Source organism: Denticeps clupeoides, chromosome 9 (genome assembly GCF_900700375.1).
Source record: "Denticeps clupeoides chromosome 9, fDenClu1.1, whole genome shotgun sequence".
Classification (NCBI taxonomy): Eukaryota; Metazoa; Chordata; class Actinopteri; order Clupeiformes; family Denticipitidae; genus Denticeps; species Denticeps clupeoides.
The window spans coordinates 13,788,828-14,075,409 of record NC_041715.1 but is presented as its reverse complement, the minus strand read 5'-3'; the positions used below and the strand labels follow the sequence as shown (position 1 = coordinate 14,075,409).

Below are 286,582 nucleotides of genomic sequence, written 5' to 3'. Positions count from 1 at the left end.
ATTGTGCATCGGTCTTGTGGGTAGGTTGGACAGGCCACGTCGTATTCGGCAATCAGAGACCACCAGAAGGCGCAGGGGCGTAGGTGCGGTCTAGTGGGGTCTCTGGCGGGGGAGTCTTGGGTTTGGCTGCTGCTCCATGATGCAAATGAATATGCATGTATTGTTTTGTGTCTCTTTAACCAGCAATTTGTAACATGAAGGTGCCTCTGAGGTGCCCCTGAGCAAAGCACCGTCCCCACACACTGCTCCCCGGGTGTAATGCCGACCCTACCTTCAGCACAACATACTACTACCCTCTGCCAATAAAGTGGATATCCTATTGCCAACTTTGTCAACTTTGTGTAAGTGTCTTGCTCAGGGACACAATGGTATTAAGTGGGATTTGAACCTGGGTCTTCTGGTTCATAGGTGAGTGTGTTACCCACAAGGCTACTACAACCCCTCAAGATAGTTGTATGAATGAGTGAGAATGAAACATACCTCCCTTTCCTCTTTTATGTTGTTTGTAATTTTTAGAACTTATATATAATAAAATTCCCAAAACGTACCATTTCTCCTGAGTATGTTGAATATCTGCGTTAAAATCTAGGGTCCCTACACTGATAACGAACAGACCTGCTTTAATTTTACATTAACATTATTATTTAAATTACCATGCGACTTACTCAGTGGATGAGTTGTCAAGCACATGGAATTATTAATAATTTTCTAAAATCATCTCTAGCACCAGGTGACGGTGCCACAGCTGAGCAGAACCTCAGACTGGGCCAGTCCAGAGCTGCAGGGAGAAACGGGAAAAACACCAGCAGAGAAATGCAGGGACAGGGCTTGAACATGCCCCGAAGGGTCCGCGGGTTGGCAGAGGGGTCTGACGATGTCAGGGGTTCGACCAGAGGGTCCGGGGTCCAGTCATGCCCACAGCGCCAGAGCCCTGTGGTTGTCATCGCCCGCCCCAAAACCTCCATCAATGTTTCTGCCTGGGCTACATGGACTGAGTTCTTGGAGGGGGGGCTCTGTCAGCGCTGGGTGCTGCTATTCTTCAAGCCTGTACCAATCAGCCTGACAACAGGGTTCAAATCACAGACTGCTGCCGCTGATTAGACGTCCATGATTAGAGCCCAGTAAAATGTCAGAACCTACAGCAGGGCAACGCTGCTGCATTGATGTGGACACTGTTACTTGCCTTGTGTTGATGCTTCACTTCCTTGCCTCGTGCCACAAGCCTTGGGGGGTCGTTTTTTTTCAGTCAATCCCTTTTCTGTTCCCTTTGACCCTTGTGCTGGTTTACATTTTGTTTAATAAATTCCCTTTTTTTTCCTGATGTCCCACCTCTGCGCTTCGTCCCCCCACCAACCCCCCAGTCATGACAATCTCAGGGACCATATATGGTAAATAAAAATGTTTTGTTCCTCTGAATCCTTGGAAGCCTGTCTTGTTCAATCAGTAAGTTCATTGTAAGCATACAATGATCTTTTCAGAAATGCTTGCAATGAATGGAATTTTGTTAAATTGGTGAGGAGCACCTTCCGCACTAAGACTTGTACAAAATATACATATTATAGATATTATTGTCTAACAATCTCAAATTGATGCAAAAAAACAATGTTTATTATTTTAGAGGCTGTTCAAACTTTTCTAAGGTTTTTGTGACATCTAAGTTCCATCATATACTGATTCATTCATTTTGTAACCTACAACAAATCAATAGACAAATCAAAAAAAATGTCATCCCCATTATTAGGACATGTAACAGTGCCATTTGCTGTTAATATTTAATTAAGATTGTGCAACACTGAACCTAGAACCTAGCTATCTGCAATTCCATTTCATTAACAGCCCAAACCTTGAAAATAGCACGTTGGCGTGCCCTTGTGGACAGAATAAAGCAACAAAGGTTACATATATTATTGTAACTATAATCATACCAACAATTGAGTCTGTTTTGATATGGGGTTATATTTATTGTGTATGTATTTGCATATGTTTTATATTGCCTACCTCTCGTTTGTACGATAGCTCGTTCTGACATTCTGGCTGAGCAATTGTTCTCGTGCCATGTATTCAGTCTTTAATGTGCAATAAGTGAAACGTATGAGGATGTGACTACCTTAGCTTGGAGGGAAATTGAAAGCAAACACCCATTGCTGGTTTTAGAATATATAATTGTAATTTAAATTATCATAAAACCAACAAAAACAGACCATTGATAAGTTGTCATTACTGTGCTGCTACCAATCACATTGTTCTGGCATATGTTTCCAGTCATGAATGACCTGCTTTAAGGATGACCCATCTTAAGATGCAAGGGTGTCACGGCACTGGCACCATGACGGAGACAGAGGACACATGTGCTCAACTTCAAGGACAACAAGGACAATACACTGCAAGGCACAGCACAATACATGCCAACGTAGACAGGGAAACACATTCAATGACAAGGCAGCGACAAAGTGGGAACGAGGTACATTTATCCAATAAGATAAATGCTTCCTTGTTCTAATGTATCAGGAAATGTCTGCTTCTAGTCAGAGTCAAGGTTTTATAGAGAACACACAGAATTTACATTTTCAATCAGACTTTTTGGCAATATATTGCTGCCCTCTGCCTAAAAGGAACTAACACCTAGAACTATGGCGGTTACAAAGAGTACATGGAAATGGCAGTGTAAAATTATTTTTAACCCAGACCAAAAAACACTCAAATAAATTACTGATGAAGAGTAAATCCAGAATGATGCCTGTGATGGTGACTCGTATCTCACTCTGCAGAGGAGAGGGAGAGAAGGAACTTCGGCTCTCTGCCAGGTTTTTCATGTGATGCTGCAAATGACGCCATATGGAACAGCTAGATGCAACTATTCTCAAGACTCACAATCAAGTATAATGTGTCTACGGTACTGCACAGAGGATATATGAACACAAGAACCAAATAACTAGTTGTTTTTGGTGTTAAAGTTATACTGGTTGAGGTCCCATTGTCCATTTAAATTGTATATATTTTATATATTTAGTTATAATGTTTCAGCCAAAAAGTAAGACCCTTCAATAATCAAACCCAAACATATCACGTTTTTTTACAATTTTGTTACAACAATTTAAAAATAGTAGAAGATGTTCATGCTGATCTTCACAAAGTATTTCAGCATTAAAGTTACAACTATCGGTCTGGAGTTGGCACAAAATATCAAGAACCATGAACTGGAGAATTAAAGTGCAACCAATCAATGATATAAGTAGTACCTGAACAGGCTGCTTTAAAGACCCATTTACCCATTTAAAAAAAACAGAAAATTAAAAATGGACCATTCAGTGTGGCGGCCGTGAGGTAATCCGTATTGTGAAGACACGGTACACGTGGTTCTTCTGCACGATTGCTACATGTAGTGTAGTCTGCAGTCAGCCAATGGTAAATGGTTCCGGGATGCTTTGCATTCAAAATAAATCACAGCTCTCCAGGAAATATGAAAAAAAGGACTGGAGTGCTTTGTTTGCTTAATAGGGTTTCAGAGTTGCACGACTGAATTATTAAAATCAGTCAGACTGTGGCATACAAAATGGAACCATATAACTTTTCAGATGCCTCTGCAAGCCGAGGGCAAACAGGCTGCATACAATCACAAATGCAAACATGTTGAATTTAATCCTGGGACAATTTAAGGCATGGAATAAACTTTTTTCAAAAGCAATAATGAAAGCCATTCTTGACTTGTCCTGTTAGGTCAGTTTTTGGTTATATTGAAGAGAAAGCTGAGCAGAAAGACAGAGGTTTTCAGTTTACATTGACAAATATTGTCATGAACAAACAAAGCCTGTGAATTGTGGCTCTTCCCCAGGGGTCGGAAGTTTCCATGACAGTGATGAGGTTGGTTAAGAAGAACTGTCATTGTCCAGTTTGAGAGGTTTTTATAGATGTATTCTACTATCATTCTAACGCCAGATTTCAAGTTGTCATGTGAGTATACTATTTAACACGTGACATTCTATTCAATATATTCCCAAAGGGACTGAATTCTTTGCCACACCCTTGCCACAGATCAGCTGCCCTCTTTCTGAACAGAGACTGACCGACGCCCAGATTAATGGTTGTGGCTAAAGAGTACAGAGAAATTGCAAAGCTGGAGATGTAAAATTTATCATCATAAGATGGGTCATAATAGAAATGAATTCCATTGTTGATTGAAATCCACGCTGAGCAGATGAAGTAGTTGACGCCCTGGACGATCCCTGTGACGGTGACTCTTATCTGACTGCGCAGATGAGGGGAAGAGAAGGAGCTTCTGTTCTCCTCCATGTTCTTCATGTGACGTTGCAGGTAGCACACAGTGGCCCAACTACATGCTACCATGACAACAAGACTCAGGAACAAAGTCACAATTTTGGTAGTGTAACATGAAAATGAGTAAATATTGATTTTCACCCACGTAGAATTTGTTAAAGTATTATTCTCAGTGTTTGTACTGAAGTTTGAATGTGCCCTAAAAAATAAGTAACTACTTGCAACATTTTCACCCAAATAAATTGATCTGTCAGTTACCAACATGAAATAGATAATGGGTTTAATGTTCTTTTTCATCCAAATGAAAAATGATTTCTGGCAAGGAACAATTTGAGTGAAGTAAAAGACGTTTAGCCAGACAGATGATGTCAAGCTGGTTTCTGCAAAGTACATCATCACTGTAAACAGAACAAAACCGAGGACTGACTTGCCTATAAAGATAATGCAAATAGTCAACAGCTGAAGAACCAGTGTAGATCCAACAACTGACGAAACTAGGAATTTCAATGGCTGTTTGTAATTTCCCTGCTGCGGAAAGATCATCCAGAAAGCATAAAATAAGTTACCAGAAAAGCAAAGGATGCATATCGGCACATTCAGTAGAGCAAATATCCACTCATCCATGCTGACGTCTCTTCTGGAAATGTTCTCCCCTGAAACCCTCAATTCAGATCCCATTCAGCTCCCAGTCTGTTGGTGTTTAAGAAGTAGTAACTATGCTCATGTTGTTCATGGCATGAAAACTATGTGAAATGTTCTGTAACGACTTTGCATTAAAAACTTAATGGAAATTCCAACGTGTTGTGTTCCATACTGGTTATGTGCATGGGTCAAGATGACAACATCAATGCTTGACCCTTGATTAACCCATGATCATCCCTGACACTACTGACATTGCTAAGAGGTAAACTGGACAAAGAGCTAATGCACACAAACAATATGCTGATCAGAATAAGAAAATGGGACACCAAGGAACTCTAAGATACAGAAAATGGTGGACAGACAATGACAACGTGGAAGATTTATAGGCACGTTTACTATTGTAGCATGTGAAACAAAAAACAGAGTGCACAGATTTGTGTCTAGGGTCCAGGGCATGGCAGGCAATGGGAAAAACGCTACAGTTAGCAGAGCAGCTGCAATCGTGGCGGGTTACAGGTACTTTCTGAAGGCGCCATGCGAAACGATCAATGCTTAGTTGGGTAACTCAGTAAAATGGCAAGATATATGGACAGACACACCCGGAAGAGAAGTTAACAGCTTGTAGGCTTCACATAGACCTTCTGATGTGGACTTTGAAAGTGGCACCTACTGTTGTTGTGTCTGCGTCATTCTGGGGTCTCACCACAAATACTGTGAAGAGATCTTTTCCGGACATATGGACATAAACAATGGTGACTGAACCTTTAAGCAAAAGAGATAACTGCAACTCTGAAATGAGGGGAAAAAGGATTGGCAGACTGGGCGTTTTACAACCACTGGGCCAGCTGAAGAACTAGGAGGATCATGGTTTCTATTGAACAGCCAACAAGCAGCCAGTCATTGTGACTGTGACATTTCTGGGCAGTTGCCCACCAGGGTACAGTGGAGGTGTGTTCAGTAAAAACGTAATCACTAGTTGCTCCGTTTCTTACAGTAATACACAGAGTAAAAGACGAACCTGTTGTAAAAGTTTCAGTAAAAAAAATGAACCAAACCACTTCAAGTACTAAGTCCTGGACAACAATCAGCCAATAACATAAGAAGTAATTTTATGGGTTGTCTCAAAACCTCTTTTCCTCACTGGATTTCTTCAGGGACTGAATACACCCTGTGCCAAAGATCAGCTGCCCTCCTTCTGAACAGAGACTGACCGACGCCCAGATTAATGGTCGTGGCTAATGAGTACAGACAAATGGCAAAACTGGAGATGTGATAATTGTCATCATAAGATGGGTCATAATAGAAATGAATTCCAGTGTTGATCGAAATCCACGCTGAGCAGATGAAGTAGTTGACGCCCTGGATGATCCCTGTGACGGTGACTCTTATCTGACTGCGCAGATGAGGTGAAGAGAAGGAGCTTCTGTTCTCCTCCATGTTCTTCATGTGACGTTGCAGGTAGCAAACAGTGGCCCAACTACATGCTACCATGACAACAAGACTCAGGAACAAAGTCACGATTTTGGTAGTGTAACATGACAAGATATAATCATCCATTTTGGAACTTTTTGAATAAGTAATATTCTCAGAACTTACACTGGAGTTTAATGCATCCATAAAAACAAAGTAGGCAGGTGCAATATTTTCACTTAGATAAATTAATCTGTCAGTCACCAACATGAAATATATTATAGGTTTGATGTTCTTCTTCGTCCAGTTAAAAATCAAATTTTGGCAATGAACAATTTGAAAGAAGTAAAATACGTTTAGCCAAACAGATGATGTCATGCTGATTTCTGCAAAGTATATCATTGTTAAAAACAGAACAAGATCCAGATATGACGTGCCAGTAAAGCTCGTGCAAATAGTCTCAAGAATCAACAGCTGAAGAAACAGTGTGGATCCGACGACTGATGAAATTAGGAATTTCAATGGTTGTTTGAAAGCCTGATGCCCACGCTTTGGAAACATAATCCAGAAAGCATAAAGGAAGTTAACCGAAGAGCACAAGACACATAGGGGCACATTCACTACAGCGAATGTCCACTCGTCCATGCTGACGTCTCTTCCTGGCTTTTTTTATTCAGTAATCCTTGTGCGTTTCTGATAGAAAGATCTTGAATTGAGATCCGATGCAGCTACTAGTCTTTTAGCATTTAAAGACTGCTCCTAGGGTCATTGTGTTCATGGTATGAAAATTATGTGAAATGTTCTGTAACAACTTTGCATTAAAAAATGAAAATTTATATTCAACATACTCAAACAGACATTGGACAAGATGACAACGTCCACCTTTATAGAGAGATGGCAAGTCAGATGAACAAATAGGTTTACACATAAAACACAAAGAATTGGTTTGAAATGAAGAGACATGCATGTGTATAGTGCAGACTCGTGTCTATGGCACAAACCAAAACAGTACAGGGCATGATAGAGGCTCAGTTCAAAGCACCAGGATTTCTGCAAAAAATCACGCTCCGGACAGAATATTAATAGCTTGCAGGATCCACACAGAGTAAATTTTGTTTGTGAACAACTCTGCACATTAGGAACTGTGTACACTGTACCACGGTGGTATGGTCTCTGTGTGTGTGAGACGCGGCCATAGATAACCAATACTTGGCCAACTTGGCCATAGATAAACCAATAGTGTGTGTGCCCCGCAGTGGGCTGGCACCTCACCCAAGGTGGGTCCCTGTCATGCGCTCCAGCACCCATGCCTAATCCATAGTATGATAAATAATTGGAAGTAAGTGCAAGATTATATTCCAAAACATATAAATTGTTACATATTTCCGTTCTTGTGAAGTAGCAGATGTCAAATGTTCTGGAGAACCGTGGTAGCGTCAGTAGCAGTTTGTCTCACTTTTCCAATTTACTTATGCCAACCAGCCTCAAGTGGCGCGCAATTGGTTACAACACTGAAAACCCAAAATAATTTTGCGCCACAAGTCAGTTGCCCTCTGCAGAAACAGGGACTGTCCAGCACCAGTATTGATAGTGGTTCCAAAGAAGAAGAAGGAAATGACCGTGCACATGATATTTTCAGGCTCCCACAGATCAAGAAAAATGATAAGTAAATTATAGATGACAATCCACAAGGAGCTGATCGCGTACAGGGCACCCTGAATGATTCCGGTGACGGTGACTCTTATCTGACTCCGCAGATGAGGAGAAGAGAATGAGCTTCTGCTCTCCTTCATGTTCTTCATGTGACGCTGAAGGTATCTCACAGTGGCACAGCTAGATGCCACCATCAGCACAAGACTGAAGATCAGGTATAGCGTTTTGACAGCAAATGTGACCTTCCACGTGAATTGCAAATTGTCTGTCTGACTGAGAGTGCTGTTTGTTGAGTTCTTTATTGTTGACATGTATAGAAGACCACCAACAATAGCCTTTTCAGCTGAAAAGACCAGCCGGTCAGTAATGAGGGCACAGCATGTCATCCATCTGATGTTCCTCTTTATCCAAATGAAGAAAGTCCTCTGGAAAGGAACAATGTGTAGACAGTAGTAGACATTTAGCCAAGCAGTTGACGTCATAGTGATTTCCATGAGGTACATCTCTGTTAAACTCAGACATCTTTTAAAAAAGACAAAACTGGATGAAATGTTCATGCACTGGATCAGAATAAAGACGTAAAAAATGAAAGTGCCTTCTACGACAGACAGGAGTAACACTTTCAGTGGTTGCTTGAAGCCCTTTTGTCCTCGCTGTGCAGAAAACAGGCACGCTGCATAAAAAAGGATGATGGAGATGCAGAGGATGGACAAGGGTCCATTGACCAGAGCAAATGTGAAGTCATCCATGGTCCCTCATCCCTGAAGCATAGTTCATCTTCTCATATACTATGTTGTCCTTGTCTTTTATTCCTGTGCTGTTGGGATTGCTTCAGCTTTGTTAGTGTAAATAAACAAATAATGAAAGACAATCTGTACACATGATATCAGCAATGATGACAATGAGTGAGGTTTTGCTTGCTTGCAAATATTCGTAAGCAGATGTATTAGATAATACTCTTTAGCTCTGGCTCAGGTGAATGTCTGAACTTTATTTTCCCGCTTAATCCAAAGAATACATCATAGAACCACAGCATGTCTTAAGCATTTCTTGTTTTTTTCTTCACATTTTTCTCACTCATTCACATTTCATCATGGCTTAGTCCCACAAATAGTGTTTATATTTTATTATCTATATATTCTTTATTATTAACATTGTTTATTAGGACCAGCGTGGCAATCAGGAACACAACATCAACAATACAAAACTCGAATTGCAAATCTGCATGTGCTGCCAAGAGACTTACTGCAACCCTAAAGGAGCTGTATGAAGTACTGGTTGCGTATTAGATCAGCCAACAATCTTCCACCATATGTCTATGAGGTAGACAGAAGCCTTATCTTCTGAAAAAAAATCAAGCAGGCTCAGATAAAATTAGCAAATAACAAAAAAATATGTGAAGTGTCCAAAACAAAAGTATCTTTTCTACCTAATATTTGAACAGGGGCGTGTCAACTTTTTCATATCCACCATATTGGAAGTGTGGGCAAGCACGTTTAAATAGGTCACATTTCACAATCTTTGAAAACACCTATATAATAAATACACAAACATGTTTTCCCTCTAAATGGGCAAAGGTATCAGTGAGATATATTCTCAGTTAGACATATTCATAACTATAACTTTAAAATATAAAGTAGACCATTTTAGATGTCATGCAAACCGTGATGATATGCAAACCCTGTCATGTCTCTGTAACTACTTTGCATGGTCAGTATTATCAATGTAAATCACCACCCAGTGACGCAGCATATTCAGCCATGAGCAATGAGGTTATTACCTGTTAGTAATGTGAAACATGCATATTTTGAATATCAGAAGTATGTATTGTACTTCCAGAAAACGTATCTCTTCTGCTAGTATGTTGCCACATCTAGCAATTAATCATTTACAACAGATGGTTTGAATATGGTCACCAAAATCCTGACAATGCAAAAATAAACCAGTTTCCTTTTTGGTCATTCTGTTGCATAACGTCATGTCAAAATTAGTCAGCAGAGACATAGGCATGATGAAAGTGAAGTGATTGTGTTTACGTTGAAGAAAAGAGACACAGAGTCTGGAAAAAATGAAATATTTTCATTATTATTTTTAAATAAACTTACACGTCTGACTACAACGCCAGTCTACCTTGGAGAAGTCATTCCATTGCAAGGTGGAATTAATACACTTTTCTTAAACTGGACCATTTAAAAATATACTACATCCCATAAAAACAACCGTTAGCACTATCTACTTTATACAGAGTGGACATACAAGAAAAACTTAATGGATTCCCTTCACTGAAGATGCTAGCCCTGACCTTTACTCAGGACATCTAATCCTTCTAAAAATCTAAGATATTCACATTCCATGTTCACTACTGTGCAGCCATCATTGATTTTAAGTCATAATTCAGAAGTCAGGAATTCTAACTTCAGAATACAAATGCAGTTATACGACCCCCAAATGCCCATCACAAAGCCAAAACAAAACGCCTGCAGTGACATCAGAATCATTCTCAGATCATTAGACTAAATGTAAAAAATGAGACTTCTAAGAAAAGCCGTGGAATAACAAAATAATCCACAGTGAAAGTCCACCTTCTGACATACACACAATTACAAATATACATATATGCAGTGGAATAAAACAGCATATTGGCATTTACCCTTCATACCATTCACATGATCATAAATACATGTTACATTTATGGCTTACTGTTTCTGTACTATAATTTAATCTGTGTCAAATGTTTGTAGTGCAAACCTGATTTTGTTCATACTGTCACTTATCCACATTTTCTCACATTTACATGCTTTAAACATCAAGTGGAAACTGTTTAGTGGCCTTTATCCATTTGCAGGAATAATAATCATTTTCATAAGAATAATAATTAAATACTTTCCAGCCTGCGCATTTCACATTCAGTGGCCTTGTTAGTGGTCAACATGATCAAACGCTCTGCTTGCTGTGGGTCTGTCCGTCAGTGGTCATCAGAAGTAATCCCTGCGCCTTGAGTCGTCACTAATGAAGGACAGGTTCCACTGTGCTGGGTAGATGCAGGAGTGCCGGGAGCCAGGCAGGCCTGAGAAAGGGTAGAGTCCATTTCTCTCCAGGTCTGAGTTACGCAGGGCAGGCTGCAGAAAAGAGCATACAATTAACAAGAAAGCAGATACAGAACGACTGCAGGCCATGGTTTTGTGGCAACTGAGGATGTGTTTAATCTGCTTTTGAACATCAGCCTACACAACACTCACGACATTTTCCTATCGTTCTTTTAATGTTACTCTATTATGAATGGATGTGCTGCATTGGAACTGTGGGGGGCACTGTGGCGCTGAACGTACAGAGTAATAGATGTCACTCATTTGCAGGAGGTTCTTAGTGCTGCCGTTCTCCTGCATCTCAATAGTTTCCCGACCCCACTCCATGGACACACGGTTGTTCTTGGGAAAGTCAGCATATGGAGACATCTGAAAATCTCCACTTTTGAAGATGATTTTGCTAATGTCATTCTTGTCTTTTCTGGAAAAAAGTAAATACCAATGTAAAGGCTACAATAAAAATTTTAATGCAATATTAATGTGTAGAGAATATATTTAATCGTACTTAATAATAATGTAAAATCATAAGTAAATATATGCACAAATCTATAAATCCATACCTGCAGCAGGTAACAATAAGGGCAATCAACAGAATCAGCAGCAGGCCTCCTCCAACTGGGGACACCACCAATGCAATGAGCTCATAAACTAGGAATAAACAATTCATAACCAAATCACCATTTACATATAAATAAGAATACAGCCCAAAACAATGCTAAAATGAATTGGAGATACACAACATGGTCAAAAATGGTAAAAAATATATTCCCCTTGATCATACTAATAAACAACATAATATAACAGTAAACTTACAATTCTTACAGTTGAATCCCCCAAATCCAAATGTGCATCTGAGAATGAGGCAATGACATTTTAAATACTTAATAACATAATAAAAATTATTTTAAATAAGTTTATGAAACAGGCTTACCTGACACATGTGCCATTTTCTAGTTTATACCCATCACCACAGTCTGAAAGAAAAATAAAAAAAATCAGGATATTTCAGGATAATTCAGGTTTTAATAATAAAAAAACATGAATAGCTAATCTGTACCCAAGCAGGTCTGGTCATCACTGCTGTGTTTGTAGTACCCTGGTTGACATTTGCAGTACTGGGTCCCACTGAAGTCCGTGCATACCGAGCGGGTCTGATCACACTGGTTAGTCTGGACGTTGCATAGGCTCTCCACTGCGTGCAAGACATTGAGAGAAGAGACACAGAAACAGCACGCTTACAATAGAGCATTTTATTTACGGATGTCTGGATGTTTGATCAGGACGTTTTGGTCATTTTAGTCTTCTAATTCTGATTCTGTACACTCTTAAAGTCCAAAAGATCTGCTGTACAATAAATAAAAAAGAGAATATGACACTTAATGAGCCTTCAGCAGAAACATAAGATGGAGGTGAAAGTCCAAAAAAAAAATTAAAATGAGGGGAGGGAGGAGAGGTGCTGGGCTGTACCACGATAAGAAAGCCTGTGCTCAAGCACCACTCTGCAGTGTGAAGACAGCTGGCTGCAGTTTCTCAAGGACATCTGGATACTGTTGTAGACATCGGCACTGGTCACGTTGGTGGAGATGGAGAACATGTTCACAGCCCTGACATGTAAACCTTCCCTGAAAGCCATTTAAAATATGGATATTTAAAAATATGTGACAGAAAATTAATGACATACGACATTTGCGTATCCAAGAGTAAAAACGCTAAGTGGGTGCTTGGTGAAGAAATACTCACCATTTACCCAGGGTAGATCGCCTGTAATCTCGCAGGATGGAGAGTGTTGTGTTTAACTAAAAAACAGACGAAACCAAAGTCACCCCATTGGTCACTACAAACATGGCTGTTTAGATTAAATAACATATTCAGAACAGTTTCCGGCTTCAGATCAAATTGCTCTCACCAAATGTATGAGCTCTCTGTGGACTTCATGGTGCCCGGAGTTCAGCGGATGAAGAAGGTCCGAGTGTGAGTTGTTGATCGTGAAAGTGCCCAAGAAGGTCTTGACTAAAAAACAAGCTGAAGTCTCAAAGCCATTCGAGGATATGTCACTTAGGTGTCATTTTAATGAGCTATTTCTGAACATGTATGCTTTGAGGAGAGCAGATGGTTTCATGCTGGTTTATATAGTTGGATCAATGCAATTGAGTTAACCCTCTTAATAATTTGCACACCTAGCAGACAGCTTATAATAGTAATTTTGCATATTTTAAGAGTTGGAGTTTGAACATTCTATCAGGGTACAGTATTAAACATATATAATGAGCAATTAAAACAGACCAATATTTTTTTCAGATTAGGTTCCTTACCAAGACTACATGTACGTCCATCCTCCAAGTCCATTCCAATGGGACACTCACAACTGAATGAACCCCTGGTGTTCACACAGGCTGAGCCAGCAGGGCAGGGACTGCTTTTACACTCATTAACATCTGGAGAAAAAAAAATTTACTGTACAACACTGAACCTTTGTGTCCACCACCTTCAAAATGAACAGTGCAGTATAGGGCTCTCTTGATATTACCAATTAAAAAAACGTAGACCACTAATGCATCTGTGCTGCTCAAACATGAGGCAAAGATACAGCAGCAGTTGGAAACTTACACACACTCATCATGGGCATGAATGTCACGATAATGTTCGGCTTTCAGCGATTTCCTTTGAAAAATTAGAATGCTATGAAAAAACTGCTAAATTCATTTTGAATTTTTGAATCCTCCCTCAGCAAGTTGCACTTCCAACTTGTTGGTTTCCTTACACGGACATAGATTTTAAGCAGTTCATCGACAAATGGTGACGGTGGGGATTTGGGAAGGCAATCCAAAGGCTTAATGTTAGCCGCCAAGTTGAAACTTGCATGTCCACGTTTCAACCACCTAGATGTTGATTTGAGGTGATGTTGAAGAGTTGGTCCTCATCTTATATTATTCCATCCACAGTAAACACCATGTTTGCCAGTTGGTAAAGTGTTCTTGAGCTTGAAAGCCTTCTCCAAACATGCCTATTGTCATTGAGGCCACAATCTTTGTCTTGTCTGATTGTGGATTTTTCCTTCAGAAAGCTTATGGCTTGTCCATGCAGGCAGCTGTGCATTTCAGTCAAGCTCGAAGGTGTTGAATTTGGAGTGGGAGGCTTCTCCCGTAGGCCTAACTGTAGAGTGACAGTGGTGTTCCAGGGGTCTCCAGCTCATAGCAGGCTTGGTGGTTCTTGGTTAATTTCCACTCAGCACCGGGTGACACTTCAGGTCTTCTTCCAGACTCCAGGCAAAGTGACAACAAGTAGAACTGTATGTCATCCTGTATGAATAATTGTGGGGATTTTGACAATGTGCACCCTATCATTCATGTTGCCCAACAATTCCACTCCAGCATAAGCACAATTCAAATAAATCGCTGAAAGCCAGAATGTATAATTTGGCTGAGTTTACCCTCGGTGCAGCTGGGCCCAGTCCACGCAGGTAGACAAACGCACTTGTAACCACCTACTGCTTGCATCACACACTGTCCTCCATTTGCACAAGAACGGGGGCCACATGGAAGTCCTGGGGTAAAGAATGGGTCAGAAACAGTATAGACTTTTTAAAATAATAAGGATGATGCATGATTTACAAATATTTTTACTAAATCAATTAAATTCAGTTTCAATACACCAGAAAAACACCATTCATTCATTGTTATGTTTTATTACCAATATAACATCACTGGCTGCATTTAATGGAACAAACGAATCTTGGCATATGGCTCACATCTTACTGGCTTTGTGAACAAGCACACAAGGAAAAGTTGTACAGGAAGTCAGCTGCATGTAACAACTGACTACCTATTCACTCATAACTCACTTTCCATAACCACTTAGTCCTACCCAGGGTTCTCGCAATGCAGGGTTGGGTGCCAGCCCACCACAGAACACACACACACACACCTTTCACTCACGCCTAATTCCCCTAGTGTACATGCCTTTGGACGGCAGGAGGAAACCGGAGAGCCCGGAGACCCCACTATCCCTTTTTGAGGTGAATTTAGTCTCTACCTGTATAAGATCTTAAGTCGTAACCTCTGTAACTAGCTCGATGTGACTGTACCTGGAGTAGGTGTAGATCTAACGTGCCCTTGTGGAGTGGCAGCCAGTGTGGTGCTGCTGCCCTGTGTCTGGATGCTGGGGGTTTGAGTAGAAGAGCTCTTGGTGGAGCTACTCTTGCTATAGGAGGGTGTGGTGGACGGGTGTTGGGTTTTCCGTGGCAGCTCCCCACTGGGCTCCTGATGAAAGGTGGTCACATCTGTTCCAGTCGAGCTGGACGTCTGTCCGGTTCGCGTCGAGGGGAAGCGGTGGGATATGGATGGAGTGCCCTGGGTTGACCTGTGAGTGGCATCGATGGTAACTATGACAGTTTGTTGCTCCACACCGGTGCTGGTCTGTGGGTGGTGAGATGTAGCTGGGACAGGGGTGCTGGTGGGCAGATTGGTGCTGGGAGGGGGAGGTGTAGCAGTGACATGGTGGGGGTCCTTCTCTGTCTGACGTTGAGTCACCACTGTGGACTGCACCTCAGTCTGGTCTGTGCGGTTCTCTGTGGCGGAGACACTTGAAAAAGAGTCGTCAACGTGGGTTATGCTGCTCCTGATTGTGGGAGACACTGTGGTTACCCCATGGTCAACATCTGTCTGCTCATGTGTCGGGAGCCTCACAGTCCCAGTGGAGGGCCGGCTGGATGCCTCGGTGTTGAAAGTGGGTGTGTCCTCCGAGGACATTAAGGGAGACACAGAAGGCACAAAATGGATCTCTGTGAAGGCGTGGCTGGAGTGTGTTACATCCCTGTCCCCTGGGTCATTGCTGGCCTCAGTGACAGATGGTGTGGAATCGTGGGTGCTGTCATGGGAGGATGTTGGGTCACGGCCTTGTGTGACATTAGGCTGCCCTGTCCGGGAGTGGGTCCATGTGGACAAGCGGGGTCCCTCTGTGTCTGTGGATGCCGATACTGAGCTGTTGGTGCGGCTATTTGAGTGAGATGTGACAACTGTTTGGTCGAACCCACTGGCGGTGGCATTGTCACTAGATCCACCTCCCTTAGTGGCCACTGACCCCGCATCCGAGGTAAAGCTCTCTGAACCGGAGTCCCCGGTATAAGAATACGTGCTGTTAATGGTGACCGACAGCAGGCTGCGTTCTCCGGCCCGGCTGACGGTGGAGGAGATGTAGCTGACGTCCCTCTGTGTGGCCAAATGGCGCACGTTGGTGGACGGCTCCGTTACTAAGGCGACGGGAGTTTCCCGGATGGTCCTGGCCTCGGTAAAAGCTTGCCGCTCCTGGGAAGTGCCGGGCCGGGGGTCGGCTACACGGGTGGCTGCCGGACGCTCCCACTCGCTGACAAAGTCAATAGACACAGGAGTGCCGGCGCTCGTCAGCTCGGTGGCTGCGCCGGCATCGAGGCGCACGTTCAGGTGAGTTTCCTGCTCTGGCATTTGGTTTGTGGGCCGGGCTCTGGTTCGGCCCGTGATGGTGTGGAGGCCCCGGACCTCTGATTCGGTGGGCGTGTGGTGCGTCTGGGCAGCAGCTAGGAAGACAACACAAAAGAGAACATCACTTCTCAGTTCTTTGCGCATCGTTTATCAGATCCCCTAAAGTTCATTCATGCTTATTTGTTTACCAGATTGCTTGAGTGAATTAGTTGAAATCCAAAATAGTGGAATTTGAGGGTTGGTCCGAAATCTCAAATGCCACCTGAAGGCATGGTAGTGGCCTAGTGGGTAAGACACTCGCCTGTGAATCAGGAGACCCAGGTTCAAATCCCACTTACTACCATTGTGTCCCTGAGCAAGACACTTAACCCTTAGTGTCTCCAGGGGACTGTCCCCTGTAACTACTGATTGTAAGTCGCTCTGGATAAGGGCATCTGATAAATGCTGTAAATGTAAATGTAAATGTAAGGCGGAGTTCCACTGCGCACCACAAGAGTGTGCTTTGTGATGTGTGTTCGCTGGAAGAGATGATGTGGCGGATGTAGTGACTCTGGGCGGGGAACAATCGGCAGCCCTGCCTGTCTAAACTAACAAAAGCTTGGGCCCTAAAAATGGAGGTAACCTGACATGGCGGGAATAGCAGTTTCCTTCCTAAAGCTGACCTAGCAGAAGCCCGCGTAACAATAACGCAGCAGCCTGCCATCCATACCGCAGTGACAATGTCACAACATTGCACACCAGCAGAACCGTGAACTGCAGGAGGGCGCAGAATGGCACCGATATAAAATGTACAACCCCAAATCAGAAAAAGTTGGGACAGGGTGGAAAACGTGAATTCAAAAATAAAGCAGTAACAAATTTCACAAATTTCCCTTATTTCATTTCAGACAGTCAGATGTTTTTCTTTGGTCAACATCATTTGATTTGTAAATAAATGTCCATTCAGGCTTGCAACACATTCCAAAAGGCAGTTCAGGGGTAGTAAAGACGTATAATAACTAGATAATGATGTGATGTTAACAGGTAAGCAGCATCAGGGAAAGGCCTACGCCTTTAGGGGCAAGGATGGGCAGAGGATCGCCAGTTTCCCACCAAGTGCATGCAAAAATCTTTGAAATGGTGAAGAAAGATGTTTCTCAAAGAGATATAGGAAGAGATTTTGGCAATTCCTCCCTCTACAGCGCATAACAAAGTGAAGAGAATCAGGGAATCTGGAGGAATTACCGTGTGCAAAGGCCAAGGGCTGAATGGCCGTGATCTCCGAGCCCTCAGACGGCACTGCGTTAAAAACCGTCATTCATCAATAAGTGATATAACTGCGTGGGCTCAGGAATGGGCTCACCACTGGGGCAGTGGTGGCCTAGCGGTTAAGGAAGCGGCCCCGTAATCAGAAGATTGCTGGTTCGAATCCCGACCCACTGAGGTGTCACTGAGCAAAGCACCGTCCCCACACACTGCTCCCCGGGCGCCTGCCATGGCTGCCCACTGCTCACTCAGGGTGATGGGTTAAATGTAGAGGACAAATTTCACTGTGTGCACTGTGTGCTGTGCTGCTGTTTATCACATGTGACAATCACTTCACTTATGAATACTACAGGATGTCACTGTCAAGCACTACAGTACGTAGTTACATTAGGAAATGCCGGCTAAAACTGTACTGTGCCAAAAGTAAGCCCTAAATAAATAGTGTCCAGAAGCTTCTCTGGGCTCGGAGGCATCTGGGATTGTGTCCATTGTGCGTTGGAAACGTGTATTGTGGTTTTCACATATTTTTGGGAAGAAATGGACGCCGTGTGCTGCGGACTAAAGATGAAAAGGACCGTCCAGACTGTTACCAGATACAAGTCCAAAAGCCCGGGTCTGTCATGGTACGGGGCTGTGTCAGTGCCTTCGGCAAAGGTAACTTGCACTTCTGCGATGGCACCATCAATGTTGAGAAGTATGTCTGGAGGAACGAATGCTGCCTTCAAGACGACGTCTTGTCCAGGGACGCCCATGCTTATTTCAGAAAGACAATGCCGAACCGCATACTGTGCGCATAACAAAGGCCTGGCTGCGTAAGAAGAGGGTGCGGATGCTCGACCGGCCTGCCTGCATGCAGCCCTGATTTGTCTCCTATAGAGAATGTTTGGCACATTTTGAAACGAAAAATGCGTCCACGAAGTCCCCGTACTGTTGCGCATCCTAAAACGTTGAAGAACGGGACAAACTAACACCTAAAACTAACTTAGTCACTTGATTTCCTCAGTGCCTAAACATTTTTTAAACTTTGTTAACTGTACAAAGTGGTAAGCGCTGTACTGTCCTAACTTTTTTTGGAATGTGTTGCAAGCCCGAATGGCGAGAATGGACCCTTTCTTTTCTTTACTTTACTTTACTTCTTTATTTTACTTGGCAGATGCTTTTATCCAAAGCGACTTACAAGGGAAGACACCAGCCCTTCCCATTCGGTTTCCATAAATTGTGTTACAACGCTAAGAGCCTTGATAAGGCCTAACATATCAGGACAAATCAAATGATGTTAACAAGAAAAAAACACGATTTTTTTTTATGTTCATACTGTCTGTAATAAAATACATTTTGAGGAAAATGTATTACTTGCTTTTTTCTTTTTTTGTAATTCACATTTTTCACCCTGTCCCAACTTTTTCTGATTTGGGGTTGTAGATGTTGTGGCTCCTATCATCACCATTCAGTGAACATTATTACTCATAACAGGTGCAACAAAAAATGAATTGATAATATTGCTTTATGCTTGATGTTACGCGGGTATAATGTTGGTTAGTTAGAAATATTTTTGACTTATTTAGACAGGATTGTGAAACCCACATCATTTCCAAGAAACACCAAAGAGTCTCAGTTTAGAGGAGACCATAGTATGGCACCTTCACACATCCTCAGCCTTTCCTCCACTGTGGTTCCACTGCTGTGTGCTCATTCCAGATGCAACAAGCCAAGAATTTTGGTACAATCACAGAAAAGTAACCCCTGAGAATCAGAAAATTGCAGGCTCTGCAGACATTAAAGTAAAAAAAAAAAATGGATGCCACCCCCCACGTTGTCATAAACCCCATACAGTCACAGGTGAAGAATCTGTAGAATACATAACTAACAAAAATACACACACTTATATAGTTTATTACGAAAAATGAAAGGGAAACCCCCCCACTCGTTAATTCATGTAAAATAAATTATATGAAATGTATCTTATATATTAAATATAATATATAAGAACACGTAGTATGCATAAATATTAAAACTGTAATAAACATGAATATATTGTGTGCTGTATGGTCCCGCCTGCCTGCTTGGAAGTTTTTTCGAGCGCGACTGACGTAATTATAACCTTTTAATAAACTCGCTTCCAGCACGCTGAGGTTCTAGAGCAGGTACCGTTAGTTTTAGGAACAGACGCCCTCCTACCAGAGCCAGGATCGGTGGCCGCGAACTCGGTGGAAGTTCCCGCGGGATAGACGGCGCCCGACTGCCGCGGCGGAGGAGGGACGCGTCCCGCAGCATCCGCGCCCGCGGCCAGGGCGGCGAGCAGCGCCAAAAACACGCGCGGTTCCATGACGAAGAGGACGGGACGGCGGCTGGGAGAGACCTGGTGCGCAGCGCAGGGCCACCATCTGAGAGCGGGTCCTGGGGGGGGAGAACAGAAGCGGTTTCCGTCGCGGTGCCCTCGTGTAGTTTCCGTGCGAGCGGAGGACCGCTGCGCGACCCACGCCCGGGGGCCCGTATCTCGGCGCCGGCTCCGCCCACAGGGACGACGAGCGCCCGCCCCCCGCGCCGGCCCGTTATAACGCGGCCCACGGACCAGTTGAAACAGTCCAGATTAGAGAATAAAATGCGAGTAGCAATAACTACTAATAAAGAAATGACGTAAATATGTATTGCAATCAACAATTTTTGATTTGGAAGACCGTTTTTTATTTATATATATATGTTCCTGTTTTAATTGTATAAAAGTATTTTTACACTACACTCCTGCAGGTGGGTAGCAGATCAGACATGTGAGGCGGTGCCTGTTTGTCCAGCACGTCCCGGAGAATTTGGAGGACAGGTCAACACTTCAGACACTTTGTTGTGCAGTCAGGGAATACTGGGGAGTATGTGGTCAGCAGCGATGTTTAAGTAGGAGGCACATGTAATCATATATCCTACTCACTTCGCTGGTCATAATGTTATGGCTGATCAGTGTATAATAGGGGCAGTGGTTGCCTAGTGGTTAAGGAAGCGGCCCCGTATTCAGAAGGTTGCCAGTTTGAATCCTGAGCCGCCAAGAAGCCACTGAGCAAAGTATCGTCTCCACACACTGCTCCCCGGGCGCCTGTCATGGCTGCCCACTGCTCACAAAGGGTGATTGTTAAATACAGAGGACACATTTCGTTGCGTCACCGTGTGCTGTGTTTCACAATGACAATCACTTCACTTTCACATACCCTGGATAAACACTTTAAATTGCAGGCTATTGTAAGTAATGATAAAATAACAATATCAACCACAACACCTCAGATATTGTGTGGATTTATATTTAATGCCGTTGAGAGAGCCGAATTCATCTGAGTTGAGGATGCACCACTTGATCCGCACTGGTGATGACTGAAGAGCGGTGGTAACGGCCACGGGAGGCAAAGTCGGCATTTTCTTCGGTCAGCTGTCGGGTTTCAACACCAACGGTGGACAAAGACGGTGTCACAACAATCTGGTCCTGAAGATCCCGCTTTCCCCTGAAACAGAGCTCAGGTGAGGCAGCACCTCATGGCACAATGCTGACAGCATGATTCCAGTAGGAACAGAAGTTCCTGACAGCATTTCCTTTTATTGTGATGTCCATTCATCGAAATAATTATGCAGATGGCATTAAGAGCTTCCTGAAAAGCAAGTCTGGTGCTGTTACAGACCTGACGTTCTTCACCAGCAACTTCATCCACTTGAAAAAACTGAAGCGCGCTCCAGTACCTGCAAAGACAACAAGACAAAAAAAATGACAACTACATAAGACAAGGCTGTGGGTGCAGGCTTCGCGGTCCAGGAATAGGAAAAAGTTGGGGAAACTGGCATGGAATAGCTGAGGGATTGCATAGAACAGAAGTGCCGAAGCCACTAGTAAAGAATTCCAAAAATGTCCTACAACAGCTGCAGGGCGGACCGGGCCAAGGACTTTTCAGCGGACTTTATTTAACTGGGATAATGAAGCAAATTGTAATACTGTTATCATCAGTAGAAATTTTGGAAGATACCTGTCGGCAAACCCGGACTGGTCTTTCCAATGTACAGGTAAAGGACAAGAGCAGCAACAATATTCGCCAATGCGTAGATGGGATCGATGATGAACATGATAGTCACAGAGCACAACGCCTGCAAGGACAAAATCCAGTTTCAACATAATTTACAAAAAAAATGAAAAACAAGGGAAAAAAAATGTACTTACACCAATTAAAGCCACCCAGTGGTTGCAAAATTTGGCATAGAATGAATCAGGCATAGGTTTAATTTCTGATCTCTCGGGTTTTGGTTTGTTTTCTGCCTCTGTAAAGGAGAATTTTAGCTAAATTTGTCATTTGATATTCAGGAACATTGTAATAGAACACTCTTAATACACATCCATGTTATATGTGAAACAGAGAACATACATATATATACATATATATATATATATATATATATATCACACACACACACACACAAACACACCATTTCTTTCAAGCTGTTCTCCTGGGGAAGGGTCCAGATCTGATTTCTCCTTATTGTTCAAGTTGTCATCAAGCCTCTCTGGATCAGGTTGACTGGCAGGAAGACCTTTTTGGAGAACGCTTTCAGTTTTCCCTTGCTCGTCTTTTTTCTTATCCACATGGGTGTTGCTATTCAGATCCAAGCCAAAACTGTCCCTCAGCGTTTCCTTGGCAGGCACCTTTGACCTCCTGCCTCTGGCCTTCATGCTTAACGGGGATTTTTCCATTTCAGCACTTCCATTGGTTGGCTGTGGAAATATCTGGTCCATGTCCTTGGTGAACTCCAGCAATGTGCCATTGCTTGTCTTAATGGAGCAGTTGCTTCCATATCCCGGGTGGGTGGTTGCCACGAGAGGCTTTCTCATACTTGGTTTCTTGATCAAAGGTTTCCTCTCTTTGACTTGGAGGTTGTAGCTCATGGCTACGCAAAAATAGGAATAGTCAATGATGCTGTAGGTCAGCATGAAGTTGATGGTGACAATAGGGGCCAGAACATTGACCTGACCAATGAAGATGAAGGCCATTGAAAGCAGACTGGTTAGACAGATTGCTGCCACAGGAGTTTTATTGGGACCTCTCTGTTAGCGGCACAAGGGATAAAGATGATGTTAGCATTTTAAGTATTTTACAGCAATTTGTAGTAAAGCACACAAAAGAGATTAAATAAATAAATAGTACATTTCAAAACGCCCCTAACTTGATGAATGAGCAGTAGGGTATCAGTACATACTGTTGCTAAATAATATTGCTTTATTCAAAATCAGGGTGTGAAAACATAATTAATCTGTTCATGTTAAACATGAATATATATGCTTATAATAAAATATCACAGGGATCATAAGATTGGTTTTTATCCTATTATGCAATAAATGAGTAAAAACTGCCATCTCTTCATTTTTCCATAAATCTCTGGATAAGCATCCAATTAAAACAGTCAAACGTGTTTTTTTTTCCCCTAGACCCTGGAAAAGCCATGTCATTTTGTGCTCTAAAGTATGAAGTTGGGGCTTTTTAATGTCCCCGAGATCCAGGCCTGAACTACTGGCACTCTCTGGCAGGGCTCCAGTCCAACCTGGGCTGGCCCTGTCTTTACTTCCTGCATTTGTTCTGGGGCTTTGATTTGGGGCGAGATGTCTAGAGCCTCATTTCAACCCACCGAGCGGGGTCAGACAGTACAGGGAAAGGGCGTGTTGCTGTTTGAAAGGCACAATTGTTGCACTCCATTCCTTCACATTTTCTATGCTCTGTGCCACTCTATAATTAGAAACTTCTACTTTAACGTCCTGTCTGTTGTCCTAACTGGGAGCGAGAGCAACATCCAATTAAGAAAGCACACAGACCACATTTCATTAATGTCATAAGAAACTGAAAAACAAAATCAACGCTTCCACAACAACAAAAAAAAAAACTAATTAAAATATTAATAGTAAAAAACTTCTGTTTCTGCTCTGTGTATGCATGCAATTTGTTCAGCCTACATAAGGTTTAGTGTAGTGCACAAATGTGTGTGTGTGTGTGTGTGTGTGTGTGTGTGTGTGTGTGTGTGTGTGTGTGTATATATATATATATATATATATATATATATATTCTGTACCCACCCCTTTTCCCAGGAATCCAAAGGAAGGAATAACTCTCTCTTGGGCAATGCACTGAAGGATCCTGGGTGCCCCATACAGGCCGCCCATGCACGAGGCTAGGGAGGAGATATAGAGCCCCAGCAGAAACAGGAAGCCCACCAAGGAGACCTGGGAAAAAAACAAACAGAGAGGGGAAGAGAGTGCAGTGGGCTACACCCAGTTCAGTTCCGCTGAGGCTCAACAAAAGAAAAGAAAAAATCACATTGTTGTTACATTTTGTCAATAAAATATGGAAGAATACACAATAAGTCTTGCATGCTGAATAAAATCTCCTTATGATATGTTTGGTGTGTCTTTCACTTCACCAAAATATTCACTATAAACCTTCACTTCTTGAGTGAAAGCTTAAAGCTACAGGATGACTGAGAGGAGGGCTGCAAGGCTGATGTCGCATTTAACACATTCACAGCAGCTGTACAAACGGTATCTGCAGAACGCATTGTGGACATGGACCAGGTCCAGAACAAATTCCACCCTGAAAGGCTATAAGGCTGAGCTACCCAGCTTCCGAAATTACGGATTTTACGTTGGTTTTACAAAACCTAAATGCCATCTAGACTGAAGGTAATAGAGTCTCATAAATGTTTTATTAAATCAATAATAATTTTTGTAAAAAACAATAAAAGAAAAATAAATGGAGGTTGCCAAACTGTCTCATAAATTTACATGGTGTAAGATTGAATTTATTTCACAAAAAAAGAGACACACAGCAAATATTGGCCTTATTATGAAATTTGTAACCTCAAAAACAAACCCACTATTGCATCTAGGGCTGCAACTAACGATTATTTTAATAATCGATTAATGTCGATAATTTTATTTGATTAATCGTAGAATCTGATAAAACAAAACAAAACAAGAAAAGCATTCAATTCCAACCCTTTATTCAAAAACAGAACCAAAATCTTTAGAAAGTGCACAAACATGTTGCTCCTTGAGCTATTATAATAATAATAAAATAAAATAAAAATGGACTAACACAAAAAAATACACATGTATGCTTTACAGCTGCCAAATATAGACTTCTACACTACACTGCAGATGCACGCACACACACACACACACACACAATGCAAAAAATGCTTTTCTAACTTAGTAGTTTTGTACTGATTTCAGTCCAAATCTCTAAAAAATCTTAAATCAAGATACATTTACTAGACACATGAATTAGCATAAGAAATGATGTCTTGTTTTCTGATAAAACATCTCAAAATTAAGTGATTGTTTAAAACAAGCAAAATTATCTGACAATGGGGTAAGAAAACTAATCTTAATGAGATATAATCTCAAACAGAAGTTTTAAGCATCACTTAATTTTCTCATGCCATTTTTCTTGTCTAGTAATCTTAATTTAAGATTTTTTAGATATTTGGACTGGAAACGAGACAAAAACAGATTGAAAAATGAATGGTCCAAAAAAGGCTAGTGAATAAATACATGTCTTTAGTCTTTTAATGCAAAGTAACTATAGCACCCCTGCTTTACTACTGTTATTAACGCGCTAATGCTAACTTGTCATGCCTGTCAAGCTAGATGGTAAACATTTACATTTAGAGCATTTACCAGACTCCCTTATCCAAAGCGACTTACAATCAGTAGTTACAGGGACAGTCCCCCTGGAGCAACTTAGGGTTAAGTGTCTTGCTCAGGGACACAATAGGCGAGTCGTCCACACGGAGATGCAGAGAACAGTCCGAACGCTGTTTCATCCCCCCTCCACACCTGTAGGTGGCGCTGTAAGTCCCTGTCTAGTTCTCCTCCGCGGCGAGGTAAACACCATTACCAGGGATGTTACGTTCCTCACTTCAAAACGGAACAAAAGTAGGATTCTGTAGCGACTTACCCTGCTGCTGAACTCCCTTCCTCCTCATCAAACACTCCAACATGTTTGCGTTTCAGGTGCTGGATCATTGCCGTGGTGCTCCCGTGCCGTGCCATGTCGCTTTTACATATTTTTGCACAGATTTTTCTGCCTCCACCATGTATCTGTCCTCTACCTGTTTTTTTTTTTTTTTTTGCTCCGCGCTGTCTATGAGGCGCAAAACTCTGCTAGCATCTGTGCGCGAGAGAGACCGAGTGTGTTCACTCCGCTCCGCGCTCAAATAAAGTTTTTTTTAATAATCAAACGTCTCCGCGTCGCGCGACATAACGAATCGATTAGGAAATTCGTTGCCAACTCTTTTAGTAATCGATTTTTATCGATTCAATCGATTCGTTGTTGCAGCCCTAATTGCATCCATCAGCTATTAGTTTCATTTTGTTGGCACCATTGAAAATTAGGTTACATTAAGGAAGTCGCGCTGTTTTCTTAATATGTAAAAAAAAAAAAAAAAGAGACCAGAGCAGTTTACCTTTTCTGCTATTAAAAAGTCACTGTGGAGAGCGTCCCTGGTGCAGGTGGCTCCCAGCAAGAAAGCAAAGACGAGATACAGGAACCACCTGTTAGTTTCCAAATGGGGCAAGATCAAGAGTTCACTATTAATAGACATAAAAATGCAACCCAATCATCTGCCTACAACACAAAAGACCAAAAACATTCCAAATAATTAAAGGTCCCCTATCATAAAAAATTATACGTGTGCTCAGTGAGTGGATGTAAAAATGAGCACAAATATCACACGAGACGCCAAAGATCCAGTTGGTTAATTTGTTTTCTATAAAAACGGCAACACGGGTTTCTGTCTGCGCCAACCATTGTGGTTGGTGAATGTTGTTGATGATGTAATTTCCACGAATGCCCCCTCAACTTCTATCGGCCGCTCTCGTCCTGTCCCTTCTCCCCATTAGTATTTAAAGCTACAGACACCGAAACGGCGCTTTCTGAGGAAATCTCATTGTGGGACTGGCTCAAAGTGGCTGTAATTCTGCACCCAGGCTGAATTTTATAAAGAGACTTCAGGTACAGTATTAGGGGACTAAAAGCAAGAAAAAAACCTTTAAGACTTGTGTAAATCCTTTCAGATTTAAAGTAAGTGAATGATTAATATAGTGTTTAATTTGGATTACTGCCCTCATCACCATCAGCCAAAATCTCAGATAGGCCCATGTTTACTTATTCAGGCATGAATAGGACACCTACGAAGTACAGACAGCAGCCAGGGTTCCCACGGGGATGTTGTGCTCCGGCCTCTGAAGATCAGAGCTCATGTTGAAGCCTGCCATCACACCTACACATCACACAAGACAGGAGAGCCTTCAGAGCATTTCTGGTGGACGTCCACAGTGGCCACAGGTCATTCTTTGTAAATTGGGAGTAGAAATGTTGTTTTCAGATCAACGTGTGATTGTAACAGTAATTATAATAATTACTGCAGGTGGTAAACATTCAAATTCATTTTGAGAGCATATTCAGTTTTAAAAAAGGAGGTCTGAGAGGAACATCAACAACAACACAGGAAGATGGAAACGCCAACTTTTTCCTGCGGAGGCTGACCGAGATGTAAAGTGGGGAAAGCACCAGCAGATCAAATGACTCCTGCCTCCTCAAAAATGGAATAGGCCAGGCATGATAAATTAGACGTTTTCAATTTGTTTTTGGTGTACTCTTCTACAGGCGGGGCAGATCTCCATGAAAGGTCCTTCCGTCTGCAGAGCGTCCAGTCACAGCAAGCCCACTAGTCTGTGATCTGATGTTCAAAGGAGGCATGTGCTTTCAGAGTAGCTTTCAGAGTAGGATATGGCATGGTAGAGACTAGGTAATTGGACAATGACTTACAGCAGAAAATATCAACCATTTGGTCAAAACATGACGAATAAATCTCTGATAAACAAATCAGAACCACCTGAACCATATTGGTCAAAAATAAAGATTCACTGTACATTTCATGTAGATATATGTAGATCGATATTTTTAGACTTACTAGTAAGGTTAACTTTAGCATCAATTAAAAACAGAACTGTTAAGATTAAAGTAAATGCACTTTAACTTAAAATGTTCAAAATCATGCACTTTTAAAATGTAATTCTACGTGCTGCATCACACACATCTCGGAGAATCGCATCACCTGTAGCCGCAGGAAAGAAGACCCCAAACACGGTGAAAAAGGTCTCTCCAGGCGTGTAGTCTGGGAGGGTGTTGTTGTGCAACAGTTCATCGGAATATCCCACAAACCCATGCTCTGAAACGAAAACACACAACGAGCAAGAATGAAATGACGCACAATTACAGGAGAAATCCATTCTTGATTGGGCACAGACAAAACAATACTCTTATTGATAAATATGGATCAAATATCACTCTGTTATTTCTCATTTCTAAAATAAAAAGAAAAAAAAATTATTGTTATTAATAGTGACAAAGCAGCACAATCCGGGCCAGTGATGAACAGTGTGAGCATGAAGGACTGTAATAATTGAAAAACGACCCTTCAGATGTGTCTGCACTCTCGTCCCAGGTCTGTGTAAGATTCTCCTGAACCCAGAAGAAGGCTGGAGGCCGTCACAGTGGTGTGGCCGTCTTTTAGTGGTGTGAAACGTGGCTGCTGACGGGCTGAACTCCAGGACCCTTCCTTGGTCTTGGATTCGGGGTGTCTTTTGCAGGCCAACACTGGCCCTTGCATAACTCTCAGGGGGTGGGAGGGACAGAAGGTCCCAGCCAAGATGCGTGCGAACTCTGGAGGATGGCTCCGGTGCGCGTTGAAGCTCGCCAAGTTCAATAGACCTGCTCTGTGGACTTGTGATGGAGCGGACGCCGGACGGAACCCTGGGCATGTTCGCAGTCAAACAAAACAACCCCTCAAACAGGCGCTGGAGGAACGTTTTACACAAATCGACGAGCGGTCAGACAGCGGAAGACCTGAAGGCCCCTAAGAAATCTCCTGGAGCCTAAATAAATATAGAAACTGAACACACCATCCTCCAGAGTAAGACCATCGTCGCTGTCTTATCAAACTCACGGAGACAGAGCGACCCGGTTCTGGATTACAGCCGGGGGGAAAAAATGCACTGGAGACACAAAAGACACAAAGCACTAATCCAGAGAGAGAAATCTGGGCCCGCCTGCGCACGAGCATGAACCATTTCCCCCTTGGTTATCTTGTGATGGGAAAGAATGTGTTCTCTCGGATTAATGACATGTTTATCCAAAAGGAAGTCGCCACCCTTTCAGAAGCCCTGCCTGCTCCTACCCTTCCAAGTCAGGGCTTTCGGAGAGAGGAGCTGCTTGCAGTCGTACTTGTACTTTCCCGCAGCTCAGACTCTGCTCTAAAACCTGAAAACAGTAACAGTAAATCAGCTATCAATATTATTTGTGCAGATAATATGATGTAATTGCTGTATGTGCAACAGATGAAATGGGGTAATGGTAGGATAAAATCATCCCTGTCTGCACCGTAGTTTAAACATTTCCAAGAGCCATCTGAATCAGGTTGAGAATTTTAATGTGTGCTCTATGCCACTGGGTCTAAGATCTTCTCCTGTCTGCAGAGATTGCAAGCTAGCTTGACAGTTGTTGAGCATTATAAGAGAATCTGTGGGTTGGCAATTTTAAATCATACAAATGTAATATTCTACTGGAAGGTAAACTATTATAATTATGAAAAATATTAACTTGGTCCTAACTTTAGAATGATTGCCAACTACAGCATTATCAGAATATTATTGCTAAATGTTAATTGGCCTTCATAATTATGAGCACAATTAAATACATTTTGTAAGGCTTATGCATCACTGCATATTTTAAAGCAGAACAGTGGGCCTAGAATGCCGTTCTCTACATGATCACTGGACATGTTTTCCACTGAAAATATTTGTTATTAAAAAAGTTCTAATTTTGTCTAACTACAACCGCTTTGATTTATGGTGACACATTAGATTCAAGAGATCTCTATTTATAGGTTCTCCTGATCTGGGGCTTTTGGACCAGGAAGTGGTGTTGTGGAGGCTTTAAGAAAAGGCCTCAGATCTACTTCCTGCCTTCTCTTTTGTCATGGCCCAAAAATGTGGGTGAGTCTGGTTAACACCCTAAACCCAAAGCCATGAGCGCATAACTGAGCTTCCTGCTCAGTCTGAGATGTTTCACAAACGTCAAAAGCGTGTTTACATGCAGTCACATGCTTTCACAAACACAGTGATGTCACACTTCTGAAAAAAAAAGTGATGTGAAAGTGAAAAAGTGAAAGTGAAGTGATTGTCATTGTGAAACACTGCAGCACAGCACACGCTGACACAACGAAATGTGTCCTCTGCTTTTTACCCTCACCCTTGGTGAGCAGTGGGCAGCCATGACAGACACAGTAGAGTAATTTGTGTCGGTAGTTGTAATGCAGCCACCCCAGAACGTGAAGGTTTTGGCTTCTTCAGGAGGAGCATCACCTTCGCGAGTCATGCACTAAAAACCACAGGAAGTACGCACCTCCAGGCGCCATTACACTTTGCAGTGAAAGATGGGGTTTGGTGTGTTAAAGGGTGCACAACACAACACCCCAGACAATACGAAGATAAACTTCTGTGCCTACAATGCTGCACTCATTCCCTCAGTTGTAATTAAGGAGAGCTTTTATTGATTGAAATCAAATTACTGTTGACCTATGCTAGTCAGCTTCTAGAAAGATCATTTCGACTCCCTGTGCTACCCGGCCGGCCCCGACAGTTTGAAGGAGTGCGTTATCACGCGGTAAACACGTCTGCCCCTGGCAGGTAACGCGGCCCCGCGGCGCCCGGTCTGGACCAGGGAGCCCGCTGGCTCCGTCCCAGCGCTGAGATCACTCCAACACAACGCCTCGTAATTGGAAAAACCTGGACGGGCCCTCACCTCGCTTCCCTCTTCTCCCGCGGCGGAGCCAGCTCCTGAAAGAGGGAGGTCATTAAAGCCGGGGTGGGGGGTTAAGTGGGGGTGACAGCGGGGTGGGGAGGGGGGGTCTCGTTACACGGAGAACGCTGCCCACCCCGCTGCAACCACAATTCTGCATGGCGGCTAGCCACAGGGAGGAACGACCCTCATGGAAGTCTTTTGCACAAACCCTGGAAAGGAAGTTGACAATCAGGAGAACAGGAAGTGCTGGGGTCGGCTTCCTGAAGGTGAATATGCGAGTACATTCTGGCCCCGTCTGAAAAATTTGAATCCTTCCTTCAGCTCTAATAACTTTGGAGTAAAACATAACAATTGGGGTGCCGTGTCATGTCTGAAACGTTCCCTTTAACACACACACAGGAACAATTCCAGAGGATCTGGAATAATAATGTTGCCGATACTGAGTTATGTCATCTGAGTGTTTGTTTGAAGAACAATAACATCTATTCTTTATATAATATTAACTATTACATAATATTTTGTGTAAGCTTTTAATATCTACATTTATTCAATAGTAATTCAAAGTAAGAAATACATTGCATCGCTACATTTTCTAAGCACATAGGGCTATACAGTTTTGAAACAATAAGGGTGTTAATAAATGGCAGTGTAAAATAATAAAGTAAAATAAGTGATAAATGGCTAAATGCCACGCCTCTCGCTCTGGCAGTGTACTTTGAGGAATACAATTATAATTATATAACAGGATTTCCTGCAACGAGAGATCATAGTGCCATCTAGACTTTACAGGGATTTTGGTTGATAGTATCCTAGTGGGTAAGACACTCGCCTATGAACCACAAGAGCCAGGTTCAAATCCCACTTACTACCATTGTGTCCCTGAGTGTCTCCAGGGGGGACTGTCCCTATGACTACTGATTGTAAGTCGCTCTGGATAAGGGCATCTGATAAATGCTGTAAATGTAAAAGTTGATGCTCGTTTTTTTTAGATACTAGCGACCTCTACTGGTCAAAAGTGGATCAGTGGATTTGTATTGCACGCATCGTTCAAAAGAAGGAAATGAAGGAACAGGTTTCATTTACAAAACTAATCTTACCTGAGAGGAAGGACAGAAAAGAAAAACATACCACTGTAACATATATCAAAGACATGAGATGTCTCAGCAGTTTCGTTTTACTGCACAAACCTGGATCCAGGTGGGAGAACGTCCCGATGACAAAGTCCAGCGTGGACACAGCCAGCAGGGCCAGAAGCAGCAGCTGGAGCCGGACTATCCACTTAACCCCGGCGAGGTTTATGCCCAAAAGGCCCAGGAGCACGGCGACGGAGATCCCACGCACGGCCCACACGCTCTGCAGGCTCAGAACCTCAGCTATGGACTCTGCAAAACCAGTGATATACATGGCTCCAGCCACACACTGCAAGTTTAACCACAAAAAATGCCACACACGACTTTTACTAAGGTATATAATTATACATGAAGTATAATTATTACAACAATGAGCAACTAATTTTGAAATGTAGTTGGAAAAAGGAAGGATGTAGGTATGAAACATAAGCCTCACCTGCCCGAACACATAAAGCAGGCCCACCGTGCCACCAACTCTGCCCCCCAGCACAGTGGAGATCATGGCATACACTCCACCGCTGCCCACACTGCATCGTTCACAAACGCCGATCCCGGACGTGACGGTCACCAGGGCCACCAGCACGACCAGTGACACCAGAAACATGCCCAGCAGCACCCCTGTATTCCCCTGGTTGACCACGAGAGGACAAACCATGAGGAGAAAAAAAAGAAGAACCATGCAAACAGCACTGTGCCAGTTACTTCCAGAACTTACTACGAGCCACCCGGTCCGAAGGAAGAGCACCACACCAAAAATGTTGATCATGCAGGTGGTGAAAACGCCATCCCAGGTCCCAAACAGCACGGGCTCCCAAACAAAGACGTTCACCTTCCACCACGGCTGGGCGTGGCTCTGAGAGCCCTGCAGGCACACAGAGCAGGACACAGCGTCACCCCACCTCAACATGGCTCATCAGACCACATCATGAACATTTTAGGCCTGTTTAGTCTAGCAAAGTTCAAGAAGCCCCTAGAACACAACGTCCTATGTCCTCCACGAGGACCGCTGAACCTGTGCGTCTTCATGGAAGAGCTCTTGGACGCGAGCGCCGCTGCTGTTACTGCCGAGGGGCGAAGGACTCAGGAGAACGCCACTGTCCTCCTTCGAAGGCCTGGATGGGGTCCAGGCTAATGGCTGGTCGTCCATGGTAACCTGCAGCACCCCTGGAGGAATAAGGGGAGACCTCAAGCTCACACCAAAGTAAATGACTTAAAACAAGCTCTAAACATTGTCCTTTTTTTATCATTTCCCACCAGGGAGAAGACCGCGACATTTCGCATTAATTAATAAAGCCTTCACCGCTTTATTGTTCGAAGGTCGACGGCGATTCACCTCAGTGACGTCACAGCCGACCCGGGCTAGAGGCGTGTACACGCAACGCGGCACCTTCGCATTTCATTTTTAAAAAGAGCTGTGTAAAGATTATTCCGTGGCCACGGACTGGACCAGGGACACGGACGTGACTTCTTGTGTCATCTGGGCTAACACGGGGTACAAATATTTGGAGACGGTCAGCGCTGAGGAGACCCGGATGCTGCGGGTCACGTGTGGGCGCCTGGCGATTACAAGAGCACGTGACCAGGATCCCAATTTAAAAGTCAACTTTAGAGTGTTTAGTTATGATTGAAATGTGTTCGTTAGACGGCAAATTTTATTTTACAAACTTTTTATAACAAGGATCAGATAAAGGAGAAATAAATAAAGCCGGCTATCACAAACATAATGAATAACCCAGACATGACAAAAAAGAACAGTTGTTCAAGTCCAAGGAACAGGATGATTGGACGAGTTGTCCTCTTCACTGAAAGCAAGACATTAATCCCAGATAGCAGATTTTTTTTACATTGAGTTTTTGCATTTGTTATCATGTCAGCCAGCCTTCTGTCAACAGATGGACAAAAAGGCGACTTCCATTCCCTCAAAATGAGTCTTTTGGCAACTATCGTCCAGCCAGAGGGGAAAAAAAGGAGAAAAAAGAAGAAGAGTGGATGATGAGCAGCCGAAAATGGTAAAATCAGCCTGTTACAGGACTTTGCATACCAGCCAAACACTTTTAGACCAGGATCTAGTTAGTCCTGGCCAGAACCAAAAAGAAGTGGGACAACAAGCTCTTACCGTGTGTGTGTATATATATATACTCACACACACACACACACACACACACACACAGTACAGGCCAAAAGTTCAGACACACCTTCTCATTCAATGTGTTTTCTTTATTGTCATGATCATTTACATTCTCACTGAAGGCATCAAAACTATGAATGAACACATGTGGAGTTATGTACTTAACAAAAAAAGGTGAAATAGCTGAAAACATGTTTTATATTCTAGTTTCTTTGCTCTGATTACTGCTTTGTACACTCTTGGCATTCTCTCGATGAGCTTCAAGAGGTCGTCACCTGAAATGGTTCTCCAACAGTCTTGAAGGAGTTCCCAGAGGTGTTTAGCACTTGTTGGCCCCTTTGCCTTCACTCTGCGGTCCAGCTCACCCAAAACCATCTCGACTGGGTTCCGGTCCGGTGACTGTGGAGGCCAGATCTCCACTTTATGTTAAGTACATAACTCCACATGTGTTCATTCATAGTTTTGATGCCTTCAAATATATATATATATATATATATATATATATATATATATATATATATATATATATATATATATATATATATATATATTGCAAATATTGTTTAATATAATTCGGTATTGTCATACATGCAGTGTGCCTGTGGTGTAATTAATTCATACGTCCGTGCGGTGAAAAGGCGAGTCGGGATACCGCGAAGCCCCCCTCTTCCACAGCCGCGCCACCACAACGTTAGAAATATTAAAACCTTCACCTTATCTTCAGGTGAGACAGCCTCTCGTCGCCATTAATCCGGCAGGAAGCGCCGTGGAAGTGTCGGCGTCCGCGCGGTTATCGTTTTTAATGCTACGTGTTTTTAATGTTCACGTCACTGAGTCAATGTTTGTCTTCCCAAGGCGTGTTCCTGCGCCCCGGAGACAAGCCTCTGCGCTGCAAACTTTCATTTTCGACAAATGTCCTTGTTTCTCCATATTTTTATATATATAATAGTTTAAACAACGATTCTGAAATAATGACGTAGTCGAACCCACATCTGCTGATGCAAATACTAATCCAGAGTGAATTTGGCCAGTTTCATTACTTCTTTAATCACTCCAACTGTTTGTACCAATAGAACTGAAGAGAGTTTTATAATTATTCATAAACAAACACAACATTCCGAGAGCTGCTGGTAATGTTCCTCTCTGCGCGCATGTAGATGTTCCATCATTCCAACAGGCGTGTCCAGGTACCAGAGTCCATTTACAACACCAACACTGTCTGGACCGGAATTTTCACCAGTCTTAATGTCTTTTTAATGCACCAAACAACTGTTTCCCCATCCACAAAGCAGACATTTCTAAATGACCATAAACTTTGTTCTTGTATGTTAACTCCAGTCAGGTTCTTAAGCCAGTTAAAATATGTACACACCATCTCACTTTTTAATATGAAATAATATGCTTAGTCTCCATTTGTTGAATAGGCTAGGATTATTAACTAATACATTTCTTACAGAAGGTTCTCGTAATAAGGAGGAATGGAGAAACAAATTGACTCATGATGAGCATGGGTTATGCACAAATATAGCACATTTTCCACATATTCAACATGGATCTGATTATCCGCAATAACATTCAGAGAGCTAAATAAATACATTGCAACAAAAATAAAATCAACACATAATATATATTTTTCCCCATTATATTTGGAAAGACATAGTAACACAGAACAGACAATCCAAAAACCATCCGATATTTCAAATCAAACCAATCTTCACGTTTCATACATAATATTGCATAAATGTAATATTATTCTATTGAAATGAGACAGCTACAATATAATGCGTACCTTACATATAAAAATATAACCAGTGTACAAAACAGTTTAGGGGACATGCACTCCCCTGAAAAGAAGTCACAACCTCTGAATAACATGGGTTACAAAATCATGATGTCCAGCTAAAACGAGATAGTAAATCTCACGTAAAGTTAAAAGATAACATTTCCAAATAGTTTTGCAAATATAACAGAAGGGTTGACACACAAAAAAAACAAAACCTTAAATGTCATTTGAATTTAAGTCTGTACATGATCCATTTCTTCTGGCTAAAGGTCACTTACGGTCAGAATCCACTTTTAACCATTAGAATCCAATGCACCTCAATACACCAAGCACCCTAAACTCGAGCATTTGTAATTATTCTTACAGAGCATTGCAAAATTATCCTTAATTAACATTTTCCCCTTTGAGGTAACATTTAACTCAGCGTACCCTCATTAACAGCAGTGGGGTTCCCACAGATTACAAAATCAAATTTACAAATGATACACTTAGTTTAAAATATAAGAGACAAGTTCAATCCGATACATGTGTGGATGACAAAATGTTGCATTTATTATTGCTGAAGGTTTGGTGGAATTCTTAAGATGCGTTTCATGAGTCCAGAACAGCGACTGTTTATAGCGATGTACAAAAAAGGTCTGCCTCTGGGAAACAGAGCACTTACAAATATCATCCATAATTTAAACACATCTCTACCAAGCTAGCTTCACAGGATCATCCATAAGCTGTTTTTCACAACCACAACAATCTAGTCAATTACTTGGAGAACCCAAAACAGCTGTGTGCACTTCCCCCAGAACAATTTTTAAAAACAAAGATATATATATATATATATATATATATATATATATTTTATATTTCAAAATGTACAAATTATTTACAGCATTGACTAGATTCCAATAAACAAAAACGAAATGAAGGAATGTGTACAGAAATGCAGGCGCAACTCCAATCCAGAACAAAGCCAGTGTAAGTCCCCGATCGTCTGTAGACACTGTTGATTTACCATGGGGATTAACATGATTTGTTGGTTGTATTTTGGCGTTACTTAAAGACCACAGCTGCATTTGCACTGGAAAACCCAATACCCACCCACGCTGAAATGAATGTTTGTGTGCATTTCTTCATTTGAAATCAACCAAATATTAAAAGGTTATGTTAGTAACTGTAAGTATAAGTATTTCCCACAATTTATGATAAGCTCAAATAATTTAAAAACCTGCATGCAGTAAATCATAGTTAACTACAGGCGTATGCACCTGTTACCCTTATAGTTTTATAATATTAAACTACTACATCAAAACAAATGAATACAAGTTTTTGAAGTACGTGATTCAGATTCTTTGCTCACTGAAAGGCCACTGTACAACGACAACGCTGGTGATTTGTAACACAATCGAATAAATCAAAGACAACTGGAAAAACCAAAAGAACATTCAAAAATGTTTTAAAAAGTGCATTAATATACAAGATGTTAGAAGGTGTAAGTACTGAAAGAAAAAAAGTGCTTTAAAAGATTTGTTAGTCACTTTCTCTGGGCCAGACTGGTTTTCAAAATAAATATTGGTAGAGGAGGGAAAAAATAGCTTTAAAACAATAGTTTCGAGTGCAAAAAGTGAGCTGGGTTCAAACCCTTCAATTTCCCAAATTATGAAAACAGCATATTTACAAGGCACTGGAGAGAAACATCTAGCATTTCAGCCAAAGAGGGGCAAAACAACACATAAAACAAATAAAAATTACAAAAAGTCAATTTGATCTAGACTGTGAGAAAATGTATGGTACAGAACCTACAATGTACAATCTCTTTGAGCTTTAAGTCTAATGTGCAAAAATAGCTTTAGATATCCATGTTATAAAACTATACATTTAGGAGTAATGGTCCATTAATTTTGATAAGGAGAGAAAAAAAGGAATCTTAACAACACATTTTCAAGCGACTTAATTAATCTCCAAATCATAAAAAGCCTTTCAAAAACACCCATTGTGTTCTCATTCTGGTTACAATGATATTCATTTGATCAGCAAGACCTGTTGCTTGAAAACCAGTTGATAAGATGCCAAAAATGTCCAAATTATAGGACTATGAAGGGATACAAAGATAGCAACATCTTTTTTGATTCTCCATTGACCACACAAAAAATATGACTGAAAACATGAAAAAAAAAAAGTCTAGATTAATTTACACATAGGGCAGCACTCACTTTTACAAACCCTTCTTACACACAGCAATTCTCCCAAATTTCTGATGACTTACGTGTTGACTTCTAGTCAAGGTATAACATCAAATCTGCAAGTGCAATGTCCCCGCTACAATTATTAAAATCAACAATCTTAATGATTTCTAATGTGGCTTGCTGATTGGATGCTAGGAGTGACCATATATCATAATAATGGCACCCTAGCTCATCTCTGTAAATAGCAGTCCACCGTATGACACAGTTTAAAGTGGAAACATCATGTGACAAGCTGTTGCCTAAACAAAGCTACTTAGAAACAGTCCGACATTTTTCACTTTTTTCTCAGTAATTTTCTACGCCAAAATTGAGAGTTAAGTGTGGTGTAACTGTAACAGCACACTCAAAAGTCATGTTATACCGAGACATTTCACACAGTCTAGCACACTTACTATTGTACTGTCGCTTAAATAACCAAATGCCAAGATTAAGGAGGGCTACTGAAATGCTGCCACATATGAGAATTCCTTAAACCAAATACTAAATATTTCAGCCAAGAATTGAAGCCCATTAACTTGGCTGAAATCGATTAAATCTATGCACTAACGTTATAAAAGTTGATTGCAACAATGATTTAGCAAATGCATGCTAAGGACTACAAAACACTTTATGTACAAGTATACTGTCTCAAAGTTGTTGTGCTATTTTAGAAATAAAAAATTACAGGTGACCAAAGGACAATAAAGCTTTACAGGTTATCATAGAAAGTAATTCCAGTATCTTTTGTTGTTGTTGTTGTGTATTTGCATTTGGCAATACAATAAATCAGGAGGAACATGGTTTGTGGGGGGAAAAAAGGATATCAAGGTTGCAAAATAATGACTTGTTTGGCTATGCCTTTATGCAGACACACATAATTAAATTCAATTTAAAATGGCACAGCCTGCACGTCACTCAAAAAGGTGCAATGTCATTTTGAAATTCTTTTCAATTCCACATACTATTACTTGATTTAAAACAGACCAACAGAAACCTGTTTTATGATAGAACATTTGATGTTCTGAACAAGTAAATATGACGTGTAGCCTATATTGGTACAACACAAAGGTGAGAATATAAAGTGCCGTTCACATGAATGAATGAATGAATGAATGAATGAATGAACGAATAAAAATAATTTAAAATCAGCCAAACGTTTGGCTGTTCGTAGGATCTGGTGAAGAGGTCAGCTGAGTCCTCGTCTCGGTTACACTAACAAGAGAAAATTCAGAGAAGTCTGTTCCTCCATGAGCGCGCAGGTTAGCCGAGCGAGAGCTCTGGAACTGCGAGCGGAAGTTCGGGTCGAACGTAGCTATCTGAAATGTCTGGCCGATCCCCTGAGAATCCGTCTTTTTTGAAACCTGGTCTAGGAAGTCTTCGGTGGGAGACACAGCAGTGGGGCTCGCTTCATCCCCCGAGAAGGAAAAAGAGTGCTGCGAGTCGCCTAGAAGGGCAAAGTGGGGCTTCTCCAGGGCCGACCTCAGAGGGGAGTTCAAGCCCGAGCGAAAGCGGCCGGGGGAGGTGAACTGTTTGTCCGTGGTAAACAGCGGCTGTCCAGACAGGCTGGGGCTGTCGCTCACGTAAGTAAGACTCTGGTGATTCAGATAGCTGTCGTTCTGACTGGTCCTCTCCAAAGCCTGCTGGAGGAACTTGGAGTACTCCTGCAACAGGTTGGACTTCTCCGCCGGGGGTGCCTGGGCACTGGTGACCAGAGGCTCGGCGGGGCTGCTCTCAGACACGTCAGAGGAGTTGATTGATATGCTCGAGGTCACTTCTGTGTCGGCCACGCTGAAAGACATCTCAGGCTGGCCGTTGGCTTTGTTGGAGTAGTGGTCCAGTAGAGTCTGGAGGACCTCGTCAGGAAGAACGTTCTTCTCTTGGCTTGGCTTGATCTCGACGCTCAAGGGCTGGGACTCCAAAATTGTGGCCGGGACAGTGTCATCAATAACGCTGGCCACAGACGCCTGGGCCACAGAGGGCTGTGACGTGATGCTGCCCACATTTAGCGCGTAGTCGCGGCTGTTGTTGGTGGCTGCGAGGTAGCGCTTCTTCTTCAAGAACTGCATGGCATCGTCGTAGTTTGTGCTGCTCGTCGCCGGTTTGGGCTGTCCCCCTTGGAGCGAGTCCACGCTGCCCAAGTCAGAGTTGTTCTCCACATCCATGAGACCCTGTTTATCCACGATCTCAAAGGTATATCTGGTGACTTTGCCCTCTTCAAACGTGGACAACGGGGACAGAGTCGGTGGCTGTTCTAGAGGCTGCTTCCCAACTTTTTTGCTCGGTATCTTCTTCAGAAGCAGTTTTGGGGGACTTGTCTCATCAGAGGAAGTTTCTCCTTCGAGGGTCCTGTTGCCCGGTGATTCAGGGAGCTCAACAGAATACTCTGCCACAACGTACTCGTCTTTAACTCTGGATGGTAAGGTGTATACGGGTAAGCTCTCGTTTTTACTCGATCTTTTCTCCGACTTCTCCTCACCGCTAGCTGGGCTCCCTTGGTCAGCGATGGCCGGGACAAGGAGACACGGTTTGTCTGAGGATTTCTGCCGCTTCTTCTTGGGCAAAGAGCACTCCTTTGAAGTCAGTGAAATGCCCAGGGCCTCAGTGCTCTGCAGATGATCATCTTTAGAAGTCGATTTGTGGGCTTTACGGTCCTTGTTCTCGTGGCACATGCGTCTGTGTTTCAACACTCGATCAGTTCGGGAAAAGTACTGCAGGGAACAGTGAAGAAATAAGAAATCAATAATCAATATTCCAGGCAATATGAACAGCCTTACTATGGACTTTTCATGTTATCAGAATTCCATTTTGTACATTTGTCGTCAACCAGTGTAAAGCAGTACGTATATAACGGGAAAGCGCATCCAAACCTGGTGGCAGTAATCACATTGGTAGGGCTTTTCCCCACTGTGGGTGCGCTTGTGTCTCTCCATGTGGTATTTCTGGATGAATCTCATCCCACATTCATCACAGCGAAAGGGCTTCTCACCTACCAGATGCATTCAGTCAAAGAAAAGGGCTTCATGCAGTAATCCGGTTATTTTGTGACAATGCCTCGCATAAATCTACACAAACACCTTTACTTTTTGGTTTGCACCTAATCAACAACTTCAACTGTTCCTTAAATGAATCCAACATTTTTGCCCTGAAAGATGGCACTGACCTTGATGGAGGCCTAAACTTGGTCAGCAACAATGTTTAGTTAAGTTGCAAAAGGTAAATTCAGGGACCCATGGTTTCTCTGCAGAACATTGCCCAAAGCATCCGCCTCCAACAGCTTGCCGTATGGCATCCTGGTGCCATGTCTTCTAACGCGATGTAAAACAAAAAGCCGATTCACTTGCTGCCTTATATCTACCACAAGATAATGGTCTTCACTTCACCAAACATAATGTTTTAGCTGATGGGCCTATATAATTACATTTGTTGCTATATCCTCCGTGTACTGCCCTGAATACAGATAAGAGTCCTAGCCAACTTGATTTCATTGCTGAAAAGTCCGGAAGGTAGGAGATTAGTGCTAGACACTAAATCAGCCCCCATCTCAGACACAGTCCCTATTCTGGCTGAACACCAGAAACCTGAGTTCATTTCCATCCCTACCTGTGTGAATTTTCTCGTGCCTCTGTAGAAGATACTTTTGAATGAAGCGCATGTCGCATTGGCTGCACTGAAACGGCTTTTCACCTGAAATGAAATGAACACCAATAAATTCACCATGAATTTGAACAGAGATGTCCAGCAGCTCATTAGAACGTCGAGAGCTTTGAGGTTTGGAACAATCCATCTTGCCTGTATGAATAAAAACATGTCTTTGCAGATGGTAGTTGGTTCGGAAGGCTGCATTGCAGTGCACACACACATGGGACTTTGGGCTCTGCAGGCCCAATGAACCATCTTCATTAATGGTGAGAATCTGAGGGGACAGAAAGCGATCTGACCAAGGTAGTACAGCTCCATGCAAAATGAGCCATAAATCAGACAGAACCAACCCAAAGCCACAACTAATGTTTAAATGGCAATGGAACGAGCAGTAAATACCTTTGCAGGAGAACGTTGCTTTCTTTTCTTTTTCTTCTGGCTCTCCGAGAGGTCCCTGTCCTGATTCTTCTCCTTCTTAGTCAGCACGAGTGAGTCAGAGAGCTTAAGCTCCTGCTTAACATTCACCTGAACAACAGAGATTTTGACAGTGGTCACGAAAAGAGACCAAAGAAAACAGTCTTGCCTTTTTTTCGATGCCCATTTGCAATGCTCACAGGAATGTGGCCACGTGTGTATGGGAGCTTATGGGACAGGCGTTGCTGAGAGAACTGCGGTTCCTCCTCTGCATCATTCTTCACCGTCTCCTCGTGAACCATGAGCTCATCGTGTGGGATGAGATCGTGCGTGGCTAGAGTTGACCCGGTCAGGTCCTCCTCTTCATCGTCGTCATCATCATCATCGTCCTCCTCAGCCAACAGAGGATGGTTAGCTAGTGCTCGCTCACCCATTGGCATGTCCTCCAAACCTCCACCTGCGCCTCCCCTTCCATCCGCCCTAGGGCTCCCCAGAACACCCGAGGGGTGGTGCAGGCCCACCTGGCCACTGCACTTCAGCAGCATCCCTTCCAACTTCTCATCGATGTTCATTTTTCAAAGTCGTCTCTGTCATTCAATAAGGGATCAAAGTTGGTTTTACACAATATAACAAAGAATAAAAACTAGCTGATCTAAAAACAAATCTCCCTTTAGAATATCTTTCACAAAACTATTAAAATGCTTCAACTGCACTAAATTTCCTCAACAATATTACATAAACAAATTAAATGTATTGCACCAACTGATGGTAAGTCGCTCTACATGTATATACATGTGAAAGTGAAACTATAGTGCTCGTCATTGTGAAACACGGTGACCCGAGCAGCGCGTGGGGACGGTGCTTTGCTCGGATTCGAACCGGCAACCCTCTGCTTCCTTAACCTCTAGGCCACCACTGCCCCTGTCGCATTGCACTAAAAGCAAAGTAAGCAAACATCTTTTTTTTTTTTTTTAAATACCAACACCAAAGGACAAAAACTATTGTGAATAGGTAATAGAAATAATGATAATAATGCCACTAGAAACTAAACAAAAGAAAAAATTACCAACCAGACAACTGTTGCAATCAAGTAAACAGCAACTCGGAGAAAAACAGGAAAAAAAATTTTTTTTTTTACTAAAACACAGCGGGGCGGACGAGCGTTTAATCTTATTCCCGCGAATTAAAAACTAAAATAATCACACACCGCAGAGTCGGTCCTTACACAACGCCAACATGTAAAGACGAGGCCGGGTACGTGCACCGAGGGCGCCAGGTGCAGCGACCGACGGACGGACGGACGGACGGACGTCTGTCAGCCTTCACCGCGCCGGAACGGCCGCTCGTCGGGTCGCGGGCGGCTCCGGCGGCCGGGGCCGCTCGGACGAGTTCCCACCGAGCCACCGTCCGGCACGTCGCCCCGAGGCCGGCCGCCAGCGCGGGGCGAGAGCGGCTGCGCTACCTGGGTGCGCTCAAGGAAAGGCCCGGCCGGCGTGAAACAACAACCAGTTCCGACCGCCGCGGACCGCGGAACGCCGAGACGTACCGGCGCCCGCTTCTACTGCAGCCGCACCGGCAGGGCGGTCATGGTCTCTGGGCGAAAAGTTTTCCCCCGGCGGCGGCCGCCGACGCTATCCGGCTAGCAGGCGGCTAGCTGCGCTGCGCTCCGCTCCGTCCATCGGAATACGGAGGCGCGGTGCATTGTGGGAGACGTCGCGCGTCGCACCTCCGCGCAGACCCAGGTGAGGACACGTGGGACGACAGGCGACACATCCCACGTTCCAAAACGTCAGGGCGCAGCATGAAGACGCCTCGTTTAATCTTATTTTAAAGTGCTTTGAAGTCGCTGTCACAGCACTTAAAACTGCAGACATTTACAGCATTTATCGGACGCCCTTATATAGGGCGACTTACAATCAGTAGTTACAGGGACAGTTCCCCTGGAGCAACTTAGGGTTAAGTGTCTTGCTCAGGGACACAATGGTAGTAAGTGGGATTTGGCTACTACCACCCAGACGTGCTGTTGTGGTGACAGGAGAAGAGAAGTGTGTGCAGTCAGTGAATTTATCCCTGGCCAATGCTTCAGTGTCCTAAGAGTTTCTATCTAATGGAGACAAGAGTCTCCGTCGAGGAAAAACCATGGCTACATATAAAACAGCACTGATTCAAAAGAAGGTGCAGAGGCTGTGACACCGGGAAGGTGGCATCCAAACATCTAACAATCGCTCAAAAGACACCAACAGGCTTCAGCCAATGTTATATGTAGAATGAAATACCTGGCTTTCAATACCTGGCTCGGTGTCATCAAACAGACCCACTTATCGGTGTTGTAAAACAGTTACAAATCCGTTTTACTCAAACTGTCCTTGGCTGGATACATCTTGCAGTAAATGCTCTACACATATACAAAGTGAAGTGATTGTCACATGTGATACACAGAAGCACAGCACACGGTGCACACATTGAAATTTGTCCTCTGCATTTAACCCATCATCCTGAGTGAGCAGTGGGCAGCCATGACAGGCGCCTGGGGAGCCGTGTGTGGGGACGGTGCTCAGTGGCACCTTGACAGAGATTCGAACCGGCAGCTTCCTTAACCGCTAGGCCACCACTGCCCCATACAGGACATGTTTGTGGTAATCTCATGACCACAGCATTCGCATCTTCAGCCGAGAGGAGTTCATACATTTCCTGGTGTCTCCACTAAAAACATTAAATGTTTCTGAATAGAAAATGACTTGAAGAATAGCACAGAGATAATTGAATTAGTTTGTGTAAGTGTATTCGAACCCACAACTGCTGACGCACTAGATACTGTTCTAGCGTGAATTTTGCCAGTTTTGTCGCTTCTTTAATCTGCTCGACTGTTTTCAGCTGTACCAGAGTAATTGAAAATCCATCATCAACAGACATTTACAACTTCAACAATGTCTAGACGAGAGTCTTCACACATCAGTTATCTTTTTAATGCACCAAACAAGTTTTCAATTAAACATTTTTTTTTAATTGATCCTGAATCGAGCAGGTAGATTACAGAATGATGAACAAATATTAAAAAAATAAATATTAGACCTAATTGCAGATAAACATTATGATATGGTACTAAGTCAATAAGTGACCGTTATGCATGGAAATATTTCAGTGGAAGATTCAGAATTTTGTATGTGCTGTGGACCAAACACCTGAGTGGACATAAAAAGAGCAGCATGATTACTCAAGAAGTTCAGTGAAAAAGTACAAACACAATGGCACACAAGTGAGGCACTAGTTAAATGGTGTCTAGTGACCCTAGGTCTAACCCTAGGTTTCTAGAAAAAAACGAAAAAAAAAAACCAAAAAAACAATTAATAAAGCCGGTTTCGTGAACCCATATCTTGAACGAGTGTGTCAACATTCTGTGATTAATGTGACACTAGCACCAACAAGATGAATGGAGATAAAAATGCTGCATACAGCACTGCTTGCATGACATAAAACTGCAAATGGTTTTATCTTGCAGACGTTGCACAACAGTCAAGTGCATTCAGGATCACAAGATGGCAGCATTTCTTCTCAAAAAGGACTGAGAAAGATGTAGATTGTATGTAAATTGAGGGGTGGACAATAACAAGACATAGCTAGCCCAATAATGTACATAATTTTGAGAATTTTTAGGGGAAATTCATTTAAAATAACAAATAAAAAAAACAATGCATCTCACATGATATATAAATCTTTTGGCAGCCAAAACAAACAGTCAGAGAAAATGTGTAAGTACAAACGATTTATTCGTCACCAATAAAATGCTGTTAACATGAATATAAATCAACCCAGCAATAAGTCATTCAGGCCACATTTGAGTTTCGCATACAGCACTTATGTGAGGAAATTATTATAGCCTTCCTTTCCTGCGTGACCTTCCTGTTCCTTTGGCAGCATTTGTATCAAAACATGACCCACCCACCCTCAGAAATGACACATCTGGCATTCATAGAGCCGGTTGGGTCCAAGGGAATATCCTACCTCAGGTCTAGAAAAAGGCATTAACAATGGTCCTTGTCCATTTCATTGAATCATATAAAATAGATTTTGTGGGTTCCCTGTTGAAAGTGCAAAGAGGATCACTGAAAGTTTAGGCTAATAAAAAAAGCTTTTAGTACTAGATTAGAGATGGAGTGTTCATCATAGAGACCAACATGCTGAGGGGCTACTGTGACCAGGGACTGCACCTCCAATAAATTCATTAAGCTAAACATTCCAGATCTCCAGCATGTGAAAAGTAACCATAACAACACAGGTCAATTAGGTCCTGTTTCGAAAGTTAGTCCCACTTTGTATTTCTTACTGTAGAAAAAAAATTGCTGGTAAAAGGTGTTCATTACAAGAGTTAAACGTCATATTCTCTGAAATATACACAAACAGGAATGATTGAAAGGCAGCAAATGCAATTGAAAAATAAAGACAATGCAAAAAAAAAATAAAAAATTACAAGTATGTAAACTGATGTCCAATTGAAGAATATTTAGCAAAAGAAGGCCTCCATTAACTTTGTTAAACGAAAATCAAGCTCGGCAATTATGGCAACCAAACACAATAAGGCCACAGTCGGCTTAGCAGACAATAAATAGAATGCATTTTCACCGGGAAATTACTTCCTCCTCCTTAGTGCGGTTCTCAATGAAGTTCTTGGTGTAACAATCTGCAATTGTTTCTGCAGATGACAAGTTCACAGTCTTCCCTGTGAGTCGGTTTTCAGTGGCACAGCACTTGTGCAGAGGTCCATGTGCCAGAGTCTTACATCTTATTAAAACACTCTTTAGCATTGGACCACACTTGTATTCCCTAAACAAAGGAGACAAAACAATTTCAAGCACATGAATTGGCTTTTGTTGGTACAATTCTTACTGGTAAATTAGCGATAGGAGAAAGCCCATGACATACCTTCTTACACATACTGATTTGCATGATGGCATAGCTAATCAGAGCCTCCTTCAGGTCATGGTCCTTCTGGTCCTTAAATCTCTCAATGTCACACCAAGCATTATTTACAAATTCGCTGCCAAAAAAAAAGTGGTTTTAGAATTCAAAATCTTACATCTACGATTTAAATTATGGTCGGTTTTGTGCAATCTACGGTTATTACTGTCATTTTGGGTAAGTTTGGCTGTTACAAACGTTTTTCACCATTTACTAAAGCACATAATAATTTAAAATAAATTGTGCAGCTTTGAACTATTTAAAAACACAAAGAAAGCTATTCAGAAGAACTAAATTGTGTCCTTTACTCTGCTGAGAGCTGCAGAACCAGCATGAGGAGATGTCTTTGTGTCTTACTCGCACTCGGAGTTCTTCTCTTTGACTTCCTCCTCGCCCTCCTGAATCTGCTCTTCGAGAACTTTCATCTTGGCCTCCCTTTGCTCTGGGGTCTCCTGGCCAAACAGCTTGCTGGTCATCCCCTTCAGAGAGAAGGTCCGCACTGTCTACATACACAGAGAGTGGCGTCACGATCAATACCCCGCCCCCAAGTAATGTGACACACTCTTCGGTGTAACATCACGATCCTCAGAAAAAGTTTGGACAGCTTTGAGCAGAATGCTTTTTCAGTTTCACTCGTGGGGACCTTTCAGAAGCGAAGTGACCATGCTGTAACATTTCGTTTTATGACGCGCTCGGGTTATCGCCGTCATCACCACCACCACATAAATAAATAAGCAGACCACGCGTGCCTTGCCCGTGGCGGAGCCCCAGGCTGGCCTGGCGAGAGCAGCCACTCACCCAGCAGCATGAGGAAGCAGTTCAGATGACCGACAGGTAACGTGTCTTGGGAACGGATCCAGAAGGAATGAAATATGTAATGCCATGGTTTCTTGCCTCTTGATTAAATTATGAGCCCTGGCAATACTTTGACTCATTAAAAGTATGGTGTGGAAAAGGGAAAGAACTAAAACCTAAAACACCACTGTTTCTAAAGGCTAACCAGACGTAATGTTTTCTCCAGTTTTCTTCCATATTTAGTTAGTGAGACTGAGTAGTCATTATTTTAAACCCTCAAATACTGGAAGACACAAACATAATCGTTTTATTTGTTTATTAAGAATCTTGGGTTGTTTTGAGGAGTAGATATGATCTGAGACCACTGCTGACTCAAGGGAGCAGGTTGAAGACTATTATTTTCCATATTTTCCTTTCTCTAAAATGAACGCTCATTCCTAACTATGAGAGTGCGCCGTGGTGTTGGTGCAGCACCCGTGAAGTGCACCCACCCCTGTGGCCAGCTCCTCCCGCTGCTGTTTCTTACTGCTCAGGTCCTGGGCAGCCATCTCCAGCTCAAATTGTGTCAGCTCGTGCTTTCTACACACGGCCCTGAAACAGAACACATCTAATTAGCAATCACAACTTTGGGGAGTCTTGGAGAGTCACAATGACACAAAGCAAGACACGAGTCCATGTCCAACTGTAGATTTGACAAAATGGCCCTGGAATTCAGTCTGGAATCAATCGCCTCTCCAGAGGAGTCCTGGTTACTTAAAGGCCAGTGAAATCTTGACCATGAGAGCAATGTGGCCTACCAAGTTCCACTGCTTTACAAAACAACATGGCACTCAGCTAGAGCCTGTACGGTCCCAGCAAGATAAAAGCCCAAAGAACCGTAACATACAGTACAGGCCAAAAGTTTGGACACACCTTCTCATTCATTGTGTTTTCTTTATTTTCATGACCATTTACGTTGGTAGATTCTCACTGAAGGCATCAAAGCTATGAATGAACACATGTGGAGTTATGTACTTAACAAAAAGTGGAGACCTGACCTCCACAGTCACCGGACCTGAACCCAATCCAGATGGTTTGGGGTGAACTGGACCGCAAAGTGAAGGCAAAGGGGCCAACAAGTGCTAAACACTTCAAGACTGTTGGAAAACCATTTCAGGTGACGACCTCTTGAAGCTCATCGAGAGAATGCCAAGAGTGTGCAAAGCAGTAATCAGAGCAAAGAAACTAGAATATAAAACATGTTTTCAGTTTTTTTTGTTAAGTACATATCTCCACATATGGCCTGTACTGTATAAATTGAGATGTTTGGGTCGTACACGTACCCCAAACACCACCAGACAAATGGATATGTTAAGGACAAAGAAACCAGTTCTGGGCCTGAAACCACCTACTTTAAGGAGTCCATGTAGAAGAGATATTCCTTCAGCTGATCTGCGTAGTGCTCCTCCTCCTCCAAAATGTCATCTACGGATGCCGCATACCTACAGCATTGAGCAGAATGGACAGTTTCATTTCTCAAAGGCAAGATTTTATCACTGCTATTGTGTGTGTGTGTGTGTGTGTGTATACACATTCTGGCTTGCTTCCATTGGTTTAAGGTTCAGCATTAATTCACAATTTGACAACACTTGACTAAATTTAACAAACACCTACAAACCAGAGTTATGTACTCAACTAGACTATTGTAAGAAATAATAAAGAAATATGTTAATACGGACAGATATGATGTTAAAATAAATACAAATTACAAAATGGGATGGGGTGGTTCAAACTAGAACTGTCCGTCAAATGACTTGACAGCGTTACAAAACACAGCCTTTGAGCAACAGCATTTTAAAAGGTTTTTTAAGGCGAGAGGCACAGCCGAAGCAGCTCTCAGGCAGCAGAACTCAGACTCAATGCCCTCTGACCCTGGGGAAGCGAGCAGCAATCTGGAAAGCATCAGAAAAAGCACTAGGTGGGGCCAGCAAAGCGGGTTGGGGGGGAGCGGTGGAAGCCGGGGACCACCGCACTTATGTTACGACTGCACAGACTGAACTTCACAGGGCGCTCCAGCAATATAAACGCAACCTTCTAGAGATGTTTCAAAACTCAGTTGGCAGCCAAGGCTGTTTGGGGTCCACTGGTTGTTTGCCAACTCATTTTAAACCCGATCCCTCCCTCAGGCATCCATTTTTTGAAGCCTACTTGATATACGAGGTCTTCCGTCTGTAACCAGAGAGCCTTCAACTCATTATGGCCAATGTGTTTTACAGCTCTGAAAATGGGCATATGCTGCTGGGGGTGTGGGCAGATCAGACAACACCTGAATATTTCACTTTTCTCAGCGAAGTCTCCCAGGGTAACAAGAGACGCCAACAAAGAGAGAAATTAACGTCCTGCTGAGAGGGCGAAAAAAAAGTGAAAGTTGTTACCACACAGTCCTTCTGTGATCCTATCAAGGCTGCAAAAATCATGCGGAAATGACTGGTTTCATTTTGGTTTTGTTTTTCGCCAAGATGGTAGAGGAAGACTCAAACTCCAAAAAGTCCCAATCAGCTTGGCGTTTTTGTCCAAACCAAAAAAAAAGTGCAGACTAAACTACAAAATGGGATTTAAAGGGAAACTCACGCATCCATGTGGTGACCAGCACTCTGCAGTCCATCTCCCATCTCTTTCTCAATGGCACTCCACTCACTATATGTGGGGGTTGGGGGGGGGAAACAAAACATGAAGTCTGTTTTAAACCAGCCAACTCTGGCTTTCGACTAAACAAAGTCCTCTAAATTGTGCAGACAGCACATGCAGACAGCAGGCAACTGTGGATTTGCCACTCAATGTAGCATATTACTAAAGAACATTTTGATGATCGACGATCATAGAAATGAGCAATTACAGAATCCAAAGGAAAGTACAAATGAAAACTAATATTGTTGAATTTAAAAAGCCAATACTTCAGTTCCATTAGCCCTTAATCACGGTACAGTAACGCCTGAAAGTGATGCTCTGTGAACGGAACAGAACGTGTTTTAGCCCTGAATGTCCATCACACATGAACGCAGTTGGACAAGTCAAAAAAATTATACTTTAAAATCTGAGAATATAATGAGTGGTGTTAACTAATTACTTTACTCTTAAAGTAGAATTGTGATGGTGTAAAATTCCCTCATCGCCAAAGACTGCCGCTTGCCTGCTGTCTGCATTGGCTTCGCCACCCAGACCCAGAAGAGAAATGTGTACTGGACATCAACTACTTGAATCGCACCTAAAGACTCTTCCGTAGTTCCCATGCACTTTGTAGACTCCGTACAGCCTGTCGGCTACTCTCTAGATGGAGAAGGGAGACCAGGGAGTAAATTATTAGCATGTTTATAAAAAGTCCATGCGTCAGTTGTGTAGATGTGCAGACATCTGATGGGAAGAGTTTAAATAAAAGTCTGAAAATGAAAACGCGTAAAGGGCCTAATGCTAATGCTGTGGGCCAAAGGCTCTGAAGTGCCAAAAGCGTGTGCCGCTTTACAGGCGCAGCGAGGAGCCACGCAGTCCATTTACTGCGCAGAGAGGCAAACATTTGGTGAGGTTTAAAAGCGGCCGCTTTGTTAGTGGGGCGTCCCGAGGAGGCAGCTGAATGTCCTCACCGCTCGCACTCTCAGCAGCTGCGAGATGACAGACTGCAGCTCGTCGCCGTAGTGCTTCATTTCGGCAAACCTCCTGCAGCAAGGAGAGAGGACTCCGATAAAGCACCACGGCACGTTACGTTAAACAAACGCTATTCGTGAAGTATACAGAGCGCCTGGGTGCAAGGGAACAGATGACCTACTTATCGGGGTTCTTCACCCTGAACGTCGCATTTAGGGCTTTCAATCGTGAATCAGCCTGGAAAAAAAACAAGGGCGCAATGAATAAGTTTAGTGTTTGTGAATATTTTTCTTGAACTTCTGAACTTCCACAATTACTGTGAGACAATGATTAAACCAAGATAACTTTCAGCAGGCTAGAAATATGCAGACTTTTTTTTTTTCTCCCCCCACTCCCGTTTTTCTTTAAGACCAGAACAACTTCCTGTATTTTTCAGCTTCCACCCATGCACCATTTTATCTTGAAGTAACAGACACACACACACAAAATATCCCCTATTTTTAAAACCATTTAAACAGACACCACCCGTTTCACTATCGACATGATTAGGGAAGATTACGGAAATCTTTGAAGAGGTTTATGGCGAAAAAAAGTGCTGACAGAATACCTTTGCCTGAAATCCTGTCTCAAACACGATTTCCTTCCAGCCATTTTCCTGTGAGGGGAGGCAGTGAACAGAGGCTCCACATGTCATTGCATCACAAACATGCATTTGTACAAATACTGAACGAAGGGGGAGAAAACTCAGTCATTAAAATAAAACTGAAGTGTACGTTCTATTCTTTGGGTAAATAAAAAGAGATTTAAAAAACTAACTGTGGCATTAAAGGGTGGGGGGGGGGGGGGGGGGCGAGTCTTGGAGACCGAACAGGGGCAATGACCCATGTGAGTAATTGTCGTCCTGGCAAAAGGGACATCCTGTCCACAACCGTGTACAGTGTGTAGAGACTCCAGTTTGTATTTGCCTTGGGTGGGGAAAGGCTAGAGGAAATCTGCTGACTGGGTGTCTGTGGTGGGCAGCCCACCTCCGTGAGGAAGGTGAAGAAGATCTTGTCGTTTGAGAGGGCCGTGTGGGAGGCGACACGGAGGAGAAAGTTCTCCAGGCCGACCCTGCGTCTCTCCACAAAGTCTGGGTCCATGTTGTCTGCAGACAGCTTGTGCCACACAAATTCAGCCTGGGATTCCAAAAAAATTGTTATGAGTGATGCCAACTTCCAGCTTTAGTGTGTGGACGTTATAAGCCGGTTCATCTTACCCGCTTTTCTGGTAAGGGAGGCACAACAACAAATGGGTATGTGACTAATAAATAGTTCCTCAGAATCTCGAACTCGCTGTAGCGCCTCCATAGGGAATCTGGAGTGGGACTGATTCCCTCTGAGACTGTGTCCACGGGCCTTTAAAAAAAAAATAATAATAATAAAGCCACAGATTGAAACAAAGACTAGGATGTCTACATCTTATAGTATTTCATGATGACGTGTTTATTCTGCAATCGGTCAGTCATAAAGATTGATATTACTCAAGAAAAAATTATAATAACTATTTATACTTCTAAAATCAACCCAGGCCTAAGTGGTAAACAGAAGTGGTCACATGAGTACGGTGCTGGGAACTGAAATAAATCTGTAACCCAACACATGTACTTTGAAGCTGGTGAACCAAGTTACAGCTATATTTCATTCAAGTCATAAAACGACAACACTACCAGAGATTAATTTCTTTTCTTTTTTTTAAATCAGGCTGTGCGTTTAATGGGCACTGCATATTCCTCCATTCCCTCTGCTCTAGAGTCTTAAGTAGAAACATTCATGGCGGCCTCGGATAGAATAATCAAGGTGTCAACGTTAATATTCAATGAGTGCAGCTCCAGTAAAACCCCGCGCTGCAGATGCAGGGACTGCTGTTAACATTCCCGTCAGCAAGTGACACAGCAAGACCATATTTCAACAGGGAACCTTCATATCTGGTAAACAGATATGTTTATTCTGGCTTAGCAAAAGGTCCCGTCTCATGTATGTGAAATCTGATATTTTTTTATATATAAAGAAAATTATTCCGCTTTTTAGGCATTGCAACTGAAAAGCATACAAAACTTTATTACTGATATATGAAACAGACACAAACAAAAGCCATGAAGCCTAAATAAAAGTATACTTCACAAAACGGCTAAATGTTTGAATTCTGAAACTTGGCATTTTCACTGATTTTTACAACCCATTAAAAAGCCCCCCGTTTAGTTACAGAAGGGAAACGGGGAGCAGACAGACTAAGAAATAATAGCTCTGGATCCAGTGCACTCTGGGGAGGAAATGAGAGCACATAATGGGCTCTATGCTAATAATCCACACAGGATTCGCAAAAAGGGGAAGAGCAGCCCGAGGGTCGCTGGGGGGCATTGTCCTCTCTACGCCGCGTGACTGTTCCGAGAACCCAACGCGCCGCACTCTCCAATCAAGGCCCCGAGGAAGACAAAGGCAAATTCAAATGAGCCTGCGTGCGTTCGGTGGCACGGCCCAACCTAAACATGTGTTTCCTTTTAAGGGTTAGGACAAGACTCCTTTGTGCTGATCCCTACGAGGTGGCAGTTCATTGCGTTCAACCATCAAAACAGCAAAAATCTACATATTGATATTGAAAGGTCGTCCATCCTTTATGGTGGGATGTGGGTCATCTAAAAGATGGCTCGTCCTGACGCCAGGTCTGATTAAAGTCTTCAGGATGTTGAAAATGTTATCAGATCGGCCTTTAAATATTAAGCAAACACCCAGAGAGAACAGGGAGGGTAGATGTTTTGAGGGAGAGACCTTTTCCTAGATAAAGAGTTTTGCTGCAGGTCTAAAACAGCTGAAAGGAAGCATGTGGCCTTTCCACGACCTCTACATTGTCATGAACATATCTGGAAAATTAAATCCTTTCGCTGATGTGGTTAAGAAACTGAAACCCGAACTTGGGAAACTTACGGAGACAAATATGACTGAGATAAAAGATTAATCTGAACCCCCTCCCCGCCGGGGTTAAATACTTGTCAAGGACTGTTTTATTCAGTGAAGAGGGTGCACATATGGACCTTAAAAAAAATAACTTACTCCTGTTTACAAAGATAACAAGTGATTAGACCCATCAAGTTGACTTTTGTGTAAGACCTCAAATGCCAAGTGCAACAGAAAGACACATCAAACAAAGATACAATTCAATGACATTATCAAATAAAATGACAAAGATCCCTGGAAGCGTGATATTACACTTTGCAAAAAGAAACGTGCACGCACGCAAGTAGCTTGGACTGTGAAACCTGATTTACCGCGTTTCTATGAGGTAAACGGTGTACGTCTCAAGCATGTTGACAGCATTCTTTCCCGTCCTCTTCTCCGCCTCCGCCACATTAATCTCCATCGTCTTCAAAAGCGTGGTCCCCTGCTCCGCCGTCTAGGAAACATGGCAATGCAAACATGATTGTTACTGAGAGGTCTCGGAACAAAATCGTCTGCAGTCACACACTGTAAGTGGGGTTTACGGTCATTCGGCCTAAATTGGCAGGCTGGCGTTGTAGTCCATGTTAACGGGACGCAGCAGACCCGCGGCACGTCACGAGTTCGTCGCGCCTACGTCATCACGGCGCCGGGCAGTGTTGCCATGTCAGCTGAATACACGCGACTTCGGCCCATTTTTTCGTAAACATTATTGATGAGAAGAAAGGGCCACTTTTTCCGTCCTGTGATCGAAGTGGAAAATATCGGTCGCCTTACATCGCGCACTTTTTCAGCATTTTTTCCCCGGCCAATTCGAATTGTCTTTTATGCCGAGTATACGTTTTATCTTCACGAGCAAGATGTTAGCGAGATTTAGCCACGACTGTGTTCTTCTCAGACCTTTAAAAGTGCAGCTTTTATACACTTTATTCTTTTTTTTAAATAAAAACATTCTGAATTGTGAGTCAGCTCGTACAGAGAAACCCCATCAGAGGGGTTATGCGAGTTAAATATCTGCGAGTTCGACTGTTAAAGCACACACGTCACGATCTTTAACTCTTTTTCTTTTCATCTTGACCACGACATGAACTTTCATACTCGGTCCCGTGGTTCTGACAGCAGTCCGTGAAAAATGTCGCTTTCCTGACCTGCTAGCAAGTTCGGCGTCTCACGCAAAGCACAAGTTTGTCGGCGCGAGAGAGCAGTAACGTGTGCGTTTGTCGCCAGTTCGCTGCTTAAAGCGACTCGTCGGCCAGCTAGCCGCGTAGCAGCTGGGCGCGGATCCCAGCTGCGGCCACACAGCAGCCCCGGGGACCGGGGAGGCCTGCCGGGCGCGGACCGACTCGGCACGTCGGGGCCTCGGTCGTCGGACGCACGCCGGCCGCGCTCTTCACCGTGTTTTTCGCGTCGCTCCCCGACTCCCCCGCGGCGAGGTCGCGGTTTCCAGTCACCGCGATGTCGCCGCTCCCCGAGTCCGCCATCGTCGCCGCCGCCGCCGCCGTGGTGCGCATGCGCGCCCCGCACGGCGTCTTTAGTCCGGCCGGCGGTGCGACGCGCTTCGTGCTGTATTGTATTAGCTATATATTAGATAGCACTGATCCGTTTTGTTCATTTGGAGAGGCTTTTCCCCAAAGCACACGCATAAAACCCACGATCTGTATCATCTACATCTATTACTTCTAATTTGCTTTTTATTTTTGTTATTTTACTGACCATTGTCTTGTCTCACCCCTGCCAATCTATGAATATATTGCAATTTAGTGTGTTTCTTACTGTCAACGCAATGGGGCGCTTCTTTTAAAACAATAACAAGTAATAGTACGACCTATATGTTGTGCATTGTGCTGCTACCGTTTTAAAATCGGATATTAATGAAATAAAGTTTCTGGGCGGGCCCCCTCGCACAGCTGGATTAAAAACATCTGGATCCGCCTACACGGAACTTCTGCCAAAAAAAAAAAAAGAAGAAGAAGAGGAGAAAAGAAAGGTCCCGAGTCCAATAAAGTGTCGTTGCCGATCCGAAGCCCCTCGCCCGGTTCGCTACACAGATTATCGACCGTCCGAAAGCCCCGGACCGTGTGTGATCGGACGTTCGCTTTCTGGCGAGACCATGGGGCGCAGGCGCTGGAGCCGCTTCGCGTTAACATCTGTCCTTCTCATATCGCTCTGTGAGTATGAGTGGCTGTTCCTCTATGTCTCCTTCTCTTCTCTTCTCTTTCTTTCTTTCTTTGGATCGACTCGTTGTTTCCCGGACGATGAGAAATGTCAGGAGAAGTATGCGCATTCACACTTGGAGATGGAAAGTTAGTCGAGCTGTTGCCAAGTTTGCCCAACTTAAACGCACATGGGATCTTTCTTTCTGCCTGATGACTCGGTTTAAGGGTCTTAGTATGTTCCTTCACAGAATGTGAATACAAAGTTCTGCCTTTATCGACAGATGTTCCCCGACCTTTATATGATCCGCTAATGACGAGAAATAGAGTATTATATGTATGCTATGCATATGTGATTACCTATCATGTAGGTTAAGTAGTATATAAAGTATAACTACAATTTCAAATGACTTCATAATAATAATTGCCTGGTCACTGTTTGTTGCGTTGCATTATATACCATATAATTATATAATCAGAATATTTGTTGTCGTTGTTTTTTTGTTTTTTTTATGAATGCTCTGCATGCAAATGGTTGCATTGCACTGCAAATCCCACCATAAATACATTCTCATCAAAGTAAACGTCACGTGTAATTATTTGCTGAGTAGTGCTGGAGCAGCGTAAAAAATGCTTACGGTTTTACTGACCGTAGCTGGGTCTGTTTACATCTCTTGTTTATACTAATTCTGTGTCTGTACTTCCTCATGAATTAAAGAGGCTCAACTGAGCCACGGTCGAGGCAGAAACACAAACATTCCCGTTACTTGATATCCTGCAAGATATCATACGCACCAACCAGCGCTCTCTGTTATTTTGAACGGTTGTGGTCTCCTGAGGTTGGAAAAAAAGTAAAAAATTCAGAGATGTTGATTTCTTTCCTGCACGAACGAGGTAGGGCGGGAGCAGGGGAGAAAAGCCCGGCGATGCCCGCGATGAGCGGCCTTGGCCGCTTTGGTGTGCCTTTTTCCCCTGCTGTGCCATCACCATCGCGGCCCACAATGGCGACGCTGTTATGACTCACTGTGTTAAGATGCGGGCCACCCCGCTCCGGTGAGGGCGTGCTGATTGACGCCCGGCAGAGACAGAGCCCCTTGTGTTTGTTGTCTCTGCCTCCCTTGTGAAGATTCCAAGAACTTGGTCTTGGGGAAGGACTGCATGGTACTCGTGGAAAAGAAAGGAGCCGTATGCCCGGGTGTAAATATTACGTTGCATTGTTTGGCGGTCGCAGTGTGTAGGACAATTTCTTTTGTCCTTTGATTCTTTGCGAACTCATCAGCCGATTTCTAGCAGTTGAGGCCGTAGCATGTTAATATTCAGGATCGTGGACAGAACAAACTTCCTCCAGGCCGAGATATTTCATTGCACTGTAATTAACAAGTTTCCTGCTGATATGCTGTGTTGAAAGGACCCTGAAAGATGAGGAGGGTTAACCGGGAGGTTAAAACAAATAAATAGATTTATTTATGGAACTGATAGTTTCTGGGCAGTTAATTCGATTGCAACAGCTCTCTTGCTTTAAATGACATGCTATATATTTTTTAGATATTAAAAAGGTAAAATGGCGCTGTGTTTATCCTCATATTGTCTTACAGCAATGCAGTAAAATTAAGACTCTCAGACAAGAAGATCACACTCGCAGCAGAGTCTCACACAGAGGCCGAGTGTTTTCTTTGGTGAGACACAGAGAACAAGAGCGGGAGAGGGGGGGGGGGGGTAGAAAACGAAATAAAATAAAGTAAATGCAGGCCAACATCTCCGTGCCTCCTGTAAGCATGTGGCTGTCGGATTTCCCAAGAGCACAGAGGGGCTGTGCTCCAAACTTGGCCAGGGAGAATGCTTCTGGCTTCAATTTATTCCTGGAGCAGTCGCCGCTGATTTTAATTACTTTAAAGCTTGCGAAGGGGGCTTTTTTTTTTGCTTATCCAGCCTCCCCCCACCCTCCTTTGTCTTTTTTTTTTTTTTTTTTTTTGGAGTGTGTATATTTTGATGGTTGGCATTGGCCAACATCTGGAAGCATTTGTAAAATATGAGTGGAGCTTCTTTTAATATTTGCTTAGTTTTGCGAGAGCATCTTGCTTTTCGAAGAAGATGGCGCAGACGGCAGAAAAGAAGCAGATCATGTGGTTTTAATCAACAATTAATATTATTGTTGTGATGTGGCAGCACAAGATGCATGGGAAGGAATGTGCCCCCCGCCAATCCTCCTCACCACAGGCGCTCCACCCACCACACACACACACACCCTCCCCGTCCTCACTCCTCTCCACACGCACACACACACACACACACACACAGACATACAAATACATTTATGCTTACACTTTGCCTTCCAAAACCATTTAGGGCTTAATAAAGTCCATATGGAGCGCTGCGCCCAAGAGGCAAACCATAAGCATTATCTTGATTACAGACGTCCATGTGACTTTCAGTCTCTCACGTTACAGTTATTTCCATTATTAGGGTATGATTATTAAATCCGGGTATCATATAATGAAAAAAAAAATGGATTTGTTATATGGAGCTGTAACTATTTTGAAAGAACCTGGAGAAAATAAAACCGCCGCTTGGATTGCGCCGCTACGCTGCCATGTAAACTGAATTTGAATTTACATTTGCATTTGATGTCATGTGCATCTGATTATCATGTATTTACCTGATCTGATTTGTAAAGATGTGCATGTTTGTGCTTTAGTTGCAGGCTCTCCGGCCTTCACTCAGATCTCCTCCAATTTTTGCCGGTGGTGTGACGACTCCAGCCCGTTGTGCGACGGCAATGTCTGTCTAAGCAACTGCAATTTCTCCTCCTTCTGCAACCTGGCCGAGGAGATATGTGTAGCAATATGGTGAGTGTGTTGGTGTTTTTTTTTGTGGTGTGTGTGTATTGCTCAGGCTTCTAGATGTTTAAGAAGACCACACAAGAAGTATAATGAAATGCCATAAATTGAAAAAAAGTGAGATGCAGAGTTTTGAACTGTGAGGCTCAGCGTAGGAGAACCCAGCAGAGCCTCCATAATCCATGCTGTAATAATACAATTTGTTTAAAGGATTTCCACCCTACAGGACCCGTGAGGAACATTTCTGGGAAGTTAATCAAACTGACCTTTGAATGACTGTTTGAAAACAACATAGTGTAGAGTCAGCTAGCTGCCCTGGGAAGAGGTGTAAGCATGTTTCCCCCACAAAAGATGATGTTTCCTTGCAGTTTTGTCATGCAGTCCTCTTGGGTAATGTTCATTGTTTAAGGATTCTTTGGTAAATGGCAAAAACATATAGGTAATATAACATGATGCTATGACACAGTGTTTTAAACATAATGTAGACACACATAGTGTTTTAATAGTTATATCATAGTTATATTACAGACATCGTTATTTCAGGAACATCTTTATAAAATATTTAATAGAGCTGCTTGTTAGTTATCTGTATTTTAAACTTGGGAGGCAGACTGCTCGCCCAGAGCAAATGCTTCTCACGCCCCTTGCATCTATTTTTTCCCAAAATACTTAAATGCACATAATCTGGCAACCCTCAGCACACAATCATCACAAATCACAAAAGCAAACTGGTTGTAATAGACTACTCAAGATCACGTGAACTACCAAACCAAACAAGGGCTTTTAAGAATTCTTGTTGCCAAACTAGTGGGTCTGCCATTCAGAAAGGTCCACAATGTGTTACATCCTACACAGCAGGACAAAATATCCCCCTTAATGGTTGACTGCAATGAAATTGAGATATTTTTGTTAGAGAATGTTGAATTAGAAAAAAAAAACAGCTTTGCTAGATAACGTCCAAATGTTTTGCATAATTTGCATACTACACAATTGGCCTGATTCAACTAAAATTGAATCAGAAATTATTTAAATACCTCAAGGACTGAATTCAGTCAGAGTTGTTCATTAACAACCAAATATTACATCTCAATAACTAAACCAATAACTAACTAACTTACCAGAACACCTGGGATACCACAGCAATTAACCACACAGAACACCATAGAAACCAATTAACGGCACCATAGCAACCACAATGTAATCCTTGGCCAGTCGTGGCAACACCCTCACAGCAGTGTAGAAGCCCTAAAGAACACCATTGCAGCCAACCAGCAAGACCAAATTCAACATTTGCAAACATGGGGAGCCACTGGGGATACCACCTACCAGCCGTTCATAATTTCACCTGTTCACCCCCTGTTCATCTCTTCATTCACTTTTATCGATTTCACAATTAACCCAGCTCACTTGTTCCTTCCCCTTGAACTCTGCTGACCTTAAAATGATTCATTTTCTTATTGCTGTGACTGTTGTTTGCATATCCCCTCCTTCTTCATGTGTATTTCAGGAAGAAGGACAATGTGAGCATGACTGTGCGGACACTTTGCCATCACCCCCAGCAGGTCATCGAGAACATTGTTCTTGGCAACTATTCCTCATCAGAGTGCCTAATGGCACCTCAGGCCGCTGAAGATGGACTCGTCTACGTCTGTGGCTGTGTTGGTTTGCATGACTGCAATGATAAACTTGTTTTTGACAAGGGGGCCAATGGTAAGCAGTTTTAAATCCCATTATTTGACCTTTTTCAATAGTTTTTATTAACCCAGTAGTAGCACCTTTATTTATTGTCTCTGTTCTGTAACCAGGTTTTTCAAAGATTCAAAGTAAAGACGTGATTCCAGTGGTGGTGATCAGCTTGGTCCCTCCTTTTGTGGTGGCGGTCTTTGCCACCATTGCCTTCTACTTTTACCGCACGCGGCAGCCTAGCAAACAGCGCAAGGACTGGGCTCCCAAACGCACTCACTACCAATCCCTGGACCCTGCGGAGGGCCGCTCAGAAGAGGCCAACAGCAGCGGCTACCATGGCAAGCTGTCCTCCAAGACTGATGAAGTCCATTCAGACATGTCTTCTACTCACATCCGGGACCACAAAATCAAGCAGCTGCCCATCCAGCTGGAAGCTCTGGTTGGCAAGGGACGCTTTGCAGAGGTATGGCGGGCGAGGCTCAACCACAGCGAAGGAGGCCAATATGACACCGTAGCTGTGAAGATCTTCCCCGCCATGGAGTTCGCCTCTTGGCAAAACGAGCGAGCCATCTTCTCGGACGCCAACCTGAAGCACGAGAACGTGGTGGAGTTTCTTTCTGCGGAGGAACGTGGGGGTGTCGCTGGACCCCCTCAAAGGCAATACTGGCTCATCATGGCCTACCACAGCATGGGCAACCTGCAGGACTTCCTGGCAAATCACGTGCTGAGCTGGGGTGAGCTGTGTGCCCAGGCTGGCTCCGTGGCAAGGGGCGTTGCCCATTTGCACAGCGATACCACGGACAGCGGTGCTGCTAAGGTGCCCATCGCCCATCGGGATTTGAAGAGCAGCAACATTGTGGTGAAGAACCGATACGAGTGCGCGCTTTGTGACTTTGGGCTGGCTCTGCAGCTGGACCTCTCACTCAGCGTGGACGACTATGCCAACAGTGGACAGGTGAACACTTTAAATACTGGATTCTAAAAATGTTTCAGCTTCAATCACATAAATGCACAATACTGGTAGATGACATCAAATATTTTAGTCACTCTTGAAAATGTCCAATACAATAATGCAGTAATGAAATTATGAATTGGTAAAAGTTGGTACCAATAAATACTGTTAGGTAATACACTTGAATGTTTATGGTAATAATAATAATAATGCATGAAAAATATCTCACATCCACATCATCCCAAAAGAGGAATGCATCAGCGATGAGCAGAGTATATGTGGCTTTTAGGTTGGCACAGCACGCTACATGGCCCCAGAAGTCCTGGAATCTCGAGTTAATCTTGAAGACTTGGAGTCCTTCAAACAAATGGATGTCTATTCTATGGCCTTGGTCCTCTGGGAGATGTCTTCTCGTTGTGATGTCATAGGAGGTAAATGTTGAAGTGCCAAAGTAACACTATGGGCAGGACCCCGTCCTAAAATAGCATCCAGTCTTCCAACTGTGATTGTAAAAATGATTTACCTGGAGCCTGACTGTCGTTTAATTTATTGTGACAGAGGTTAAGAGCTATGAGCCTCCATTCGGCTCTAAAGTGTGTGATCCACCCTGCGTGGACAGCATGAGGGATTTAGTGCTGAGAGACAGAGGCCGGCCGGACATCCCGCCCAGCTGGACCACACACCAGGTAGACCAGCTACGGCACACATAAAGCAAGCTTCTCTGCACTAGCATTCCAGATTGCAGAATGAGCATTAGTACATGTCTGCAAAATCATTGTATTGACCATAGGCTGAAAAATAGAGATAACCTGTGAATTTTAAGATGGTTCAGAGTCTTCTTTACATGACATTTCGTTTAGATAAAGACAATATCTGCAGGAGCTATTAGACATCAAACTACTGATCAGGAACATATTGTTCATTCTTTATATTGCCTAGGGCATGGAGCTGCTGTGTTCCACCATCACGGAGTGCTGGGATCACGACCCAGAGGCCCGTCTGACGGCCCACTGTGTGGTGGAGCGCTTTAACACCCTGACCCAGCCGGAGGACAGCAGCGTCGTCAGCCACATCGCCGAGCAGCACAGCTCATTAGCCACACCCACACCACCCTCCCCGAGTTCAGGGCGTGGCACAGATGCCTCTCTCCCTCCGTCCTCCGTCTCCGAAACGCAAGTGGCGGAGCCCTCAGATCAGCCGACTGAGGTGTAAATAGTTTTTTTTGGAGAGGCCATCAAGACTGCATTATATATTGTTCAACAAGGAGCTGGTCTCCATTGTTTCTTTAGATTTCATTGCTGGTTTCTGAATATGTGTTTTTATTCTTTTTTTTTTTTTTGCTGTCCCAATGAAAGTGAAGGATTGTGTAGTCAAAAATCCACATATTATCCTAAAATATTTCTACTAAATCATTTTTATTACCACATGTAAAACAGAAAGGTCAAAGTCAACGTTCAGAAACTTTTCTTTGGTCAAAACTGTACCTAATCTTCATGAAATATACATTTTATTGGACTATGGTTCCTTCAGTGCAATACAATAGAGGGCCATAAAACTGGAGCTTTTTTTCCCACCAAAACTTGTTTACTACAGTTTCCTCACACAACTCTTTCCATTCCCTGAATCATTTGGGTCGAACAAGGACGTGGTCTTCAGAATACTGAAGCTGGAACAATTTTTAGGGTTTCAGTGGAATTAAACACAGACGTTGCTGAAAATATCTGTCAAAGGATCTGTCAAAGTTAGTGGCCATGAATGCTGTTTCAAAGATGAAAGAAGACCAACGACCATTTTACTGTCTCTCTCAACTTCTGAAACAGCTTAATTACCGCCATTCTTTTGAGTGCCGTGCCCAGTAAATGGATTTTTTTCATCGGTTTGTTTTCCTCCAGGATGAATGACAACACTGTTTAATAATAGCATCTCAGAAATAGCAATTCCAAAATCCTGAAAATGTAACCAAATCAAAGCCTGGCCTACGGAACAGATCACTGGCACCTACCCTGAAATTAAATTAAGGGGTTCTTGTGAGAAAGGGCTGAGGCCATTGAACTGACCCAGATGGACAAATCCACTCAAATTCAATAATACCCACCTACTTTGAAAATCCTCAGACCCTCATCAAAAGTCAAATTCGGCTGTACAGCCAAGTGTGTGTAACCAATCATGACGTAGGACCTGGTTGAGGCGCTCTTTTACTTTATTACCTCACAGGATATTTAGATAATTTAAATCCTGTTAGGCCAATTATATTGTGCAGGTCTGGTCACATTCTTCTCATCCACCACTATTCTACTGTTAAAAGTAACTAGCTTCAATTAAATGGGGGGATAATTTTTGTTTGTTTTAAAGTTCAACATTATATAACTGAAGCTCTTATTTGCTTATAGACGATTGAACATTGCATTTTGGTCATACTGAATTTCTTGATATTGAAACTTATAACCACTGTCAATCCCTTTTTTTTTTTTTTTTTTTTGCTATTTCTTAAATTGTTGCATTGAGCCCTCCAGGATTTGGAGTTTCTACATTAGGCACTATTTTTGATGTGCAGCACTACACACAGAGCATGGGGCTTGTTTACTAGTGTAAGGTTAAAGGCTGTACATAAATAAATTGATAAAACAAGAAACACAAGCTTCAGTGATGTTTTCACATGTGGCGTGTCGATAAATCATTAAAACACTCAGAAATAATTACAGCTAAAAGGTTAAGTTTGTTTCTCTGTTGCAAGATACAGAGAACTACCAAGCCGCTCTTTCTTGTTTAATCTATTTATGTAAATCCTGAGGACGCCCAGTTCGTGTTGAAAGGGAATGATTGTTCACCATTGTGTATGCATTCATGTTTTTTCTAAAACTATACGCTTTGTCATAGTAGAACATAATCGGTCCAAATTCTTGACAAAGTCTTTATAAACATATGCATTTGTTATGACTTTTTCTACGATGTATGTCACAAACTATAGAAATGAGAAATCCTCAATATATAGATTATACATTTTATTATATGGTCAGGATTCCCCATACTACACTGAACCAACAATAAATCAGCAAATCACACATTCTGAGTGACTTTGACAGGGAATGAAGGAGGATCTATGGAAAGAAATCATTTCTTTCTTGGTTTGTTGTTTAATGGGGAATATGGTGGTAGGATTATAGGATTAGGATCGAAGACAACAGTTAAGGCACTTCAAAAGTTTTTTTTTCCCCTCCATCTTTTTAACCCCCCCATAGGTTAATTCCATTCACAGCGTAAACGCATTACAAACTCTCATTGGTTGGGTTGATCAGAGGCCTATTTGTAGCCTCACTCATGCAAGCAGCAGGCTCCATTTCATCAGCTTAAATGATTTGAACTGAGGTAGAATTACACCAGCCAAACGGAGTACATGCACACTAACTTTGGTGACTGTAGAAAAAAAAATTGGATTAAATCTAATAATACTGTGCAACTAAAAACCACAGAGAGTCTGAATACCTAGCATGAAGAACAGATGGTGCTGTTGCGTTCAGCAGAGAAAGAATCATTTAGAATTGTTCCCTCCCATGTGACTGTTCAGTAAGGCTTCACACGCACGACTCAGTCACCTCTTAACTCATTTCAACAGTCTAATCAGCAGAGCACACACAAAAAAACAGGAGCATCGTATGAAATTTCCTTTAATTCCCACCTCCCTGGCATCCGGCAAGGATTTACTTAGTCACCCTCCATCGTTCGATAATCATTTTTTTAATGTATAAACAATAAGAGCTTAAATGTTAAGTAAACCCCAGTCATATGTGTTGACAGCAAACATCCAGAACAATTAATCAGCTCCTTCAAGCACACCTCACTTAAGGCAACTTCAGCGAAAGATATTTCTCTCTGCGTGCTGAGACCCTTCACAAAACTCAAGATCATTCAGTGCATAAGTACACAAAGAGTTTCCAGTCAAGGGTTGGGGGAGAAAAAAAACAAAAAAAAAACGTTGCACTCTACCGAAAGAGGGCATTTCACCAAGGAATGAGTTAATCCAGTCAAAGCACGCAACTGGTGGCGACAAGAGGCCACAGGTCAACTCAGGGACTGGTCTGGGGGGTGGAAGGGGAGGAGCTCTTCGGGGCTGTTTTCCACAGCGGTTGGTGATACACCCAACCCTCACCCTGAGGAAATGAAACGCACATGAAAATCGGTTACCAAAACAACCAAATATATTCAGCAATATCACAGGCGGAACATGCGCGCATACAAACACACACACACACACCAATTCTGTGCTTACTTTGCCCTCAAAATACTTGGTTCTCCAGGGTGTCTCAGTCTCAGCCCGGTGTCTCTCCTCCTTTCTCTGTCTCTCCTCCAGGAAGCGCTTGTGCTCTGTGGCCTTCTCCATGTCTCTCTGCCTGAGAGCCTCAGAAACGTGCTGCCACAGCCGTCTGAAAGCAAAGGAGACGTGGGTCGCACATGGAAGTGGTTCTCAAACTTTTTAGGTTTGTTATGATCACAACACCCTGGAGCCTGACAACTAGTTAATAATTACAAAAGAAACTGGTGATAAGCAGAAGAAAACCCTCATACCACATTGCAGAAAGAAAAGGAGCCACAATGTTTAGCTCAGAGCAACTTTGTGAAATGGTTATGAGGATGTTTATGTATTGTCCACTGTATTAGCACAGCCACTCATGATTGTCATGCATGTCTTAAAACATCAATCCAAAGCCACCACATGAAAGAGTCCCAGCGAAAGATGAAAACTGTATGCCGAGACATGTCACAAATTATTCTTGAAGGTGCACATTTCCACCCCTGCTAGGCTACCAGACGTAATGACAGGGTACATTTAACCCGTAACCACAAGAAATAACCAGTAACCACAAGAAATGCAACACTCAAAAAAAAAAAAGAAAAAAGGCTCCTCAGCTTTGACCTTCCTCTGACTGGAAAAAAAAAAAAACAATGTAGTGCCAATTCGTCGCACATTGAGATTATGAGCTCCAACTAACAATAAGAATCGATAATAAATATAATAACATAAAAACAAACACGAACCTTTGCATCAGCATTGGTATGTGTTATGGTGCAAGATCTGAACTGTTCCTATCTGAAATTCTACAACTGGACCCACCTGGACTCATAGGGTCCTTGCAGCTGATTGGGCCGGACCCGTTTCCTGATGACGGGCAGCTTGGTGACATCCACTACTCGGGTTTCCCCGGTGCCGTAGCAGAACTCCAGCGTGCCGTTCCACTCGCCCTGCACGCGACACACCACTGCATTGCTCAGGCTGTGCTTCACCTCCGCGCTGACTCTGAAGGGGACATGATGGCCTCTGGTGACAGGCTTACATTTGACAGCAAATCCACCATTTCAACTTGGTGGCATCATTATAAGCAAATATACTACAATATCCAAAAGAGTTTAGGTTAGGTTGGAATGAATTCGGTTTCTAGCAAAAAAATTAAAATATATGTTATATGCACTATTAAATATAAAATGTTAGAATTTAAAATATAATGGACATGGATGGCTGCAATAAAAAGGCAGTGGAGCTGACTGCTGAATACCTGTGCAGCTTCCCCCCGTAGAAAGGCTTGGTCTGAAAGGTGATGGCCGCCGAGTAGCCTGTCTTAGCACAGTTGACGTTAACTTTGCCACCCAACTCCACCCAGGGCACCGTGAGAATAGAGCGTGCATAGGCCGAGGGTAAGGTGAAGGTGTACTCTTCACCGTGCTCCAGGAGATGCAGGCAGCCTAAGATCCCAATTAAATAAAAAAAAAAAAAGTTAACACGATAACCGCAAACACACACGCGCAACCAATTAGGCATTCCAGATGTGGAGACGTATTATTATTCAGTAAAACATTTGTAATTAATACGCGTGTTGACATACCCTCGCCAATCATGGACACTCCAATGGACATGCCCATGAACTTGCTCTTGGTCCACACGTGAGTGTTCACACATATCTGCTTCTCCTGGCACTCAACATAGAAGCCTGACACAGGTGGATGATGGGATACCTGTTCCGCTACAAAGCGCAAGTGGTAAAAGTCCGAAGCGTCCGTGTTCTCTGGGGGCCCGGCAATTTTGGGGACACGCCAGGAACAGTGGAAAGTTTCACCAATGATGGGGTTGTAGGGTTTCTTGGCAATGGCTCCTTTGCGTCCTTCGTGGAAGGAGGTAAGGTAGTACTCCACAAAGCGAACCATGCGCTCCACTGGGCTGGCTCCATCAGCCACGGCCAGGAACAGGTCTGGGTGAGACATGAAGTCGGCGTACATCTCCAGCAGAGAGCGCTTCTCCAAGATGAACGTTGGCAGGACCACCTTCACAGACACAGGGCACAAAGGTTAAAATGAGTGAACCAATCCGGATGACCGTAACAATGGCGAACTATTCGTGCGCGGAGACCCTACCCTAGTGAGATCCATGCCGAGCTTAAGCTGAGAAAGGAGGTGCAGAATAACACTACGTTCCTCTTCTACTGCACCCAGTTCTTCTTCCTCATCCGGTGAAGAGTCTTCCAGCTCGTCCTCAACATCAATGTCCTCCTGTTCCTGAAGAACAATGGCCAAACCAACACGTCTCATTAAGGCACCCTGATAAGAGGAGACCCACGCCAGCAAGTGTTTTCCCCTTCGTCTTTCGAATTCTCTCCCTCTCTCTTTCTCTTTGATGCCTTAAAAAGTGTGTGTCCGTTCCAGTATAGTGCTGCGCTTGTAACAGAAGTAAGTGAGATTTGACGATAAGAACGCAAGCTGAGGTGAAGAGATCGACAGATTGGGTTTAATCTCAAAAAACCGCCAAATATTGCTCATGTGCAGCACATTTCAAACAGACACTGATCAATGCAAGAACCTGGGCGGGGTCTATGGGAAGCTACGTGAAAATGGCAGGCCAAGCCATGGAAAAAACAGAAAGGACAAGCCTCTCATCCTACCCCAGCAACGGTACAGGAGTCCATCTCGAGAGGATCTAGGATGGTGCTCTCTTCTTTGCCTTCATCTTTCGTGACGCTGGGCAGCGCAGCGCCATTCTTCAGAATGTCGGGCAGTTTGGGTTCCAGCCACTCGATGGTGGGGCCTGTAGGGCACAGAGAGTCGGGCTCAGAGGTGGTGGGCCCTGCAGGGCACACCGAGTCGGGCTCAGAGGTGGTCATGTCCCCAGAGCCCAACTGCATGCCGCGAGCAGCTCAACGCCTTTGTCGCCACAACAAAAAGAGCCACTGCGGCGTCTCCTGTATCGCGTGATGCACACTGGAAAGCTCACAGCTGCAACCTGATCTTCAGGCTCCGCCCCTCTCTCGGCTGTACAAGCGTCTTATTGGGCCTCTGTGCTATATACTTTTCCTGCCGTTTCACAACAGTTGTGAAAATAGCAGATCATTAGTGTTTGAGTTTAGTCGCAATCGTTGATTAAAACCCTACCGGCGGTCACAAAACCCCGAATGCTGTTTTTAATTAAATTTGCACACTAGGAAAACAGGAAAAGCAGCAAAAAATAAATACAGAAATAAAATGAACTCAATATTTGCCCATGCTTTGACACAAAGTCTGACTATAGAATAAGAAAAGCCCAAATCTGGACTAGTGTAGAAAGTGTAGAAAGCGGTGCACAGTCACAGAGACAGCGGACACCTTAATACATTAGTAAGGGCTCTACTTCCAAGAACCGACAGCGACGCGGCGGTACAATTTGGTGGAGATGTCAACACGGCGCCCTCCCCCGCCCCTCGGCATCTCTGGTTACCCCTGCCGGCCCGTCAGACGGGATCCTGTTCCTCATCCATAATGAAACAATATTCCACTGGCTGGCACGGAGCAGAGGTCACCATCTCTGCAGAAAAGAATGTTGACCCGGGATTAGCGGCCGCGCTAACATTTGAAAATGGCACGCGCAACGGCGGCGGCCGCGGGCCGCGTGCGCCGCGCGCTCCTTCGGCCGGGCTCGGGGGCGAACGCTGCTTATTTAGCTTAGAACCGGATCTTCCCATAATTACAGAGTACAAAACAGGGCGAACTGTGGCTCACGGAGTGTCTGTGCCCGTGTGATTTGAGGTGTTCAATAACTGCAGGATAGTTGATTTACAGCAGGGGTGCATATCCTCTTCCCTCGGGGCCTCCGGTTACATAATTAAACTTTTAATTCCCATCGGCAGAGAAATGTACATAAAAACAACTCCCTCTTCAAGTACAACTGTTCTCACTTTCAGAACAGTGTGGAGTGTGTGGTGCTGTTCAATATGCCCTCGGTGGCCCTTTTATTAGGTACACTAGACACCTTGCAGGATTTCATTCCTTGCTGATATCGGTGAATTCTGACACACTGTAGAGTATCAGTATTGCCATGAACCTATAATAAATGAATGAAAGAAATAAGTGGAATGAGTGAGGCATGTTGTGAGAGGCAAGACTGCGTAAACCCTGTTAGAAGATCTTTAAAACACAAAATACGACCGTAAAATTCTAAGCTTTTGAATACAAACAGAATGTCCACAATGGAACATTATTAATGATTATGCTCAGATGTAACGAGAGCACAGGCAGAAGTGGAAAATGATCACCTTGGTGTTATATATTGGGAAGCGGGGTGCATGACGCTCACCTCCCACTGGAAACCTCTGGCGGGCCACCTGCTGCAGATGAAGGATGTGCAGACAGTCGCTCAGGCAGTTCATTGTAGCCAGGGAGGTGGCCTTCAGCAAAAGCAGGTCCTGGTCAAGAGGAGAAGGCCCTGTGGAGGACGGCAGATCCTCGATGCTGAGAATCAGGTCTCTGTGCTGGCCCTGAGCCTGGCTCATCATCTACAGCGGAAGATGTTGCATTAAAAAAAACTTCTCATGAACACTTTTGGGATAATGCATCCAAAGAAGTGTGACCGAGTCGCTGAGTGGAGAAAAGCTGAGATTCTTTTGTAGAATGAGGACATAAAACATCATGCCGCACCTCACGGGCCTCAAACAGGTGATCGGGTAGCAAGGACCGCTTGCTGGAGTAGGGCGAGGCGGTGCGGTGGAGCTGCGACAGGCTGCGGAAGGATCCGGCATTCTGGCTGATGTGGCGCTGTGAGCCTGGGGAATTGCCGCTGCCCTGAGAAGCCATTGACAGATTGCGCTGCTTCAGAGGCGGGTTGGTCTGTGATTTTAGGATGGGAAGAATTAATGACCGCTCCAACATTGGTGTCTCAGCGCTTAAAGGACAGTCCTTCTCACTACTCTGTCATTCACAGACATATTTCATACATATGAATTTGTATGTATTTCATACATGCTATTAAGTGTATTTTTGCTGCTATTACCTTCTGCTTCTGTCCACTTTCTGCCGTGACAAGTGCAATTTCCCACTTGTGGGACTAATAAAGGTTTATCTTATCTTCTAAATAACAGACTTCAAAAGCAATACAATTCTATTTATTTGAGCATTTACAATGATCAAGAGTGTTATGCAGTTACGCAAGTAAAAATGTCAATATCTGGAGTCTGTTCACTGAAACAGCTCCAAATGAACATGTCTATTTGACTACAGATTGTACAGACATTTGTTTTAGAGAAAATGCATAACCCTGCTTCCATGTCAGACATCAGCACGCTAGCAAGCGTTCAAATGGTCAGCGTTTTCACTTGAACGATCGGAAAAAAACGATCAATCCGGGTCCTGCCTCTGCGGAAACTGTACCTTTCCCATGGCTTCAGTATGATGCTGCGTGCAGATCTGCAGCCTGCTCACCCAGTGCTGACGCTCCTTGGCATCCGTAGCTGAAACGCGCCAAAGAAACACAACATCGTAACAGCAGCGTATACCGCACGTGCGAATGCCTTCAGGATGCAAACGTGCGTGGGCCCTACCTCTCAGCTTGTACTGCTCCCCGCTGATGGCGTTGACCGTAAACGTGTGCGAGTCTTCATCGCTGGGGGAGATGACTGCACCAGCCAAAGGCAGCGTCCCCCTCGGCTTCTGTAGCCGGGACTGCTCGTTCACGAAATATTCCAGGAGCCCCAACTCGTTATTCAGGACAAAGAACCTGCAAAGAGCACAAAGTGTTCAGAACGTTTCCAGACCCAGTTCAGTTTAACAACACGCATATTCAACATTAGACAGCCGAAAGCATTCCTGGGTTGACAAATAGAAATGGGAATGTGTTAAACCCACCGATACTGCCATCCAGTCACCAGGTTGGTATATTTCATCAGGTACCCATCCACATTTTCCATATGATCACTAAAAACCAGAAAACGTACAGTTGTCACAACAACAAATGCCTTTAACAGTTTTAAAATGTCACCAGTGACAGAAGAGACAGGGTCTCACAGTTTCAACCTTTTCGAACGAACTCACCGACTGCGCTGGAGTGACTTCAAATTTATTTACAAAAGAACTTTAAAACGACGCACTTGACCAAAGTGCCGTACACGAACAGAGAGAGACAGCGAATAAAACAATAAAATAATGACATTTACAGCATTTATGAGACCCCCCTTATCCAGAGAGAGATCCAGGGTTAAGTGTCTAGCTCAGGGACACAATGGTAGTAAGCGGGATTTGAACCTGGGACTTCTGCTTCGTAGGCGAGTGTGTTGCCCACTAGGCCACTACCACCCAATGACAACCATAACGAAACCGTAAAACCAACATCTCAGACAGATTTAAAAGCCAAGGACAAAATAAAATGTGCATTTGAGGGAGTTAATGAGCAGGAAGGGATTTGGCCGGCCTGATGTTCGAGGGCGACGGAGAAAGCTCGGTCACCCCCGAGCTTCTTCCTTGTCTCGGGGACAACGACATGTTCTGCTGACCTGAGAGGAGCGCGTGGAGGAGCAGCTCGGACAGATGCTGTGGGGCAAGGCCATGAAGACATCTCAAAATCAGTGCGACAGCGAACCGGGAGCCGATGTGGGGTTTTTTTTGTACCACTTAAAATCCGCGCGGCGGCATTTTGGACCAACCGAAGTCGATCGAGCGACCTCGGGTTATAAGCCCAACACAAAGTGCGTTGCAGTAGTCCAGGCGATTCGTAACGAACGCATGGATCAAAATCTCCAAGTTGTCTTTGAGAGAGAAAGAGTTGTCTCAGTTGGGGAAAAAAAAGCTGGCTCTGACCACTGAGATGGGAAGATCGTGCATCGAACGTCACCCAAATATTTTAACGCTGTCACTCGCTGCCTGACAAGCGGCCTACCGCAGGGACAGAGAGGCGCGAATCTTCGCCTCCTTTTCCCCACTGTGGTCAACTCGAGGTCTTAAGGTCGGAGCCGCAGCGGAGAAGGAGGGCGGCTAACAGTTAGCTTAGCAACGGAGCGCACGTTACCTGTACTGCCAACTTTTCGAGGTTCCCCTCGTAAAGGAGGCCGGAGCCCTGCTCTGGCCGAGGGCGTCCAGCTTCCCGTCGCTCTCGGACGCCCGTATCGCTGTAGCCTCCACCTGCATCGTGGCTCTCCCAGGCGCCCCCGAGATTGGAGCACAGAGATTAGATTAGGCACTGCTAGCTCGCAGCGCTAAAACATCCGACGACCCGGAGTGTAGGTGTCGAGCGTCCAAGGTGCCAACGCAAACATTTATAAAACGTTAAACGGAGTGGCTCTGGGCGGCCGCCGGCAGGAAAATAATCAATATCTCGGTGGCGCATGTATGACAAACTCCAGGACGTGTTTACACGAGATGCAGTAAAAGTCCTCGCTCCACCCAGAGCGGTCGGCCGTAAACAATGTGTCAAAATAAAAGTCTGAAGCGTGAGCGATCATATCAGGCATAAAAACAACGAATGAACACATGTGCAGTTATTTACTTAACAAACAAAGGTGAAATAAATGAAAACATGTTTTGTATTCTAGTTTCTTTGCTCTCTCTTGGCATTCTCTCAATGAGCTTCAAGAGGTCATCACCTGAAATGGTTCTCCAACAGTCTTGAAGGAGTTCCCAGAGGTGTTTAGCACTTGTTGGTCACTTTGCCTTCACTCTGCGGTCCAGCTCACCCCAAACCATCTCGATTGGGTTCAGGTCCGGTGACTGTGGAGGTCAGGTCTCCATTTTTGTTAAGTACATAACTCCACATGTGTTCATTTATAGTTTCGATGCCTTCAGTGAGAATCTACCAACGTAAATGGTCATGAGAATAAAGAAAACACATTGAATGAAAAGGTGTGTCCAAAATTTTGGCCTGTACTGTATGTGATATGCTGGAAAACAAAGTGTGATCCAAGGAGACATCGCTTTGCAAATTACAGTATTACAAGCTGCTTGGTGCCAGATACCACAGAACCTTCAGAGATCAAGTGGAGTCAATGCCTTGATGGATCAGGGCTGTTGTGGTCTGTCAGTTTATATGTCAATTTCACTTGGTTAAATGGTAGCTCTTGTCCACAGCCAGACTTAATGCAAAAGTCATCATGAACATATGACGTATCTTATTAAAGTGTTGCAAATCTACATAAAAATAAGTATGTAGGGTAATTAAATCACATTTCAGATGCAAGTTTGTGTTCACTGCATTTTATTGTAGTACAGCAATTTCTGAGAATAAACTACTTTCAAGAAAATAATGTATTCATAAATTATAATGTGAATTGAGATGAACTATAAATCTGCATAGAACTGGCTTTGGTTCTAAATCATATCTGTTTATCAAATAATTATGTTTGAAACTGAATTACCAGTACAGTTCTACATTAAAATAATAAAAATAATAAAAACAATAATAAAAATAGTATCCTTTGTTCACCTGCAAATCATATATAACATTAAAAGATGTCTTTGGTTTGTAGTGTACAATGAGTGAAAAGAAATTAATGTCTTTCTGGATCATATTATGGGTGCTGATTTCATAACATCTTATAAACATGTGTTTAAAAATTGAGAACACTCTTAGCAAATATTATTAATAAAATTATCTGTTACTTTGCAAAATCAGACATCCTGCAAAAAAAACAAACAAAAAAAAAACTGGTATTAAACTGTTATTAAATCTACACTGAATTCAATATGCTATTCTTCATTAAGAATGCAAAGAGGAATATAATATTAATTTAATTATTGTCTTACATTGTGTAATCTTTTCATATAAAATATATTTCATTATACAGCTCTTAGAAGAATTTCAGTGTTTAAGGTCCATGAAAAAAAAAATCTAAATATTATTCTAATGGCACACTGGTAATATGACCAATCTATGATGCAATGATGGCAGAAAATAGTCATTCTGACTTACAATAATACTGAGTTGTAAAAAATGTAAACATAATAATTGACCATTTTACTGCATACACAATTATCCAACATCGCAAACATTCATAATTACAGTTCATTTCAGAATCCAACAGATACACATTTCACACAGCCAAATTTCATAAATTTCATAACACATTCAAGTAAATCTTGGAAGTTCTGAATAAGAAAAAAAAAAAAAAAAAAAAAAAGAAGATACCAGCATTTCTACCAGCATTTGAAAGATATAGTGTAGACTGCTGAAATATAAATAAATACCTATCCACAACCTCAGAGTTGCACAAATGACTTTGCACAAATCATGAACATACGTTCCGCTACTTCTGAATTGAAAGAAATTACAATATGAGATTGATAATATGATAATATGAGAAAGTAAAACCGCTACATTATATTAGATGGCTAGTTTGTTGCTTGCCTGCTTGCTACTATTTGGCAGTTGTTTAATCTACTTTCAAGGTGGCAACAACATTTTTCTTCCCTTGTATGAGAAAGGAGGTTGAATTCTCAGATTCTTAAATCACCGAATAATGCAGCACTGGCCCACTAGCAACCCCAGATATTTATGATGTCCCCAAAAGCATTTATTAATAAAAAAAAGGAACGCGGACTGGCTGGCGTGCCCTGGGAACGCTGGTTGACACAGATAACATCTATATAATAATAGCAGTAACAAAAGAACTGTAAACAGAACTAGTCCTAGTTGAAGGAACACACACAGAAATGAAAGATGAAAGTTTACGTTTACAGTAAAGTAAAAAAAAAAAAAAAAAGGAAATGTTCTTAAAGCTGAAAATTCCTGGATGTACTGACATCTGGTGCCACAGCTTACTGTCGGACCCGTTTCTAGAATGAGGAGAGTAGCACCCTGACCTGCAACCTGTAAACAACCTTACAACACACAATGTAATACTAATATAGCTGCCATGGCTCCATACGGGCCTGTACTTTAATATTTAGCATCTTGAGGGTTTTAAATAAATAACTTTTCCTGAAATTGAGGAACTGTTCGCTGAACAAAAAAAGCTTTCGCAATCTACACAGACAGAAGACAAGGGTCAATGTAAATAGGAAGCCGGAATTACAGTACAATCAAGAACATAACAATCATTTGTGTAGTTCACTGCAATTTGCCTTAACTTGCAAAGCGAAAGCAACTATGAACCCAACTCAGCAAATTTCTGCATGGAAGAACTTCATTTGAGATGAGTCTCCAAAATACACCACACTGCATCCTTGACAGTAAAAAAGAGATTAGAAATTGTTCATGTTAGTTGAGAGAGAGAGAAAAAAAAAACACTATTATCAATCACCATATTTTGCTATGTATCATATTTGTATAGTGTATTTCCCATATTAGGTTCCTAATTTCCAAATTCATGTGATTATAACACAATATTCATTGTTCCTCAAGATTATAAATTGTAAGCGTCAGTTACCTGGTTAGTATTTCCTGCTAGTATATTACCTAGCGCCACATTGTTAGCTTCCTACTAGCTTCAATTACCTTCTAATTTTTAACAGATTTTTACATTATGAGTCATGTTTTCAAGGTTTATTATACCAATATTCCTTAAACATGTTTTGTTATTAGAAAATGGTAATAAACAAAATGTTATGCTACTATTAATACAAACTCTAACTGTGCTAATGCTATCTAAATGCTCTCCTCTTCTTTGGATTCGTTTACGTCCATTCCAGGTTCACTAAAGGCAAACGGCGGTGGTCACTATCTTTTATTTCTGGGGTCAGGAAAATGTCATCTAGCAAACTTGTGTGCATAGATTTATCAGACACAACAGAGCACATTAACAAAGTAAATAAATAAATAGGTATCGGCCTAATCTGAGATACACTGAAAACCGTTGAGAGATCAATTAAAAAAAAAAAAAAAAAAACGCATCAAAATTTTTTTAAAACCTAGAAAATACATCAGTCATACCAATTCACAGCAAATGCCAAGTCTTACATAAAACATGGCACATCAATCAGCCATCAAAACAAATTTCTACAGCTGCACCAAAGGTCTATATGCAATTACTCATACAGAAGACAGCAGGGTAGCAGGTGCTCACTGTTCCGTGTGCTATAGTTAATGCTACAGGCCAGGGTTGAATTCAGCACCTGCATGTCAGAGCATGTCAGCATTTGCTGCTCTCCAACCCTGAGCCTATGGCTTCTGATCACCTTACAGTATACTGGCACTTGGCTATTAGTAGAGGAGTGCAATCAATGGCTTTTTCCATCCCTCTTTTAGAGGCTTCACTGAGCAGTACCTCCTGCTTCCGTAGAGTAAAGCCACAGAGGGAGGTGATGGACTCTGCGAACCTGAGGAGATTGCAGGTTCTTGCACACGCAGCAGGAAGCAGACTCCTGTGGAGGAAGGCCCATAGTGGAACATGGCCACAGAGGCATCCATTCCCCAAACGGATCAATAGGAGAGATTCCATTCAGTTATACCCACAGAGGATAAACCCAGCCAAGAGTGGAAAGAGATTCAGCAGCAGAAGTGACAGAGTCACCACCAGGCCAGAGGAACTTGAACAGGGGTCTGTGAAACACATGACATATTATCCCAAAATGCCTCTAACCGTTGTTCATGATTTCAAACACTCTTAATTTTCACAACCCTGTAGCCCTCAGTAAGGTAACTCACCGATCGGAGCACTCCTTGTGGTGTTGATTGGAGGAAGCTCATGTGGAAATGGGCAGGTGCTGCAAATGTCGGAGCAGGCGGGACAGACAAGGACCCCGGTGTAGACCCAGTCTAGGACCTGAACGTTGATGTTAAGTAGCTGGCCTTTGTGCAGACATAAGAAGGACTTATCTTGGACCCACACAGTCAGCCCTTGCTCTGAGCAGGAGGCCTGAAGAAATGATCAAGTTGTTGCAAAATAATTAATGAAGCCAATTTAGGACTAATACTAGTCGTAAATTGTGCCGTGGAGGCAGACATGATATGACACCAAACTCTTCCCACTTTGCACATCTGCCAAGAAAAATACCTTGTAGCATCCACTCCCCCAGTCAGGGTAAGTCATCCTTCGGTTGCACTGCTCCATGATAAAGGCTGACTTCTGATACAAGCACACAGAGTCTGGTCCATATCTCTCCGCCCCATAATTCCTCCAGGAATCTGTAGGGAGTTTGACAGTTTGATCAGCATCATCCCTCACGTTTCAGATAAGTGCATGGCTATGTTGCACAAAAGGCTTCTAGCCCTCCCAGGCCAATTGAGAACATAATGAGAACACTCAAATCAGGTTCAAAATAAGTCACAAAAATCTAGTCCCCCTCACATATTTAATTTTGACAGTTACTCCCTGAACCTTGACATCTCTGTGTGGCTGCAGCTCACCTGGCTGGTTCTCCTGAATCCGGCAGTAGGAGTTGCGCTGGTATTTGCCACTCAAGTGCCAGCTGAACTCCTGACTGAATGGGCAGAAGTCAGCGATTTCCACCGCACCTCCATACATGGGCAAATCTTCATTCGATGCCCCACTGATGTGGTCAAAGTACTGTGGATGTTTGGGAATTGAGGGTTACAGACATCTATGATGGCGATTTTGTTCAGTACTGCGAGAAATGACCAAAGCACCTGGTACTCCAGTGGCAGGGCCTGAGGATACTTCTGCAGGTTGCACACAGCCACGGCCAGCTGGTCTTGCCTGCAGGTGAGCTGGAGAGGGGTTCCCCGCACTGACTCACAGTATGGGCTTAAAGTGTGCTTCCTGCCACCAATCACAAGACCATATTTCCACAAAATGCATACCTGGCATTATAGAAAAATGAGGGGGAGAACTTCTTACGCTTGCCGCTGATGGTCCATCCAGAACTTACAGCTCTTCATAACAAAGTCGCAACCCAAACCCTTTCCCCATTCCAGGTTCTCAGCCATGCTATAGTTTGCTATGTACCACCTGAACAATTAAATGATCAAGATCATATTAAACGTCATGCTGCATTTCTGAGAAAATTAATGTTAATGTTACCAAAATATAAGCAGTTATTACCCGGTGTCTTCCATTATGGCTAATGTAATCCTGGAGAAAACTCTGTTCTGTGTGTGAGATCCAGTCATTGCTTCATTCTGTAATATTAAAAAAAAATCCTTTATAATCTTTTGAATTCACAAACCTGCATGCAAAGCTGGTTAGAAATGAAATTTGTACAATATTTGCGTTGTGTATAGATACAAACTGAAAAAAGAATGCTATAGGAGGTGTGCTAACAAAGTAATAAAAACACTAGATATGTGTGAAAGAAAAAAACACACACATGGATAAGAAAATTTTGTGTAGTAATAAGCAATGTTCTAACCTCAAGCAACCTCTTCTCCCAGTGATTCAGCTCAGTGCCCATGCCACCCTGGTTCTCCAGTTCCATCCCTTCAAGTATAGGGCAGTTAAAGTGCCTCCTGGCCTCTGCCTGTAAACACATTTTTGCACATGACACGAGCTGCTCAGCGACTTGATTAATGATTTGCTCATGAAAAATTACATGAGCCTTACCACTACACGAGGGGTCACCAAGAGGTGGACTTCATGACGAACAATCCTCTTGCCACTGATGTCCCACAGCCGCGTAGCTCTTCGTATGACTTTGTCACTCCATTGAAACAAACCTAAACTAAATGGGAATAAAGGAGTATTTTCTTAAAAACCATATTCTATTACAGAAAACTAAAATTAGTTATTAATCTGAATAATTACCTTTCGTTAAACGCTGGCAAGCCACTGGCAAATCGCTGCGTGAGTGGCTTCCCATCACTATCATGATAAAATGCAAAAAGCCCTGCAGAAAAACCCTGCCCAGGAGACACAAATGGATTTTGTCAGCAGCCACTATTTGAGGAGCACTATGCAAACATTTACTGTCTGACACGTACATCTAAATTGCTACTGCACCTACCAGGGCATGTATGATCTCATGTTTGACGGTCGACAGCATACCCTCAAACTCCTGAGGTTGAGTGGAGATCATACTTGGACACAGATTAGCATAGCCAGCAATGGGCCTGTCAAAACACCACAAGATTGCACAGAAATTGCACATCTATCCATCAGTTGATGCATCAGTCATTTCCAATATAAATGCTCTCAGTGTCGTTACCTGTCCAGCTCTGACTCTAGCTGGCAGTAGGCTGCATAGGCCACAATGTTCTCCTTTCCACAGCGCTCTGTAGTCATGCCACTCACGTACAAGACAAAGTCTGCACCCTCCACACCCTCTCCATCTGGGGGGCCAACTGGGCCGCACGACTTCCCTGTCTCACTGCACACTTTGCATTGCTGGCAAAGGCACAAGAGCAGTCGAGTCACATTCAAATCACATGACGAGCCATCAGCACAGGCAATGCAATTCCAAAGATTATGCTTTTGACCGCAGTGTTTTATTAGCTGTTCCCTGCATAAAACTGCAAGCAGTCATATGGCCATCAGCACCAGTAACCTTGTTTGATGACCTTGCTTGCCTCATCTGAAGATCTACTGCAGGTTGATCTCATGTAACTGCTTCACTGATTCAGTATGGAAATATTCAGGCACAATGTATTTATTGCCAAGCAAGAGGCTCATAAAGATGTTCCGCACATGATGTCACTTAGCCAGTTACACAGAACAAGGTGAAGAAAAAGAAAAATGATTATATTTTATATTAGATATTACATTTATATCAATAATAATAGAATTGAAAGCAAATAAGTGTTTTTTTTTTTTGTCATTGTGATACATAGCATAGCACAGCACATGGTGTACACACCAAAATGTTTCATCTGTGCTTAACCAATCACCTTGTGAGCAGTGGGTCTCGTAGCGATACATCCTTAACAAAGTATTAGCTATTTCCTGCTTATGTCGCAAAGTGCGCCTCAAAATGTTAGTGTATCTGTATGTGTGCTCACCTGTGATATGGGTTTGCGATTGACAACGATTCTGCCTGATCAGGCTGAAGATGGCGCAATTTCAATCCATTGCCGATCGATCGGTGCAGCCCTAATTTTTTTATGTAATGTGTGCTGGTTAATCCCTACCTGCAAATGGTGCTCAGGCACAATGACTGGTCCACACTTGGTGGCATCTGCACATGCCCCTTGACAATAACGGTGTGGATCATCTTTCTTCCTCAAATACTGGCTGGTTGCACATTGCCTGATATAGAAACCATAAACTGAGATTGATCAATATCATAACATTAACATAATATCATGTTAGTACCATGATTATAATAACATTATTACAAATTGTCAATTCTCTGTATTTTCTTAAATGTTATTTTGTTAAATATACTAACGTTATGCAGAAATGAATACCTGATATAAAATAAATATTTTCTGCGATTATAAGAATAATGTAACACACCTGCTGAGCAACACTGGACCTGCTTGCCGTCGGACTCTGAATGCTGCCTGGAGATAATCAATAGCTTGTGGAAATAGCTTATCCTTGAAAAGAAAAAAAAAAAAGAACAATGAAAAAGTACTGATATCGAGAGCAGGCATCAATAAGTAGGTCTATTAACACTGCTCAAATAATAAAGGGAACACTTAAACAACTCAATGTAACTCCAACACTTCTGTGAAACCAAACTGTCCACTTAGGAAGCAACACTGAAGATCAATTTCACATGCGTTTGTGTAAATGGAATAGACTACAGGTGGAAATTATAGGTTATTAGCAAGACGTCCACAATAAAGGCGTGGTTCTGCAGGTTGGGACCACAGACCACTTCTCAGTTCCTATGCTTTCTGGCTGATGTTTGTCACTTTTGAATGCTGGTGGTGCTTTCACTCTAGTGGTAGCCTGAGACAACCCACACAAGTGGCTCAGGTAGTGCAGCTCATCCAGGATGGCACATCAATGGGAGCTGTGGCAAGAAAGTTTGCTGTGTCTGTCAGTGTAGTGTCCAGAGCATGGAGACGCTACCAGGAGACATGGAGGAGGTCGTAGGGGCAACAACCAAGCATCAGGACCACTACCTTTGTGCAAGGAGGAACAGGAGGAGCACTGCAAAATGACCTCCAGCAGGCCGCAAATGTGCATGTGTCTGCTCAGAAACAGATTCTTTGAGGGTGGTATGAGGGCCACAGGTGGGGGTTGTCCTTACAGCCCAACACCGTGCAGCACGTTTGACATATGCCAGAGAACACCAAGATTGGCAAATTTGCCACTGGCGCACCGTGTTCTTCACAGATGAAGCAGGTTCAAACTGAGCACATGATTGATGCGACTAGAGACACCATCAAGAATGTTCTGCTGCCTGCAACATCCTCCAGCATGACTTGTTTGGTAGTGGGTCAGTAATGGTATGGGGCGGCATTTCTTTGGTCAGGCCGCACACCCCTCCATGTGCGCGCCAGAGGTGCGTGCCTGACTGCCATTAGGTACCGAGATGAGATCCTCAGACCCTTTGTGAGACAATATGCTGGTGTGGTTGGCCCTGGGTTCCACCTAATGCAAGACAATGCTGGAGCTCATGTGGCTGGAGTGCGTCAGCAGTTCCTGCAATATGAAGACATTGATGCTATGGACTGACCCTCCCGTTCTCCCGGACTGACCCTCCTGAATCCAATTCTGGGACATCATGTCTCTCTTCATCATTCATGTTGCACCACAGACGGTCAAGGAGATGGCAGATGCTTTAGTCCAGGTCTTGGAGGACATCCCTCAGGAGACCATCTGCCACCTCATCAGGAGCATGCCCAGGCATTGTAGGGAGGTCATACAGGCACATGGAGGCCACAGACACTACTGAACCTCAGTTAAATTTGCTTTAATAACATTACATAAAAGTTGGATCAGCCTGTAGTGTGTTTTTCCACATTAATTATAAAATCCCGACCTCCATGGGTTGATAAATTTGATTTCCATCGATAATTTTTGTGATTCATTCAACTATGTAAAGAACAAAGCATTAGGTACTAAAGAACAAAGATTATTTCATTCATTTAGATCAAGGATGTCTTATTGTTGTGTTCCCTTTATTTACTGAGCAGTGTATATGACTAGCAATTCATACAGTATACCTTCACAAGTCTTGCTTTATCGTCTGCCAGCCTATTAGAAGGACGACATGCATATTAATCAGAGACATCCCAGCAATTGCAGTGTAAATGATATTATGGTATATACCCCACTCAGACACTTACTCGTCCACACTGGAATCATAGATTATCTTTATCTTGAGGTGATCATTGGTGCTCCTCTTTGATAATCTTTCAGACTTCAGATGCACTTTATGGATCACCTTGAAGCACAGAAATCATTAACACTAACACGATTAAGACCGTGTTATCGGTCAGACATTGTTGCCAGACCTGCTTAATACAAGCGACGCTGGTGGTATTCTTATTTTTTGTATTGTTTCTTTCATTAATTCCTGCTCTTATTCTTGCTTATAATGTAACAGTTTCGCTGTACGGAGTGCTTTAAATTGAGCTGTTTTCGAGACCCTAATTCGTCCAGACCCACCATTTACCAGATGATCTGGCAACACTGATGACAGCCATTGTCAGCTGTTCAAGAAAAATACCTTCATCTAGATTGCAAACCTGAGGGTGATATGTGATTTAAAGATTTAAACTAGGCCGTCGGTTTATTATGATATGCAATTAACTAGTAATTCTATATATGGACTTTAGTCAGTATGCTGTAAGAGCTGCCATTGGCCGTATTTCCGACAGCCTGTCATCATAAACCAATAATAGTGTCAGCCTTTTGGACCAAAAATGAATGAGTTATACGTACCTCGGATGGCGAGGGGACCTGGTGCCGACACGTATTACAATGAGCGATAAAAAACAACAGCGTGAACGCACAAATCTGAATGACGGACCCGGACTGTTTCCAGCAGCAGAGGCAGCAGCGCAGCCTCGTCGCCATCATACGCGCCTGACGCTGCACCCGGTCAGACCGCACTGCCCACACCCAGCGGCACCTACCCGGTTCATACCTCACCCTCCGCTGCTAAAGGCCGTCGCCGCCCCATTCGGACCGGTAACCCGGTTTGGATCGCGCATGCGTGCGCATGCGTGTTCCGAAGGCCGCCATGGCGCGGCCTACACCTAACCCAGAACCACCGCGCATGCGCGGTCCAAATGGGGCAAACGCGGTGAAAACGAGCGTTCGGGGCCGTAGGGAATATACACTAGATGTCGCATTCTGCCTCTCAGTATGCTCAGGAATCCACGCCTCTCCGTCACCAAAAAAAATATCTAGACTGAAAAGAGGTAGAAATATTTTTACATGAGCTACAAAATAGATTTTTAGGTATAAAAAAGGCCATGTGACAATGCAAGCGGCCTGACCTGAGGCCTGCTGTATGTGAAGCACGGGGAAGTAGACATTACACGGCGCTTGGCATATACTCATAGGCCGCAGCGGCATCTAATAACCAGCTTACAAAATAAAATAAGCTCCTTATTCGAATAGTCAGTACCACCTTAAATACCGCTCAGCAGGCTGCAGTACCCGCGCCGGCAGGGGGTGTAGTTCAGCCAGGCTTACAGCCAGGAAATCTGTTTCAGAGATAAATAACGTTTTTAATCTGTATATGGTGAGGATCTCTGTGCCCACTCAACATCCTGAACTATTAAAAATGGTATCAAGTGTTACCTGTCGCATTGGAACTGTGCATTGTATTGATGAATGGCATTCTTTTACAAAAAAACAACTACAGTTTAAAAGCTCTGGGCCACTGAAAACCCTATTGTTAAGAGTAAAATAGGATGTGTAGAAATAATATCAACTAATATATTTCTGGCCCAGAACATTTTTCACTGTAAAACTGAACTTTTCTCATGTACACATAGATTTATGATGAATATGGACAGTTCAATGTGAAATAAACAGTATTGCGGCTTGCTGGGCATTATTTGAGGTGGAACAGACAATTCGATAATGACAATGAGCTAACCTCAGTGTCGTTGTGTACTGTAAATTCTATCTCAGACATTAACGCGGGACGTGGATATGAGGTCCCGCTGCTGCTGACCTGAAGTCTCCACACCTTTTATAAAGGGGAGGGAGGTGGCCTGCACATTTCATTCATAACACCATCAACCAGAGCTCACTATGTCACAATTCAACTTTCCTGGGTTGTGCGAAATCAAAATATATCTCACAAATGTTCTTTTGTATATACAAACATATTTTTTTATTTTTACGACTCACATTCACTTTTTGGTTTTTCTCTTCTAGGACTATTTATTTGCTTATTTGTACAGTGAACCTTTATATTATATTCGACTTAGCAGAACTTATTCTTATTGCAGAACAAAATTTACTAAAGTGTCTATTAATTTCACTTGTGGTTATCCTCGGGTTGGAGGGTGTGCATTGATACTGGAGTGAAAATTAACACCGATGGAGGACTGACAAGGACAGCTCAAAACCCCATATATGATTATCTGGTTAAATTCGGGATATTATACGGTGTTAATATTTTATTCTTAATGTGTTTATTTTGGGTTTATTGCAAGTGATTCACACCCACCACAAAGTTGAAGGCTCGTTTTAACCAATCAGCGGACGAGCCGGGACGGTATAAATACGACCCGCCGCCCTTCGTGCCACACCTGCACAGGTAACGCGACCGGACTGTCCTCTTCTCTCGTCTCCTCGGACCCCGACCCTTCTTGCGCCGTCATGTCCTTCGTGTCCAGGCCCAGCTTCTCCAGCGCCAGCGCCTCCGGCGTCCCCATGCAGCGGGCGCTCCGGGCCAGCGCGGCCAGCCTGTTCGGCGGAGCCGGGCGCGGCGTGAGCCTCCGCGCCGCCTCCGCCGGCATCCAGGGTCTCGCCGGCGCCCTGCGCCCGCAGGTGACGCCGGGCGACGCGCTGGCGGCCGTCCCCGCGGACGGCAAGGAGACCATGCGGTGTCTGAACGACCGGCTGGCCGACTACCTGTCGAAGGTGCGGCTGCTGGAGGAGTCCAACGACGCGCTGGAGCAGCAAATCAAAGAGAGCCAGAGAGGCAGAGGCGGCGGGCTGGACCGGGACTGGAGCGGGTACGAGAAAACGATGGCCGATCTCAGGGAACAGGTGAACGTCGGCGGCGACACATACGATACGATAAGAGAAGGTTTATTATAAGAAATGTTACCCCGAAACGTCCTCGATTTTCATACGTCGTTCATGTTGTAGCCGGAAATGTCTGTTGATGACGGAATATCTGCATGCATGTGGAGAGGAACCTTTTATCAGCAACACTTAGTCTGGAGCTTAGTGGTTTTATTAGAAAAACCCTTGTTCAGTGATCTTGCTGCAGCAGAAAAAGAATTGCACTGATTAAAGAGTTCACACTAGTACAGTATCTAGTGCATTTCATTTATCATGTAATAACAAGTGAATTACTAAATGAATCTAAACCTTGGAATGGTAATCCAAATATCAGTTTGTTATAATTATATATATATTTTTAATAGATCTGGGACATGACTACAGAAAATGCCAGGCTCCTTCTGCAGATTGACAATGCGAGACTGGCTGCCGATGACTTCAATAACAAGTGATATATTCCTCCATTGTTACTATAACAATAATTTCAATATCAATTTCTGTTGTCAAGGCCTATCATTTACTCCGAAACCAGAAGACGTTTCATTTCATCCGCAGGTTTGAAAGTGAGCTGAACATGCGGCAGGGCGTGGAGCAGGACATCGCAGGCTTGCGCAAGCTCATCGATGACACCCAAATGAGCCGCATGCAGCTGGAGAACCAGATCGAGTCGCTAAAAGAAGAGCTGGAGTTTCTAAAAAACAGCCACGAGCAGGTAAGGGCAGTGGTGGCCTAGCGGATAATCCTCAGATTTCCCCTTTAACGTGTGACTTGGCAGATACTGGAGGCTTCATATGAAAAACATTGCTACTTCGCAGGACATGGCTAACCTGCAGGATCAGAGGAGTGAGTCTAACATCTCTGTAGCAGTGGACACCCCGAATGCCCCTGACCTCAGTGAGACCATTGACCAGATCCGCAGACAGTATGAGAAGGCTGCCCAAAAGAACCTTGCGGACACTGATGCCTGGTATAAATCAAAGGTGTGTGATGAAGGAAAATGTGCCATCTGGTCAGGGTTTGGTTTCACGGCTCTGAGTCATGTGAAAAATGTTTTTTTTTGGTAGTTTGACAATATATCAAAGGAAGTCAGTGACAACACTGAAGCACTGCAGTCAGGCCAAAGCGAACTGAACGATCTACGTAGACAGATACAGACTCTGGAGATTGACCTGCAAGCCTTGCATAAGATGGTGAGTTTTCAAATCAAAACCTCAAGCAGAATCTCATCAACAGATCACACCCACTCAGTCTGGTGCAGGTTTTATACCTGTTGAATCACAAGTTTTTTTTCCGCACCACAATTATTTATTGCTCAATGGCCAGTCTAAATTGCTTTTCATTGTTCTAATTGCATCTGAAAATTAAGCAAATTGCTCAACCCTCGTTCCCAGAATCGCTCTCTGGAAGACACGCTTGCTGAGACAGAACATCGCTATGCAAACGAGGTGAGCCACCACAACAACATAATCCTGCAGCTTGAGGCAGAACTGGGCCAGGTGCGAGCCCAGGTGGAGCGACAGGCCGCAGAGTACCAGGATTTGCTCAACATGAAGATGAAGTTGGAGGCTGAGATCTCCACCTACCATCAGCTGTTGGAGGGGCTTGGTGACAATGTTGGAGGTGACAGGTGAGACATTGCATGGGAGACTGCAGTTCTCATCTTTGTCACTGTACTGTGCTCTGTACATGTATCGTACACAATACCACTTTCAGACCATTTTGCCCACCTTTTTAAAGCACGGATTCGGCATACCTCAAATGAACCCCACCCAGTCTTTTGCTTTTCAATGAGAATGTGAACTAAAGCAGTGGATGCAAAAAGTCAAGCAGAACTTCAAGAGTTTACTACTCTTTCATATTGCAGATATGAAGCCTCACAGATATGCTATTTACCTTAATTTACACATTGGGTGAGGGAGGACATTGTTATATATCATCATACTGAAGTAAGGAAATTGTCAGGGAGTTCCGATGAGATGAAAGTGCCAGAACGTGTCCTTTGACAAGACTGCTAATCTCATGAAGACATCTTTAAAAAAACTGTAGTGATAAGTATCCATGGTCCTTGACCAACCCTATGAGATGACAAGAAGCAGGCATTTCTCTATATTTCTCAGTCCCTCCTGATGTCTTCCATCTCATTTCCCATTCCTCATTCCCCCCCTACAGAGTGGAATTTTCTTTAGAGCAGGCATTGCAGGCTGGTAAGTACTGGGACACATAGGTGTTCGTGACTTAATCTCTCCTAATACTCGTCACATTTAACAGCATCTGCTGGGGTTGAATAATTTATAGTGCTAACCTGTTTATTCATCTCATGGTGACTTTGCCTTCACTGACCCAACCTGCATGCAAACAGTGTTTTCTACTCACACTTCTGTTCATGAATAAAACAAAAAAGCATATGGTAGAGGTACACTGTGTAATAATCCTCCTTCAAAACCACTTCTAAAAATATATCACAAGCACTTCCTTCTTATAGTTTTTCATCTGTGACTAAAACTTGAAACTTTGATGAGGGTGTGTTGTCTTCACAGATCCACTTTTTAAGTACCTGGTGTTTAGGGCAATTACTGGGTATACCATAAGCACTGTCAAATCATTTGGCTATTATTTCAATAGCCGTTAACAGCAGTTAACTCCTTGTTTACTCTTGGGGCAAATGTTTATGATGAATAATCACTGATCCATATCATACAATTGATTTAAAAAATAGTTTTGTTCTTTCATATTCAGCTCCACAGCTGCCACCAGAGCCAGTTAAGGCACATCAATCAAAGCCACCAAACATACTGAGACATGATCCAGCACTCCCACCTACGGCACAACCATCAGCACCAACACGCATAGAAGCAGAACCCCCACCAAAACCTGCACACCCAAACCTGATAGCTGCAAAGGCAGCACAAACACAGATACCAGCACCAAAAGGACCAGGAACACCAGCACAGCCAACTAAACTTGCAGCACCACCACAGCCACCTGTACCAGTATATCCACTGAAGCCAACAGATATAGCTTCAGCAGCATCACCAACAGCACAACCAGGTGACCTAACAAGAGCAACATCAGCACAGTCAACTAAAGTATCACTGTCAACCCTACCACAGCCACCATTACAGCCAGCTACAGCAGCAATACAACCACCACCACAGCCACTTGTATCAGTACAACCACCAAAGCCAACCGACATAGCTTCAGCAGCATCAACAACAACATCAGCACAGTCAACTAAAGTATCAATGTCATCTCCACCAGTACCACCACCACAGCCACCTGTATCAGGAGTTCCACCAAAGCCAACTGACATAGCTTCAGCAGCATCAACAGCACAGCCAACAGCAACATCAGCACAGTCAACTAAAGTATCAATGTCACCTCCAACCCTACCACAGCCACCAATACAGCCAGCTACAGCAGCAATACAAGCATCACCACAGCCACATGTATCAGCAGCAGCATCAACAGCACAGCCAACAGCTACATCAGCACAGTCAACTAAAGTATCAATGTCATCTCCACCAGTACCACCACCACCACAGCCACCTGTATCAGCAGTTCCACCAAAGCCAACTGTCATAGCTTCAGCAGCATCAACAGCACAGCCAACAGCAACATCAGCACAGTCAAATAAAGTGTCAATGTCATCTTCACCAGTACCACCACCACAGCCACCTGTATCAGGAGTTCCACCAAAGCCAACTGACATAGCTTCAGCAGCATCAACAGCACAGCCAACAGCAACATCCGCACAGTCAACTAAAGTATCAATGTCACCTCCAACCCTACCACAGCCACCAATACAGCCAGCTACAGCAGCAATACAAGCATCACCACAGCCACCTGTATCAGCAGCAGCATCAACAGCACAGCCAACAGCTACATCAGCACAGTCAACTAAAGTATCAATGTCATCTCCACCAGTACCACCACCACCACAGCCACCTGTATCAGAAGTTCCACCAAAGCCTACAGACTTTGCTTCAGCAGCATCACCAACAGCAGAGCCAACAGCAACATCAGCACAGTCAACTAAAGTATCAATATCATCTCCAACCCTACCACAGCCACCAATACAGCCAGCTACAGCAGCAATACAAGCATCACCACAGCCACCTGTATCAGCAGCAGCATCAACAGGACAGCCAACAGCTACATCAGCACAGTCAACTAAAGTATCAATGTCATCTCCACCAGTACCACCACCACCACAGCCACCTGTATCAGCAGTTCCACCAAAGCCAACTGTCATAGCTTCAGCAGCATCAACAGCACAGCCAACAGCAACATCAGCACAGTCAAATAAAGTGTCAATGTCATCTTCACCAGTACCACCACCACAGCCACCTGTATCAGGAGTTCCACCAAAGCCAACTGACATAGCTTCAGCAGCATCAACAGCACAGCCAACAGCAACATCAGCACAGTCAAATAAAGTGTCAATGTCATCTTCACCAGTACCACCACCACAGCCACCTGTATCAGGAGTTCCACCAAAGCCAACTGACATAGCTTCAGCAGCATCAACAGCACAGCCAACAGCAACATCAGCACAGTCAAATAAAGTGTCAATGTCATCTTCACCAGTACCACCACCACAGCCACCTGTATCAGGAGTTCCACCAAAGCCAACTGACATAGCTTCAGCAGCATCAACAGCACAGCCAACAGCAACATCAGCACAGTCAACTAAAGTATCAATGTCACCTCCAACCCTACCACAGCCACCAATACAGCCAGCTACAGCAGCAATACAAGCATCACCACAGCCACCTGTGTCAGCAGCAGCATCAACAGCACAGCCAACAGCTACATCAGCACAGTCAACTAAAGTATCAATGTCATCTCCACCAGTACCACCACCACCACAGCCACCTGTATCAGCAGTTCCACCAAAGCCAACTGACATAGCTTCAGCAACATCAACAGCACAGCCAACAGCAACATCAGCACAGTCAACTAAAGTATCAATGTCATCTCCAACCCTACCACAGCCACCAATACAGCCAGCTACAGCAGCAATACAAGCATCACCACAGCCACATGTATCAGCAGCAGCATCAACAGCACAGACAACAGCTACATCAGCACAGTCAACTAAAGTATCAATGTCATCTCCACCAGTACCACCACCACCACAGCCACCTGTATCAGAAGTTCCACCAAAGCCTACAGACTTTGCTTCAGCAGCATCACCAACAGCAGAGCCAACAGCAACATCAGCACAGTCAACTAAAGTATCAATGTCATCTCCAACCCTACCACAGCCACCAGTACCACCACCACAGCCACCTGTATCAGTACATCCACCAAATCCTTCAGACTTTGCTTCAGCAGCATCACCAACAGCACAGGCAACAGCAACATCAGCACAGTCAACTAAAGTATCAATGTCATCTCCAACCCTACCACAGCCACCATTACAGCCAGCTACAGCAGCAATACAACCACCACCACAGCCACTTGTATCAGTACAACCACCAACGCCAACCAACATAGCTTCAGCAGTATCAACAGCACAGCCAACAGCAACATCAGCACATTCAACTAAAGTAACACTTTCATCTCCAACCCTACCACATCCACCAGTACCGCCACCACCACCACCACAGCCACCTGTATCAGTACATCCACCAAAGCCTACAGAGTTTGCTTCAGCAGCATCACCAAAAGCACAGCCAACAGCAACATCAGCACCAAGAATAGCACAATTAGCTGACATTGCATCAGAATCACTAAAAGACCAGTCATCAAATGCTCAGCTGGCCAAACTAGAAGGACCACAAGGAGCAGTACCAGTGCAGCAAACAACTAAACTAGCAGGAGAAGCACCATCAGAACACCAAACTCTACTTGTAACAGCAGCACCACTCCTACCACAGTCAGCTGTGGCAACTACAACCATAGCACAACCACCAGCACAGCTACCAGTACAGTCAGCTCAACTAGCAGGACCATCGTCACCATCACCTGCAGTACAGATGGCTGACCTTGCAGCAGAACAGCCAGCACCTACACAACATCCAAAAGCACTGCCTGGGCACCCAGCGGCACCAAATAAGCCACCAAAGCAATCAACAACACAGGCAGGGGAATTAGCAGCAACAGCACCACTGCTGTCACCAGCAAAGGCACAGACTGCCGAGTCAACATCAACAGTATCACCAGCACCAGTTACAATGGTAACAGGTTCACCCCCGTTACCACAAGTCCAGACAGCTCAATCGGCACCTGTACAAGCTACAGCACAGTCATCTGTCCCACCGAAAGCATAAACAACTGTGAATCGCCACTGGTCTCACAATTCGAATTACGATTGGCCAGTCAGCAATTACAACTCACAGTGATTAGTAATGTTTCTATTCTTGATTTTGGCTTTTGTAATTTTGTGTTTGCACAGGTTTCCCACCAAAAGCCATGTACACTAGGTGAATTGTGACTAAACTGGACATGTGAGTCAATGGTGTGTGTGTGCGTGTGTGTGTGTGTGTGTGTTGTGCCGTGTGGTTGGTAGGGCCCACACCCTGAGTACTTTCCTTGCACCTAGTGTACCTGGATGGGCCAGATCTTTACTTAGCAGTTGTGTATAATTTTTGTGTGTGAGAGGAATGGGAGTGAAAATCCAATCCACTTGTTCAATGGGCTTTTCTCCTTTTTTGTACTTGAAATTTCTTTACCACCAGTAGATGAAAAGAAAAGATACCAGGTCATAGTACAGGGATTAACAGTAGAAAACCATATAGTTCAATGGAGAGATGTGTACATGCTTTTTAGATTCACTCGCACATTCATATACTCGATTTCCAGATTCTCGCTTATCAACCGCACAATTTTTGTTTCAGCACAATTCTTTGCAAGGCAGCAACATTGAAACAGACACTAATGATAATTAGCTACGATTTTCTAGAAGCTGGAAATATTATTTATCTGTGACTGTATATTCAATTTTCATTGTGATACATCTAATAACAACCGCCACCACCCACAAACACATACAAGTCATCTTTAGGCTGTAAAGAAGTTTAATGTGTGAAAGTAGGTGGATCTCACTGTTCCACACAAACAAGTGGCTAGATGATTAAACAATAAACTTATTTCCCCCCACTACTCTAGTCTGGTTTTATTTACTTCAAAAGGAACTTGGGCAGTTGGACTGTAAAAGAACACAAAAGCTTTTTTACTGTTCTTGTTCAAAGTCAAACAAAGTAAACAGTGCGTTGAGACGGGATGTATTAAGACTGGTTTATTGTTACCATCACATGAGTTCAAATAGAAACAGGAGCTTAGGGGCGTACAAGATGAAAGGAACAGGGCGAATACTGCACTCATGAACACCATCTAAGAAGGGATGCAAGGCAGGAGAAACCGAATGTCCAATGAAATAAAAGAAAACGGTATCAAAAGACACACACACACACACACACACACACACACAAAAAACAATTGTATTTCATACTTGCAGCTACTATTTAATGTAAGTATGCAAAGCGATTGGTTTGGTTAGTCCTCCTTGATTTAAGTGCAGACTGCTCCTGGGAGGACTGGAAGCACTGGCCACTGAGTCCAGTGAGGCGGAGAGCGTCTGATGCTTGTCGCAGCGTGTCCCTGTGTGTTCAAGTGAATGGACGCGCCTTTAGCGGGTGAAGGTCTTCCCCCTGCAAAGACACAGTCAGAGTGAGTCTCACCAACAAGAAATACTTTAATGCATGCAGCCTGCTTTGCATTGCAAAAAGCATTCATGGGGCATAAGACCTGTATCACACGCACGTTTTATTCCTGACCTGAACGGTTTGAAAGTAAAGTTAACATTACTGTTTTCAAACTGTGAAAAAGAATTACTACCGATCAGATCAGTCACAGATAGTTCTTAATTTCACCAGACTTTACCCTTCGTTTTGCAAATCGTTCATTTGCAAAAAACAAATTCCTATGTAAATAGTATGAAATATATTTTTGGCCAAGAACGTATCAGACAAAACATGTGCCATAACCGCTCTACCTTATCACTCATTCACAGAAAATGTATTTATATATAAAGAAGAAAGGGACTAACGAGATAGTTTTCATCTCTTTCTTCTCCGCGTCAGGACGGGCCCTGTTCAGGACCTTCAAGAAGTCGGAGGTCTTGGCTCTCATGCGTGTGTGAATGTAGGCCTGTGAGTAAGAGCCGATAGTTTAGCTTCTGCATTTATAAGGAAAACCACAAGATCTGACTCACTGACATGGTATAAATTACAACTCAGATATTAAAGAGAACTGACTGACAGGTATGCACAGCGTTAATTAAAGCCACAAAAATCCTCAGCTAACTAGAGAGGGAGACTGCATACCGCACCTTTGAGCACTTTATGTGGTAATGCAGGTAGTCTCGGAAGGTGTGGATGAGGTTGATTGTATTGTCTCTAGCACTGGCGCTGGTATGGCGGGGGAACAGGACTGTGGGAAACAGTCAGGGCATATCGTGAGACAAAACAATCAAAGCAACCGCTTTTTTCAGATCCAGAAACAACAGGTCAGGGATGCCTTTCTTATGACTGGCGCCACAAACATCTTCCATCAAACCTAAAGAGGTGGAATGAAGAGGTGCAGTCACAGAAAACTTGCTTCCATGTTAAACCAATCGTGTTCTCCCATGTTTAATCAGATGTTTCACAAGCTGCAGTGTGTGGAGTAGCTTGCTTTAATAAAAGGGCGTGGTTGTGTGTGCTGGTCTCTGGGTACACAGGAAAAACAAAAGGAAGATGCTCGCTGGTTGACAAAGGGAGTAAACGTGCAACGCACCAGTCATGGGTGGGTGCGCTAACAAAATAAAAACGTTAATACACACACATACTAACATGTATAATTACAGTAAAGGCCAAAAGGTTTGGACACACCTTCTCATTCAATGTGTTTTCTTTATTTTCATGACCATTTACGTTGGTAGATTCTCACTGAAGGCATCAAAACTATGAATGAACACATGTGTTATGTCCTTAACAAAAAAAAAGGTGAAATAACTGAAAACATGTTTTTTATTCTAGTTTCTTCATAGCCACCCTGTATGAAAACACATTGAATGAGAAGGTGTGTCCAAACTTTTGGCCTGTACTGTATATCATGTCACTTTATATCACTTTAATACAACCTGTCCCTTTTTTTTGGAGAAATATCATATTTGGTGCCATATAACACTATCTTATATTTTGACAGGAATGTGATTTTTACTTTATGACTAATGCTAATAAGATTTAGCACTGTGTGTGTGTGTATCTAATAATGTTAAGCATTGTGAAAATAAAAAATGATGACATAACTGCTTGCATTTGCATTAATATCCGGTGGACACGATACAATGTTTACATTACAGGTGTTAAAGTTAAAAAGGTGAGAGGTCGACGGACTCACCGAAGGTAATATAGCCAATGTTGTCTCCGACGGCGGCGTCTGTGTCCTTCAGCTCCAGAGGTGGCTCTCGGTGACTGAACAGCACCTGCGGAGCGGTGTGGCTGGCTCGCCGTCCCTCCTTAAACTCCTGAATCACACACACACACACACACACACACACAGGGCAGCAGTGTTTAATATTAGGGGTGTTGACCTTAATCTTGCATTGATGCAATCGATGCATTGCGACGCAGACGATTCTGCATCGATGCAGTGCAGAAGAGTCATAATTACGTTGCTTGGTGATTTTCTGGCAGCGGCATAACAATTCTCATTAAAAAGTAGTGCCGGTAGTAACTATGGCTGCCTGATACAGTGTCGTTCCGGGTAGGAGCTTCAAAGCTTAAACTTGTTGTTGTGCCCTATAACGCATTTACTCATGTCCAATAGAATCGAAGTGGGATAATGTTTGCTCTCCCCCTTCAAAACACACACACAATGCAGAAACGGGGAGGAAAAAAAAAAAAAAGTCTCGGAGTGTCACAACATCGTCTTACTGGGAGTTTAGAAAACCACGCCTATTTCTCGCATGGAGAAAGCAACCAACAGGTGCGGCGAGCGCAGCGCGTGTCGTGTTCGGTCTGAAAGTGGCTGTAGATTTGCGCCAATAAGCAGAAAAATGTTGTGCTCAGTCCGTGCTCACCCGACGCCACACGTCTGAACCAGCCATCTTTCTGGAGCGGACTGAACGCTGACAAACGTTCTGCTCAATATAGCAAATCAAAGTGCCCACATGGGTGAACAAGACCTTAACTCTGGCTCAGGGACTGCACATAAATTTGTTGTACTTGTTACAATGACAATAAAGATATTCTGAAGTAAATGTAGAAAAATATATGGGATGCATCATTTACATTTACTGCATTTATCAGACGCCCTTATCCAGAGCGACTTACAATCAGTAGTTACAGGGACAGTCCCCCCCTGGAGCAACTTAGTGTTAAGTGTCTTACTCAGGGACACAATAGTAGTAAGTGGGCTTTGAACCTGGGTCTTCTGTTTCGAGTGTGTTACCCACTAGGCTACTACCACCCTATGCATCGCTAATCGATCACTTCATTGTAACATGGAAACACGTTGTAAGTCGCTCTGGATAAGGGCATCTGCCAAATGCCTTAAATGTAAATGAACTATTGATAAGCATAATTAAATCATGAGACCAGTCAAGGTTCACACCTCTATTTAATATATAAAGCCATAAAAATGGGAGCTCTGCTTATCGGCATAAGTAAATATTCTGGATTGCTTCAGACCAGCCATCAAACCTCACCCCTCCCAATCAACACAATAATGTCTTATCAGAATAAAATAAGCAGCTCTGTGCTTGAACCAAATGATTGGTTATGCAAATGTATAAAATGCCACAGACGGTGTCTGACAATTATCTGACAAAGAAAAAGGTCAGCACTGCATGGAACCACCAGTTTAGCTGTATTTTGAAAGGTTTCTTTTCCCATGACAATTATTTTTCAAACCCAGGAACCCACTGCTTTCATGCACCCTATTTCCTCATAAAATAATAAAAAAAGATCTATAAATGCCAATTCATTGGGACTTTTTATAACACATTGAGAATACAAACCTGCATGAACACTTTCCCGATGATTACATCATCATCATCCTTGAACACCGTACTGAAGACCACTGTAACTCGGTCCTTCTTTGCCTCAACATACCTAGAGAGAGGCAGACATGAATCAAATGACTAATGAAACACTACTGGTCCTTCTTCCTTGAAAGAGCTGAATGTGAACTTTACATGGACTCATCATCCCTGTAGTGGACAACAGCCCTCTTCTCGCCCTCACGGCCCTCCTCCTGGAACTTGAAGTACTTCTCGAAAACAGAGGCGAAGCAGTTCCTCTTCAGCATGCCTGCTTGGTGGACGACCTCCTCTTTGTTGGCTGGCAAAGAATCCAAATCATAAAGCAGGGACACATTGTACCCTAAAAATAAAACAAAGAGAGACACCATGAAGAAAAAACAAAAAATCAAAATAAAAAAAATATATACATTAGATTAAAATCTGCATTTTACCTGACTCAGGTGGTACAAGGAAATTTCCATATACCCTCTTCAGCAACTATAACACCAAAACAGACATGCAGGACATCTTTTAGAAGACCCCATAAATATAAATGAGCGCTATGGGCAATTTGAATAAAAGATTTGAATACAATTTGCACTGGCAGTGGACTGAAGGCATCCATTTGAATAGACCACAGCCTGCTCACACCCTCTGACAGCCATTGTCTGATTTTAAGTTGCCATAAACCCATCAAAGAGCTACTATGTGCATGCGCATGAGCTGCAGGACATTTTGCATTTTTAAGGCTCATGACTTCCTCCAGCAGAGGTGAGTCAGACTCACTTCCTGTTTCAGTGAGAAGCCGCAGAGGCCACACGCCCCTATATAGTGCTTGTAAAATAAAGCAGAACACAGAAAAACACAGAAGCATCCGTACCTCATCTGTACCATGCTCTTGTAGTTCCTTGTAGAATTTCAGTGAGATGCTGACCATCACTTTGGTCTTATCTCCATTGGGGTTGGAAATGTGGTAAAGGACCCCATCGAAATCTGAGAGACAAAAAATAAATAAATAAATAAGTCAACATCAATTACTATCCGATTGCTGAGCGAGGATGTGGACTGCATTTACATTTAAGACATTTGACATTGACGCCCTTATCCAGAGCAACTTACAACGTGCTTTCATGTTACCATCGATGAAGTTATCAATTCTGGCTCACTAGGACCACCAACTATGAGTACAATCTTTTTATTCACTCTGTTATAGTTGCTATACATAAGTCAGACAATAAGAAGGTTACAAGTTAATCTAAATATTCTCTAAAGAGGAAGGTCTTGATTATAAAATATAAATCAAAAGGCGTGCGTTTATTTGAGTTGAACGTTAAGGCTGAACAGGAACATACCTGCAAACGTGACCTCTACTGCTTCAGGCTTGTTCCTGCACATTAAAAACACAGATTATACAAAAACTGCGACATCAAACGACCATTTGCTGTTGTTCACTGCACAGTCCAAGCGCTGTGGAAATCGAACAGCTAAAACATGAGTAAAAGGAGGATCTGGAGATCGTTTGACATGCAAACGGTATTTCATTCATCCAAATTCTAATTGTTATTCCTCACGTACACAGTTATACACGGTACAATAAGCAGTGAAATGCTTTTGCGACCGCTATAGACCTCAATGTTGCAAATATTGCAAGTATTCGAGTGAACCAATATGCAAATATTGCAAACATAACCAAATATTACAATTTTATGTTTTTAAATCCACGGGCATCTTTGTAATAAAAATGAACTGAACGTGAAGCAGGGCACGTCTGGCACGCCGGGCCCGGCCCACAATAAAAAGAAGGGCGGCTCCAGAATGCGGAAGCGAGTCCCTCTCGCCGCGCCAGCAAGTCGGGGCAGGTGACGGAATAAAGTGGTGCCGCGGCTCCGCACGCAAGGTCCTAAAACCGCACGGAACCGAGCGGGTCCGCGTTTATAACCACATCTCCCTGCCCCAGGGCGGGATGCACGGTTCGAGGTTCTAAAACCGCCCAGATCGGCACCAGACGACGCGAGACACGCCCAGGCGGGCCAGTAAGCCAAACAGCGACCTACAGTTACGCGCATAAATAAAAAGTAGAATACAACATCTAAAATTATATATATATATATATAAATGCCGACTACAGTCAGTATGAATCCAGTCAGAGTTTCAGCCGCGCACAGCTGCTCGAACGCTCACCCGTTGGAGGCACTCTCAAATTTGAGAGTTAACGTCTCTTCTATAATCCGATTGTTAATCTCCAGTAAAATCATGGCGACAAAAGGCTAATTAAAATAAAAGGGGGAGAAAAAAATGGCACAAAAACCAAACGTAATCTACACCCGTCGAGGTTTTTCTCCCTCCTGTCGGGCTCCTCGCTTCCGTCACAGCTCCCACTTCCGCATTAATTTCGGAGGACCCTGTAGGTGGTCATAAATGTGCCTATGGTTAAAAATGCGAGCCTAAAATAATTTTATTTCTAAAAATGTGAGAACCAGATGAATATTTAAAAGGGACGCATACAATGCTTGCGATAGGTCGTTGAGAAAAGGCAAGCCAAAGATAGTTAAACAGTTCTAGTTTAGAAGGCACGATGGTGACGTCAGGGGGCTTGGGTATGAAAATGCTATATACGGGCATTTCTCGCTGAACGCATTCATTCAAGAAGCTTGTGATGCACAGAACCGACACTTTTTATTACACACTGTTAAAAATGGAGCCCCATTTTCGGTTGCTTTTAAGATTTTGTATTGCAATATAATGTATTGCCTACAGGGCTGTAAATGGAAGTGCACCCTCTTATATCAATACACTACTAGCTAGCTACACTCCTGCACGCCCTCTCAGATCTGCAAATGAAATGAGAATGAAAATTCCCTCTTCATGGGGTCTCCGATCCCAAACAACTCTATTCTCCTTTGTTGTCCCTGGCTGGTGGAACAACTTGCCCTGCTCCATTCGACTAGCCGAGACTACCACCACCTTTAAGAAGCAGTTAAAAACCCACTTGTTCAAAAAGTATTGACACTTTGTATTGACTCACACACATGCACACACACTGCACATTTTTATATAATATAATTTTTTTTTTCTTTCTCAACACTTTTCTTTCTTAAAATGTTCAAAATCTATAGAAATCATACGAGAATTGCTGGTGTCTTCCTCTTGTAAGTCACTTTGGATAAAAGTGTCCGCTAAGTAAAGTAAATGTATCTTTAACAATCTACCAAGATTAGTACAAAATGTATAGTTTTATCTTTCCCATCGCCTGTGATATGGTGTGGATGGTCAGCTGCAGCTTGTCCAAGTGTCTCGAAAAAGACACCATCATAAAGGTCCTGCTCTCACGTATCTTCCACCTGCTTCTTTCTGTCTGGAGATACCAAATCAGACAGACAGTCTAAACCCACAGACTTGCACCCACATTTACCAAAAGTGCAGCGTGTTAAGATTTAGATGTGATTCTGAATGCCCCATCATTGCTTCTTAGGTTTTGTTATGAAAGTCCGATTTTTCCGTAGGTTGCATCTCTTAATATAATATAACCTTCTCATTCAATGTGTTTTCTTTATTTTCATTACCATTTACATTGGTCGATTCTCACTGAAGGCATCAAAACTATGAATGAACACATGTGGAGTTCAGAATCTCAGTTTTGGATAGGTTCAATTGGAGGTCTCGCTCAGACATTTACATTTTACATTTACAGTATTTATCAGACGCCCTTATCCAGAGCGACTTACAGTAAGTAGTTACAGGGACAGTCACCCTGGAGCAACTTAGGGTTAAGTGTCTTGCTACAATATATAAATAAATAGGACACAAAATATACATTTTAGCTAAAAATGAAGTGTTAAAAAGTGACCAGTGATATATACATGTTTACCGACTGTGCAAATAAATAACAGTAATAATAATACAGTTTGTAAATCTCAACATTTTTCTTATTCTTGGTTTCAGTGCAACATGAAGAGGTAGTCCGTATATCAGCATGTGCATAACTGCAGCAATGAGGTGTAAAGTGCAGAGGTGCAACAGAGTTAGGTGATGATGATGAGGATGATGATACTTTATTAGTCCCACAAGTGGGAAATATACTTAGTGGAGTGGCATGCAAGTGGCCAAGGTTGTACGGAGACAGTGGTGTGTGGCAGATGAAGCATTCCCATGTCTGACTGACTCTTCTGTATGTCGTCTCTCCGCCTGTGAGAGCTTCCAGAAAAATACATTCAGGAAGTGGCTATACCAAGTGATTTCTGCTGATATAATTACATTCAATGCAGCACAGTAAGAAGCTTAGTATTTATCAGTTGTCTCACATCGAACTGGTCAAGGGGTGAGTGAATCATTCAGATGTAATATTGAAAAAGTAGTCATGGATTATGTGGAGACCCCCAGTTTGAGGCTGCATTGGAAGAATTGAACACAGCCTTTGAGCAAGTGTTGCCTTTTTGCTTCGCTGCTGGTCCTATTTTTATAGTACAAAGCGAGGAAAGATGCCTTCAGTGTTGCTCTCTCAGTGTCTTCTTAAGCTCCTCCACATCCTTCTGAGCGTCTTGGCTTTTGGCTGGAGCTCGCTCTGAAACTGGGACAACTGATCTGCTGACCGGCCCCGGTTATTGGCCTTTACTGTCTGTAAAGGTCACTCCGGATGAATATCCAGGCCTGATGTGCAGCTTCAATCCCACCACTTGGTTGCTGTTCCTGAAAATATGTAGAGTAACTTTGTAATTTCATGAAGATAAGTAACACAGTGAATCCATGGAGACACACACATACACTCAAACTCCATCAACAGCTATATGAAAATTATACCATTAAATATAATCAAATTATACTCTCTCACCACGCATATAAACCTCATACTAGACCTTCCTCTTTTCCTCTTGACTTCAGCACCTTTGCTACCTCCAGCGCTGCCTCCTGTCTTCCCATATAAAAATGTCTGAAATATAATATTAATAAAAATATGGTGTCATAATTACCATAAATTAAATGAAAATGTATCGTTTAGCTGTTTTATTCCAGCTCATTTCTGGTACTCACACACTCCCTTTTTACCCTTGTCATATGCATCACCTCAAGCCAGTTTCACACAAACATAGCAAAGATGAAAAAAATGATCTATCATTCATGAAAATACACTGTGTGAATTTGAGAGGTCAGGGGTTGGGGGTTGCAAGGTCAAGCTGCTAAGCTGGTCTTTCCTGGTTATGTTGGTTGACCAGCACATTATCACATTCTTACTCAGTCACATCCATTTAACAGTTTTAAGAGCTTTCCAAACCTTCTGGTCAGCTGTACTGATCTTAAACAATTTAATATTTGACTATACATATAATTAGGCTTGTACAATATTTCATGTAGTTTCAAGTTTCATTACTAGAGCAAAGTTCTACTCAGGTTCAGTCAAATTGATTGTATATATGAACTTCAATGGTAACAGCCTACTTGAGTCTTGACTGGTGTTTGAATAACTGGTGTTTTTGCATCCATTCTATTGCTGTACAAGTCGCTCATTCGGTCGTGCATTATTTCTCCTTTTCTGTTGCAAAAATGTCCTAGCCTGTCCAGATTGTTAGAGCTTAGGAAGACCAGGAAGGACAGGGGCTTCCTTTAAATATGCTTGCACTGTGGGTATGCAGGAGCTTTGTTAATATTGCACATCAGGGGTCACCAACTCCGGTCCTAGAGGGCACCAGACCTGCTCATGTTCCACCACGCCTCATTCAACTCAAGAGCTGAGTGATTACGAGTACAGAGGTTCAATCAGGGGCACTAAACACAAAAATGTGCAGGACAGTTGCCCTCCAGGAGCAGGGTTGGTGGCCCCTGTTCTACCTGTTATTATAGTGTTGATTATATTGGTCCAAAGAGAGCACTAATGCTGCTAATTTCATTAGCTGCGGTGGGTTGGCGCCCCGCCCTATGCCCAATTTCCATGGATGTTTATGGATAGTGAGTATATATTCAGTGCTACCAAGCCGCTGTGTCCTATATGATTTACATCTCATAGAGTTAGGAATAGGTATATGAAAATGATGCATAACAAAGCAATATATGGAGAAATCATTTCTGTGATTTTTTGGGGCTTTATGTTTGCACATATTGGCATGGAGCAGTGATGACGACAAAAATGGAATTGTATCTGGAAGGTGGTGTGTTCAGAAAAAAAAGTCTTCACTGAAGTAACCTTGAGCAAGTTACCATCCCAACACACCTCATTAATGCCCATTGGTAATTATGGGTAAAATGCAGAGGAAGAACACATAATGTTGTTTCGGTTATGGGTCGGAAAAAAAACAGAGCACTAGCACCACCTTGTGTTGAACAGAGCTACTCATACTTGTAATACCTGAAGACCACCCATCATCATCTCGTGTGGCTGGTTGTAAGCATGGTGCTGGGAAGGGGGGGGGGTTAATGCTTTCCTCTCACTGCCCAACAACTGGACGAAGTCTACAAGCAGGCCCAGAGTTAAGTTTGCCCTTCAGTGGTACACGTGACGGTTGAGAAAACACGGTGAACGCAAATCTCAGGTTGCCCCATTTCCTTTTTGCGTACAGCATTTGAGAGCCTGTCATTTTTTTCCCCAGCATTCACGTGGTTTCTTATGTGCACACCCGGCGCATAATGCAGTGATCTCTTTCTAGTGTGGAAACACTAGTCGCATAAGACATGTGAAGGATTTTAAACATGGAAGTTGGTGGCCCAGCAGGAAACGTGGTGAAACACTTTTGGGTAACATCACTGATGCTACATTTTTCGCAAAGAATACTTTGTACGACTTCTTTTTTTCTTTTTGTAATGGACATATCTAATCCAACAACAACTGAATAAAAAGAAATAGTATGCCTTAAAGTCTCTTTGCTAAATCTTGCAATCATAATGATGAGATTATGATCCAAGATGCTATTCTTTAGGTCTGGGTTCCATTCACCATTTTGAGAATTCTTGATTTATGATTTTTTTATTTATTAATTTTATGCAGTGAGGGAGAGAAGAAAAGAAGAAAACTGACAAAACCAATGCTTAATTTTTCCTGTCAAAAAAGTTTAGATAACTAGTTTTTATGATCAGAATTAGGACAATACAGTACATACTGGCTCTAAAGCACTAAGATCAGTACTTTACAAGATATGATTGGATCACAATTACATACACAAATTATACTATAAGTATCTAATAGTGTTCTCAGTAATGTAGTTACAACAAACACTCAGTCATTAACAGTTTTCAGCTCAGAGTTACATAAAAGCTCCTCCTGAAACAATAATAAAATTCCCAGTTGTTACACAGCGGTATTGTATCTCGGCCAATAAGGATTCAGAACAACCTGTCACCGTCACATCATGTGTGCGGCCAAGGGAATAAAAGATCATGAATGGATTTGGACGATGGGTAATAAATTATTACCAGGAAGGTAATGACAGTGTCCATTCTGGGTTCAGCTAGAGTTCCTGGTAAGACCAATGTCCAAATCAAATACAAGACTGAGTGCAAACATCAAAAACTGCGAGGGTCCTGATTTGAAGCACAGCAATTTTTCATTTTTTTTTTGTCAATTTACTATTTTCATTATTGTTTTGGATGTCGCACAATGTTTTAAAAGACAGGAGAATTGTGAAATTAGCTTTTGATCTAGAGGCTAAATCTAGAGTGTGATTATGTCTTGACTGTCTTATAATATACTGTCTGATAACTATCTTTGATTTGTCCATGGGTCAGATCTTTCTGATCTTTCACACATTAAGTGTGATCACACAGATATTCTCATGATCGTGCTACTATTACTTTCAGTCCTTAATAACATGATCGACTCCCATGTTTTTAACATGATCAGTCATCTTGTGACTATGGTAAAACTCTTCAGACTTCCCCCAGGTCTCCTCACATGTACTTACATCTGCTTCTGCTTTTTGATTTTATAAAACAGCCCGTTCAGCCTTCAAACACCTTTTGAACATTTTCTGAATAGCTGGCGACATTTTAGTGGGTTTTGTTGGTTTTGTATAAATAATTACCCGGCATAATCATAGCAATGTCATTCAATTAACAGTATAGCTGATAATTAGGCAAACAGGAAATACCATCATAGCCTCATGGCTAGAAAAGCCGGCAGCGGTGAAGCCGGGACATTTGGACTGTAGATTCAGTCAGAGCAGGAGAAAAAATGACCGGTAAGTTCTGTAAATCTATCAACGATACAACATTAAAGAAAATAAGTAATTCTATTTCCTATTGATCACAGTTGAATATATATATATATATGTGTGTGTGTGTGTGTGTGTGTGTGTGTATACGTGTATACACACACACACACATATATATATTCAAATATAAACAGGACTATTCAAGAAGGTTAAATCTACAGCAATGGTTCTCAAATCTTTCCCGGTTTGGTGAGATGAGGTTCATATTATCATGTAATAAGCTTGTGGAAGGAGGTAAGTTTAGTTTATGTAGAAACAGGATGGTGTTAGAAAATGTTAAACTGATGGATCACTGGATAAATAAATAAATGTCATCTGAAAATATTACTGCACCTGCACACATATAAATAGTGAACAAATGAAAGGAGAATTAAAATACTGGTGAAACCTACGGTTAACCACAGATACTTAATATAAAGTGAGGAGGAAGAAGCTATTTTGGAAATGACTTTCTATCTCCCTGTTGTTGTCCCAATAAAAATTCTCATTTTTCTCTCGTAGATCCAAACACTTCTTTCCTGTTCGAGGGCTTTGAGGAGTTCTACAGCGAACATTTCAACTACACTGATTACGAGAACACCACCGGCTATGACTTGGATGAGAAAACCCTCCTCTGCGATCCCGTCTCCATCGCCCACGGCGTGAACGTCGCCGTGTGCGTCTTCTGTGCGCTCATATTCCTCGTGGCCATCCCCGGGAACGTCATCGTCGGACTGGTGATCGCCTTCAACCGCCGCGTCCTCTCGCCCTCCGACGTCTACCTGTTCCACCTGGTGCTGGCCGACCTCCTGCTGGCGCTGTGCCTGCCCTTCTTTTCCGCGTCTCTGCTGCGGGGCTGGGTGTTTGGAGACGCCCTGTGCAAGATGTTCAGTCTGATGGTGGAGATCAGCTTCTACAGCAGCATCCTGTTCTTGGCGTGCATCAGTGTGGACCGCTACCTGGTCATCGTGTGGGCCATGGAGGTCCGGAAAACCCAGCGGCGGCAGTACAGCTGGGTCATCAGCGGCGCCGTTTGGTTCCTCGGCGTGGCCCTGTCCCTCCCCGCCCTCCACAGCAAGACCTTCAAGTATCGCAGCGACGATCCCCTGATGTGCACGGAGCATTTCACAGCCGAGAAAGCAGATGAGTGGCGGCTGGCTACCAGGCTGCTGCGGCAAATTCTTGGCTTCCTGGTCCCTCTGACCATCATGCTGGTCTGCTATGGCATCACTGTGGCCCGGCTTCTCCGAACGCGTGGTTTTCGCCGTCAGAGGGCCATGCGGGTCATCGTGGCCGTGGTGGTGGCCTTCCTGGTCTGCTGGATGCCCTACCACATTGCGGTGATGGCTGACACACTGTTGCGCTCCAAGGCAGTCGGGAACAACTGCCAGACCCGTAGCATTGTGGACGCGGTCATGTTCGCCACACAGAGCCTGGGCCTGATGCACTGCTGCGTCAACCCGGTGCTGTACGCTTTCGTCGGGGAGAAATTCAGGAAGAACCTCAGGGTGTTCTACCACCGCAGGGTGTTAGACCGCAGTTCAGTGAGCCGGGCGAGTAGGTCTACCTCTCAAACGTCCGACCACAATTCCACACTCCTGTAATTGAAATAAATTAAAATAAACTTGACTGAACTGAAAAAACTGTAAATAACACATTCACTGCCTTGCTTCATCCTGTACATTTACAGCATTTATCAGACGCCCTTATCCAGAGCAACTTACAATCAGTAGTTACAGGGACAGTCCCCCTGGAGACACTTAGGATTGACACAATGGTGGTAAGTGGGGTTTGAACCTCTGGTTCATAGGCGAGTGTGTTACGCAGTAGGATACTACCACCCTTCTGTAATCTGGAGAATTTTGAAATCCATGATCATGATGAATACAGCTGTGCCTGTAATAAAATATGACGTATGCTGCTCTCTAGTGGCCATTAAAATACTGCACTTGAATTTTTTTTTCTTTTTTTTCAAATTACACATCCAAATGTAGTTAAGTCTGTTTTTTTTTTGTTTTAAATAAAATATTAAGCTCTTTACTACTGGCTGGTTAAGATTTCATTTTTAAGACCAGCCGACCTTTTTCACAGAGAATTTACAGGTGCAGCAATAAATGCCAGTGTGCCGACACGCGAATTCATTTGCCAGTATTTAATGACAGTATTATTAATAGGAATCATTAAGAATTGCATAACATACAGTGGAAGACACTTCCCATTGAAGTACTACTTTATTCTCTTCAGCTTCAGACATTTGGCACGGTGCAGAAAATAGGATCTCCTTTTCATTTACATTTACGGCATTTATCAGACGCCCTTATCCAGAGCGACTTACAATCAGTAGTTACAGGGAAAGCCCCCACTAGGCTACTACCACACCTTAAAATAATGCTCATATTTAGTTTTGTAATAATAATGCAAAACAAAAATGGACATGTGGCTTTGGAAAGAAAATTTACCCATAAGCCCCACCCACACAGATTTATGCAGATTTGTCTTAACCAAAGTGCACCATGTGTAATTTTTTTGTGGTGAGCGCCGCTGTCAGATTAGATCTGTGCTCGCGCCCTCCCGACTGTTGACACGGAGGAAGCTTTTGCATCAAGCTCTGAATAAGACGTTCGGTAACAGTGCACCCTCTGCAGACGTCGGCTGCAGACATCATTACACTTCACACTGCCAAGAAGGAGAGAGCTTTTAAACGACAATTTGGAACGCAGGTAACTTGAACGTGCTCTTCCTGAACTCTTCCAACTGGCCTCTAATAGTGGCAATAACTAATAAAACTACACAGACCTCAAACGAGACCCAAGAAAACGCCATTTGCTTTTGTCTTTTTCAGATCCTCAAGATGACGACCACCACCTCCGACCTCTCAGGCCTTGAAGAATTTCTTTCGTGCGAGACCTCGAGCTCGAACAGCTTGAACGGCGTTGGGCTGATGGTGGCCTACGTGGGTGTGTTCTTGCTGGGCGTTTTGGGGAACGGCGTGGTCATATTCGTGGTGTGCGGGATGCACAGTCGCCGGACCTCCACCGACGTCTACCTGATGCACCTGGCCGTGGCCGACCTCCTGTTCTCCCTCACTCTGCCGTTCTGGGCCGCCTCCATCTACAGCCACTGGATGTTCGGCACGTTCCTGTGCAAGGTGGTGTCGGGCGTCCAGGACGCGGCGTTCTACAGCTGCGTCTTCCTGCTGGCTAACATCAGCGTGGACCGCTACCTGGCCATCGTCAAGGCGACACAGGTGGTGACCAAGAAGCAGCACCTGGTACGGGTGGTGTGCGGCCTGGTTTGGCTGGCGGCGGCGTTCCTTGCTCTGCCCTCCATCATCCAGCGGGAGGCCTTTGTGCCCATTAACCACGAGCTGCCCGTTTGCCACGAAAATCTGACCGCGGAGACGGTGGACGACTGGCGTCTGGGGATGCGGGTCATGCGCCACCTGCTAGGGTTCTTCCTGCCCTTGCTGGTTATGCTGTTCTGCTACAGCTGCACAGTGTACACCCTCTTCTACGCCCGCAACGGCCAGAAGCACAAGGCCATGAGGGTGATCCTCTCTGTGGTTCTGGCTTTTGTCATCTGCTGGCTCCCCATCAACATCACCGACATTGTGGACACACTCATGCGCCACCACTTCATGGAGGAGAGCTGCGAGGTCCAGGGCCAGGTGGACTTTGCTCTGGAAGTGACGAGAGTTTTGGCCTTCTTGCACTGCGCCCTCAACCCGCTGCTGTACGCCTTCATCGGGAAGAAGTTCCGCAACCAGCTTCTCCACTCACTCTTCCACAAGGGCATGATAGGAAAGGACACCCTGTCTCTCTTCAGGAAGGGCTCAGTCCAAAACTCAGTGAGCTCCAGGCTAACGTCCGTTACGCTGTAGATCCCATAGTAACGGGTCAGGTTCAACCACAACATATACTTCATGCTTCTTATGTTTGAACAAAATTTTTTTGATTCAAAAGCCTTGATTTTGGGATAGTGATTATGGTGAGTGAAAATAATAATAATGATGATGAAATAACGAATATATATATATATTTAATATTTATATGTTTTCTTTATTTTCGTGACCATTAACTTTGGTAGATTCTCACTGAAGGCATCTAAACTATGAATGTGGAGTTATGTACTTAACAAAAATGGAGACCTGGCCTCCACAGTCACCGGACCTGAACCCAATCGAGATGGTTTGGGGTGAGCTGGACCGCAGAGTGAAGGCAAAGAGGCCAACAAGTGCTAAACACCTCTGGGAACTCCTTCAAGACTGTTGGAAAAGCATTTCAGGTGACGACCTCTTGAAGCTCATCAAGAGAATGCCAAGAGTGTTTAAAGCAGTAATCAGAGCAAAGAAACTAGATTATAAAACATGTTTTCAGTTATTTCACCTTTTTTTGTTAAGTACATAACTCCACATGTGTTCATTCATAGTTTTGATGTCTTCAGTGAGAATCTAGCAACGTAAATGGTCATGAAAATAAAGAAAACACATTGAGTGAGAAGGTGTGTCCAAACTTTTGGCCCGTACTGTTTATAATAATTGAAATTTTTATATATATATATATATATATATTAAAAAAAAAAAAAAAAAAAATCCGGTAATCTGCAAAAATGTGAACATTTTATTGAATTTGTGCCTGCTATGCTGTATGTTAGGATTGCAGAATGCGTTAGAATTTTCATGAGTTTGTTTCATCCTAAGTGTTACATATTAATGCTGCTGTTTTGTAATTTTTTTACTGGTTTCATTTGATTTACTGTTCATTTGTTCCTTTGTTACCCTTCTGTTGATCTTTTATCTTATCTTCATTTTTTTATAATCAAACATGAAAAAATCAAGCAGATTCAAGCATGTAAAGTATCATTGATGATGCTGCATATCTATGATGCTGCTGTTTAATTTTTTGTATGAAATGCACTAGCTTGTTCTCAATTAAGCTTTTTTTTGTAATCCTACATGATGTTGTAAGAGAATAAATAAAAGTGGAATAGTCAAATACCACATGGAAAATACCAATGGAGTGGATGGGGTGTCTCATTGTTTTTTCTTACTGCTTTTTCTACAGCGGAAGTCTGATAGCTATCTAATGGTTCTCAGAAGCGTTACTGATGATACCTCAGACAAGTGAAATAAAAGATAAGGGAAAAAACAACATCCCTTCTGATGAAACAGTCTTGTTTAGCAATTTCAACATTGTTGAAATTGACCCCTTTTAAAAAATAAATGTGTCCTTACTTTCATGCTATTTAATATTCATTCCTAGATGTATTTGTATTATATTCATATACATTGTTTGCATTAACAGTTTCTGCAATAATGTCTAACAGACAATGTCTAACTGGCTGAGAAGAGCAAAATGCACTGCGTGTTCATTCATCCAGTTTTTAAAGGACTGTGTCTGTAATTCTTGTTTTAGGACAAATGAAAAGCAAATATTATCATCTTTTGGTAAAACTTGTTGCTCCAACCGCAAACCTCAAACACCCACCATGTAAAATATCGGAACAAAAATTGATATAATTCAGTACCGTTCCTGGCACATCCCTGTAGGACAGTGGCAAGTCACAGGCTGGTTACACCTAAGAATGGGGCACTGGAGCGATCGGCCTGACCTTTATTCATTTGGGAATAATGGGTTGTTGTCACAATGCTGGCAACATAGCAGTGATGGAGGACTTCACAAGACAGGGTTTACAACACACAGCAAAGCACAGCACGATACACACCAGGTCCAGCATGTTGTAAAAGACAGCTACTGACAAACACCTCGGGACACTCACCAGAAAATAAAAACGTAAATCTAGTGCTCAAGTACTTCACGCATGGCTGTGGTATGGTTGACTGTAGGCGGGGCTGTGAACTGATGACAAGCTAATTTGGGAATAAAAGGGATATTTTACTACATGCATTCACAATCTTCAAGAATTTACGGGTACGAACAAGCCGCAAAGATACCAAGAGGTTACACTTGTAAGAAAATGTACATTTGAGCGTGGCCTCAAGATGGAAGCCGATTGGGACATGTCTGTCTATGAACCGGTGGAGTTCTTCTCCATCCTTCTCTGGAGGGGGGGTGATCATAATTCCGTCGCTGGCTGATGCATGGTCGGCAGCATTGGGGATCTTGCACGTCAAGAGCACGATGGTTCCACAAGCAGCCAAACATTTCTGCCACATTTGCAGAACAAAGGCAACCGTTCACATGTGATTTAGGATATTAGGTAAAAACAACCGGGCCAAATGACCCCTCGCTGGTAGAGCTAGGGGGATAGGGCCAAATGGCCCCTCTCTGGAAGTTCTAGTGTTAAACATTCAACGACACGGCAGCAACAAAGCGGGAGCAAGTTACATTTATTCTAGATATGGAACAGGTGAACACATATAAGAAAATTAAGGACTAATTTTTTAACTCAGGACTAAAAGTTCCTCTCTACAGGCAGGCAGATATTCTATCATTAACAGACATTTACAACATGACCACTGTCTGGACTGGAGTTTACACCTCCCGGATGTCTTTTTAAGGCACCAAACAAGTGTACATTATGAATTCATTCTGCTTTGCTAAAATGCACATGCACGATATTTAAAATGAATGTACATTTTAAAAAAACCTTCACGTCTTTCTAGTCAGTAAATTGTCATATGATTGTGTGCATATGATTATGCATCTTAAAATGCGTCACAATGTGTACATTTAAAGGCAAACCTCCCCCAACAAGGTCCTCAAAATACTGCACAGCGCAGTAGCCTAGTGCCAAAATTTCAGAAATCATAAGCTTGAACCCCAGTCTTGAGCGTCTTAGTTGAACCTGGAGATGAGTGCAGAGCTTTCAGTTTCCCTCTGGCAATGATGTATTTTAGATTTGATTCTGTGGTCTGCTGCGGCCGCTGTTCCGCACCTTTCCAGATGCATGAGCCGCTCAGTTGTTTTCCTTCGCCGTGGGTATGTTCTGGCCTGTCGTATTTGTGCTGTAGCCATGAAAGGATTGCGCTCTGTATAAACAGTGTGGAAGGCTGTCCTCTGACCTGTCTCTTTGAACAGACTGCCAAGTGTCAGTTTTCATGGCCAATTTCTCTGTTCCTGTCTCCACTCCTTCTCGGATTAAAGAGATGAGGCTTAGGCCTCCACTTGCAACACACGTTCCACCTCGGGCTTATCAGCACCCACTCATGTGCTGTTGTGTAAGACAGTATAGAAGGGGAAAGAGGATGTCCCTGTAACTGCTATAACTGTTGGGAACTTTTGGTTTTGGCCGTGTTCGTTGATACCACGTTTTGTGACTTGCACTCTCTCATCCTCAGAAGGCAAACATCTACTTCCTGTACAAATGTTCTAGTTCAGTCTTTAGTGACTCTCAGACCCAGCCCTCTAACTGATTTTTGCTTCAAGTGATATCACTTTATATTGTGGAATAGAAGTGCATGCTGCATTGACTGTCATGCTGGGCTTTTAAAGCACCTGTAAAGAAATTGCGGTGCTTGGCTCATCGAAGCAGTTTCATTTTTCACCGAGAGCTGATGACACGATCTGATGTTTAGCTACTGATAAGCACCCAGACTCCACTGGTGTCAGTGTATTCGCGGAGATAATAAATATACAGCAGTAGCAAAAGTGCTCTGTTAATGTACTGTTATGACTGAGCCAGACCCCACTGAATATGTTAGACCCCGCATTGCAGGCAACAAAATTCATAACACATCACATGCACCTTGACAAGAAAAAAGCTGATGGTGGACTGATGGATGGTGGTAATGGCATGGAAAGCAGAGAACGATATCCGGGTACAGGGAGGGCAAAAACATGGAGTCAGACACAGCGTTGGCAAGACAGGGCGTGGTTAAGCTACTACTGCCATGCTACTACCGGCATATTACACATAGACAGGATGAGGTTCTCCTGCTGGTATGTGGTGTTTTCCAGTCTCCAAAAAATAACTTTTATTTTAGGTCACATTTCTGTGTAAATCAGATTGGTTCCAAACGATTCACATGCTTTTTCACACCGGGGGGGAATTTTGGCAGGTTGTTTAATCCAAATTCACAGAACAGGAGACATAAATAACTGGACAACAATAGACAAGGGCTACAATGAACATAAACCATGACAAAAATTATAGCATTAGATAATCAGAGTCAGAAAAATGTACTGATCCCAGAAGAACTTATGGAATGACCGGCACGACACACAAAGACACAGAGAGACACCTGACACAGAGACACAAGAGCAATCTAAAAAAAAAATAATAAAATGTCTAATCAATGAAATCCTAGAAAGAAAACAAAGCTGAGTAAAAAAAAAACGACACAAATGGTTATCAGTTGTAATTAATTACTAAAGACAAGATAAAATAATACAATAAGTTTAGATAAGACTTTCTTCATTCAGGGGGAAATGTACTTCCAACAGCTCACTGCGGCAACAGTGAAAAATATACATTTTTGTATAGAATACAAAATAAATATGTGACGTGCCTAATTCTTGTTATTCAAGAAATGTAAAGATTCAAAAACAATTTAAAGCAATAATTGAAATCCCACAATCATAATGTGTATTTTATATGAAGTGAACAATATCTGTAAATGCCATCAAACGTTCATCAGTCAAACTGTTATGAATAAATAAAAATGATTTTCCTTGCATTTCATATTGCCTTGTTACTAGCCTGACTGTGCATTACTCTAGCTCTGATGAATTCCTAGAAGTTGGCAGTCCCGGACAGACTGTCTTACTTTGCCCAAAACTCTCCCTAGTGTCCCACAGTAATCCGGGTTCTGGGCTCCTGCAGCATTTTCCCCGTCACTCCTGTATCGTATGGCAGCCTGGGAATGCAGTCGGGCCAAAGGAGCGCAAGCAGACGTCCCCTCTCAGCACCTGCTGCTTTAAGTGGCCGAGCGAACACGCCACTCTCAGGACATAAGAGCTGCTCTGGCCCGGGCCTCTGCTGCCTCTCACAGAGCTGCTTTTGTGCCCCGCCGGCCCCTGGGAGCTGCAGGTATGGGTACAGTGCCGCTCTCTAAGAAGGCATTTCCTCTTGTCCCAGAACAGTCTCAGATTACAGCGACGGGTCACCAGAGAGATCTGAGCAGCCTTGGATTATGAAGACAATGGCCTTTGGATATGGGTTGTGGGATTATTGATAGAGAATAACTACAGTATATATACTACAGAGGATGGTTTTCACACAGAACCAGTTTGATCTGCAGGCTTGTAATGAATATGTTGGTCAGTTCTCCTCACGAGCTCCATCAGCAATAAGCATGGCAGTCATGTGAACATAAAACTGCAATTTTGAATGATTCAGCGTTTCAGGAAGAGGAAGCAATGTTGTTGTTGCTCTTGTACAATCTTTGTGGCTTTTCCTTATGGTCAAAAGGTCAGATACAAAAATATATTAGCAAGAAATAGACAATTCATTATATATTGGTGCTGAAGACATTTGACACAAATTGACATTTACCATTAAAGTAGGGGCATTACACCTAAGTTGCACATGATGTCCCCGTGTTTTTGTGTGTGTATGCCTGTGTGTGTATACTCCCATCTCACCTGTAATAGGTACATGAAATGAACGTAAGAACCACAGATACAGGAGAAAAGTAAGATAATTTCGCGAGTGACCCAAACTCCCATGTAAAATTAGGATTTTGTTCAGCACAAAAGTTATCAAGAAATGGTTCCCTAAAAGCAAGTCAGGAGGCTTCAGGTTGAAGAAGAAATATCTTCCCATGGGGACTTCAAGCTGTTCTCTGACAGGTCACCCACCATGTTCCACGCAAAGCATTAAAGGATTAGTCCCTTTTTAAATGGATGGGTGGGAGGCGTGAGCTGAGAAGCTGGCAGGATTTGAGAGAAAAGCGAATGGACTTACCTGTCCAGCTGGCAACAAGGTGCAGGATCAGCAACCATGGCCTGCCTGAGGACAGACACAGAGATGAATGTGAGGCTGCTGGGGAGGCTTCTGAGAGGAAGTGCTTGAGAGCCAGACAGGGCGAAATATGCAGAGAACCTTTCAATAAGCATAGTTGGATCAAAGCAAACTCAAGAGTCCCAAAGGGTTGGTACTGGCTGCTTGAGGGAAACGCTTACCAGGACCTAGTGGCCAAGGGTAAGGATTTGACTGACTTTAAGGACCAATTTTTGATGGCTAGATGCTGGATCATAATGTCTCCAAAGCTGTGGCCAGTATGTTCCCAGTTTGCATTGGCCTAAAAGCTTAAGGCAAACCAGGGCCATGGGCAGCTAAAGGAAATACTAAAATTAAAAAAGGATTCTTATGAATATTTATTAGGTACTGAGTGGTACTAATGGTACGGTGCATCCGGGAAGTATTCACAATGCATCACTTTTTCGACATTTTGTTATGTGGAAGCCTTATTCCAAAATGGATGTTTTTCCTCAGACTTCTACACACAACACACATAACGACAATGTGAAAAATGTTTACTTCAGGTCTGGGCAAATTTACTATTTATTTTAAATAAATTTGTAAAAAAAAGTAAAGTAAACTTCTTTTGTGTTGTCATTATGGGGTGTTGTGTGTAGAAATCTGACCCAAAAAAAATTATCCATTTTGGAACAAGGCTGTAACATGTGGGAAAAAGGATGCACTGTATTTACAGATCAGTCCCCAGTGAAGTAAATAAGGGACGTCTATGATGGCCATTTTAAAGTACTCACGTAAGACACAGTGGTGTTTGACAAATGCTATAAATGTCAAGCTCACTTTTGCACATTTAGTAGTATGGTGGTATATGCTGTAAACATGGTAGTAGCCTTGTGGATAACCTACTATGAATCAGAAGAGCTCAAAGTCACAGGTTCAAATCCAACTTACATTATGTCCCTGAACAGGACATTTAACCCTGAGTATCTCCAGGAGGACCGTTCCTTTAACTAAATGTAAATGTGAACCACAGGCTGGCCTGTGTCATCCAATCTAATAAAAGCAACTCAAAATTCTGTAAATAGTGGGTATATTTGGGTATATTGGGGTATATTGGTGTAGCTTTGTTGCTTTGGCCAAACTGCATCAGCGTGGATTCATGTAGAATTATACAGCCTACCTAAACATTTCTGCTGAGCAAGCACAGCCTTTTTTTTTTAAACTTTATTCCCTCATATCAGTGCTCTCTTTCTGCAGAAAGTTGCATGCTGACACACTGCAAAAAATGGTCTGAGAATGGCTTGAGGTTCAACAAGGTTCTAAGAGGTTGACTTGCTCTCCATTATTTTCCAGATCAATCAAGCTTCTATGGGATGAGCTGGATCTATGAAGACACCACTTGCAACAGTCAACAGACTGTGCAAAACTGTTCCGAGGAAACCTGAAAAGATATTCCTTTAGCTTTGAAGACGAAACTGTGAAGCTTTCACTGTATTCACCCCATTACTCACGAGAGAGAAATGCCAGCGAGTGTCTCCTCAAGTCCTTTTTAGTCCACTCCGGACAACATCACATATATCAAAATGAAAGGATTTCCCCAAATATGCTGCTTCATCCACCACATCCAGCTCTGCATCTGTAAAAACACCAGCGACCCCGCAGGAGAGATTTGGGCCGACTAGGCATCAATAAGAACCAGATCACACATCTTTAGAAGTCACAGGACCATTAAAAAGTTTCAATTCTAAATAAGATTTACATTCAAAACGAGATTCTCAGCATATGTATAAAAATGAACATTTCACGCATTGACCTAATGCAAGACATTAACCGTGTAATGCAGAAGATCCCAGCTGCTCTGTGGGGAAGCCAGTTGCATTGTGAGGTTGGAACGGAATGGATGTCGCAACCAATTTTATGTTGGACAATAAAATGCATTCATTTCGAGCTGATGCGTAGTGTTTAAGTACAGGAAATTCTCTGCTCCGTTTTTATTCTGAAAAGAAAGACTTGAGTATTGAAGAGTATATTGTGGAGGGCTGTTTCCCACCAATGCTGATAAATGATCCTAATCCACTTTTACTTTGGGAATGTTTGTGAGAACAGCTTGATTCAGAGCAGACCTCACATGTCAGGAGCAAGCGTGAGCAGATATGATATAAAGGGATAGTTCTGTTTACCGCTGCTGGTATGTTGTTTTCGCCACAGCCCCGGCCGAGAGAGAGAGAGAGAGAGAGAGAGAGAGCAATGTACCGTGCTTTCCGCTTCTCTTCACCTTCAGACTATGCAGGTCACCTCGTCGGCGGCGGGTTTCAACAGGCTGCACGTTCACCTACTCGGCCCTGCGAGTTAATATCAGTTGCCCACACTTTCCTGCTCCATACTGGCTTGTCCCGATGGATTATTTCACGCACTTACCCCTGTCACTAGGATCATAACTGCATAATTGAGTGAGCTTGCACAGCCACAGACTTGTCTGAACAAATCAATGTGCTCATTTGCAGTGGTATGGTCAAAAGCCAGAGTTTATTAATGCAGAGAAGTCAGGACAGATCTTTTCAGGTGAGCTGCATTTCAAAGTGCTGGCATTTACAATTTCACTTTCAAAAGGGTCTCGAGGAAAAAGATGTATGAGGTTTCTACAAGCACTTAAAGCCCATAAGCACTAGTTGAGGGGGTCTTTAAAATCTGCACTTACAGATGTGCTAGTGCTGAGTAGATTTAGGCAGATTGGTTTCTCTTCTGAAACCATTGCATTTAGTCACATTGGAAATTATTATTCCACGTCAAAAAATACACATCGACAAAGAGGCCATTAATTATAATAAGTCTATGATTCATTTTAGAATTAAAAAATGTAATGCATGAGAGGGAGTGCTGTAAGAATTAGCAATTTCATAATGATGCACTTTTTAAATACAAGTATTTTTATTATCAGATTATAATAGATTTTTGATAATTAAGATTTTTAAGAGGTAAATTCTTTTTTTTTTTTTTAAGTGAAGTGATTGTCACATGTGATACACAGCAGCACAGCACAATGTGCACACAGTGAAATTTGTCCTCTGCCTTTAACCCATCACCTTGAGTGAGCAGTGGGCAGCCATGACGGTACTTTGCTCAGTGGCACCTCAGTGGCACCTTGGCGGATCGGGATTCGAACCGGCAACCTGCTGATTACGGGGGTGCTTCCTTAACCACTAGGCCACCACTGCCCCCACTTACCTACACTGGCAGCCCATGATGGCCAAAATTGAGTCTCTGACACTTGCCACACTGATAAACTGCCAGAAATATTATAATGACATGCATCCTCAATACTTCCCCATTATGATTAGTTCTTATGATTCTACTTTAGCCATTAAAGCTTGATTGCTGTCCTGTTTGCATATGGTAATGTAATGTAATTGCAATATTGATATCCTATAACACAAAAATTAAATGAGACCCACTTGTGGAAGCTTCACAGTGGACTGAGCTGTAAAAGGGAGGAATTTTGTCACTGGCAGACACTGGCATGCTATGGATCGGCCAGGCTCATAAAATTGTAGGCACAGCTCCAAAAATAACACCCCTCCCAAGCCCCCATCTGGCTGACCCACCCTCTTATTTCACTCCTTCAAACATGAATCCCCATCAATACCTACGCAGTCAGTCCGGAGCGGATTGGACAGCCTTCCCTTGTTCTGCCTTCGATATCTCACCGAGATCCAGACTGACCAAACCAGTGGCAAGCGCTACTAAATATGAACATGAGATGACCTCCAGACATACAAACCAAAGAGTTGGCGTTGAGGGGGGACACTCCCTTTGAACCCAACCCTCAGAGGCCGTTGTTGCTGAATAGAGTGGGAGCACGAGGAAGGAAATCATTACTTATGGAATTTCTTATCTTGCTTGTCTGGCCAATCAACACAAACTGTTCACACAGTGCGTGGGATCTTCATGTAGTTATTTCTGAGTAGAGTTGTATTAGTTTTTAACATGTTCAGGTCCAACAAGGATGTTGTCCTTTATATAAATGGGTTTTCCACATTCTACAAACTTTCAGAACTCCGTAACTGCGTAACTGTTTTTAATAAAGGGAGCTCTGATGTGTGGTTGTTATATGACATCCCGTGAGGTTAAAATTCACTTATTGTCCCTTAGCACAAACATATTCCTTTATTCAGCCTTTACACCGGGGGTAGGGGTTATCTGAAAACTGCTCTGTTATGAGAACAGAATGATTGGCTGCTGCAGAGCGATTACCTGAAATCCATTTTTTCAATGTTCTCCGCTGACATAGGAGGTTGTATTTGGAAGCAACCAACCAAACGGATCCACCCATCAGGCCATCTAAACCAGGCTGGCGACTGATTTGCAGTAAACTGTGTGTGATATACAGTATTAAAATTAAAAAGGTCTTCTGTATGGTACCTCGCACACGGGAACCTCGGTGGAAACATGGCACTTTGGAATTTGCCTCCGCTTCCTTAACCGCTAGGCCCTCGGGACAATATCGATTAAGCATCCGCCTTTCAATGATCCTTCGACAATGATGATTTCAACATATAAATTGTGGTTTGTGTTAAACTATTGATTTGGAATGGAACAGGGGTCACCAGCCCTGCTCCTGGAGGGCGCTGGTCCTGCACATTTTAACCTTCATGTAGCACCCCTGATTCAACCTCTGTCCTCGTAATCACCCAGCTCTTGAGTTGAATGAGGCGTGGCGGAAACCGTGCAGGACTGGTGCCCTCCAGGACCGCGGTTGGTGACCCCTGGACTAGAACTTCCAAAGCCTGTCGGAACAGTAGACAAGGTGGCTTTTGCTATTTCTCTACAGACAGGCTATTGCCGCTGCAAATCATATAAATGCTTTTGAAATGCAATAACTTGAAAAACAAGTCTAAATAAAAGACTGATTGAAACTGTTGGCTAATTTTACATAATAGAAGTCAAGTGCAAAAAAAAAAAAAAAACATAAAGAAGCGATTGTAGTATTAGAGTGCAGGAAAATGAAACGATCATAGATTTGACCTCAAATGGCCACACAGGTCCCGTGGCGACACGGTGGCGCGGGGTGGACGCGTGGGTGCGTGTTCGGCGCGGTGGCGTGGGTGTGTGGGGTCGTCGCGCGGGTGCGTGGGGTGGGTGTTTGGCGCGGGTGTGTGGGGTGGTCGCGCGGGTGCGTGGGTTTGGCGCGGGTGTGTGGGGTGGTCGCGCGGGTACGTGGGGCGGGTGTTCGGCGCGGTGGCGTGGCGTTGGTGTGAGGGGTCGTCGCGAGGGTGCGTGGGGTGGGTGTTTGGCGCGGGTGTGTGGGGTGGTCGCGCGGGTGCGTGGGTTTGGCGCGGGTGTGTGGGGTGGTCGCGCGGGTACGTGGGGCGGGTGTTTGGCGCAGTGGCGCGGGGTGGTCGCGCGGGTGCGTGGGGTGGGTGTTTGGCGCGGGTGTGTGGGGTGGGCGCGCGGGTACGTGGGGCGGGTGTTCGGCGTGGCGCGGGTGTGTGGGGTCGTCGCGCGGGTGTTTGGCGCAGTGGCGCGGGGTGGTCGCGCGGGTGCGTGGGGTGGGTGTTTGGCGCGGGTGTGTGGGGTAATCGCGCGGGTGTTTGGCGCAGTGGCGCGGGGTGGTCGCGCGGGTGCGTGGGGTGGGTGTTTGGCGCGGGTGTGTGGGGTGGTCGCGCAGGTACGTGGGGCGGGTGCGTGGCGCAGTGGAATGCGTCCGCACACGTGTGTACCCAACACGGCGCGCCTCTCCAAAAGAGGGACGCAGAGTCAAAGGGAGGGACAGAGGGAGAGTTGAATTACACACACACACACACACACACACACACACACACACACACACACACATCCCAACTTCTTGCCCCATTCCAGAATCCTTCCTCTTCCTGAACAGCGGGAGCGCAGCCGAATGCGTGATTATGCACGGGAGAACGCCGGGGAAAAAACACGGCACACCGGTCTCTGCCAGGGTCTGGGGCTCAGAGCAGTTTCAACCCTTAAAATGGCTTCAAGCACGTCGGTTCAGAGACGAAATGGCTTGTTAAAAGTTGCCCTCGTGCCAAATCCTTGCGCGATCTGAGTTGCCAGGTCTTACCTGTGAAGGAAGAGGCGAGCTGTGAACTTCTTTTTCCACGCGGGGACCATAAAGACCTTCATCTTAGGTGAAGTCCCCCCCTCCAACCTCATTGTCTTTTTGTGAATGGCTCATCGGAGCCGTGCTCTGAACTTGCCTGGATGGGATGCACAGTGAGTTTCATCTGTTGTGAAGACGATCTCCTGCAGATGCCTCTGGAGCAACATGAGGAGAAGAAGAAAGAAGAGAAGAAGCACTTGTCCAAAGTAGGTAGACTCGAACGGTGGCTCTGAGGCTTCCTCTTGTGAACTTGTGAACAGCATTTACCAGACGCCCTTATCTAGTAGTTACAGGGACAGTCCCCCCTGGAGACACTCAGGGTTAAGTGTCTTGCTCAGGGACACGATGGTAGTAAGTGGGGTTTGAACCTGGGTCTTCTGGTTCATAGGCGGGCTACTACCACCCTGAAAAAAAATGATAATAATAAATCAATCTGTTATGAACTTGACCATGACCATGAATGGACGGCCATGTGTTTACCGGACCGTGTTTGCTGCTAAACAAGACAAATTGCACTTTCATGCAGGGTGCATTCATATAAAAGAATTATGTTCAGCGCTGTGGGGTTTAATGACTGTAATTGAGATGATGTGTAATAAGCTTGTCTGCTTTTAAATTACTGAGCGCCAGCAGCTTCCTCCTCCTTTTTTTTTGTTGGTACGGCATGGAAACCATGCAGGATGTTAGGTGCTAGAGTTGAACGCGGACCCGGAGGTGTTGTGATGGTCTCCTTCTCCGCACGAGACTTCTTGACAACAGTGTGGGCGTCAGGACCTCCAGGCGGTGTTTTCCAGGTCTGTTGCTTTTCCTTTGGCCGGCCCTTCGTAAAACTGGCGGGAGGTGGGATCTGGTGCGACAGGGTGGTCCCTGCGGGGAGGGGGAGGCTGAAAAGGTTAGTTGGCTGAGGAGCAGCAGTCCACACTCTGCAGTGGTCTTGAGGAGAACGTGGGGGTAGAGCCGATGCGCGTGTCTCGTCTCGAGGAAGAGGCCAGGAGTACGTCCCCATGTTGGGACTCGACTCTTGGGGCTCATCTTGTGTCCATGGGGGCAAGCAATTAAATATGAAAAAAAATGAGCAATAATTACATTATTGAATTGTGCTAATAACCATGATTTTGTACTGGGCATGGACTGATTTGGACATTTAGACTGACATGGACATTTCTTGCACCCTCTGTGGATGGATTTGAGCGGTTGGGTAAAGTGAAGTGATTGTCACATGTGATACACAGCAGCACAGCACACAGTGCACACAGTGAAATTTGTCCTCTGCATTTAACCCATCACCCTTGGTGAGCAGTGGGCAGCTATGACAGGCACCCGGGGAGCAGTGTGTGGGGACGGTGCTTTGCTCAGTGGCACCTTGATGATTACGGGGCCACTTCCTTAACTGCTAGGCCACCACTGCCCCAGCTTGCAGGGATGGGAGCCAGTAAATGGGTGAAGTCGTTGGGAGTCGCAGAGCCCTGGAATTGTGCTGGTTCTCTTTATCATAGATTGATTTACTGTTATTATGATTTTTTTTTAAGGAGGAAATGCAGACGGAAGGGCGGCCTGGTGCATGTGCAGGCCACGTCGGGCTTGTAGCCAGCGTCTTATTACTGACTCTTGATTTATAGGTTCTTCCTTTTGTCTGTGACGGGGCTGATCACCTCCAGAGCAATGTGCGGTATGTGCGTGCGTGGGGCCGCCGCGGGGCCCCTAAAACAGAGACGTCGGCCCTCTCCTTTCATTAGTGCCCCTGGGTGGGGCGTCCATCAGGATAAATGAGATGCGGCGGGCCCTCGCCGCCCTGCGCTGCGCTCAGGCCTTTCAGCGGAGCTCGAGAAGGTGTGATAACAGCCCTCATGTGAAGGCTCGGTGTCAGAATCAGGCTTGAGTCCTGGAGACGAAGCTCTCGCTTTGATGTAGATGGCGGGTGTCCCCCTGGTCCCATGTGTTCCCTGGTTTGCTTTTCTTTTTCTTTTTCATCCCTCAATGTGTTTTCGCTTTGACAGGTCAGAGGGTTTTACTGTACGGTTGGAAAGGGAGGAAGTCTCTCGCGAGAAAAACATGCTGAAAAACTAATAGATTAGATTGCTGAGCGACAGACGCTCCCAAAAGACAACGGTTACTGTGCCCTAGTGCTGAATCCCAGAACCTGGTGCAGAATGCAGACAGGCTTCCATCGGAAGTGTGGACGAACTTCCTATTTACTGTCTGATGAATGAGCAATGGTGATGGTTGCTCATGGTTGAATGGTTTTGCACATTTTCAGTTTTTTTCGTTGTTACATCTATACCTGAGAAAGTGCCATAAGAATAAATAAGGATATACAAAGCAGCCCGCACAGAACGGGTACTGACAGCAGTTCCTGTGGGGCAGTGGTGGCCTAGCGGTTAAGAAAGCAGCCCTGTAATCAGGAGGTTGCCGGTTCGACTCCTGATCCGCGTGAGGTGCCACTGAGGTGCCACTGAGGGAGGGTGTTAGTAGCCTAGTGTGTAACACACCCGCCTATGAACCAGAAGACCCAGGTTCAAATCCCACTTACTATCATTGTGTCCCTGAGCAAGACACTTAACCCTAAGTTGCTCCAGGGGGACTGTCCCTGTAACTACTGATTGTAAGTCGCTCTGGATAAGGGCGTCTGATAGATGCTGTAAATGTAAATGTAAATATATAAAAAAAAAAAAAAAAAAAAAAAGCAAAGCGCCGTCCCCACACGCTGCTCCCCGGGCGCCTGTCATGGCTGCCCACTGCTCACTCAGGGTGATGGGTTAAATGCAGAGGACAAATTTCACTGTGTGCACCGTGTGCTGTGCTGCTGACAATCACTTCACTTTCCTATTTTTTTTTATTACTGTTGTGTTTGGTGGCTTGGCTAGCGTGCTAACTTTGACGCAATGTCAAAACTGTCATTTTTAAATTGGACTGAGTGCTTAATAATTGTACTCTACAGTACTTACACTACTACAAATACTATTCCACATTTGCAGCCTCAAGGGCCCAAATTTTATAAAGCTGCTTTGATGCCATGACGGAAATGCGTGAGGACATCGCTGACATGTATTTGTATCGGCTGAAAGTGGCAAAAAAATTGGCATACAACCATTAGACAAGGTGTGTTTTACATTTACATTTACAGCATTTATCAGACGCCCTTATCCAGAGCGACTTACAATCAGTAGTTACAGGGGACAGTCCCCCTGGAGCAAGTTAGGGTTAAGTGTCTTGCTCAGGGACACAATGGTAGTAAGCGGGATTTGAACCTGGGTCTTCTGGATCATAGGCGAGTGTGTTACCCACTAGGCTACTACCACGCCTTTAGCTGATCACTTGTGCTCCTCTTTTCAGTATTTGGAGGGTTAATGGCGAGGTAAAGTCGCATGTGAGCTGTGTGACAAGGCTCTTCTGGCAGCGTGTCCCATCAGCACTTTTACCTTCTGAGGCGCCCCGCTGGGGATGCATCAGTGGTGCGCCCGTGTCACGCGGATCCGGGTGGAGGTGGGTGGTGCCGGGGAATTCCAGGGGGGGTGGGAGACTACCCGTTACCTCTTTTCAGCAGCGCAGGGCTAGAAGTATCCGTTAAGCTGCTTTTATCTCATTTCTTATTAGCCTGGCGTGCAGAGTCAACTTGCCGGGACGTAACAGTTAATTATCATTTTTTTTCCTCTCTTTTAATTGGCTATTATTTCAATTTGGCTGAATTCAAGGGGAAAATTGGAGTGCCATTCATAGCCTGAAGGATTGTGCAATCAGGTTAATGCACATTTCCCCTGGTGGAGGGCAGGGACAGGTAGCTGTCTTTGCTTTCAAAGACAAACAGCCCGTGCGTGCTCGTGCACATCTTAACTGTTACGACCGTCTTCCTTCGCTGCGGGGCGGCCCTGCCACCCTTGACTTTGTATTCGTGCAAACCTCCACTGGGCTAATCGCCTTTTACCGCTCTCGCCCATGACCCGAACAAGGAGGCGGGGGGGGGGGGGGGGGGTGTTTGTTGTTGCCTTTGAAGTTGCCCCTCTGCACACGGCGGGTATCGGGGTGGCCCGTCGTCAGCTCGACGAAGCCCCGGCCCCACATCAACCTCGCACCCACGCTGACTGACCTCCGCCGCACCCCCCCCGTGCCACGTTAACGGTGGCGAGCGACCGCCCAGGGTGCGTAAAGAGACCCCACGGGAGTCAGGTGCAGGGACATGTGCGCTTAGAAGTCACTCTTCAGACCTGGTCCACCCCTCCCCTGTCAGCGCTGTCATGGCTGTCCTCCTTTCATTCCCGGCTGAATGGCCATGTTTGTTCCGGAGATGAGTGCTTGGTGTTATTTTTAGATCCCATCTTCAGAAAAACAACCCCCCCCCCACCACACCCCCGAATCCTCCACACCTAAGGCTTGCGGATCAAAGGCGAGCTGTCGCTCGTCCAGCCCCCGGCCGTCTGCAGGCCCAGCTGTGGGGAGCGGCAGCTCAATGCTGGCTTCTTCTCTCCAGCTGTTTTCCCAGAAGGCGTGGGACGGGAACCCTTATCAAACCGGACTTTATGAATACATATAAACACATTTGTACAACTTGAAATCTTCTCAAAAGCCAGATAATCGCACTAGCTGTGGCCTAGTGGGTAAGGAACATAGTTCCGATTTGCACCGTTTTTTTGGGTGCAATATTGAGCTGTTAGGGGCCTTTTTGGCAACTATTGTATTGGAGTTGGATATTCATCGGTCAACAAATCGATGTCCCTCACATCTTTATACACTGGGACAAGGACAGTCGTTTGATTAAATTGCCTAATGTAGTGACTTTGAATTTTAAGAACCTTTTTTTCAAGGTGGGGGGTGAAAAATGTGCCGGACTAAGCCAAGGTGGGGCCTTTCTTCCCCAAAACGTCCCGGCTACGACACACTAAATGCTTTAGACTTCACTGTCAGCACAAAGCAGCACTGCTCTGCTCCCCTCGCTCGGGCACAATAAACGGTGTGACAGCCTCCTGGCGGGGGGTCCCCTGCATTCTGCAATTATCTCATAAGGTATGTGGCGGAGTGAAAGTTACCCACAATGCCCTCCAGCATTCTAGACTCCTGCTGGCTGGGAGGGAAAACAGTGTGGCCTCTATGCTGCGTCTCTACGGCAACGGGCTCTCGCTCATACCCTCAAGTCCCGTTCCGAGGCACCAAGTTGTTTTTCACTTTTTTTTATTTTGGTCACTCGTTGTCAACTACAAAGTTAATTCATTTGAAATAAATGATCATGACATCTCTGTATGTGCATTTTCCTGGACCGTTACCATTCGGAACCAGTTCCTGTGGTGTTAACTTGTTCGGTTTGCAGCTCTGTGCCCGAGGTGTTTCTAGCATGTATTTCTCTGACTGCATGGCACGCAGTTTCTGATTAGATCTTTTTTAACTGTGGTTTTGTAAGAGGAAGGGGCTGTTGTTATTATGCACTACAGTCGTTTCCAGCTGCCTAGAGGCTGGAAACCAGTGGTCGTGATATTAGAAACACACTCGGGTCAAGCAGGGTTGTTTACAACTCATCGACATCACCGTGTGAACATCTGGACCAGTTTATGGTTGGGAGTGGAGGAGGACAAGCTTTGGTGGGGGCTTAGGGATCGTCCTTTGCTACCTGTGGTTGGCTGCTGGGGTTCGAAGGACACACAGGAAGCCGCTGAGAAGGGGCGACGCATCCCATCAGGACGTGGGGGAAGGAAAGCAGCAGGCTGATTACTTTGGAATGGAGATCAAATGACGAGCCCTGCGACCTGTTGATGCGCTTGCCGCCTCCGTAGCGCGCTTGTCTCACTCATCTGCCTTCCTCCTCAAGCATAATCCACGGCCGCTTTATTCATGAGTGATTGTTATAGGGAAATTTAAATCCCGTTCTTAATGTGTCAGCGTGCCTTGGCTGTGGCATTCCCAAATGAAGGGCAGCAATAAAGACATTTGATAGGTTCTCATTAACCAATCTCTGCAGTTCTTAAGTCTTTAGTGACTTTTAGTGTCCTGGAAAAAAAACAGGCTCCTAAAGTTACATATAAGAAAGTCAAGTTTAAAGTGCCCCGAATAAGTGATAAGTGCCACGAAAGTCAACACAAAGAAGCGTCCGTTTCAGATTTCTGAGCTCAGAGTCACAAGAGGATTGCAGGAATGTGCGGGGACACAAACAGAAGAGATTGTTTTACCTACCATTACCGAAGCCATTATGACTCACAGGGGAATTATGGGCCAAAGAAAGTGCAAATCAGGGCGCCGTCCAGCGTTAATCCAATGGATGCACGTTTTAGTGTTTTGCAAAACACCGGGTCGCATAAGGTGTGAAGTTAACATTCACAATGTGTTGACCAAAGGACAAAAACACCCACGAATGAGGCGGTCAGGGCCCGCTTTCAAAATGCAGAAAAAAACGACACAAAGACTGTCATTAGCGGATAATAGAGTTACAGAAACAGTAAAACACAAGCTTAGTCCAGCCTAGTGACAGTTCACATGATAGATTAGGTGCATGGAGGCAATTTGATTTTTCTCAGGGTCTCGTCTGTGTGCTCCCATCATGCCTACAGGGAAAAAAAAACCCTCAGACGGATCCATCAGATGGACGGAAGATCCTCTCCCCCCACCCCATTGCCGTGGAGCCATGTCTCTTTGTCCTTTGATGAATGTGCCTTTTTATGCAGCATTTTTGTTAACACTTTTTGGCAATAGGGATTCTTCTTGTCTCCCTTCTAATTCTTGGCAAGTGGATGGGCCGCTTGCGCTTGGCAACCACGGACTCCTACAAATTCCTGCCCTGTCTCCTTTGTAGCTGCTCAAAGCCCTTCACCAAGATGGACAGGCCACTGTGCTCTTGCAGGGCACGTCAGATCAGACTGAAATGTGCACGATGATGGCCGCTCTGTTCTTGTGGGACTGCCACTGAGCTACTGAGTAATTAGTGCCACAGCGGAGTGTCCCCCCGGACTGGGCTGTCCAGGTCAGGCAGCCAATGTTGTCACCATCAGCAGAGGGTGTGTTTTTGCTCCTGGGAGGTAATAAATTCCTCCTGACATGCTGCATTTACTCTGAATGCACAGAAGAAGAAAGGCCCCACATTTCTGTTCATTTTTTTGCCGAACTTCGCAACAAGCTGAGGCAGATCATTTCCGTCGACTCTCTCTCGCTCTTGTTAAGAGATCGGTTTGCATACTTCCACATTCCAGCAAGAAGGAATGGCACAGGTATTCGCGAAAGGAATGTCAAATGCCACTGGACTGTGAAAGACTTTCTGGGGTGCAAAAGCAATTTCCTCATAGGGGTACGCAATATGTTTTTTTACAAGAATATATTACTTGATGTTTTTACCATGTGCAAACACTCAGATTCAGGTACACACACAAGCACAGTCCTAGCGTTCGCTCCTTTGTAAAACCTTATAGGAGCGTGTGCAATGCGAGTTTGCATAGCGACATAAAGCCATGATCGTGGTAACCAGCGGCCTGCATGTGCATGTGTGTTGTGTTTAGATGTGTTTGCCTTCTTTTCCTAATGGAAATTAAATTGAACAATATGTCTTGTCCCACGGTGTGATAGAACGGATTAATTTAATGCGGCTGAATGTTGGGGCAATAAAAATAAATAGAAGTAAACTATGCACCATGTACAGAATGAAATCACGAGGATGACCTCCAGTGCATGTTTAAATTTAATGAGGAAATGTCTATGTTAACTTGTAATGGTTACACAATAAGAAAGGTGAATTTCCCAGTAAAAATTACACAATGACAAACCCAAACCTTGATCAGCTACTACTGATTAAGTAGTTTATAATGAGTTACTAAGTGAACAGTGAGATATGTGAAGAGGTTTTTGACCCCTTCTGGAGCACTTCTGCCATGTCTTGTAACTCTAAGCCAATTTGGCAAAACCCACTCTGGCCTTGCCCTGGTCGAACACTGTGTAAAAGTTCTGGAGAAACACATCTCCCAGGACCCAGTTGGGCTTGCCGTCCCTGTACTTCTCGTGGGAAGCCTTGATTCCGCTTTTGCAATGTCCGTTGTGTTCCTGTGTGTTCAATACAGCATTGATTCAGTAATTTTAACAGTAATTTTACATATCCTAGGTTTGCATGTACATTTACAATTACATTTACGGCAATTATGAGACGCCCTTATCCAGAGAGACTTACAGTAGTTACAGTAGTTACAGGGACAGTCCCCCCTGGAGCAATTTAGGATTAAGTGTCTTGCTCAGGGACACGACGGTAGTAAGTGGGATTTGAACCTGGGTCTTTCACTGCATATTAAAAGCATTTCACTGCATATCATACCATGTATGGCTGTTTATGTGACAAATAAAAAATTAGAATTTGAATTTCTGGCTCATAGGCGAGTGTGTTAACCACTAGGCTATATATAATATAAACATTATGCAAAGATGAAACTCTTGAGATTATTCAGTATTACTCAAAGATTACAACATTGCAACCTCACCAGTCAAAACTGCATTGTTTCATATCTGTAGCTCACCTGCACGTAGGCTGAGGGGGGCAGTTTGATGTGGGCTCCATTCATGACAAAGGTTAATGTGGGCAGGCTGCTCACAGAGCCGCAGTGGAATGTATACTGTGGAAAAAAACATCAGATGGGAAAATACCCACGTTTACAGTCCTCCGTCCGTTCGGTCTGAACCCTCACCAAGTAAAGCGGTGCGGCTACGACGCAGTGGTGGGTGTGTACAGTATGTCACTCACATGACCGCCGTCTCCTGCTTGAGCTCCCAGCATGCTGTGGAGTTTTTGCACGTACTGTGGAGGAGCCTCCAACATTGAAGTGCCGGTGTCCACGATGGCAGCGCAGCCTTTGCTACACCAGCCCGTGCTTTTGTGGTTCACCTCAAACCTGAATATGAGCAGTTATTGACAAACTCATAATAGTATTAAATGCATGCATATAAATGTAAATATATAATTATAATTCATGTAAATATATAATATTACATCTATAATTTATAGTATTGCCATTGTTGTTACAATAACCTCAATTTAATAACCTTTTAGCATCAGTGAGCAGTTAATTATAGCATTTTCCACTCTACTTGAATTCATTGTCGGCATTTTCATGTCCAGAAAGTCTGTATCTTTATTCATTTGCATCATTTTCGTTTTATGGCGTATGTCATGTTATTGTTCTCACCCTTCAAACACCAATTGCCAGTGGCTGCCCTTTTCCACGGGGACCCAGCTGATGTCCCCCTGATACTGAGAGGGGTCTGTGCCTCCAAATACCACCTGACTGCCCTGGTTGGAGTTCCTGGACATGGAGTGTGTTGGGTTAGCTTTTATGTGCGTCTGTGCATGAATAGCATAAAATGCAGTGACCACGCTGCACCTGCTCAGATAGAAGGCGAAGACGGGCTCCTCTATGAGGTTCTCTTTAATCATGGTGTCCACAATTGTGTGCTTGTCAGGCATGAAAGCAAGGCCCATAAGTCCGTCATGCAGAGGCCGGGCGAAATTGCTGCCGGGTTCCGTCTTACTCAGACCGATCGTCTGGTCGTGGACCTTGAGTCCCCCGATCTGAGAACAAATGCTTTTCAGCTGTTGTTCTGGAACATTCAGAACTTGTAAGAACAGAGCGGTGGATTAGACTTACAGTGACAGTGTCAGAACCAAGGACGCCAGTGAGGCTTCCAGTCCCGTATTGGATGGAGAAGGGCTTTCCTTGGCTGTGGTATGTGGAGGACTTCTTTGGGTTAAACAGGGGATGCTGTTCTGTGGTACAACAGAGGGATCAGCATGAGACACATGATCTGATGGAGGCCGATGGTGTCAAATCCCGAGTTTGTGGCGACGCACACGTGTGCCGCGTGGCTTTTCCCATCCAGCTGTAAGGCCAGTAACATGAGTTGGGCTTCCTAATCGAATGAAGGCCCCCGGCCTGATGGCTCTCGTGTGGCTGCAAATGCCGCCAGCGTTCCCGGCATTATTCACATTCACGTTTCACATGCATTTCAGCGGCTTCATTTATTTACAGTGTCGCCCGCTGCTCTTTTAATCGCAGTTTATACAGGGCACAAAGCAAAGCATTGTTCTGGCGGCAGTTAATCCCACACTTGTGGGACCCCTGAAAAGATCAGAGCAGCACCTCTGCATGGTCTATGCCGCTAAATAAGGCCGGCTCACTCTTCGAAGGGCGCTCCAGCTGTCTGTGTGGAACCACTTACTGCAGGCGTCGCTGCTGCAGAAGACGGAGTTTACCCAGAGGGTGGAAGATCCGGTGTCGAAGTGGACATAGAAGTCCTGCGGCGGTGTTCCTACACCAATCTTTCCAAAGTAGGCGGTCTGTAGATCAGATGTGGCAAAATATGTCAGTAATAAAATGTAACAAATTCGCATAGAGAATAGACAACTACAGTGGTGGCCAAGTGGGCTAATAGGCTGCGGGTTCGAATCCCAAACCACCTAGGTGCCACTGAGGCGAGTAATGTTACTTAAAAAAATGATTTTTAAATGGACAACCAACAAAACAAGCACTTACAGGTTTATTATTTACTACAGGTTGACCAGATATTTACTTTACATTTGAAGAGCTCCAATCACCAATTTGCCTACGATTGGGGGGTTTGTTTGGTTACCTTAAAATTAGACTAAAACTTAAAATGTTGTGCTCCTGCTGGCTGGCTTTGAGTGCAAATTTAGAGATAAAGTCTTTGTTTGTCATTTACATTGCAGGTGGACTCACGTTTTGCTGGTTGACCAGCGTTTCAGTGTAGGATGAGTCTGCGCTGTACTGAGCATGCTTCAGCAGTTCCTTAAGCACTCCACGCTCTCTGAGCTCATCAATGATGTCCTTCTGGCTTTTCAGAGGGATCCTGTGTAAAGAACATAGAGTGTACATCAAAGTGGAAGAATGTGCACAACTTGTACTAAAAAGCTTCAGCAAGTTGACTGAGGTTGTTGTTTTTTTTTTTTTATAGCTTTTCAAATGAGCATGTGGGTGAACTCTTCTGCAGAGGACATATTCCATCTCTTACCTTAGCAGTCCCTCAGAAACAACCAGGCACACCAGACTGAAAATGAAGCACCTCAGCATTTTGACTACGGATGCCTGCATTCATTCAAGACCAGAGCAGGAACCTTTATAAAGTCATGCTATCTTTCAGAGGTGAAGTGTTATCTTTATAAAAATAAAATTGACCTATTAAAATACTGTAGATAAGATAAAGGAGTTCTTGAATAAAACAGAAAAAAAAAACATTCCCAATGTGAAGAAGTAACTTTTTCATGCGGATATAGTCTGTTCCTGAATGACATTATTGGAGTTTAGATGGCCCATTTTCACAGTAAATAAAATAATGCAATAAATATTCCAATTGCACAGGAAATGGGTCTCGCTATCTGAGATGCATAGATAACATTTATGTCTGAAGTCGTTGAATGTCACCTTCGATTCAGACAAACATTTAGGTCACCCTAAGTCACAAACACATGCACAGCAATTGCGGTGTGAAAAATCTATTTTTCTGCAGCTAGCAATGATTCAAAGACAAAACTGATGAGGTTTGTAGTCACGTATGTTGTCTGGACATCACCCTTCCTAATGGAAACTGTCAGTCTATAGAATGTTCCGCATTCATCACTGGTGTGCAGAGAATATCAAATATTGAAATGCTCTACAGTGTCTTTGCGGGATCTGGGCCAGACCAAGAATATGAGAATATTCTTGAATCTCATGCATTAAGATTTTTGTAGACTGAACATGCTTTTTTTGGTCGTTTAATTAGACTTACAATTTTTCTGAATTGTAAATAAACTCATCAACCAATTACATTGTTTTAAATACGTGTCAGAACAAAGATAATGGACCTGTTGATTTGTCATATACAGTCGTGACCGAAAGTTCTGAGAATGACACAAATACTGGTTTGCTGCTTCCTTTTTTTATTATGGGAATTTGAATATACTCCAGAACATTATAAAGAGTGCCATTAAAATGAACTTAATCCCCCCCAAAAAAACACAAGTGAGATTGTTGACCAGCACAAGGCTGGAGATTATTCTGTCCTGCTGATTGAGTTTGAATAGAAAGACTGGATGCTTTCAAAAGAGGGTGACGCTTGAAATAATTGTTTTTGCTCGGTTAACCATGGTTATGTGCAAGGAAATGCGTGCAGTCATCACTGTGTTGCATGAAAAGGGCTTCACAAGGATACTGCTGCTACTAAGGGGCAGTGGTGGCCTAGCAGTTAAGGAAGGTTGCCGGTTCGAATCCCGATCCGGCAAGGTGCCACTCAGGTGCCACTGAGCACTGCTCCCCGGGCGCCTGTCATGGCTGCCCACTGCTCACTCAGGGTGATGGGTTAAATGCAGAGGACAAATTTCACAGTGTGCACCATGTGCTGTGCTGCTGTGTATCACATGTGACAATCACTTCACTCTGTAAGATTGCAGCTAAATCAACCATTTATTAGATCATCAAAAACATCAAGGACTTCCTGACTACCAGACTACCAGTTAACCTGAGGAGGGTTTGGAATATTGGCATGTACCACAACACACAGATCCTCCTACCCTAGAACTCAGGAGAGGGGGCGTGTCCATGGCCAGGAAACACCTTGGGTGGACAAACAAAACCCCACCATTTCTGACAAACTCCAAGCTCTGATTATGAAGGAATGGGTCGCCATTGTTGACTGACTGCATGCCAGGGCAAATTGCAGAGGTCTTGAAAAAAAAAAGTTGACTTGATAGGATGCATACAATTGTCAATAAAAATGATAAAATGCTCATAACTATACTTCAATATACCACAGAAATAACTGACAAAATTAATTAAAAACACTGCAGCAGCAAACGTAGTGAAAACCACTATTTGTGTTGTTCTCAAAACTTTTGGCACTGTACAAAGGACACAAAAAACTTTAAACTTAAAATGGTGAATGAGCAGGAGCACATAACTTACTGGCAGCAGCAGTCGCGAATTCCCATTGCCTCTGGCATGAATAGGTTTGATGCAAAATTTCATGACTTATAATGTGAGTGATTTCAGAGTGATTTAGAGGATTCTACCATAAAACAAGTCTGCTTTGCATGACCTTGTAGGCAAGGCTTGTAGGGACACATCTGGGCTTCCATTCCAGCTGGGCCCTATCCACTTCAGATATAACTGTATTTATGTATCTGTCTGCATGTATCAAGACTTTAATATGATTTAGGACGGACTTGCATGATGCACTTCTTAGAAAGACACAGCATAAATTGGGATTTAGATTCTGTTGCTGACTTACCAGAGCCAGTAAAATAAAGGAGGCGCACCGTCTCTTACCTCCTTGGCTGCTCTGAATAGGTTTTGAGGAGTTTGTTTTAACCACATAGTGTAAAATCTGTATTAGCCTATTGCATTTGAATAGAAAATATTACAAAATGAATAAGCCGTTTGCAGCTACCATAGTTGTTTACTACATTAAATAGGTCTGCATATGGCTTTTGATTGATCTGGTATTATTTTAACAACATTTCTAAATGGCCCTCTTTGAACGGTAGTGTAATTGAGAGCTGATTTTTACAATTATTCTACAATGTTCAATTCAGCGCAGTATTTCAATTCATGTACTTGGCAAAAGGCTTCTGGCAGGACCTGGAGCAAGTAGCTTTAAGGGTAAATGGAAGACTCTTTGTGAGGCTTGAGCACAGCTTTCATGCCCCGGAGTTGGTGAGTGGAGGAGGGAAGCCTGCAGAGTGATGGAGTGGCGGGTGGTGAAAGCTAATTAAATGCCCTCCTCTGATCAGGGCCCAGAGGCAGGTCAGACACGCCAAGGCCTAATTCACTGCAAACCAGGCTGACTCGTCCCACCGAAACACTTCAAACCAGTGGGCCGGTCTCCCTTAACCACACGGCTAAGTTCAGCTCACCCCAAATATTAACGTGGCTTCCACCCAGATGAATGCAGTGTCTGAGAGCCCAGTCGGAGCACGCAAAAGCGGGGTTCACACACAGCCACATGCCAAATGAATATTCAGGCCCCGCTGTTGGGCTGGCAATGTGGTCCCCGTCAGCTTTGAGAATACCAATCAGGCCCTGTGGGAACGGGGGACCAGAAAGAGTCGCCAGTCAGCTTCCATGTCTTGTTCGTGGTGATAAGGCTTAGGAAACGGGCCAGCCAAGCTGATCCTAAATCAGCGGTTCAGGACCGAAAGTGTCCAGGACCCCAGGAGATTGGCCTACTGATGGTTTTTGAGGTTCTGCTAGTAGAGGCATTAGAGCAGTAAGCCATGCTAATGTGATCATGTCAGAACCCACAGCAGAATGGGAGCATGGCTGCCAGCTCTTTACAGGAAGCAGCAGCAGATAAAATGTCTCTGCTGACCTCAGTGGGTAAATGCCAGCCTCAGTGCCAGTGTATGAATAGACCAGTTATACAACTGATAAGGGACAACAATCCAGGGTAAGTAAGAAAGCAGGCATGTGACAAGAATCACTTAGATGTGGGAATGTGGTTAAATCTGGACTTTTAATGGATTCATGGGAAAGATTTCCTGCACGTAAACTGCAGTGCTTAGTAAATGTTAAAAAGAAGAACCGGTGTATGAAAGTGACGTGGTTGTCACTGTGAATCACAGCACACGGTGACACAATGAAATGTGTCCTCTGCTTTTAACCATCACCCTGAGTGAGCAGTGGGCGGCCATGACAGGCGCCCAGGGAGCAGTGTGTGGGGACGGTGCTTTGCTCAGCGGCACCTCGGCAGCTCGGTATTCGAACCAGCAACCTTCTGATTACCTCTAATTACCTCCGTTTCTTTAACCACTAGGCATGTGTGCATATGTGTGTGTTTGTGTGTATGGACTCTTGGGTGTGATCAACTGCACACCTAATTAGTGTTATATATTATCACAAAAATATATAACCTTTTCCGAACTGCTCAACAAATGTAATATCAATCTGAGATTTTTATGATGTAAAAATATGACAAAATAAATGTATTCAGCTGATGAATTTGTGAGTTTAGGTTATTTGGTTCCCTCTGCCTGGTTTGTAATCGCAGATGCTGCTTCAGCTCGGTCAGCTTCATGGTTTTATTTGCACACAGATGAAGACCATGATGAGAATTATTAGACAAATCATTTTGCTGGCCATATTTCACCCAAACCCACTGGTGTAAACGTGAGGAGGCCATGGATCTCTGACCACAAGATGGGGGTATTACCATGATACAGTCAGTTAAGGGACTGGACATTGCCAGCCAGAACTGGGATATTATGTGGATTGGAGCAAAGGCGGAAAAATTTGCCTTTTTTTCCCTGCATTTTTATGATTTTCAGCTGACCCCTTCATGGAGAGATGAAAGTGAAGTGATTTAATGAACAATTAACAATGTATTTTTTTTGCCATTGTGGGTTTGGACAACCAGTGTGGAGTGAATTAAACTAAACTTTACAAAGAGGCTCTTTTTATGAGGGGGCTGCTGGGTAACATTGAACCATGCACTAGATTCCAAACCAGTGCAAGTCTATAAAACATATTGGAACCTATCTGTGGTACAGGAGGAAGAAGCTGATAGGCGTATGGGTGATATGGCAAAAAATCATGATATACTTTTGATTTTTCAATCAATTTTCTTCTGATATTGCCAGTCTGAAACCAAATACACCAGAGATAATAAACAGTTTATTAATATATGAACACATCAATACCAAAAGAAAACCAGCGTTTCTGAATACTGTATGTCTGTATCTACAAATTTGTTGTAAATTATTTGAGTGTATAACTTCCAATGCCAGTAACGTCATAGTAAAAAATTGAAGAGCCAATATTCGAGCTTGCTCAAATTCAGCTTGTGAAATTCAGACTCAGGCTCATGTTCCACTGTACCGATAAGAGTTATCATTTTTCAAAGTTATCGTAACCTCCTTAAAATGAGAAAAATCTGAAATCTGATTGCCGTATTTTGCGCAGTAAACCAATCAGGATGCTTTTGGTCTATGGAATCGGAGAAAGACTCAAGATCGTATAATTGCCCAGCCTTAATCCTTCGGACGTCTGCACAGAAAATACGGGCTTGGCTGTAAAATGGTAGCCGAGTGACAGGGTGAGCCCTTCCTTTTCTAAATTCACCCAAAATGTGGCCGAGGGCCCAGACGCTCCACAAATTGCGCACTCACCGTGGGATGGGAACTGCTCACGTAGCTCCCGGCAGGAGGGGCAGAAATGTCTAATCCCTGGGAGGGTTCACACGCTCCGTCCCCTCACCTCCTTCCACGGACCAGCGCTCATCTCAGCGGGCAGTTTCTCACAGGACCACTTTAGGCCTCCGCTGTCACCCAACTGTTCGAGTGTAGGGCCTCAGACAGAAATGTAGGTCAAATTGGTTGAAGTAGATTTAAGGGTCGGCCGCGGGTTGGGACTGTTCTTTAATGAATAGCAACAAGTGCTTTGTCCTTTCTTCGCATGATCACAAAGGGTCTCTCTCGTTATGTTTCGTTCTACATTCACAACAATCATAAAGCAGCCAAAAAAAAAAAACAGGAATACAGTAGATGTTAATGAAGGAGTAGATGTTTTTAACCCAAGTCATCAGCGCAAGACTCGAACTGGGAAACATCAGAGTAGAAGGAAGCAGGGGAGAGGTCTCTGCATCTCATTGGCTCTTAGTAGGAGGCGTTGGTCGGAGGGGAGGGCCACTAATCTCATCAGAGCTGCTGGGCACACATTAATGTGCATGTCATTCCGTCCCAGGCGAATGACGGTGAGTTGTTTGCATGAAGATATGTGGGAGAAGCATCCTTTATTGCATCTCAGTAAAGACCAGTTGGAAACTATGAGGCAGAATGTTCATTCTGTGCGCAAAATATATTCCGTGGCACAAACTGAACGACATAATCAGCTTACACCTTTGCTCGTCTTGCCCACAGAAATATGAACTCCATTCACATTTTGTCACATTAATTTGTTCACAGAAGTCAAAAGCAATTGTTCATTTTTTATTCACGTAATTGACACGAGCACCTGAAACTGCGCTGTATTAACGATAGGACATAACTGCACGGGCAAAATGTCAAAGTTTTCTGTGAACAAAATGACTTTCTGTCAGCGGGCAACTGCATTACGTTAAGAATTATGACATAAATACGTTTTGTGGTCAAAATTCCATTTTTTCTGATGCATCTCATGGATGAAGTATAATTAAATCTCTCTCTCTCTTCAGGTAGATTAAAAAACAAAGCACAGAATAGAAACAAGAAGCACAACTGTATGGAGAAACAGATCAGGTACACAACCAAGGCTCAACTTGGTACAGATAACCTCATGGACATACTGCCGGATTTCAAAAACTGTCCAATCCAGACTGAGCAGAGGTTATGACAGTTATTATCCAGTTCTGTGCTGTTTTTAGGGAGAGGCGCGTCCTTTTCTTGGCCTACAGAGCACTTCCTGTCCTATTGTGTTCCAGAGATGTTTCCCATCACGCCTGTCCCTTACCACCCCTCCCTCTCCAACAGAGGAGACCACCACTGGCAGACAGAGCTCCAGTTTATTTCATTTAAGGCTTTCGGGTATTCGACTCTACTCTGAGCTAGTAAAAACAACCATGTTTGAAGAGATGTAAACCAAACACTGGTACATACTGTTCTGGTGATAAGCAAATGTGGCTGCGTGTACGCTGTTATCATCAGACAACATATCCTGCACATGCAATCCATAATGTTGCTGTCACTGAAACTGCATTGAAAGTATCACCAAATCTGGCTCCAGTGGAATGCTGCGTTGACAAATCACAAAGTCTTTCACAGTGATTATGAGAATTGAATAAACGAATTACTGGGATGCCCGAGGTCTAACCAGTTACTGAATTTTGAACATGCATGTTGCACACACAGGACCATCCCTTAGTCCCTGAATCTGGTCATTTGCAGTCTGTGGTGGTGTGTTTACAAGGTAGAAGCACCAAAAGGTCATAGTGGCTCTTGTTTCAGGATGAAAATCAGGACTTCAGCCGATGAGGCAGGTGCTACGCTCATGCATTCTCCTCAGGGAATCACTCTCGGATGAAAAAGACACGGGAACAGTAAATCTGGCAACACTTTAATGGGGGACAAGCGTCTGGAACATTGGTGCAATGTCACAGAGCTCACATGTCATTGAATGCTCTCTGCTGATTGGACCGCGCCTCCTCTGAACCCTGGGTGTTCTCATATGCCTTTCAGGGATGTGCTAGATGAGATTTCTCGCCAAGGTGTTTCTGCATAATATAATGGACAGGACAGAGGGGCTTCATCATGAACCCTGCCTCCTGTAACTTTTGGGTACAAGGTCCTGACCTGTCTGGCCCTTAAGTGTCCTCTGCATTTGGTCATGACCTCTTCACCTCTGGTCCCATTGCTCACCCAGTGCAAATCCAGGAAAGATATGAGTGTGGTCTTGCGGTCTCTTTTTTCTGCCATTGGACGTGCACAGTCCAGAACATACCCAATCTAAGGAGGGTGTAATGCATTGTTAGTGCTTTCATACTCTTGTGTTTTGTCATTTTGGCATACGTTGTTATCGGTTTGTGGCCACATTTCTGAATTAATTTCTTTTGCTTTTATTAAGCATTTGGTATTTTGCACAAATGACTTAGACAAATGGCCAGACACTATTAAGCACAACCCGCCTGCACAACTCCAACATTATTTTCTTTAGAGGACATTCTGAAGACCAAGAAAGTCATTATTCATTCCCTGGAACTGCAATAAAAGCCATGCTAACCGACCCCTCTGCCATTGGGGTCTAGCAGTCTCCCCAGCGGGCCGATTTGAGAGATCTGTCAATGATCAACATGGAAGTTAACCACCGAGCACATTCTGGAACCTTTTTGCGAGGCGCATGTTAAACTTTGACCTTTAAATAGGGAAGGAAAGAAAACAATTCCCGTTCCAGTCACACTGCACGTCGCCCCATGATCCGAAACCCCTGGGAGAATCTCTCCGAAACGTCTGTCCCAGTGTGTGCGTTTCCTTTCCACCGCTAACAATGCAACGCAGGAAATATATCTGGACAAAGCCGGGACTACCAGACTCTGCCTTCCAGTCTGCGCTGCTACAGAGGGTAGCAACGTGGACCATGGCGCTGTTAGCGTAGGTCCGGTCCCGGAGCTTGGGGATCCACAGCCGGGCTTCTGGGGGTTCGAGGGGCGACAAGGACATTCAGCATCAGGTTGTACGATGTCGTTCTGGCTGGTGAGTGTCTCCGGGAACTGTGGGAACTGCGGGAACTATGGAGACTGTGCCGCGAGAAAGCCTTGCACTCGAACCTCAGGCGATCAACAAAGGATGAAGGCGACGTGTTGCTGTTGTAGATAAGATGTTTCATTTTGTCTAAGGTATATGAAGATTCATTTCAATTTGTTCGACAAGTTGCCTATGCACTTGATCTGCAATATTAGCAGAGTTTGAAAAATCAAAATTTTGTTCAAATTTGACATTTGTTCTTGCTCTATGGTCGTTATGGAGTGTTTGAAACCCAATGGACCCTGGGCAGAACACCGACTGTAGCAACCCTGTCAGGTGCGCCCATGCCCTGACTTGTCCGCGAGGCGCGCCACGGGATACCTCTTCGATGAAGTGCGTTCTTGCGGTGGTCTCCCCCGCTTACAGAGCCGTCCAATCAGAGGCCTGCGGCGGATCGGAACAACTCCCTGGAACGATTTTTGTTTACATCGGCTTGCTTCGGGAGGGGTGATGAGTCTTGCACAAGCAGACTTCCTGGGAAATCTGAATGCCTTTGTCTGCGGGCCCTGCCAACTGTGGGGTGTGATCTCGTGGCTTAATGTGCATGAGGTTGCCAAGGCACCCAAATTGAGCCCTGGCTTATGCTAAAAGGGAGAGGATTTTTCATGACTGTTTAAATTGTTAAATTCGACCGCCTCGCAGATAAAAGACCAGCTTTTGTCGGGTTGCATACCAGCAGTAATTAAAGTCTCTCGCTGCAGATTTGCTAATTATGTTTGCTAGGGGAAGTCAAGGTTGCATATCTCTGAATGGCCTGACTTATGGTCTCACACTGACACCACACAGTCGTTGACGAGCTGCCTCATTTGAATTGCATGGAGTCTGTTTTTTGAAAATGCATCTTGCTCGGAAGTGTTAATAATAGATGCGGAAGACACCGTGAAAAACAAGTGGGCTGAAACCTGAAAAATGTTGGATGTTTTATTAAGAATCTGGATGAATATGCATGTAAACTAAGTGAAATATAATCAAGCTTAATACATTATTAATACATAAAATATGAAAAAAAAACGTTTGAAATTTTAAGTACATTTTTGTAGTACTTAAAATAGTACTTACAAACAAAATTATTTTATTATTTTTAATGCACTAGTCTACCTCACAGATTTTTTATTTTTTTTTATGATTATGATTTGTTTTTAGGTTTGTGTCACCTTACTTTATTACTATTTTAAGTTATATTTGATGCCATGGTATTAAAATGCTCTTGAGCTGCACTTGAATGTCTGAGAGTTTTGTAGTCTGGTTTAAAATTCTCCAGAGTAAAGAAGGAGGCCAGGCTGTTCTAAAACTCTGGAGTTACATCAGAAACGTCGGCCACCCTTGAGTCTTGATTTTGTGTGTCTTTTTGTAGGTAAGGTCACCCAGATGATGACCTAAGGGGTCTGGGTTTGTGGTGTTGTCCCCTTGCAGTCCTTTTAAAGACAAGTGGCAGAATGTCAAAATCAATCCAGCCAGCGGGAGGCGGTGACGGGAGGCTGTGCACATTTAATTACTGAGGTAGTAATTAGACCCACCTAAACCCTCCATCAGCTCTGTCCTGTAGCATCCACGCTAACCAACAGCCTGTATCAAATAAAGCACATCAGAAGGATGTTTATTCGTAAGCCTCCACGCCTCGAGACATGCCTGTCTTGAGAGGAAGCAGATGAGCAGGTCCTAATCTGATTTGGATGTTTCTTTGTTTAGGATGACCATTGTTTTATGCACCAGCCAGCCGGGATGTTGGCTGATGTTGGGTTTATATAATTTTCGGAGGCAGGATGGGAATTTTTTCTTCTTCTTCGGGATCTGTGCCTTGGCCATCTGAAGAATAAATGCCGCTCCGTGATAAAAGCCACCATTGTGTTTCTGGGCGGGCAGAGGTTAAGCCCACTGCATGTTGGAAAGAAGGGGATGAAAGACGGCGGGAAAGGTGGAGTTCTCGGAGGAGCTCTCCTCCGGTGTTGGCCGTTTCAGGGGGTCCTGCTGGGTTTGTGTTTCCAGGCGTGGCCCAAATTCCCAGTCACAGTGGCAGCCGGTCAGTCAGGGGGTCCATTAAGCCCACAGCACTTTCCTTTATGTGCTGATGGCTCTTCAGAGGGTCGGCAGCGAAGCGTGACTCTTTAGTCATGTTCCCCGGCGTATCCCGCCACTTAGGGCTGGGATTCGGGGGAAATAGGTGTCGGATCATGCTGGACACCACTTGTGCCTGGTCAGTTGACCGCATTGCTGAGCAGTCATCCAAAGCCGCGACCTTTTAAGGAGCCCTTTGATGACAGGTCCGTAAAGGTGAAATTACATTTGCTTTCTTTTGAAGTCCGGCCCGAGGGGGGCTGTTTAATTAATTATTGATTCGCTTATTTACAGTATGCGTAGTAACACAATGGTGCTGCGGACTAAAAGAAAGTTCCGTTTGATCAGACTTACTGGTTGACTGATGCTGATGCACCATGAATAAATTCACTGTGAGGAGAAGGTGTTCTGGGGGTTTGCAGTTCAGCAGACCACCCCTCTGGCCCTTGTGGTAACGTTATGACTGGAATGCGATCAGCTATCTGTTACGTAAAGTGCTCCCATGGCATTTACAGCGTACAACACACATTATTGAGACAAACCATCACTCTCTTGCCTTAAGCAAAATTGTCCTGTAAGAGTTCCTATGTTGGACACTTATTGCTGCTTTCCCTTCACTCATTTTTCTTGAGCATCTCATGAAGCTTTTTATGATGATGACAACAGAGGGCAGAACAACCGTGAAGGTGAACACACTTATAGTCCTTCTGGTTTATGTTTCCTGTATCATATTCTTCAAAAGAGTCTCCATGAAATAGGTGTCATTAGGTGCTCAATGAACAGTTACTCAAATCCATACAACAAAACCCACCATTTGTCCTAACACACTTGTCCTTAACAGGATTACTATCATGCAGGAACAAGCTACTGAATATGAAAGTGAAGTGATTGTCATAGTGAAACACTGCAGCACAGCACATGGTGACACAACAAAATGTGTCCTCTGCTTTTAACCATCACCCTTGGTGAGCAGTGGGCAGCCATGACATGCGCCCTGGGGAGCAGTGTGTGGGGACCGTGTTTCAGCACCTCAGTGGCACCTTGGCGGACCGGGATTCGAACCGGCAACCTTCTGATCACGGGGCCACTTCCTTAACCGCACTGCCCACTGCCCATATGAGTGTCTTTCTTGCAGATACAATTATTTTTAATATGAGCCAAGGGACATTGAATGTGTCATGGCAGCTCATGGTGGACCAGCAACTAAGTCCAAAGTCATTTCAAAGTCATTGGTTTGCGGTACAGTTCACACTGTGGCAGCGGCTCAGCAGTCTTCAGTGTTTCCCACAGTCACTCTGATACCAGTCTATTCATCGAGGACTTGTAAGAGCCCTTCAGGTAGGGAGAGGAAGGGCCCACTGCGGCCCCCTTTTCCTGGCCTTTATTAAAGCCGGGGCTCCACAGTTCTTGGGTGATGGGACGTGGAGTGGATATTCCTCTTTTTTTATTCTTCCTGCTTCCCGACTCTTCTTTGGGCTTTGTCTGCTGCCTTTCCAGGCCACACAGAAACCTTCGACTCGGGGACAATGGACGGCCAATTAGAACGTAGCCCAGGCTGTGGCACTCAGGCTGATCTGTGGCCCCGCCCCCCCCTTTCCTGACCAAATGCCTTCTTCAGCAGCGCCGCTTCCTCTGGCCCTCAGGCCTGATAATAGAATTTAGTAGACAAAACCCAGCTATGTTCTAGCAAATGGCTACACTGCCTTTTCCTCTGTGGATTGCAGCAATATTATTATTCATGGAAATGAAGTTTTTTTCCATTTCATTGTCGTGGAGCAAATTAATTTAATTGACATTCAGTGGCATAAATGGCACCTTAAGTAAAAGTCAGTTGTCCCAACAGACAAGCTAGTTTGTTTTGTGTAAATTTAGATAATTGAATGTGAAGTTTCGTTATTACAGACTAAAAGTTAAGCAAAGTAAACAGTTACAAAATTACAAAATTGCACCATTTTCTAGATTGTTGAAATGGCCTCAGATCAAAGTGTGACCATGGGCCCTATTTTATCTTTTTTAAATTAAGATTTTAAATCTTACGTGGACAGTCTTGTGTATTATGCACATGTGGGACATTCCAGCACATACAGAGAATACAACTATGACACAACACATCACAGCACAAGCTGAGTTGCCAGTAGCATGGTTCTTCCCAGCAATTAATTTATTCACTCATTGAAATGGCTTCATCACTCAGTGGGAAAAGTGGACGTGCTTAATCCTAACTATGGCACTTAAGGGGTACTAAAGTGAAATGGTTTCTATTATAACCTCATGTGGGGGTCCCTAACTAGCTGGAGTGTGTGCATTAATGGGGTTAATGCACTGCATGATGTCATCTGAGTCTTACAAAGCCTCTGTCCTCTTGTATTGATATTGGAATTATGGCAGAAAATGAGATCTCAGTGGGCTGGTGATTAAAAAGAAAGCAGACCGAACTCTCACGTTCCCGCGTGGACCGAAAAATACTGGAAACATGGTGCGGTTTCACCCTGTGGTGTCCCACACACACATACACACACACACACACACACACACACACACACACACACACACACACACACACACACACACACACACACAGCGGTAACTACAAATCCAATTCCACTGATGCATTTGCATTGCCCTTCTGAGAATGCTGAGGCAGCTTATCTTGTGAAAATTAACCACCGGGCCTCCCTTACCTCACATATGAGTGGGTCGATTTTAATTAGGCGAACAATTGAGCTGAATTGCAATGATAATGATATTGTATTGTACACCATTGGTGGAGCACTTGATGAAGGCAGAGACAGTAAATCTCTTTAATGTCTACGGTGCCCTAGCAGTCAGCGGCTGTTCCACCAGTGCCATGATGTTAAGAAAACAGCTGTTAATGACAGGGACCATTTTAAAAAATGCACACTCCAATATTAGCAAATTCCACTTGTATGCACTTTTATTTTAAGATCATGTATAATTCCCTTCATTCCAGCTGTTGCATATTCCATGTTCAGATATGAAAGTTTTGTTTAGCATTTGCCACACTTCCTTTTAGTGATGCTATCTTTGACTTGTATGAGCATATTTCATTATTAGGTCTTACTGAGTGTGATGATAACCTTTCATGATGAACCTCTGCGTTTGATATGCAACCTTAGTGTAGCTTTGCTTGGCCAGTTGTAATTGAATTGAAGTGACCTGTGGCCATTAGCCTAAATAAACGACCGTGCGCTAGTGTCAGATTCTGTGGCATCTTGCTGTGTGTGGGATCGGTATCAGCTGCAGCCTTTTCTCCTGCTGTCAACATTTCCTACACGTTTTCCCCTGAAACAATGACCAAAACAGGCATGGTGACAGTGGCCACAGTGAAAGCGGGACGGACATGGAACACGTTTTGTTGGTGCTCATTTTCCACATGCTGTTCTGTCTGCACTCTACCCGTGTGATGCTGGCCTATCATAGGCTCTAATCGCAAAGCATTCCTCTCGTCTGATCAAGATGATGTTTCGTTGCAGGATATCTTTATCTTGGCCCTCTGTGAGTATTTGAAATATTATCTCAAATCTCCTGGATGATCACGTCACAGTTTTCTTTTATGACTAGATGTACAGAGTGTAGCCTAAAAGTCCCAGGTGGCCTGCAAAACAGGATGAAAGGAAGATCCACCCAAGTCAGGGTTATCTTACAAAGTTTTTTTTTTCCACCTTTTTTCCACACATTTCCTGTTCATAAATTTTTATGACTGACAGGCAGAATGCTTGTGTTTGAGGTTTTATGTTTTTTTTTTTGGTGGAACAACGCTTTGTACAGCTTTTCTATTATTCAAACCTTTTTTAAAAATAAATTAAACTAATTCTTAATATACTAATTTTAAAATGATAACAAATTAAAATTTCCTAATTAGTCCTGAGTACAATAATAATACGTGCAATAATTCCATTACTGGATAAATACAAGAAAATACTCATAAAGAGCATGCAGAGAGATATAAAGGCAGTTTATCTTGCAGAAATAGGCTGTTGAAGACAGTTATTGTGAATATATGCACGTAGTCTGCAGCATTTTTTGGTATCTCCTACATGTAAAGAAATGACACGCACATGCAATGCACGGGGTCTCTAACCAGGACTGCAGTGCCATGGACTGCAGTGCACTGTACATTACTGGCACATCTCTGTTAGTGCCAGAAACGAGGTTGTAAATTTGTGCTGCGGTAGCCCCTCCTGTGGGATTAGACCAGGTTGGGTGCTCTTCACTCCCCACACAAATTAAACGAACCTTGGGTGCCCATGACCCAGTTTAACTGGTTCACTGGTTGTCCTTCCCTGCACCACTTTTAGTAGGTGTCAAGACCTGCTGTTTTACATATCCCCCTACCCATTCATACAGCAATATAATCATAATTTCATCTTTGTCATAGTCAAATTCTTACAATTACACATTTTGTCATGCTTCCAACATATAGATACATATATAGTGTTTATAAAGAGCATTTGTGTTTAGGTGGACAATTTAAGAAAACATTAAGAATACATTATGGATAATACAGAAATAGCCAAAACCATTCAGCCATTTAGAAGTGTTGTGATATTTTAGTCACTGTGAACAGGTACATCTTAATATACTGCTCACAGGGCCATACACATTATATTTATGTTTTTCTTGGGGAAAAGGTCCATGCACAAAAAGTAGACATTTTCCTTATATATATTTTTTCATTAAAAAAATTAACTGTGTTATATTCAGTCACTCAACCATATATCTCTGGCAGTTTAGAAGCTACCATAACGATTTGGTCAATATCTGTCTGAATGGATTGGAGAGTCCCTTAATCTTAATAAAAGTCTCTCCAGGGACTGAACCCATGTGCCACTGAAAGTCAAATTATGATTGGCTGTCAATCTTCATTATGCTCGGTTAACATTTTTTTTTTTTTTTTTTACATTTTTTTTATTTTAAAAGCATGTTTTATTTTAGCGTTTGCCAGAAAAGTTTTTTTTTTAAGTGGCAAGAGGTTTAACCCTTTCTCTGTGCTCAAGCCCTGAGCATCCCCCACCATTTTCATCAGTGCCTTCTGAGCAACCCCTTTTCAATTGACTGTCATTACATTTTCTCTGACACCCTCTCTCTCACCCACTCCTCCCTTTCCCCGTCCCCCACCTCCTCCTCCTCTCCTGGTGGGCTGAGCGCTGCAGCATCCACGCGGATGCGAGTCAGAGACCCCGAACCGTGGACGGCAGGCAGTGCGGCGGTCTGGTCCGGTGGTGACTCTCAGGGATGCGAAGGAGGAGGTAGACTGCAGAGCGCAGGAGAAGGGGAGGGCAGTGCGGCTGAGAGGGCATCCAGGTCCGGATACGAGGCCTGCACCCCTTTCTGAGAGGTGCGCTACTGAAACGGAGGTGGGGGGGGGGTTAGAGAGAGGAGTGAGAGAGATAGAGGGAGGGAAGGAGAGAGAGAAAGAGAGAGAGAAGCAGGTATGGCCCATCTGAACTGGTGCCTGACTGCACTCGTCCGCTGGGGGAAGTTTCTCTTCTTCTGCTTCTTCCCTCTGAGGCTGACCAGAGGAGATAAGCAGCAGGTAAGCAGCACCCAATGGTGGCCGGGGGACTCTGCAGTCCATGTCACCTTGCAGTCATTTTCTCTGATGCATTTTCATCCATGGTATTCATTTTTATTCATTATTTTATTTATATTTATCTTTTTTTTGTTTTTTTTACAATTTAATGTACACATAGTTCTTAACAGTTTAATGTGTACATTAAATTGTAAAAAAAAGTGGGCTTGTGACATATCAACAGATTTATTCATGCAGTGAATTCATGCAGTGAACTGCATCCATTGTTTTGCTGCATTGCTATCGCTAAAACCCTTACCTCATCTCTCACTTTTGCTAATCCTGGAGTTCGCTTCTAGTCTGGCAGAAGAATGAAATATGACCTGTTTATCAGAAATACGGCGGCTTTGCAAGATGTTTTTTACTGCATGCGTGTGTCAGGTTGGAGGGTAAGCTGTTGCTCAAAGCTCTGATGGACATTGTATTTCTGGCACAGATTGACGTTTTTATTGACAGATTGACACTTTCGCATACTTCTCTGTAGCAGCTCATTGTATTTGGCATGTGATATATTATAGCATGATATTGGCTTGGCAATAAACATTAATAAAATATTGTTATCATGAACATATGTAGCACATGCACCATTTTTATATTGTAATGTCTATTGTAAGGTGTTGTATTACATTCTGGGTTGTCACCAAATACAAATTTTATTAACAAAGGTTTCAATTAGCCTTAAAAACTAGTGTCATCTTCCGTTAGGGCTCAACACAATACAGATGTGTGTGTGTGTGTGTGTGTGTGTGTGTGTATATATATGAGTGCTTTAATGAGACTTGAAAACGTGTCTTTAATATTCACAGTCATCATGAATAGATAAATTCTGGTAAATGGCGTTAAACAGGATATTTTGAATTAATCTTGAATTTAGGATCTTCACAATGAAATTGGAAGTATGTTCTTGTCTCAAGTTCGGGCCAATACAGTAAATATTTTCTTACATAATGGATATTCGCAATGTTTTTAAATGCATATCTCATTATACCCTTTACACATGACTCTGTTATTAACTGTAGAGGTTTTTAGTAGAAACTATCATGATATCAATTGTGTGAATTCTATTTTCCTCAAATTACTGTGACTCTCATCAGTATAACCCCATACACCCATGGATCCAACCCTTGGTCTTCCTGACTACTCCTTGTGCAGTGCCTTGAACCCGGTGCTGGCACTGATCCCTAGCTTTATGCCCGTTAAATAGGTGAGACCCGTCCTGGATTTGGATTAAAGGGGCTCCATTCTCCAGCAGCTCTGATGCTGCTTATGGCCACACGGTTATCAGGGGTCCGTAACACAGTTAACCCAGAGGGTGTATTGTGACATGAGCATTTAAGCCGGCTCTAGGATAAGCCTGTTTTCTGCCTCTGCTTTAAGCCGTTGGTTACTTTAAACTTCGTAAAACTGGCATGACGAAACCTTTGTTAGGCCTAAACCCGGCAAAACATCTGCTGCTGCTGCAAATCACAGATGTGTGTTGTGGAAGAGATATGCAGGAGCTGGGAAGATAAGAGTGAGATCGGGAACATTCGTAGACGCTCACACAATGGTGCCGGATATTGCCTGGCATGTCCTTTATCAGGGAGTTTTGGCAAAGGGCTGGGCATTCAGGCTGAATAGATATTAACTCCAGCATGTTGTCACCGAGATGGCCTGCAAACGCAAACACAGGCCCCTCTACCCAGCCCCTCCATGGAAAATATTAATGTAAAATGACGAAAGCTGATCCCGCTGGAGTCTGCGCCCAGGCGATTAACCAAGACTCTTAAACAATAACAGCATTTGAGGAATGTTCCTTCATTTGTATTCCAGCAATGTCTGCAGACAATCGAAGACACTGGGGTCCTTTTACCCTTCATCCCTGTCCAAATAAGCCAATGCAATTTCAGTGAAACTGAACCTGGGATCTGAGACGGCCGTCTCAGGGGCCTGGAATCTTCTTTGCAGAGCTTCTTTGTTCATAACCAGCAGGATTATTATGGCAAAAAAAACAAATGTTTTATAAAAAAAATTGACCCATGCAGATCCATGCATTTTAGTTAATGAATGTGTCTGTTTCACTCACTAGACTGTATCTGCAAATACTCTCTCCCTCATACACACTAAGGCACACATGCACACACTGACGCAGAGCACTTACTGTAATTAAAAAAAAAAAAAGAGACGCTTGTTTGCTGTCAGTGCAGTGGCAGACAGAATGTGGCCCTTGCAGCATCTTGCATTTAAGCCCTAAAATCAATCTTAAATTAATTTTTTTATTTTAATAAATATTGGCGCTTTAAAGCGGTGCTTATCGCTGGGCGGGATTCAGCGATTTTCGCGTCATTTAACTTGCGTGCTTAAGGCTCATAAATTTGCAGCTCCGTGCCTTAAGGAAGAAGAGCGGCGCCTCTACATGGCAATCCTCCGAATCTATATTTTTTGTGTGATGTAATTGCTCATCGGTGGGAGTATAATGGAAGGATTTAAGTTGTAAGCACAACGTGATTCGGCTGGCATGGGCGCTGCCCAGGTTTCTCGGCAGTGTTTGCGTTAGGACTCTGCCCACCGGGCCCAACTGGCTTTACTATCAATCCCGCGCGCATTTTCCATTTTTTTTTTATAACCTTTATATCCTTATCCTGCCTCATTGTACTGAAATGCAGGGGTTACAGTGTACAGTTTGTACAGCGGTCATCACTTAACATCCAACCAATAAACTTCTCTGGTGGATCCAGAAACCCATTTGTGTCTTTGTTCCATGTTCATTATGGCTGTTGGTGGTGCTGATTTCTGGGTTATTATCTGGTACTTTAAGGTGCAAGTTTAAATTTGGTCGAAGACAGGAGGCATTGAAGCAATTTTGAAAACTTGGACCTGAATGACTTTCGATCAATATGTCACGATTAGCTGGAGATGCGGCTGGAGACTCACCTGGCACCAATCTGCATGACAGCAGGGCGGTTATAAGGCGCGTCTGAGCAGACATTTTATGTGGCCTGTGCAACTGTTGTGTTAGTTGTTTTCAGTTCCGGCCATCGCCACACGCCTGCGGGTTTGTTTTTTTCAGGTGTCTGACTGCTAAAAGACAGAAGCTCTTTTCTTTTATTATTATTAGCATCAGAATTATTTAGCACGAAGACAGAACAGTGTTTAAAGTGAATACCCAGTAGGCTGGTAGTAGCCTAGTGGGTACCACACTCACATATGAACCAGAAGACCCAGGTTCAAACCCCACTTACTACCATTGTGTCCCTGAGCAAGACACTTAACCCTGAGTGTCTCCAGGGGGGGACTGTCCCTGTCACTACTGATTGTAAGTCACTCTGGATAAGGGTGTCTGATAAATGCTGTAAATGTAAATGTTTTAGAGATTCAAGTTAGTGAATCTCTTTCTAGATATCTATAAGACTGTTCGATTCATACAAGTCATTTAAAAGTAATAATATCAGTAACAAAATACAGTCTTGATGGGTACACTGGCATAAAGTCTTCATGCAGCGTTTATGGAGCCGTGGTAGAACAAACTAAATTACTTTGAGTTCACTCTCAGTTCACATTGTGAACATAAAGTGGTTTTAATAATAACTCTCATATGCAGAGAAAGAATCCACATGCAGCATAACACATGAAACACACGTTCATCCCGACAGGGGAGTGTCGGCACTAATCACCCTGCTTTTAACTCTGAAGCAGCTGAGGGTGACAGGACCCAACACACAGGTGGCCACACAATGGGTGCCACCTGGTAAACCAGGAGCGACACAGCATTACACTTGCAGTGAGTCTTGGTTTTCAGGGGAAGTGGATGTTGGAGTACAGGCCCACCAGTCCCCCATCTCACTGGCCAGGATGAAAATGTGCACACAAATGTGAGTAGTAGTCTATGACCATGAAAGTCCATGTCACACCCAAATTCTAATTAAAATTTTATTTGTCACATACACAGTCATGAATGGTACGATATGCAGTGAAATGCTTTTGCAAGTATTCAAGTGAACCAAATATTGCAAACATAACCAAATATTACAGTTTTATGTTTTTAAAAACAAAATATGTGTAACCCTGTACCCTGTCCTATAGCCATATGAAATGAAACTTGTTTTATTACAATTTTACTAAAAGAAACCCACGACTGTTAAAACCAGAGCACCCTGTAGCTGTGCTGCTGATTTGTGGTACCATCACACACGAAAACTACACTGGCCAAGCAAAGGATAAAGGCTTCCATCATCAGATTTTTTTTATTTTTTATGAAAGGCATGACGAGAAGGTGCATTGTACTCTCAGTGATTAACATCCCTGGGAGCATCTCTCTCTTTCTGCTTCTGTGGCCCACCGAGGCTCATAAATTACTTTGTCTCCACAGCGCTACTGTCTGACTGTGACATCTTTGTGGCTTCCTTTGGAAAATGATACGGCTTCTCCTCATTTGGACAGCTTTTTGCCATGCTGTAGCCTCTGGTGTCCTTTAAGCTGTGTTTATTTATCTATTTTACTTTTACTTGCATAAACCCATAGCCTTATGGGTATCTTTTTATTGTCACAATAATAGACCTTGCTTTTAAAAAAAGTTTTTGTCTTTCACCCCATTAAAACCATTGAGCCATTAATGGACCTTTTTGTGTTTTCTCAAGTGTTCCTCAATGCCATGACAGACAGGCAGGGTTTATATTACCAGACCACACTGTTTGGACAGGGGGCTGAAAGTGCCCACTAGGGGCTGCTGTGGCTACTTTGGTTTGCCGCTGACTACATGGTGCTGAGTGGGCGTTGAACGTTTTTGTTTAGAGGTTGTACATTCGACATGCACAGTGGTTAGAGGAAGCTGCCGAGCCCTGTGTTTTCTAGGAATGGAGCAGCTTCCTTTTTCCCTGTTGGAAGTGTCTGCAACCATTAAATGGGCAGTGATGCTCTTTTAGTGTACCCAGTTCTTCTCACTCTTGCAGCGAGTGTCCAGTTCAGATCAAAGTTCAGTTCAGTGTATGTCCTTTATAAGTGTTGCCAGATTGAGAGGGATATTTTTTGGTGGAACAAATTGTGTGTCAATTAATTGCTCATTTAAGTCTCTGACTCGGTCACTCACTGTCCTTAACCTTTCTGTCCAGGTACTTGGGATGGCAGCTGCTTGAGCCCATCCCAGTACACACACCATTTGCTCACACACTCACACATACGGTCAATGTAGTCCACTTACTGCGAATGGGAGGAAACCAGAGATCCCAGAGGAAACCCACCCCAACATGGGAAGAGCATGCAAGCTGACCCGTTGCTGACTGCTGCGCCACCATGCATCACTGTGAACATAAAATTATTTAGACAATGATGATTTTGTTTGATCAAATTTTGGACAATTTTTGATCAGAAACAAACAGGTGTCTGGCAACAATGGTCTTTACCCAGGTGATACTGTATAAACAGTAGGTGGCCCTGTTCCTGCCTGAATGCCACCATCTGGAGGTTTCCTTGCTTTTTTTATTTGAGTGTGTGTATAACTCTAACTCCCTTTGTTATAGAAGGTAACAGTGTAGTACAATATTCATTTGATTAGAAAAATAATTAATACACATTTATTATAAAAAGCACATATTTATTATACTTTAGCTCTGGAGAGACTGGGGCAATATTTCCTCTTTTACATATTTCTTAATTGATAGGCTTGCGTCTGTGTATATGTATAAATGGAGCCACCAAGGTGGCACTGAGCAAAGTATTGTCTCCACACACTGCTCCCTGGGTGCCTTTCATGGCTGCCCACTGCTCACCGAGGGTGATGGTTAAAAGCAGAGGACACATTTCATTGTGTCACCGTGTGCTGTGCTGCAGTGCATCACAATCACTTCACTTCCACTTTACTTTGAAACTGCTAACCACATTATTATTATTTCAAACACCTACTGATCACAACTGTATCAAGTCAAAATGTCTATTAGCTGAAATTGGTCAAAAATTGAAACATGCAAAATAGTAGCCTAGCGGGTAACACATTCGCCTATGAACCAGAAGACCCAGGTTCAAACCCCACTTACTGCCATTGTGTCCCTGAGCAAGACACTTAACCCTAAGTTGCTCCGGGGGGGGGGGGGGGGGGGGGGGGGGGGGGGGGGGGGGGGGGGCTGTCCCTGTAACTACTGATTGTAAGTCCCTCTGGATAAAGATGTCTGATAATTGCTGTAAATTTAAAAATGTAAATTACAATAATGAAAAAGTTTTTATTATAAACTAATAAAAAAAAACAGGTTTGTAACTACCAAAGGGTTCCACTGCTAAAACATAACGAAGTGTTACTTCTACTAGGATTTCCTTGTTTGGTGAGATTTGGTTGCTCTGATCATCTAATCGTTGGCACCCTGGCCAATGTACATGCAGGCGTAGTGATGTCAGTGCTGAAACGGGAGATCTCTCAGGTCAAGCTGTTGGTTTCGCCCAAGCTGTTTTGACAGTGGACGGCGTCCCAGGCTCCCACTGGTTCCCTAGTACCAGACAGATGTGAACATTACATAATGTTCCAATATTTTTTTTGCGTTGACAAATTGGCAGATTTGAACAATTAACCAGGGTGGCCTCTGGAAGGCTTGAGCAGACGGCTTACGATCAGAAACCCGACTCGCGTAAACACCTTGCTTTCTCTCTCAGAGCGGTTAAATGAATATGATATGCACATTAATAATTCTTGGGAAAAAGAAGCGGAGAAGACTCTGCTCTTCATGTCATCCTTTTGCTGATTCTGACCCTGATCACCTTTAACGTGTGGTTTCTTGAGGTAGTGGGAAGATATTGTTTTGCCGTATTGTGTTGCCTCTGTTCCTTTCCCTCAAAATAGAATTCTGCGAAAGCCCATCCAAGGCCCTATATTTAGATGGGCCTATCGACTGCAGCGGCATTCATACAAGGATTGATTAGAAAGGCAGAGACCCACTACAGACCCGCCGCCCTCCCCTCACGTCCCTGAACCATCCATTGTCAGGGCCATGTTGATTGGATGGGTTTTGGGGGCGGAGGGCAGTAATCCCGCTGAAACTCCGCGGGCCTTTTTACTCGAGCCCATTCATGGCGCGGCGGAATGGAGATGTCAGTAAACGTGCCCCGAACACGGGCGCGGATTACAGGCGAAGGCCGCGCTGAAGCCCTGCGGCCGCGGGAGGACGGGGTCACTTCCAACCACTTCCCCATTAGCAGAATGTCTGAGCGAGGGAAGGAAAAGAAAAAGAAGAAAATGAATGCATCACCCTGCCGCGTGACACCCCAGAAGCCCTAGCTGCGTCACCCTCCCCCTGAGAATAAAGCCCCCCTGAACCCGCGGCCTAATACGGAGCACTTTTGGGGGAGGCGGGGGTCTGTGCATTAGCGAGAGCTTAATGGGAACACAGGGGCTGCCCTCTTCTGCCGTTTCATCTCCCGAGAAGGAAATACCGGGGATTAGTGACATTACCCAGGACCGGCGTGAGTGACATGGAGGGGAGACCCCCAGACACCACACCGCCGCTCCTGCAGCCACTTAGGCCCTTTGATAGATTGGTTAATGAAACTGCTGCACTTTTAACGCCTCCCGGCAGCTTGTCTTTGTTTCTGGACCCCCCCCCTCACCCACGTCTTTAATTGAAATGTCATGGTCTCTATATCTGGAAAACATTTACTGGTTAACATGTGCATGCAAACACACCGACACACACACACACACACGTCCTTTCTAGACTTTGAAAGCGAAATTTTCAGATGTTTTTTCGGAGTGGGTGGAGCGATTGGAGGGGGTGGAGGTGGACAGAGAGAGTTAATGAAAAATTAAAACAACATTAGCGCAGACATGAGTGAGCACGCTCAGAAAAGGGCCCGGGACACAGAGACTCAGGCTGGGGGGGTCGAGACAGAGGGGGCAGAGTGGCGGGGGGTGTAACAAGGAGTGAATGAAAATAAGAATGAAGAGAGAGAGAGAGAGAGAGGCTGAGTGAAGGAGGAGCTAAGAGGGGAAAAATGATGGGGGTAAATGAAGGCCCCTTCCAGACACCTCCCCCTCACTCCTGCAGAGCTGCGCTGCCTGACCCCAAAAGCTTTGTGAGTCCTTCAGAAGAGGGAAGGAGATAGGAGAGGAGAGACAGAATAAGAGATTCTGAGTGAGTTTGAGTCAGAGAGAGAGAGAGCGAGAGGGTGGGGAGGCAGAGAGAGAGAGAGAGAGAGCAGGCGTGCGAGACGGTGGCAGTTCCATCTCTGCCCCCGGCGTGACATGGATCTGAGGTGCCAGGCTGGGTCTCTGTGTGGAATAACTGGGAATGGTGCTTTTGGAGCAGAAGGCCGGGAGCAGTGCGCCCACTGAAGCCATCGGGATGCCCTCCGTCGCCCTGAGCCTGCCCGCCGCCCTGGCCGGCCGGGCGCGCACCTGGGTCTGCCTCTCCTGCATGTTCTGGGTGAGCCTGGGCTCTGCCTCTCATCTTCTGAGAGTCGGCCTTCTGCCTCTTGATCGATGTTTGGCGCATGTTTAGAACTTTTTTTTCCCACAGAGCTTGTCCCTGTTCGCTCCTACATAATCGAATCTCTGTATGGGATCAGGGACTGGCCGGTGGGGCTGCCTGCCCGCTCTCCCCTGACCCCTGGGTTTACTTAATTAGCATTCTGCTTTGCTAGAATGGAGTGGAAAATGATCCTAAATCCCCTCCGGCTTAAAGCCTGGTCACTTATTGACTGGCTTGAGTATTTCACTGCCTGTTTGGTGGCCTTTGGTGGCCGATGGTGGCCGATGGTGTGTGTGTTCATGTGCTGGAGGGTGATAGACTGCCGCTGTTTTTGAGGGACCTGCTTGGACATTGACAAGCAGCCAACAAGAGAGTGTGTGTTTGCAGCTGCAGATTCCATTAGACGTGTGCACGTGTATGTAGAAATCAGGCCTCCTAAGTAAGCCAAATGTGATTTATATTCTGCCTATGGAGCGCAGGAAACCCCATCATATAGGTTGTGCACGTTTTTGCCTGGCCGGCAAGCAAAAAGATCGACTCACCCGAGAGAGACGCCAAAGGATGCCAGCATAACCCGGCTGTGATATAAAGGTTTGGAAGTGAGGAGGACAACATCCAATACCTAAACGCCAACCCAAGAATATACTTCCTTAAAACGGGCTGAATAATTGATGAGCCGCCTGAAAGTCGCAACGTGCAGGGAGCCGCCTTTCAGGCGTGAACATTGTGGTGTCACTGAGCAAGTTCAGGTTCTGAGATGAATGCTCGCGGACACATTTGGAAGCACTTACTTGTGGCTGCTGACGACTTATTAATGGACAAGGTAGCACGTTTGGCAAACATGCTCGTCACCATGCTCGTCACCATGCTTCCACGCGCTTCTGCAGAATGTATTGCTGCCATTCGCAGATTTGTGGCCACTTACCTGAAGAAATAATTGAGCCGTCACTGAATACCCGCCTTGCATGAAAAGGTCAAAGGGCATAATGGAAGGATCAATGTCCATTAGCCCTCAGTAAATCCATCCAGAGAAGACATGCAGGTTAAGGAGACATGTCTTTGGGTTTGTTTAGGCTCCAGGCCCCAGGGTCCATGCTGGGAGTGCTCTGGGGACCTTCTGATGCAGTGTGACATGCCTCATAGACAAATGAAACAGTATTTTATCAGTGTTTATCATGTTTTCTTAAACTGGAATGAAAGCTTTGACTTTTTGATGATTTTGGTGTGTACCAGCTTATTAATTAGAAGTGTATGGCAGAGATCTGAATCTTTAGATCTATATTAGCCACCACCTATCTGCTCTGGTCCTCCAAGTTTGAATTACTTTCGATCGGAGGGATGGGAGATTTCAGATGTGGTTCCTTCAGAAATTTGGCAAAATGCTGTGAAGGGCAACATCTGGACTTCCATAAGTGAATGTTCGCCGTGGTAATGGATTCGCCATGTGATTTCATTTGACTGCCCGAGTGCATACCCCTGTGTTGGGTGTGTGTGTGTCTGTGTACGGGGGCCCGACTCCGCAAAGTGCAACTCGGACGGAGAGTTTAGAGGGAGCGCTGCCACCCTTCTCACACTGCATAAAAGGTCATTTAACCCTGTTCAGGTGATTTATGGGTCTGGATAAGCTCAGAGGCCATTCTTCTCCGGAGAGAGGAGGCCCAGCCCCCTGCACGCTTCACTGGGCAGATCCGCTCTCGTCTCCCCCTCTCCCCGCCCGCTCCGGAGAGGCAGGCTGGAACTCCTCCTGTCCGAGCGTGTTGCTCCATCAGAAATGCCTTTTAGAAGACCCATCATATCTCTCCTTTCTAGAATGGAACCCAGGAAGGCTCATTTCCTCTTTTTGGTGCCATAGAACATACAGCAGATGTTACACGGCACTTATGTAGTTGTTAGGTTAACTTTTTCAGATAATAAAGTATATTTCCACATTTTATATGTATATTAGAAAAAATACATATGCACATATAAATACATATGCAGCAGTGTTATAATTAAATTAAAACATGGTGAGAGGTTATTGGGGAGAGGTAGGTTTTGGTGATTTCATTCAAAGTAAAAACAATGGCCATAAATCAATATATGGATAATATGTATTCCGGAGTCTTGTCTTGTAAGAGTCCAGTGGATAAAAAAAGGGGGAAAAGTGTAAAGTGCACTTTTTGCCTTTTTTTTGTGTGTTATGGATAAAAACACTAAAATAAAATAAAACTGCTGTATGTACAGCCGGGGTTTAGCCTGTCTTTGATTTGAAGTAATCCTTTTATGTTCCCTGTCACTCAGTTTCTTTCAGTTTCAGCATAGGCTTCCTCTTTTTAGACCTTTTAGTAAGTGTAGTGTCATGTAGTAAGGCAAGTATAGAGGTCTAAGAAAAGATCCTCTTGTAGAGGTCTCCTCTAAGACCTGACAGGTCCCAGGTTTATGGGGTTCATCACATGCATCCTGGTTAGTTCCATTTATGTTGACTGGTCATGCTGCTTCATGTTACTGTTTTCAGGATTAAATATTTTCACATCAGTGTTTTTTTTTCACTGTATAAAACCCGTCATAACAGATGAGTTGGATGCATTAATAAGGGGTTTAAACTCTTGGCCTTTTGTACAGATTGGAGATAATTATTTGTGAGGCTCCTCAGTCTGGGGACATGTGGGGAGGACCGAAAGCTGCAGTCAGCTGTAGTTTCGTGGGAGTGGATTAGACCAGGGAGCGCTAGAGGTGACCGAGCCCTGGATGGGGGGCTGGCCCCGTGCCCAGGTGGCCGATGAGCAGGAAGCGGGACGGCCGCCCATGGGAGTCTGCGCTGTGTGGAGGTCTGGTTGTGATTAGCGGGTCTCAGGCTGAAAGGCACCTCGGCCCCCTCCTGCAGACCTCCTGCATGCCGGGTTTCAAGGGTAGCAGCAAGGCCCCCTTCTCTGTGATCCCTTTGTTCGCATCTTATTGATCTGTCATGCTGTTAAAGGTATGAAATGCATACATACCCCCAAAATCGGTACAGGAATTTGGGTATTAAATTAACGTCTCAGCTGGGATTTATTTTCACCCCGTTCCTTCACCTCGGTACCCTGCAGAACTCCTGCGTTTTCCCTTATATGGACACCTTCGGCTCAGTTTATTACTTGGATGTTTTTACTTTAGTGACCGTAACTTATTTGTTTTCTCATCCTGATGCCTGACCGTCTTCATATCAATTACACACGTCCCCTCGTCAGCGGCTCGACAGCGCTGGCTTTCGTGACTTCATTTTAGTTTCGGTCAATGCTTTAATCGTCCTCACGCTCTCCTCCCATGTAGAGTTCCTGTTAAGTCCAGGTACTGGCCAGAGCAGCTTCGCGGCCTCACAGGACCCGGCCGACCGGTCCAGATTGGAAGCAGGTGTCTCTGCACAGCCGGCGTGCTTATTTATTTATGACCTTGCTGATTTTGTGTTTATTTGACTTCCAGTGCCCATTCTTCATGCTTACCCTAGATGGTGCGCTTGAAGTAGCGTGCTCAATGGAGAGTGGATGGAAAGTCCTTCATCTTTCCTGCTCCCCGGCCTGGGTTTTTATTTGATGCTTTAAAGATGCAGGTCTCCAGCTGCGTCCCGGGGGACGCGTTGCCGCCTGTGTTGAGGGGCTACGCAGCATGGCAAGGCTGATTTATTATAGGGCACTCACTGCACTGTGGCTCTGTTATGGCTTTAGGAAACAAAGCTCCGCCAAATCATAGCAACCTGGAAAATTCTGACAGGAGATTTTTACTTTTTTTGTGGGTTAAATTGCTCTTTGTGTGATCCTGAGATGTGCTGTCTTGATTATTAAATCCCTTTCACAATTTGTAACTTTTTTTCTTCCAAGAGAGGCCATAATCCTTATAAAGCCACTTCGTTTTGATTAACATGGGCTCTGAGCAGCTTCCAAAAACATTAAATGAAGCCAAGAAGAACTTTGGAGAGGTTTAGACATATTAAATGCAGTCTAACTTATTTGAAGAGCCTTACATGGTCGTGATTAGAGCGTGAGATATGAGTTTCTGAACCCCGCACATCCTGTGAAATGCCTTTATAGCGGCGTAATGAAACTGGAAGCCGCTCGCTTGATTTTTATCAGCATTTATTTTTCCTGTGAAATTCTTTTCGAAAGGGCCCCCGCAGTGGATTTTCTCAGCGCATGACCTTACTGTTTTAGTGGAGGCTGAAATTTCATGTGCTCTTGCCCAAAGTATAAGATGATGCATCAGCATCCATATTACTCTCCAGCGCACAAGCCAGTTTCCATCACCCAGGCCCAGCAGATCACTCAGTGTGCCATGCTGTCGTCCATTCTGAACAATGAGTTCCGAAAAAGAGGAACGAATTGTTTGAAAGAACACGCTGAAAGGAAATGTTGAGCAATGATGGATTCCGATTTCACTGGCTCCCTTCAGGGTAGAAGTATCCAAAGCATCCAATCATTGCTCTATTTCCTAGACTTCATAGAAATACAAAAGGCATCAAAGAGAGAACTGTACACATGCTGGAGCCACTTTTAATGTACAGATTGCCTGCGGGCCTTGGGTATTATGGGGGCATGATTTAGCCTTATTATCACTGACGGACTGCATAAAGATGGGGATTCTTGCACCTCTTGAGTAATTTCCTCCTGCCAATCCGGCCCCCTCTGAACTGGGATGCATGTTAAGCTGACATGGGATCAGAGGGAGGGGGAGAGCAGGAGGGGCAAAGAAAGAGATGAATTAGAATGCCTGAGGTGCATTTTTGCCCTAAATGAAAAGCAGGTGACCGTCCCACGTGAAACTCTTCAGATGCTGGGGTCACATTCCTACCCCTGGTTCTGTGGGGAAGTGGAATGATGGGGGACCCCTTTCATGGGTACCACCGGTGCCAAAGAAAAAAAAACATTACTTTGATTTTTTTTTAATTGGAGCCTTATTTTCTCCATAGCTGTACGCTGAATATGGGAATCACTTTATTAGTTGATCAAAGGTTGATCATTGTCACGGATCACGGGTTGAAGGGGAAGGAGGTGAAGAAGCTTGAAATTTGGGACAAAAAGGGGTTTCATTAAACAGAAAACAAAGGCATTTTGGGGAAAACTAAATAAGAATCAAACTGAAGTGTGGCGTGTGACTAAATTGACAGGAACATTGATCACTCATAGCTAATGAGCGGCAGCTGGGAGCGATCAGGACCCACTAATCAGGTGCACCAGCACCCACTATGTGAGCCCAGTGGCCCCTGGGCTTCACGGTCATTCACGGCTCTGGAGACTTTCCTCAAATTGCTTATTAGATAAATGTTCCAAGATGAGAATTAGCATCTTAAATGAAATTGAGAATCGGGTGTAGAGTGAGTAATATTAGCGATGAACGTGCATAATTTGTAATCTACTTGAGGTCCTTGTTGAGCCTCATTATGTAAAATTCATGCGGACTGCTGGTGTCTGCTGCTCAGGAGAAAACATTGAGCCATATCTCATTTTTTTCCTTCTGCTCTTAGAATGAATAGTTTATCCGGTTTATGTGTTTAGTATACGTGAAGAGAATGTCAGTAATGCAAGTAAACAAGCAATACTGCTGGCTTTAATTTTATTATGCCTGAAAACAATGGTGAACTTAAAAAAAACTTAGCTACTGCAGATGTGATACGCCAGAGCCCCCCAGTCCAACTGAATAAAAAGAACTGCACTCTAGATCAAAGGGCTGATCTCTGTCTGAACCTTTAATAACCTTAACAAGCTTCTTCTTGTCAGTCCATTTATTTACTTATTTATAGTTTTTTAACGGATTTGACCGTTAGGCCTGCAGTTAAAGCCCGAGCCAATAACTCATCCTCCTGCCACAAAGAAACGTTGTTTTTAAAAAGCACATTTGTCCAATTACCTGCCTGCATTGGCGGCTTGTCCAGGCACACATGTTGAGTGTTTCTGCTCAGACGCCGGTAGGCAGAGTGTAGCCTTTGACACCCTCCTTGTAGGAGACAGAGACCGTCTGTGCCCGGTACTTGGCCGCAGATTCAAGGGGGGGTGGATTTATGTTCACCCTGCCACCGCGGACAAAGTGTGAATGAAATTAGGGCCCGCAGTGGTCAATGAGGGATTTAAGAGAGTGTGGAGTGTGTGGGGGATGTCCGCGAAGCATTGTAAGCCTGGAGCACCAGCCGCTCTGTGGATAATTGGAGGAGCTTCATCAGGGCTTGGAGCTTCATTGTCTGCTTGGTAGGACCATGGGAGTCTTAAAAAAAAAACTGGGGGTTGATTCTACATCTAGCGATGCAAAAAAACGTAAAAAAAAAAAACATCTAACCTAGTTTTGGTTGTGCTGGAAGATCGTTTTGTTGCCAGGCCAGTTGAGGCGGAACAATTGCATCAGCTTGAGGAACAGGACACACAATAAAACCAATCTCCTATGTTGCCTCATGTTGTCTGAGTGCCAAAAACATAAATGTTTAGGCCTTGTGTGTGTCGGCTTGTTTGGACCGGGGCAGATTAGATTCCGACGAGGGGAAGACTGTTTTCTTTAAATTTCTTATAAGGCCTTTGAAAAGCCAGAATTCCCGATGCTGGGGGTTGGGGCAGGGGGTGTTTGATGGAACTCTCTGAAAGCGCTGAGTTAAGCAGCCGTCGGGGTTGCTTGTTTTTCTGAGCAGGTTATTAAAGTTCAGTCACTCAATCTTGTTCCATAATTTGTTTTTCTAAGAATCCCAATTCGTCAGGTTTCAGGCAATCACTGTGTTTGGCCTTTTGAAAAGAGGGATCCTTGATTGTTGGGCCATTTGCTCACAGTCGTATATGAGTTTTACATATGTATGTATTCTTAAAATACATCTTAAAAAGTATCATTAGTCTTAATGAAAGCAATATTTTGGACAATATAGTACAGATAGTAAACACTTGATGAACACTTATGGACTAGTTTTACTATGTTCCTTCACACAGCAACATCTGGCATTTTCCCAGCTCATTGTGCAAGAACTCCAGCCCACCATGCCAGTCCATCCACCTCCTTTCCCACTATAACAATGAATTCACTGATGAAATCAGCAATCAGCCCTCAGTACCATGTTAATGGCTTTCTTGTCTTGAGACAATCCTGGGTCAGCCTCCCTCTGAGATTCGCCCCTCTCTGTATCCCATTTCTGAAGCTCCATGTGGGGGATCTTCTGGCACCATGTGACCAGGGAGAGGGAGAAGACATCCTTGGTACGTTTTGAGTGGATGTGGGGTCAAGCAAAGTGGAAGGAGAGGGAGGGGGTGGGGTTGGAGGTCAACCACCCCTGCTGGGTAATGTTTTGTGAGCTGAAGAATAGCAGCCTTGTGAAAGAAAACACATTGGTAAAGTGGGGTGGTGTCTGCATTAGACCAGCCCCTTTCAGACCAAGGATTCTGTGACGTGGGAGGAGAAGGGCCATCTAAACTCACAGTGAAGACTAAATAAGATGGACATTACTTGGGTGTGTGGGCAGTACTTGTTATCTTGATGTCAAATAGCCACCCCCCTCTGATCCACTACTCATCAAAAACCCACATCCTGGATGAAAGTTTCAATCTGAGCTAATCATAGCATCCTTCTCATGGTGTTCCCACTGTAGATATGGAGGTGTGGGGGGAACATTAACCCAGCGTGGTGGCATCTGGAGTAAGGGAACAGAAAGCATTTCTTTGGGGTGTTGTTAAATGGGGAACAGGCTCTTGATGGCTTAGACAGATGCACCATCCGCTCTCTTTGCGACAATACTGTAGAACAGTGCAAGCTGTGTCTCATGTTCATTTTCAAAATGGCCATTGCATCGTTAAAGGCCTCAGATTGTTTTTTACGATATTGTATATTTTTAAGGGGTGTGATTTAATTGTGTAGCAACATTGCTCTCAAATTAAACTTCTTGCACAACCTTGATGTTGTTATTGTCCCTTTATGAAATGTTAATAATTTTATTAGCACCCTCCAGTAGTAGTAGAGGCTAGGGAAGTCCTGGTGCACAGTGAAAGATCAGGGTTCAGATATTGTTAATATTCGATTACCAAGTTTGACTTTTGACACATTTTTTTTTAATGGACACAAGTATGCAAAAGACAAGAGAGTGGTCAACCCAATCGCAGAGTAGCATTAAGTGGGGAGGTGAATCTCGCCTTTACTATACAGAGGCAAAGTACACAAAATGGAACACCCACCAGTCTTCACGTCCAAGATGACGCTCCGTAGAAATGATAAGAGGCTTGGCTGATCCGAGAAAACGATGCATATCTCAGACCTTCACACAACAACCTATAGCACATCCTCTGAATGGGCCGTTTGGAGCCGAGAGCTAAACTAATACAGAGAAGCTCTGTGTACATTGTCAAACCTCCCGTTGACAATTGCCAGAAATTGGTAAGCGAGAAACAACGTTTAAGCGAGTGTAGCGAGTGGCGTGTATATGGTGGGGTGTAAATAGATGAGCTAAGAAAGAGAAAAGCGAGCCAAACAAAACTGATGTGTAGGCCTCGTGAGATGTCTTTTTCTGTCCAGAAGGAAAACAGCTTCTTCTCAGAGTGAGCTGATGCAGCAGGAATGTCTCTCATTGGGACTCTGGCGGCCATAGACGCTCCACCTCCGAAAGCTGGGTCGCATTAAGAGGGGCTGCGCCTCGTTGGCTTTAGGCTTTTAAATTTTGTAATTTCACATTTGCCCAGGAGGTTTGGGGGGAGAGCTCAGTGTCACAGAGAACTGAGGTAAGAGGCAGATCAGGACGATGGCGTGGTTTATGAGGCTTTGTGGTGGGTGAGTTTTTTATGCGACGTCTGGATGAGCTCAGGAAAGGCATGGGCCTGTTTGCTGTTTTTTCAGAGAGAATGGAGACATCAGTTTCTCATCTTGCCGGCCATGTGTTTCAGCCTGTACAGAGCATACATCTCTGTGTGGGCTGATGTTGAGTGACGCTAAATAAGTAAATGGGGAACATTCATTGACACCTCTGCACAGCTTCGTATATAAAAATTAAAATCTTGTCAAGGAGCGAGAGCTGGATGGAGACTAGCAAGCTAGCCCTATAGAATTTTAGAAAAATACTGATCCCATGCACCATGGCTTTCTTCCCTTATTCCAGCTATGGCACCATGCCAAGACTTCTTATCAGCCCATGTTCACAAACACACACAGACACACACACACACATACACACACTAATGGGAGTTCAGGCCGACAATGTGAGGCCTCTCATTAGTAAAATGAGAGCCTGGCAAAAGGTTCTACCCTCCAGTTCAATAAAAGGACATAAAAGCAAACATCCCTGTATCGTCCCCTCAAGCTCCTCTAGGACTCCAGTGTGTAGAGGGATGTTGATTGGCATTGTGAGGACATTGGAAAACATGTTATAGATTTTGTTGACCAATATGACATGTAGTTGATAATAGAGGTTGGCATTGGTAAGAATACTCTTTCTTTTACTTTATCAGAGAGAGAGGGCCTTAATTGGGTGAACCACTTGGTCCCAAGATTTACATTTACATTTATGGCATTTATCAGACGCCCTTATCCAGAGCGACTTACAATCAGTTTTTACAGGGACAGTCCCCCCCTGGAGCAACTTAGGGTTAAGTGTCTTGCTCAGGGACACAATGGTAGTAAGTGGGATTTGAACCTGGGTCTTCTGGTTCATAGGCGAGTGTGTTACCCACTAGGCTACTACCACCCTGTAGATAACTGAGAAAGACAACACAAGGCATTCAGCATGCTCACCAAAATAAACACTGTTGTGTAGGGCATTCAGTAAAGTTCCAGGTAACGTCACCATTATGATGTTGTGGGGGGGACCAAAAAGGGATGTTCTGAAGATTTTATATTCAAAATGAGAGATTCATTTGGAAGATCAAATGGGAACAATCCCTGACTGTTAAGTTTATGTCTCACTTGGAACCAAACAAGAATTTCTCACAGATGTCAATTATATCCCAGTTTCGACCACAACCAATTGGGGAACAATGTGTGGACCAATCCAGTGCCCAGGGGACATCCTCTGTTTGCTGGGTACACAAGGGGGGGACTAGATGGTAATTGTTTTATAAATTAGGCACATTCATTAGAAACACATACCCTGTAGCAACACCTTGTATGTCCTTGTACTTGTAAGTTTGTTCATTTAAACAGTAGTAAGTTTTTAACTACTGCAAGGATAATGTTGGGTTGCTGGGACAATTCTACACACACGTTCAAGTATGGAGTGGTTTTATTCCATGGAAACCACATCAGACGACAGCCTGTAACAGAACTGTGACTGACACTCTCCAGGCGTCCTGCGCCCCCCATTAATTCACCTTTCAGACGTGTCAAATCACACGGCAGGCCCACGCAGTGGAACCCTGGCCCTGCGGTACCGCCAGAGCCCAGCGCCAAAGCACCGTCCCTCCCTGCTCCCCTGCCTCTTTGTGGGGTGAGGGGTGACATTGTCTGCATGCGGACCGAGAGGATGAATGGGTCTCCCGGCGTTCCCAGAGGCTTAGTGTCTCTCTGAGGGTGTTATGTACACAGTGACGTCGGCCGGGGGAACTGATGGGTGCCCTGCTTTTGTGCCAGCGAGGAGGGTGTGACACGGGAGCTATTGACATGGATGGCAGTGCCCTGGGCCGAAATAGAATTGTGGGAATCGGAAAAAAAAAAGAGCGAATACAATGAGGGAGTTTTTGTACACCCCTCCATCAGCACCCGCACACGGCTCCCAGGGGCCCTTCAGTGTACACACAGTAAACACCGGCACCATTATAACAAACGCCAACAATTAGGCTAACACTGCATTGTTTTGTCTGAGTGTTTGGGTATTTGGGGGGATAAATGAGGAGGCCAAACCGCATGTGTGCACTCAGACATGATGGGCTATGAGGAAAACGGGATATTTTTGGTGCCGTTACTGAAGTTGTAGCCCATTGAATGTGTTAAGGCATGTTAGATTCTTTAATATAAGCACTAATAATCCATCCATGCTAATCATCAACCATCATTTGTTTTTGGCCTTGAACGTGGTCTTGAGATGGCTGTAGATGCTGAGGTTGAGTTTGAGATGAATAATTTTTTTTTTTATGAGCATAGAAAACTGATGTGAACACAGGATGAAGGAGACAGGATTGTGCTTTTTGATTTATATAGTAGGGGAAATGTCCTTGTTTAGCATTAAGGAACCGAAACCACATTTAACTATTTTTAGTCACAGCTGGTAAAAACCACAGCTGGTCCATTTTTGAAAGATTTTATTAAGAAAATAAAATAAAATCTGGCAACACAGCATGCGCAGCTTTGTAATCGACAGGTTTATAAACCGTCTAGAATCAGGAAGTAAAATGTGTGAGGGCTGGCATTTTACAGCAATTGGCAGACACCCTTTTCCGATGTGCTTTCAGGATACCATCAGTGAAAATAATCAACTGTCAATCATCACTGAGGGCTCTTTCGATTTAAACCTAAAGTAAAAAAAAAAAATTTTTTGGTGTGTAATGTTTGTATTATGCTCATTAATTTCATATAAAACTTTCATTACCTATTTTTTATCTGTTTCTTTATGTTAATCCTAAGGACCTGACATGACATTAGCAATATAGGCTCAATATTTGCACATCCCAGTGACAACACGGCATCATAAGACTCCAACAAAAGCTGATCTTGGTCGGTGGGAAAAACCAGGAGTGAAAAAACAACCAGCGGCACAGGAGGGTGGAGAGTAGAAGCACAGAAACGTCCTTTTTACAATCCCTCGCTCTCCCGTTTCCTTCTCTCCAGGTTACTGAAAGAGAACATAAGGGGTCTGTTTTTCAAGACGGCCCCCGTCACACCGACAGCCCTGTAGACAGACCTGCGCAGACAGACGGCTCGAGACTGAGACATTTTCCTGTCTGGCCTCCCGTCTCCGTTCTCCTTGTTGGTATTCCAGTTGTGCTGCAGGAGGCTCTGGCCTTCATCCTGTTTCCCCCCAAACCCTTCAGTCCCACCGGGACGGAGAGATTCTCGATAAAAACTCCACTATTCATTTTTGTTTTCGGTGGCTACAATCAAATCAAAAGTATGGGGCCGGTCAACTTCATTTTGAGACCCCCGAGATCTGTGTTTCTATAGCAACTGTATAAACTGGCTTCCTAGGTGGCCCAGACGACTTGTGGAATCAGATGAGGCCACACAGCTTTATCATGTGTTAGTCAAAACTCTGCATTGGGTCATTTATTTACATCCAAACTTGGCCACATTGTGTAGAAGAGGACAACATCGTGAATCACGATTCCTGAGGCGTTGTGTTTTGGTAACAGTGGTTGGCAGGATTTTTTATACAGTAAGAGCAGGGCCCGCCTTCAACAAACAGCCACAGGCTGGAGCAAAAGCCCCACCGATGCTGCTTCGCTACACGTCATTTGTTTTCACACCCACCAAGTTGAGGAATTTAACTTCACTGTCCTCGACGTATGGTTACTATTATGATTTTTTCACTCATATCTATTTGTCAGTTTGTGAGTTTCTAATGTGAGAATTTTACGATACCAGTTATTGAAATGAGTCTGTGGAGACTATGAAGAGGGTGACATGTTATTTCAAAGATTCTATTTTTAAAGAAGAAAACTGGTTGTCAGAGTGTCTGAATGGCACCTCTCTGCTTTGTCATAATCATATGCAGCTTCATGAGATGATCACTATGGACTGAAGGAAAAGCAGTGACAACATAGGAGCTGTTGGAAAACGATCTTGCTGGAAAACGGTCCAGCGTAATGTGCGTAAGAGTGAAATGCTGTCATCACAGCCACAGTTCTGCTTTATATGAAACATCAAAAAAAAAAATTTGTTATTGCACTTTTATGTTTTCCATAATGAAAAAAATCTTATGAATCTGGCCTGTGGGTTTAAAATGTCTTTATTATAATTATTCTACTCATACTTTTATTATAATAATAATGAACTTATCAGTAAAAAATTTGGAACCATTTTTACCAATTAGGATCACATTTTTGTTTAGTCTGTTTATCATTTATAAAATTTCAGAAGAGTGAAGAGATCTTTCAAGCGGGTGACAAACTCAGAATGTGGCACCTGGGCGAACCGAATCTCTGCAACCGCGATGCCATCCCTTCTTCGTCTGCAGCAACGGCCGGCTTGCTGTCATGGTCTCTGCATAGCCCCATTAATTGTTTTAGCGCTAACCAGATTAGGCTAATCACATTATGTGGCGGGGCGGCGTAGCCTTGCAGTTGGAATGAAAGAAGGGCAGTGGTGTTGCCACGTCCATCTCGAGATCGCACGCTCACCCGCTGAGATCCTCCCAGGTGCTGGAGGAGATAAGAGCATGCCAAGCTTTGATAGGGCTAAGATGAGTTCTTAGACTGCAAGGCTGCTCTGGTTTTAATTCAAAGGCCGCCTAGACCATTTACATTTGCAGCATTTATCAGACGCCCTTATCCAGAGCGACTTATAATCAGTAGTTACGGGGACAGTCCCCCCCTGGAGACACTCAGGGTTAAGTGTCTTGCTCCACGACACCATGGTAGTAAGTGGGATTTTGATCCTTGGTCGTCCGGTTCATAGGCGAGTGTGTTACCCACTAGGCTACCACCACCCTAGACCACTGATGCTCTACAATACTGAAATACACAAATTAACCAAAATGTACATATTGGACAAAATGACCTACCAGAAGATATTCAGTTCTCCTTGTTCTGGATTGTTTTGTCTGTGGTACTTCAATGGATTGAGGGATGACATTTTGTCTAAATATATTCTTGCATTGGTTTGAGGTCGGTTGACCGAAGGTCATGTACTGATTAAAAGAGTAGAAAGACTACTGGCAGTGGCCAGGTTTGACATGAAGCATCCGTTTTTTTTTAAATGGGTGGACCAAGGGATGGCCAGATTAAAATGTATTGAACTATTTCCATACCCACAAGCTCGTGTGACAAGAAGCAACCAATCAGCTAGCAAAAATGGGACAAACCACACAGTCCCAGTACTTATAGCAGTGTTTCTGATTTATCTAGGTGCTACAGTGAGACATCTGCCAAATGCCAGCAGTGTGACGTCACATGCATGCTTGTGTTTTCTGAGTATTTTCGTGTGAATGATGTGAGATGTCAGTATTCTCGCTAATACTGACATAGTGGTCTTCATGTCTCCTTCATCACTGCGGTCACGCTATGTGAGTTTAGTAATTATCACATATGAATGTAGCATCTGATTGGCAGATTGCTGAAAAAAGAAATCAGCCGAAGTGGTGATTGATTTGAGATGATATGAAATCTGTCTACTTTGGGAACAGGACCCTGGGATTTCCTGCTCAGCCCGTAAATCTGCCGCGGTGCTCAGCGCGAGCTCTCCCGCCGCGCGGTGGGAAGGTCTGCTGAAGCGCTTTTTCACCACGTCACGATGAAGAGATAATTGCTACTTGCGATGCAGGGCCAGTCTGGGAATTCTCTGTGGCATGCCGCACAACATGACCCATCCTAGATTCCCTCACCCCGGGCTTCCACCCTGGTCGCTCCGGCCCCCCTCCTTTGGGTGGTCAGCGTGCCAGCCACATGCCATGGCAAAGGGCTGCCCATGGCTCAGTCTGGACGAGTGCCTGATGGAAAACAAGGACATGGTGCACCAGGGTGGAATTCCATGATCCCAAGCCCATCCAACAGCCTGCCTGCTGCGCAGTTGTTTTAATAAATGTACCAGAGAGCCTTCGCAGCTCTTAAACGCGGCACTGATCACATTCACGTTGTTGTCTCTCCATCCTCACGCACATGGGTGCCTTTACAGCTCCTGCAGCACTGTACATGAACCAGCACTTTTTAAAATGGATCCGCTTGAGACGTTTTCGGCCTACGGCCCGACTGACTGGATGAAATTCCGTCTCCAGCGATCCAAAAGCTAAATGCAAGCCATCTGAGCAAATACGCAGAGGAGGTGATGTCAGGGACTGAGTCACTGAGGACGTCCATTAATCGAGTTCGAGGGAGACAAAGGCAGAAAAAGTCCTGAGAGTAAAACCTCGTTCCAGCCAGCAACCACTTCGCCATTCTTTACATAAAAAAAAAAAAAAAACTTTTTAAGAGGGATAAATATGCCTGGAAGTAGACGGGAAACAGAAACAGTCGGGATGTAATTATAGAAAAGAAAAACACCGGGCTCCCGACAGGGGGTCTGTTCAGGAGGGAGGGGGGCTGCAAAGACCGTCAGATCCTTATTCCCCTTGGGTCTTATGCAAGACACCTGCAGCCCTGAGGGGGGAAACGGTGTGCATGGCGGCATGGCGTGAGTCTCGTCCGGTGAATTCCCGCTTTTTGGACGACCTCGCGCTCACCCTCGAAGGAGCAGGGTGGGTCCACTTACGGCTTCACGGAACCTGTATGGGTTTCTCAGTTGCCGGAACCGCAGATTAAGAACTCATTAGTCCAGTCTGTATTACCAACCTGCAGGCAGAAGGCCTCTGACGTTCCCCCCTGCACACCGCTGTGTGAGGACCAGACAGACACACCAGCTGAATGGCCGGCGGTGACTCAGAGATTCCCCCTTGATGTCTAATTAGACCTCATAATCAACAGACAGGTCTCACCCACTCTTTTCTCAAGCCAGCCTGAAGTGAGTTCTCACAGACGGCTGCCTCAACCTAATCCCTCTTTCATTTTATATAACGGATTAATCTCTCCGTTTCTCACAACAACAGTCTTCGGGCAGTGCACTCATACTAAAAAGGTCCATTTATGTACACAAATAAGGACTTCGCATTGACTTCTCTATTAAGCATTATATCCACTAGAGGGCAGAATACCAAATTTCCACAATTTTGACAAAAAAACCTTTATGTGGTGATAATGTATTTATTAATGCATTATTAATAATACAAATGGCTGTAGTCCGTGAGACCTTTTGACAATTTTCAACCTGTTTTACTAATGAGAGAAATTTCGGTATTTTTCTTTTGTGACAATCTTGAGATGCCAGTTGGTCACTATTCGCTTTGATGCAACCAAGCTTTCCAAAAGCATGAATCAAAACAGACAAAATGGACTCAGAGAAGGGACAGAAGGCTCTGTCCATATCCCTATGCATATTTAACATAGAGCATGAAGTGCATTTAGGAAACTAACCAAGGCATATTTCTTTGTTTGTTTTCTTGCAGCCGGAAGAGTTTGAAGCCGTCCACTCCCACACGTTCAGAGTGAAGACGTTCAAGAAGGGCAAACACTGCGGAGTGTGCAAGCAGCCAGTCAGCAATGAGGGGCTCATTTGCCGAGGTCAGTACGCAACGCCTGCCTGTCTGTGTGTTCCGAGGCTCTGGAGAGGATCTGCACGGCATCTGGTTGTCCTGAGTGACAGCTTGTTGCCCTTGTCACAAAACTAGCCCCTTTGACAATTAGACTAATAATTAACCCTTATTAAGTTAACCAGTGGTTGCGTTACTTCTTCAGACTGCCGTAAAGCAGCTGGATCCCATAGAGCCCTAAAACCCGGCTTTATGCTGGCAGATTTCCTCTGGGTGACCTGGGGTTAAGGGCCTTTGGCAAGGAATCAGTAAGAACAAGGACAGGTTTGTGGGTGTGAGCTGTACAGCATTATTTCCATTCAGCCGTTATGTCTAATCACACCTATCATGGTCGGTGTAAACGCACACACGCGTACACACACTCACACTCACACTCACACTCACACTCAGCGTCACAACTCTGGTCGGGATGGTGGAAACGTCTGCTGTGCAGGATAGCCTTGCTCCCAGCCTGGGGCTGCGGCAGGAAGCCTGTGATAGCACAGCTTTACTGCCACTTCCCCTGCCTGTCACACCGAGGCCATCCCTTTCCCAGCTTCCTCAAACAAAAGAGCCATCCCTGCAGTTTGCTTCTTTCACTCATTCAGGGCACTAATATTTTGTAGTGTATATTAGTGTATACACATAGACTGAATAGTCATATATTTTGTAACAACAATAAAGATCATGATTATAATGAATATTATGAATATCGAGAATTGCTGGTGTCTTCCTCTTGTAAGTCGCTTTGGATAAAAGCGTCTGCTAAATAAAGTAAACGATATTAAAGAAGGTAAAGTAAAGAAAGTAAAGAATATTAATATATTCATTATTATTTTATATTCCACCAATGACCTTGTCAATAAATAAAGTGTTCAGATTTATGGTTTCATAAGTAACAAGACAAAGGAAGTGGTCATATTTCAGGCCTTGTTCCTGCCAAGGCAGATATTATGTGTTTGCCATGTGAGCCAATGTTTCGCAGGTCACATCCATTTGTGAAACGGATGCACGGTATTTCTGGGGGCAGCCAACCTCCCCTTGCTGACTGGAGCCGTCCTGAAACTTCCATGGCAAATTGTAAACCAGCACGCCGTCAGCGCCATGTATCCTTCCTTCATCATAGTGGCCAATCGGTTATCTTATGCCATTGTTTGCCATTGGCCCACTTAGGTATTAGAACCTTCCCCCAGTGGAGAGGATTGCAGTTTGCTTGCTCTTCCTGCTGGTTGAGCATGAGGTATTCAAAATTACATTCTCGTCAAGATGACCTTTAAACACTCAAAACTTCAAAAGACAGAGCAAACATGCATATATAGGTTTATAAAAAAGACAACACACGGAACAAGACAGTCACAATAGCAGAAAAGTTCATATGGTGGGATGCATCAGCCAAACAGGGTGTGGTCAGGCACCCAATTTTCCTGGCTAGCATCTTTGTTTGTGTGCTTGTCGTCTTAGCGCTCCAGTTTCATCACACATACCAAAAGCATGCAGTTGGTGAAGCTAAAATTGGACCGTGAGTCTGCTCTGTGATGAACTGGCACCCTGTTCAGAACATTGCTGGGATAGGCTCCAGTGTCCCTGTGACCCTGACCTGGAAATAATTTGCCTGTTTACATGCTAAGTTAAGGGCCGATACATTTAATATCGCTGTGCTTTATAGCAGGACACTTGATTTCTTTAATTAAAAGGCAGCTTTGTGTAGAGCTGCTTGTATTGATCAGACATTGGCGTTTCACTAAAGACCCAATGGAATCAATCATTCCCACTGTCCCTTTTGTTATGGTTAGTGTAGGAGGCGCTGTCCCGTTTGCTGTGACGGGCAGTATTTCAGCGCCACTTCATCAGTGGAAAGCTTCTGGGGATTTAAGATGCCTTTCGGTCAGTCTCAGAATTTGCTTGTAACAAGAAGATGGATTTCATGCATCGGTCCGTCCATCCATGTATCCTTTTCCATCCATGTATCCATGGAGCCTACACCAGGAATCCACATTTACAACTACATTTTATGGCATATATCACATGCCTTTTTCCAGAGTGACTTACAGTCAGTAGTTACAGGGACAGTCCTCCTGGAGACAGTAAAGGTTAGGTGTCTTGCTCAGGGACGCAATGGTAGTAAGTGGTCTGAACCTGTGTGGTCTTCTGTATCATAGGTGAGTGTGTTACCCACTAGGCTACTACCACCCAGTACATCTACATGTACAACGGCTGAATCGGGTGCTTGAAGTACAGGTCCACAGGGAAGTGAAGCTGCGTAATTCTCATGTTGAAGTTCCGGTGCTGGAGTCATCACGAGCCGCAAGACTTCAGAAGATGCCGGCAGCAGCTGTAAAATTAGCGATGCCGCATTATCCTAGATAAAAATCGCGCCGCAGACGGAAAACAGGCACTCCGTGACTCACACAGACAAGAATCAAGGTCAGACCTGAGCACCTGTGCTGCTCCTTTTACAGTGGAAGACAAGTAGAGAGTAAAAGCATCCTTTTGATTCTCAAAGTGCAGTATGTTGTGAATGGGGTATGGAAGCTGGATTATTCAGTAGTTTATAGTTGAAATAGTCAGAGAAATTGACTCTTAACCAGCAACCACACAGATATACAAACCAGAAGGAATCTAGGGAAGAAGAGAAAGTGGATTTGGGTAACTAGTGGAAAAAATGAACAGGGAACTTGTTTCGAAATGTCACTGAAAATTAAAAAAGAGGAAATAGAGACTTCAAAGTGAAAAAAAATGACAGTTACTTTCTCAAACTGAAAGCCCTTGTCCACCGACAAACACACACAAAAAAGTTCAACCCAGATAATTTAGATTTATTTTTAAGGCATTTATCAGACGCCCTTATCCAGAGCGACGTACAATCAGTAGTTACAGGGACAGTCCCCTGGAGACACTCAGGATTAAGTGAGGGACACAATGGTAGTAGGTGGAGTTTGAAGTAGGTGTGATATTGTTCTCATCTGATTCATAGGCGAGGGTCTTACCCACAAGGGTACTACCACCCACTGGAGATGGAGATGATCATGCAGAAAATACCTTGTTGAGGCACCTTGACTGAACTCTGGAGAGCAGTGGAGTGCTGGTCGTGCTGGTTACTGCTTTATTCGTTGGCTGAGCTCGATCCGGGAACTGGCTATGGTAGAACAGGGATTTGGGTTGCACTACTGGCACTAAGTCTAGAACATTTCTGTGTCATCCCAACTGAGCATGATGCTGGTTTGCTGGAACACTTTTGGTGCACGTGACTGATCAGAACAACGCTGGACCTAAAGTTGGATGGATTGGTTTACAGCAAAAGCAGAATGGAGCCAGATGGACAGCTCATATGGAACAGGATCCAGAACCACTGGAATAAAATCCTTCCATTGCTATTGTCACTTGACCCCTCACTCTGTGTTCTTGGCCACTGCCGACCCTGATGTACCGCTACATAAAGCTTCAAAGCTTTATTGTTTCCTCCTCTACTAGAAATGAGTCTAAATGGTTGTATTAGAAGAACATTTTTGTGGCGTTTCCAGCAGCCTTTATATATTTGGCTGATGAAAGTGACAAATGTGTGACACTCAGGGAGGGACACACCCACCCAGCACATCTTTCCTCTGTTTACAATCAAAGCAGCATCACGTGCAGGAGCTGGCAATTTTTCCAGCACCTGACACATCCTCTCCAGCGTTGCCAGGATATGTTGCTAGGCTCTGGGACAATGGATCCATCATGGGATGACGCAGTTTGGCAGGCAGCTGGGCCACGCGGAGATGGACTCTGGGGACAGGGCTCGGCTTGCTTACGGGAACGAGGCCCTCCTCTGAGCCACAGAGCCACTCGCGTGCAAACGCTCACAGACACAAATGTATATGCACCGCGCAGGCCTTCACTCCACAAATGCACACGGATCTGTAAACACTCGCACACGCGCTACAGGTTCTCTGCACTGTTGACTGATGCATCACATGGATGCATCAGTCAGGGCATCAACCAGGCGTCAAGAAATGCATTGGTTCATGCGATCTATCAGGCTTTTAATATGAATTACAACTAATGCCTTAAATGGTATTAGCAGGATGATATGCATGGTCATCAACTGTGAAACTGTGGCTCTGTGCACATCTTATTATGATTAGCCTAATCAGCTAAATTGTGCCACTCTTCATCCATCATTTCTTTCATTAATCAGGATAATGTGACAGGAGAAAAGGATGATGCTTTGAGAATATTCTTCAGATGTCGAGGGTTGTTTAGAAATTTCCATGAAAAATAAAAATATGAAACGGGTTTGAATACAATTATTTTTTATATATATATGTGTGTATGTATGTATGTATGTATGTATGTATGTATGTATGTATATATATATTTGAAATAATGTTGTAGTTGAATCCACATCTGTGGATGCAGATACTGTACTAGTGTGAATTTGGCTAGTTTTATTGCATCTTTAATCAGTGCAACTGCTTTGAGCTCAATGATTTTGCAAGGTCATTGCAAATTATTTTCTAATGATAATAAGCTTTTAACCTGACCGACTTGGGTTATCAAAGACAGCATTCTTCCAGCATTGTTCAAAACTAATTGTTGCTGATAAAGTTCCTCTCTACATGTATTGACAGAAATTTCCAGCAAACAGAGTTATTTACAATATGAGCATCATCTGGACTGGAGTTTTTACCCATCTGAGGTCTTTTTATTGCAATTGTGAAAATCTGGGTTCAGCAAGAAACAATTTCTAAATTACCCTAACATTTTGACGTAGGTTAATTTTAAAACGCTATAAGATCAGCCACAATGAAGCATAATCAGGGCTTTGTCTCATGTTTATGTGATTTAAAAGAGGAATATTTTAAGAACTGAGTTACACTGCATTTGTAAATCTGTGAAGTATCACTGCCCTCTTCTGGATGTCTAAAAAAGTGTAGTCTTTTTGAACATTACATTTCTTGTAATCAGACGATAATTATTTGGTGTATATTTTATATGAACTTGATATAAATGGAGTGTTTAGCATGACGTATATAATTTATAATTATAATATATTTGTTTGGTGTGTATACATAAAAACACAATCCATGACTTATGTGTCTAAGCCTATGTATGTGATATATGTATCTATGGCTGGGATTTATATAAATATAAATCATCACTTATATTTATTCATATGAAAAATATGAACATATTTGATACTTGAGTACTAAAATTCAGTATCCAATTATTTAACCACTAGAGGGCAGTATGGGAGAGTAAACTGTGTTACACAAACAAAGAACTCTTGGTGGTTTGGATCGTACAACATTTGCCAAACCATGGCTTTTTTTTCTAGACTTACACATGTCATAATACCATTGGCCATTTTACATGCACAGGAAAATTCTGGTGTTACATGTTAAACAGCTGTTTCAACAAATGTGCTGCCTACATCCTGTGGCAGGGGCTCGTTCTCACACTCGCCTACAGATGAGTGTTTTGGTGGCTCTGGAAGCTCTTCCACACAGGATATTATACTTATCCAACATCCCCTGACGGGAAACACTCATTTTTATCCCAAGCTATTTTTTTATGACTTTGAAGAAATACTGTCGTTTTTCTCGCTCTTTGTCTCTTCCTCTATTTCATACACACCTCCCTATACACACGTACACACACACACACACACAGACACACAAGCCAGGACAGTGAACATGGCATGGGTGTGGGTGCCCGGCCCAGTCGAACACCAGCAATGTCGTGGGCGGTCCCTGTCTTGGTTGGCGTGATGGGTCACTGCTGATGCGTAACTGCAGAGGCCGAGTCTGGGGACGGTGGTTCGGCAACATACGTGTGGTCTGGTAGGGTCTCTGGCAGTGGGGGCTCTTGGACTTGGCGGGCCACTACTTCTCGCAAGAGGGGCCACCGGACTGGGGTGAGCAGGTAAGGGTTTGGTAGTCAAGTCAACCCTAACCAAGGATAACAAGGCAAACTGCCTGCTTGTTCTTTTATGCTGGTTCTTGGTTCTGGTCTCCCCCTCTTCTGGTTCTGGGTGACCTCCCTCTGGGGTCTGTGCCTCGCCTGGGAGCTTGGTGGTGAGCGGCTGTGACAATTATTCAAATAGTGAGGTTACTTTTGACACATTCTTGCTATTGGCTTCCAAAATACAAACCAACACACACAATATATATATATATATACACACAGTTGATTTTCTTTTTCACCAGTGATTAAGTTCATCTTTTTGTTGCCATTAACAAAATTCTGATGAAAAGTATGTTAATTACAGTGACATTCTTGTAAGCTGCAGGTCTGTGAATCACCTTCCACGTGCCACTCGTTCACCCACTCACCCCCCACCCCATGTTTGTCCAGCTGTGTGGCGCAGAGTAAACCGTCACGCCAGTGCTGTGGCCGGGCAAGATTTCACTCGATCGCACCGTGGATCCTGGTAGCGGTATGATGGGGACAAGGGAGACGGCTTGACGGCTTCCTGCAGGCCAGGATAGAGCGCATGCATGAGGAGAACTAGACAAGATATTCGATCATGTGCAGACACGTCTATGGAGTGTGAAGGACAGAGTGTGGGCCTGGACGTGTAGTCCGAATTCAACAGAAGGTGTTGGAGAGGCTCGGAGTGGTACAGCGTGCCGGTGTGTTTGAGCTGCAGGAAATGCCCCGGCCCACGTGTCTTGATTGTGCTCCATCTACAGCCCTACACAGCCCTTCCCTGGAGGGAGTCCGGGGCACATTTCCAACGACCAGAGCGAGGAAATGCCTCCCCCACCCGCTCATGGGCCCTCTGCGCGTTTTAAGAACATTCCTCCCTCCCTGAGTCAGATCCAGATCACCCCCCCCCCCATAAACGCCCTTGTCTGTTTATGCGCCAAAGACCTGACTTCCTAACAAGGCAAAGGCTCAGAGAGGCCATGGACCAGGGCTGTATTCACACCCAATATGGCAGTTGTCGCTCCGCCTCCTCCTCTTCCAGCTTCTCCCAGCGCTCTGGGGAGCTCATGTGCTGCAGAATGTGCCGGTCAGTGAGGGTGGGTCCTCAGAGTCCCTGTGCCGCTGAGTGACTGTGTTCCCCTGTGAGATTCGGCACATACTGTTCGCTGGCAAAGCGTCCCGTCGGGCCCAGTGTTGGGCCCGGTGTCGGGCAACCTGGCCTGACAATATTTAAGCTTAAGCTTATTCTGCGAGGGCTGTGCTGCACAAATGGTCAGGAGGCCACTGCTCCCGAGGCATGTAATGTACCATCATACCCCCAGACTGAATGATGGGATACTGTCAATAGCGGTTAACCCAGAGTGAAAACATAAGGGAAATAACATGGCTGTGGAGGTTAGAAGTTTCAGATAAAAAGCCCTGCAGGTTTCAAATGCATTTGGGAGTATGTCAGAATAAAATAAATGTCACATAAACTCACAAAAGTCAAAAACGTATTGCACAACATACTGCATATTTACAACTGCATATATATAATACAATATAATATAATACAAATGAGATTTTATGAAAATTATGATTTTTTAAATGAAATAATATGCAGAATGTCATGCCATGACTCCAGTGACTGTAGTCTACAGTTCACATTGATTATATTTTATTAATATTCTTAATAAACAACGTGATCAGAGCATTCCTGTTCTCAATATGATTTTGCTTTAGGACATTTGTTCTAGGAAGACTTTTCCACAGCTCTTACAGAGAGCAGGTCCCATTCACCTCTGAAGGTGTTCAATGGTATTTTGCAGTGAGACGCCTTGTTTTCCAGATCTGGAGAATTTGAATGCCAAATCAGTCAACCACGTTCCTCAAACCATTCCTGGACCAAACTGTTTTTAACACTTGAGTGTCCTTGGCACCTAGCACTCACTTTGAGCTCAGTTCAGAACTCAAATCTTTCAGTTAAACCTCGTATTTGGTATAAATGGCCTGTGGCTGTATACTGATATACACAGTAGTTTCAGTAGTCCTGACTGAGAAAAATAAGAAATCTTCCTGTATCTGCTGTTTGATGTGACTGTGGAGCATTTAAATGTGTGGTACAGGAACGTAAGATCTGGACTGCCAGATCCTGCCTGCTTAATGAGAAGTGCTCGAGCTCCCGCCAGAATCAGGCAGGTATCAATTCTCCAGGCGTTCTCACATCCGACCCGACAGCAGGCTCATATGCTAATGATAATATCCAGCGAATCCACAAAATATGCAAAATCTGAGCCAAAGCACCGTTTTCCATGGCGGCCGCAGTCAGAGTTTTGCTTTTAGGCGCTAAACCAATGGCTTAAAAAGTCATCATAATAAATATTGCACACACGTTCAAAAATGCGATCCGGAATGGGAAGGGATGGTCTGTTACATAAAACACGCCGTGCTCCAGAGTAAGCAGCTAATTCATCTGGACCCCTTCAGAGCCCCTTATTGATTTTTTTTACCCCTTTTAAGAGCGGATCACTGGTTGGACCAGGTGTCCTCCCACGCCGACCCCGATTTGTAGCCAAAGTGTGAATCCGCCGAGACTGGGTTCATGCTTATTCCGTGAATATCAGCCTTTCACTCCTGCCCCTTGCCCTGAAATCCAATCCCAATGAGCCGGTGGGTGTGGCTCTGAAGTGGTATTTCATCGGCACGGAAACAAGGTTCCTGTGTGTAGAGCCTCTGTTGGCCAGGCTCCGCCCCGTTTGGGCGCGAGTGACAGCGAAGGTTTGGGGGAACAGTGTGGGCTCTGTGCGGCGAGATGCCGGACTGCCTCGGTGCGCAGCTACCTGAGCCGGGGTCAGGGCCGGAGCATGGGGGGCCTGGCCGGGGTGTTCCAGTAACCGCCCCTCTCATCTCGTCTCAACGCAACGAGAGACAAGTGATGGAGTCTGACGCTCCATGAGGAACTGGTGATAAACAGAAAGAGATCAGACCCTTTGGCACATGTTAAGGATGCAGGAATGTCCTGCTGTGGAAGCTTGAGTGACGTTTGGGAAAGTGAGTCCAGACCCTAAGAATGACTGAGGGCTCCTCATAAGCTGCAAGAGCCTGAAAATGTTTATGGATGGTGGAGAACGTCTCCACAGTTACAGCAAATAATATTTAACTTGGATCTCACGCTGGTGCCTAACATGCCACAAGTGGGCAAATTAGCTGTATAACGTCCACTAGGGAAGAAAATGAAAAGAGGTCTGCTTAATATCTACCTATAATAATATAATTTCTGTGAGACAACAATGAGAACGAAAGAAAAATAGTTTCTCCAAAGCGAGAGATGACGGAAGATTTCACAGCCAGCACACAGTGATGTTTAACAGATTCAACCAGACGTGTGTCAGAAGTCACATATTGTGCTTTGGTTGCTGTCCGCCATAATCCGCTGTGGTTGACATCACTACCACATTGCATTGTGGGATATTCAAACAGGGCAGAGCCTCGCCAACAGAGGCTCAACACACATGGTGGTAGTAGCCTAGTGGATAACACACTCGCCTATAAACCAGAAGACCCAGGTTCAAATTCCACTTACTACCATTGTGTCCCTGAGCAAGACATTTAACCCTGAGTGTCTCCAGGGGGGGACTGTCCCTGTCACTACTGATTGTAAGTCACTCTGGATAAGGGCGTCTGATAAATGCTACAAATGTAAATGTAAAAGACAGCGTAGTGTCCAGTGCTTGCATGCACTTTGTGTTCTGTTGGTTTTATACGTTTTGGACATTATTTTTAATAGCATGTTGGTGTGGAATTTTGGATGCAGGGTAGGTCACATGTCTGTGCTCCTCTCAAAACCCAGGACTAGTTTTCAAATGAATTTTCAAATGATTCAGGATTCAGAAATTATTTTGCCCAACCCTGCAAGCTGTACAAAGCGAGCAGGTTGACCAGTATTACACTTATTTCTGACAATTACATCTGTTTTTTTAACATTCTGTTTTGTGACACTGCCTTTGAAATTGCCACTGCCATTTCAGCCTGATTATAATGTTTGCCAACCAATCCAAATGTTTTATAATTTCTTTGTATTGATTATTATAAGAATGTGTTTGACCGAAACCTTTTTTACTTCATTTGCAGTGTGCCGGATAGCCTGCCACAAGAAGTGTGAAGTGAAGGTAAGATCAGTTTTAGAAAGACACACTCCTACACACACACACACACACACACCCGCACGCACGAGAGTGTTCAAAGTGCTGTCAACAATAGGTCTGCCTATTAGCAGAAAGGGGTTCAAATCGCACAGTTCACATGTCCTGTTCAAACATCTGTGGCTGAAGGCTCAACAAAGCCAGCAAACCTTATCGCAAAGGAAATAGAGTGCCGATGATGAGGATGAGAACCTTGGCGGCAGCAGCCGTCCGCCATTCTTTGAAAGTCTTAAGGGTCTCAAAACAAGTGCACGTTGTCCCAGCTTGTGTTTGGCTTGGCTGAGCCCTTGCTTGTCCACGACTGGCCCCATCTAAAAATAAGTCTGCGCTAGATTTCCGGCCGGTCGTTGCGTGATAGAGATGTTTTGAAGTAAGGGACACGGAGAAGAACGCAGCACTGAAAGAGAGAGAACAGTCAACAGAACTGCATTCTTGTTTGTTGGGGGTGGTTTTGGGGGGGCTTGGGGTATAAAACAGCAAGGGGTTGCAGCTACATACCCACCACCGGTGCCCTCCGTCCCTGCCATCTGGCAGCCATTAGAGGACTGGTGTTGGTTGGAGCGCCAGCCTCTGCCTACTGCCTCGGCCCAGCCTGCAGGAAATACCAGACCTGTGCCGTTCGCACAGAGAGGGGGACGCGGGGTTGCTAGGTGACAGTCAAGGTGACTTTTTACAGTGTGAGGTATGCATACAGTACCTCATTAGGCTGCTTATCCTCTTCCTACCTCGAAACAGGAACAAGCCATACATGCTTTCACAAGAAGAAAGCCAGCCCCGCCCCCAAAAAACAAAACCAAGTGCAACACAGGGGCCTGAATAGGAGGAAGCTGAGTGCGGGGAAAAACAGTAGCGGCTGGATTAAGTTGTTTTCCATCCATCCTGTCGGGAGCCCTGGCAACAAATTTGAGCAGCTTTTGGAAAACAGGTCTGATGCACAGGCATAAAGCACAGTGTCAGAGTTCGAATGTTCAGGATCCCACTTTTGTAGCTGTGGTGCAAAAAGAAAAGAAAAGAAGGAATGACGTTGGCGTGCCCGATTGCAATCAGCACTCAATCAGGCCTGCGGTGCCCAGAGGCAGGTTTTTATGAATTATTTATTAAAAGACATTAGTGTGACCCTCCCCATAACCCTTCCCTTTTGCTAAACTGAATCCTTATATGATCTCTCACATTTGGAATTCAACTCTCCCCCCCCCCCCCCCCCCCCCACTTTGTTATTCAGCTAGTTGGACTCCTTGCTGTTTTGTTAGGTTATAAAGCCCGACTTCCATATTTAGGTAAGACTTGCACACGGCCCCTGCATAACCTCTTGCCATGGAAAACAAACCCTCGGACCATTTGTGTAACTTCCACAGGGTCCGGTGTGCGTGATGATTGTAACAGGGCCCAGTAAACACCTGAACTGGGATATGCTTCACGGCACGGTGTGAAGCGTCTCCAGCACAACTCTGCGAGCTAAGCTGTTCATTTTCTTCCTGCGTAAAAGTACACAAACATACAGCAAATGCGAGCAAAAAAACAATAATGATGCATGCAACATGTGTTTTTTTTCTGTGTTCATCCTTTTGGGAAGCTAAATGCATAGGGGGTAAGGAAGTGGACCCATAATTGGAAGGTTGTGGGTTCAAATCCTGAACCACCAAGGTGCCACTGAGCAAAGTACCATCCCCACACACTGTTTCACGGGTGCCTGTCAACTAAGGCTAACAGGTTAAATGCAGAGGACACATTTTGTTGTGTGCCCAGTGTGCTGTGCTGGTGTGTTGTACAGTGACAATCACATTCACCCGGAGGTCAGATTTTAAACTGCATGCTTTAAAGGGAAATGTCCTTTTTCCGGGTGAACAAGGAAGAGTTAGCAGGTGTGCGTTAAAGCTGCATTGGATCACTTGTTCTGAAATAATATGCCCACGCCATTGTTACAAAACCATAGAAACATGCAGCTCTACATTTGATGGACAATGGAAGTGGGATATCCGAACTTGAGACTACGGGCACTGTTTTAAAAGTGTCTTTAGGCGCAGTGTTAAGCGTTGGGCAGCTCTCATGCACAATACTTCCTCTTTCTGGATGATTTAGACCCATCCCACTGTCAAGCTGTTCTTTCTTGTTTTACATAGGTGATATGTTATGTTATTTTATATACTGCATGTTGGGAAATACAATTTTCTAAATGTTTTAAATAATAATGTCAGAATGAGAATATATGAAAGAATTTCTTTATAATACACCTATATTAAAATATCCCTCGCACAAAAGTAAGATCTCTCACTGTATTTGTTCCATTCATGCGTTTTAGTTAGTCTGGTGTAAGGCCGCCTAATTTGCAGTTCATGCAGGGTTCAGTGCTCTGCCCTGGATCACGGGCTGGCATGTCTTAAAGTGCCGTCAGCGGGATTGGACTTGGTTTGCATTCCATAGCCTGGAAAATGAAGTGATAGTCTCTAGACGATCATAAATGCAGGTAAGTAAGGTTAAGTAGGAGGCTAAATTATTCATTTTACTCACAGGCGTGGAGGAAGCCATTGGGAGTGTGAAAAGAGGGCAAACAGCTCCATGGAAAACATTTAAACATCGCTCTGAGAGACAGGAAATAAATACAAAATCACAAAGCTGCCTTTGGAAGTGGCAGGGACATTTGTGTAGATAAATATTCAGGAACCTTAAAAAAAAGCATCTATAACAGCTCCTTTGCTGGCTCAGCCACGTTCATCAGAGTTGCTCCAAAGGTCTCTTGCACGATGCTGTGAAATTGCCCTGAGAAAAAAAATGTACAGTATGTGTGAAAAACACTCCTCTTAAAAAGCCTCTGCGGACCAAATGTCTCCATATAAGCCATCTGCAGTATGTCAGGGCTTTTGGCAAGTCGTGTTCTTTTTTAAAGTGTAGATGGTTATTCTGCATGCGAACTGTTTAAGGACACAAGGTGAGAGCAGAGAGTTTATGCTACATTTCTTGGATTGGGCCTGCCGTTCTGTCCATTTCTTCAAAAGACCTATGTAAGGAGCACAAGTACACATTTCATATTGTGTCTTGATTATTGAAGCATGGTTTCCTATGAGCTGCTGTGCCTTTTCTTGATGTTACCTTTATAGAGACAATGTCACAAAAATTTTCCTTTTTTTCTACCATTTATTCTTGAGAAGCATCCTAAAATAACTTTCATGGTCATTTGGAATTGAACGCAATGTGAGGCATGAATATTTTCAGCAATTTCAGCTACAGTAGCGCAGTTGCGAACTTCCCTTTCTTTTGGCCATTTTGGTAGGTCCTGACCTTTGCAGACTGAGAAAGAGCTTCGGTTGTGGAGATGCTATCTTCCCAGCTATCTAGCAGCACAGTTTAGCCCTAGCTTTCAAGACTCCTTTATTCCACCCAGTGACAGGTGGGGTGTATTACAGTAGAAAGAAAATCGATAAAAAAAATACCCAGGGCCTTCTTTTGCTAACTTGAAAAGTTGAAGGCCAAATTTTTGGTGCTTGGTGAGAAGTTTCTGCATGTGTTCCCTGCACAGTGACCTTGGTCCATGAGCAATGTGATGAGTGTGATATGAGGGGAATGAAAAATGAAAATGAAAAGGGCATCATGGGAGAACACAAGACAAGACACTGGTCTGAACTAATCACCTTAATGTGCTTTTCCTCCTGCTCTGATGAGAAATATAATTTCATTTTCTTTCCCCAGCCCTTGGAACTTCCCACCAATATCCATCCCTCTCTCCAAACCAAATAAAATCCTGCTGTTGTTTGGACTGGCGGCCATCAGGTCCACGTCTTTACTGTCTGTGCGATTCCTCAGTCCATTTCCTTCGGTGCTGGGGGCTCTCGACTTGAAGTGAAGTTTTTCTAGACTGCCCGCTGTTAATGAGAGACTTATAACCCTGTCATGTTTATTGTCTTTGCCTCTGGAGGAGCTGCAGTTTGCCCTTCCTCCTGTCTGATGTGGCGAGAGCTCGGTGGTGTTGTTGTCAAAGCCAAAACCCTGTGTGTTTGGCTCAGCGAAACAGACTTTGTTTTTGCTTTCAGAGACCCAGGTCAAATCGAACATTATCGTAAAGCAGCTGCCCCCAGTAAGAGCCAGAGGTCATTCTGAAAGCAACGGGAGAAGTTTTGTGGCTCCTGGTCCAACAGAGCAAGTCACAGTTACTATAGTGAATGAGGGACCCTGTAAGTGACTCAACTGGGCTTGGTTGTGGCAAGAGTTTGGGTGGAACTCCTTTGGGAGAAAGTCAAATCCCACATTGTCTTGTTTGGGTGTCTCCAACACACATGTCCTGGCCGAGTGGATGCAGCCAACAGATGTGTCTACCTCACACCATTGCTCGCATCCAAGTAATTGTCAGTGGAGTGACTGCTTCCCAAGTTTCTCATAGTTTCTTTGCCATAAACAACAAAGACAACATTGGAATATTAGTGTGAACAATTCCTACATTACCCTTCGGTCTCTCTGATACTGCAGTATGTCAGGGCTTTTGACAAGTCGTGTTCTTTTTTAAAGTGTAGATGGTTAATCTGCATGTGAACTGTTTAAGGACACAAGGTGAGAGCAGAGAGTTTATGCTACATTTCTTGGACCTGGGCCTGCCATTCTGTCCATTTCTTCAAAAGACCTTCCTAATGTTGTCTATTTAAGGTGCACAAGTACACACTTCATACTGTATCTTGACTATTGAAGCATGGTTTCAACACTATGAGCTGCTGTGCCTTTTCTTGATGCTACCTTTATAGAGTGTATCCTCATCAGCTAACTTAGCTTCAGTAACTTGGGTCAGTGTGCAGGCATGCAAGAATGGCTCTCGTCCCATTCCACCCCCATCTCATTTTGGCAGGAGAACAATAGGCCTCATTTAAATTACTTGCTGGGCCCTCGATGCACAGCTGTGTCAAAGAGACGCTATGAATGTGCAGCACTGGTTATGACTTGTCCTGTTCTCACCTGGAGAGGAAGGAGCTTTGATTGATCCATCTGTTTCACTTCAGGGACCACTGCTTGTCTTATTAATTTCATTTTAATTTTTAAGTTCAGTGGTCAATGCTGGACCTGGATGGACTGAACTTTGTGAAGAGAAAGAGAAACTAACTAATGTTTTTTTTGTTGGTGCATATTTTTTATTCTGACATAATTTCTTTAGTCATGTTATTATTAATAGATCTGATGGTTGCCAGCTCTTAATCCCTTTATTGCCTCTTTCTGGATGATTTTAACCCATCTCATTCTATATATCATATGCAGGAGTTTTATTTTAAAACATTGGGTTTACACTAGTCAACAACCCCCATGCTTAGCGCATAGCACTGTTCTTAGCACTAGTATGAAAACAGTGCACTTAAGGTTTCAGACAGCTCAGCCTGTTAAGGCCTTACTGAAACAAATTTTAAAGTGGAACTCACACTGAACCGTGTCAGATGTGTAATCACAGAATGGTCCTTGAGAGCCGTGCCCATCAAACAATACACAGAAATAGAGTGATAGAGAGTGTGTGTGAATGGAGGTGTGTGCTGCTGCAGGTGTGTGTGATAATGAGGCTGGGAGTCTGAGCTACCACTATGTACCATCCGACCTCTACAACTAATACAAAATGCAGCAGCACGACTAATCTTCAACCTTCCCAAATTCTCCCACACCACCCCTCTGCTACGTTCCCTCCACTGGCTCCCAGTAGCTGCACGCATCAGGTTCAAAATACTGATGCTGGCCTACAAAGCCAAACATGGAGCAGCACCATCCTACCTCACAGCCCTTATTACACCTCGCACTGCACCTCGTATACTCCGAGCCTCCAGTACTGCTCGCCTGGTCCCTCCAGCTCTGAAGGTAAAAGGAAGACGCTCATCTAGACTCTTCTCCGTCTCGGCCCCTCGGTGGTGGAATGAACTTCCCCTCGAGGTCAGAACAGCTCAGTCACTGAGTATTTTCAAACGGCAGCTCAAGACCTTCCTCTTTAAAGAATATTTAGGTTAAATTGTAATTTTCTTGTTGTCGAACTTTTGTACAGAATCTACAACAGAGTGAATAAAATAGATGTATTCATAGTTGGGGTGCTAGTGAACCGTAATTGATCTCTTCATCGATGGTAACTTGAAAGCACGTTGTAAGTCGCTCTGGATAAGGGCGTCTGCCAAATGCCGTAAATGTAAATGTAAATGAGCTCTGTACTGAGTTTGGTTGGAAGGAAGTGGTTGGTAGGAAGTGTGCTCTGGACTGGAGCTCTTCCTCACAGGGCTCCTTCACACACCACCTGCACTCGGGACTGTGGACTCTGGAAGTCCAGCTAACCCCGTCTCCTTTTTCCAGAATTGGTCTGGACCAGGTGGAATGTTTACTGATGCATGGGAGAGCCCATCTCTGTCTTGTAGTAGGGGGAGTGATAATAATCTTTCATGGATGCCAAATTTAATTTGTCTTAATTTAGGTCAGTTGTGCAGTGATGAAAAACAAAACTAACATAAATCTATTTTATGCTATATAGATATAGCATGAAGCAGCAGCAACACGTTTTGTGTCTACAGGACATTTTAAAATACAAGGTGTGGTATGGTTGAACAGACATTGCTTCTCTCAAGAGACCAGGTCTTGGTTTCATAACAGGCATGGAAATGCAGCAATTGGCGACAGTAATGGTTTAGCGATGAGTTTGAACTCATCCACCCATGGCTGATGAGTAATACCTGTTTTTTATGCCAGTGTCCACGGTTCAGCTGGCGGTGGTGCTTTTATCGGGTTTGTGGTTTTGTCTGCGGATTTGCTCCACGATAGGTCACGGCTCATTTCCTCATATGCTAAAGTGGTGGTGTCTCCTTTAGAAGTGGCTTCACTTTCCTCTCCCCTCCTCTGTGTGAAGGAAAGAGCCGTAGCAGTGGGCAGGAGATTGACTCTACTTTCTCCCTCAGCCTCCCGTTCTCCGTCTCTCATTCCAACAGACTTGCTTGAGAAAGGGATAGTTTGCTATTAAGGATGATTTATTACCCGACAGTGATTGAAAAGCCGTGTCTTTCTGGATTATGGCTGAAGCAGTTTCATCTTCTCAAGGGGTGTAGTCTGGAGTCTGGGTTTGGCACGAGGAGCTGGGAGCTTTAGGAACAGGGAATTTGCTCACAAAAGCAGGGTGAGCTTGTGTGCGTGGAGGGGGCCGTTGTCGAAGGGGATGAAGTCTTTGGCACCGCCCAGCATGGTCAGGCTCTGCCGTTCCCCTCCCAGCCCCTCAGTCTTCTCCCCTCTTGGCTCAAACCCCAGACTTTGATTTTGCCTTTGTGCTGGTCAGGATTTTCGCGTCCACAGACCTGCAGTGCGGTACCGGTCTTCGCCCTTGACGAACAATGGCTTCACACAACCGTATTACTATCTGGGTGTGCCCATCAGTCCTAGTGGAACAGCTCTCCATCCCTTTTCCTGGGCGGGGCCTTTCCGAGAGGTTCTCATATCATATTTTCGAGTTTTAATGGCTAACAGTGCCGTCCCTCAGAGGTGCATCAACCCGGCGAAGTGCTGCTGAGAAATAAGAACTTCCTGCTCTTGTGATTGTACTTTGTGGAGTGAGACTTCCTGCGGTTCAGGAAGTGGCATGAAACAGTTCTCTATAGGAAGCCAGGGGTATGTGTTCATGCAGCATGGGCAGAAAAATGCAGCTTATAAAAACACGCTTATGTAATTCACAGCTGCTTGTCCAGAATAAAAAGCCCAAATCATTTGTGCATGGGGGAACATAAATCCAATTGAATTAGAAGTCACAGGACGTCCCTTTCACTTTGTCCAGAATACAATAAGAAAGGTCTTGTTGGCACGGCACAAGTCAGATGAGTAGATATTGATCCTTCCATCCTGGGGTGCTCCACGATCTAATCAGCATTTTTTTTCCCTCTCATCTGCCCACTTGGCATCTGCAGAGATTTTTTTTCCTTTGGCACAATGCAATTATGTTATCTTCTATGATCAGGCAAAACCGAACGTAACATAACATAAGGTTCCATCAGAGGCTCTTTGCTTGCTTGCTGCTGAAAATGGTTGCTGCTCGTGGTTTCCTGCGTGTGATCGGAGGCTGATGAACAGATACGTGGTGCTTAATGTTTTGCTCTGCAGGGGGCGTCTGAGGAGTAGGTCTGTATTACACAGGCGACCCAGGGCCGTCTGTGCCGTCGGATGATATTAGCTTGCACGGTGCGTGCCTGGGATAGCGTGGCAGTGTGCTAAGTGTGAGGCCAGCCGCCCCCCTGCCCAGCAGGGATGGAGCCATTTGTCAGAGTGGTGAAAGCAGCAAATCGCGAATGATTACATAGGTCACAGGCACTGCGGGACTGGGGGGGGGGGGTAATGTGATCCTTGCCACACGAGCAGAGGAACAAAGAAGTTTTGCTTCTAATGCATGTTTGTGATGTAAATGCAGACACCTTCTTCGGTTACATTTTTCTTGCGTACTGAGAAGCTTCACACTCCACTCGTCCCTATAGCTCATAAGAGTTCATAAGACAGGCCAATAAGCCTCAGGACAGCCATCCAGGCTGGGATCAAACGGACCCTGTGGAGGCAGTTACAGCCTGATCAGAAACATCCTGGCTCCCACCGGAGCTAACGCCAACACCAGAGAAGTGGGAGAAATCTACGCCGGCATGCGAGCGCTGCGGTAGTGGGAAAGGCGATACAATTGTTATGCTAGCAGCGCATGTGTGTTTTTTCACCCTTTCATTTAGCCTGGATGAGTGCTGGATGTCCCTGGGAAAGTGCTGCTGAGTGGGTGAGGTGCAGGCCTGAAGGGTGCGAGATGGGAGTTTGCAACGGGCTGATAGCCGATAAGGCGGCTCGGTAAACACTTGTGAAAGAGCACATCGTTGAAGTGTTTTGCCAGGAAGAGCGCGGCCTTCGTTCAGGTCTGTTGAAGTAGGAAGCACCTTACGATAACTTTGTGCAATTCGGATTTCCGGAACAATGTTGTCTAATGTGTCCCATCATCGGTCTTCCGTGGACTCAGTTCGATGCAGTTTTCCCATCGTCACCATTGCACTTAGATACGACTGGAGAAACAAACTGAAACGCCCAAAACTTTGGCAAGATGGAGTAAAACACTGGAAAGAATGTAAACAGCAGGCCAAGTGAAAAGCAGAATGAAGAGTTATTCCTGGGTTAAAGGCCAGAGGTGTGACGCAAAAGAGAATGAAAGGGAACTGTTTTAATTTAATGGCTGACAAGGGGAGCTCGGCTCCTTTTATAAAGGAACACAAGCTCCGATGCAAGCTTTCATTTACATTTTACATTTACGACATTTTATAAGACGTCTTTATCCAGAGCGAGTTACAATCAGTAGATACAGGGACAGTCCCCCCCTGGAGATGCTCAGTGTTTAATGTCCTGCTCAGGGACACAATGGTAGTAAGTGGGATTTGAACCTGGATTCAAATCAAACTTATCTGGCCTAACATTTACGTATGGATTGTCTCTGACTAGGAAGACTTTTTGCATCCACTAATTATCCCTAACCCACACAAGAAGTAAACAAAAGGTGCATGAATTCTATTAATTAATTTGAACATTGTAAAATGATTAGAAATTAATTGCAACAATTTTACGATGGGCCTGAATCCATTGCATTCTTGAAACTCCATCCTCGTTAATGAGCAACAATCCTGTGTCTGTTGCTAATAAACCTGAATTATCATATTATTTTTTTACCATTATTATTACCATTATTATTACCATTAAATTCAGACTTTGTTGGTTAAAATAAAACAGAAAAAGGTTGTCATCAGTAATGTAATACCGGTAGGTGGTGCCCAGTAGGATATTTTAAAAATTGGTATTGAATTTTATTTGTCTCATATTTGGAGGAATTCGGTAATGAGCAGAAGTAATGGAGTCAGTACACAGTGGATTGTCCTTTGGCAGTAATCATGGACTTGATTCTGTGCGGAATTGTTAATGTTCTAGCCACTACATGGCGAGATACAGAACAGAAATAGATCGATTTTGCTGGGTTAGGTTAGCTATCAGATGACCTTAAACACACTGTAATCCAACACCCTTTGTGAACATTCAGTGTGTTCCCCCACTCGACCATTGTTTCTCCATATGGGCTGTGTCATTCGATTGCTCCAGATGGGAACGCTGCATGTCATGAGTGTTGCGTTTGAGGTTGAGTCTGCTGGGAAAGGTCCTGACTCAGCCCAGAGCCTTCAGAGATGCTCTTCCCATGTCGGCAGCTGCTTCTGAGATTACACCCACAGAGGCCTGTCTGTCTCAGCCCTGGACCACACGTCCAAGTCAGCAGAATTCCTGCCCCATCACCACCACCGTGCTAATCCAGTCCGGAGATGTCCAGCACCATCATGTAGGGCTGTTCTCTTCCTGCTCTGACGATTGTGTCTCATTCCTTGCTGTTCCTGCACATGCTCTGAGAAATGATTTATGGATGCCGGCTACACGTCTGCATGTCCTGCTTTTACTGGGCTGTTAAACATGGGCAGCAAATCTGAGCTGACGTACACTCTGAGACGCTTTCACGAGCAGCATCAAAGCTAACATTGTGCAACTGTGCATAATACATACTTAACAAACACTTGACATTTCAACGTGGAGAATCTGTCTCTGTTCATTTGCACTGAATAGCCACGCACGCGGCATTCAACTCGTGGCATTGATTTAGCGTGGTACGCCTTTGAGTTAGCATCAGGCCTGCCAGGACTTTTGGGAAGCGCTCTGTGTCAGATCTTTCCCAGCTTGGAAGTGTGCGATCCATATGCAGAGCCGCTGTGGCAGGCTCCCGGCAGGAGCCCTGATTGGCCAGCAGGACGTTCCGTGCTCCCACCCCTTACGAATCATGTGAGTCGTCTTGTGAATCTCCTTGGAATTCCCAAGACGACCTGCTACAAGGCCACGTTGTTCTTTGGAGGGCCGTTCCATCCTACCTGAGCAATGCAGGCAAGGCTGTTTGTTTTTTCCTGACAAAATTACCACAGCCGGTACACATGGAGCTGAGGTTTAATTACGAGCATGTCAATGCTTATTACAGGCAGCACCAGGGGCGTAATAAAAGATAATAAAAGCCAGGACACAGGAAATATTTCAGACTGGTACCACAACAGCACCTCACCGGGAAACTCTTTTCTCACGTCCGTACCGCGTCCCGGGACGCTTAGAGCCAGGGAAGTCCCCGCGTCTGCAGACGGCGGACTAATGTGCGTTCGGAACGCAGCAAGTGCAACGAGTTGTTGTTTTTTTTTTCCAGCTCGCCGCTCCACTCCGCCCCTTCTCAAATACCGGCTTGTCATTAATAGCAGATTAGATGTCCCGGGCCGTGCCAACATCTGGTTAACAACTGCAGGAACAACAGCTCAACAGCTACTTTACTTTGAAGAAGACTTCCATCCGTGTAATTATTCATAGATCACCAAACAAAAGCTTGAGTTTTTTGCTGTTGTGTTATGCTGTTCTCAGTGAAACCCTAAATTGTACCTTTTACAATTTTTTAAACCTACATTTACATTTACACCATTTATCCAGAGCAGCTTACATTCAGTAGAATCCAATAATTAAACTGACAATGAACGAGAGCGTAAGGTCAAAGACACGTAAACGTTGGTGATATTTATGCATTTGGCGTGTTTTTGGAGATTTGCTGCATTTGGCAGTACAGGGTGCAGATGCTACCAAGCGGCATGTACGATCAATTTACGAAACTCATGAGGACGCATTAGCTGAGACTAGTGAACTTGGTGCATAGGGCTGCACTCAGTGACAGTGTGACAGTTGTGCCCTGTAACATATTTCATAGTAATTGCATGTCTTATATATACATCTGGATTGAGATGCATCATTGGCCCACCAGTGAAGAAAGGGGGGGCCTCGGTGTTTGATCCGGGGGACGTGGAGGGAGGAAAACGACCCTCCTCCCTCCCAGATGGGGGATCAACAGAGGCCACATTGTACTACAGCTCGGGCCAGGCTCTTCAAAGAAGAACTACAGATCCAGTGTCGGCCCCCCTGTTCCATATAGATACGAGTGGACAGATAACCTGGCCCCGGTGTAGAGCAGCATGTACAGTACGTGGCCCTCGGCAGTTACAGTGTTACTATCAGGCCTTATCAGCCTGAGACATCTGAGTTTATTCACGGGCTAGAACAATGTTCCGGCTTTGTGGGATAGTAGGTCCTTACGAAACATATGTTTTACCAGAATCCAATAATTAAATATGAAGCGCTGCTTTATAGATGTGGTTTTTTCGAGATATTTCATATTTGACACCATAATAATACACTGGGAATAAAACAAATCATTTTTCCGACTTTGTTTCCTTAAGGAATGGCTTGCTTTATGCCTTTTTAACTGTTTACAAAACCTTTCAGTCTTTTGCTTTGTAATTTTATTCTGTCTCAACATGAACAAAATATATGCGCTGCCAGAATATTCAAAGCTTTCGTTATTGCAGGAACTTGACAAAACACAGTGGCCAAGGAGACAATGACGGAGGCTATCTTGAAGAATCTAAATAAGGAAACATATTTCTATTTGAACGTATATATTTTAGTGGAAGAAAACTAAGTATGTTGCACGAACGACATTTTAACATTATGACTGCCGTCAACATAAGCAGCTTCACAAGATGGTCATTACCATGAGGGAACAAAAAGCACTCCTTCTGGACTCTTGTCCCAAGAGTGCAAAATGCTGTCATCGCATCAAAAGTTCACTGCTTCAAAGAAACTGAAATATGAAATATGTTTCATTTCATAGCTTTGAGTCTTCAGTTTTGCTCTTGGCTGGTAGTGGATATCATATTTCGCTTGTGTAAGTATGTACATGTTGTATAAATGATACAAATTAGTGTAAATACGTTGGGACGTTGTGATGTAATGACATTTTAATGGCAGAGAATCAGTGTGATGGTAGTAACCGGCTGCTGGGGGCTGAGGCGGGTGGCTCAGAGCTTGTCAACTCATGTTTAACCTGTAAGCTGAGAACCTGATAACAGCGAGAGTAGCGGCGCTGGGGAGAAAGGAGTGGTGGAGAAGGAGGAGGCGGAGGGAGGTGCTGCTGTAGGAAAGGGGTGGGTGGACGTACGGGGGTGGTGCGTCAAACCCAAGTCCAAGTTTCTCTCTCTCTCTCTCTCTCTCTCTCTCTTTTCCTCCCCTCTCTCACTGCCTTAACAGTGAGAGAAGAAGCCAGTGAGAGTGAGAGAGGAGGAGGGCGAATGCGAGAGAGAGGGAAAGGGGGAATAGTGATAGCCCGCAGCCAGACTTACCAGATTTTTACGCCGCACACTCATCGACTCCTTGGGCTGAAGTTAACCCCTCGCCTGCTCCTGGCCATAAACACAGCATTTTGGTCTTTTGCAACCATTTACTGGCCAACATAGGGGAAAAAGAGAGAAAGTAAGAGAGGGAAAGATAAAGCGGGGAGGAAAATTCCGGTCTCCTTGGATTTACCCAGACCTCCTCGCTGTAGCGAAGGTGAGCTCTTCCTCCAGACGGCGGGCGTAACCCACCTGCAGCTGACATGCAGTGCTAAATCCGACCCTCCGAGCCGAACGATGACCACCGTGCTGTACCAGGTAAGTCGAGTCGAGCTGATACGTCTCTCTCGGCACACCCCCCGAGGGCGAGAACTCTCAACTCGGACATGCCTGGAATGCTCTGCCGCGCTGTTTGGCCCCACTGCTGCCGGACCCTCTCCTGGGCGACAGCATCACGCCTGCTGCCGTTTGTTTGCTCGTTCTAAGTAAAGAAGCGGAGCGCTGGTGCCTAAGTGCTCTCAGATGTGTGTAATGAGGGGGAGAGGAGAGTGCGGTCTGGGAGGCTGTAGACGTGCTTCAGTGGAGCGTGTGCAGCGAGGAGCTTCATCAGTTGGGAATATTTCAGCCTGCCTGACCAAGCAATCGGAACTCATTTTCTTTCGTTCTTTTATTAAGTACACAGGAATCTAAAATAATCTCTGCTTTCTTTCACGTTATCACGTTCATTGAGTCCCTGGTGCATACATTGCATTGGTGTGAAGAAAACACACCTTTCTTTTATATAACACACTTGCATGAGAATGAGAAAGCACTCAAGCTGGATTTTGGCTGGTTACAGCACATTATGTTTTGCAAAACAGTGTATTAATTATGTATTAAGTATGTATTAAGATAAGATAAGAAAAGCAAAGAAAGGATAAGGTAAATGTCATTGTTTCAGCTGCATCATAAACCAGGATAAGACGACCCATCAGCATAAGAGCTCAACATGAAGCGGAACGTTGGTCATTACAAAAAAAAATTTTTTTTTTAAATATGACTGCACTTGACTCTTTATTGACTTCATTTTTCACTTGTATTATTTTTTATGACTTTTTTTTTTATGGCTTTCAAATGTGTATTGCATGTTCTGTGTTAAATGCAACCCAATACTGAGAGAACTTACCGAGAGACGATCTATGCACTTGGCGCAAAAGATTTGTGGTGTTGTGACAGTGATAGTCCAGTTCATACAATCAAGCGTTTCCCTATTCTACTGTAACACACATGCCTGACACTAGTGACAAATGTCCCAAAATGCCACCAAACAATGGATTCAGCCCTGCAGCAGGCTGCCACGTCCTGAGACACATATTTTTGGTAAACCATCGTTCACCTTCTAACATGAGAGGGAAGGGGGGTCAGGACCATTAAAATTTGCCATTGTCTGAACTGGAGTGTTTTTGTGACTTTGTCCTGGCATTGCAATCAGCACATGGCTTTATCAGTGCCGGCTGTGTTTAAACTGTTATGTACAGTATAGCAGGTAAGATTACGGGCCTCATTAGCAGCCGGAATGGATGTTTTTGTTACAGTCCTCAAAACCTGAAATCCTTAGTGCTAGAACCCGTGTGCGTGTTTGTTTCGTGTTACATAAGGGTTTTTTCCCCAGCGGTTTTGTTCCTGTCAGATAGCGATCGGGGTCAGATCGCTAAGGCTTATCAATCTGCACGGAGGGGTCCACACCCAGAGCCGTGCAGCCGTCCTGCCGCTGGAGTCACGGGACACGCAGCCCCTGCCCGCTTTATCCAAGGCATTGATTCATCTCGTCCGTGGGAAACCTAAGAGTAATTTTGCGTTTTTGGCACTTTCACAGATGCAATTTTCACCAATTTGGCTGAAATTGAGGGGAAAAGAGAGTAATGCGGAACTCGCATTTATCAATGTCTTAGATAGGGCGGGGGAGAATGCATCTTTTTTTTCCCCCTCTCTCTTAAATAGAATTTCCCAGACTCCATTAATTTCACAGTGGCTCTGTTCATGTTTGTGTCTGCTATTTTTCTCCATTATCTGTCTCTGGCGAATTCCAGAAAACTTGCCAGAAATGTAAAGCTATGTGCATTGCCTCTGTGCAACATTGCAGTGCTTGTGTGGGAACTGTGAACATCTTCTGGCGGCTGACCAACCACATGCAGCCTTTTTGCGGTGCGAGTGGCGGCTCCGAAAAATCTGGACATAGAGTCACGGATGCCTTCACGCAATTACATACCACTGAAACGGCCCAGTCTAATGAACGGGGGGGTGGAGGAGGAGGTGCAGTCTCCTTCTGAGTCACATCCCAACAATGTTCTCTCCCTGTTGACCATGTCATAAAAATGCGGCCAATTTCAGCCAATATTACATCATGCATGCTATTATATTAATTTAGCATGCATTAAAAATGAGCTTTCACTTCGCTGCCAGCGTCATAAGTGAGATGATTTAGAAATGTCTGACATCATGTGACTCTAAATAAGAATGTAGCTGTTGGGTGTGGCATTTACATTTATGGTACTTATCAGACATTCTTATCCTGAGCACCTTACTATCAGTGTTTACAGGGACAGTCCCCTGGAGACACTCAGGGTTAAGTGGGGTTTTGACTTTGTGGTCTTCTGGTTCATAGGCAAGTGAAGTGAAGCAACTACCATCCCCCCGTGTGACCAACTAAATCAAAAAGATTCAGTTTGTGAATGTCAGCTCACCAGCAAAAGGAGTTTGGATCACAAAATGCGACACAATGATATATGAAGGGCTGAGGACAAGAGGGTGACATTTTGGTGATATAAATCAAATTGATATTGGTTCCCTTACAAATGGAGAAATGTCACATACAGGGCATAACATGCATAGTGTCATTTTTGGAGGCTGTCATCGAGTTTTTTTAATTAAACCCTTGTATATTTTCTCAAATATTATACTGGATGTTATTTGATTTCATCCATCACATCCTACATTTTCTAAAACTTATGAGGAAAAAAATCCATTAAAGCCATGTTTCCCACCGTTACTGTGGATCCTTTTTTAATTTTAACGTTCAGTAACTGCTGTTTCACTGTTTTACATCCTCACTCTCTGAGTGGGAGAGGAGACACCAAAAGCACAAAGCTTTGTACTGTACAGAGAGGAATTCCTGTATGATGAATGCCTGTTTAAAAATCTCCCGTTATGGAAGTTCAGGGATCATTTCTTCCCGTTGCTTCAGGATTTTCGGCGAGAAGCTGCCAGAGGAATAAATTTGCATCCCTGTGCCATGACTCCCTTTGGCCAAACTCTGCGGTTCTCCTCCCTCGCTGTGGGTGATCCGATCCCTGGGAAACACACAAAGTTCACGTCTGAGCCAACATTTGATCTTTTTATTCATGCTGCTCACCAAAAAAACGACCGGTGGACTGTGCCACTTGCTAATTGCCCAAAGGCTGTGTGATCTGTTGGGCTCGGTGGTATCACCGCCACGGAAAGAACACTGAGATGAGATAGCCCACCGCCTTGTTTACATTCCGGGCCCGGTAGCTCCAGCAGTGTTCCAGTACGTTTGTTGTGTGTTGAAACTTGCATGACAAACCCCACGTTGTTTGGCGAAGCCAACAAGTTTCACAACTGGGCAGCAGAAGACAACATTCTCTTTTCATGTTTTCCAAGGTTATCTTGAAAACAACTGAAAAACATTTTATAGAGCTAACTTCCAAGGTGAGAACCCCCTGGCTTATGTGACAATTTGGGTGTCAAGGACATACAGATATTAAATTTAATATAAAGTTAATATAGAGCTCTTAAATTTCAAATAATTTGTTCAGTCATTGTTCAATAAATCAGTACAGTCATTCAGATAAAGCAATGGTTTAGTTTAGTTAAAACTGGTGAAATGTCGCCCCTTTCATTGGCTTCATGTGCAGCTAAAACACTACCTCTGCTTGAGGATTAGTTCAAAAAGGGAAAATGCATCAGTCAAACAATAAATAAAGCCTGAACCATGTGTTTGCCAGTGATGGAGATCGGACCACCTACAATGGTTCCAATTCAAGCCCAAGAGCTTAAATCAAGACCAAGATTTTGATATGGGCCAAACAAAGACAAGACAGAGATAGGAACAAACAAAACAATGGTTCATAGCTTTTGGTCTAAACTATTTATTAACCTAAAAATGAACCTTTTGAGTGTTGGAACTTGGAAACCATCATCATTGTAAAACTGGCTTAAACAATCCAACAACCATGTACACTAAGACCCGCTGCCAACCCAGCGATCCAGCTGCTGCCAAAACCAGAATGCAGTTCAGTTGGATTTAGGCACACAATGGGACGTCTCAGTCATTTTTTTTTTGTTTTGCTGAAGGGAATGTAATTTTTGGAGGAACAGCGTATTTGGATGATTTGCATTAAAAACAACAGAGTATCTGTTGAAGGTTTCCAAACGAATTGTGTGCATTATTGAGTTAACATTGACAGTACTAGCAGTGTTAAATGTTTTGGTGCTTACATTTCCCTGTAAAATTCAAATTCTGTAGACATTTTTGTAGTTATTATTTAGGAGCACTTTAAAATGAGAAAGTAGATACTCTTGACCCATAACACATAGCTATCTTCTTTCATTTTTGCGGCATCCCTGCTGTACACCTGTCCACCAGTTAGATGTTTATTAGAGAGCCATGTCCTGCAACAGATAGAGCCTCTCTGTAATCCCGGCTGAATGATAACTGAGATGGCTCGGCCTTCGCTGGGAAAAAGAACTCAAGATGCTTGCATTCCCAAGTGATAAGTGGTGTGAAATGAAAAAGCCCTGTGCCATGTGGTGAAGTTTAGATAAGATAAGCCCGAGAGGCATGGAAAGAGTGGCAGGGAGGCTTTCAACAGGCCGGCTTGCGTAAGACCGCGGTGAGTCTGCGAGCCTTCCTGTCAGGTGAAATGGCACCAGTGACCTTCATGGATAGACCGCCATGTACATATCTGATTTAAGAACCTTAAAATCAGTCTTCAATGCCATCACCAGTCAAATAATGAATGTGCAATGAATCTACACATTGCATTGACTTTGTTTGCTGAAACTGCGACCATTTAACAAATGTTGACAAGGAGAAGTAGAAAAGGGGGTGGTAAAATGCAGGCCGTGTGGAACACCAATGAGTATCAGCTTCCTGGCCATACATGAAGATAAGAGACATGGTTTTGTCACATTTTACAGAGGATCATTTGTTCTCAGGCACAAGAAAATGTTGACCTGGAACTCTTGCTGAAGAAGACAAAACCAAAAAGAACTGCACTCTCAAACTTTCCCCAAGCACTGATTTATTCACTAAGCATCGGCCTTGTTTGCTAATATAAGGTCCTCATCCCCACGCCCAGTTTAAAAATAGTGCCCTAGTTATGAATCAAAAAGTAAGCATCTGTATGTTTTGCACTCATATTTGTCTGTAATCGCTCATAATATGCAGCCAATAAAAAAACATCATGCTGTATATTTAGCTTGCTAAAACTTTTTAATGCCAATGGTGCACACTCAGCCTTTTATTGCAATGAATGGTCTTTCAGTGGGAAAGTCGACTGGCTGAAGGTATTTCAGATGTGAAGAGAATCAGATACCTCAGCCAAGAGCTACTTGGCTCTCCGTGCAGTTACTAAAAGCCCCGTAGGAAGGCATTAAGGGCAGAATTAGTAAAAATACATCCACATCCATGTAATTTTCAGTTGGGGGAAATATCACTGGGCTTCCACAGTAAAACTACAAGAGATGAAATTTGAGGATGATGAATGAATTATGTTGATGCAAGAGGGAAAAGCTTCTGGTGGTATAAACACATTCATGCAGTCCATTAACTCTGGAGGGTGAAATGCTCTGTGGTCGTAATGTATTGAATGTAAGCTCCACTGGGGACCCAAAGCAGACCAAACCAGTCTCACGCAAACCATAATTACACTCATTAATGTCACTTTTCATATTTTAGCGATAACGGTTTTGGAAGAGATGCCGACTGACCACAGTGGGACCTGCCCCTTGTGATTGGAATTGAATTTGTTCGCTGTCCTGAATGGGGTCTGGTTTGGCTTTGAGGTAGCAGCAAAGCAATCAGTGTTTGATGAGCATGACTTGGACAGAAGTCATATGCTGGTGTAGGGCATGTTCTTCTTGTAACATTCTTTAATGGGAGCTTTGGGTTGCAAATATGAATGGTGGGCGATTTTTTAAAATAGCTGCTTGCAATCAAGCTGCCCCAATCCTCTCACAAAAGGCTTTTTACATAGACCCGGTGGTTGCTTTTGGAAATGTAGTTTTTGGAAAAATATTTTTTTTTCTCTTGGTCCCTTTGATGTGGGGTTTCAGCCTGACAAGGGTTTCATAACTGTATTTGTGTGCAGCATTGTCCCCAATAATTACCCCAAAACACCAGCCATAAGGAATGCCAGATCTGTCCAGATCAATCACTGATCTGCTGATTGCATCTTACTGCATTGCCAACACTGCGGGATGATGTCATAATGTCCCATACTGGCCTTTCTGGGTTAAAGTGAAGTCCAAACCAACCCCCCCCCCCCAAACACATTCAGGCTGCTCTTAACCATGTCTGGCACACAATAAGTTGGGTGAAAGGATTTACGCAGTGTCTGTGTTGGAGCACAGATCTTGTATCAGGACGCTGAAGCCTCCATTGTTTCCCAGATTGGACAGTTACGTCACATCATTCATCAGGCGGGTCACACCCATCTCTCCTCTTAGGAGACCCTGTATTATAATCACCCTGCAAATTCCCCCTGGAAAGCATGGTCAGTGCCTGCTATTCTCTAGAAGTTGCACACTAGCCTCTGACTATCACAAAAACGATTGTGATGTTGATGATGTCAGCACTTTCTTTTAACAGCATAATACACAATAAAACATAATTATACATAATAAAAACAAAATATAAAAAAAATGTCTGCATGTTATGTTGTAGTATCGATGGGTCCTGTGAGTACTAAGAGATTAAACATTGATTTATTATGATCTTGTATCCTTGAAATCAACTTGGATTGGCATCCATTGAATCCTTCCCCCCTAGCAGATGCATCAAATCTCAAAGACAACATACCGCAGTTGCAAGCACGTGTGCATTAAGAAAACTCTTCAAGAGATTATTGACCTTAGAGAGTGACGGATCCCTGTCTGATGCCAGTTGGTAGCTTCCTCCATCTGGGAACCATGGATGAGAACAACCTAGATGTGAGAACATTTGTCCAGAGTGCTGTTATCATCCACAAAGGGTCTGTAAGATACATCACCTGATGCGCGCCTTCAACTCTGGCCAGCATTTTAGGCCACTTCCATAGGATCACTTATTCCTGGAGTCCCTAAAGCAAGCAAGTTGCATTTTCTCCTGCTAATTCTCTTGAGCTTCAGGGTCAGCTCTCCAGGGTGCACTTGCAGCTTCATCTCGCTCCCAGGGCCCTTGAACAGCATGTGAAATATTCACTTATTTATGTATTGAATTCTGGGAACGGCAGTCATGTCGGCGGTTGATAGTGGTGGCGGGGCGACCGGAGGGGCTGGTATTGGGACATGGGAAACACACCCCCCCACCTCACCCCACTCCCCACTTCTTATCTCCCTCTGGAATGTTTATACAAATCGGGCCAATTTCAGCGGTTTCAGCACGGAGTTGCTGCGCACTGGTTCTGTTTGAGTTATGGGCCGGGCAGTGAAATATAGTTGGGGAAGTGAGAGCCCGTCCACAGGGCACTGCTAAAACACAACGCCAAGCAGCAGTGGACACAGGGAGCTGTTTTTCTTTTCAGCTGAGTCGTCCTCACCTTTGTGTAAACTTTGTGTAGACTCATTTCACACGGGGCCGAGTGTGACCAGATTTGAGAGCCTGTGAACAGCCAGCTACCACTTCATTCTGACTGCTGGAGCTATTTATTGTGTTTGTAAGTGTAACTTTCTCTGTTTGTGTAGTGTGGAGATGTCTTAATGTATACGAGAGACAGAGAGAAGGACCATCCATCATGACCATTCTCAGTCCGGCACGCTCTGACGCCGGTGATAACTCTCTCGGGGCGACGTCGGCCTGCCTCACCCTGGTATTCACTCCTGAAGCAGATCTGGAGCTTAACCCCACCCCACCTGCTCATACTGGAGGGCCATCACTCTTCCACACTAACATGTTAAATGCCACCATGACAGACTGATAGACCTGCCTGCCTCAACCTGCCACAGCACGCAGTGAGGCTGGTCATGAGCTATGGGAATTTTACAAAAATGATTTTAAAAGGCTTTGTTAAAATAACTACACTTTGATTCAAGAAGCTTTTATAATGTCTTTATGAGAGCAACACGCTGACGTTCAATTAATTATTATTCACAATATTATTCAGAATATATTAATAAAATTGATCACAATATTGTTTTATAATTACGTATAGAAAAAGGATCTATAAAAAAGATGAAGCATCAGCACCATAAACAGCTCCTTTTTATGTAATGTAAATTAAATGGGTGTCTGGCACATTCATACAGAAGTCAAATGATTTTATATTAAATTGAATATACCTAGCAGTTTATATATTGTAAAAATCATAAAATCACTGCCGAGTACAGGGATATGACATTAAACTGTATTCTGAATAACAAGAAATATAAATGGCTTTTGTAAGAGCCATTTAGTTTTCCTTCAGTTGTACTGCTTCAGATGGTATTGCCTTTCAGTAATTATCCTTAGTTGCTTTGAAACCTCCCTTGCGAATGAAGATTAAACTTACACTTGGCTCAGTGGCATTGCACAATTTTTTTTGTATGATTTCTAGATATCTCCTTGCGTCTTGCCTCTTTATTGTGTTTTCTTTGGACCCCCAGCCTGTAAGGAAAAGTGAGATCATGTGAAAATTGCACTGCCGTACTCTCACCACTTCATCATGTTTTCAGAGAAACCATACCATGTACGTCAGTACAATAACACTATAAACAGCCACTATATACGACCTGAAATAACAGCCCTGACAACAATAACATCACTTTCACCTCTTCACAGACGCAGCTCAGAACGGGGTGAGGCTGAAATGCTCGGCTGCTGCCGTACGTATTTTGAGCCGACGTTGCGCAGTGCGCTTCCCATTGTGTTTATGTTCCCTTGCTTTCTGCAGACTCTCTCTGCGTGCTGCCCCAGCTATCTGGGGTCTGGCAGGAGGTCATCTCCTTCCGTCTGATCCAGAGCTTTATTATCCATACTATCAGTTTAAGGTAATCAGGCAATTTGTCACAACCCAGAGAACTAAAACCTTGTCTGTGTAAAATCATATAATACGTCATGAGGCCATGAAGCCTATTTTTTCATGACTTAAGGATGGTTGTCAGACAAGTTATCAGGAATTATATGTACATGCATACATGATGTATTGCATCTCCTCACCACAGACTGTGGTGGTAGAGACATTTAAAATCTGCTCTTGCTGGTCTACAGTTTATGTAGAACAATACTATATGTATATTGCAAGTATATAGTTGTAGTGTACCTGTGTTAAGGTTAAAATTTAGCATGGCATTTCCACATTTCATAAATTAAGGTGAAATATTTGTGGAGTATCAATAAGTTTCAAACTGACAGCACAATAGACGTATTCATAGTATTGTGGTTGTTTTGATAATACATTTTTAACATATGATTTAAGATTTGGGAACCATTAATTACATCTTAAAATGTTCATTTATATGCACACCCACCTTCCACTGGGCAGCAGTTGCCAACAGGCCAGTGGAAAAGAGATGTTATTCATTTAACACAGAGGCAAGAACATGAGGTCGGGCAGCAAGAAAAAAAGAAAAGAAGGAAGGAATGCAGAGGTGTCAGTCAAGCAACACATGTTGGCAGGCTGCAGACGCGGGCACCTGGGCCAAGCCTCTTGTCCTAGCTGCGCTCGCCTCTGTTTATACCCTATAAGTCAGTTCCAGCCTTCACGCTGGCGCTCTGAAATACCTGTGTTTGGGTGAGCACTCAGCTATTGGTTACGCTGAGTAAATTCCCAAGCGACCACACTGCGCCCTGCCAGTGGGGGAGCTGTGCTTGGATGGGCCAGATAAGGAGGCTTCTTCACCTTGGATAAACATGAAAGGGCAAAGCGGCGATATTCGTTTGTGGTTGAGCCCAGCGCCCGGAGTCTCTCTGATTTTCACCGGATGACTGATAGGTTTAGAGAGGCAAACCAAACATTTGTAAATTCCAGACCTCCCAACAGTGTTTACCAACATGATAATCACATGAAAGTCATTAGTACTCTAGGTACATCCATTGACTTGAAGTGCCACTTGTCACAATTGTCAGACATGGCGAGGGAAAGAGGACGAGCCCAGTGCACTTCTGGACTGGATCCTGAGTATAGTTGTTTTTAGCAGCTTGATTTAATTTTAGTTTTAGTCCAGCTGCCTTATTTTTAGTCTTTATTAGTCTTAATCACGTCCAGACTCTTTTTAGTGTGGTCAAGTTTTAGTCATTTAGAGCATTTTAGTCATTTTTGTCAGAGTTATCCACAACTATTTTAGTCTAGTTTTAGTCAACAAAATTTTATGACATTTTAATCTCATTTTAGTCAATGAATATTTTATTTTAGTTAATTAGTAATACAATTCTATTTAACTCATTTATATATATACACGTACATACATGTATACACACACACACACACACACACACACTCATAAGAATACTTTATAGACTCAAGAAGATTCACTAATCATGACACCTTTTTTTCTGCTGAGTATCATTACCAGTTTTTTCTTCCTCCCACATGGTTAATTATATAAAGCAACTGTGTCTCTGTCGACAGTTTTCAAATAAACACTGTTAACTTGAATTGCATTAGACTCACTTACTAACTCAAATATCATGTCTCTCTCAAAATCCACACTGGTTCGTTTTTCATCTCTACACAGAAAAAAAAATCGAAATATCTGATTAGTCATCATGCAGACACATGCATGAAATACTTCAAATGTTTCCTAGACAGGAAGAAGAAAAAAATGAGGAATTCTTGAGGAAATCTGAACAGCTTGTTTACATCCCTTTGTTATCTCAGCTAGTGTTCCAAATTTTGAATGGGAAACATATACTGTACCTCGTAACCAAGGTATGGTATGGAGCACTGTGGAATGGGAATGGATGCTAAGAGCCATTCAGAAGCTGTTTTTATGCTTATACGTTAGTGAAAATTCTTTTTTCCTTTCAAACAATCTGATATTGACAGTGGAAAAGAATTACACTTTGTAAACTTTTTGAAAAATATGAACCCTGCTGTCCCGTGTACACTAATGGAAAATCAAAAGCAGGCTAGGTGTCATCACTGATTACAAGGATGCGAATTAGTGGCGTTTGAAAGCTTGATGTGTCCCTGCTGTAGGCTTATATACTGAAACCTGAACTATCGAAAAGTCATGGCAACAAAACATAGAAAGCGGCCTTCACTCTGCTGCCAGCTAACAGCGTGTGAAGTCTTCACAGATGTAAGAAGATACCCAAGGAACCTCGTCAACCGCTGAGACTCTCAGCGTTTGGAAAAGCTCGCCTTTCCCATTGGACGACCGCAAGAAGGAGCGTTGCCCTGTTTTCTCAGTGCGGTTGGCTACCACCTCCTCGCTGTCCACCTGTCTGGACTCCTGTCTTAGCGTGGCGTGAGGTTGGGAGGGGGGTCAGGTGCAGCTCCCTGGCTGAGGCCGAGCCAAGAGGGAGTGAAGAAAGACAGGATCTCAGCTATTTGGCTGTGGGTTAGCTGCCCGCTAAGCATTGACTCTCTTAGTCCTTCCCCATTATTCTACAAAACTCTGGGAAGACATGAGAATGAAAATATGACTTTTTGAACTCTCAATGCTTTGGGATTTTTCCACTGTTTACAGGATCTGTGATTGGAAATTTATACACATCCACATATTAGCATTATCGTTTCCTGTTTAACAATAACTGCACTTTTTATGCCATTGCCACAAACCAGAAGCCCAGTTTTCCCACCAGTATATTCAGTTACAAGTTTTACTCTCAAGTCATCAATCTGTTCACTTCTTAAAACTACAATTTATTGATTTTCATTCAGAACGCTGGTTCATAGCTGCAGTGGAACTGAGAGGTCCATTCAAACAGAGAGCAGCTGGCTCTCAGGTGCCCTACAGCTCGACCTCTAGATAAACTCACGTTTCTTCATGCATTCTGGCCATCCACAGGGGCCAAAGATAAGAGCGGCACTGAAAAGGGTGAAGGTTGTGCCTGAAAAAACTGGACTGCAGGTGTTATGGCTTGAAGCAGCATGAGCCCGGGTCAGAGGGACGCGTGAGGGTCAGTGTGCAGAGCCTGGTCAGGGCTGCCCTCATATGGAGCAGCGGGAACAGGCCTCTGTGGGGGTGAAGAATGCTTTACTTACTTAAATAATAAATGGTTTAATAGGCTTCAAAGGCTTGGTATTGTGTTGTGTTCATTGTGGTTCATGATAACCAGCCTCTCATACTAATTTATAACCCAAATCAATACAATCAAAGTTTAGCTGATATTATTTTTCGAACATATGAGTTTTGCATGATTGTTGGGGGTGAGGGGGGTAGAATCTAAACCCTGTGGGACAGTAGAACAAGTAGACATTAGAACAGGTAGAAGAAGTAGACAAGTAGACAGCCCTGCTTTGAGGCCTGAAATGTGACTATCATGCAGCACTGATGCCTCTCGGGTCATGATGACATTGCTGCAGCCTCAATTGAACCTAACAGAATTAGACGTTAATTACGTCTTTCCTTTTATAGCTGCGAAACATCCTGTTGCCTGTTATGGCCAGTCTATTTAAACCAGCATCTTTGTATGGATACGAGAGGAGTGAACTTTCACTGGTCTTACGATTTGATTTGATTACAATTATAAATGCCTCGATTTCGATGCTTCACAATGCATCCCATACATTTTCTACATTGTCACATGATGTTTTCAAATACAAGAGTTAAGGTCTCGTACACATGTGTGGATGCTTTGTAGATCTCTGGACACTCAGAGACTGTTAGGATCAGCTTTTCCTCCATTTTGCATTGTGTGTGTGTTTTGATGTGGCAGGAAGAACACTCGCCCGGTTTGATTCTATTGGTCCCGAAAATACGCCATGGCTCGCAGCGGTCAACAAATTTCTCTTTTGACCGCAGTGCGAGAAGCACACCGCACAGTGTGAAACTCCTACCTGGAGTGGCACTGTACTCAGATCATGCAGCCACAGTCACTACCAGCGTTAGATTTTAATGAGAATTTTCATGCCGCCACCAAGCAACATCATTATAATATAAAATGATTATGTTCTGCGCTGCATCGATGTAGAATCGCCCACGTTCTGCATTGCGATGCATCGATTATGCGATTCATTTCAACACCCCTAAGGATGATGTATAAGTGGGCGGTGCTAGCCTAGTGGGTAACACCCCTGCCTATAAATCAGAACACAAAGTCACAATTGCAACCAAGATACTTAACCTGGTGTTGCTCGAAGAGGACTATTGCTCTGGATAAGGGCGTCTGAAAGTGAAGTGAAAGTGAAGCGATTGTCTGATAAGTACCATGAACGTAAATGTGAGTTATGTGATCTACATAGTGTGAGCTATGTGTCCATTATGTTCTGAAACGTGTTTCATTTTGAGAAAGGACTGTATGGGTGTTTATGGTTTGCGTTTAAAGGGCCAGCAACACTAATAAACACAATTAACTTCTCACAGACGCAGAGAAGCAGACCTGGCAAATTCAGCAATGTGGCATTTCCTAAAGAAAACATACGGTTGTGTTAAACTGTCAAATTAACAAGCACATGCTGATTCAAAGCAGACCGTGGAGAGCCTTGCCCTCGCCCGGCCTTATTTATGGCTGCCTAACGTGAAAATTTGACATTTTAAATCCCAGATAAATTCCGAACTGTTTACGCTTCTGGTCTTCATATACAACCAGGGGATGGAGAAGTATACAACAGCATCTCAGGCTAAACAGAAGCCGACTGTTTAGCTGAATGAAAGTCATGTGCGTGAAGCTGCATGTTTGATTGGGACTGGTTTCCCCCCAGATCCTCAGGGTGCTGTTCATCTTAATGTTCTAATGATGACCAGTGATCATCTTCCATCCTGTTTATCCACCATGTTCATTATTAGGAAACTGGGACCCAGGGATTGGATATGATTGGTCCCAACTGTAATCCTATTAATATGAGCTTCAGCAGATCATGGGTTCTAGTAAAGCAAAGTGTTTTAAAACATCAATGACTTCATAATCCCTTTGATTTAGAGGGTCCTGATTTATTTATGTTTTTATACATCGCTATTGCTGTACCAATTTGTGTGCGAATGTGTAATTATGGTATCATTTAGCATTCCGGTGCGTCATTGACCGCAGTAAGTGCTTCCTGTACTGACCTCGTCCTTTCGGCCCAGGCCAAAAGTGATTTAGACTCCATAAACGTGCATCATATGAGAAATGGAAGATATATAAAAGAAAAGAGAACAAGCTCCACAGCTCTGCCGTATCTGGTCGTATATCTGATCGCGGTCGGCAGCATTTGCAGCCACAGCTGGAAATGTTTAACATGTACGCTATGTGCACCATTACACTGTGTAGAATATTTTTCCTGCAGGACTGAACTTTCCTTTCTTTTTCCGATCGCAGGTTTCTACAGCCTGCGTTCCGGTTGCGAACTACGAACTGGTAAGGATTCACTGTCACTCGCCATTAACTGGTTAATTTGTTAAAGCACTATTAGCACTTTAATGAGCTGTGATGAAACACTATAGATTTCCTTATTAGGTCGGAAGCAAGAAAGTGTGTGTGTTCATGCCTGTGCCTTTTTGTGTATCGGAACGAATGTGTCTTTGAACATTGCTCAACTTTTGAGTTTTAGTTTTATCACGAAAGAGCAGCAGGACAAGGTGTTAGGACTTGGACCATGTCTGGCCTCTGTCAGCGTTAACGGTAACGACTCCTCGTCCTGACTCCTCGTGGCATGCGGAATCTGCTGCATAAAACACTTCTGACAGGTTGCTTGTGATGACCTAAACACCAGGAGGGAACGCGCAGTGTAACGCGTCAGCTGCAGCCAAACAGCAGCGGCTGTATTTACTACGGTAAAAACTCGGAGCAGCTGTCAGCATGTCCACGCGGAGGTTTCTCTTCTTGCGGTGATGTGAGGGGCCACGCCTACAGTAGCATGACATGAACGCTGATGGTTTCACTGTTGTGTGTTCCCTGAACGCACGAACGCTGAACTGAAGTAATCGTTTTACAAAATGCTGAAATGCCGCACAATGCCACCATACTGATCTGTTCCATTTGCCCGATCCGTTCTGCACTTGTGCACGCGCAAACAATATCTGGAACAGATCAGAACGGGAATGGATTCTACGTACGTACCAATTTGCACCAATGCCCAGGGTGGCCAAAAAAAAAGAAAAGAAGGTTTTTAGAACTGTGTACAAAAACAACACTACATGTTTCATATTAAGAGAATCCTGTGGAAAAAAACTCTTTTGCTCATAATTATTCAGTCAAGTCAACATTCAGCTGCTGATGAATAGAATGCATCATTAGGAGTGCATCCGCCCCTGTAATGCCTTCTACACACTGCACAATTTAAACAGCCTAGTGATAGATCACACTGTGTGACATAATGCAATGACACGTTTGTACATTATGATGGTAAATAACTAATCTTAGGTGCTGACACAATTTAGTAAAGATGAGCGAGACGGCGCCAGCTTGCAGCACAAGCCTGTGGAGGGGCCGTGAAAAATGGAAATTTGGACTCTGCAAGCGTCTCTTTGGTCGTAGGAGACCAATCAGCGATTGTCTTTTTTGCACAAAATACAATCCACAGGCATTAGAGGGGGGTTATAGCTGTAGATGTGTATTTGAGGACAGATCCTGTGATCAGCAGGGTCACACCATGCAAAAAAAAAAGAAAAGGTGGGCGTGTGAATAGGATAGAGGCTGCGGATAGAAGGATGGGCCCTGGCGTCCGTTCTCGCCTCGGCTCTCAGCTCCTTCTTTGGTGAATTCCAGTGTGCTGAGAGGCCAGCATGCGAGCTGATTTACGGGGCCGAAACGGATCAGGTGCGGCGCGCCCGAGACCTGCGAGCCGTAAATCGTACGGATTTTGGGGGAAAAATAGGCAGGAACAGAATGTGTGGTATTCTTGTGCTCTGTCGGGTTAAGCATGATTCTTCCTTTTTGTTATTGCTCCTGAAAGCGCGTTGAAGTGTTGAGGACAGTGTTGAGGACAGTGCGTTACTAGTTCAGATACGCATTGCCAGACGTCAGTTGGTGAATGGTGGGACGCGTTCTTCAGACGTGCCCTCATGTTCTTCCTCGTCGGCTGTTCCAGGAGTGCATCGGGGCCAGTATGAGGTGCAAGATAACAGGCCTGAGGACCAGACCAAGGCTTACCTGTTTACATTTACGGCATTTATCAGACGCCCTTATCCAGAGCGACTTACAATCAGTAGTTACAGGGACAGTCTCCCTGGAGCATTTTAGGGTTAAGTGTCTTGCTCAGGGACACAATGGTAGTAAGTGGGATTTGAACCTGGGTCTTCTGGTTCATAGGCGAGTGTGTTACCCACTAGGCTACTACCACCCTAGGTACCTGTTGCTGGTTTTCGTCACCAAAACCTGCCACCTATGTCATGTTGCATTCGTAGCGAGGAAAGGGGCGTCAGTGCATTGTTTTCTAATGACTTAATGCGTGTTGAAGATTGTTTCAATTAAGAGAACGTTTACGGGTACGCGTGCGGGCCAATATGTGATTTTTATTTCGAAGGCATGAGCGTGCATAAAATTCTCATTGGCTCGTCCTGTGCCAGGGCAATCATGTTCCTCAGGATATTAGACCATCTCTTTAAAAGTACGCACCTCCTGGAGGCCGAGACGATGAGCGAGACCATCCAGCTGATCCAGCAGGCAATTCACCACGCTTCCATATTGACTCAATCACGCTAATGCTTACATGCCCCGAAGCCCCCTGAGCTGGAAATAATGAGAGTGCGATGTTTGGGAGAACCGTGCTGAGCTGTCGTATTTCGCGATCAGCGGCTGCGATTACTCAGCCTGATTCGCTGCTGGATCAACGCTGGCCATAATTGGCCATGGAGAGCGGGGCGAGAGGGGAGAGCCGCATTCCAGCCAGAGTGGCTCGGAGCTGGACCATCAGGCCCGCTGAGTTTGTTTATATCGAGCTCCGCGGGACCCCAGAGAGCCATCCCCTCACGTCCGCACTGGGTCGTTACGTAACGTGCTCAGAAAAGAAAGGGCCGCGAGGGGGCAAAGGTCGCGTCTGATGGCTGTTCTCCTTGCGTTCTCACAGAGGCAGACCCCTCTGCGAAAATAGCATCTCTGGAATTTTGTCAGTGGAAACCCGCACGGGGCCGAGAGCACGGAGCTCCCATTAGGAAAATGTAAACCTCAAGTGCCACTGGCGGCCCCGGCGACGCTGCGTGTTTACGCTGAAGCGGACTGTTGCCGTTTTACCGCTGATCCTGGAGCTAGTTGGAGATGTGTGAGAGCAAAGCAGATGTTTCCATGGATGTGTGTTTGTATTTATGAGTGTGTACATGTGAATACATGCTGTTGAGAGGAGTGGAGGACGTTGAAAGGGATACAATTTATTCACACACATGTTTACGTCACTCCTGAACAGTAACCATATAAGGGATGGTCCACAGAAAGGTGCGTGTTGGAGGTTAGCACATGCCATGAACGTACTACTTGTCATGCTCATGTGCCATGAATATATGTAAAATGAGAAAAAATTTTTTTATGAATAGATAGACATGTTATTAGTATAGTAATAAATATCCCATTTATTCAAAATGTTGAATTAACATTAACATGTAACTACTTGCAACGACTGAGCCAAACCCTAATATTTGCAAGTGAGTTTAAATTAATTTGATGATGAATAAAGCATGAACAGCTCTGTCTGTCTGCTTTTATATAATAAAAAGGTGGCCAGTGGATATTAGATGACCGTTCATATTTTGAGCAGGAGACGCTGCGTTGCTATGTGCCATTAGAGGGCAGTGTGTCATGCACTGAGCGCAAGCCTCTCCACCCCGCCCCATCGGCCCTGCACTCTGTTTTTATCCCTCTTCAGTGCTCTTTCACTGCTGAAGGTAATCCCGACAGGATCTGAGAACGGACAGGGCAGACCGGGAGATGAAACAGCCCATTTTGCCAATACTTTTCCATATGATTATCCGAGAAACGCACACTCTGCCGACAAAACGTATTTTTAACTGAGCCTCTTGTGGAATTTTCATTGAGACATAAATCTGTAGCTTGGGGCGGCACATGTGAAAGCCCTTAAAACGTCTACCTGTTTCATTCTCTAGAAATGGTTTGAGGGAAACACCCCGGTTCTCCGTATAAATCAAGTAGAAGAGGATTTCGAAATCCTCTGTTTCGAAAAAAAAAAGATGTAAGACTAACATTCAAACACGTTATTCTTCCCTGTATAGCTGCAAATACTGTAAAAAAAAAATGGTCCCGTCCTTTGCCAGAACGGCGCGGAGGACACACGGTACCTTGTTTTAGACACAGACAGGCCCAGTAAAAACAAAGGCCGTATATTTTCAGGATCCCTAAGGAAAGGCTTGAGGCCACAGGGGGAGGGGGAGGGGCGTGGGACCGCGAGCCAGGCCGGGGCCCTTCCGTAGCCGGGCTCGGGCCGACCACCGCGCTCTGGGTCGGCCCACGTCTGTGTCGATCTGGCGCGCATGGCTGGTGGCGTACATGTGGGATTCATATTGAAGCATGTGAGCGGCCCTGGGCTTTTTCTAGCCGCCGCGGCGCTAAATGAGCACCGCCGTGCCCGTTATTTTTAGCTCCGTGTCATTTGGAAGGAGGCCGTCTCACCCAGGGAACTCCCTGCACCTTTTTTACCGTGCCCGGGACGCGGGTTATAATTTGCGAGCGTTGTGAATCAGTAGCTCATGTGACGGGTGTCATGCGGGCTGCGGGGGCCACGCCGGTGGGAGGAAAACAGAGGTTCCGATTCATGCTCGGACACGCGGTGGAAAATAAAGAGCAGGAGTGGCATCACCCCCTTCTGCCCGTCAGCCATTTTGTTCGCTTGTTTCCCCCCAACTTCTTTCGGTGCCGGGTCCGCGGCGGTGGACGGGCTTTTCTGCTGAGTGCGAGCTTCTGAAGGTGGAAGCGCTGCGGAGTGGAAGGCGACAGATGGTCACCACCAGCAATAAACAATTACACCAAACAGCAGGCAGAGCTACAGCATAACCCACCCTGGAGTTTTGTCGACTTCACGTTATTTTGAGGTGCTGATGATGAATGGGACAAAAATGGAGGGACCCGGCACGATGAGTTATGAGGGGCATTAGCAAAACGATGCAACTAAAATAAGTTGTGAGCAGGACGTTGTTAGAAGTTCAGGAGTTAGAAGTTCTTCCACCAGCCCTACACACCCTTCTTTAAGGCCCATCATGATAAGTATTATGTTCTCAAATTCCCCCACAACCACACTGCTGTCTGCCCTGCAGTGTATATCCCATCATTATAATTCTTTAATCTTTGTTATAAAAAACTATGTTTGCTTAACTTAAATTGCTTTATCAGGACTAATGACTAGTGTTGAGAGTAAATTCCCTTATTGATGGGAAATTTCAAATGATTTAAATAAGCTAAGATCATAGAAAAAATTTATCTATAATCAATTAAGCTTATAAGGAAGCGATATTCCTTTGACTAATTGTTGCTGATAAAGTTCCTCTCTACATGTATGTAGATATTACATCATTAACAGACATTTTCAGCTATTTACATCAACAGTGTTGGCACATAAATTCATTATTTAGATTTTTGCGTGGCACCAGTGGTAAAATATGTTGCCATATTTCGTTTCAGGACAGTCGGACCTCTTTATTAAAAATGTCCTTCTATGAAAAGGGGCTGCTTTACAGTCAGCAGTAGCTGGACCCCAAAGACGTGTTTAGTTTGGACGGACGGTGAAAACGAGATGCTCGTCCCCTGCTTGGTGAGGGGCTGCCAACCTCCCTCCCTCGCTGAGCGGCCGAGGACCGGATGCTGGCCCGGTTAGCGGTCGGGAGGCCGTACTCAGGGGCCTCTGCTAAACGCTCCGTAGCTAAACTGCAATTTTCCTCCAGCTTTATTGTGTTATGAGAAACACACAGACCCCATCTAGCGCCGTCTTCCTGACAGTTTGGCTCAGTTTGCTTCATAGGACATTTGGATATCTGTAACGTTGCTTAAACTCTGTTTTTACAGTCCCCATTACATCACTGACCACTTAGGCCCCAAAGCAAGAATATGATGGGTTGCTGAAGAAAGGTTTTGATGTTAGCGTAGGCCTCAACATTTTATCACTTCCTGACTATTTTGTTTTTTTTTTTTACCGTGGAGGGGGTCGAACTTTTACCCTGCGTCTCACTGGACGCACAGTATTTATTGCAGATGTGCGTGTAACAGATATCAAATCTACCGGGAGCCTTCACTTGCTTTCCCCTCCCCAGTCCTTTCTATCCCAGCCAAGGTTTCTTCTCACTGGTTCCCCACCATCCTGACACCCTATCTCCCCTTAATACAAACACGGTGAGGCTGGCCAGACCCACGCTCGCCCATGACATCATGGATTCCTCGGCACCTAAATAAATACCACTGCCCCTGCCGTTCTCTCCTCCGATGATGGAACACCAGGCTGAACGAGGTTCATTGCTGTATATGGACCTGTTGGGCAGCTGGGCGGGTCCTCTGCATCCTCGGCTAATGGACGAGATTTGTCTTCTAGTCCAAATATTTACCCTTGCTGTTTAGCGATGCTTCTACGCTCAGGACCCTGCCCAAAACAGTCCGTTTTTGTCTAGTGGGACGCCTGTCTCTGCTTTTGCATTATTTGGTGCTCACATGGCACTCCTGGTGCTGCCAGTCATTCAGATCTGGCTAATCCTCTATTTCGAAACGTCATTGGAGGCTGGGCAGCGTCTACTGCTTTGTAAATGTTTTTGCAAAGTAATCCTTGAAATCAAAGTTTTGTCCGCAGCACTGCTTTGCAGCAACATGCCGTTAACCATGGACCATGGTTGGCCTCTACAGTACTGTATCTGAGTTTTCGCATAAATGGAGATTATAGATAGTAAGGCAGCTGTACATTGTCTTCACTGAAAGTAATTATTTAAAAAAATGATCTGATGGGTTCTATACTTAAATGATCATGAGTCTATGATCACTTAAACACAGAAGGAAAGTATATAGTTGAAAGTTCAAAGGTTTCACATGAAATTAATCTGAATAAATCCAAAATTAATGAGGGATTTTTAGAACATTTTACTGTCATCAAAGTAACAAACAAACAGAGTTACAGTTTGGCAGACCCTGGTATTCCAGATTTGTTGAGGGAATTGTGTTACTGAACACAGCATTCCATTGGAATGGGGAGAGACAAAAATGTTGCTGATAAAGTTCCTCTCTACACGCAGGCCGATATTCCGTCATTAACAAACATCAACAAAGTCTGGACAAGAGTATTTATCAATTTGATGTTGTTTGAACTGATGAAACAGATTCAGTTATGGAATTCAGTTTAACCTCCGGCAAACCTCCGATTACGGGTCCGCTTCCTTACTTGTTAGGCCGACCCCCAAAGAAGAGGGAGGAATTTGTGCTTACATCGTGCTACACTCCTGCACGCCCTCTCAGATCTGCAAATGAAATGAGACTGAAAATTCCCTCTTCAAGGGGTCTCCAATCCCAAACAACTCTGTTCTCCGTTGTTGTCCCTGGCCGGTGGAACAACTTGCCCTGCTCCATTCGACTAGCCGAGACTACCACCACCTTTAAGAAGCAGTTGAAAGTTTGCTGACAAGTTAGGCCTTATCAGGGCTCTTAGTTTGTAAACTCAAAATCTATAGAAATCGAACGGCAATTGCTGGTGTCTTCCTCCTGTAAGTCGCTTTGGATAAAAAAGTCTGCAAAATAAAGTAAAGTAAAGTAAAAGTACATCATTACATGCAAAATCTTTATATCACCTTATTTGCTATTACTCTGTGCCTTTTATGCAAATGCACTAGTATTTGTTACACGGTCTCCCAGTTCTTAATTCTCTGACCTCAGATGGGTATTTCGCCCTGATCTGTAACATCTGCCTGCATATATTTTCCTCAGCAAAATAGCATCAAAAAGTAGCCCCATTTGAATTTAATTCCTTCCTTTTGGGGCGTTAAGCTCAGGTCTTCAACACATGATTGGCCCCAAACACTGCAGTTAGAATAAAGGAAGTTTTATGTTGAAAACAGAGTTTGTTTCCGATTTAGCCCATCTGCTCGAAACGTGTGTGTTAGCAGTTTCTCGCACATTGATTCTTCCTGTCTCACGTCTTCTATCTTCTCTCCAATCTGCAGGCTCCCAGTAACGATATCACCCTGAAGCATGTAGAGGCAACGGTGAGTATCCTGCATGGTTTTAGATTTACGTTGTTACTGCATTACGTTGTTACTGCGTTGTTACTGCGCTGCAGCGGAACCGGTGCTACCTGCTATTCATCATCCTCATTTCGAACGAAGTTGACTGACCGGGCGTGTGTCAAGTGGCATAAAACTGTCCTAAGACTGGGGCCCTTGTCTCTATCTCCAGCACGTATGTAATGACACAGGCCGTGCATCTACTAGGGGGCCGTAGACCCCTTGCGCCCCCCAACATCCACACCCCTCGTTCTGCCGTGCTCTTCATTGTCCCAGCCCGTTCCTCCACCCAGGCAGGGAAAAAAACAAATAAAAACCAACATGCGGGCCTGCCCAACCGCAGCTGCGCTTCACTAACCGTGTGGACTTCTGCATCGATCCAAATACACAGCAGGCTTTATTATGCAGGACTCCATACGTGTTTGCATCAGTTTCCAAGGGCCCCGGGGGACAGTGAAACCTTAAAAGCCGCACAAGACCTCATCACGGGGGGCTATTTCCGTTGTGCAAGAGCTGCACAGGGAACCTCTGTAACTAAAAGCCACGCGCTGCAGCGAAGGACCCCCGTCCATGTGCATGCAGCTAGGCTGGCCGTGCATCACAGCGTGTTTTAAAAATGAAATTCCCCGTGGCTCTGTGGTGGAAAGATTCCTGCAGTGTCTAGCCTGTGACTGCAGCATACAGAGTGAGTCTGGCGGACATCTTGGGGTACAGTGCGTATGACACATGCTGTGGTTTTGGTTGGATTTTATTTAGTTTGACAAAGGAAATATCATATTTCAGCTACGATTTAATGCAAAATCTCTCACTGGATGCTCAAATAATTTAATTGAAGATCTAATCTGAAAACTAGATTATTTGTCTTATGCATGCAAATCTAGTCAAATCAAACAAGATGTGTTATTTCTTCTCAAAAACTTTTAAGATTTCATTTCATTTTTTCAACATGTCCAGAAAATTTATGTTACATGGCAAAATGCCGCAGAAATACGATCTCTTTAAAATAGAAAAATAACTATGTTTTCTCATTAAAATGAGGCCCATCGTACAGGCAGTGTGACCTGACACAGGAAGCATGCACGATTAGGGGGATTTAGCCAAACAGCATTATACCAGTAGTTTAAATTCAGCATTATACCAGTGGTTTTGCTGATTGGATTATTGTTGGAGACTTGATTACTTTTTGTGGCAAAAATTGCTGCAATTGTCGATGCTCAGAATAGAGCGATCTCCATCGTGGCTTTTTTTTTGGGTGTGATTCATCTCTTGCTATATGAAGAGGAAGCTAAACTTGGGTGTGTTTACTGTTAGTGAATACACTTGTGTGTGTGTGTGTGTGTGTGTGTGTGTGTGTGTGTTTATGTCTCGTCTGTCCTGTGCTAAGACAAACAACCGCAGACTCACCCTCAGCCTGTCCCTGTGCCCACGCTGTGATGAAGCGTGGCAGGACACAAGCAGCTGAGGGATCATGGGAAATTCATGCATCTTCATGAGCATCATGCTGTGGTTCCACTGATGTATTAAGTGTGATGATTTATGGCCTTTTATGCTGGGAATATCAGATCACTGCATCATATGACGCTGTTTTCATCCCTTTTAGAGACACTCAGCCTTAAGCATGTTAGAGTGAAGAGAAAATAACTAAATTGTGTGTCAAAGGACCAAGCTAGTAGTTAATACCTAATTACAGAAAATTGAACTATGTCCTTGTGAAGTGTTGACTGTATAAATGAAAATCATTTATGAATCCTTTTTTGATTGACTTTTTTTGACTGACTGTCAAAATAGAAAAACACTTTGTGTAATGAATATAGCACCTATGAAGTTTTATCTTTTTGAATTAAATCATATAGATACAATGTTTTTGCTTTTAATAGATTCTGGGTGACCTGAAGAGTTTCTGTTATTTGACGTGTGAGTGGGTCTTAAACACAGGCACCTAAAGGTCAGGGAGCTTTGCTGTGCATGACCTCGTTTTTCAGCTCTCCGGTGACACCTCAGCAAGGCTGTCCTGGGTCGGACCACTAGACCACCCTGCAGCTCTATTGTTGAATCACGTTCTAGGTACCTCTATGTAGAGGCTGTATGTTTAAGGACTGGCCGTCACTGGATGTGTTGAAGATGACGCTGATTGGGAGGGGTTACACGGGATGGTGGTGGAGCCTCTGCAGGTAGATGATGTGCTTTGGACCCAGAGAGAGACCATGGGGTTGAGGGTGGAGCAGATTCCTAAAATGCATGGATGCCAGAAGAACAGCTTGGGAGAGGAGGAGCGGGAGGGGAGAGGTGAGGAGAAGTGGGGGCGGAGAGAGAGAGAGAGAGAGAGAGAGAGAGGGAGGGAGTAAACCAAACAAGAAAGAGGGAGAAAAGGAGGGAAAAAAGAAGGAGAACCAGAGTCCACTGCAGAACAACCAGGCATGTGGCATCCTGTAAGCAGCTCAAGCCAAAAATAGAGTCTGTTCCTCTGGCCTGGGAAAGAGAGGGAGAGACCACTGTAGGACATGGAGAGAGAGAGAAAGCACTCATTCCGAACGATGAGCCCTGGGGGCTCCCTGAGGAGGCGCTTATCCTCCATCAGGACAGCCTGGAGGTGGAGCACAGGTTACCTGTTCAAGGTAGGCCCCCATCGGTTCAGACTCTAGCCCCTCCTTCGTGCAGATTCGTTCGCTTTTTCTTTTGGCCGTTCTTCTTTTCGCTCTTTCGTGAAGTTCTGCCATTGCTCCCATTTTCCCTCCCCCTTTCCCTTTCCTCTGTTCTCAGATGGTTAATTTGTTGGGCCTGCTCGTAAGCAGGACTTCCAGCTGGTTTTGATCACGAAACAGCGGAGACCCCCCCTCACCACTCCCAACCCCCACACTATTTTGGCCATCCTTCGGGGGGTCGTAATTGCGGGCTGATGGAGCGTTCTGGAGCCAGTCGTAGCGCAGCTCGGGGTGGTGCGAGGCGTTGGCTGCTGCTTGTTTGTGTCGGAGGGTGGGATGGATTTGGGTGAAGGGTTTCCGTGACGCTCTCTCTCTCTCTCAAAAATATATATTTATAATATGGTCATGCCTGGGCACGACATTCCCTGCTTTTGTTTTGAATATTCACTCTTTTTTTCTTTCTTAATGCCTCATGCTTTTCAATATATATCATCCCTTTATTGATGTGAGTGATGCCACTGCAGTGTTTATAGTCATTCATGGAGCAAGCAAAGCAAAATTCATCACCACCTCACAATGTGTTGCGAGTTTTGACTCTTAAAATCTCCAATGCGGACTGGAGCATGACCTTACTTAGAGATATTCTGTCATATGAAATGACATTTCATTCATTATGTGTACATTGGGTTTGTCCAACAGCGTGCCAACATGTTGGTCCAACTGAAATAATCACGGCAAAAGTCAGACTAAACTCCTGCATGTACACCCAGACTGGCCGAGGCGCTCTGTGCATGATCTCATCACAATCTCTTGGATGGGAAATTGCTCCAGAAGTGGGTCGAACGTACAGCCCTGTCAGATTCACAGATTCAACATGGTACCAACTTGTTGACAGCCAAAGACTGACTAAATAACCATAACGAAACTGTGGTTATCGACGAAACTGTTCATGACAACTGAGTTGTAATATGTGCATTTGTAATTAGCACGCTGAAGCGCTCAGTCTCTATCGTCCTGGCATGGTGTGCAGTAATTATACCGCAGCACTGCATTGTTTTTATATATGAGACATTGTTTCCCCTTTTGGTTTCATTGGCTGTGCCCCAGTGTGTCATTTTGTTGTTGAGCAGAAACCTCCATTCTTCTGAGGTTTTGCCACCAAGTGCACAGAGGAATCACAAAGCCAGTCTGTGTTCACTTCATTCAGCGTGAACGGGCAAATTTAGCTTTTCTGGAAGTCATTTCTGGTGACTCAAATTAAAGGGGGAACTTCAGAAACACATTACTGTACAGCGGGACTGTGAACTCCGTCTTCTGTCCTTTTGCTTGTCTCCTTTGGCATATTTAACTGTTTCGGTGAACTGCACATGTAAAGAGGCACACACATTTGCTGTCTTTAATCTGTCTGGCCTTATTTGCACATAGCGAAGTGATAAAGGAAAGGGTTCCTGGGAAGGGAAAAGGGTTGGTAAGAACAAATAGCCTCTGAAAGCACTAATGAAAGAAGCAGTGTAGAAGCAGGCTTTGCTGTGGTGCTTAACTAGTCCTGAGGATGGATGAGGAGAGACAGGGTAGCATGGCCTGTAGAGATGAGGGTTGTAGGGTTGCCCAAAACCTGATGCTCAAATCTTAATAAATACTCATTTGCAGCAATATCAATACCAACAGCCTTCAGGTACTTTTCATCAGGTACTTTTTCTTTAAGGTACCGTTTTCATCAGAAGAATTAAAAGCAAAAGTAGCATTTGAAAATATTATGCGCCTGTATGCCAACAGTGAAGCATTCTGAACCATGAAAGCATGTTTGATGAATCAGTTTTTTTTCCATAGTCGCCTCTTTTTACCTTCATGGCTGCTTTGTTCACTATTGTCATCATCAAAAGCCGGTTAATGAGATGCTCATTAACATGAGTGAATGATAAGAAGGTGTTCAGCGTGAACCTTTAGGACAGCTGGGAATCATCCCCGACTAGCTTAAGGTGGCTGAGAGAAGCCACGAGCCATCACAGCAAAAGCTCCTTGTTTTGGCGAGACTCACATGTTCAACTTGCTTTTTTTGTTTATTACATTACCTCACATGTGTTAGTTCATAGACCTGTGTCTTCAGTCTCACTTTATAACAATATATTATATTTATATTGTATATATTATATTGTTTTCAATAGATTGTGCGCTTGTGCCTCCTTGACCTGACACAGCAATACAATTATTTAATGTCCCATCAGTCAGCTGAGCCCTGTTCATTCAGAAAAAAAAAACTTCACAGTGATGTTATAGCTTCTGAATTGAGTTAAATTCAAAATGTGTGTGCGGATTAAAGGAACAGCAGTAACGGGTCATTTATAGCTCAGACTTATTCTTGAAACCTTGAAAACAGAATATTAAATTAACATTTTCTGGCCAAGATAGTGTCACAGGAACGTTGAGTTCCATTGTTTCAGCTGTTCCCTTATTTTCCCTCTCAGGGGTCAACAAAGTCCTCCAAGAGCATGGACTCCCGCCACAGACCATCAAGGTAAGAATCCTGACATGGATTCAGTGCATGCCAAGTCATATGCCCACATTTTTGTAGACCTTTCAACTCAAGAACCAATAGGGAAAGAAATGTTTCACACAACGAAATGCAGCCTATCCCATTACTAGACACAGACGGACATGCATGGGTTTGACCCGAGATGAATACACTGCTAGGGAACCTGAACCAGCATGTTTGTATAACATCTATATAGTTAAATATAGTGATATTTTAGTGGCCTAGTGGGTAAGGAAGTGGACCCGTAATTGGAAGGTTGCTGGTTCGTATCACCGAGGTGCCACTGAGCAAAGCACTGTCCCCACACACTGCTCCCCGGGCACCTGTCATGGCTGCCCACTGCTCACCAAGGGTGATGGTTAAATGCAGAGGACACATTTTGCTGTGCTGCAGTGTTTCACAATGACCATTACTTCACTTTTACTTTTTCATATTTGACACATCCCAGTATTTCCATAACCCTAGAAAAAGTAAAATATGGTGGAGGATACACAGTTGACTCGTATGCTTCTGCATGAATGGCTTGGTGGACAGATGACTGCAAAAAATATCAAGATATTTGTTTCAGAAAATATATTTGTTTCAGTACTTATGTACAAATATGCAAATAAAGCTCCAGCGACAAACCAACGTTCCTCTAATAGGCACAATGCTGAACATTATTTTCTGAGAATGTGTGACATTTCATGCCTAAGGTGGTAAATTATGAGCTCCTGTGAATGAATGGAACATCTGATATGTTCACAGGGCCAGGGTTAGAGAACAGTCAGTGTCATTCCAGGGTGAACTTCTCAGTCCCGCAAAAACCAGCAGAATGTGTTTATATACTGTCTCACGACTCTTGGTATCCTTCTGAAACCACTTCACAGACACTATTGACAACATGCCGACATGCTCTATCTGAAATCCCACTGTTGTTCATCCTGAAATAACACTAACCCTGGAGTAGCGGGATGAACAGTGAGCGTAGGAAAACCATCTAACGATCTAATTATCCAGAAAGTCTCTGATAGGCCTTCATAAAGTTCAGTGTTCACCGTTGGGTTGTAAAATGCTGCACAAGTCTACATAGGGTCAATAGCACACACGGAATCTGTCCTACAGCCAGACACTCATCATCTTTTCTTCAACAAGTTATTGAGATGCAGCGGAGGAAGCCAGGAGCTGCCCACTACAATGATCCCGGGAGACAGCTCCTCTACTCAGGAAGAAGTGCAACCAGAGTGCAGCTCTTAATTAGACTCCATAATAGGGTCAGTTCCAGTTCAGCTCCGAGTAATCTGCTCAATCTCAGCTCGAACGTTCCAGTAAAACAGACATAGATAATTCCAAGGTTTTATATGAGAATTTAACGCTTTCACAATGACCTGATTGTGATTTCGGCTGTGCCAGGAATGAACCTTTTCTGAGACTTTTTCTGGTCCTTCACTCCTTTTTTCACAATGCAACTTGGCCAAGGTCGGCACTCGTCAAAACAAGCCTAAATGGGGAAACCATCTCCTGGCTGTGGATGTGGAATCTCCCTGCATAATTGGTTGGGAGAAATGAACTATAAAGAGGACATGAAAGCCGCTGTTTATGGTCCATTGCTTTATTGCGGCAGTGAGTCCGTCACTCGCAGTGGGACATTGGACACAGTGATATGCCTGCTGACAGTCCACAAGTCAGTCCCGCTAACCATCAGAAGATTTCCTGCTTCCCGCTTTTTCAAGGGTTTTTGTTACTAATGTGTACTTGGATATATATTTTATCTTTTCTGCATGTGCCAGAAAGAACTAGTGGGTGGGCAGAGAGACATGAATTAAACACAACTCGTGGGCTTTTGTTTCATCTCTGAATAAGAGGGACACATGGATTTGACAATTAGAGTCATTAAAGACTGCAGCAGTTTGTGGCTAATGACATTATGCTGTATGTTGCTTAATCAATGAAAGTGGTAAACATTATAAAGGTCATGTGTATATGCTCTTATGTTGTAATGTAAAACCCCAAAATGAACAGCATGAGAACAGCATGGAGCAGTATTTATTTAGGTTCAGTGCTAGGCCACACAGCGAAGTTTCCTGAACAGTGAGCTATAACATTTTCTTCATTTGAAACACATTTTAAGTAATCATTTTATAGTCTGTATGTATTGTATAGTCTGTATTTATTGTAATGTGTGGCATTAAGCACAACATATTAAGTAAAGTAAATAAAAAAATGGAACAGCTCATGGGCTGAAAACACACACAAAAAAAATTTATTGTCATACACAGCACAGGAGACGGTGACACAACGAAAAGTGTCTGCTGCTTTTAACCATCAGCCTTAGTGAGCACAATGCTCCCCATGCACCTTTCATGGCTGCCCACTGCTCACTAAGGGTGATGAAAAGCAGAGGACACATTTTGTTGTTACACTGTGCATTGTGCTGTGTTTCACAATGACAATCACTTTACTTGCACCTTTCACCTGTGAGTGATTAGGACCCAGCACACATGAGTTGGTGCTGCCTGGTGGACCAGGGTACCACGGCATCACATGCAGTCATTTCAAAAACATTTCAGTTCTACTGGTCACACATATTTGTTTTTATTTCATGTTGTGGCCTAGTGGGGCCACAGTGGTGGCCTTTAGTGGGGCAGTGGTGGCCTAGCGGTTAAGGAAGGTTGCCGGTTCGAATCCCGATCTGCCAAGGTGCCACTGAGATGCCACTGAGGAAAGCACCATCCCCATGCACGGCTCCCCGGGCGCCTGTCATGGCTGCCCACTGCTCACTCAGGGTGATGGGTTAAATGCAGAGGACAAATTTCACTGTGTGCATCGTGTGCTGTGCTGCTGTGTATCACATCTGACAATCACCTCACTTTAACTTTATATAGTGGAAATCCCAATAGTGGTGGCTGAAGCAGGTAAGAGTGCAATACAGTGAATAATTCACTTAAAACTTAAAACAAATATGTGTGACCAGTGAAATACGTTTCACAATACTGTTGGATTCTGTCATTCTGCCAGACATGAATTTAGTATGTTTAGCATTTTTTTTCTTTCTTTTCAGACTGGATTCACGTATTAATTTAGTCATTTATTGTTCATTTGTAAAAATTTATTATCATTAATTTATGTTCACAAAACTATTATGCAATATTAAAAGACCATGTTCAAAACTCACGTTTAGTTTATTGTTCCAGATTGTGGAATATCACCCATTCTGAAATGCTATTGCATGAGGAGGGATACAGTTGATGGCAATGTTATGTGAATTGGGCTACTTGGTAGACTGATTGGAAACAGATATTCTAAACAGAGAACACAGGACATCCAGACCTCATCTCTCATGTCTTAAACCAGACAGCACGTCTCCTATAATCACAGATTCTCACTTTATCACTTTTCCTGCATCGTTTGTGTGATTTCACGTGAAGATGGGTGTCTGACTCATGGAGGCTCATTCCTCAGTGATGACCACGTTGTTTTGTTAGATCTGTGTGGTGGTGCATAAGGAATGCTGCATATTTTTCACTGCATTTTTGCTAATCTGAGCTGTTAATCTTCCCTTGATCATAGTGGCAGAACTGAACGGGTGACAAGTCTAATGAAAAAACAGGAATAAGTCCTTTGCCTTATTTGGTGTGATGACAGTGGTGGCTCACCCATAAATCTAACATATGTGATATAGACAATTTTCATTGTCAAGAACCAAACAACACATTTGTTATGGATGTGGCATCATCATAAAAATCATCATCCTGGAAGACAGCACTTCCAACAGAACAGAAGAGTTGCATCACACACATGGATACACATTTTATCCTGGGTTTTTTGCAGATTCACTGAAATTCGAACTTTTTTTTACTATGAGATAAAAAGCTCATCCATGGGCATGGTTCTAATTTTCACGTTCTTCTGCTTTATATGACTGTGGTTCATTTGTCTATAATTTATTTCATTCTCTTTTAATTCCAGGAGTTTGAGTTTGATCCAGGCCATGGAGGAGAACTATGAAGTGGACCTGGTGTACATCACAGAGCGCATCATCTCCGTGTCCTTCCCCAGCAGTGTGGAGGAGCAGAGTTACATCACCAACCTCAAAGAGGTGGCCACCATGCTGAAGTCCAAACATGGAGACCATTACCTGGTGAGCCATTCTATCCTCTATTTTTTTTACCGTTCATACTAAATTATAAAGTGTTTATTACAGTCATGTTCTCACGATTTTTTTTCTTCATTTACAGCTCTTCAACCTCAGCGAAAAACGTTATGACATCACCAAGCTCAACCCAAAAGTAAGCTCTCTCCCATACAATACACCCTTTTAAAAGTTTTCAAGACACCTTTGACCTTTGTTTTTACATTCTTCCAAAGGTGCTGGACTTTGGCTGGCCAGACCACCATGCTCCTGCTCTGGACAAGATCTGCAGCATCTGCAAAGCGATGGACACGTGGCTCAATGCCGACAGCCACAACGTTGTGGTACTTCACAATAAGGTGCCAGTGAAACACACAGCTATGTTCTTATTTCTAAAAACAGTACCAGTCAAAAGTTTGGATACAACTGCTCTGTGGCAGCTATGGAGACTAAGATGGAACCATTTTGAACCTCTTTTTACATGTTTGCAATATTTTTGTTTATTACATAACCTTGTGTTTGTTCATAGTAATGTGTCTTCAGTTTTGTTCTATAATGTAAAAAAAAAAAGCAAGTTTCTCCACACATTTTCCTGGAAGTTTACATATCTTCCCTATAATGGGCACACATCAGACATATTTGTATTCATACGCATGATATTTTTGTCATAATACACTGCAATGTACAGCAAACAGCAGATGGCGATGTCAGTCTGTGCTGTTCCCTGTCTTGCAGTTCACAGAGAAGGAAAGGATAAAAACAATGACTATTAGACCTTTCTGTGTTTCTTGGACAGAAAACCTTGACCATAGTTGGACTCTTACTCTAAATGCCACAATTAGATAGGTTCACCGAACCCTTGACAGACATTAGGAAGCTTCTCTGATTCACTTGTTCTTCCTTTGGGAGCTGTTTGGTATGAAGGGACCTTTTTACTTTGAACTATATAACATTTTGTCCCTTGGCATGGATAATGTTACGAATTCCAGAGGTGGTAAAAAGCACTGAATGACTATCAGTCTGTGGTCTTTCTCAACATTGTGCAAAAATTGCCAGAGTGCAAATCAGTCAGAAATTGCCCTCCAGAGTTTTTTAAGCCACTGAACCAGTTCTCTGCAGTGGAAAATTACTGATTGACATGCCAGGGGATGGGCTTTTGATTCAAAACAAATAAACAGCCTGAAAGAAAACATCCTTCTATCCTTCTACACCAGGACATGTACACCGTACATTGTAAAATGTGGCATATAAATAAAGATTGATTGATTGAAATGGTAAACCAAGGATCATAACCAGTGTTACTATTTGTCTTAGTGGAAACTTAAGTTGGAGGCTAAGTGGAGGGCCCGTGCGTTTATTCAGAGCACTACATTAGATTACGAACACAGCATGTGATCAATAAAAGTGGAAAACCCAAGAAGCTTTTCTTTGCTATATAAAACTGTGGACCTATCGCAGTGCCAAAAAGTGCAAAATAAAAACAAGGCCATGCCTGTTCTTCCCTCTCCACAGGGTAACCGTGGCCGGACAGGGGTGGTGGTGGCAGCCTACATGCACTACAGCAACATATCCGCAAGGTGAGATCTGATAATGCTGAATTGTATGACAGAGAGACAGTGAGCTTTATTGAGTTAGGAGTTCTTTTTTCTTTCTTTCTTTTTTTTTGGGTGAAATTGTCCTAATCCTCCCAGTCACAAGACAAAAAGGCACGTTGTGGTACGTGTGAGGAAAGAGGGTCGGGACTGCAGAATGTCCCTCAAGACTCTGTTAAACTAAATTAGACTGAATTTTTCCAGACAACCAAACTGTATCACTGTTCTCATATTATCTGCACTTAATTTTGCAGTATTTAAAATTTGTATTTATTCATCCTACTAATTTGTGCACTTGAATGAAGAGATGGAATTAAATTGTCCCAGTTTTATTGTAGACCTCTAAAAATGGATAGTTTTAAGGTTCATACAAAAAAAAACAGCAGAAATGTGGAATTAATTAATCTGTCAATCAGCCTTTATTTTTATAGCACTTTTCATGCCAATAGCAAATCATGCCAATAGGAAAAGCAGTGTCATTTTCTATGACATGGGAATAAATATGTTGGAATTAAAATACAATACAGTCCTTTCAATGCAGTGAAAATTTTTCTTTTTTGGATGCAGTGCTGACCAGGCGCTGGACAGGTTTGCTATGAAGAGGTTTTATGAAGATAAAGTGCTTCCTGTCGGCCAGCCTTCCCAGAAAAGGTCAGATTCAACCTACTTCCTGTTTGTCTACTGGTTACCTTTCTTGTAAGGAATTTATGACTTTCACCTCCTTATATGTTGGGGTCAGCCTCCCCGATGTTCAAAAAGTTATTTATTTATAGAATAATTTATTTATAGAATTTTTTAATTTTTTTCTTGCAGTGCAATAAGTGCGTGGGAGATCTTCCTGAACTCATGACCTTTATCATCTTGAACTAGTGCATCAACACTATGTTTAGACTGAACACAATCGCTCTGTTATTATAAAATATTCTAATCCCACACAACACAACACTTGAACCCTTAAAAAAAAAGTCATTCAAACGACCATGTTTGATCATTTAGAAAAAAATAATAAATAAATAAATAAAACAATCAAGTTGATTACAAAGCCATTTTACATATTGGAAATGCCCATCGTAGGGTGTTTCAGTAGCCATTCCTAAGTGACCCTAAACTTCTGAAAGGTAGCGTATGTATGTTTTTTTCATGGCATGAACCGAGCCATGCAAATTGCTGATTATCTCCAGAGACGTTTTTTTTCTGTGTCTCTGCTGGAAGCTCAGGGGCCATGTAGTTTACTGCTATTTCCTGATGGAGATATAATTAACCAGAAGCCAGTGCCCAGCAGACTACGGTTATTATGTGAGGCATGTCCGACAGTAACATGCCGGGCCAGTATCTCAGAGTCCCTCTGTTATGTAGAGAGTCACACTTTTTGTGTGAGTTTTTAGATTTTTCCATTCTGAATAAGTACCAGTTAAAGTCATTGCAAATCCTGTTTGCAACAAATATAGGCCTGTTGACGAGGAACTGCCAATAGCAGACAAAAGCACCCGCTTAAGCGATTCTGGGGACATGTTACTGCACAACATACTTATTTATGAAGCCAGTGACAAACGAGGCTGCGGTGGGACAAAGACAGACACATATTTGCCACTCTGCTGATCCCAGTGTACAGATGTAAACCAATGCCCATCAAATCTGTCCCTCACAGCCTAACCTTTTCCAGTTCTAACAGATAGTCAACTCACACACAGGTAAAGGAAGTCATTGCAATGTTATGGAAAAGTTCTGTGGTGCTAACAGTACCTGCACACGTATCTCTTCAAACGCTGATGCGTTTTTATCTCAAACCTGATCTGCAATGATTGCTGTGCATGCTTCTTCCATATTCTGGATGAATTAAACATCAAACATCACGAACAATTGTGCTTTTTTATTCATTTAAATCTTCAGCATGCATTTGAACCTACATTAGCATACAAGCCCCATGGTTAGCATGAAGCGCTGCGCTTAGCATCCAATTACATGCTGTTGTGGGCTCATACTGATGGAAAAGCTACATCACAGCAGGACAGATCTCTCAGGAAATGGGTTCTGTGTTGATTTCTGAACTGTGATGGGGTGGTTTGGATGGGGGGTTATAGTTGCAGCTTCTCACCAGAGAGACATTTGCACTGCGGTCAGGGGCATTTCTGTGGAAGGAACATTAAATGTAAAAGCAGCCAAGTCTCTCTCTTTTTTGTTTTTGAAGCCACAGCAACTAAGAGTGGGTCTACAGAGAGAACCTCCTGACCTGTTGCTCCTCTCCCTCTCTCGTCTCTTTCCTTCATTATTTCTGGTGCAGGTATGTGCAGTACTTCAGCGGCCTGCTGTCAGGACACATCAAGATCAACAACAAGCCGCTGTTCTTGCACCACGTCATTATGCATGGAATCCCAAACTTCGAGTCCAAAGGAGGTGAGCTCCTCTTTCATCAGCTCCTACTTTGTGATAAAGTGAGTTTTCACTGCCTCGGCCTGGAGCTTGGCCAGGTCGCCAGCTCAGCCTTTGCACGTCTCGGCATAAGCCCAAGAATGAGTGACAGCAGGTAGGGGTGCCCACCGTCCAACACACCCCAGAGAGAGGACCACACAGAAGGCATATCTTTTAGGATTGGCTAATGGAGAGGTTTGTTTTGAATGCTGTGAGGATGGGCTATGAAGGCCTGGCCAGGCTCATGCTCTGGAAGGGGTGTGGAGACCACCCTTCCTTGCTCGCTCTGTCAACACCGAGTCCTTGTTTTTCCTTCTGTTCTCTTTCTGATTACTTTTTTTTCCCCACCAGGTTGCCGCCCTTTCCTCAAGATCTATCAGGCCATGCAGCCGGTCTACACATCTGGGATCTAGTAAGATGTTATGATTTTTTTTCCCCTTCTTCCTTTCTCTCCCTCATTTGCACTGTTCTGGCAACATTCCCAGAGCAATAAGCGCTGGTATAGTGCTGGCCCCGCCTCTGTACTGTAGGTGGGAGGGGCTGTCACACACCCTCACACCACAAAACACGTGCAGCGCAGATACCCTACCTTTGCCAATCCAGGGTTTCTAAATGATTGCATTTCCACACACACTCTTAATGGCAGAGGATACTGCATGAGTGCACAATTCTGCTGTTGCCTTTAAATACAATATTTAAATGTTCCCTATATCTGGAATCGAATAGAACCTGCAGTTCAAGTACAACAGTTCCTCTAAGATTTAGTGGTTTGTTTGTCATACATTATGTTAAAATGAATGAACAAATAATTATTTGGATATACAAGCACAGACCACTGGAAATCATACTGTAAACTGAACAGCACTGTAGACACGTGTAAGCAGATGTTCATCACATATCACACAGCCATGTCTGTGATGGCCCACATTTCCCAACAGAAATGAATGCTAACAGTTCTGATTTGTTCTCACTGGAACAAGTTGCTTTTGATTTTGATGCCCAAAAAGGAAAGGAAAAATGATTCATACTAAATCTCTTCCTGCTTACTTCCTGGAGGGACAGATGAAATACATTACATGAATAATGCAGAGTATTACAGGGGAAGATGACATGGTGAAAAAGTAAAGCCTGAAACCGTTACGGCCGTCTTAGTACATATGCTTAGTTTTTGTGTGATTAACCTGTACTGTGTATAGCTATATCGGTCCATGTGCATTTGTTAAAGGAACGGTTTGACAGGGCCTTTGAAGCATTGATTATACAAGGATTATCTCTTGACTGAGGAAATCACACACAATTCCTAAACATTGTAAGTCCAGGCAGGTCCATGGGGCTCTTAGTTTAAAAAAATATGGATGAAAGTGTCTGCTCAGACTCTCATAACACTCTCATTAAATGAATAAGCCTGCATAGTCATGCTTTCCCCTTATTTCATGCACTCAAGACACCCTAAAGGACATTGATCATCTGAGGTTGTGCATCAAGGCACCTGATGGGTGTTGGAAGTGCTCCGAGTAACACTTGTCTTTTATCTGCCACCTACAGTAATGTGCAGGGAGACAGCCAGACCAGCATCTGCATCACCATCGAGCCCGGCCTGCTGCTGAAAGGAGACATTCTGGTGAGCTTTTAACCCTATGCTCTCATGCTTAGAATGATATTTTCATATTTAAAATGTGTCAATGAAAAAAGGGAAAGCCTCTGGCACAGCTTACACACTACAGTTTACAGCCCTTCATTAGTGCGCAATACGCTGGCTGTAAAGTAGCGAGACCAAGTGGGCGTCTCCCCAAAGAGACTCATGATGTACTATTCTTAATGAAACTTATGTGTGCCCGGGACTTCTCCGCTGGCCCTGATTGATATGCAGTTTGTTATATGAGGCTCTTTGGAGTGATCAGCCAGTGGAGCCTGGCATTTTAGCCATTACCCCAAGGAGGTTTGTTCTTGCCCGGTGCCATTTATTTTATGACCTGACATCCAGAATATTCCTAAGCAATCACAGTTCTATCAACATGATGGATATGGTCTGCTCTCTTCTAAAAGCACTTTATGCAATGGCTGGCCAGCAGTCAAGTGCTAATTGTTAGGTTCATAAGATCATGCAAACACACAGTCACACCAACCTATACTTATGCATTTAAAAATGTGTCATGAAGGTCATTGGTTCATTAATTAATTTAAAAACCATCATACACAGCACATGGTGCACACAATGAAATGTGTTCTCTACATTTGACCCATCAACCTAGTGACCAGTGGGCAGCCATGAAAGACACCCTGGGAGCAGTGTGTGTGGACGGTACCTTGCTCAAGGGGACCTCAGTGGTTCCATGGTGTTACGGGATTTGAACCGGCAATCTTCCGATTACGCTTCTTTACCTGATAGGCCACCACTGCCCATATATACAATATTCTTTAAACAATTAAATGATTATGTCTCATTTACGTTATGACATGAATGATTAGATTGATTGATTAGAATATTAAATTATTAGAATATTAAAGTAAATTCCCAATCCAGAAATATACATCTTCTGAAAAGTGCATTCATTTAGACTGTCAATACTTGGTTGGGACTGAAGATTGTTGAAGGTTTACAAAAATCTTTTTTAATGGAATTAACATTTTTAGAGATGTCCTCTTAAAAGAATCACACTAAAATCTAAGACTTTATTTTCAAATATTAAAGTTATTTTCAGGAATTAAATTCAAGGCCATAGGTACAGTCTCAGACCAAAAAGCTTTCACTTTAGCAACATAGAAGCATATAGCAAGCATCACCATATTACATATAATTCTTAGTACTAAATAATTTGAACCTCCATTAAGTTTTAATGCTCCTCATTGGACTGCTCTCCATTTTGTCTTTATGGGACCTGCAGAGCATCATTTAAAGCTTCATTACACTCATGGGAAGCCACAGGATGTTTGGCCATATTCCCCGTCCTCCTCAGTTTTTGTTTTGTTTGTTTTGCTTCAGTTTCCATGAATAGAAAAACCTGTGCATTCCATGTCTGTCTAACCCCAACTAAATATCTTAATTATAGCTGTTTCTGGCGGCAGTTTCCAGGATAAAGTTTCTTTTTTTTTTTGGATGGCGGCATTTTTATATCTCCACAGAGGCTAGTTGAGGATATTACGTCTTATATTTACTCACATCTTTGACAATGGTTCACCACAGGAACTGACTGACATGCCATCATTGATACTAAAGCCAACAAATAATGTAATCAGGCCTGATTTATGTGACCCTGAATGGTTAACTACAACCAAATCTGGGCATTTATGTAAACTTATGTTCACCTTGACACAACCACATGTTTCCATACGGCTGCGCGCTTAGGCACAATTAGTGGATTTTTGGTTTAAATGTTCCTTAGTACCTGTAATTGTTATTCTGCAATAAAAAGGCGGATGGAGATGCTGCCAAAATGGGGAGAACTGGGAGTAGAGAATTTATGTTTGGAACTAAATTGAGTTATCATTGCTCTATTGCAATGCCTGGTTTCATTTCAGTGCCATACTGTTTGCCTGACTTGAACTTTCTGCTTTCAGCTTAAGTGTTACCATAAGCGCTTCAGAAACCCATCCCGGGATGTGATCTTCCGGGTTCAGTTCCACACTTGTGCCATTCATGACCTGGGCATTGTCTTTGGCAAAGATGAGCTGGACGAGACATTTAAAGGTATTGTTTTATATTCTTGCTTTTATTCACTAACTAATCATTCTTTGATTATTCACTTTTTTCTGTTGGAAGGTTGATCTTCATTGCGTGTTGTCTGTTTTGTTGAAATGTAGATGACAGGTTTCCTGAGTATGGAAAGGTGGAGTTTGTCTTTTCCTTCGGGCCTGAGAAGATCCAGGGTGAGTCATGTCCCTCAATTAAGCAATAGACTTGACTACCGACCATCTATATCCTGGTTTGTACTCAGGAAATCCAGTTCTGTCTGGACAAGGGTTTCACGTAAGTTAATAAAAGTACTGAGTAGTTGTGTTTCTATGCTCCCTGTACAGGTATGGACCATCTTGAGAATGGTCCCACTGTCTCAGTGGACTACAACACCCAGGATCCCTTGATCCGCTGGGATTCTTATGAGAACTTCAATCAGCGCTGTGAGGACACAGTGGATGCCGGTGAGAGCTGCTGGTGATCATTTGATATGAGGTCTCAATGTGGAAGATAATCAGTAAAAAACATTATAATAAAATGCTGATGCGGCTTTGTGTGATGAGAAATATATTTAGGAAACTTTATAAGGTGAATTGCATACTTTCTGCTACTAAATGTTGCGTAATAAAGACACAGTGAAAATTTAAATTAGCTCTGCTTTCTCCATTTACCATGTCCCCTTTGGAGTGAAACCCAACCCCACATTATTTTGGAAGTCATTGTGGAAGGACCACCTACTGTGTTCACTCTCAGTGGCCCATTCATAATTCCACGCTCATTACTCAGGGGCATCTGCAACCCAGTGGCTGAGAGAGGGGCACCATGGGACGGTGTAACCTACCTGAGCACTGTGTATACTGCAATGGATAATGCGTTTGCATGTGCTGAGGGGAAAGGGCTTAGAAAAGAAAGATTATATCGCTGCTTTTATTGAAGCAAGAACATGGGGCCATCTGTTGTTGTGAAGACCTGATGATCTGTGCAATCCAAACAAATTCTGTTTGTGCAAGTCGTGCGATTGCATCCTCTGTTTCCTGCCGGCATGGATCTATGACATATGTACTAAACAAATTAAACTGGCGAATCTCTATATTTAAGGCTCTTCAGAGCAGAGAACGTTTGTGATTACAGCGTTTCACACACTTGGCTTCTCCGTTTTCCAACAGGCATGAAAGAGATCCTAGCACTCGTTGGCTTCTTTTCCTTCACTCATGTTGATTAGCATCTCTTGAAGCTGCTGCCACTGATGACATTAGTGAGACATAATGCAGATTCTTCAGAATAGTCTCCTAGCCTATAGGTCTCCAATGCTTCCATTGGTATAATGTCACGTTCCTAAGTCTAGGGGTCTCAGAAATGCAACAAGGGTGTGGAGAGGAGGAGGTCCACTGTTACACACTCACCAGCAAACAAAGCGTACAAACAGTGCTTTTATTCACAGTGAGCTAAGAGGTACAATAAAACAGCGGACTCAGGACAGCTAACCAACATCAAAACAGCCTAAAGTAAGGGATGGGATAACAGGGATATCTCAAAACGCGCACAAGTCAACAAAAAGGGCACATAACAGGCTAACAGCTAACAGGCTAACAACAAATGGATCTATCACACAAAGCAACAAGACACACGAATGAGATCCCCAACGGAGCTCCATGCAGATCTCTGTGGACCCTGGGGACCTCCCGAAAGCGTAAGGGCCTAGCAGACCCCGAACACCATCTGAATATAGGTGGAGGTGACCAATGGCAGATGGTAGGTGGAGCTGGAAGGCTTCAACTCCTCCCATGAAGTCAACCTAAAAGAGACAGGGCGCAAAAACACAGCCAGACACACAGAACACGTGGGAGCATACGTCCAGGGACGTAACAATAATCATGTTTGTGTGGGTTTACTGCAGGTCCTCCATTCTAAAGGCATGCAATGCTCTCGAGGAGTTATTTCCTGTCTTGTACCCAAAGGCTGCTGGGATAGACTGCATTGAAAATGGATGGATAGCGGGGGTTGAGGACAGTAGCCCAAAGACAAATGGCTTCTCTTAATTATACTTAAGACCCAAGTGTTTATACAGACACAACTGTAATGAGTTTTGGCTTCTGGAGAGGTTTATGAGTATGGAGCCACGCTCATCACCAGTAAACATGTTTCTGCATGTTTTGCTAGCCGCAGAGATCCAGCACCACCCACTCTCGGCCTCTAGTCCTACTTCCCAGACGTTTAAGACTGCATGGGCCCGTGTGGAACATTCCGGGATTTAGCCACGGACACTGGCTCTGAATTTATGGTCTTATAGAGATGACCACTCTCTGACCGACCATATCTATTCACAAAGCCCCAAAACAGCTGCTGTGTGTCCTGAATTACAACGTTGTGTCACATTCCAGACTCCAAAATACCCAACGTTGTTTTCACTGTTTTCTTTAGCAATTATTTTAGTCTTGCTTGAAGAGAACAAAAACATAGATCTGATGAGATTGGTGCCATCCCGCTGTCTGAGAATATCTGCTTTAAATTGGGGGCGGGTTCATATTTGTTGTTTACACCTCTGTAATCTTTGGTGTCCGTTCTTTTATAGAAATTCAGATGCTCCTCCTCATTCAAAGCTATCTGAGAGGACCAGCCATAAAGCGGTCCTACCTTTGGCCAATCTGGCCTTTAAATAGACACCTCGGAAATAGGCGTCTGGCAGCCTACGATGCAGAAGAGGAGGGGTGTCATGTAAATCAATCCTGATCCCAGCCTGGCCAAGACTCCCGTCTCGCGACCACACGCCGCTGCGAGCGAAGGTCCCCGCCATATCTTGTGTGGAACGCGTTCACTCTGAAACTTAAGTGAACATGGCAAACCATCCTGTGCTCCGTGGGACCACATGCTCAACAGACGCTCGTTGGTGCGGAAGAGAAAGGGCACATTTGCACATGAATTCCGACGGGTATCACACATGGACAAACAGTCCCATTCAGGAGCAGGGCCAGTTAAACGACTCTGCGGTGGAGATAAGCAGACGGACGTCACGCCATTGTGCCGGGACCCATGACTTCAGCCTGCCAAGCCTGCAGTGCTGCCATTTAGCAATGTTTTAGACGATTGTGGCAAAGGCGCAGCAAATGAGGCCTGAAGAAAACATTGGTGTTTGAGAATTCCCGTCTCTGCAATTAAATGTGCTTAACCTCGGCCCAGGCTCGTTAGCCAGCGCTGATGAGGTAATGAGTAACTCTAGCCGCAGGATTTAGCCCCAACACTGGAGAAAGATCCAGTCCAACTCTCTTTCTGGCAGTCTGTGAGTAGGGCTACTGTTCAGTGATTCATACTTACTTACTGATCAGTGCTAGATACTGGAGATACAGTGTAGCGCACCTCAAATCTAATTAACGAATATTGCAATTAATTGCACAATTGCAGTTAATTGCACTGATTATTTTCTGTATTTTGTGAAAGGTTTGGTAGTTCCAGGTCTAAAATTGCATTCTAAAAATACATCCATGCTAAGAACAGACTCCATGCACATTGTTGGTTTACATCAGTCAAGATTGTCCAACTGAAAACATGGTGGTGGAGGTCGTTATAATGTATTTATGAAGCAAGAGGGTAAAGGGAGGCAGATGTTCTGTGTGAAGTGATACTAAGACACTAAATTAGAAGAACCTCTGGATTAGGCAAAGGGATGTGACACATACAGATGTTTTCTTGCACAACCTCTCTTTAGAAACGTCCATACATTTGTTCATGATTTTCTTGAACTATTGCTGTTTCTGCTTCCTGTCGTACTGCTCCATTCTATATACAAACACAAACCTTCCAAAAAAGTGCACAAATACAGATGTGCACAATTGAGGGTGGAGTACAGACAGGCTCTCTTTATATCCATATTTAATGTTAAGCATGAATTGGCCTTAAAATGGACAATTGCTTAACTCCTATAATTGCTTAACTCCTACACATGATAAATGTGTCACATGCTGCTAAATGGTCCTTTAAATATTGGATATTGGAAATTTGTGTATTCCAGTACTAAAACCACTGCATAAGAGGTTTCAAGCACCATAAAGGACACGCCATAAAAGTATATTTTGCTGTATATTTCGCTCTGCATGTTAAAATTTACAGTGTCTTTTGCATATACATTCCTTGCAGTGTAGTTTTGTTTTAGAATCAATGTCCTCAAGGTCTGCCTTCAAACATAAAAAAGTAAACTCATGTTATCTGACTTGCCTAATTTAATCTAATCAAATCAAATAAATCATTTATAACAGATTAAATGAATTGCAAAGCAAGGCAGGGTGTGATATGAGAGTCTCACTTTCTATCACCTCTGCGCTACTTTTCAAGCAGGACCTTTTCCCAGACCGTGATTAAAGACTCCTCATATGGTGCACTAAGTGAGCATCTGTATCACTTTTCTGTGGCTGATGAGTATCAAAATTTTGGCTCTTGATGCACGGCTTCAACAAATTGCAACAACATGCGATGCTTTCCACTTCATTATCTGCAATTGGCCCATTAATGGAGCTGGACGAGGGGCCCTTATCTAATAATTGTTTGAGATGAAGCTTGAATAGGCAACGTTATCATTTGGTCGGTGCCAGATGACTACGTCTGCGAGGGAGCAAGGGTGAGGTATGACAGATTGATGAAAGGCCATCCACGCTGACAACGTAGCAGGACGTTAATAGACGTCTTATCTGCTCTTCATTGACTTGACCCCAAGGGATCTGCAGCTGCTGCAGGCCAGGTCAGTTCCCCCAGCGCTTTTTACACAAGGGGGGCCACAGCTCACGGACACGTGGAGCGCGTTATTAAGGATCATAAGTATCACTGGTCTCAACGGTGCGAAAATCAAAGAGAAAGTTTATGGCTAAATTTGCACATTGAGGACTGGGTTGACCTGGGTGAGGAAGGTCACTGCTCATTACACCGACCGAGGCTAGCGGGGCGGTCCGAGCTTCAAACGGGGACTAGCGGCAGGGGACCCGTCCAGGGCGCTGGGGGGCTTGTTTACTGTTGCTCCTCTCCATATTTGGCTACGACACGTCCCACTACATTTTTGGAATAGTTGGGAGTGAAAAAGCATGGTGGCGGCTGCTGTGAGTCGGAGAGGGCTGGGAGCCGAGACGCGCTGACAGAGGTGGTGGGAGTGACGCGCCCCGCTCTCCCGGCCTCCCTGCTCCGGCTAAAAGCCCTTTTTGTTATCTGTCACTAGAGGGGGAGCGGCACAGTTCGCAGCTCCCGTCTGGCAGAGGGAACTGGACATGCTAATGGCTCACAGGACGTTCCTGGATTGGAAGCAGAGCAGCGTTTGACTTTCTTTAAGATAAAACCTCTGTGTCTGCTGACTGTTTCCTTGGGCTTGAGGTACTTATTAATTTAGTTTTCTGATTTATTTATTTTCTATAACATTTTCATAATGCAGAAATGCAAATGAACAGTTTTTTTTTTTGCTGTTCTGTAATTGGATCATCTCAGATTTCAAAACACAGTTGGTCTCATTGATCGTGTCTTGCATGTCGACAAAAAGTGTAGACCTGACAGCTCAGGTGTCAGGCTGCGCAATTACGTAAATACTTCTACCCTCACATCACGTCTCAGGCCGCGGTGGCCCGGTGCCACACCAGGGTAAATATTTTCACTGCTCCCAGAGGGGAAAATGATTGTGGCTTTATATTGTCTGCTAAGTGTGAACGGAAATTTTCCTTGTGGGTTTTTTTTTTTTTTTTTTTGTCGTCCCTGGTTGTGGAGAAAGCAGCTGTGTGCGGCAAGGGCCCCATTAAAGCAGCACTTGTGTGGCTACCAACGCGGAGGAACGACGCGTGTGTAAATAAATACATCTGCAGATGGCTGATTCTGGCTTCAGTTAAATTCTCTGGTGATGGATGGTGAGTGATTACTGTAGGCCGTCCCTCCTCCTACTGATTCTAATTACCAAAAAAGTATGCAAGTCGACATTTAAAACAGGAGGCAACTTCTTTCAGACAAGCTTTTACCTGCTAATAACTCATACTAATATGTAATGTGATGTGAGGCCTCACTGAATGTATGAACGTGTATATATTCGTCGACATTAATTATATTTATTGCTGTCTGGTTGAGGATGTTGAGGATGTACGGCATGTCTAGAGGAGGTGTGGCACCAGCCCAGGTCTGTCCCATCCTGACCTTTTAACATGAAGTAACACAGAGACGAGACAGTCAGCAACGAGCCTTTTTACTGTCACCACCTGTTAACACATGACACCAGAGTGCGCATTTCTGCCTTTCCGCTGACTGCTGAAGGCCATTAAACGCTGCTTGTTGACATGTGAGGTCTTTCCATTGAATTTTTTGTCTTGTTTTTGTTGCTTTTTTTAATTTTTTTATTCTGAAATGGCACAATTGCGTAATCTGGGATCCTACACATCTCCCACTGTTCCTTTTGCTTGGCTCAAATGTTATCATTCCTGTTGACCTTCACCACTGGTGTAGAGCTTCCAGAAAATGCTGAATAACACAAAAAATAAAGAGGAAGGGCTTCAATATCTATATGTAGCTATTGTGACAATACATTGAAAAGCCACAATGACAGAGTCCCATGTCTGATCCAGCCATTCACAGAGCAGCTGGCCACGTCAATTTGAGATTGCGCACAGTATAATAAAGAGGTGTGATATGTAAAGAGAGTTATGATATCTGGAGATGTTTTCACTCCCAGGAAACTGAGAAACTGCTAATACACCATTAACATCATTTCATGTTGTGTTAATGTCAGTGGTTAAGTACCAACGCAGTGACACGCTGTATATTGCAAGAGTTGTTTTTCCACCGGCGTTACCGACGCTAGGGAGGGGCACCTTGCTTTAAGATTGGAGTTTAGAAGGATCGTGCCTTTTAGAGTAAACAGAGACTTATTCCATCTGTCTCTGCAGCTTCTGGGATTAAAGAGTATTAAATCCAAACTTAGACAATGAATTGTATAACACCAGATGATGGATGGCTGTCTTCTGAGGGCTATAATTTTGTTCTTATTGAAGCTTTTTTGTGTCCATATAAATAGGAGTATTTAATTTGTCATTATAGAAACATGGATATTTCATGAAAAAGAATGGAAAAATGTGTTATTTTGCCCATTTTCTATGAATAAAAATGATGATCTTTTAACTTGCTCCATGTGCAAGGATTAAAAATGTCCTTTAATTCTGCCATTCTTGACGTAGGGAACTTGAGGCACTGGACATGGTCAGGAATATTTGGTCAGGATGAGGTAAAAGGAAGATGCTCACATGTCTGCATAAGAGATAAAAGTCTTCTTGTGGGAGCGCCTGACCTTGTCCTGCAGACCAACAGCTTTTCTTCCAGCTGCTGTCCAGACAGCTCCTCTCCACAGTGTGTCTGTATGAGTTTTGTCTTTAGGTTTTACCTGCTGGTGAGAAGACCCACAGGTAGGGGACATCTCTGGTCAGCACGTTCTGCAACAAAGAATCACACATTCTTAAAAAAATGGTTCCCTTATCTCCTCCCTCACCCACGGGTCAGATTCTGCCCCTAAATAACACACCCTGTGACCTGTAACAGATGGCCACCGAGTTTGTGTTTATGAGGTCCAGCGTCCTTGCAACGACGCCCAACGGTGGGGATGGAGCAGGCCCTTTGGGACAAGTTACTTTATCCCAGCTTTGAACCTGAGAGGACACTCTGCGTTATCTCCTCTCTCCTGCCTATGGGGCTTCTCAGTTCTCTTCACTTGAACATGGGCACCCAGGGAGTTTCGGTATGCCCAGTGCTTTGAAAGCTCTAAAGCATGGAGATAAAAACCTCTCTCCGATAGGGGAACCATTGTTCCACTGTTAATTAGTTGGAAAGCAGAGCTAATAAAAAAAAAAAAAAATCAGCTCTTGCTGATTAATTGGGAATCCAGGCAACTGATCAATTGGCAGAATTCCCTAAGGGCTTTTTCAGGCCGTGCGATTTCAGCAGCCTTATAAGATCATTACCCTCCACACCATGCAACATGGAGCTAATATACTTGGCTACGAAAGGTATGTAGACTATGATAATGACACCTTATGAATCGAAGGTTACAACACAAGAAGAAACGTCATCAGCATGAGGAACACCGTTATTGACTAGTCATTTGTAGACATGCAATGTGAGATGGTCTTCTGTAATTTTGAAACTGGCCCTCTTTTTGAACTGGCCCTCTTTGAAGTGAAGTGAAGTGATTATATGATACACAGCTGCACAGCACACGGTGCACACAGTGAAATGTTTATTTATCCCATCACCCTGAGTGAGCAGTGGGCAGCCATGACAGGTGTATAGAATTAAATGTGTTGGTTGGATTGTCTGGTCATTACAAAAGCTTTTTAATGGACTTCTGAGATATCCTGAGTAATCAAATATTCTAAAGATCGAGACTGATTGAACGCATGTTTGATTCCCTGATTCCCGCATGTTTGATTTGACTCGAAACTCAACTGACGAGCCAAACCACTCCAAGAACAAGTTTTGCAGAATCAATCATAACTTTGTTTCACTCTTTGGATGCTAAAAACCTGGACGGGACATTGGGCCGAGTCTTCCGCAGCACCGCACCGCAGAGGTTTGTGCAGAATGTCAGGAATCTGCAGCCTCTCTCTGCCTGGCCCGTTCCCGACCGCAGCCCACAGCTAGCCAGTGCAGGCTGATCAAAGCTCACTCTCGACACGTCCAAGTCCCCTTTCTCAGAGCCCCCCGAGCGCCGCTTGATTGCTTTTCCTGAGACGCAACGTCACCTTTAATAAAATGTTAGCCCAGAGAGGACCCGTGGCACGTGTTTGGCTATGTGTGGACCGAACCCGGTTCACAACCAACTGTTTGACCGCTCTGTGCTGTTTAAGTTTTTCTTCCATGCGACAAAGCAGTAATTTGTAGATGGAAATGGTGCCTCCGCAAGCAATGGTACATTTACATTTACAGCATTTATCAGACGCCCTTATCCAGAGCGACTTACAGTCAGTTGTTGCAGGGACAGTCCCCCTGGAGCATCTTAGGGTTAAGTGTCTTGCTCAGGGACACAATGGTAGTAAGTGGGGTTCATAGGCGAGTGTGTTACCCACTAGGCTACTACTATCCAATGGTGTGCAAGACCTGATGGTCAAGAGCTTCTGTTTGCTGTCCAAGGCATAAACTTCTTTACAGCTGAGAATGCTGAAAATCGGCTTGGCAAGTGCGGTCCAGGTACTTAAGTCTCATCTTTGATTACCTGAGCACACTGCATGCATCCTTCACTTTGGAGCCGTTGCCAACAGAAACATCTATTTTTAATTAGGGTCCTATGCTGCACTAATTTAACTGCTTACTCGGCAATTACACCTGTCTAGTTCACACTGTGCAGGGTATTGTTGTCGTGTTATTTAAGTTTGGTCACAGACGGGATGCTGAGATGACAGAGAATATGTGTTCGACAAATGGTGCTATGAGCAATTTGGGAGGAGACAGGGCATTGTGTTGCCAGACTGGGATTGCGGCTGCAACTAAATACTATCAAGAGTTTTGTCTAATATGGGTGCAACCCATCCGCACAATCCATGCAGGATTTTTTAAAATGATGCAGCTAAAGCACCTTTTCAGGTTCCCCGTGGAACCCTGTTTTTCTGAGCATGTATGTTCATGGTTTTTTATATGAATATGTGGATTATCTTCATTTTGTCATGATTCGTAGCTAGTAATTTTGTTTGAGCACCAGGAATAAAACCAGACTACCCAGACTACTGAGGTGTGTTGGTGGGAGCAATGTTTCCTTCATTAAAGATGTGTAGGCCTTGTTAGATATTTGGACGCCACACCTGTTTTTCTGAGCATGTACACTAATAAACCCGAGAGCCATAAGATCACCATTTAGGCTTTATGCAGCTCTTCTTCACGCCCAAGTTCATGCCACGTGTTTCGCCATGACATTTCAAAGAGATATCTTTTTTTAATGTTGTCATCTTCAGTCACAGTGAAATCCTGATCCACACTTTTTATGAGTTGGTCATAAGATATATATGTTTGGGTCACTGCCATTGTAACATTAAGAGGTGTGAGTGTGAGTAAGTCCCTAGCAATAGAAACTGGTAACGTCCAATTGGGAATTTTGGCCTGAGGGGGATTATTGGTGCCAGGCTCAGGTGTTGGTGCGGAGTGTGTGTTGTTTCCCATGGGGTGATATACATACTTCATTTATTTCTCAGTCCTCGCTAATGCCAGTTCACACAGTGGTGGCCTATTTCAGGCTTCCCAACACACACCCACACACACACATGCATACACACACACTCACCTAATCTAACTTTTCTTGTTTTCCATTTACTCAGGACCTCTATATGTTGCCTTTACTGTTTGCTCTGGTAGTGTGACCAGTATTAAATATCTAAAGACCAGTGATGACAGGTAGGCTCCGTCTGCAGCGCCTTATTAACGAAAGTGACTCAAGCGCCCTAGACAGGTTTCTCATTATATAAATAGAGGGAAGCTAATCTGCTTACACTTTAACAAGTCCATATAAAACCAGCAGCTATGGACTGTCTGTATTTGTTTGCAACCATTTTATGGATGTGTGTGTCATGGCTCAGGCCTGTTTGCATTTCAGGCTGGTGTTTTGACCCTTCCTCTCACACTCTCGTGCTGGGGACAAATGCTTAACATGTGGCTACACACATCAATGGAACCTGTTGGCATGTTTGACGCCTTGCCTGGCCTTGGACGCTACAATTACCCTGTTGAGGGAGGGTGCCAGGCTATGTCCCCCATCAGGCACAAACGATTAGTCACATGCCACTGGTGAATATGTCTTCATTAGTGAATCTGGAACTGTGGATGCCTGCTCGGTTACGTTGCCATTAATTTATTTAGCTTGTGGCTCAAATGCAGACCAACTATGAAATAAACAAAATTTTACATAATTTCCATTCACATGTCCAACATGTCCAAAAGATCCAACATTTCTGAACATGCTTTCAAAATATGACTAGTCTGTATTGGGCAAATGATATGGCTGCAACATGGAATATTAGATTTTTAAAAATAAATGGAATGGAAATGGATGTTTATATGAATATGTGGATATGTGGATATCCCATCATCAGCAGCTAGTAATTGTATTTGATGACCAACAGGATTAAAATTTGGTGTGATGATGGTGGGAGTAATGTTTATATCTCTAAAGGTGTGTAGGCCTTGTATGCCACACTTGTACCACATGCTTAATCAGCGTATGCAACGCGTTAACGTCATACCAGAAAATTTCCTAATTTTCTTCCTCCAGAAGAAAAGACAAGAGACCAGCCCTGATCCCCGGGATCTCCTGTGTCTGATCTGCAAGTCTCAGGCTGTAGCTCTCAGTATTAACACAGCCACAGACGCTCCTCCATGAGTAAATCCAACACAATCCCACTCCACCTCACTCCACCTCTGTGCAGCCCATCTGGAGAAAGTGTGGACCGTGGGATGTACGGATTCATGGCGCTGATTCTCCACAAGTCGGGTGCATTTGCAAAGAGGCAATTAAGCAAGGTCTTGCTTGGCTGTAAACACAGACTCAGCCAAATTTTAAAAGAATAAGAGCGTGGACAAATGGTTTATTGAAAAACTGTAATTCCTTTTGGGCACTCTGCTGTCTAGTGGGGATAAATTAGGAAGCTAAGAGGCATCACTGGGCCGGGGGCCAAGCCTGAGACCTTGAGAACTACCTGCTTCCTTCACTCTTTGGCATCAAAAGTCCAGTTAATGGCTGAACCATTGACTGGTCAGAAGTTGACATCACAAGGTGAATGTGATATTAGATACCAAGCTTGAATGTTTGATGTGGCGCTAAAAAAGGGATTACTGTTTAAATCACACACACACACACACACACATAACCACACACACACACACAGACCTCCTGCTGTGCTCATAAATCATTCACATTAGCAAGGCCGAGGTTTCTTACCCCACTGTGGCGTGGTCATAAAGCTCAACTTTTTCCACCATGAAAAATACTTTACAATAGGGGCTTCCACGGAGAAGGTTTTATTGGTCAATGTTGCAAGCGTTATGTATTTTGGAAGCTCGCTTCTCTTTCTCAACATCTCAGTGAAGGAAATTGTACAGTCATGTTCACCAGAGCCTGTGGAAAGTTCTCAGGTTAATGAGTTTTTTTTTTTAAATGTTATGTGACTGATATAACGTAGCTTTCCTGCATGGTTTCCTGTACTCAAATGAATTGTAACATGAAGGTTTATTTTATTCTTCTGACTTCAGCATGATCTGCCACTGGCCGCTATATTTTATCCTCATTTAAAACCTCCACTCAGTGAAATCTTATTTGTCCTCCTTTTGTCTCCGGTCTCCACTGGGTGTGGGGCTGCCAGTGCAGGCACAGCTTGCCTCTATTTTCCACTAATTCTGATAGCCTGTAAAATGGCAGAACCGTTAGAGCTTGTGGCTCTTTCCATTGCACATGCATTCAGGGTGGAAGGCGGCACTAGGCGGGTCCCCCCCCCATCCCCTGTTTTTTCCAGTTTTTATGCCATCGCCAGTTTTAATCCCGACCCACCCACTCAAGGCGTGCGTATGAGTGTGTGCTCATTAGTTCCAGTTTAAATAAGCGTCAGAGTCGAAACAATCGCGTTTGGTTTCACGTGGACATCTGTTGCCATACGTTTGTTTGCTTATGTCACTGGGAGTCCCGTGGAAGACAGAGGGGGGTACAGAGGGAGGGTTGAGGCAGGGTTGAAAAGGGTGGGGGTGATACTGTGTGATGTCAGTCAAACGCACAGCTGGGACAGGAGGAAAATTGGGCAAAGGCAGTGAGAGAAGAAGAAGAAGAAGAAAAAAACAGTCGTTCTCCATCTCAGCCTGTTAGAGTGTTCAGTAGTCATCGTCATTGGAGGAGGAGGAGGATGGAGTCGAGGTTACGCCTCCCCCCGACTCCCCAGTTCCAGCCTTGCAAAAATCACTCTGTGACCAGGCACTTTTAAAGAGCTTTTCTGCAGGCTTTCTTGGGATTTCCGAACTGACACGGATCATAAGGCAGGTAGGAGACGGCTTTTTCCCGACTTTAAATAACGTCCTTCTGAGCACTCGGCCACATGTTCGCGTCCCGCTATTAATATAGCAGAAGTGGCGATGTTGATGTCTGATCAGGGGTCATGTGTGCCAGTAAGCAGGTGATAAAACAGGGCTTCTGAAATTGGAGGCGAGGTCTGTTTTTAAGACTGAGGCGTGTCACTTTCTTTTCTTAATCTTGTCACATGGAAGAAGGATGGGAGCATTTTGTGAAGGAGTAGATGGGCCTTCTTCAACACGTCCAGATACCAGACAGCCTATCACCTTTGCAGGTCGTAGTGCTGGGCGTGGGCGGCCTTGTGTTTACCTCTTTTTGCGTCTCCTAGTTATACCCACTGCTGTGATAACAGACACGCTCAGCAGGCGAAGAACCAGGTTGTCAGGGGCAACCGCTGCCAAACTGGAGGATGGAGAACAGGCTCACTTTTTCCAGGAGATGCTGTTAAAGGCCGATCTGGCCTGCTGCCTGGGTCTGAGGAGAAGAAACAAATGGAGCCGCTGAGCTGTCAGGCAGTTCGCCGAGTCGCAGTGGCTGAGGTGTGTCAATGCCAGAGCAAAGTAACTCTGCGTGTTGGGGTGATGTTACGGTTGTGTTGGGGTTGCACAACAGCCACAGGGCTGTGTTTAGACTGTCTTTGGATTAGACTATTCATGTGGGAGTTTCATTTGGGCTGTGTTAGGACTTGGTTAAGTTTGTGTTGTGAATATACGCTTACAGGGTTCATTTGAGGATTTGTGTAAGAACTGGGTTAAAGTTTAAAATGAACTAATGACAGTCCAGCCATGTACATGTACACAGGGTCAATATATTGTTTGTCTTTTGCTGAAAATGCAGTACGTCACACTAGTGCCTGACGGAAGTAGAACATTAGTAAATACAGCTATGCAAAAAGAAAGAAGATCAGTCAATACGCAATCTGCACAGACTAAGACAGAAGCTATTTTAAAGAATCTATTACAGGAAACATATCTTTAGTTTTTCATGTTTTATTACTCTTTACGTCCCTGGCTGCTTTGCACACGATTATCATTGTCATAAGCAGCTTCATGAGATCATCATTACCATGAGTGAAGCAAACGCAGCCAAAATAGGAACTCTTCTCGGGACTGTTTCAAATACCGCTCCCATTGGCTAACCTAGAGTGTGAAATGCTGTCAAATGAAACATGGACTAACCTAGAGTGTGAAATGCTGCCAAATATGAAACATTTGTTTTCATTTACTGCATAACCACATGTGTGTTGTTTCAGTTTTAAATATTTATGTTTTGCATCTTCTGTTTTGTTCTACAGTGTAAAAAAATGAATGAGTTGGTATGGAATGAATAGTGACTGGGCAGAAGTTAATGCAGTAAATGCTGTGTTACTGTTGTGTAATGGCAGTGTTGGGGCTGTTATTTATCTTTGGGGCTTCTGTTAATGTATTTGAAGCTGATTACTTTTTAAGAAGTCACAGAGCTGTTTTGCTGACATTTTGAAAACCAACTGGAGTAAAAAAAAAAATAGTTGCGGGTTGCATTTTAGGAACACACAGGGACTCAAGGAGATAAACCAGTGTCTGTTTAAACCATCATCTTCACACACCTACCTCAGCTACATCAGGTCAGATTCAGCCACTGTGCAGTGTCTAAGGTAGAGGCCAGTGTACAGAAGCAGGCCATTGTGATGCAATGAAATGCACAAAAAAGGTGTAAAAAGTTGCTGTGGGCAAGGGTCTTTATTAGTGGTTTGGTGGTTTTGGAGGGAGAGTCACTGTCCAGAATAACAAATTGTGGCGTAACACGACCACAAGGAAACAATGGGCGCTTTGTCGCTGTGGCCAAATAGACTGACCGGCTTCTCTGTTGTGAGCAGTGCTCAGTTCTGTGTGTGACTGTGTGCAGAAATGGGTGTGTATACGTGTGACTGAGCATGTGTGTGTATGATGCCTTGATTCCAAGGAGGCAGGAAATGCCTCCAACCTTAACTTGTGAGGCTATTTTTCCACATCTGAGTCACTGCTTTGGACAGGCCTCTCAGTGCCTCTCCTGGGAACTTCCCTTTGACTAAGTGCCCAGGGGTGGAGTTGCTGGATAGCTCAGCTTGTGTGTGTGTGTATGTCTATATGCATACGTATGTGCAACAGAGTGTGTGAATGTATGTGTGGGTGTATTTGAAAGAGGCAGAACCTGGAAGTTAGAATAATATCCATGATGAGAATCCATTAGAAATGGTTGTTAATGATTACGTTATGCCATATTTTCTGGGCTGGCATGAGAGCAGCTGAACCATGAAATGTTAAAAAAAAAGAAAGAGCATTTTGCTGACAACCACATTCACCAGAATTAGGGATCTGTGAACCTATGTTGTCAAAATCAACCAGAATAACATTTCCTGCAATGTATTTGAAATTAAAATGAAACAGAATTTTTTTAAGCAAAAAACGAATCCATTTAATTTACATTTTCATGGTGACAGGTGGAGAAAGTGTGGGAAAGAATCAATAGTATGTCAGTACTGGCCATGGTGAAAAACAAATGGCATGATCTTATCATATATTTATATTTCTAATTAATTTAATTTTATTTAACATATATTATAGGATTACTAGGATTGATGTTGATATTTACCTACACAGGCTGAAACCATTAGTTGTTGAACAAGACATATCAGGTGTGTGTGTGTAGTGCATCAAAGGATAGAAAATATATATGGATAAAATCTCCCCAATGTGACATGTATAAGTCTAACATTTTTTTAGTTTGAGAATGAAATGAAACATCTTATAATTTGTGCATCGAATGTTTTTGTCCACAGATTTGTACATGCAGTAATATATTATTTTCCTCTTTCTCCAGATGTTATTCACACACAAGGCCCTCTTGATGGTAGCCTCTATGCTAAAGTCCGCAAGAAGGAGTCCCTGGATGGCACTGTCACAGCCAATGGTCTCCCAGCAACTGTAGAAAACACGTTGACCTCTGTGGACCACGCCCTTCCCACAGTTGACCACGCTCTGTCTGTCAGCAGTGACTCTGGCAATTCGACCGCCTCCATCAAAACCGACCGCACCGATGAGCCGGCTACACAACAGCCTGTCCCAGTGAGCCAGCCGCCTGCCGCCCAGCCACTCAGCCCAGAGGAAAAGCAGGAGCTGGACCAGCTGTTAAGTGGCCTGGAGACTCCCATGCACCGACAGGGTTATCCAGCTGGCGGTGGAGGTGGGGGGGTCCTCCACCTGGTGCCTGCTCAGGTGCACGTCAACGGCCACGGCAACAATATGGACCGGGAGACAGACATCCTGGATGACGACCTGCCTATGAGCCAGGAAGGCAACAGTGTGGACAGCCTTGGCACCCTCTCATCTCTTGACGGCCGGGCTACACCCGCTGACCTGTACTACCAGGCTGAGACAGTCATCAATGGCCAGGATGTCCCCTATTTGGAGAAGAGCGTCCAGCAGCAGCATGAGAAAGCCCCAGAACCACATACGCTTGTAAGGAGCTCCTCTTCAACCCATGAGCGTATAGTTGACTCTGGCCCACCCTCAAGTGGCTATGCCAGTCAGAATGGCAGCATTTACCGCTCACAGTCCTTTGGTATGGAACCAAAAATGATGCCCAAGGCCCCCACGCGCACTACCAGCAGCCGAGATGCAGTGCAGCGTGGCTTGAATGTCTGGCAACAGTTTGGCATCCCAGACGAACCTCTCACAGATGGCATCCACTTCAGCCCGGTTCTTCAGAGCCACAGCCTGCCCGAGTTCCCCCACATGGCCTCGCAGCAGGAGATCGAACAGTCCATTGAGGCGCTCAACATGCTCATGTTGGACCTGGATCCAGCCCTGAGCCAGACGGTGCCCAAGTCCTACAGTGCCCCCATGGCGGGGGAGAGTTGTGTGGTCACAACTCAGCCGTCCTTCTCCCAGACCCAGACCCGGCCCTCCTATCAGGCTGAACTGGGTAGCCCACCTATGACTACCCAAACCAACCAACAGAGACCCACCGCTATTTACCAGCCAAGTCCAGCCTTTTCCCCCTTTCCCACCGAGGCTGAAGCATCTGTGCCAGGCAGGCCTACTGATGCTTCACAAGTTCAGGAGCCAGGAGGGGCATCGCCAACGTTTGGCCAGCTGCAGTTGAAGCCCCTTAACACGTACCCCCCAAGTGCTATGTCACAGTCACCTGAGGCCCATGATGTATGCTCCACCCAATATCCTTCCTCATCCCTTCAGCCCAAAGAAACTCAGCCTGATGAGGCAAGCTACAACCTTGAAGGTCTGGTGGCTCACCGTGTGGCTGGTAAGATCTTTGCTGCTGTGTGTTGAATTTGATCATGGAGCCCTTCAGCCATGTTCAGGCTACTGGCTATTGTTTGTGGAATTGGCTTGCAGACACAGCATTTTGCTTTCCAGTACAATGAACTGACCTGAAGAAAAATTGCACAATGGAGGTTTCACCCTTCACTGCAATAACGTCCTCAGCCCCCAGGCTTAGTTTTGGGAATTTGATTGTTCAGGACTTTTATGGCACAAAGCTATGCTTTTTGAGATGCAGAGGTGGCATTGACATGAGCACAGTCAGGTCACAATGAAGGCATTATATGCCAATTCAGCCGTACAATGCCTCTGTTGTTTCTCTGTTGTTAGGAATACTCTGTCCTGGTGGCTATTAAAACAGGCTAATTGTACAGTGTGTCCTCAACAAGTGCTTATCAGTAATTACTTTGGAAAACTGAAAATTAGGCCCGACATCCAGAGATGAAGAACAGGGTGCTCAATCAATTCGTTTTTTGAACTCAAGAATTCTAGATTAAGAACATGCCGCCTAGTGGTGAAAAGCATTTACATTTACATTTACAGCATTTATCAGACACCCTTATCCATAGCGACTTACAATCAGTAGTTACAGGGACAGTCCCCCCCTGGAGACACTCAGGGTTAAGTGTCTTGCTCAGGGACACAATGGTAGTAAGTGGGATTCGAACCCGGGTCTTCTGGTTCATAGGCGAGTGTCTAACCCACTAGGCTACTACCACCCTAGTGACAGCGTCTGAATGTGAACAGTAGTAGGAAGTGCAGGGCAGGTGAAAGAATGCAAGTGAGGATAATGGTGTTACCTGGGCATTTGTGAAATGACCTTTTTGCTAATCTCACAGAGGGGTTTTCAGGTCTAAACCTGAAGGGAATGCAGTGATAAGAGCCAGTGTTGGGGTTTCTGTGCTGTTTTACGTCTGAAAGAAGGGAAGCCACAGCGCCTTGCTCATTAGTGGACCCGAGATAAAGGCCGGTAAAAGGGGAGAAGTAGGATGAGGGCATGGGTCTGTGCTTTGACCTCTCCGCTTTCATGCAGGCCACTTTAGACGTATGCTCTTTGCTTCTGTGATTAAGAGCTCAGAAGGGCTGACAGTGGGCTCTGCTTATCTGTCTGCTCTTGCCAGGGATAGGAAGGCACTTTGTCTGCATCTAACATCAGCTCTATGCTTATCACAGACTGGGACACAAGACATGCACGTGTCAAAACCGTCTCATGCCTAATATATGACCTTAGCGATAACACACTCACCGACAACAGATTAATTTCTCCTAATCAGATGATAACAGAGCTGCAAATAATCCTCCCTTTCCTCTCTATCTGTGCGTCTGTCTGTCCGTCGGCCTCCTCTGTGGATTGTTCTCCACCGCCTCTCCATTCCCTTCGTCACCAACTTCCTCCCCCACCTCCTCCTCCATCCCTTCCCCGACGTGCAGAGTACAACGCTCGCATCCGGGGCCTAAGCGACAACTCCAGCACCCCTCAGCCCGAACACCGCCGTTCACTTTCCTTCTCTGGTTTGTTTCCCCATCTGTTCCCATATGCTTACGTTTCCCATAATCCATTTCTTATACTTTGTGTCTCTTTTTCACCCTCTGATGTACCATTTACGTTTTCCCCCTGTACAAATCTGTTGGAATTAAACATGTGTTTGTGAGCTTTTTTGGACGGGTTTCCACTAGGAAGAGGTTAGCTGGTATTTCCATCCAAAGAAAGTAACACATGTATAACGTGAAGAGTTAAGGTTTCGCAAGAGGAAGAGGGGCAAGCACAAAGGCCACTCTGTCTGGATCCACCGAGCGAATGTCACAAGATACAGTGTGCCAAACTCCGGGAACAATACCAAGAAAAGGAGACACTGGCCTCTTTCAAGGCTGCATTTTTACCTCTGTTTAACATTGACCATGGCTGACAAAGCATAATAAAGCCTCCAGAATGCAGAGTGGGCCTTTGAAATGCTGTCCAGGTGTTATCTTCTGCGACGGACATTTATTTTTTATGTTGTTCTTTTTACCTACCAAAGGTTAAAGTGTGTCATACAGTAGTCGAACACTGCTTGGTCGTTACATGCGCTACGTGCCAAGCATAAACTAGGCTACCGTGAACCCTTGCTCACATTAGATATCCCAGACAGCCGGCCTTGTGTTCAGAAACCTCTGGGGGCAGTGGAGGAATCCTTTTTATGTGCAAAAAGAACATTTGAAGTGTCGCTCCCTTTCCCTTTCACACGTCCCCCATATCTGGTCTGATGATACTGAGATATGAGGGGGAGGGAAAAAAAACAGCTTGGGATTTTCTGCTGTGACATCTTGAACCTATTAGGCCGCCTCTGTTGCTTAGGTAACGGGCCAGTGTTTGACTTGCACAGCTGAAGAGTATGGCAGTCTGGGTCCATATGTTTTGGATGTTTCCTGGCTTGGTGTGACACCCCACTGGGGAAACGGACTACATGTTATTTGAGCCCATTCACGCGCCAGGCCGCACATTTGTCTGACATTGCCCCTGTTCCCAGATCAAGCAAACGGTGCCTTGCATATTTTGCATGTATAACATTGCTATAACATAGCATCCATAATTTGGTTACAAATTGTGGATGTAATGTGACAGATGTTAATGTTTATCTATTATCTTTTGCTGTTTACCATTGTTATCGTCACACTCTTCACATACAGGGTTATATGCAATTTCCAGAAGTAAGGGAGTTTCAAACCTCATGCAGCATTCTTTATGCCAAGCTATGCCACAAAAAAAAAAGCACACTCGTGTGGAGAAAGTGATTCCGGGGAGTGCATGACCGTCACAGCCAAGAACAAAAAATTGTGACTGTATGGGAGGATCTGTCAGCCCTTGTGTAGGCCAGCAACCAGGAACTTGTAAATATTTTTCGCAGGCCGTTGCCTGGTTTCGCCCAAAAAACAGCTTTCTCACACTAGGGTGGGAAGGTGCACTTGGATAGACTCAGAGTGTTATGTGAAGTCCACTCATCTCCAGCTGTTCTGTGGGTTAAGTTTGCATGTTAGCTATTAGTAGGCTGGCCGCAAGGTCCATTTTAGGGAGCACCTGTTGAGCTAGGACTTCTCACTAATGTTAATGTGAAACAACTTTTCAATCAAGGAAACAAACCAGCTAGAGCAGAAGAACTTAACTATTTGGTGATATTCAAACAATTAGCGTTAATATCATTTATCCATATTGGAACTGATCATTGACTCCAACAAACCTGGACGGCATCTTTAGAGAAGCCAAAGTCTACTGTTTCTGTACACCTTTTCCACAATGTAAGCACTGAAGATGAGCTGATAATACATTTCTCACAAGTGTATGATTTTCTAGCAGATGGACTAGGCAGTTTCTGCCTTTAGGGGCTTGCAGTCAGATTCTACATACAGAATATCAAATTATGACAGGTCTTGCTCTGCGCCGTGTCACAATTCTGGCATAATTTGAGCTAGCCACTTAGTAAATTTATCTTGGCTTGACCATTCATATGCTCATATTTACAATATATCCAATAGCACATAAACACAATATTTGCTAAATCATTCGGCAGGGGTGCTAGACTTCTGTTTCGCCAGATTTCGCAATTGGTCCTTCTGTTTACTTTTTAAGGCATTTAAATCTCTTAGGAAATGCTTCTGGCCTTTATAAAACTCTTCTGTCCAAACCCTACCACTTTCTCTTTCCAAACACATGCTTGGATAAGGCTATTGAACGAGCCTCTTTTTCCCCTTTTGCTTTAAACTGAGGGGCTTTTGTATGAAACACGACTTGCTGAAATTACCTTATTACTTTCTTTGAGGTCCTTCCAGGATGTAAGCTGCCACAACGCTTAAACCAGACAATAATATCACATTTGCACAGATTCTCTGATGTGCTTTTGGGGGATACTTATCTGAATGTGATCATTGTTCACATAATTGTGGAAAATGTCACAGACCCATTAGGAGCAAATGGAAGATTTTAAAGGTTGTCTGTATTTCCACATATGCAGGCCTGTTTACAATAATGGAACTAGAATTATTTTGATGGCAGCACTTCATTTTGGATATCGTCTATTTTATGTAATGGGTTTGAGGAGAGTTGAGGAGAATGTGATTCACTCAGTGCCACGTGCATGGCTTGTGTGTGTGTGTGTGTTCGGGTACAGGCGTGGAGACTCGTGAAGCAACGCCAGATGTAGGCTCTGTTCCCGGGCGCCGTCGCACCACCAGCGAGGGACAATTCCAGGACCGAAGCCCCACAGATGGAGGGCCGCTCCGCTCCCCCATTCGCTGCATCTCCCCTGAGCTTGTCAATACCATCGCTCTAAACCCTGGGGGGCGGCCCAAAGAGGTATGGATCAGAACTTCTGCTTAGTTCGACCTTAATTATGATTAGAATTGCATTTATTGGCCAGGAATGTGAGCGAACACATAGAAGGAATTTGATTCTGTATAAAACAGCAACAGTAGACAATATAGGCTAATTTCTTATATAGAGAACATACAAAGCTTACAGAACTTGGACATAAAGTGTAGTTGCAATTTGTAACTGTTCAGCTGTTAAGGAGGGTAATGGCGAGGGGAAATAAAATGTTTCTGTGTCGGCTGGTCCTTCGGTATCATCTACCAGGGGGCAGCAGGTCAGGGGCAGTCCAGGGTGTGAGGCATCTGTGTTGATGTTCATGTCCATGTTAACTAACGGTGTTTGGGGTGTTTCTGTCTGGTGTGTGTTCTTGTCTCCCCGCTCTACAGGGACACATGCACAGCTACAGAGAGGCCTTTGAGGAGCTGGATGGGGCGCCCACTAGCCCCACCCCCTCTGTTGGTGGTGAGGTCTTCCCCCAAACCCCTGCCTTTCCTGTGTCGCCACACACCCCTTACTTCAACCTGTGTAAGTTCCCCCTACCTGTAGGAAGAGGGTGCCATGGACTGAGGGGAATTAGGGCTATTAAAACAGAAACTTTGAATTCTGCTAAAATATGTTAATTACTTTTTACTTTATTTCTTTTTTACCTGTTTTTTTAACTGTGATGGAGGGTCTACAGATGACCTTACTCTGTTTGGTCCTTCTTGAAAGTATACATTTTACATCTCAGGATGCCTGTTGTGGGATAATGGTGATGGAGGTTTCTGCCTCCCAGGAATCTTTGTGCCTGTGGTTTGGGAAATTTACTACATCAACGGTATTCCATGGCACGTGAAGGCCACCAGTTGTCAGCTTTGTATATTGCTGCACAAATGTGCACAGATGTAGGCAGGAATGTGCAAGAATGCACAGACACAGTACTGTTGTGAAAAGGGGGTGTATTAATGACCAAATTGTTGCACATATTACCTCATAGCACCCCCCTCTGTGCCTTCTTCCAGCTTTAATATAAACCCTCATAAAAGTCATTAGACTCTTTACAGTGGTACAAATGTGCAGAGCCCCCGCAAAGCAGGGATGTACTTGTCACACATTCATGCAGGTCTTGGTTTTTCATGGAACAAAAATGCATTTCTCTCCATCAGGCACCTCCTGTTAAAGTGTATTTCCAGCTCGAGCCATTCTGATAAACCGGCCACATCTGTGGCTCCTCCGCTCAGCAGTCATAAACCAACGCACAGGAACTCGGGCCAACTTTATTGCACGAACATAAGAAAGTGCTGCTTGCGAATCCTTATTGGGGCTCAGAATTTGTTCTGCTCTTGACTTTGTTTTCAAGCGGGTTCTCCCGTCGTGTGAAAACTGGGAAGCAGAAGTAGGCCTAGCTCTGCAGTTCCCCCCACCAAAGAATGTCTGTAAATACTGTAATAATAATAGGAAAAGGATTGAAACCTGTCATCAACGGCACCCTCCTCCTGTAGGAGTTAAAATCCCTGTACCCGCCCCCAGTCCTTTCTACGTAAAGATATTTTTAAGCTGTGCCTAAAACAAAGAATTGATTGGGATTCTTTGGTAAGTGGATGATGTTTGTTGTGCAACGGTCCCACCATGTCTGAATGTCAGCCACTCCCCAACCTTGCTTGAGGAGAAGCCTGCCTGGCTCCCACCCGGCACCCTCTACCATTCCCATTTGTTAAACCCAGCACCGCTTCACCAAAGCATGTTCCAGGCAAGCAGTCACCCCTAACACACCCGGCTCTCTTGAGCAACCATGTCTCCGCATTTCAGTGCATATTTCTTACAAATATCACTGTCCCACTGGGTGCTGCTTTCCTTTTCTTTGTGGCCACAAGTGACAGTTTTGCCAGGAGCCTTATCACGTCCATTGTCTTCAAACCATATGCCCAAGCCTGTGTGATGTCAAACTTGTAAATGTTTTTGTGTGCATGCCCCGCTCCCTCTGACGGTGACAATAATTGTTGAATTTGTCGGCCCTCACTAGCTCTAGGGACACTTGCATGGCCTAGTCAGCGAGCATGACAGGACTGAAAAGTGATCCCCCCATCCCCCAGTTGTGCCGTAATCCACGTGTTGTTCATGACTGTTGTCTTAACAGCTTAGAATGTGTGTACAGCAGCTACAGATAGCTGGGAAAAATGCTTTAAGCAGATCTTTACCGCTTATGAAGGTCTACAGCACTTTTGTGCAATATTACATACACACAGGTCTATGCTGTTAAAACAGGGAAAGTTCAGCCATTTTCAGCAATGAATCTATTTAAAATACAGTTTTGTTTATCATATTTCCTTATTTTCCCAAAATATTATTATGTTTTCAATCACCTTAATTCAGTGTTAACATGTTGAATATCGCTGAACTGGTCCTTTAAGAGTGAAGCGTTTACATAGTGAGCTGTGTGTAAAATGGCTTGCGTTCTAAAATCCAACTTTTGTTTGTATAGGTCGTTCACCCCCGGGTCTGGCTAAAACACCCCTGTCCTTCCTGGGTCTGAAACCCCACAATCCGGCTGAGATCCTGCTCCACCAGACTGGCTCAGGTGAGGAGGCACGCTGTTACCAGAGGGGCTTTTGGAGTGAATCCCACCGTAATGCACCCCTAGTCCAAAGTCATACCTCATGAAACAGAGCTAAAAATACACGCCCTGAACTGCGTATCGAAACACAGTTTTATTTCCCCTCTCACTTTCTCTATTAGGCAGTGAGATCGTAAGCACTTGTAAATTGATCTGGTATTTGCTCTTTTTAAATGTGGTTATAATGGTAGGTTTTTAACACAGTGGAAATGTGTCTGATTGGAGATTTATGAGACCCTTGCGTAGAGATGCACATAAATGGCACCTTCAAAGATGAGGGTCCCACCGGGACTGATCTTTACTGCACGTCCCGCATCAGAAAGAGAGAAATATGATCTGTGAAATGGCCTCTTTGGGAGCAGGCTGATTTTATCCTGCCTGTGGGCTGGGTGTGAGAGGGCTGAGAGGACTCTTCAAAAGTGAGATTCGGTTGGGTGGGGGGCATGTAAGCCAACCGGCAACATTGCTTTTGAACAAAAGGCCAATGAAAGAAATTTTGACAGAATTATTTGTTAACCATTGGGTGAACCCTTGGATTGTTCAATATTAATCAGTGTGTGGTAGACTTTTTTTCACGCTTTCTTCTGAAAACTTAAAATAATCATCTTATGTTAGATAATCAGTTAGATAAAAATTAGATAATCAGTTAAGTAATAGTTACTCAGACTACTGTTTTTTTTTATCATAGTTCAACTTAGTTCAAGCCTGCTCTTTTCTTCTTGTCTGGTATGATTTCTTGCCTCTACTTTGATTTTCCACCGTTTTTCCCACACCCTTCTGTCTCTTCTTTTCGATGTCTTTCCCGCTCCTTTTCTGCTGTCAGATGATGAAAGTTTAAGTGACGTGGAGGAAGGTAAGGGGCTTTGGGAAAATCCTCGGCCTGAGTGTTCAGGTCTGCCATCCACGCTGCCATCTCCTTCATTATGAGACCCTTAGACCCCTAGATCTACATGCTGTTCTCTTCTGTGTTTGTGTCCCTGTCATCTGTCACTCTTGTGCATTACTCTACTGTTTTTGGTTCCACTTTAGCCCATCTCCCACTTGCTGCTCTGAGGCATTTCATTTATTTATTATGATTGATTTACAGCACTATTTTATTTTATACTATTTTATGCTTGGTCCTCTGCTTACCTGCATATCACATTAAGAACCATTGCAAGCAAATATGCCTTCCATATTTTTGAGATCCACAAGGTCCCTTCTATACCTTTTGGATAAAACAGAAATGTTGTTTACAGTTTACATTGAGCACAAAAATTAAAACAGATTAAAAACTGAAACAATCACAGAATGATGCCATATAATTAGCATCCATTGATTTGTCTTTGCTGGAAACGTTTTGTTCATTGTGAAATCATATTCATGCATCATTGCTATGTTAAGTGAACAATGTCCTGTTAGTGCCATTCTGATGACAGAGCTGTAATGAGGCTTATCGTGTTTTCACAGAGCCACGAAGCTACGTGGAGTCCGTGGCCAGGTCTGCAGCCGTGGCAGGAGGTCCATCAACTTCTCCCATTCCCCCCAGCCACGAGACAGACGGCCTGGGCCGGCCCTCTGCCGTGACAGCCCCCTCTCACACGTTTAACTCCCCACTGTCCTCCAGTCCAATCCAGAGTCCCAATGGGTGAGTGAAACAATGAGCAGGTATTCGCGTTTAACCCACTGGGGGGTTGCAGCACAGTGCCTGCTTTTGATTTATAGTACAGACTTTTAAATAGGTTGCTCGGCGGAAAACGCACATGTGCAACGAACACTGGCTCATTCATCACGTTGTCCATGGGATGCTTTTCATTTCAGTTTGTTCAGAAGCATATCATAACTTTATCAGTTTCAGGATGTCTTAAAACGAAATAGAAGGACAGTTATTAATGCACTTATTAAGTGCATGCAACACTTTTGCAAGATGCAATTTTTTCTTGCTGCACAGAAGACAAGTCAAATATGTTGATAGGGTTATTTCTCACAGTGTTTCAGTATAGCATGCATGGAAAGGGGAATTTAAGTACCGTGAGGTGCAGACAAGTTTGTCATTTACGGTGTTGTTTTTGTCATCATTAATCACTTAAATCACTGATGTTCCGGGTTTCCATTTTGATCCTTGGCTATAACAAAATGTATAATCTTAATACATCAAACTATTTTAACATGCATTATCTAGAGTATAAGATTGTTTGTCTTTATTTCAGAGAATATCCACTTGCTGACAGTGGTGTGGGTATGAACACGTCTGCCTCCCAGCCTACCCTCGGCTCCAGTTTGCGCGCTCAGCCGTCAGACAGCACGCCCTACACCAACAGCCCTGCCTTTCCAGCCTCTAGCAGCCTGTCAGGCAGTTACATCGTCTCCGACCTCACTCCCTCCCTGGCAGAGAGCCTCTTAGGCTTCCAACCTTCCCAAGGCAGCCCCGGTGGTCTGCACCACAGTTTGACAACCAACACCCCATCAAGCCCTAGCCTCCAGCACAGACTGGCCAATCAGGAAAGCCCAGTTCTGGGATTACAGGCTTCACCAGCCAATGGCATCCAGCCCGGCTTGGCAGCCAGCCCAGTTCTGGGCCTCCATTCCATGGTTTCCCAGGCCACCCAGAGCAGTCCGATGCTAAACAGACAGGTCTCTTTTAGCCAGGGCACCCAAAGCAGTCCTGTGTTGAGCAGACACCCCCCTTACAGCCAACCAAATCAAGGCAGTCCAGTGCTGAGCAGACAACCATCCATCGGTCAACCCACTCAGGGCAGCCCGGTGCTCAGCAGGCAGGCATCACTTACCCAGGTCGCCCAGGGCAGCCCCGTCCTCGGCAGACATCCATCCATCAGTCAGGTTACCCAGAGCAGCCCCAGTCTGGACAGGCACCCCATGTACAGTGGCCACACCACGCCAGATGACCGGCACGGGGCCCTGTCCCGGCAGAGCAGCTCTTCTGGTTACCAGCCACCGTCCACACCTTCCTTCCCGGTCTCTCCAGCTGGGTATCTGGACGGAGTGGGCTTCCGGCAGGGCAGTCCAGCCCCTCAGCCACAGCTGCCGGAGAAGAGACGCATGTCTAGTGGGGAGCGCCCCAATGGAGGTCTGTCCTATGGGACGCTGAACGGGAAGATGTCCTCCCCCATGTCCAGCGGGGGGAGCACTCCCAACGCTCAATTCTTTCATACCTTGCCTGACTTTTCCAAGCTGGCCATGTGTGGTAAGGCTTCATGTTAACGGTGTTCTTCACCTCACGTCTAATTTGGATATATTAACCTAAAGAGTAGTGACTAGTCTCAACTCCACTTAAACCACTCAAAGTACGTTCAGAGGCTGACTTAGAAAGCTAATCTGGCAGTGTTAAAATACCATAAATCTGGCGATAAATACCATAAATCTGTCTGGAAATAGTCATAAAATGATACAAAACAAGTTGATACAAATGTCCAAAAACTGCTTTTAATGCAACAATCAATGTGTACATTCAAAAAAAAATCAAATAAGGATGTGTATTTAGTTCACATTTACATTCACATTTACAGCATTTATCAGATGCCCTCATCAAGACAGAATACTACACAGTGGTAGTAAATTGTGTTTGAACCTATGACTTTGTGGTTGTCTGGTTCATAGGCAAATGTTTTACCCACTAGGCTACTACTACCCTTCACATTCATTTACTGTAGCTTATTAGCCCATGTTTTGGACAGAATTTTTAACTTACAAGGACATGTTTCTGATTCACGCTCAAATGTGGATGTGGATTCATGTTGACATCATGCTGACATGCAAAATGTCTGTGACAAATTCGCCACCCAGAAGTATTGTAAATCAAATAAACACATAATCACATGCATTAAAAAATATATTTTTATATGTATATTAAAACAATTCTGTCTGTAACTTTTTTTACACTCTAACGGATTACATCACAAAACACATATAACACTTGATTCAGTATTCAGCATCTATTCTTGCCCAAACCCTGCCTGTAGTGGGTGATAGTTGTGAAATTTAATTTTAGAAAAGTTTATAGAAACAAACACAAGACTCAGACTGACTGTGATATTTGCTCTGGGATCAGTTCCCTGATCAAATAATGTTTTGTTCTGTTTCAAGATGGCAGTCCAGAGACCAGGATGAATGTAAAGTTTGTCCAGGACACATCCAAGTTCTGGTACAAGCCAGACATCTCAAGAGAGCAAGGTAAGGGCCAGGAGGCTTTATTTATCTGTATATACGGGGCTGATATAAACACTCACACGACTTTATTGTGAGCATTGGGCTTGAGGAATGAGCCTGTTGGCTGCAGCATCTGTTTTTGCTCAGAACTCTTACTGGATTAGATCATCTGTGCTGGAGATATAACTAAACACAAGCACATGGGGAACCGAAGTGACATACACCACGCACCATATGCACTTAGTTAAGCTCAGTGAACATCTGCTATTACTATTGGCGCATGTTTAAGGCGTAATAAGGACAAATAAACCTTTACCAAGTCTTTACCAAGACTCTTTCCATTTCCCTCCTTTGTTCTTTAAGTTGACGTGCTACCCGGCGACAATTTGTTCACGCTTCCATAAGACCTAAAGCTGGCGGTGCTGCTAGTAGAGAGTGCATCACTTCCATTGTGTTCTCTGCAGCGATCAGCATGCTGAAGGACAGAGAGCCCGGCGCGTTCGTCATCCGAGACAGTCACTCCTTCCGTGGGGCTTACGGTCTGGCCATGAAGGTGGCCTCCCCTCCTCCCACGGTGCAGCCCAACAAGAAAGGTACTGCCTGTGCTTCCCTGGGGTCACATGCATACATGCGCAATTGGTCGCATTAGGGGGATTAAAGCTCCATCACTTGATGCCTTGAACATGACATTTTAGTATCATTACTATCATTACTACCACACCCATCAGAAATCCAGTGTTTTCAGCACACACTTACATGCTTTCAGTGTTGTCAACCTTGATGACAACAGCATATTGAGATAAACTGAGTTGAAAATGTGCCTTTCAACAGGATTTATAGAAGGCCGGTTATTAGAAGAATAATTATGATCGGTGGAGGACTAAAAGGAGGAATAACAGGCCGCTTGCATTAGCACTGAAGCAGCTGTGTGTGAAGGCGAAGAACACCCAGGGCTTTATGATGGGCCTGATGGGAGAATTTATGATTCATGTTCTTTCACTGTTGCTCATTTACTTCATCTTGACTGTCATCTGAATGCACGAGCCCCACCTATAAGTCTTCAGAGGCACGAAAACAAATCACTGCAATAACACGCAATAGCTCATATTTCTGTTCCTCTCTTGGATTAGCGTCGTGTTTATTCACGGTTGTGATGTGTTTTTTTCCCCCGACATCTCTGTGTAGCTGGTGACATAACCAATGAGCTGGTGCGGCATTTCCTTATTGAAACAAGTCCGAAGGGGGTGAAACTGAAGGGGTGTCCAAATGAGCCCTACTTTGGTGAGTCAGAGCACCTTGCCATTGCCAAATTGGCCATCTGTGCAGTTTTTTATTCTGTTGTGTTTTGGTCTTTTGCTGCATTGATCCCTCATTAAATCTTAGCTAGTGTTCTCTCTCTGAAACTGTCCTCTCATCCAAAACCGTCTGTCATAAAAGCTCTATGCCTAAATGTCTTTGGGTTTCATTCAAGTGTTCAATGAACACAGTACTCTTTTCTCACATTTTCCCATGTTACTTTAAAAGGGCACATGGGATTGGGAAGTGGTGCTGACATAATGCGCCACACTTACATTTACATTTACAGCACTTATCAGACACCCTTATCCAGAGCGACTTACAATCAGTAGCGACAGTACAATTACAGGGACAGTTCCCCCCTGGGGAACTCAGGGTTAAGTGTCTTGCTCAGGGACACAATGGTAGTAAGTGGGATTCAAACCCGGGTCTTCTGGTTCATAGGCTACTACCACCCTTCCTGCTAGACAATTTGACTATATAAGTGCATGTTGTTTTTCATGTTTTTGAATGATGTGTTCTGCCAGACTGTTGGATCCAGTGCAAATAACCACTGCAACACTGCACTGGAAATGATAGATGCACTTAAGGATGTACTGACAGATTATCTGAAATAACAATTTTGACATGCAGTAATATCCAATCCTATATGACACCAAGAAGTTTAAAATGGGAGGAGCCTATAGCGCTGATTGACAGACCTCCTTCACCCTACTTTATTCTGAACTATTGAAATTGTCAGTATGTCACACATGCAAAGGAAGTGCAACACTCTTTCTAAGTGAAAGTGAAGTGATTGTCATTGTTAACACTGCAGCACAGCACACGATGCAACAAAGAAATGTGTCCTCTGCATTTCACCATCACCCTTAGTGAGCAGTGGGCAGCCATGAGAGCCTGGGCAGTGTGTGGGGATGGTACTTTGCTTCCGATTATGGGTCCATTTCCTAACCCATTTCCTTCCTTACACTCAAGTCTTCCCCGAGATGAGTGTAATACTGATTGCGAGATGTCCACTGACTGTCTCTATTTAGCTAGTTTCACTATTATTGAAGAAGCCAGAAGCCAATGATCGTTTTTACAACACACCATATGGGACTAAGGAGGCAACAAGAGGGATTATTGTTTGCCTGACACTCCTGTTCAGTCATAAAAAAATTAACTCACCAAATCACATTTTCACTATACATAGCAGAACAATAGGTCAGTTGGCCAAGGAGCAAGAACACTATAACCATTTGTCCAAAAAAGATTCCCCAGATGTTGTTTTTCCTCAATATAGTAAGAACTTGGCCATAAGAGTGTTTTTCAAAGGCTACTGGTTACAATGGAGTTTCTTAGGGTCACTGTTGTAAGGGTTTGAACACTGAACAATGCTTTATGGTTATTCGCAGCAGATGTTGTACATTCTGCACCTAGTGCTACACCTGCTGTACTCGCCAGTGTGAAGTAGACTGCTCGTGCTTGTGTTGTCTGCCGATTTCCTGATTCTAATGACTGGTTGCTTGCCTTAAGGATGCTTGTCTGCTCTGGTGTACCAGCACTCCATCACCCCACTGGCCTTGCCCTGCAAGCTCGTCATACCTACAAGAGGTAAGATTTTGTCCAGTTGCTCAGCCTCTGCATCACAACCCAATCGAGACATGACGATGGGAATTCACGGACAGATAATTTCACACCCGTTTGGGTTAGTGTGAAGTATAGGTCAGGGATATTCCAGGATGAACAGCAAAATGACAGGATGTTTACTCAAACCTTTTGAGTTAATAGTGGAACCCAGACAGAAACGTCTGTAAGAAGCACCACATTTGTCTGCTTTGCTTTTTTACACAGCCTAGCTGGACTTTTAATGAGCGTGTCAGAGCAAACATTGGACGGACTCCATAGCCATAAGCATGGCCCTTGTAAATGTTTTCTACATTACATGTTCTCCTGCATGGACCCCAGACCAGATGGCTGTGAAAGATGCATGGAATGTGAGGGTCCAGCGTTTCCTCCGCTGCTTCATGACCTTCTGCATACAGCTGCAGTGTGCCATGCTAATGTCAGAGGAGCGTGGGACCCAAGACAGGGAGATTAGGCTCACTGAGCCCCAGATACATTCCTTTAATCTCATGACAGACACGATCTTCACCTTGTGGCACAGTCACCACATGGCCAATGTCAAGGAGCAGATTTTCTCACCTGGTTTCCTTTCCAGCTTAACAGAGACCCATGTTCCTCCCACAGATCCTCACGAGGAGACCCCAGAGGTAGCCACACCGACAAACCAAGCTGCAGAACTTCTCAAACAGGGAGCTGGTAAGACCTCTTGCTGTATCAGTATTCTTTAAGTCATTACATTACATTATTTCATTAACCCCACTGCAAAAATAATTTTGTCCCATGATTGTTACATGAGTGAGTGAGAAAATTTGCCTCCTGTGAAAGCGGCTCACTTACGTTGATCAGCCACAATGTTAAAACCACAGACAGTAGGAGGTGGCAAGATGGATTAAATGACATTATGTGCCCCGATGGCAACAGGGCAGGAGCTGTTGTTTAGTCTGTTTGTCCTGGTTTTAATACGCCTGTGTCTCTTGCCTGATGGCAGCAGTTGGAACAGGTCGTGAGGGGTCCTTTATGATGTTTTGTGCTCTCCTGAGGCACCAAGAGCTGTGCATTTCTTTCAGAGAGGGTAGAGAACAACCAAGGATTTTCTGGGCAGTCTTCATATTCAGCTGCAGTGATTTCCTCTGCGCTGTTGTGCAGCTAGAAAACTACACGCAGAGTCGATAAAGTCTCTGCTGAGCCTTCTTCACCAGCTCTGTTAAGTTTACACCCCAGGACAGGTCCTCCATGATGTGAACGTCCAAGAAGTGGAAGTCTGACACCTGAAATCCACAACAAGTCCACAGTGGATAGAACAAGCACTGCAACTAGACCATGAAACAATGAAAGATGGTGGCCTGGTCCAGTGAATGACATTAACTTTTTGATTATGTGAGCAGTTGGATGCATTAGTGTCTTGTACCTGGACATTTTAAGCACTGTGATGCTTTGGGCAATCTTCTGCTGGGTAATCTTGGATGCATTCACTTCCCCGTGTCATACTGCAAAAATGGTTAAAAATGGTCTGAGGAACATTGCAATGAATTCAAGGTGTTCGCTTGGCCTCTAAATCCCACTACATCTGAATCCAAAAAAACATCCATGGGACGTGTTGAAAAAACAGTTCTGATCCACGGAGACTTCAAATTGAAACTTAAAGGACTTTAGGGATCTCTTGCTAACGTCTTGGTGCCAGATACCACAGGGGGTCATATTTAGAAGCTAATACTTCAAAGCGTCAAAGCTCTTTGGTTGGCTACACAATAACACAGTATTAAGCAGGCCGTTTTAAAGTTGTGGCTGATCAGCATATCCCCCCCAACTTCATTCAGGGGAGAGGGACTCATTCCGCAACACACTGAGGCATTTAGCTTTCCTTTCATGTGCCTTTTTTGTGTGTTGGTTCTGAACTCTGAAACCATCCCATGTTTTCCTCCACTCGGGTGTTACTTCCCAGTGACCATAGGGCAGAAGGGTCCTGCTGAATCCCATGGTAAACTGCCGCGTCCTGCCTGATGCAGATCTGCCATTTTCTCTGCATGTGTGTGTGTGTGTGTGTTAACCACCCCAGAGATGCTGTCTTCACTAAACCCAAAATATTTATTGTGCTTTCTTCATGCAAGGCACCCAATTCTTTCTTTTTTTCAGAAGGTCTAGATTGTCTGATGGATTTTTTTTCTTCTGTATGTTTCTAGAAGGCATGCACTGGGCAAAAAAACTGTGCATGGAAGCTCTGATGTGTTATTACATTTGAAAAGGGAAATGCACAATACTAAATTTATGAATTTTGAGAATGTTTGTTTGTCTGTTGCATTGTTTCGTAATTATTTGTCAGTCTATTACACTAATATGAGATTGCAATTGTATGCACACCATACCATCTCTACCTAGCTGGAGGTTAACATTCTAGAATCTTGAAGCAAACCTTACAGTAACTTAATTAGGGTTTTTTTCTTCTTCCCAGCATGTAATGTTCTGTACATTAACTCTGTGGAAATGGAGTCCCTGACTGGGCCACAAGCCGTTGCCAAGGCCATCACAGAGACTCTGGCAGCCAGCCCACCCCCAACCGCAACCATTGTTCACTTCAAGGTGTCGGGCCAGGGCATCACACTAACGGACAACCAGAGAAAGTTCGTTTTCATCTCTATCTCTCTGTCTCTCTTTCTCACGCACAAATATGGGTATAGTTTACATTTTTTGTCCCCTTTTCTCAACAGACTGTTCTTCAGGCGACACTACCCTATTAACACAGTCACATTCTGTGACATCGACCCACAGGACAGGAAGTGAGTGTTAAAATATGTTTGATAAAAATGATTTTGGTTCAATGTGTCAGAAACAGGGAATGATTCAGTGCTAATGTCTTTCTAGGTGGAGCAAACCAGAGGGTGGCACTGCAAAGTGAGTACCTTCACACTCTTCATTTGTGAAAATTAAATAATTAAAATTAAATGAATTAAATCATTTTAAAGAATTAACCGTACATGATGAGCATTTGCTTTTGTATTGCATTTAGACCTCCTCAGCCGGTATGTGGTTTATGTATTAAAAGGTCAGCCAAGGTCAAGCTTATTTTCAGCTCAACCAGACGATTAAAAGCATGTTCTTGTGAGCCAATGGTGAACAAATGTCACAGACAAGACATGGCAGTGCAATGAGAACTACACATATACACCAAAGTACAACACAGGAACATGTGCAAAATATGTAAAAACGAATCATAATAATACAATGTGGATCTGTGCACCTCAGCAGTGCTGCATGTGCTTTCCATCATGGCCTTCTCCAGGCTCCAAATGACAGAGATCATCCCTCGGAGTGCCATCATTAGTCGACTGCACTGATGCGGTGGGCAGATATCTATAGCGGGGACTTTAGATGTACGTACCAGACAGGAGATAAAATGTTACCAAGCAAGCGGGATCCAGGGGCTTAAACCGAATGCCGTTCGTGTGTTCACTGCAATATTCAGTAATAAAGCTACTGCCCTTCATATCAAATGTCACTGGCCGTCTGAATTAACTGTGCTTACTGCCCCAGGATGTAGCTTTAGATGGATTTAACCCCCCCCGCATGACATTCATTATGGGATTTGCGGTAACCAGTAAGTGTCTTCTGTTGCACTGAACCTGTAGAATAACAGTGACTGAAAAACAAGTGTGGGTTCGATTGCAATCTTCTAGTGCAATATTGTGCTTTGAGCGGGGGGGGTTCTGCCATATCTCATTAAAGTTGTGTTTGGAACTGTTCGATAGTGCAGCTGCTTCCTTTAATCAGAGGCAGATGGCGAGGTCACTTCCTGTGTTAGTGCGTGCTCTGATTTTCAGGAAATGGTTTCTGCATGGCTGTTGCTTCCACTACCGTGCGTCGTTATGCGAAGCTCCAAGATCGGAAGGAACCGCTGAGAGAGAAAAAATATCGCAAATAACGTTATGCCATTTTTTTCCCTTCTTTTTTTTGTGCTTTTAGAAACAGCGTGGGGGAACACCCCCATAGCACACGGCCTGGGAACGAGACGCGCAACACTGACATGATTGTTTTCTTCCTTTTGTTTCAGATTTTTTGGGTTTGTGGCCAGGAAGCAAGGAAGCACAACAGATAACGTCAGCCACCTCTTTGCTGAAATGGATCCCGACCAACCAGCCACTGCCATTGTCAACTTCGTCTCCAAGGTGATGATCGGCTCCCAGAAACGATGATCTTCTCCTGGGAACCTGTACTTTTTTGTTTGGTCTTCCTTTTTTTTCGTTTTAGCGTTCTTGTGTGATGTTAATATGCTTGTGTATACATGGTGTGCATGGGTGTGTGCGAGGATGTGTACACATTTTATTTTGTGTTTTTGTGCTGTTTTGGAAAGGCCTTTGGGAGTTGACTGAGACAGGGACAGAGGAAGTGCAGAGGGGGGTGTGGTTGAGTGACGTGTGGAGAGGTGAACTTCATCTCATGTGCAGGGGAACTTCAAGGAAAGTGAGCTGGAGGTCATCATAGCTGATAAAGGGCAAAGAAAGAAACAATTCAAAGAAATAAAAGGGATGAGAGGGAGATCTGCAATCTGTTCTTTGATTGAACTAACCAAAGATGACGCAGTCAGGAATTAAATGTAATTATTATAACAGGACTGTGTGTGTAGAGAACATCAAAAGATTTTTTTTTCCTTTTTTCTATGCACATGCATAATGTCTGTATTTTATTTCTTGCAAAGATGTTCTTTTTCTGTTGGTGTTGGTCTGGTGCATTGTATATGTTGATGATGCATATGTATATGTTCTCACCAATACCCAGCAGACCAAATGTTATATACACATATACACTGTGGTCCAAGATCCACTTTTTTTTTGAGACAAAAACAAAAAATGTTCTTCTTTCTCTTGAGGTATCGGCACATCTACTAAGATGATGAAATCCTATTTTAGTCAGTCCTTGAGCGCCTAGATTTCAGCTGTGGTAGATGAGAGTCCCCTGCTGTCCAGGTTTGCCCTGCTGCACCTCTCTGGGGAAGCCACACTGACTTTTTGAGCACACTGGAGGAGACCAGCCCCACCGCTGGGCGGCTGGAACCGTTGCACTGTTCTCCACGTTCTAGTATGTTAGCCCTCCCCCTTTTCTGTGAAGGTGTCCTCGTACACTCACAAGCACGCTATGCACCTCACCATCCGAGCGGCCCTTGCACGTGGTTGAGTGTGCGGCTCATCAGACTGAGCAGGAAATGGAAGCAGGAAAGTGTGCCGGTGGTGTTGCCGTCGGCGGTCTCTGGCGTTCTCCTTTCCCCTCCCATGCTCGTGTAGCACCAGTCCCTTGCTCGCCCTCTGCGATAGTGCTGTTTAACCACAAAGAACCCCTAGCCTATCGGCTCAGGTCACATACACACCCAGCAGTGACTTGTATAGAGAGCTAGCTTTGTCATTGTGCAACTACAGCCTTACTTTGGGGAAAAAAAGAAAAAAAAAACTTCATGCTAAAGTAAGCTAAACAATATATATATATATTACAAACTTCAAAAAAAGTGACTTTACTAAAATATTTATTATTTTTTTGCTACAGTATGTTGCTCTATGTTAACTCCTATATACATATATTGTAAAGTCTGCATAAAGAATGCAAAGCGTAAAAAGTACTTTTTATTTGGGCTAACATTTCAGAAGTCATTGGATTCTGAAATGCATGCAGATATGTAAGGTGTAAAGTGTATGTATTTCAAAGTTTGCTCTATGTTTGGAATATTTTTTTGTTCTTTGCATTCTTTGTTTCCTTTGTCTTTTGAAACATTAATGAACGTTGTTTATAAAGTCAGGATTTAAAATTATTCATTTAAATTCTTTTCATCCAGTTGTTATGTCAAAAGAATGACAAAATGCAAAGGTTCAACGTTAACGACACCAAAAAAAGACATTTATCTGCAAGCATGTAATTGTCAAAAGTGTTGACAGATGATTGACAAGCCAGTGGCTTGGTTTGTAAAACATATATGTTCCCTTAATGTGGCACTTTTCCGAGGAATACAAAGCTAGCTGTCACATACTGCCACCTTGTGGTGGAGTGACACATCTGTCCCATTTTTTCTTTTGGATCTCAAAGACAGCTTGCATGTGCCTATGCCCAGAAATGTTTCCTAGGGAATTACTACAGTGTTTTAGCTGTTATTCTGTTACCCCTCTTCCAAAGTATGAAAAAAAAATCAGCTGATTACCCAGCTCTACGTTCATTACATTCAGCGAGCTGCCACTGGTTATCATTTAGCCAGCAAGCAATATAAACCAATAAGTCACAGTTCATGTTTATCTCAGTTTTTTTAAAGAAGAGACCACATTTATTCACGTTATAAAGTTTGGAAAGTACAGTTGAGCTTAGTTTGAGTGTAGAACTGTTTTTACCTCTTGCCAAAGATTTTATTTTGCTAGCTGAGTTTGATGACTTTTCACATGCGTTCTGTCTTCAAATGCTCATAATGGTTTGTTCGTTTCTAAATGTATTATGCAAATGCCGTATGTGGTTTTAGAGACCCGGGGGATCATTTTCAAGAGCTGTTCTCAGTCCTGGTGTTATTATTCCTCTCAGATATTACTGCAAAAGCACTTACTTCTGGGAATACACAAGCAACCATGAAAAATGCAGCAACTGTAGACAGTTTTAAACAATTAAACAGTTTGTTCCTTTTCTTCTAGGGTGCTTCATTGCATATTCCAGGTTGGATATAGACAGCGGTAGGAAATGTCACGTCTTATTTATTATGCTGATTGCTTGCAGACACAGACATTACACAACACACACTGATTGTAACACACAAGCATTTATTTCTGTCAGAAGCAGTCCACTCCCGACATTGCTCCATGTGTACTTTAACATTTTTCTCTCCGGATACGTTCCCAAGTGATAAGCAAGAGCTTTTGACATAGAATGTGTGAATGTGCTACTCTGGCTGTACAGAACATGTAATATGTTGTTTTTTTCCCTTATATGTACTGCTTCATTGTTTTTGAACAAAAAATATTAAAGAGCAATACAAATCAGTTACATTAAAGTATACTGTTGCTTGAAAAAATGTTAAATGTTTCAATGTTTTATTGTTAGTCCTACCTTTGATGGTTTCCTGACACAGAGCATCAATAGATTTATCAAAGTTTTGCAGCAAACTATACATACTTACACACACAAAGTTAGAGACTAAGTTAGACCATAGCTGTGACAAGATCCTCTCATTTAGGAATCATTTACAGCATTTATCAGACGCCCTTATCCAGAGCAACTTACAATCAGTAGTTACAGGGACAGTCCCCCTGGAGACACTCAGGGTTAAGTGTCTTGCTCAGGGACACAATGGTAAGTGGGTTTGAACCTGGGACTTTGTGGTTGTCTGGTTAATAGATGAGTGTCTAACCCACTAGGCGACTAACTTTAATCATTTGTCAGTAGGAAGAGATTCCTACTCGACAATTATTCAGCAAATGGAAGGTCATTGTCTCTCCTTACTAACCGTAATGTTCAATAAAATCATGAAGCCTCTAAAATCATGGCATCTGCACAATTACATGAGGCAGAACCTGATAATAAAGACAATGCTGTGTGACTGAGTCATTTATATCCATTGGTGCGGGCCCTTTTTTCCATCTCCACTCGAGAACACAAGCTGCACCTGCACACAAAGTCCACTTGGTGTCAGTGTTCATCCTTCAGAAAGGTGCCACAAGTCCCTTCACGTCGCCCGGAACCCAGGATAATCTGGGATGGAGTTGGTGCAGGTAGTTTATCTGCCATTTACAGTTTGTTTGCTGCGTTATCAACGCTGGCACTGAGATAGATACATCGTCTGAGGAATTTCAGATCCTCTACATTGATCCTGGTTTACTGAACGCCCAGATATCTACCTCAAAAGACCTGCATCCAAGCAACCGATGGAACTCTGCACCCTTTAAATGCACTCTTGTTCAGCGAGGGTGTTAACTGTTATTAACAATGATATATAAAAATATATATAAAAAAAACAATACCGCCATTCATACATGTGGGTGGACTCTGGCTTCTCTCTTTTTTTGTGATTCTGGAAATTGGTAATTCACTCTCAGCAGGGGGTCCAAATGACAAGATGGAGAGCATTAGGCAGTCTATCTGAGGGCAAGGAGGGGATAACGCTCTAATCTAAGTGGGCTTTGGGCAGCAGAGAGGAAAATCGGAAAATCAATATTTCGTCTGCGTGCTGAGCGGGGTAATCTTTAGCAGAAAACAGGTGTCCGGTCCTCCTGTCGCACCCGACTCCTGAAGGCCGGTGACATGCTTTTGTCCAAAGTGTCCCGTTCCAGGCGGACAGGTGTGATGAGAATGGCGTGGCTGCTGGTTTATATCTTGCAAAGCACAGATGTGTGTGTGTGTGTGTGTGTGTGTGTGTCGTGAAGAAGGTGTCAGTAACATGGTCACTGCCGTCCAGGCTGGTAAATCTGACTCACTGCCTCTCAACTTTCCACCCAAATGCCGGGGCCTGGTCCAAGCAGCAAAGACTCAGTGCTTCCCAACTAAAAATACATGCTCCAGGATGTTATTGCAAAGTTTCACATGCATGTCTGGCCTGCATTTTTTCGGCCTTTGGGATGTTTTCTTTCCTCTCTTCCTTCCATAAATAAGAAGGGTAAAATTCTTCAGTAACACAACATTGTAATGTGCCGGACTCGGGCGAGATCCCCGGAAAAGACTGATGTAAGTTGGCGGTAAGAGACAGGACAGCGATTTTATGGTGTTGTGTGAGTGAGAGGTGTCGAGGGAGCGCGCTTGGCCTTCTTGCCGTCTTCGCTGGATTTTCCAGCCGTTTTTCAGCATGAGGATATTCTTTGCCTTTTGAGGATAAGTCTTTTCCTCAGAATGGGAAAGGGGCTCCGCGCAGGGCCTGTTCGCCCCCCCCTTCCCCTGAAATCTCCCAGGTGACATTATTAACACCCCCAATGAGCATCAGCAGACTCCTCTGGACCTATCGTTTTCCAGAGTCGACCAGCGCAACCCCCTCTTTTACCTCCTTAACAGCCAGGTCAAGTACATACCTATATAAATAACTGGGGAGTGGTAGGTCAAAGGTCATGGCCATGCAGAGCCCCAGGGGAGGGATCGGGTGTCTCCTCCTTTCACAGGAAGGGGGACGGGGGCTGATGGTTGAGACACCTGAATGATTCGTGGAGAGGGGGCAGAGCCGGGGTCTCAGATGGGAACCGTCCTGATGGAGAAAACACTCCCGTCTCTGAGCCCTCCACCCCTGGAGAATTCGCTAAGAGGGGTCAACCATCCGGCTCTGTTTTCCCCAAACAGGTCAGGTGCTTTTCTTGGGCTTTAGTTTACAAATCTGGCCTACCTAGGCTATTAGAACAGATACTACAGGGCCCCCTGAAGCACACTTTAACATCTGCTGGGACTCAGGGCGTAACTTTACATGCCAGGGAACTTCTTAATGGTGTATAGGGGTCCACACATTGCCAGCGTCCCATGATGGAGTGGCTTGTTTCGAAAGATTCCCCCATAGGCTTCTAATAGCTTAACCTCACCAGCACTTTTTCCATTTACTCCAAGCCCATGGCAGGGGTACAAATAGGGTTGGTGGGGTAGTAGGCCAAAATTAGGTGGGGCATGTCAGGGTTGTTGAAACATACAGCAAAGGGGATTGATGGATGGACACACTTTTCTCATTATTGAGCTACAGTGTGACTGTAAGAAATAAATATCAAAATTCTAAATTATGTAATAAGATGCCTAAAGTGCACTATTAACTATATTGTCTTTGTCACCAAGCACAGCCTTTGGTCTAAAAATAATGTCGAATTCAAAAACAAATAGAACTAGTGTGTAACTAGTAACTATTGTGTTGAATTATACATTTAAATAAGCCATGTAATAATATGCATCACACTGGTTACTCACATTTTTGTAGTGTAGCGATCATTCCTGTCTTTTGGACTCACTGTCATTATCATCACACGGTATAAAAGAGCATTGTATGCTCATTGTGTATGATTAAAAAAGATCCAAATATTGCTTAAATGTGGAGTATGTTGATATATTGTCATTTGCAGACAGCTCAATTTTCTGCAATAACAACCAATTCTTTCTATAGAAATATAATGTTTTGTGTGTATTGTCTACAATCTGAGCATCAGATTCTGCTTTCATCAGATTTCTGATGAAACCTGTCATCAGATTTTAAAAGGAAAACCAGATGTAATTTTTAACTCAATAAGATGAAAATGATTCCTTTTCATTGAATTTTATTTTCTAAATAAAATCCAAGACCAACGTCATCCATAGTTTATGAAAATGAATTCTGTGAAGCTTGAATATACATTGAGATGAAGGAATCAGTTGAAACTCTCCTGTCAGTCAGCCTGTTCTCCTAAACACAAACAGCTTTAGATGCTGGAGATGACTGTGGCTGTCACACAATGCCTAACCCCTCTTAACTTCTACTTTTGGGGCTTGCTCCTAATCTCTTAGCTGCAGGGTCAACACCACGAGCGTACATGCCATGTACAATAAACAGACCCACGTGTTCGCTGAACGCCAGGACCCTCCCGTCAGTCTCGTCTCCAGCAGATTCTCAGGTGTTAGGTGTCCACTTGGCCGGTTGACAGAACTTGGCCTCTGCTCGTAAATCATCATCCGATGGCTGGCCGGCTCGGTTTTCCATCTGACGTGGTGATGGAAGGTCAGCATGCAGCGGCCGTCACCAAGATGATGAGGCCCATCAGAGAGGTGGGTGTAAGAAGGTCGATGTCGTTGAACATAGAATTTGAGGTGAAAATCCTTTTACTGTCGGACGTAAGGCCAAACATTGTCAGACGTGAAGAGCGCCGAGCCAGCAGTTGGACTGGCATGCGGTGAGCCTCTAATGTTGCAGCTCATCTCAGAGAACATTGTGACCTCTCTGGGATCCACTCCATGTCCATCTTTAGCAGGTGCTAATGCCCATTCCTAGATTGCAGTGCGAGACCCCTGGGGGGTCGGGGTTACCTTGTATTTAAGGAAATATGGAAAGGACACCCTGTGCTCTTCACGTGTGGAGGCCTATGCCGCTAAGTGCCCCCCCACCCCCCAAGACCATGAAAAATTCTGTCTGATTTTGGTGCCCCTTACCTCTTGCGTCTCTGGCCCAGACATCGTCCAGCTCCTCACTCGCTCCCCATCCCACTGGGCTGGACCCAGAGAATGGCATTCATCCTGCCCACACCTATCACAGCTTTCATCACTGCATTCTTTCCGGCGTCTGCAATGCCTGGAATGGGACAGGCTGCTGGCTTTTTTACACGGGCGCAGCGGTCTCAGCAGCGAACCACCTGACACCAGAACCGTGGCTGCAGGAACCAGGCCCGCGTCCTCCCCGTTTACACACCTGGCTTTGGCACTTCTTTGGCTAGGTACCATACAAGGAAATAAGAGATTCTTCTGTCTGGTTTGCAGGCGTTCTCGCTTTGTTCTAATCAGGGCTGGCTTGTGCGTAGAAGAGTAGGGAGCGAGGACGGTCCCCCAAACACGAAACACACCCCAAACAAAGAGCGAGTGGCGGGAAGGAGGAAACGACCGAGACTTACTCGCATCTGCTGCGGCGCAGCTCGACACATGGAGGAAACGTCACTGATATCTCTGGGAAAATGCTCCCCGTCCGGCTGGATCTCCACTCACAGATGCGCCTGCCTACGGGGATTCTGGGACTGAGGGGGATTCACACTAATTGTTCCGATTACTGTAAACACGCATGCTGGTACCAAATTCTTCCTCTGGCCTAAAATCCTTCCTGCCCAGTCAGAGTGGCTTTGCACATTTGAAAACTGTGGGCATGTGAAAAACCAAACAAATCAATCAATATGTCCATTTTTGTGGCCCTTCTGTTTGCATTTGGTTTGTTCATAAAGTTCCCGAAGCAAAAAATTAAATGAGAGCAACTGGGTACTCTGGGATCCTCTGACCTTCAACAGCCACCACAAGTTGGATTTCCTGCTCCGTAACTAGGAAGTTGTTTCTCAACCCTGAATTCCACATTTTATTGCGTTTCTGAAAACGGCTGCTTGAGGCCCATTTATGCACAATGTTAAAGATGGATACAGAAAAAGCCTTCTACTCCAACTCTGTATTCATGCACTTGTGGATGTGGACAGAACAGAGCAGTACTATGAGAATTTGGGGGAGGCAACATAGAAAATAGACCGAGAGAGTCATCAAAGAGTCATACAAATCAAAAAAAAAAAAAAAAAAGCCATGGTAAAATCTGAACTTTTGACCTCACCGTGTGCTCCCACCACCGCCGTGCAGTATCTGTATGCCAGCTCTTCCTCTCATTTACATTTATGGCATTGAGCAGGCTCAGTGCCCATGCTCCCCATTCCCCAGCATGCCAGCATCTCCATCTCGTCTATCAATATGTACAATATACAATTGTCTATCGTTTCATAAGGTTGAATATGAATACACAACATCAACATTTTTTTCACTACGTGAAACATGCGAAGGTTAAAAAGTATTAGTTCTGGCTTCCCACTTGCAAGCTACAGTGAGAACAGCAGACATTTTCTGTGGTCGGAGACTGGTCTGTTTAGTGGCGGAAATATTAATTACAGTTGCTATGAAAGACTGTTTAATACCTTCAGTAAAATAAATAAATAGATTCAGAAAAACATTAAAAACACACGCACAGACAAACAGACTGTGTGAACACATATAATCAAATATATTCAGGCCTAAAATGGTAATCCTTTGTGAACTGCCTCTGCTGTGGAATATTTCATCACTTCTCCATTTATGCTTAAATATTTTTAAGCAGTTTATTACATAGTGTGACGCACCATAAAAACAATATGCAATATTCTTCTTGGTTGTCCTGTTATGTATGTTGTATACAAGTGTTTTTTTTTTGCATACTAGACTCGGAGAAATGCTATAATGTGCATCCTTCATTGGGAATGGCAATAAAGAATGACAGTGAATGACAACAAAGAATGTCATTCTATTATCTACGATTCTAAAATTTGCTGATTAAACATTAGAGCCATAATGCTAAATGATGGTACCTTTACAAATGATTTCAAGCCAAATGCTTTTGTACATAAAAATTCTACTGGATTAATATTGTACCTTGGGTACCTCTACTTGTGTAACCTGTACCCTTGCCATTAATGTTTGCCCTGGGCCTTTTCCACCAAGGCAGTCCAAACATGTGGTCACTAAACTATGTCACACCTTGGGGACTCTTAGGCCCTGTGATGGAAATGTGGACTGACGATTATAACAGTGATTTCCTGTGGATCTTTGTAAGCTCAGGTCTGCCCAGGTATCAGCAAGGGCACAGAGACACACGCACACACACACACACACACACAGTATAGCCCTGCAGAATTCAGTCGTCTGGCAGTGTGAGAAATGAAGGGCTGAGCAAGCTCAGTCTGGCTCTCGCAACGCCGGCATATAAAAATGCGCTGATCACGGAGTGTTTCATTAATTTAACGAGTTCTCTCCGCAGCGGCGCATGAGCGCTTTCCAAAACCTCAAATCTCCTACATGGAGTATCACATGACCCCCGGGCCAGCTCTGGGACACTCATCCAGAGGCAGCCGTGCACTGTCAAGGTTGAGTCAGGGGTAATCGCTTTCCCATACCGTGGTACCATATGAGTCAACTGGTCCTACCAAAAACAAACAGAGCCGGGATGGAGGGTAAGAGGCCGGCTGGGAACATTTGTCCAGGGTGAGGGTTTTGGGGGACTGGGACGAGAGCGAAGAGGTGTGATGCCTGTGTACACAAGTGTTATGGGAGGTAGCAGGTTGTGACTGCGGGCTCCCGAAGATCATCTTTCCTAATAGGAAACGTGTTTTTAATATCTGTCATAGCGAGGAGAGGAAACTGTGGTTAGGATGACGGTGCTAGAATGTGCGGCATGGGGCCACATGGGGCCTTTGCAGCTGATGGGCAGAGCCAGGTGGGGTCTTAAAGGGGCACCTGCCATGTGCCAGCCCAGTGCTAACCTTAAACTGGTGTTAGACCATGCTGGGGAGAGGGATTTTGCTGACGTTGACGTGGTTTCAGAAGACTGATAAGAGTTTCTATGGGTTCAGTCCAGTGTCCCTCCACGCTGCTTCTAGGCTCCGCCAGACGGAAATGTTGTGACTCAGAGGCTGTCGGGCATCTGGTCGCTGGATGTCACTGAAGCCTTGTGTTTCCTTCTCTGCATCTGGCTCTGTGGCAGGATGCTGGAGGGGGTGGGGCCAAGCGAGCAGGACTTACGGAGCAGTCGACCAGCAGTCCAGGGGACTATACCGTGAGGCACCCACCTGCTCCGTGACCTGCACCCCGACAATCTCTATCTCAGCTGGACAAGAGCAGGCAAGGTGACACCGGCACTATGCCCCCACTCTTAACCATCTTGCCCCCCTGCAGCTGTAGGGGCTCAGGAAGATGGATGGCGACCCTGTGACCTTTTCCATTTCTGTCGATTCAATGAAGCTGATCCAGCTGGTGCCTGCAGTTGGCCGGGCTCATTTTGCACCGTGATGCAACACCACCCAACACCCGGCTTGGGTTAACTGTTCTACAGCTCTTCCCTGCAAGGACAGTGCTGCCCTCACAGAGCCTGCCGTGCCGCTTCCAATGTCCAACTAGCGGGGTTTATAATAAGAAAATCTAAAACATAAATAAGTCAGACGCTAATTGGCGCGTATTTGACATATCCTAAAAAGTCTAATTTTCTCACGGAAGGAGACTATTTGTTTAGCTGCATAAGTCATATAGATTTAATGACAATGAAAAATAAACAACCACAAAGAAAAGTTTCTTATTTCCAGGAATTTAAATTGTGAACAGATTTTCCTTTGCACAGTCAGAATGACCCAATACCTGGAACCGACTCCAGGAAATAAACTAGATACAATTGCAACACCCATAATTAAAAGTATTACTCATATTGATGCACGCACTGAAGCATCCACACTCCAGCACTTTGCTGGCAGTCGCCTGCGGGTCCTACTGGCTGCCATGGGTACTGTCGGAAGTCTTCCAGGGGTCTGGTGTGTATGACTGTGTGTGTGCGTTTGTGCGAACATATGAGAATGTAACTTGCCCTCTGGCATTTCTGCATATTTGATGGTGTGTGCGTTTGTGTAAGTGACCGCGGGGCATTGTTCTTGCCTGTGTGTATGTGTGTAGTAGGTGTCATTACGTGTTAAGGCGCCCTCAGCATATCATCTGCCACGACACTGGAAGTTTTACCTACAGCAAATTTAATCTCAGTGGAGCTATTAGCGTAAAGAAGGATGTGTGTTTACTGCAGCACACCCTACCACATATATAACCATAAATGTGTGGGTGTATGTGTATATATAGGCTTCGGTGGCACACTCAAAACACACCCTACTCCCCACATGCCCACACACACACACACTCACACAGCCACCATAAAACTCATCATAAATTTAGCCTTCCTCACTAAAGACATGATGACCTCATGCCACATCTGAACCTTATCAAAATATCACTCTCCATGTTACGTTAGAATTTAACGGCGACACGGACATCTTAGCTCGCTTTATTCTGCCTATATTTCACAGATACATTCATAAATTTAAACATGCCACATGGAATAGTTGGAAGACAAATGAGGGAAGAAAAAAGTAATTAACGTAGAACCGAGTAATTTGGTAGAACCTTTGTGGTTATGTAAGGTTAGAGAAAACATTTTTTTTAATGTCTATAAAATACTTAACAGCTTTCTGCTGTGATGTTCTGCATAGACCGCACCAGATTCTCTATGGTAACTTGCTTTCACTTTTTCTTTGCCGTCTGTAAATCATTTTCCAATAAATATGCTTTCAATAGAAAAAGTGTATTATACAGCTCTGGGGAAAAAAATTAGAGATCACTGCCCTCCTATTTCTATGGCAGCCAGTCCACTATTTTTTTTTTAAATGTCAGCACCAGCTCACCTCATCAGCACGTGAAAGACAATTCTAAATATTTCATTAATGAGAAAAAATGTGTTTTCCAATACTTTCCAACATGTGTTTTTAATTACAATGAAAGAAAAGTAGTTGGCTGTTTTGCAAGTTCTCATAATTGTCATTAAATTAAACATATATATTCTCTCTATAGACCTTGTAGACTATTCAAAGCAGAAACATGGAGGCAACCTCCCAGTGTTTCAATATAAACATGATCTGAAGCTCATCCTGTTGTTATAGTCACCAGACAACAGTCTTCTCCTGCACTCTGGTTCTAATTCACAGTAGATTGGAAAAAAGTATTGGGAAGTGCTCCAGTGCACCATGCCTGCGCCTGCCGTATGGATGTGGAAGCTGCTGGGAGATCCAGGAAGCAGGGAACGACGGGCCTTCCGTCTCAGCACCGCAGGCTGAAATGAAGCGAGGGTGGTGTTAAAGAGGTGCTAAATAGCCGAGGTCAAGGAGGAGGACAGCAAAATAAATGCTCGGGCCCAGAGGTGCAGGTTTTTTAGCGGAGTTTGGCCAAGGCTCAGCTGGCTTTCTTAGGCAGGTGAGTGGGGCGAATGTGGGACTGGCAGCACGAGAGGGGCGCCTCCCAATGGGAGAGACAAACAAATGGCTTCACGACCGCCAAGGTGGAGCCACCGCATGGGGAGAGACAGGAACTGTGCCTTGACAACCCTGTGGCATCCTCCTTCACTCTCTGGTTCTAACTTTAGCATTCAATCATACCCTGCCCTGCAAAGCCCTCAATAACCAGCCCGCTCGAGCACATTTTCCATTGTTATTACAGTATTACAAAAAAAAAGAAGATATTTTTGGGAGGAAAAGAATTTCCCTCTGTAATGGTGGTCTTCAGCACCACTGTGCGAGTTGACAGATTTTAGATTATGTTCTTCATGTTATTAATATTATTAATTATTATTATGCATGAAGTGATTGAATTCAATAATATTAAATGCATGCAGCTCCGTTACTAGGAGACAGCACTCCATGCTATTTCAGTGCGTGCAACGGCGGAACTGTGGTCCGTTTTTAGCTGAACAGCGTGTGGTTTGACAATCTCATCCCCAGCATTCTACCTTATAAAAAGTCATGAAATATGATGTGTTCCTAACATGAAACATGCAGATCTATTCCTGGAGAGCCGGAGGGGGGGGGGGGGGGGGGGGGGGGGGGGTGTTCTTCAGCTTAAAACACAAACCTCCACTGCAGCCTTGAACTTGTATTCCCAGTGAACTGTTTTAAATAAAATGAGTTCAGTAGACAGGCCACCAAGTATTTATTGGTACACATCTGGTACTGTCATCACTGCCACCATCCAAGGGAACAGGAAAAGGATGTTGCTGGTAGGTAGTGAGGTAAGTAGGGGTGTGTGTGCGTACATGCATGTCTGTCTATATAAGGGTTATATACTGTACCATTTATATAGTGCCTTGTGTTAAAAAAAGGTTCCGTTCTAAATGTGTGTGCCTCATGTCTGTACAGAGCCTCTTTTGCATTACTCTGAATGCTAAAAAATTATTTCATTTGCATCGTTCATTGCGAGGCTCTCAGTTCAATGTGTGTGTGTGTGTGTGTGAAAGTACTGCTAATATTGCACAAGAAGTGTTAATTCCACGGTGAGAACTCCCTCCCTCCCGTCAGCAATATCATCACACTGATATCCAGAATAATGATCAGTTGATACTCAGAGCAAGAAACCCTGCACAGTTCTCTCTTTTGCACACTAGCAGATATCAACCACTTTTGTTTTATTCCAAAGCCTTACTTTTTTTTTTTTATTTAAAGTGCAAATGGTATAATCGGTAAACTTAATTTATACTGCATTGTATAGCTAACTATGAAAGTATTCTTTTGAAGGATTCGTTTGAAATGCAGCCACCAGCACAGTAGTTTGTCTGGGCCCCTTTGAGATAAATCTGCTGCTCTGTCCCCCTTGGTATAAAAAATTACCTGGAGTGACATAAAAGCAAGGCAGAACAGAAGAACTCCGAATCTTGGATTAGGTTCAAGGCTGTTAAATGACTTCGGAAGGAAACCACGGGGAAAATGACTGACTTGTTAGAGAGATTAAAAGGGCCGCCTGTCCCTGAGTAGGGCTTGTTAATCCACTCTGCTCAGGCCACAACAATGATTTTGGGGTTCATGACCAAGCTACCTCAATGAAGATTTACTGAATGGGGAAAAAGGGAAGAGGTGCGGCAGTTTTTTTGGAAGTAGTAAAGAGCACCTTATTGGCAAAACCTTCAAGTGAATGTAATTATACTCATCTGAAAAAAATTAAGCGACTGCATTAAGTTGTTACTTTTCATGACCTTCCTCAGTATATCATAATGTGTAAATATGCATCTTGATATTCTTTTATTTTAGTCATACAATACCATTAAATAACTAGAATCTATATAAATTGTAACCAATTATAATCAAGATACAATGGTCAAAAAGTTAATAATGTGGGAGTGCTAAGCCAACAGGGCGTGGCCAAGCATCCCAGTCATCTGGCCGGAGAGCACACCAATGGTGGACATTGCAGTGGGTTATGTCAGGAGACTTTATAAACCTGACCACTAGCAAGATAAAAAAAATGCAAACAGATTATCAGTGATTCATGGGTGAGTTTTGGCTTAACTCTTTAAGTGAAGTGATTTTCATTGTGATACGCTGCAGCACTGCACACGGTGAGCGGGGACGGTACCTTGCTCAAGGGGACCTCAGTGGCTTCATGGTGGGTCCGCTTCCTTACCCACTAGGCCAGCACTACCCCGGATGTGACATCAGCCAACATGGCCCATATGCTGCTTATATACTCACTTGCTCACTCACTCATTGCTAAGGTCACCTGTGCCTTTTGCCATATGCCTTTTGTATGCAAACACGACGCCAGAGCTGGGATTCAAGCTTATGACCTTGGAGACGTGAGGTCGCATCACCGTGCTGCTCGCAGCTTGTATAGTGGCAGGAAAATACATCCCAAAATGGCTGATACTGCCATCATTATTCCCAAACTCACTGCGAGTTACTGCAGCATCTGACCTTCGAACCATGTATGGTGGATCAATGAAAAAAAATCTGATTTACCTTATTCTGCTGAAAGATTTAAGAAGAAAAGCATAAAGTTGTGACATGTACAAGGCATTACACACATAAGGCAAGGTGACATTGTAGAGAGTTGTTCACAGGAAATATCCCCTGGTGCTTATATCACCAAGATCTGTAGTGTGACAGACAGCGCCGTCCAAAACAGAGGTGTGGACCAGAGGTGGCTGTAGAAGAGTCCCCCGCTCCCCTCAATTCCACTGGACTCCTCGCCAACTTTCTTTCAGCAAAATCAGCATTACAGTAGACAGGCCTTGGCCCCTGGACCACCTCCCCCGCACTCAGTGGAGTCCCCCTGGGCCCTGGTGAGGGACCTCCGGATTTAGTGATCCTGCAGGCGATAAGCGGAGCTCCTGCTGAAGAAGTGTGAAACGGCCTAGGCAGTGTGTAGGAGACTTCTCCTGCGCCGTCAGCTGCCAGGAATGTGTTTTCCCGTGCACTCCCCAAAGATGACACGTGTGTGCAGCACGTGCCGGGAGAGGGAGCACCGATGGGTCCGGCGTAGCCCTCATCCCTCCTGGGACCCGTGGCAGGTAAGGGTGCAGTGGGGTTTTGGCCCTTAGGGAGGATGTAAGGTTCACATCCCTACACACGTCCCCTTTTAGGAAATTTATATCGGTCTTATTGGTCCCCTAATACTGTATCTGAGTCTTGCGTG

General features: G+C 43.9%; 14 protein-coding genes and 2 long non-coding RNA genes across 40 annotated transcripts; 5 read left to right on the top strand and 11 right to left on the bottom strand.

The window, feature by feature from the left end:
• Positions 1-10,038: 10,038 nt before the first annotated feature.
• Positions 10,039-20,244, bottom strand: heg1 (heart development protein with EGF-like domains 1). 3 transcript variants are annotated; one of them, XM_028991104.1, is made up of 13 exons: positions 19,916-20,244; positions 15,151-16,617; positions 14,497-14,610; positions 13,379-13,501; positions 12,973-13,076; positions 12,807-12,862; positions 12,534-12,688; positions 12,124-12,258; positions 11,998-12,040; positions 11,880-11,917; positions 11,627-11,714; positions 11,310-11,487; positions 10,039-11,099 (listed from the first exon to the last, which is right to left on the bottom strand). In XM_028991104.1, the coding sequence occupies exons 1-13, from the start codon at positions 20,091-20,093 to the stop codon at positions 10,956-10,958; spliced, it is 2,823 nt and encodes a 940-aa protein (XP_028846937.1). In that variant the 5' UTR covers positions 20,094-20,244; the 3' UTR covers positions 10,039-10,955. The 3 variants fall into 3 exon arrangements, with proteins under 3 accessions (XP_028846937.1, XP_028846939.1, XP_028846940.1); XM_028991106.1 differs by having other exon boundaries at positions 19,946-20,244; XM_028991107.1 differs by having other exon boundaries at positions 20,127-20,202.
• A 796-nt stretch (positions 20,245-21,040) lies between these two features.
• On the bottom strand, positions 21,041-34,648 carry slc12a8 (solute carrier family 12 member 8). 4 transcript variants are annotated; one of them, XM_028991644.1, is made up of 14 exons: positions 34,617-34,648; positions 32,788-32,939; positions 32,491-32,637; positions 32,212-32,403; positions 31,833-32,064; positions 27,899-28,012; positions 26,974-27,061; positions 26,246-26,333; positions 23,856-24,002; positions 22,220-22,835; positions 21,957-22,054; positions 21,766-21,883; positions 21,427-21,484; positions 21,041-21,252 (listed from the first exon to the last, which is right to left on the bottom strand). In XM_028991644.1, the coding sequence occupies exons 2-14, from the start codon at positions 32,920-32,922 to the stop codon at positions 21,081-21,083; spliced, it is 2,205 nt and encodes a 734-aa protein (XP_028847477.1). In that variant the 5' UTR covers positions 32,923-32,939; positions 34,617-34,648; the 3' UTR covers positions 21,041-21,080. The 4 variants fall into 4 exon arrangements, with proteins under 4 accessions (XP_028847477.1, XP_028847476.1, XP_028847478.1 ...); XM_028991643.1 differs by lacking the exon at positions 34,617-34,648 and adding an exon at positions 33,109-33,235; XM_028991645.1 differs by lacking the exon at positions 34,617-34,648 and adding an exon at positions 33,109-33,139 and having other exon boundaries at positions 32,788-32,928.
• A 283-nt stretch (positions 34,649-34,931) lies between these two features.
• On the bottom strand, positions 34,932-43,647 carry znf148 (zinc finger protein 148). Of its 3 annotated transcripts, none has more exons than XM_028992142.1 (7): positions 43,502-43,647; positions 42,156-42,542; positions 41,941-42,066; positions 41,692-41,815; positions 41,503-41,586; positions 40,770-40,888; positions 34,932-40,610 (listed from the first exon to the last, which is right to left on the bottom strand). In XM_028992142.1, exons 2-7 carry the CDS (start codon positions 42,525-42,527, stop codon positions 39,048-39,050), a joined length of 2,388 nt encoding a protein of 795 aa, XP_028847975.1. In that variant the 5' UTR covers positions 42,528-42,542; positions 43,502-43,647; the 3' UTR covers positions 34,932-39,047. The 3 variants fall into 3 exon arrangements, with proteins under 3 accessions (XP_028847975.1, XP_028847977.1, XP_028847978.1); XM_028992144.1 differs by lacking the exon at positions 43,502-43,647 and adding an exon at positions 43,163-43,444; XM_028992145.1 differs by lacking the exon at positions 43,502-43,647 and adding an exon at positions 43,026-43,155.
• A 2,056-nt stretch (positions 43,648-45,703) lies between these two features.
• snx4 (sorting nexin 4) lies at positions 45,704-55,848 on the bottom strand. Of its 3 annotated transcripts, none has more exons than XM_028990248.1 (14): positions 55,688-55,848; positions 54,626-54,750; positions 52,580-52,718; positions 52,350-52,499; positions 51,932-51,979; positions 51,506-51,561; positions 51,324-51,396; positions 50,951-51,012; positions 50,317-50,382; positions 49,098-49,187; positions 48,198-48,297; positions 47,269-47,414; positions 46,876-46,990; positions 45,704-46,776 (listed from the first exon to the last, which is right to left on the bottom strand). In XM_028990248.1, the coding sequence occupies exons 1-14, from the start codon at positions 55,802-55,804 to the stop codon at positions 46,729-46,731; spliced, it is 1,335 nt and encodes a 444-aa protein (XP_028846081.1). In that variant the 5' UTR covers positions 55,805-55,848; the 3' UTR covers positions 45,704-46,728. The 3 variants fall into 3 exon arrangements, with proteins under 3 accessions (XP_028846081.1, XP_028846083.1, XP_028846082.1); XM_028990250.1 differs by lacking the exon at positions 55,688-55,848 and adding an exon at positions 55,442-55,625; XM_028990249.1 differs by lacking the exon at positions 55,688-55,848 and adding an exon at positions 54,839-55,360.
• Positions 55,849-56,249: 401 nt separating this feature from the next.
• On the top strand, positions 56,250-64,857 carry tgfbr2l (transforming growth factor beta receptor-like). The gene is made up of 7 exons (XM_028990247.1): positions 56,250-56,461; positions 59,142-59,292; positions 60,791-60,993; positions 61,089-61,924; positions 62,211-62,352; positions 62,480-62,607; positions 62,861-64,857. The coding sequence occupies exons 1-7, from the start codon at positions 56,404-56,406 to the stop codon at positions 63,131-63,133; spliced, it is 1,791 nt and encodes a 596-aa protein (XP_028846080.1). The 5' UTR covers positions 56,250-56,403; the 3' UTR covers positions 63,134-64,857.
• osbpl11 (oxysterol binding protein-like 11) lies at positions 64,371-73,569 on the bottom strand. Its single transcript, XM_028990245.1, has 13 exons — positions 73,212-73,569; positions 72,056-72,124; positions 71,752-71,927; positions 71,582-71,661; positions 70,853-71,041; positions 70,512-70,710; positions 68,848-68,990; positions 68,324-68,464; positions 67,798-68,233; positions 67,471-67,657; positions 67,032-67,214; positions 66,189-66,342; positions 64,371-66,069 (listed from the first exon to the last, which is right to left on the bottom strand). The coding sequence occupies exons 1-13, from the start codon at positions 73,328-73,330 to the stop codon at positions 65,986-65,988; spliced, it is 2,160 nt and encodes a 719-aa protein (XP_028846078.1). The 5' UTR covers positions 73,331-73,569; the 3' UTR covers positions 64,371-65,985.
• An 877-nt stretch (positions 73,570-74,446) lies between these two features.
• On the bottom strand, positions 74,447-84,111 carry lmln (leishmanolysin-like (metallopeptidase M8 family)). Of its 2 annotated transcripts, XR_003750708.1 has the most exons (18): positions 83,869-84,111; positions 83,271-83,368; positions 83,148-83,178; positions 81,484-81,566; positions 81,156-81,273; positions 80,237-80,415; positions 80,036-80,141; positions 79,837-79,931; positions 79,636-79,753; positions 79,445-79,552; positions 79,138-79,214; positions 78,934-79,044; positions 78,723-78,855; positions 78,483-78,642; positions 78,130-78,260; positions 77,781-77,991; positions 77,453-77,675; positions 74,447-76,359 (listed from the first exon to the last, which is right to left on the bottom strand). XR_003750708.1 is itself a non-coding variant. In XM_028990246.1 (17 exons), the coding sequence occupies exons 1-17, from the start codon at positions 84,004-84,006 to the stop codon at positions 77,575-77,577; spliced, it is 1,998 nt and encodes a 665-aa protein (XP_028846079.1). In that variant the 5' UTR covers positions 84,007-84,111; the 3' UTR covers positions 74,447-77,574. The 2 variants fall into 2 exon arrangements, 1 of the variants encoding a protein (XP_028846079.1); XM_028990246.1 differs by having other exon boundaries at positions 74,447-77,675.
• A 1,568-nt stretch (positions 84,112-85,679) lies between these two features.
• Positions 85,680-93,285, top strand: LOC114796478 (keratin, type I cytoskeletal 18). Of its 3 annotated transcripts, XM_028990567.1 has the most exons (9): positions 85,684-86,160; positions 86,544-86,626; positions 86,734-86,890; positions 86,994-87,158; positions 87,243-87,368; positions 87,570-87,805; positions 88,348-88,382; positions 88,915-90,595; positions 90,854-93,285. In XM_028990567.1, the coding sequence occupies exons 1-9, from the start codon at positions 85,768-85,770 to the stop codon at positions 92,451-92,453; spliced, it is 4,476 nt and encodes a 1,491-aa protein (XP_028846400.1). In that variant the 5' UTR covers positions 85,684-85,767; the 3' UTR covers positions 92,454-93,285. The 3 variants fall into 3 exon arrangements, with proteins under 3 accessions (XP_028846401.1, XP_028846400.1, XP_028846399.1); XM_028990566.1 differs by having other exon boundaries at positions 85,685-86,160; positions 88,915-93,285; XM_028990568.1 differs by lacking the exons at positions 88,348-88,382; positions 90,854-93,285 and having other exon boundaries at positions 85,680-86,160; positions 88,915-89,092.
• A 121-nt stretch (positions 93,286-93,406) lies between these two features.
• arpc2 (actin related protein 2/3 complex, subunit 2) lies at positions 93,407-99,579 on the bottom strand. Its single transcript, XM_028990569.1, has 10 exons — positions 99,371-99,579; positions 98,542-98,576; positions 98,070-98,182; positions 97,642-97,687; positions 97,364-97,550; positions 97,187-97,280; positions 95,566-95,692; positions 94,514-94,614; positions 94,232-94,332; positions 93,407-93,833 (listed from the first exon to the last, which is right to left on the bottom strand). Exons 1-10 carry the CDS (start codon positions 99,442-99,444, stop codon positions 93,812-93,814), a joined length of 900 nt encoding a protein of 299 aa, XP_028846402.1. The 5' UTR covers positions 99,445-99,579; the 3' UTR covers positions 93,407-93,811.
• A 5,409-nt stretch (positions 99,580-104,988) lies between these two features.
• On the top strand, positions 104,989-107,309 carry cxcr1 (chemokine (C-X-C motif) receptor 1). Its single transcript, XM_028990941.1, has 2 exons — positions 104,989-105,351; positions 105,886-107,309. The coding sequence occupies exons 1-2, from the start codon at positions 105,345-105,347 to the stop codon at positions 106,965-106,967; spliced, it is 1,089 nt and encodes a 362-aa protein (XP_028846774.1). The 5' UTR covers positions 104,989-105,344; the 3' UTR covers positions 106,968-107,309.
• Positions 107,310-107,802: 493 nt separating this feature from the next.
• On the top strand, positions 107,803-109,356 carry cxcr2 (chemokine (C-X-C motif) receptor 2). The gene is made up of 2 exons (XM_028990942.1): positions 107,803-108,083; positions 108,206-109,356. The coding sequence occupies exon 2, from the start codon at positions 108,215-108,217 to the stop codon at positions 109,241-109,243; it is 1,029 nt and encodes a 342-aa protein (XP_028846775.1). The 5' UTR covers positions 107,803-108,083; positions 108,206-108,214; the 3' UTR covers positions 109,244-109,356.
• Positions 109,357-113,681: 4,325 nt separating this feature from the next.
• Positions 113,682-115,265, bottom strand: LOC114796609 (uncharacterized). The gene is made up of 3 exons (XR_003750762.1): positions 115,231-115,265; positions 114,820-114,908; positions 113,682-114,721 (listed from the first exon to the last, which is right to left on the bottom strand). It is a non-coding gene; the product is annotated as an uncharacterized LOC114796609 (long non-coding RNA).
• Positions 115,266-120,268: 5,003 nt separating this feature from the next.
• LOC114796862 (extensin-like) lies at positions 120,269-121,386 on the bottom strand. Its single transcript, XM_028991370.1, has 3 exons — positions 121,325-121,386; positions 121,085-121,115; positions 120,269-120,976 (listed from the first exon to the last, which is right to left on the bottom strand). The coding sequence occupies exons 1-3, from the start codon at positions 121,384-121,386 to the stop codon at positions 120,269-120,271; spliced, it is 801 nt and encodes a 266-aa protein (XP_028847203.1).
• Positions 121,126-273,917, top strand: tns1b (tensin 1b). 12 transcript variants are annotated; one of them, XM_028990927.1, is made up of 34 exons: positions 121,126-121,569; positions 172,729-172,843; positions 182,872-182,909; positions 210,801-210,839; positions 218,555-218,596; positions 223,722-223,771; positions 227,738-227,909; positions 228,007-228,057; positions 228,137-228,259; positions 229,413-229,477; positions 230,060-230,143; positions 231,774-231,886; positions 232,253-232,313; positions 233,447-233,522; positions 235,460-235,589; positions 235,703-235,768; positions 235,919-236,038; positions 251,449-252,891; positions 254,340-254,420; positions 257,051-257,235; positions 257,637-257,775; positions 259,712-259,807; positions 261,293-261,470; positions 262,033-263,027; positions 263,927-264,013; positions 264,454-264,582; positions 265,175-265,270; positions 266,801-266,878; positions 267,515-267,586; positions 268,833-268,868; positions 269,340-269,508; positions 269,596-269,664; positions 269,750-269,779; positions 270,936-273,917. In XM_028990927.1, the coding sequence occupies exons 1-34, from the start codon at positions 121,465-121,467 to the stop codon at positions 271,075-271,077; spliced, it is 5,475 nt and encodes a 1,824-aa protein (XP_028846760.1). In that variant the 5' UTR covers positions 121,126-121,464; the 3' UTR covers positions 271,078-273,917. The 12 variants fall into 12 exon arrangements, with proteins under 12 accessions (XP_028846760.1, XP_028846766.1, XP_028846767.1 ...); XM_028990934.1 differs by lacking the exon at positions 121,126-121,569 and adding an exon at positions 140,267-140,522; XM_028990928.1 differs by lacking the exon at positions 121,126-121,569 and adding an exon at positions 148,068-148,185.
• Positions 129,215-132,399, bottom strand: LOC114796605 (gastricsin-like). The gene is made up of 9 exons (XM_028990939.1): positions 132,341-132,399; positions 132,049-132,178; positions 131,531-131,648; positions 130,960-131,078; positions 130,696-130,883; positions 130,501-130,617; positions 130,059-130,206; positions 129,835-129,930; positions 129,215-129,370 (listed from the first exon to the last, which is right to left on the bottom strand). The coding sequence occupies exons 1-9, from the start codon at positions 132,397-132,399 to the stop codon at positions 129,215-129,217; spliced, it is 1,131 nt and encodes a 376-aa protein (XP_028846772.1).
• On the bottom strand, positions 184,182-196,677 carry LOC114796608 (uncharacterized). 2 transcript variants are annotated; one of them, XR_003750760.1, is made up of 4 exons: positions 196,353-196,677; positions 196,169-196,269; positions 185,605-185,699; positions 184,182-185,521 (listed from the first exon to the last, which is right to left on the bottom strand). It is a non-coding gene; the product is annotated as an uncharacterized LOC114796608 (long non-coding RNA). The 2 variants fall into 2 exon arrangements; XR_003750761.1 differs by having other exon boundaries at positions 196,359-196,677.
• Positions 273,918-286,582: the final 12,665 nt, after the last annotated feature.

Bases quoted from the DNA above. Each gene is read 5' to 3' on its own strand.
- heg1 (XM_028991104.1), bottom strand. From the start codon at position 20,093: ATGGAACCGCGCGTGTTTTTGGCGCTGCTCGCCGCCCTGGCCGCGGGC. The intron at 16,618-19,915 runs GTACCTGCTCTA...TTGTCTTCCTAG, and splicing joins GTCTGTTCCTAAAACTAACG to CTGCTGCCCAGACGCACCAC. The intron at 12,689-12,806 runs GTGAGTATTTCT...AATGGCTTTCAG, and splicing joins CGATCTACCCTGGGTAAATG to GGAAGGTTTACATGTCAGGG.
- slc12a8 (XM_028991644.1), bottom strand. From the start codon at position 32,922: ATGGACGACCAGCCATTAGCCTGGACCCCATCCAGGCCTTCGAAGGAG. The intron at 22,055-22,219 runs GTGTGTTTGTGT...TCTCCTTTACAG, and splicing joins AGAACAGCTTGAAAGAAATG to AGGCAGAAAACAAACCAAAA. The intron at 21,253-21,426 runs GTCTGTAACAGC...GCTCTGTTTCAG, and splicing joins TTGCTGGTGAAGAACGTCAG to GGGAAAGCGGGATCTTCAGG.
- znf148 (XM_028992142.1), bottom strand. From the start codon at position 42,527: ATGAACATCGATGAGAAGTTGGAAGGGATGCTGCTGAAGTGCAGTGGC. The intron at 40,889-41,502 runs GTAGGGATGGAA...TGCATCTGGTAG, and splicing joins GCACGAGAAAATTCACACAG to GTGAGAAGCCCTTTCGCTGT. The intron at 40,611-40,769 runs GTTTGGATGCGC...TGTTCCCTGCAG, and splicing joins AATGTGATTACTGCCACCAG to TACTTTTCCCGAACTGATCG.
- snx4 (XM_028990248.1), bottom strand. From the start codon at position 55,804: ATGCGCACCACGGCGGCGGCGGCGGCGACGATGGCGGACTCGGGGAGC. The intron at 51,980-52,349 runs GTGGGCTGCCCA...CTCCCCTCACAG, and splicing joins TCTTCACCTTCCTCACGGAG to GAAAATGGCTGGAAGGAAAT. The intron at 49,188-50,316 runs GTGAGTTTCCCT...TCAATGCTGTAG, and splicing joins GCTGGTCACCACATGGATGC to GTATGCGGCATCCGTAGATG.
- tgfbr2l (XM_028990247.1), top strand. From the start codon at position 56,404: ATGGGGCGCAGGCGCTGGAGCCGCTTCGCGTTAACATCTGTCCTTCTC. The intron at 59,293-60,790 runs GTGAGTGTGTTG...TGTGTATTTCAG, and splicing joins GAGATATGTGTAGCAATATG to GAAGAAGGACAATGTGAGCA. The intron at 62,608-62,860 runs GTAGACCAGCTA...TATATTGCCTAG, and splicing joins CCAGCTGGACCACACACCAG to GGCATGGAGCTGCTGTGTTC.
- osbpl11 (XM_028990245.1), bottom strand. From the start codon at position 73,330: ATGCAGGTGGAGGCTACAGCGATACGGGCGTCCGAGAGCGACGGGAAG. The intron at 72,125-73,211 runs GTAACGTGCGCT...TCTGGTTTTTAG, and splicing joins TCGAAAAGTTGGCAGTACAG to TGATCATATGGAAAATGTGG. The intron at 68,465-68,847 runs GTAGGATGAGAG...ATTGTTCTTCAG, and splicing joins ACTCCTGTACCGTTGCTGGG to GAACAGGAGGACATTGATGT.
- lmln (XM_028990246.1), bottom strand. From the start codon at position 84,006: ATGATGGCGACGAGGCTGCGCTGCTGCCTCTGCTGCTGGAAACAGTCC. The intron at 81,274-81,483 runs GTGTGTTACATT...TTTCTATATCAG, and splicing joins GGTCCAGTGTTGCTCAGCAG to GCAATGTGCAACCAGCCAGT. The intron at 79,215-79,444 runs GTTAGAACATTG...TTAATATTACAG, and splicing joins GGGAGAAGAGGTTGCTTGAG to AATGAAGCAATGACTGGATC.
- LOC114796478 (XM_028990566.1), top strand. From the start codon at position 85,768: ATGTCCTTCGTGTCCAGGCCCAGCTTCTCCAGCGCCAGCGCCTCCGGC. The intron at 87,159-87,242 runs GTGTGTGATGAA...TTTTTTTGGTAG, and splicing joins ATGCCTGGTATAAATCAAAG to TTTGACAATATATCAAAGGA. The intron at 87,806-88,347 runs GTGAGACATTGC...CCCCCCCTACAG, and splicing joins GACAATGTTGGAGGTGACAG to AGTGGAATTTTCTTTAGAGC.
- arpc2 (XM_028990569.1), bottom strand. From the start codon at position 99,444: ATGATTTTACTGGAGATTAACAATCGGATTATAGAAGAGACGTTAACT. The intron at 95,693-97,186 runs GTTTGTATTCTC...TGTGTGATTCAG, and splicing joins TCGGGAAAGTGTTCATGCAG to GAGTTTAAGGAGGGACGGCG. The intron at 94,333-94,513 runs GTGCGGTATGCA...TCTTACTCACAG, and splicing joins ACCACATAAAGTGCTCAAAG to GCCTACATTCACACACGCAT.
- cxcr2 (XM_028990942.1), top strand. From the start codon at position 108,215: ATGACGACCACCACCTCCGACCTCTCAGGCCTTGAAGAATTTCTTTCG.
- LOC114796862 (XM_028991370.1), bottom strand. From the start codon at position 121,386: ATGAAGGTCTTTATGGTCCCCGCGTGGAAAAAGAAGTTCACAGCTCGC. The intron at 121,116-121,324 runs GTAAGACCTGGC...CCCGCTGTTCAG, and splicing joins GCTCGCCTCTTCCTTCACAG to GAAGAGGAAGGATTCTGGAA. The intron at 120,977-121,084 runs GTTGGGATGTGT...TCTTTTGGAGAG, and splicing joins ATTCTGGAATGGGGCAAGAA to GCGCGCCGTGTTGGGTACAC.
- LOC114796605 (XM_028990939.1), bottom strand. From the start codon at position 132,399: ATGCTGAGGTGCTTCATTTTCAGTCTGGTGTGCCTGGTTGTTTCTGAG. The intron at 130,618-130,695 runs GTGCAGCGTGGT...CTCCATGTCCAG, and splicing joins TTCGCCTTCTATCTGAGCAG to GAACTCCAACCAGGGCAGTC. The intron at 130,207-130,500 runs GTGAGAACAATA...GCTCATATTCAG, and splicing joins TGGCAATTGGTGTTTGAAGG to GTTTGAGGTGAACCACAAAA.
- tns1b (XM_028990926.1), top strand. From the start codon at position 156,468: ATGGTGCTTTTGGAGCAGAAGGCCGGGAGCAGTGCGCCCACTGAAGCC. The intron at 172,844-182,871 runs GTCAGTACGCAA...CTTCATTTGCAG, and splicing joins TGAGGGGCTCATTTGCCGAG to TGTGCCGGATAGCCTGCCAC. The intron at 266,879-267,514 runs GTAAGATTTTGT...TTCCTCCCACAG, and splicing joins GCTCGTCATACCTACAAGAG to ATCCTCACGAGGAGACCCCA.